Genomic DNA, 224,868 nt, shown 5'->3' with positions numbered 1-224,868 from the left:
TTATAACACGAGTTGAAATAATATATATTGGTTGATATAACCATCCGCTTTAACATTAGAATTTTATTTTTTAAAAATGGCAGTTTTTCCTTCTCTTTCTCTTCAAGAGTTTCACATTTATATCCATATCGTAGCACATTTTTCTCATCAAAATTACTCTGAGGTACTCCCAACAAAAAAAAAGTAGAAATAGTAAAGTCAATTTTTTTTCCCAAGCCACCTTTCTACCAATTTTTAGACTTCCTCACTCTACAAATGGCTAATATGATGATTTTATTTGACTTTTGTCTCTTCCAGTGACTAAAAGGCTGCGGGACTAGAACTTACAGTTCAGAGTCGTTTCTGAATGACTGAAAAAATCGTACTAGAGAATTTTCCGATTAATGGAGAAATTTCGATGAGTTCATACAGCCCGGGAAGTAAGCAATGAGCTGTTAATTACGAAATTTTATCCATAAATTGTCTTAGAGTATCAATTGCTGTCAGACCAAAAATCAGTTTCATGACTGGAGACATTCATTAATATTAGAATAATACGATCCGAAAGACGTGTTTCAATGCAGATAAAGTGGAAATTTTCTACAATTTTATAACCTGACAGAGCAAAATATGGAAATTCACTTTAGCGGACAAGAAGTCCATTATAATGGCAATTTCCTAGTGATTGTGAACTGTCATTATAACGGACTTTTACCGTACAGTGGGATGACAGTTATTCGAGCCGTATTAACAGAGTTTCAATTCATTCAAGGTACTTTTCATAAATTTATTTAAAAATTAGGCGCAGTAAAACTTTTGTGTCACGTCCATCTGGTTCACATAATGCCACAGCCTGTGACGATACCTTTCGAGTTGTGAAGGTAGAGAGAGACTCAGGCCAGTGTTTCTCTAAATGGACGATATCACCCCTTGAATAGGAGCGATTAAACGGACTGGGGGAGATAGTCAAAGCTGTAAGAGTTGCCCCAGGGCGATAGGAATTTATTTTTTCCTAAGAATGGGGCTTAGAAAAGGAAGAGGCTAAGGAAGAAAGAAATAAGTTTTGAAGACTGTATCTGACTGACACTTCTCGAACTTGTTACCTCTTACGAGCACCATGGTGCTCCTTGAAACATTTAAAAGTGCTCGATGACAGAAGGCATTCAAAAACTATTTTTAGAGCAATGTATGTAAAGTAATATTTGAAATGAAAAAAACTAAATACAATATATTAAATTTGCTGCATACGTTCCGATATACCTTACACGTATGTACGTCCAAGCTTACCTGTCAGGTATAAAACTACTTACTTCTTAACCGTGCATCTCGTACACACGCAGAATTTCTAACGAATCGCTACATGCAGGAACATGTTGTGTGTTTATATTCGCAACCCCTAACGTATTTATGTCTGAGTTGTGCTTGTTTCGTGTTCTTGCTGGTGTTGTCATCTGTCTTCCGTATTTTGAAGTGAAGATGTAAGTGCTTGAATTTTCATGTTATCTAAGTATCGTGCTGTAGATCTGCCTGCTCTCTGTCAAGTGCATCAGAATATGTCTGGCCGCATTTACAGTATGCCATGGATGATTTTTTTTTACGTTCATTTGGTCTCTTTTTGTATTGAAAAATGCTCTAAGACTTAATTCCTACGGTTTATGAATTTATTTATTTCATTTAACTTCAAAATTTTGTCAGGTCCGTGCTATCCGAGGTAGGTCCGATCCATATTAGCTCGGGTATTCAATATCCTGCAGTAGTTATTTTATTATAGTAGTTGCCAACCTGTGGAAAGCGTATCATGCCATTTTTCTAAGTGTGGCTTGTGAAAGCTCACTGCAGATTTTTTCTAAATAGTAATAGATATTTCAAGATAGATAAATTTTGATTTCTAAGTCGGAATCTTTTGTTATAAATAAAAGGTTATCTTCTGATGTAAATCCTGTGTACAGTAGACAACACCATATTGACCCTACACCGAGTTTCAAATCCATACAATGATAAGTGAATGAATTTCAAAGACTGAAGAAAATAGCATTTTTCTAACTTAATTAAAATTTTTCTGGATACTGGGAGCAGTCATTGTTACTATCACCATCTCAAGATATGGGGCAGTCAAGCGTAGACGGGGCGTCTCCGCTGATTTAAGAGCGAGGATAAAAAAAATTAGTGACACGAGTTAACATTCATGTTTAAGACCACTCTCACTTGTACGATTTAAAATCATGCATATTGAGTCTTCTTGTGTTTTCATAATTATCAATAGAAAGGACTAAAAAAAATTTCGACGAAATAGGCTGAGCAGAGTTGTCCAGAATGTCGCACTATAAACTGTGGTCTACTCGGAAACCAAAGGGCCATGTCCATGTCGTGAGAAACACCAGCTTAAGTCATCAGTCAGATTCGCTAAATTCAAAGTATCCGGATACTCATGGTCATATAGTGCATTGATATCGTATTGATTCTACATAGTCAAGCCAAAATATTTAAGTCATCAATTTAATATGAGCTTGGTGCTTCTACATATTCCTAAATTCAACAAGATACGATTAGGTGTGTATGCGGACAGATTGATGTTATCACCCTCATTTAATTCAAGTGTAATGTCCATTGTCTACCACCCCTCCTAATTCTGTGGGCACGCTGAAAAACTTACTTTAAAACTAACTTTTTTACATCAATGAAGAGAACTGTCCCAATCCTTGTCCAAGATTTGAAGTTCGATCTGCTTTTCCCAATCTCTGCTACGGAAGTATTTTACGACATGCTGGAACTGCTTCGGAGATGTTGCTTTACCTAGGCGTCTAACCTTTCCTCAAAATCAGATAAATCCTTCTCATTCGTAAAATCAAAACACTGGCTGTAGAAGAACCGACGCAAGTTTTATTTACAATCTACACTACCTCCATTCATGTTTTCCTTGTGAAACAATGGGAGCAAACCCTCGTCATTTCAATATTTTGATTCCACTCTGTACTTAGTGCCTGGAAACCCGAATTTGACTGAATCATGAAACATAATAACTTCACAATTACACATATACAAACCATTCGAAAGAAAATTAAATCAAAAATTAATAATCGATTGAATTGATCACTTTCATATCATTTACGCATTTTTCACCGACGAGAAAAACTCATTAAGATTCTCCACGACAATAATAATTTTTTGAATCATGAAGGCATTTTTATTATCATAATTTTTTCACAGGGTGAGCATTTTTCCCCCTGTGAAAAACTTATTAATCCACAATCACTATTAACTTCATGTTTGTTTCACCGCAACTATACTATTATTACAAAAAAACAGCTTTACAAGATTTCAAAGTTGAGAAATTCTTTTCTTAAAAAGGGGGAATAATAGCATTGTTTCTGAATAAAATGAGTGAAAGTGAATAAAACCTTTTCTTTTAAATGCTTTAAGCGGTTTGTCTTTATCGTTAAGAGCTTTTTTAATACTTCTTTTCGAACAAGTCAGGACTCCTGGACCACCCTAATATTAGTTCCATTATAGCAGTGTTTCCCAAAGTAGGCAATATTGCCCCCCCCCGGGGAGTAATAAAAGCTACGGATATAACGTAGCATACTATGGGTTTGTTTGACTTGGGAGAAATTTCCGAAGGAGGGGAGCGATGGAACAAAAAGTTTGGGAAACTATGCATTATAGCAATAAACTAATCATGATCGATAATATATGAATATTATATTAATTTGTTTCCGAATTTTATTTTATTTATTACACGAAGTAGGAATATAAATCAGTGTCACAGATAACAGAAATTTATTATAAATTATTAAAGTCTCGTCCTACATATATATGTAATTTCTTATCTTCCCTGCATTTGTTTTTCATTTACGTATGCACAGTGAAAAAAAAAATAAAAAATTTAAAACAAAAACGAAATGCGAATGCATAGAGAGGATCCAACGAGTATTTTTTCTCTTGTTGCCCACTCTCCTTCCATCTGGGAGAAAAACAAGAAGAAAGTGAAACATAAATTACAAATGGGGGGGGGGGGGATGGAGAAAAGAATTCATGGAATGGAGAAAGAAAGAGAGAGGAAAACAAATATTAACGAAAAAGTCCTCAAGTATTGAAGCGGATGCGATTAATTTTGCATGTTACATAAAGCACGCGGGGACGAACCGAAGCGCGTCTTCAAATATCCCAAATTGCGAGCTTTAATCACGGCTGCAGGCGCTGGAAGGGGTCACGGACGAGATGGGAAGGGCCTTGGGAGGAAGGGCTGAGCACAGAGAGAGAGAGAGAGAGAGAGGCCTTGGGGCCCTCCAGCCTACTGGTGCCCCACTCGTATATATATATAGAGGAGCTCTTCCCTTTCCGTCCACCATCGAACACTGTAGAGAGCCCACCAACACCGTAAAGAGCACGCGGAGCATCGATCGGCAAAGAGCTCGCGCTCACTCTCTCTCTCTCTCTCTCTCTCTCGCTCACGCCGGCCAGCATCACCTCTGGTCCTCGCTCACGGTTGCAGTTTAGCCTCTTCTCTCGGTGACGTCACGGTTGGAACCGGGTTTTAGATTCCTAAATGCCAAAGGTTATATCCACTATAGATTTTTGCTTCAAGGGTGAATGAAGGGAGGATGAGAGAAGATGGGTACCCTCCCCCTTTACGGGAGGAAGAGGGGGGCACCTAATTTTAGTGCAAGCGTGGGAAACCGCAACAATGTCTCGGGATCCGTGAGTTCATTCTCGCGGCTTGTAATTTTCTTTTTTCGTTACAGAGTGAGGGAGCCGATGGGTTATATATGTACGCAGCTACTGTAGGCATCGTGCTGCTCTCTCATCGCGAGGATCCAGGTTCGACCTCCGTTTGGGGCTTACTGGTGGTTGGCTGAAGTTGGTTTTCTAACTTCGTGACGCGAATGCCTCCCATTAGAAAAGGTCTGGACTTCGGGACATTGCTCTGGTTGCCCCAGCCTGGTTACGGGGCGGAGATGAAGTCTATAAATCGAGGAATGAAGAAAACCTGGTGCAGCACATAAGTTTAGCGCAACACTAATTTTAAGTTATTTAATGTAAATTGTAAGACTTTTCACATATTGCTTAGAAATTCTGCTCAACAAATGATTATCACGTAGCAAAAATTCTATGAAATCTTCAAAATTCGCTACATTATAGCAAAAACAATGAAAATGCATGCCACAAAAGTTCAGATGCAAATTCTGAATAATCTTTTTTCAGAAATCATGTAAATCATTTTAGTAACTCATGTGATTTTCATTGCTTTTATAACATCAAATACGTGATTTTTCATTGAAAATACAAGGTTTTGTAGAAATTCTGAAAACAAATCAAACCATTCTTTCTCAATTGCGTTTTTTAGCAATGAAACCTAAAATATTATTTTCCATTGCCTTCAAATGACTTTCAAATGTTTCTTGGTACATTTCTTAATTCTGACTGCTATTTAAGATCAGTCCATCAGGTCTGAAGACATGTAGTGAGGTCTATCCATCATAACCAAACGCTCCCCATGCCTTTATCGAACTTCAACCTTGATGCCTACTGAATAAAGGTCTAGGACTCTTTCCTATGTCATGCCAGTAATAAGAATAATCGTTCTGAATTTCTATATTCTACTTATTTTCAACACAGAAGAGTATACGCGCGGTAATTCACCTGAATACGACACGTGATCTCGAGTCCAGACCGATCACGCTTGCTTATGGCGAAGTTTCAGACGCGAATTCTTTCGTTCTCTTGCATAAAGCTGACTTCGTGTACAAATTCGTCTACAAACAGTTTCCTCTCAAAATATTTCAATTCTGCTCTATGTTTCATTTCATTAACAGAGTGATTTTGTTGCGAAACCAGTCTTCATATTTTTCTGCCATTACATACACTGGCTACTCGATATGTCTTCCAGATTTCGATTTTGATTTATAATGCTCACCACGTGCTCTATCACTATATGGATGCTTAGTTTAGATCGATTTATATCAACAGAGATTAAAGAAACAGATTTACTTTGTAACTTCAGTGCCACACCCTCAACACTTCCTTATGCGAGAACTGAGTGAACTTTGTCTCGGTAATTGACTCGCATTCAGGGTTCACGTTGCAGCAATGAGAAAAACCCCGTTGTGACGTAAATCTACGTGGGGAATTGAAATTTGCATAAATATGATTCTGTGCCTATACTTTTCAGAAACGGATTTTTTTTTCATATTTTTTTTCTTTGAAGTTTTAGTTTTTATGAGACATTCACATATATATATATATATTCTACAATACACGATTTCTGATCTTGGATAAAATTATTGGCAAAATCTAAGGCCGAATACAGTATAAAAGTTTCATAAAAGATCTCTTATGGTGTAATCCCGGCCCAACAACTATTTTTAATTTTATCAAAGAGTATATTGTATGCCTAATTTTTTGTACTGCTTTGTGGAAGGAATGGATCAGGAGAGAGCCGAGACGATAGGATTGAATTTTCAGTAATGCTGCGGATACGTACACAGAGCCGGGCGTTTATTCGGTGTTCACGGTCACTTCTGTGTCTAATCTGAGAGCGCATGCACATTAGAGGCAAGTGGATGTTCAAAAATTGATAAATTAAATTAGAATTTCACAAGGTTGGGGTCTGATAGTGCTCCAGAATGGGGGGTCTGGAGTGATTGACGTAATTTTTTGTTTTCTCACGCTATAAATAGGTGCTGAGGGCAGTGCCGTCTTAACGCATGGATCTACCCGGCCACGGCCCACACCTACTAGAGAATTTTTATGTTATATCTAGTGGATGTTGGCGCGGCTCGGGGAGAAGAAGGGCCAATTTTCAATCATTACACTTCTGTCATGGTTAGAATAGTTGATGGCAGCACTATACATAACAAGCATTACACAGAAACAAACTTTACGTTAGGTTCACGACACACACATTCCAACATTTACCACTTCGTTAGAAGTTCCGCAGAGAAATATGGACGAGGTGCATGTCTGGTTTAGTAGAGAAAAGGGGCCTCACAAGGCAAAAGGAGCCTCACACAAAAAAGGGAGGGTAACGGTCTCCCTGACCCCCCCCCCCCAAATGACGGGCCTGCCAAGGGCACTGCTACAGGTTGTGAGGGAAGGGGCATGGCACGAGCTATCATGACATTGATTCAATTTCAATGACTAGTATTCGGGGTGAAGAGTCATGATGCGCTTGCTGCGTGGGGGTGGATGATCACAGCAGGCACCCGAGTAAACAGTCATGTGAAAATAAAAGCGAAATCGCATCACGCTAATTTTACTCGTATATAGATGGGGGGAGGGGGGAAGTTAATTATTTGCTTTATTTACTTTCAAAAGGTACGAAAATCTCGTGTGCATGTATTGAGCCTGGGAATTTCTCTGATACATCGTTTAAACGTCCAGTGTCATGTGACTCCAAAAGATCCGGCGAGGAGCCTGACTTCACTGCAAGTTTTCGGCGTTACACCGAATAAACGTCGACCGGTTCCGTATGCGCATCCTCTGTCTTTCGGTAAACAGTAGAAGAGAGAAGTCAGTTTTTAAAATTAATATTTTTGAATTTATTCGTTTGCTAGTAGAAACATTTTTGTTTTTACATTTAATTACTTCGGTTATTTTTCCCCCCCAAGACTTATTCCATAAAAATGCTTATTTATATTTTTTGACTCGGAGATCAAACAGGACCTTTATAAATAAAACGAGCTCTCTGAATATAAATGGTTTATTCATGCTTCTTTTTTTGCCAGTAAAAAGTCTTGGAACAACTTCCAATGCTGTCGAATATTGGTCGTGCGTTAAGATGCAGTTGATCAAATAATTCGTCAAAGAATATTGAGTACCTGACTAGCTGGTCAATGTCTATAGAATAGATGGGTCTGTTGTGTACTCTAATCAGCGTGTTTCTCAGTTGCTTGATCTGCAGGTTCGCCTTCGCCTCCGGTGTATTGTAAGGGATCAACCGTTTCCTCAACTGCTGGTGCTGTGACCTCCTCGACAGATTCCTCGCAATCATCCGATTCGTCAAGCTGAATAGTTATCACGACCGTGGTTTGCGACTGTTGGCGTCCAGCATCATCTTCAGCCAGCTGGTCGTTCTCCTCGCACGGCGGTAAGGTTGCATCTGTTTCGAATTGATCGAGTTTGGATGCACTGGCACCCGAATCATCTATGTCTGTCTCTCCCGTGGCCTGCCGTTGAGTGGCGCCAGTGAGATCAATATGCTCGCCACACTCGCCGACGAAAGATGCTGAATCATCGAAGCTTATGTCAGAAACCGAGTTCGGTCCAACTCTCATGGAATCGAAGTCATCTGAAACTGCAGAACCGTCTTTGTGTTGAGATCCGGTATCGAAACTCAAGGGACTAATAGAGCCTGCATCGACTTCTGCGGAAGTAGAGGAAACACCGTCTTCTCGTCCGTGACTTCCGAATATGTGAGCGTACGGAATCCCGCTCACCAAGGACGAACATTTCTTGGAACAATCCTCACCTCTAGAGGAATATCGTTCCATCGAGGACGAATCGCTGGAACTGTCTTGGAATTCCTCATCACTGTCTTCAATATCAATGCCGTTGCATAAATCGATCGGAGAGAGCAATTGCCTGTTGGGGCTGCCTTCGCGAGCGGGAAACGATTGACACGTCTCTGTCTCTGTAGCAGAGGACTTCTTGTCATCTTTCTTCGAAGGCATGTCACCGATCCCTCCTTCTGGCGTGTCAAGTTCGGCACCATTGCTTTTTGTTTCGTTCTCGTCAGTGAAATCAAGAGATCGCATAGCTGGAAACCTTTCTACGGAATCGCCCGGTAAGAGAAGATCTTCTATGATGACGTAGCCATGATCGAAATCACCGTGGTCGTTGGATGTGACGCTTTCAACGATCCCGTGACCATTCATGATGTTCTCCCCACCACTCTTTGAGGTCAGTCTCGAATAATTCGGTCCAGTCGCATTTACCGATCTAACCAAAAAAGGCACTGGGACATCCCTTCCGTTGCCGGAAACCATTGGCATTTCCTCCGGTTTCTCCTCATCCTCCGAAAAATCCTCTTCCGAAGTTGATGACAGTGTATCGTCCTCTTCGTTTTCCGTAACGTTACTGCTCTTCCCGCAGTTCCTGCTGAATTCGTCGAGCAAATCCTGCAGTTCTTCGTACTCCTTCTTGGATGCGCAAAACTTTTGCAACGTATGGTCATCTTCGCTGTCATCTTGCGTCGACAACTTTGAGAAACCCGATGTCACCGTAGACACATCGTCGGGAATAGCAGCATCCTTAACTTCATCGGAACTTTCATCAGGTTTAACAGCTGATGGAGTGGAAGCATCGGGGGGCAGTTCTGCTAATGCGTCGTCCGTCAAGAAATCTCTCTCAAGCATCGTTACCTTATGAGACACCAAGTCACGGTAGAGTTTGGTGACATCGTCGATTAGCATGACAATTACATCATTTGTCGTCTTCACGCTTTCTTCATCCATTGGAGGTGGTGGCCCGTTAGAGTGGCGAACATTGCGTTTTTCATGGCGTTTTATCTTTGGTTCCTTGACCGGAAATTTCTTTTTTTTCCACAATGATTTTCCGCTCTTTGCTGTTGAATCTAAATGTAGATCACGAACTTCCGCCACCAGTTCATTAGCCTCTTGGTCGTCCTCAAAAGATGGACCCGGGTCCTTGCAGTGATCTGAATCCGTTTCGGATGCTGCAGGAGATCCTGATACAATAGTGGGTTCTACATCCACCAATAGTTCCTGGTCTGACGTGGATTCTCCTTCTTCCTTTGAAAAGTGTTCTTCGAACCTGCGTAGCCAGTCCGGCCCGACCTTCCTCTTTTTCTGAGGCACCCATCCATATTCTTTGAACGAACCGTCCTCTGTCGGGAAATTCCATTTCCTTCTACCATTCCTCGAGTTAGACTGATTTATCGGGATCGTTGAGTCACGATCGGGAGGGATATCTTCCAACTGCGCACTCTGGCGTTGACATGCACGTTTATCCGACCTGCCAAGTGCTTCTGTGACTCTCAGAGTTACATCTACCAGAGTGGGTCTGCCGTCTTGGTCGATCTGAGACTCGAAGATCGTTATGGAAGGTCCTGAAAAATGGACTTCATCCCAGTTAGGCTCCTTGCAAGAACAATCAGATACACATCTTTTATCATCCTCATTTGTTTGATGGTACAGTTCTTCGATGGCAGCGTCACAGGCAGTCTCAGATTTTTCTCCTTCGGTGGACGTATCTTTCTTGGCATCGACATTTCCTATAGAGATGTTCAGAAAGAGTCACGTGGTGAAATTCAAGTTCACTCTGAAAAGATATCAATTTACAAAATCCACAACTACTCTTAGCAGAATATGTCAGAAATTGGAACTAAAATATTTAGAGCAATATAATATTTTCATGGTAATACCAAAATTTCTTAATTATATTCTGTTCGTTTCTTACTCGTCGGTTGACGGTATCTAAAATCATATTTATTAATTTAATAATTTGCAGCTTTTTTTAAATTAGGATTTTTTCATCAACCAGGACTTTCAAAAGCTATTCAAATCAAACTACAGTCAAACATTGTCGTTATAACCGAGGTTGCCGTTAATGTTACCATATTTGATCTAGAAATTGGGATAATAGATGCGGTACATCACCGATTCTTGCCGAAAATGTCGCCAATTGTTCGGTATTATGTTGTGAGGGAAATTTCTACCGTAAAATATTCAAACTGAAAATAAAATACGTAGCGATCGTATCGTCACAAGTTGTCAAATATTTCTTATAAATAGCCCTTGGTGAGAAATGCAGGGTTGCATCATATCTGCAGTGATTCCAAATGTATTTAAGGAAAAGAAATTAGGGACAAAACAAAACATGGAAAATATGTGAGATGACTATTTATAATCATATTTATTGTAACACAATTCACATATTATGCAAATCACCTCCATCCCTGATTCTAGTAAAGATTATGAATTGAAATAAGTTTCGCTTATAAAACGAAGCATTTTTGTTTAAAAATAAGAAGTAGGAAGGGTAAAATTACCAGGATAATACTCGAATGTCAATGAACAAGTCGGAACGTCACTGTGATAAATATTATTTTCAATATTAGGTATAATACACTGAAGTGTCAGAAAAACTCTGGTACACCCACCTAATACCCCGTGTAAGGCCCCCCTCCCCATAAAAGGTATCCTGAAGGCAATTCACACCATGATTTTCTCAGAGTAGTCCACAATTCCATAACGGTGCGAGGTGATTTTATACAGCACGTTGCAAGGTATCCCATATGTGCTCAATAATGTTCATATCTGAAGATTAAGGTGGCCTATGGGGGAAGTTAAAAGGAGTTAAAAGAATGTTCCTGGAGCCAGTCAATAGCAACTTCCGACGTGTGGGGTGTCGCATTTTCCTGTTGGAATTGTTCAAGCCCGTCAGAATGCACACAGAAAATGAGTGAGTGTAAGTGATTGGAAGATGTTTACGTACTAGTCACCATTCAGAGTCATCTGTAGCCCCATCAGCGGTCTCATATCATGTTAACTGAACACATCCGATATAGAGCCTCTGCCAGTTAAACAGCTTCCCATGGACTTGCGGGGCCCATGGTTTATGGGGGTTTTCTCCATATCCGTACACGTTCACAGCCCGATACAACTGAAAATGCGACTCATCGGACCAGGCAACGTGTTTTCAGTCATCAACAGTCCAATGGTGGTGCTGGCGAGCTCAGGCAAGGCGTATGGTTTTGTGAATGGCAGTCGTCAAAGGTACTCGAGTGGGCTTTTGAAAGCCCATTTTTGGCTCCGAAAGCCCATATTAAAGAGGGAGGCCGTTGTACAGTTCGCATGTTGACACTTGTTGATTCCCCAACATTGAAATCCGTAGTGATTTGAGGCACAGTGTTCAACGTCTATTTCGTAAAACGATTCTTGTCAGCCGTCTTGTTACTTCGAGGTCTTTTTCCGTCCCCACCTTTGTCGGAGATTTGATGCTTTTACGGATTTTCTATACTCCAGGTACTGTCTTGTGATGGTTGTGCACGAAAATCTAAATTTCATCTCTACCTTGGAAATGATGTGACCCATCTCACGAGAGCCGAATACTAAGCCACGTTCAAGGTCGCTTAAATCGGCAGGTCATCACTTAAATCGTGATGACCCGCCATTTTAGTGGCAGAAACCGATCTAACAGCTTTCCTAGCTACCTGTTATCTTATACAGGCGCTGCTGACCGCATCGAGTTACGTTGATTGGTTGCATTTCTCTTTTATTTGCAAACATTCGTCTGTGCCAGTTTTTCTGACCCTTCAGTGTAGAGCAACCAAAAAAAGCATTTCGTTTTTCAACTCTAGGAATGCCTTGGGATGCGTAAAAATGAAAGAAAAGAATGTGTCGTTATATCCGAGGTCGACGCACGTGCATCGATGTTATAAACAAGGTTCATTAGCATTTTTATCTATGGAAATTTGCCAGGACTGCGGATTTTACTATGTAATAATTTGTTGGACAAAAGTTATTTTTGTTTGCTTGCCTGAATAATCATGAAAATTATCATTATTTGCCCTTAAACATTGTTTTTGTGGTAAGGGGAATCAATATTTGTAAATTGGTCGTTTACCATTGGCTGATCGGGTGACTGGAATATTTAAATTGATATAAAAAAAACTTTTCGCACTGTAATCATTTTAAAAACTGTATATATATATATATATATATATATATATATATATATAATATAATATATAATATATATATATATAATATAATATATAATATATATATATATAAATAACTTCTAGAATATAATTCACGTATTCGGACGTTTTGCAGAAAATGAAATCAGAGATAAAATAAAATTTTAAATTTAAAAAATGATGGGAGTTTTTCCTACTTTATTCCCATATACACTTCATCTTCACGTTTAGCTCCCACAAATAATTGCCATGATATTTTCGATGTGTTCTCGCTCATAAAGATGATCCAAGTCGAGAATTCCTTGGTGAACGTGCTCTTTTGGGTAAGCCACATATGCTTTCTTTGAATTCGAGATGAAATTCCAATTTCTTTGAATTTTTCGACGTGCCGTTTTTGGAGAAACATTAGGCATTTCATTTTGTATAGATTTTTATGGTTTTCTCACAAGACCAATATGGTTTTTGGCCCAGTGATTGGCTAGGAAGCCGTTAAACATGCGAACATCTCGTCGATATTCCAAGCTTCTTAAATTTGATTTTTTTTTTTTTTTTAGGGGTTTTTTTTTGTATTCTGCATTTTTTACTGTATAATTCGATAACATTCCTCTTTAAATCTTTGTCACAGAAAACGTAGGGAACATGCTGTAGGTGTTTTAATTCTGCTGATTTTTTTATCCAGAACTGAGATAAACTATTTAATGTGGCCAGTGTTTTTATGTATAATGTTGGCATTAGTACTTTTAAAATCAGTCATGTGAAATGACCAAAATGTTAGTATTTTGTGAAAATTTTTTAATGTATCGCAGGCTTAATTTAATTCAAGTAATTAAAAATAAAAATTTTAATAACACAATGCCGAATAGTGAGGGGCTTTGGCTGCGATTATAGCATTGGATATACATATCTGCACTTTTTGGTATCGAAATCAACTATATTTTTCTTTGGCGTATCTTCGGTTTTGGTAATGGGAGGCACTTTGGCCTTTTTGATGATTGGCGATGATTGACCGTATGTCTCGCTATAGTTTTAATGAAAAATACGGTCACTCTCTTGGGTATCTATGATTCTTGAGGTCAATTTAGAGAAAAACTGTCATTTATCGCATATATTTCATAATATTTGCTTACAACTCTTAGTCCTTCTTTTCAAATATTTGACCCCAAGATAAGAAAACATTGCTCCCCCCCCCCCACCACAAAAGCAAAGTTTAACCCCTTCACGTACAGGGTTTTGGCAAAAAACTGGATGATCTCTATTTGACACATTGGTGATAAATCTGGTAACCCTTGTGTCGTAACGTAACCGCACGTTAGAAAAATGAAAAAGGAAGAAAAAATAAATTAAAAATATAGGAAAAAAGTATAACAGATAAGTAAATAAAACAATATATAGTATATTTCTCTTCCACCCACACCCTACGCATTCTCTTTCGCTCTTACATGTATGTAGTAGAAAGATACATAATATGTGGGGGAAAAGCCTCTAACAGGAGTATAAAAAAACGGAAATCAAAAAAAAAAAAGTTCAGTTCTAAGGGTTACAAACTTCACGATGATGAGGAGAGAGGAAAGAAAATACAGAAAACTGAATTGAATTTATTCTACACTGGCGTTTGGAAGAAATACTTCGTCCGTGATCGTAAAGGGGGTTGAAGCATAAAATTTTTGTATATCCAGTCTTTTTTAATAGTAAGTCATTGGGAAATGTGGTCTGCTGACTAAATACAAAGATCGTAATACATAGTATAATTAACGTTACAGCAGAGGTATCGTTACAACCGAGGTCGTTATAACTGAGTTTGACTGTAATTTAACGAATAGAATGAGTGAGGAGCAAGAGAAAAAACAAATAAAACAAGAGAAAGGAAGTCACTGGCATTACCTTCGGTGTCGTTCTGTAGTTCGTCAAATGGTGCCGTTACTTTCTTGGGAGATGAGCCGTCATATCGCTTCCGGCGGAAGTCGAGCTGGCTGTCATGTTCGTGAGCTGAGACCGATGTCCGGACGTCGCCGATCCTACTCGGACCTTCGTCTCCCAGGGTGGCGGGTGCGCTGGACCAAGGCTTCTTTGAGATGGCCCCCCGCGCTTTCCTCTCGTTGTATCCCGGACTGCCCGGCGTCAGCTCGGGTACATCCGAAGGCGGTACGTCTCCTGCGAATCCTTCGAGCTTCTGCTCGTCCGACTTCCGATTCACTTCGATTTCTAAGATTCCTTACAACAGAAAAAGAGGAAGAAAAATTGCTACATTTCCTCTTATTATTATTGTTATCATCATCATTTAAAGACAAACACTACCAAAGCAGTTCCCAGGCTTCCGAACAATGGCATTTTTTTTATAAAGTTAATATTGATTTTTGTTGCAACGTGAATACACTCTTGAGAACAGATAATTCCTAGGGAGTGCAGATAAATGCCAACATGATACTATTCCCGAATGAGGATTAATTTCTGCAGATTTTCAATGAAATACAGGGTGATTTAGAATTCATCGGACAAACTATAAGGAGTGAAACAACACACTTAAAAGACATTTTTCAACATAGCCTATGAAAGGTGAGATGCAACTACTAGAATAAAACACACTGGTGACACATTAATGACACTAATTTTGGCGATAAGGTCCCCTAAGGGTTCAATGGGAATCGCGTAGAAAGTAGAGATCGTGAGGTTAGAGTGCAATGTAATGGTCTCCCTGTATCCAAATCCATTATACTAGAAATGTAGTGTTTCTGTAATTCCGTATTTCATGACCAAAATGTGCCTACTTCATTATGATAGAACCACATGCAGCTACGGATCCGATTTTGGTTTTTATTGTGGCAATAAAAACCAACGAAAATCATCGAGGTCATGCTGTGCCAAACAACGACAAGCTCTCTAAGGTCACTCAGCTTGCACACTCTTTTGTTCACTCACATGCTTGCACGCTCTTTAGATCACCCACTGACTTAGTTAATCATGTTTACCAGCTTGTGAATCTCATATAGGCCTATCTGTCCCGTGGACTGAAAAGGTTGTGCACTCCTGAAATAGACCCTCTTTCCAAGGGATATTCCAAAAAGCACAAATATGGCCGTTGAGAAAAAAAACCACTTTCTCTCATCACCCCACCCCCCTCTCTCTCTCTCTCTCTCTCTCTCTCATTTTCCCAATGGACTGCCTTTTCCGAAACTAAAAATTCTGATACAAAATACAAATTCTGATACACGTAATTGTATTCACCATTTTCAGGCAAATACCATAAGTTTTATATCTGTGTATTGCATTCTATTCTGTTTGATTTTATTATATTTACAATGTTTCGGTCATACCTTGCTGTAATTGGATTGTTTTCTGTAGCGTGGTATTAAATAAATAAATAAAAAATCCATGATAACAGTCATTATTGAATAAGTATATGTAGCATAATTTTCAATACTTATGACAGACAATAGCATAAAGAATAAATGAGATCATTTTCAAAAGGGGAGCATTTCCACTTTTGCTGAATTTACAGAGTAGAAGTAAAAAAAAACTTTTTTCTCAAAAATCAACTGCTTTAAAAAAGCGTAAAGCAGCCCAACAGGTAACATAAGAGAGTGGTATAAGAATATTTAAATATTACGTTTCTTGATCAACATTCAATGGAGTTATCTTCATTCAAATTTTGGAAATGTACCATTTTGAAAAAAAATTTATGGGAAATGTTGTCTTAGATCAAAAAGTCTGAAAAATTGGAAATTTCTACACCACCCGTTGATTCCAGAAGGTTTCACCTAGCCAAGTAAGTTACCCTTATATCTTTCTCGTGAATGACATAAAAAAACACGATCATTTACAATGGAACCTCTCATAACGGACTATCCCGTTAGCGGACCCCTCCACCAACGGACACTTTTTTTAATTATGTAGACTGGACTCGATGTATTTTACTATTCATTATAACGTACACTCCTCATTAGCGGACAAAATTTTCGTTCCCATGGGTGTCCATTATCGAGAGGTTCTACTGTAAAATGTAACTCTGGAACCACTCCTGACAGATGTGTCGTTTCAAGAAAAATCCCTTAACGCCAATAGGAGAATCGCTTTTTTTTTTATGTTCCCTTGGGAATGAAAAATACCGAAATTAATGAACAAATTGGATATGTTCCCCCTTTTGGTAGAAACGACCCAATTTACATTTTAATAAAAATATTCCCGTTTGAGTAAATCCTGTTGCATAATCCGACAGAACTTATACCGAAGATTCAGAAACCGTTGAAAAGTGCATTTCGAAAGAAAGTAGAAATGTTCCCTTTTGAAAATAAATTCCTGAAATAGAGTCCTCAAGACCAGCATCGTATCCATCATCTTCAAAAGTACTGATCATAATGAATTAGATGATTGTTTCAGTCCTGACAGTTAATTAATGAAATTCTACAATAAATAAGGTAATAGTACATTAATAACTACAATATCATTTTTTTCCTTTCATCTATGAGCAGTTTTTTGTTCTATCTGATATAATGTATATAAATTCACAAATGTACATATAATGTAGAAGTATATAAATTGTACACACTTAGTAATTTTGACAATTCGGAGTACTTTTCATTCCTATTCAGTAATAGTGAATATTTCTGTTACGTTTTTTTACCGATAATTAAGAGTGTTATCATCAGTGGTATCTAACATCTAATCACATATTCAGTGAAACCTCCGGTATATTTATTTCTACGAGTAGATTATACTGAAAACCATATCTTACGATATGTTCTGTAAGAATTAGAAAGTGGTTTTTTTTTCCGTAGTAGTTTGCGAGTGGAATTTTTAATCGATTGTTTAAATCGATTCCATTTAATATGTTCAATTTACCTTAAACTCACTATCGTCAGTTCTGAAATAACGTTACTATAAAACGTAACAAGTATTCGTACTTGGTTTCTATCGGTTAGATCAGTGTTTCTCAACCTGGGGGGGGGGGGCATATGGCCTCTTGTTGTCCTGGAATATCCTAACGGGGCCATGCGTGAAAATCAGATGAAAGGGGAGAAACAACAAGTGGTGAAAAGATCCATAAAGAGAGAAATAAAACTGTGAAAAGAAATAAGCTTTCTAGTGAAATATGATGGGGGAGGGGGGAATGAACCTAGCAACGCCGTCCATAAAACCAGAACCATCTGAACCCATAAACCTACGTCGACATGACTCGGAGCCTCATATCCATTGGGGGCTTATACGATCTGGTATGATGTTTTTTTAAATGTGAGCAGACTACTATGTAAATATGTAAACTATTATTTCCAGCAAAGCATATGGAGCCCAGAACATCACTTTGCCTGAGAACCCCCGATGTTGAGACGGTAATGCATAAAACCTCCGCAAGAAAGAAGCTTCCAGAACTCTATCCCAAAGTTGTTATGTGTCGGGAGGTTTGATTCATTGTGTAGATTCGTTAGATCGTCCCGTATTTTACACAGACCTATTTTTCTGATATAATACGGCTCTTGTAAGTCATGATCCTCCCCCTCCCCACTTCTGGATCAGTGCCTGTGGTTTAGGGGTTTCAGAGATCGATCCTATTTATTTAAAAAAATCTTCCATTATGAATTCAGTTTTGAATTTTATTTAATAAGTAAAAAGGATCTTGTTCTTGGATGAGGGTAGGGGGAACGCCTCCCCCCCCCTCCTGAACAGAAAAACCACGAGAAGAAAATATGGTCCAGGGGTGGGGGGGCATGGGTTTAAAAAGGTTGAGAAATACTGGATTATATAAATAATGTCTCACAGGGTAATACAGAAATATGTGAAAAATTACCCTGTTTCGCGCAATCAGCAAAGCATCCTTCATTCAATGGATTTTCCACGTCGGACCTCCCGGCTTCAGTCACGTCAGAATCTTTCAGCATCGTCAAAGGCATCTGTTTCTTTGGGGATTCTGGATCAGCAGATGTCGATTCCATGATCTCGGAGTTGTCAATCGGCTAAAAAAATTGCAATTCATTTATCCCTCAGCGAGCAAAAACGTTACAAATACAAAGTCAGAAACCACAGCAGTCAAATTGCCCAGCAAGGTGACGGGTAAAAAGTAAAAGGAGAAATAAAAGTAAATAGTATCAGAAAAAAGCCCAAAAAATTCAATAGTTGTCGTAGTCTAAATACAGTAACCCAAATGTAACCATAATTACTATTCGGAAGTTTGTATCACTTAAAGAAAGAAAAGCTTAACCTACACTAGTAACTAACCCTAACGCTGAATCATTCGAAGTTTAATACGTTTAAATCGGCATCTAAAACCAATCTTACCTTGTCCGGTGAAGGGTCATCTCCAAACGATTCCATTTCTTTTTTTTTTCACCTGGACAAAATGAGCGAATTTAGCATTCCTGGAAAATTACATACAGACTTCGTTCTTGTTGCAGTGGAATGAACGCTTGCTCGTTTTTCAATAAAGGAATACTGAAAGATATCAAAAGCTCGTGACAAAGGAGAAAGATTAAGATTGGGATTTTTATTGGCTATTTATTAATTGTTTATTACACGTTCAATATACGCATCATAATCATCTGAAGACCCGGTTAATGTTATAGTAGAAGTACGTCTTTGAATTGTTTAAGAACCGAAATGTCAGATATCGCTGTAGTGGTCGAGTGGTCATAGTGACGAACTCTCATCACGAAGACTCGAGCTCGAACCTCACCGATGCAACAGTGGTGGTTGGCTGAAGTTTGTTTCCTGTGGTTCTCAACTTCGGGCTGATGTGGATATCCCTACAAAATAATATTTCGGTAGACTTTGTGGACAGCGAGTTTAAGACAGAATCAAGGGACTCTAAAAATCTGTTCACATTAGAGCTAGGAGGTCGATAAATGATCAATTATGATAACTTCAATTCATGTTGATTCACATTCATCGATAACTATTTCTGATGTAATAACTATACAATACAAATACAACGCCACAACAGGCAAATGCCCAACGAAGTGGCAGAGAAAAAGATGCGCATAACAAATATGGATGTTATATGTTTCAAAAATACAGCAAAACGGGAAAATACGGGAAAAGTGAGGTTTGATAAGACTCGCAATATGCATTTATCCAATTCAATGGATTTTTAGAAAAAGAAATTTAAGAATTTTTCAGAATCTGTAATCACGGCATACCGAAAAATACGGGCATTTCTGGCATATTGGTAGCTGTTTCCCGGCATGCCGGCTATTGCGGGGGAATACGGTATTCAATGTTCTTTAAAGTAGAGACATACGCAGAGTGGGAGGAGGAGCATGTGCAGGGCCACAACTAGGGGGCAGGCGAGTCTGGATTGTCGGCCACAGCAGGACCGAAGGGTGGGAAAATTTCACCCTATAACCTCTCCATCAACATTGCAAGGGGGCCATGCAGTCTTCAGCCATGGGCACACCAGTCACAAGACAGGGGGGGGGGCACAAAAAAATCAGACCTTTATGAAACTTTTGAGAATTTGTGGCTGGTGAGGCCTCAGAAAAATTATTTGGCCCGGGGGCCCATGATGCTCTTAAGACGGCCCTCCAAGGAGGGGGTGCCAAAATTCGACCTTGCCCCTTTAGACTAATCATATAGTTGCTGCCCTGAGGATGTGGACCATCTCTAAAACATAAAAGGCAGCCAATTTTGGCGCACTGGAAACTTCTGTGCTCCTGGGCATGTGCCTCCGTTGGCCCATGTGAGAACACTTGCACTGCGCATGCCCCGACTACTACTGCTACTTAACCGTACATGCAGCTTGTACGCATTCCTCTACGGAATTTCTAACGCACTGATACATGCCGAAACGCGCGTATATGTGTTGTGAACTATAAATTCGTTTTCGTGTAACGTTTTTGTCATGTGTAGTGCTGCCATCTGCCATCAATTTTTCTAACTATGAAGTATAATGATTGAATAGTTGTACCGAGGTAGGCTGTTTTGCTGTCTGTGGCGAGAGTTTTTAACGGGAAGATCGGCTCGCGTTTGCGCCTCAGAAAAAAAAACTTCAGCCGATCACCACTGTGGGTCTGACTGCACACTTGAATCCCACAATATGCGGTACGCCTCTCAATGTTTACTTCGTTTCGGTGCCTATGTTCACAAATAAATCTTTAACCGCGCACCCACAAGGGTGAGGGGAAACAACATTTTACCCCCCCCCCCCCCCGCCGAATATCTTTCCCCGCTGAATATGTCTTTAAATTAGCAGTAAATTTGCCACCACAGAAAAAAAAACAAAAACCCAATATGGTAAGAGACTAATAAAAAAATTTGAAAGAAAAAAAAATATACTCTGAATATTGAAAAGAAATTCAATAATTGCAAAATTATAATTAATCTCGCAGTTTGGTGGATAATTTATAATAAAACTTAATCGAGGCCACCCGTAATAAAAACGAATCACTGTATCTAGTCGGTCCGTGTGTCTGTGTATTAAAAAAAAAGGGTACCTTTTTTTATTACCCGCCGAAGATCTCAAAATGGCGCGTCTCCCTTTCCCTGTTGTCGTAGGCGCTGTGCAATTCTTCTCGGGGATCAACAATGAGCAACAAATGTATGGTTATTGCGACGCTTCACGCGAACTGTATTGTGAAGAGACATATGCGACATTGTTTTGCAAGGTAAAGGCCATTTAATACCTAATATTAAAGCTTCGGGATGGGGGTTTTTTTTTCCCTGTCTCCTAGTGAAATTTCATGAAAGTCACCTACACAGTATATGCTTGGTATTTAAATAAAGCTTTCCTCTCTCATTAGAATTGTCTATTTTGTGTGCATGGATAATCCAATAACCCCCATAGATTTGTAATATGTTTGATTTGATTATTTCAGTTGAATGTTTTTGTTTGTGATCTTTTTTAAATGGCCCTGTCAAACGGTTAGAGGTGTATGTGTGTAAGGGTTATCACGTATCCAATGTTAAATAATTGAATCGGTACATTGCTGTGGTATTTTAAAGCCTTTCTTATGTATATATTTGTAAATGGTGATCTATAACTTGACCTAAATTATTCCAGTTCAGATATTTGTAAAGATGCTGAGAAACGTTTTCAAGCCACAACTGAAATGTTTGTTATTGTGATTTTGTCAAGAATTGATCGGCACTGTTAACTTTATTGTGAGAGTACTTGGTTACTTCTGGCGAGAAAAAATTTTCCCCCTTCCCCGGGCTAGTTCAGTGTTTGTAACCTGTATTTGCTCGTGGCCTCCTTTGGACCATATTTTTTCCCATGGACCCACATCCCGGACTGACATCCTTTCTACTTATTAAATTGATCTCCAGTAAGTTTATGGTTTCAAAAATTTTTCTAAAACCGGATCACTGCACCCCTGGGATAGATATGTCAGCCTCCTTCTTGGGGGGGAGTTGTTCTGTAGATAGTTCAACGGAATTGCTGATGTGTGGTGATAATGACGAACTAGCATCCCCATAAACAGTTGGTTGTCAGCTGAAGTTTGTTTTCTGTGGCTCCCAACTTAGGAATGCAACCAGTCTCCACATTAAAAAGTCTTGCCACAAAGAGGGTTAATTTTTCATAAGCGTGGTCAGTGCCAACATTGTACGTTTTTGCATGAAATGCGATTGCCCTTTTTTGTCAATTCACTATGGCCTACAACATTCAATTATTCAAAACATGCAGTTCATTACATGAATCAATCTAATATGGGGGAAGCTACAAAAGAAACATTTAAATTTCCCAAAAGTGAAATTTCGCGGCCTGTCCATTGTCTCATTACTGTAAGAATTACGTTTAACAATTTCATTGTGGTTGCACTCGGAGCTCGATTCTTTAATGTGCTTCTTACAAACCAATTCTTATGAATGGATGATTAGTTATTAAGAATCGGAAGGTGGTATGTAGGCCTACCTCCAGCCTTAGTAGCCGTAATTTTTTCCTCCCAACATAATTAACTTGAATGCATCTCTGTAGCTCTAATTTAATTTGATTGTTACTCATGGCACCCCCTTAGAACCCAAAAGCCAAAAAGAGGCCATATGGCCTGTGTTTAAAAATCACTGGAATAGTTCACAATCCCCTTGGGGAGGAAGAAGGGTTCGTGCGCTCATGGGTGTATATGCAAGGGGGGGGGGTCCTCCCCGTTGAGCCAAGATTATAGCATTATTTTTGCAGGAAAAGGGGTACCCCCCCCCCTCCTTTTCAGAAGAAAAAAAAGTTAACTCTCCTTTCCCAAGTAAATTCTGCATGCACCCCGTTACTAATATCTACGATTACGAGCATTCAAATTCATCGTAACATAAATGCTAAAAGCTTGCAACATTCAAAGAATTGATAGATTCAAGGCCATAACTAAGACAGGATCACTGTTGTCTAGGTAGGCAACCATAATTTTCCTTCCTTCAAGATTGCCACCTGAATAATGTCCCTCCTGCATATAAACTCCAGCTCTGGTGAGATTCATCAACTGAAACATTCGTTCATTGTGCAATGCCATTTCTGTTGAAAAAGCAGCGATTGAGAGGCATATCCTGTAGTAATTTTACATTTTCAGAATGTGCCTCTATGCTCCTCTTGATAACACCCAGGACCACTTGCAATTATTTTTCCTGCATTAAAACAGAATTTTTGTTTTTGTTAATATTATTATTCTAACCCAGTGGTTCTCAAACTTCTTTCACTTATCAATGCTTATCCGCACTCCCCACAACAGCTTAACAAAGAATTGCTTCGAATTACTGTACTATCGCGCTGATCTCTTGGGTTTTTTGCTAGGGGACTTGAATATGCGTAAAGACCACAAGAAGGAGGATTTGAGAACAAAGAAACTGTTTTGTTTACAGTAACTAGAACTCTTGCTAAACTACAGCAGCCATTCGTACATACATTGTTTCCAAATTCTGTCCAATTCCATAGAATCTCGTTTTTCTATTTGAACAATCATATGCCATGTATACCTTACATGCGTTAACCAGCCTTTTCAAATTTCTACCCTTCATTCCATTACCTTTCACAGCGCCACTCCTGGCAAAGTTTGGTGGTGCTGAGTCTTAGAACCAATGATTTTTATAAATAGTATTGGCCAATTTTTAATGCATCATACTTTTTGACAGTTTAAACTGTCACATTGATAACACACTGTCAAAAACCTCAAATATTGCTTTTCAATACAAAAATTCCCATCGGAAATACACATGTTAATTGCATGTAGTATAAAGTGATGTTAATGTTTAAAGTGACTGTTACACAAAAAATAAAGGGCGGGCAAAAAGTCCATAGAAACTAAAAATTCATAAAAACCAGAAAAATAACCAAAATAAAAAAATGGTTTGTAGGGTTAGATTAGCATCGCTTGGTCACAGGAATTTTTTTAAGACAGGAAAAAAATAACTACAAAAACAGGCGATAGGTGGCGCTGACATACACATGTCAAAAAAAATTTCAAATAATAAACAGAATGCCTCCAAATTGTTTATTACAGCAGTATGTGTTTCACATGACAACCATCACACGAAATAACGCATTGCAGGCGAGTCACAAATCCAGCTACGGCAGAGTGCAGCAGGTCCACATACGCGGTTTACAACAGTGAACTGCTTGTGGATTAGAAACACAAGTTCTTATAACCGTCTCATTTCCATATTTCCACCGAAGTTCCTCATACCAGTGCTACCTATTGGTTGTTTTTTAATTTATTTTTCCTGTTAAAAAATTCCCGTGGCCTAGCGATGCTAACCTTGCAAATTGTTTTTTTATTACAGTTATTTTTGCCCACCCTGTACTTTTATATGGTTGTTAAACAATCTCAGCTGGATAATATATATATATATATAAAGCATGGCCTGAAAAGGCTGGGAAAAAAAAACCTCCCAAAATTTCTTGTACAGACTTTCAAAAACTGTTTATCCAGGGTGTGCTGTTAGCACTAATGTGACCTTTATCTCAACTATCTGGTGCAGAGATATAGTTTCAATTTAAAAAATGCTCAAAAGGCATTCAGAAATTGCCCTGGACCAGTTTTGCGAGTGAAAATACAGTGTGTCATAGAATAATGAATTTAAATTTTTGCATGCTCTCTTTCTCTCTCTCTCTCTCTCTCTCTCTCTCCCCCCCCCCCCTTCTCTAACTTCCAATTAAAAAGTTTTCTAAAGAAAGTTAAGAAAAGCCCTGTCTCTTCTGATTCCAACAAAAGAAATATCATGTTTTTATTTGCAATATTCGCTGAGATATTTGAATGCAGAAGTCTGGGAAAGGAGCATTTTCCATTAGTTTTTACTGTTCTTTATATGATAATTGAAACAATTACTAATTCGTTTTCAAAATTGGTGCGGTGGAATATGCCGTCGTAACCACCTGACTAGTTGAGAAACTCTTGTAACTTATTTTTAGTGCAAAAGTAAGAATAACTTAGTTTGATTATGATATGGTATATTTACTAGCATTTATATAATGCAGTAGTTGACCAATTGAAGCCATATCATATCTTAATGTGCAAAACAATGCTTTGGTTATCAAATCCTGCAATCTCTTCTTTGAGTGAAAATACTCTTGGAAAACTTTCTATCACTCTATTGATAAATTCTGAATTTATACACCTTGAGCTAATAAATTTTTAGGTGAGAATAAATGAGTGTAATTAGTATGCGAATTTTTTTAATGTAGAATAAAATTTTGGGCAAATCAGAAAATTTAAATATTAAAATAGGTATTTTTGCGTCAGTAATTATAATTCCAAATATAAAACACATTAATCTACATAAGAGTAAGTGTTTTGTGTTGTTTAACATATCTGGCAGGTTAAAAAAAATTAATTGACCATAAGTTTTTGATACTGAGTTGGTTTTAGAAGTCAAAAACCTAACCCTGATGTCCTATCACACATCTTTTAAATAAACAGCTCTATTTCGCTTAGCAAATTGAACACAGGTAATGAGTAGTTTAGATAAATAAACCATAAATTTATAATTTTTTATGTTCTGGACTCCTTTTATGTTGAAAATTCAAAATTGCAATTAATATTTTGTGTCAATTACTGTAATAAATTAATGTTTAAAAATAAAACATTGTAATGTTCAGAAAAGTATGTTTTTCATCATGTGTTATATAGGTCTACCTACTGTGTTAAAAACATTATCGAAAAGTATTCGTTTAGGTTTTTGACAGTTTAAACCAGTTTTTAATGCTTGTCATGTTCATGTCAAAACCCAACCCTGGGTGGCAGCTGTATATGTGTAATGTGTGTGTATATATGCTTTATTCTAGTATAAGGACAAATTACAAAAATCATTGAAACTTGGAACAATATATTTCTTTTAGTCACCCATTGAATTTGGTGTTTGAAAATTTGTTGTTTTTTTTTTCAATGGATCAGCCAAAATAAGAAAATTTATTTCAAATATTTATTTGAGTATTTTTAATTAATGTGTATGATACTGAAACTGAAACATTTTTCTTGTTTTAGGAACAGAATGATTTAGTGGCTTTGCAGAGGAGGATGTAGTAGAAGCTTAGGCTTGTTTTCTTCAGGCAAAATGAAAGAAAAACATGCAGTTTCCAGATATTTAGAATTGAATTACAACCGGTTATTAAACTGTAACAAAGAAATATCTCATTTGAAGACTTTGCACAATTACTTTTCTCACATAACCTGTACAGTAAGAACTCTTTTGAGAGAGACATGTGATAAATTTATCAAAGAAGGTTTATGTGTCCCCATTTCAAGTAAGGAATTTTTACACAAAAAGTTACGCAGCACCAATTTGAAGACAATAGGAAAAGAGAACATTTATAATTTGCCTTTTGATAATCTTCTATCAAGGAAGGTAAATCGTAGTACTAAAGTGCGATCATCAAAACGACTCCGTTGTAAAGTCAACTATAAAACCATAAAATCATTGTGTATGATGGACAGTGCAGATACCTCTGCTGAAGGTAACCGTGCACATCTGGAAGGTATAGCGGATGAGCCTAAACTGGAACAGAATTTCCAAGTAGGGCGAAAGGTAAAGAAAAAAGCACAAAAGGGAAATCAGGGTAACACAGAAGAATTGAAATCTGCTGCAACTGAAAAATCTGTGATTTCTAGTAAAGATAGTGAACATTCACAGACAGTGAGAAATTCTGATTTTAATCAAGAAATATTAAAAGAACCTTGTGTGAAGCAAGATTCTTTGAATGCTGTGAAACCTACAGACTCGTCACACCTTCCCAAGCCGTCAGTTATTGTAGGCCGTAAAAAGTTCATTCTTCCCTTGGTGAGTGCAAGATCATGTAGAAAGATAATACCACACAAAAAATATATTGATGATGATGTTCCAATCAGTGTACCCAAAAAGAAACGACAAACGGATGATAATGTTGAGTCATCTATTAACAGTGCTCATTCTTTATGCAGCAGTTCCAATAGCATAAAGCACGGCAGCACCCCAGAAAAGTCATTAAAAAGAAAGAAATCTGGGTTATTAGATCAACCTGTAGTTTTAGAAGGTAAAAGACAATGGAAGCCTAGCTTAAAAGTGCAGATGAAATTGAAGGAAAAAAATTCTCAACTACCTTTTGGTCATAGACGAGATAATTGTGAATCAGACATCGAAAACTCAATGGGTGCCTTGAAAGATATTATCAAGCCAGACATGGTTAGCAAGTATGCTGATAAGATGGCTGAAAAACCCAAAGACAGACATGTGAAGAATACTGACTCAAAGCGTAATGCGACGGATTATTCACCTTTCCATCCAACAGAGAGCTCGCACAACATCTCGACAAACTCCACCAAAAAACCTATAGATCCTCTAGACAAAATTGCAGCCAAGATTGAAAAACTGCTCAAGTCACAGTGGGAAGACCGATTGAATCGTGCAACCACTACACAGCCGCAGCCAGAGCCTAAGCAGAGTCCTCATAAGACAAAGACATCTCCTCTTTCCCAGTGGAGGAATGAGCAGGAACAACGCCAAAATCAGAAACGTACTAAAAATATCATCCGCAAAGCAAGACTTCAATTGAAAAAACGAACATTGATGAAGCTGAGACAGCCACAGAGCATTGCCTTGCTGAATGAGAAGTTGAAAACAGATGGAGCCCAGAGTGTTTCACCAGACCTTCCAGCTCACCGGACTACAACTGTCTCTATTGAATTTTCAGACAGCCCAACTGATCTAAAACATTTCTGTGAGTACATATTTTATTTATTTATGACCAGTATCATTTTTATCTGGCATTATGTGCTGATGACAATGTTTGTTTCCTTCCCATCCCAGCTTTGGACATTATTAGTAGTTGGCGTTATCGGTAGGTGTCTAAAGACCTATCTACATGGATTTGATAATTTAGTAGCGAACTAAATTTTAAGCAAGTTCAGTGTGTTAAGTTGTTGACCTATCCAGTTGAAAGTTAAAGATTTAGTGGTTAGGATTACACAAGGTTGGCAAGTTGTTGCCACAGGCAATTCATAGAATTTAAAAATTGGATTCATCTGTTTCAAATTTTGAATTCTATAATTAAATAATCAAAGTTTTTTACTTATGAAATTTTTACAACAATCTAAATGATGATAATTTTTTTGGATATGTTTTCATATTTTTGACTGCCTATTCATTTTTATGTCATGTAATTTTATAAGTTTCACATGTTTTTCAAGTTTTTATGTTGAAAAGAGTATTTCATAATTGAAACACTAAGCTTGGTATGTCTTGAGGAAAAAGAATATTTTTTTTTCATTTTTTGTCACTGTCTCGGCAAAAATCAAATCCAACCCTGACGTGGCAAGTAGAATAGAATCTGGTCTAGCTTTTTATGAAGTAAAGCACTATGCACATGCACCAGTGGGCTTATATGCTCGAGCACCATTGGTTATACACTCAACTAGATTAGTTCTTATTAATTAACATAGGGACTAATCCTGAAATAATCGATTATTTTAAATTAAGTTTACTACCTAATTACTTAAACCGTGTAATTGTAAACAGATCTTAAGTTGTATTACTGGATATAAGCTGCTGAATTCAGTAATTAGGTTGTATTAATCAAACTTGAAATAAGTTAGCATAATATATATAGGCCTAATGGCCCATGTGATAATTATAATATTATACGGGTTGAATTAATATCTAAGCCTATTGATAACATTATTCTGAGTTTCATTCTTGTTATCTGAATGAACAAATTACAAAAAGTGAAAGCAAAGTTATGAAATTTTTATGTCAGACTCAATAAATCCTAGGTACCAGGTCATCATAGCAACTAGGAAATTTTTTTTATGCTTAAAATTTTATACATGATTAGCCAGCCAAGTATTTGGCTCCTGAGGAATTCAACTGGTTCTTGAAATTCTATTCCTCAACCACTACTTAAGTCATTTAGTTCTGTTCTTGAGAATCTGGGCAAATACAGTATGGAGGGTTAATAAGATTAAGAATCAATTAATAGATTAGATTCAGAAAGCAATAAAAAATAATTTACCATGTGCTTTTTATAACTATATAAGGCCTATTGATGACGCATAATGGTTTTGTCCCCATATAGCTATTTTATTCCCTCATCTAAGATTAAAGTTTTATTTACTGGGGTGAAAATTATTTTTAAAATATGTGTTATTCAACTCTTTAGGATACCTTCCCAAAGTACGTTAGAGTGAAACTGTCATTGCAGTGGTGATATTCAGTAATTTATTTGGCACACTCATGGGGGGGGGGGTCATTTAATATTTTTTGCTAATGATGAAAATGATGAGTTTTTCTCTGAATGATCCGATACTAAATATTCAAAGGATTTTTGCTATAATATCAAAATACAGTGTTTAAAAAAAAATCATCCGATTTAAAAAAAGTCATAACTATTAAGCTTTTAATCCGTTTTGATCGAATGTAGGTAGAAAGAGGGAAATTGCGAGCTTTGTGCATTTGCAGACAGGTAGCACTAATGCTCTTCCTTCGACTGCCACTTCAGTGTTTGTCAAGATGGCGACTGCACAACAGAAATGGTTTTGTGTTCTAAGCTTCGCGAAGTGCGAGTCTGTAACAACTGCTCATCGTGCTTTCTGTCGACAGTACTCTGGTGTTGAACTTCCTACCACTCAAAAAGCATTTGGCGATGGTATAAACTATTCCAAGACACTGGTTGTCTGTGTAAAGGGAAATCCCCAGGCCGTCCTCACATGTCAGGCGAAAATGTGGAGCGCATCCAACGGAGTTTTGTAGTCCACAGATATCTGCTCACAGTGGATGCAAACATGCTCGCAAAAGTTTGGGACGAATTTGACTGCTGTATAGACATATGCTGTGCATCCTAAGGTGGACATATTGAGCACCTTTAATTTTGTTTTAAAAAACTATGATTAGCCATGTAATATAAAGTTTATTTTTAAATGTCTACGTTCAATATTTTTTGTAATATAAGCATTTCAAATCAGGTGATTCTTTTTGAAACACCCTGTATATGAAAATCTGTCGACAAAAAATTGTCAAATTGTGCTACATGAGCTTTGGTACTACTTTCAAGTTATGAGTTGAAGCAATTGCTAAAAATTGTTGCATGTTTGGGGTATCTTGATTTAAATCATATTTTTGCAAGATACTTCAAACAACTTTAAATGATTTTTATTTTTATGATAATTATAAGTAAATAAGAGGTAGTGAAAAAAAAGATTCATAGATTCATATATTATTTACACATTAATTAATATTTAAATAAATGTAATAAAGATATATTTGTTTTTTAGATGAAGAGTGAGGTTGGTAGAATTAATTCAGTTTTTTTCAGAGGAATTTAGAGAAAGAGGTTTCTAGAGTATATTCCAAAAGAACTTTCCCATGGAGAAAGTGAAGTTGCTAGAGAGAGTATTAAATGCATGGATAGATTTTTACCCCTGGGTTGGAATTTACATGTTTTATAGAAGTAGGCAATGCACTATCTGCGGGAATAATTGTCACAGTTGGAAAACAAGATATTTTTTCCATTTGTCAAAGCCCTGCAAAAATTATTTGTAAAGTTTATTGAATTACAATTAAATTTTGTAAAATTTGATTCATCTTTCAGTTTTATTTGAAACTCTTTGCTTATAATTTGAAAAGAAACAGATTGCTGTTTGTGACTCTTGTAAATATATAAACATTTAGCTGTATATGGCCCCAGTTGAAAATTTAAAATGTAATTTCCAAAGTTTTTTTCAATCAATGTATAACTTCAGAATTTAAACGATTTCTTTAAATTCATTTGAATTTATATTATTCAACTATGATGTGTATTGGGGCTTGATGAATCCCAGATGCAGGTAGACCTGGCAACTAAAAAATTGTCATTGACATCTAAAATTTTACATGTGTGATTATTGAATTAGTCTGAGGACAAACAAATTTTTTGAAAATTGTGTCTGACTTTTTTCCATTTTAATAAACAGATCAAGTACCCAAATATTGGGAGCCTAGCATATTTCTTTTTTCTGAGATAATGATCACACATGAAAAATTTTGGGTGCCGTTGTCAATTTTTTAGTCGCCTTGACAACCTAGCATTTGTCTAGCCCTCTTAAAATGTAGAGGAAATACCATTATTTTGCCATTTTTCTTAAAAAAAAACATATTCTTAGTGCTCAAGAAATTTAGCTGGCACCTAAATTATTTTTTGATTTGTCAAAACCTCTGATCAACAAGATAGATCCATATTCAACTTTTTTTTATAATGAATATTCTTTTTACAGCCACACCTGAGCACTCTGAGCAGCAACTTTCTCCGCAGCTTGTTCTAGCGTGTTGCATATGTGATTTGTCTAAAGATCTAGCTGCTGTCAAGCATTTTTATGGCAGGTTGTCCTGTGAGGTTTGTGGCAAGTTCTTTGCAAATTTCATAGAATCTCCAAAACAGTACTTCTGTTCAAAAGATGGTAGGTTTAAATTTTTTTTTTAAAAATTCATCTTGATTCGTTTTTTAAATAGTTTAGATAAAAAATTTACTTTCTTGCTGTAATTTTTAATTTTATTTCTTAAATATATGAACCTGAATTATAAAATTTTCACATTTAAACCTGTATTCGAAATCTAATTCATTTTTTCTTCTTATCAGGTAACTGTTCCAGTCAATATGCTGAAGCAAAAGGACTTAGCTGTCAAAAAATTTCAAACTCTAGGTATCGTTGCAAAGCATGCTGGATCAAGACATGCATGTTGAATTTCAGCATTGATTCTTTAATGAAAGAACGCTTATTGAATCATGCACCACGCCTTGAGGCTCCACCACATAATTCTATTCTTCCAGGTGGGTTTTGGGGTATTTTTCAACTACTTCTATACAAAAGCAAAGAAATGGATCAGTGTTGTTGTTATCATAGGTGCTAATGCTTCCGATTTACCCGCCCTATTAAAATCTTCTGGTCGGGAATTCAATTCTTCTGATTTTTTCCCTAAAAGTCATCAAATTGAGCTTTGAATGGAGAAATACCTAAAGAAAATACTCTTCCAGTCCTTGGAATATCAGGCTGGCCCTGTTTCCTCAGGAAAAATATGGGGAATCAGGATTTTACATACGAAAAATTGATAATTGTCGCCAGATATGATGCCAAAAGCAAGCAGCTAATTATAGCTATAAAAATTGGGACAGCCAAAATGTGTCCTTTATATATAGGCATGTATCAGCCTTATAAAACAAGCTTTATATATGGTCACCCATTGAAATTTTCTAAGAAGTTCCCGTTTTTTTTTTTATATGTTTTCTTTGATGCAGAATGTGTCATGGGATAAACTACAGATTTTTCAAGTCTATGAATTGGCAGCTATGTATTATGATTAGTCATGGGTATGAGATTCTTTGTAATTTCTTTTGAGGGGGAGAATTTTTTTTTTTTACTTTTCTATATATATATCTTTAAACATTTTGTTTGAACTTTTGTAATGTAATTACAAAAGTTCAAACAGTTTATGTAATCTTCAGCACCTTGTTGTGGGAGATAACTTTTAATATAACTTTGCTGCCCCGTTCGCTGTAAAATTTGATGATTCTATTCACCCCTTAAATTTTTGCCGCCCAGGAAATTACCCCATCTCCCTTTAATTGTGGCCCTGCTCAGCACTGCGATCACAAAAAACATACAATTTTGTAAGTTTTGCATATTTAAAAATCAAACCATTCCACTCTTTCACCATTCCATTTCATTCCACCATTCCATTTCTCTCGTATAAAAGCCTGCTTTTCTGAAAAAAAATTGTTACGGTTTAAGAAAGCAATTTCTCTGTACCACTACGTATGGCTTTTTGAAACCATAGAATCAAGGTCGGGAACGGTTTTTGCTAATTCTAAGGGTGACTGAAGTACTTACTTTGGCAAGCAAGAATTGCATAAAAAATTTAGACAGAATTCTAACACTTTGTATGATCCTTTGTACATTAGTCACGGAAACAGCTGTAGTATTTGTGTGAAATTTTCCATTAGATGGTACAATTTTCCTTTCCATTTCCGCATTAGACAGGTTCGGTTTTATTCAGGTTTTTCAGTGTGTATTTTGGCATTGAAATCGCGGAACCAAGATTTTTTACATTGGAGCCAGGTTCCCACTTAATACAGGTTCTATTGTATTTGTAAAAAAAAAAAAATTATTTTATAAAGCTGCAAAATATGTCTCACTGCGTGTCCGGAAAATTAACTGCCAGACAATTCACCATTAGGAAATTTCACTGACAACAGTTCGATGCGAGTCAGGGAGTGAGCGATTGAGTGAGTGACCTAGTGAGTATGTGGTGAGTGAGTGAGTATGAGGGCATGTTATTTTATATACAGTATATAGATGTAGACGCGCACTAAGTTTTGCTGATTTCTGCAAGTTCATCACTCATGGAGATCATGAGGTGCTGGAGTGGTATGGGAGGAAATCATCGCTGAGTACATTTAAATTGCAGAATCCACACCAGTGAAGTTGCTGGTAACAGCTAGTTCATCATAAAAATAATGCATTGTTTACTGATGATCAACAATGTTTTTTATAACATCGAAGTGATGATAAAAGATGGTTTTAAGCATTTTAGGGAGTTAATTCATCGTGTATCCACTTACTTTATTATCTTTTACTTCTGTTATTTTTTATTCCTTTTAACGTTTCATTAGAAGATTCTAAGTAAAACATAGAGTTAATGGAATTATTGAATATACTCTATTGTATTGTGTATCAGCAATTTGTAATTTCTTTCGTATCATCTAAATTTCTCCTAATAATGTCATTATTAAAACCATGCCATATCTTTAGGATCACTCACTCACTTAATCATTCACTCACTCACTAGATTACTCATCCACTCAGTAGCTCACACACTCACTCGCTCAATCCCTCAGTAACTCAATCGCTCACTCCCTCGCTTTCTGACTCGCATCGAACTATTGTCGTGAATTTTCCAGCTGTGATTTTTCCTCGCAGGGAATTGCATGGCAGTGAATTTTCCATAAAACGTCTCACTGTGCCCCATGATATAAAAATAGATCAATTTCAACGTTAATATATGTTTGAAATACAAATTAATGTACTGAAAATGAGTGTTGTGTTAAATGAATTTTAGTTTGAATCATTCGAGAAAATTACAAATAAGGTGTAAATTATCAAAAATTATGACGCTTAGCTAGCGGACGTTGAAATACATATGAGAAAAATTTGTTATAAAATAACAATTTTTTAAAACAGTTTGTGTTTTTTATCTATTGCCAAGTTTTAATGATTAAAATCATATAAAGAATATTAACAAATATATTTATATACTGCATAAGAGTAGTGACGTAACATATGGTCCACAGTTCCCCATTTTTAGGTGGTTCTCTGTATGCCCTGTAGACTATCAGTAAGAAAACCTTCTAAGATATTTTATTTGCTATTAAAAGAGATATTTTGTATTGATTTTCAAGCAAATGAGTATCATACCATTCAACTTCAAGTAATTTTTATATTCTTGTCTTTGTTACCAAAAAATCTTTAATATTGATAGGACAATATTTTTACTTTATGCAGCTAAAAACAGCAAACTTCTGTAAAATGGCTAAGTTATGCTTAGACAAGTAATGAAGGTTTATAACCAAAAAGTATGTGGTCAAAGATGAATAAAAATATCAAGCTCAAAAAATTAAAAATTTGGGGGGGGAGGGGTGATCCACTGTGTCCCATCTTTCCTTACGTGTACCTCTTGAACATTCCTCTGAGGAATTTCTAATGAATATGCACACCAGAATGTTGTGTGTGTGTGTGTGTGTGTGTGTGTGTGCGGTTCTAATGTACACTCATGTCCATAAATTAAGGATAATGCCAGCTCCGGCAAATAAAGGTTCAGAAACAAAACAAACGTTATTTATTCATAAAGCCCATTTATTAAACAAAAGATAAAGAACAAAACTGATGGTGTATGTATGATACCATTCATAAAAACTATGATTTTTGCTCCCTGGAGCAATTGTAAAAAATATCTCCTTTACAAAAACTTACTATTACATGGTTGGTATGATGGTTAATACATTGTATGTCTCCCATGCGATGAAATACAGTCCATACAATGCCTAGTCATGCTGAGTATCACATTATCGATCTGATCTTGGGGAAGATCACTCAACTCAGCAAGCAATGCTCTCCGAAGTTCCGGTACACATGTAGGAGGTGGTTGACGGGCTGCAACTCGTCGGCCAAGCATGTCCCACACATGCTTTATCGGATTCAAGTCAGGTGAGAATGCTGGCCATTCCATACGGGTTATATCCTCAGATTCAAGCCATTCGTTTACAATGTTTGCTCGGTGAGGACGAGCGTTGTCATCCATAAACACAAATTCTGCGCCCATGGCACCCCTAAACAAACGTACATGTTGTTCCAGAATGATGTCCCGATATATTTGGGCTTTCATGGTTCCGGTTTGAACATGCAGATCTGTTCTGGAACCCAGTATAATTCCACCCCAAACGAGCAATGCTGCACCACCGTAACAGTGTTGTTCAAAGATGTTGTGTTGGTGGTATCGGGTACCTGACGTTCTCCATATGAAAGTCCGACGTGAATCAGACTGCAAGCTAAACCTGGACTCGTCGGAAAACATCACACAAGCCCACTGTGACGATGTCCACATTGCATGTTCTCTACTCCAGTCTAATCGCTGCCGACAGTGAGTTGCCGTGAGTGGAACACATCTGACAGGCCTGCGAGCATATAGACCAATATCTCCCAAACGTTTGTACACGGTTTGCCTTGAAACTGTGGTACCCGTAGCTGCAGATAGCTGACGAGACAGGTCGGATGCTGTGCTCCGTCTGCTTCTTTTGGCAGTTACTGCCAAATACCGGTCTTCATTCGGTGTTGTAACTCGGGGGTGACCTGTACTGTAACATCTACTGGCATTTCCGTTATCTTGGAATCATTGCCAAAGCCTAGAGATGACACTTTCCAAGTTCCTCGGATACTCTCATCTGAGTACGCCCATATTCCAGGCGGCCGATAATTCTACCACGTAAACAATCATCCACGTGCGTCCTCTGTGTCATAACTATTCACTTATGGCACTGAGCGCCTTACAGAACTCTTGTGAACAATTTTACTTCTTTACCACCATTCCTTATATACCCCCCTCTTACACTCTCGTCATTGTGACATACTATCTGCATCATCTGGTGGCTTCCTGAAATTTGCATATCAATCTTGCAGATATGTGTGATAATTCTACAGGTGAAATTTTTATTTTAGATTTCGATTTCCGTGTGATTCTGAATTATCCTTAATTTATGGACATGGGTGTATTTACTATGTCCAAGTTATGTGTGTTCAACCTTACCACTGTGCTGTCAGTAGAGTTCAGGCCTGGGTCCTTATGATGCAAATTCACCATAATGACTGCACAGTGGCACATAAATATATAGTTGTACTTTAACCTTTCTTCAGCATGATGTAATTTTTCATTTTATATGGATTTTATGTAAATGTTTCTGCTGTCTGCCGAAACTTGCTTAGTTTGATTTTGAGGGCAGTAATTTTTTTTAGCCATCTGAATTCTAAAGTATCTGCGATTTCAGTGTTTCAACTAGACTGTCTTTGGTTTTAAAAAAATTCATTGTGTGTATTCATGATAATTTTCTATCAAACTGTTCAGTGTAATTTTTATTTGTGATGTTATAGAAAGTTATATGTTAAAAGTTAATATATAAATGTTTATTTCTTGTCCACAGATGGTTATGGATCAGTGGAGGAATCCCCTCCTTCTTTAGAGGTAGCTATAGACTGTGAAGCTGACACCAAGATGAGCCAGGACATTACTAAAGCTTCTGTTCAAGAAGAACAAGGAGCAGACAAAGGTATTCTCTCACATGATGGGAAAGAACAACAGCCTGTTTTGCCAACGAAAGAATTAGATGCACCAAAGAGCACGAACAGAAGAGGTCGTAAATCAAATAGAACAAATAATGCATCTTGTGCAATAGCTCCAGTTGATTTTGCAGCAAGTGAGGAGCACCCAGCAGCACCCGCTGTTGAAGAATCACTTCAGCTGCCAAAGGATGTAGAAAATACTGAACATGATCAAAGTGAAAATAAGGAAAAGAATGAAGAAAAAAATGATCTTGCTGATTCTGGGTTATCTCATTTGAATGCGAAAACTACCGCAGCTGCTCCACTTCCATCTGTTCCAGGTAAATATGTGCATTATTCATTATTTTTAGGGGGTGGGTTTATCCGCAGATTGGTTACAAATGAGGACAGTGTGGAGCATACCAGATTTCTGCATTAAGTACAGTTGAAGGCTGTGCTCAAGGGACTAGAGAAACATATCATTATTAAAGAGTTGTCATTATAGATGGAATATATATATGCTATTCATAGTGTATACACTATGAATAGCAAGAGCAGTGCTTTCCAACCTTTTTGATGCAGTCTTTCATTCAGTGTTTTTGCAAAAGACAAGATATCCTGCGAGGAATTCTCTTCATCAATCAGCAATTTTTTCAGCAACTGCTTCCTGTACCGGCGTTTCAGGCTCTCTAGTACACCCTGATCAAGTGGTTGAATAAGGAAGTCGTGTTTGGAGGCAAAAACAAGCTATTCCCTCATTCTGGAGCATTGAACAGTCTGGGTGTGCCAGGGCATTATTCATTAATAGAACTGCTTTACCTAAACCTTTTCTTTTAATCTTATTTTGACTTCTGGGATAAATATGCATCGAAACCATTCAGTAAACAACTTAGAATCCATCCAAGCATATTTCTGCGACAAATATTTCACTGGTAATGAGCGAGCATTTTTGAAACATCTCGGATTGAGGTTTTTCCCTATCACAGTTAGGGGCAAACGATGATTCCCAAACGCATTTGCACATGCAAGGATTGTAACACAATCTTTTATTTTCTTCCTTCCAGGAGCTGTAAATTCAATTCCACCAACAAGAGTGTTTGATGGGAATACTTTCCGGTAGAGTCTGGTCTCATTGCAGTTGTAAGCTTGATCGCCTGTTAAACCTTCATCCTCGACAATTTTTTCGAATTCCTTAACAAATTTAACTGCATCTTCTGAATTCGCAGAGTTTTCCCTATTGAAGGAGGATGAGGAATTCCATGTCTTAACTTCAAATGACCTTCAGCCAGCCCACACTCATTTGAAAATGTTCATCACCTTCTAGCATTTCATTAAAGAGTTTAGCTTTCTCCTGAAGCATCTGTCAACGTATCAGAACACCATCAGTTCTTTTTTGTACAAACCATGTGTAAACAGCTTTGTCCAGATTTTCATTCTCTGCCCATTTCATTGTGAAATTTCATTATTGCAATTTTTTTTAGTCACTGACAGTTGTCGTCACACCTTGTCCGTATTCAGCTGCAAGTTTCCTCACACTATTACCCACTTTCAATCTTTTCACAATTTCCACTTTTTTTCGATGTTTAAAACCACATTTTCGTTTGTCACCATTCTGCACTTGACAAAGACGAAAAGTGTTGACACTGCTGAAATCTAATGCTAAGTGGTGACGGTAGCGCAATTGCATCTGACTCCGTATGAATGAGACGTAGTTGTAGATACATTATCTTTAATTATGATGCTACATAGAAGATATTATTTACATGGTACATATATTAAGAGAGAGAAAGACGACGTTGGTGCATCTCGTGAGAGAGCTGGAGCTGAACTGATGTTCTCACACACATGGCCCTTCGGACCCTCCGAAGATATTATTTACATGGTACATATATTAAGAGAGAGAAAGACGACGTTGTTGCATCTCGTGAGAGAGCTGGAGCTGAACTGATGTTCTCACACACATGGCCTTTCGGACCCTCCCCTTTCATTATGACACACCCACAGGATTAAGATGAATTCTTAGACGTAAAAAAAAAAAGGTGACGCAAATCTGCTCCTATTCACGTGTTTGTTTGCTTGCCAATTGTTTATAACTATATACACTGTACTTGGCCATTTTTTACATCTATCGCTCACAGGTACAGTGTGTACAATTGTTTGGAAGGGGATTATTGTACATTAATTAGAATGGAGCTATGGAGTTGGCAGATGAGAGGATTCAAGTTTCAAGGAAATGCCAACTGTTGAGCATCATTGACTAGAAAACTGAAAATGGGTTTGGTTGAAAAGATGTTCGGTTGACCAAGTTGTTCAGAAAATTGATGTTTGTATAATCTATGTTCTACTGTTCTGGACCCCGGGGGTTTGCGGACTATGGGTTGAAAACACTGGCATAGGACTCGCTGTAATATACAGATAAAATCGAACCTAATTAATTTGAAATCCATGAAACCAAAGAAATTATTTTGTATCAACAAAACTTTGTTATCCACTATATTTAACCCTTTCAGCAGCAATCCTGATATATCTCATCTTACTTGATTCGCCTGATGTTGGCAATCCCAAAATATTGGTTTTTTAAAAACTTTCTAATCTTGTCCAATTTTAGGCTTGGTAATTATTTGTTGACTCAATTTTGATTTGAGTGTATCAGTTATTAGGTACTTTAACCTAACTATTGAGTGATAGCTATTGTTTATGCTGATTGGTGATGGCAGGCTCATGTTCCATTATTTTGTGATCAACCAATGTGGGAATTATAATCCAATATTTTTATTTTTCAGCCAGTTAATAGTGCTTGAAAGCTTACCTATTTTTCCCCAGCCTGCACTAATTTTTTGCATCTGGTTTTTCAATATTCCTTTTGATACAGTTCCAGATTATCAAAATTTTCAGTTATTATTTCATATGATAATGTGGAAGGGGGAAATCCTTATAATTTTATTTTTATTTATGAAAACTCCTACTTTGTTTACAAAAATCCCTTGTATATTTATTTTTGTACAGAATTTGTGTTTGATTCTAAAATTCCTCTAATTTTCATTTTCTGGGGTTGGCAGCTATACCATCAGAATATATCTTTAATACTTTCACTATTAATTTTTTTTTCAATTTATTATGCTGTTAAATCATTAAAATTTTTGCACTACTTCATTTATTTGACAAGCCATTACCAAGTCTGTGGGAAAACTTTTTTGTTATTCACATAGAAATTTACTTCTGAATCTTGGGCAACAGTGTTTTTGTTTTGCTCCACAACACTGTTCAACATTCTGTGCATACTTTTAAAATTCATTTTCAAAAACCTCCTGAGTCAAACTGATCGAAAAAAACTTTTAATAAAAAACATGTTCAGTAAGTGCATCTTCTCCTATTAGTATTTGTATAGTTTGTTTCATTTACAAAATTCTCCAAGAAAAAATTATACAGATACATGAGGTGGTGTAATTGCTTGCTTTCTTTTTCGTTATCACAATAATCACATAAGTGACTCGTTCATAATGTATTTTACATCTACATTTTTTTACATATTTCGGTTTTTTTGTACAGTGAGCTGTAAAATTTCTGTAATCAGTGTACTGCCGAGTTGGCAAATTGTCCATGACAAATTTGGTTACTTTTCATTACTGCCCATGATTTCCCAAGAATTATACAAATGCAATGCCACATCAGGCAAAATTCCCAATGAGGTGACTGAGAAAACATGCCCATAACAAATATGGATGTCATATATTTCAAAAATACAGCAACTGTATAGCTATCACAACCCTAATAGGTCATTGAATAATGATATTGACTACATCAGTGGTTTTTTATGACGCCACATATAGAAACAAATTTTGTCTATTAGATATCATTACATTCAGTTAATCTATATGGTTAAAATAATTAATTGGAGTGATAAAATTAAATCAAAGCCGATATCAGTGATTGAACCTGGCTATGCATATCCGCACAGGGCTAGGGAGTTGTTCCAAAACCATGAATGTGGTAAGACATGATACGCCCCAGTTATTGGTTCATAATGAAAATAGATTCACTAAGAAAGAAATTTTTAAAACTTGTGTTGCTGTAAGCCAACTGCATTTATTACATGACAATGCAGCGGTTTGACCGCAACGCAAATTTTATATTTTGTTTTCTTAGTGAATCTATTCTCATTATGAACCAATAACCAAGAAATGGGTTGGTTTTCTATAGGGGTACAACCCCGTCTTGCCATGCTCCTGGTTTAGGCACAACCCCCTAACACAATGGCAACTAAAAAATTGGTATTGACACCTAACTTTTTTAATATGTGATTGCTTAACTGAAGTGCATAGACAGTACGTTTCTTAACATGGAAAGAAGTTATTTAATCTTGTAAAGCTAAAAAAAAAAATTATTTAGGATAATTTTTCTTGAGCAAAAAACATACTTAGCCTCTGAAAAATTTGGCTGGCGGCAAAATATTTTTCTGATATGTCAAGTCTTGAGAGTGAGATTATTCAGAGATGAGTCAAGATTAGTGAGGCTCTCTGCATATGATTTTCCCAGGCTAAATATTTTACTTATTTCAATTGCTTTGGACGAGTAGATGAACTTCGCCCAAAAAGTCACCAACGAATAAAGCTAATATGTAAAAAATAACAGCTTCTAATGTATTTTGGCACACACGGTGGATGTGGTCTTCAGAGAAAAAAATATTTAACTACTAATCGTGCTGACTGAGGATCCCATTTGGGTTGAATACCAAATCTTGACTCTCGGTTGCTCAGCAGAAAAAAGTATGTCTGTTCACTTCAAACGTCGTGGTCAGAATGAAACTGAGAGCCTGCTTGTAAAGACTAATGCAGCGCACTGATTAGACGCTTGCAAAATGGAGTTACCTGATTGGTCTATTTGAATTTTCAATCAAAATTAGAAAAGTGTCCACTCGCACTCTTTGATGTTGATATCATTACAGGTACAATTAATTCACCGCTTTCACTGTTGCCCGCACACTGAAGTTCGGTTTTCTTTATTTTGTGTCTGATCATTTCACCTTCTTGGATGATTCTGGACATTCCGTAGAACCCAACACTGTATCTTCAGAGGCCATCTCATCTTCACAGTGTTGAACTTTATCATAGTCTGACAAAAGCACTTCACGTACTTTTGCTGATGTAAACCCACCATGTGGAAGTTGATACAACTACTACTACTACTAAACCACACATGCACCTCATCAATATTCCTCTGCAGAATTTCTAACGATTTGGTACATGTTGGAATGTATGTGTAGTGAAACCTGACGTGAGGTTTGTTTCTATGTAATGCTTGTTACGTTTAATGCTTTCTTTCAAAATGAGCACAACTCAGGTGTGTCACCCAGGTCAATTACTACCTAGCGAGTTGTGCCGGAAGTGTAAGTGTGTATACCTAACAGTCCGAGTGCGTATTTATTGTTGTATCTGATCTTTCAGTTCTGCCATCTATATTTCAGAAGTGAAGTGTAATGACTGGATATTTGTATCGTTTGTGGGCCCGATGCTCTCTGTAGCGAGACTTTTCAATGGGGAGATCGGCTCGCGTTCACGCCTTAAAATTAGAAACCAACTTCAGCCGACCACCACTGTGGCAACGGTGGGGTTCAAACCGAGGACCTCTCGATGTGAGTTCGTCACTGACCACTCTGTGACATCCCTGCATAACGACCCAGGGTTCTGATCTGGTGAACTTGGCTCAATTGATACACAATGAGCGAGAGACAAATGATTCAAGAAAATTATTAGATTTTAACAAAAGTAAATTGATTAACATTTTTAACAATTATGTAGGTTGCAATTAACAAATAAACAAAAGTATTTCTCAAATTCACACATACCAATCTCCATACAAGTCTGTTGGCATATCACAGTATAGTTACGACAACTGAAGTTTGACAACCTTTCTTGATTTACCCGAGCCGTGATGCCATTGACCTTAACAGGAGCGAGCAAAGGTCACATCCCAAGACGAGGCTCCGCGTGGCAAAAAGTGGCAACGTGAGCTGTTGACCCAAGAGCTAGAGCCAAGGTAACAATCAAAGGCCGGGATCAGAAGCGACAGTCTACGCCAAGATGGATGACCAAGGCCGATGACAGGAACCGTGGTGATAATGGGTGACTAGAGAGGAGGCATGATGAGATCCAGACCCGGCCGGCGACATGCCAAGCACCAGTGAAATTATTATATCATACTGCAAGCGGAACAAATAGACGATTCACCAAGACTCGACCACCTTCACCTCAAGTGAAATAGTAATGAGTACAGAACTGAAAGCGGGCTTGAGTGCTCGTTGTAACTCTGTATTTGTACCTAAAAAGGAAGGGCGTCACAATCCAACTCCTGGGACTGACCATCTCAAAAAAATATACATCAGAGCATGACCATAGAAAAATATAATATCTAATTTGCATAACGAAACGATAACAGATTTTTGTAGGAACTTTTACTAAAATTGGCAACAATAATTCAAAATGGCAAAGTGATCAGGATCGCACATTTTTCCATATTATGAACATGAAAATATCACATATTAATTGAATCAATCAAGATAACAGAACAAATTCTTTTATAAAATTATACAATTATATAAACATGTTTCAAAATAGGAGAGGCAGGTTTGACAAATTCCCCAAGGGTTCCAAACTATTGTTGCAACTCGACCACCACAGCGGCTTTATTTGTAATGCTGCCATCTGCCACCAGTTTTTTCTAACTATGAGTGAAGTGTAATGATTGAATAATTGTATCATTGCGGGCTTGTTGCTTTCTCTGGTGAGACTTTTTGATATGGAGATCGGCTCGCATTTGCACATAGAAGGTGGGAACCACAGGAAACCAACTTGATGCATGCGGTAGATCAGCATCTCCTAGAGATAGGCCTCTGTAGTCTGCTTGTGACTTCAGTAAGTAGTCCATTTTCCCTCAGAATATTCAGAGGGAAAATTTCCTGCTCATGCCAGTATCATCGTTGTGAGGGAAAAAGAAATTATTGGCCTCAGAATTGGAAATTTCTATGCCCCACATCCAATCACTATGGTATTTGTGAGCCAATCCAGAAGATTCTACGTCAAAATAAGAAGAAACGAAATAGGATGCTGTGTTTCAAAATGTGGCAAACTTGCTAGGTAGTCTGAATGATGTTGGAAAACAATGCAGAGGCCTATCTCTAGGAGATGCTGGGTAGATAGGCTAGAAGTTGAAATGCCATTTCATCGTCAGGCACCTTTTGTTCGACAAGTTCCAAATCGCTGACAGTTCTGAAAGATCTATTGACGTGCATGGGCACAGTTTCAGATGGCATGAATTTTATCCCCAGGAATTTGCTTCAAAGTGCTGTCATTCATGCTCATGTTTTCAGTTCATTGGCTTATTCTGTATCCTTCCAAACCTTTCTCAGATCTGGGGTTTATAATACGAGGTTTTTCAGTTCATCCTCTACGCTCAGGCATATGACGGAAAATGCTTTATCTCTCCTGGTCTTGAATTGTGACATTTCTTCCCATGTAGCTTCTGATGAATGCTCGGGTTCAGAACCATCCACAAAATTAAATAGTCCTTGGTTCATCAGCAACATCTTTTGCATTGAATTTCCAATGACAGTAATTGTCCTTATTTAATTTCTAATTCTAATTTACTCGATGGCCGCGAAAGCCTCTTGTTTCATTGTCCTTATTTAACTTTGAATAAGCAAAGATGTTGCAATCATATACATCATATATTACATATACATCCAATATCATTTTTTTTCCCCTAATGTTCCTAATTTCAATAACTCAGTCTAACCGAGACCTGAACCCATAACCATTGTTAGGAGCAGAGTGCGCCAGAGTTGAAGAAAATCAACGATTATAAATTCATTTTGAACTTTTATTCCTTAAAAGTGGGAAAAAAGATTAACACAATCATTTATGGCTATCAAAAATAAAACGGTTGACAAAAACAACCGGCCATTAAAGGGAGAAAAAACAGAATTCTGACATACATGCAGAAAAAGAATAGACACACACGCACATAGAAAAAAAAACCAGTCTATAAAGCCATGCTCCCATGAGGATGAGAGCACACCGCCACTGATTTACATATTGCATCTAGCCGACAGGTTCCCATGTGCATAGAAAAAGGGGAAAAGAGAAACATTAAAATACACCAAGAATGTAGTTGTGGCCCTGCTGGGGGGGGGGGGTGATAGTGAACGTATCAAAAAAAAACTATTGAATATCAAGCCTCGTGGTGATATACTGTGGGAGATATGTGCTGTGTCTTGTGGAAAGAATATAAAAATCACTAAGGTAAAATATATAACTACTATTACACTGATCTTTGTCCCTTAGGGGCAGCTGGTGTCTTTATTGGATTATAAGACTACCTTGTCCTTATCATGATAATGAGGTCACTATATTGTTGCTGCTTCTGTGTAACGAAAGGTCTCCCCAAGGATAGAGAATGTGGTGGGAATGAAAAATTTTGGCTATTAATGAACAATGTGATGTTTCTCGGGGAGAAAAAGTTATATTTAGGCCACTTTTATGTGATTTTTTGAAAAAAAAATCAAGTTGGTATTTTTTAACAAACCACTTCGTTAAAACTAAGGTTGTTTAAATCAAACAACCCTGGTTTTATCACCAACACTTTAAATACAAGTCATTCAAATTCATTGCCAAAAGCCTGCATGTGAAGGGGGGTAACTCTTGCAAGTTACAAATTTAAATTGTAACAATACAGTAACATCTAAATCTAATGTAGGAGTTAAAAAACCTAGTACATTACAAATCTGAATTTGTTTAGTTATGAATTAAAAACTATTTTTTTTTTAGCACCTGTTGAAAAGTCAGAAGACCATAAAGTGCGTGGCCCAAGAGTGAAGCATGTATGTAGGAGAGCTGCAGTTGTTCTAGGGTTGCCAAAAGCTACCTTTTCTGGTAAACAAATAGGAGGTAAGGGATTCAACCTCAGTGCTTTGCCTAAAGAAGAAAAGGATAAGCTGATTGCTGAAGATGCAGGTCAGTTTGATTGTGGTACTCGTATAAGGGTATTTATTCAGTAAAAATATCTATTACTAGACATTTGAAGGGGGTGTACCATATTATCAACTCACAAAGTCAAGAAAAATTCACAAAATAAGAAAGGTCACAGATTTTTCTTATAAATCGATTTTCAGATTTTCAAGTTCTCGTTGATTTTATCTCTGAAAATTACAGCCCTTATCTGGCTCCCCATCACAAAAGATCGTTTTCTCTGGTTTTCTAATTTTAAAGTTTGAATGTGTGTCAGTTTCTGTTTGAAAAAGACAGCAGCACAAACAACCAGGATTTCTATTGCCGATCGTCATTGCACCAAATCTCAACAAAATGTTTCATTTTACAAGTGAAAAAACTGCCAAATAACAAATTGAGTGTTAGATCATCAGTAAAATACATCATATAAAATTTTCCTTGGGGTATGTGGTAGACACATTGCACTAACTGTTCTTTGTATTTATTACCATTTCTATATTTGTTGTGTTATTTATGTATGGGAAAGAATTGTAATAGATTGACACTTCTTGTTCATCTCTTAATGCTCGACAGTCTTTTTCTTTTGCTCTGGCATGATACGAGAATCTATGCTCAATTTTTTTCCAAGTTTGTTTCATATACATTTTGTGTTGCTCACATATACAAGATTTGTATGTGTTAGAAACATTTTTATTTTTGTTTTATTCAGACTTCCAAATGTTCTTTGCAAATGTAGAATCTGTACTCATTCGTTGCTTTATCAACATGACTCATAATTTTGGTGATAGTACTATTCTTTATATGTGATGAAAGAGAAGTAGAGATTCTAGGTTGTTGGAGCAAAAAATAGCTGAGTCTGTAACTTTATCTGTCACACAACCCATAAATCATCAGAAACCCAACATTGGCCATTCAGTAATTTTAATTAAGATATTATACATGAATCATTCGTTGCTTTTTTTTTACTGCAACAATTGCAGGTTTTGTAGCCAATGATTGCAGTCTACACCAGGCCAGTTTTTCGAAAAAACCCAGCTTTCGAAAATACACTAAAAATGGTATATATATAATGTACATGTACATTGAGTACATGTGCTTTGCCCCCTGAAAAAAGTTGAAATGACGGCCCTGGTCTACACCATGCTCACTTAGTGGGGAAACTCCTATTTCCATCTGAATGAATCCATTACGTTCAATGGATCGCATTGAGAGTATGTGTGGGCATAATATACAGAAAGACTGGGTTATCACCTTTGTGACTAGTTCAGATACTGTAAACTGTTTTTGTTTAGTAGTAAAATGAAATGTCCACTGCTCATTAAGGCTGGTCGTCCACAGGAATATACTATAAATAATAAGTTGCTTGTATGTACGCGACTGGTTTTATACTTTCATGTACTCCGTGTCATGAAATGCTGCTCATTTTCAGAGGAAATGATTTGCGGTGTGTTGATCTTTTTATTTTTTTTTTGTCAATGAATTGAACTTTTTTTGTGTTCTTTTATATGCATAGAAATGAGCATTTTCTGTTTTCCCACCTAGAAATTGACTTTGTAATTTAATTATTGTGTAAGACATATTTTTCTGTCTGCATTCCTTACAATGTCTGTATATTTTAGCAATTTAAATGGTTCTAAAATCTCAATTTGCATGAAATACTTTATCACCTTGATTATCTTAAGCATTGTATATAAGATGCATTCATGTATTTAATGATTAAATTGGTTTTCTGGCTGGCATTGCTGTAAGATTCATAAATCCTCAATTAATATTGATAATTTATTTTTTCTATCTGTTTTAGATTTTTTTTAGAATAGTGATGCATGTAATTATCCAGCATTTGACGTTTATCATAGTATGCTATAATACCAAAAAACTATAGAGAAATATGTATAAAATGTTTATACATGATAACCAAACCAGCACCAACTAAAATGCAGTAGACTCTCATAATCCGACCTATCTAGTGCTCCAGCGTTTTGGGGCGGGTTTTCTTCTAGCATAGGAGAGGAAACAATGTTACTGTATGTCTGCGTTGTAGTTTGTATTGTTTAAATAGGCTTTTTCAATTTAATTCCAGTAATCCTGCAATTTCGGTGATCTTGCACACCCTGGCCCAGTGTATGCCAGATTAGCGAATCTACTGTAATTGTTAAATTAGCCAATTTTTTCAGAAATCTCTCGTAATGCATGGAATGAAACTCTTGTGTAATTCTTACTGCATTTAGATTTTAATGTATTGTTTTGTGGAATGAAATCTATATGGTGAATATAAACTGATAATTATGAAGTAATATTTGGGATTTGTTTCAACAAATGCTTGAAATTTTAAATTTTCATATAGGAGCAGTGTCAGCTGTCTCAGATAGTAATAAAACTGCCAGGTCTTCAAGGTCAGCAGAGTTCAAGAGCACTCAGGAAATGCGTGAATCTAAGTCAAAAGTATCACTAGACATTCAGAAGAAGTCCTCCATAACTATACACAAGAAACAGAAAAAGAAAAAGCTTTTGATGAAAAAGTCTGTCAAACGTGTGCATAAACATGCTTTCAAAAAACCCATAAAACTTACTCATAAAGTACTGATCAAAAACCAACTGAAATATTCATATAAGACTGTAAATAAGACTTCATCTGTGAAAAGCACATCATTGAGAAATCTACCTAGGCACACAGTAAGGCCAGGCAAAACTCGAAAGGTACGCTGCAAAGAATGTGAGGGATGTTTAGCTGAAGACTGTGGAAGGTGTAATTTCTGTTTGTGAGTTTCTCAAGTTATATGTTTTAAATATTGAAAGTCTCTGTGCGAAATTCAAGTTTAATATATAAATTAATTTAGTTGCTAACATTTTATTAATGTGCAAATTGGATGAGTTATCTGCAATAATGTTAAAATATATTTTAACCTTTTTATATCAATACTGTGAAGGTATCTGAATGTGTATGCTAACTTGTAATGAAAGGTTAATCTATAAATATGGTATTAAAATTATGAAAAAAAAAATTATTTTCCTTTTATCCATAAAATTTAAAAGGCCTGAATGGCTGTTTAAATTTATTGAGTGATTTAAAACTCCCCATAAATTGTTTCACTCAAATAACATCCATGTAACTACAAAGTAATTGCTGATGTATTGCCCTTTTATTACTTAAAATTTCATGTAAAATATTTATGATCTCAATATATTTTCTCATAGGGACAAGAAAAAATTTGGTGGACCAAATCTCATAAAGCAGGCATGCATGTAAGTTTTATTTTGATTCCCAGGTCATTGTTTTTGGTTTTTTGTAAATTTTGTGTCTACAGAAAAAGTATTTCACATTAAAGTGATCAAAAAACAAAAATAAGCCTTCACATAATTATTACCAGTTGTTTCGTACTAATCTAACAATGTATAAAATACGCATTTGAGTTACATTATTAGGACCACATTCTAGTTATGGCAACGACGCCATGTAGGTGATAAATCATGAAAGGAAATGGTGTGTTGTGAATATAATGTGAGGTACAAGCATTCATTCTGAAAATATATCAATCATTAATATCAAAGGTTAAGCAGAGAGTTTATCAGATTTTTGTAAAATTGATTATTGTCAGCTTTCCAGCCAATCATCACAATATCTCTAAAACTGGGCAGCTTGTGAAAATATTCATTTACTGCTGTCTTTAAAGTATACAGTAATTTGACCAAAAAAAAAACTGCTTTGAATTTTCGGATTTGATAGATTTGGATTTAATAGCAGAGCACCAAGTGTCAGTTACATGAGATGCGAGCATTTGTTTTGAACGAGTGTGAGGGCCAACAGACCCCAACTTAAGTTAACAAATTCTTACATAATTATACCACTTACATAAATATGAATATTCAGCCATCTGACACCTTCACTTTTGATACAGGAGGGAGATGGCTGCAGTTCTCTTGAACAGGAAACAGCATAACTTTGATATAAATATGTTATAAGTAAGCCACTCACACATGTATTCTGGCATGCACGAACTCATAAATTCTTTAGAGGAATGTTTACTAGATGTGTGTACAGTTTAATAGTAATAGCTTATGCCACTGTGGTGGTCGAGTGGTCATAGTGATGGACTCACATCGTGGGGACCCGGGTTCAAGCCCCACCGTTGCCACAGTGGTGGCCAGCTGAAGTTGGTTTTCTGTGGTTCCCACCTTCGAGGCGCAAATGTGAGCCGATCTCCCCTTTAAAAAGTCTTGCCACAGAGAGCAACAGTTCTACAAACAGTACAAGTATTCAGGCATTACACTTCACTTTTAAAATATAGATGACAGCACTGAAAAATCATGCACAACACTAGATATGCAATCTGACTGTTAGGTACAAACACTTCAGGCACAACTAAATAGCTAGTAACTTGCCCATAGATGACGATAGACCTGAGTTGTGCTTGATATGAAAGAAGTAGCTTATGACTGCTGTTCATGTCACAAAAGGAAGTTATTTCTGTTATTCAGTTTGCGGTTCTAATGTTACTCAACTGTGCAAATTATACTTGTAAGCCCTCCTGTGAGTATCGTAAATCCAGCTTTAATTTAATTGAGATTTGAGGTGTAATTCCCCCTATGCAATTCCACTTGATACAGCACAATAAAGCTCTCTATAATATTTTTCCAAATCAGGTATGGAAATATTTTTAATGTTAAACTTCTCTCGATAAAATGATATTCTTCATTATGATAAATCCTAATAGAGATTTTGAAGTGGCTACAATAATTTTCTTTTTAATGTCTCTACTTTCTGTATGAGTGTAGTGAAGTAAATGCCTTTACAGGGATTAAACACCTAACAGAATTTTATTTACTAACTTGTTATTTTTTTATGGTCAATAAATGCTCACAAGTGCATTTTCTGTTGGTAATAACTGCACTGATTTAGGAGTCATCAACAGCATAAATTTGGTTTGCACATGATGCCTGACAATATAACTACAATCCCTCCTTGACAATTTTTTTTTTTGTCTACAGAATACCATTGCACTGAGATTTAACGTTTTTTTTTTTTAACATAAAACCATAATATCAGTATTGAAAAAATATATAGACATATATTTTGATTCACAGGTATAGGAGATGTGTCCGACCTGCTATACCTCACTCTGCAAAGAAACAGACAAAGGTTGTTACAAAGAGCAAACCTGAGCCAAAGGCAGCTACAAGCAGATTCAGTTCAAAATCAGAGTCGAGAGGTAATGTGTCACTGATACCAAGCTCACCTACCCCAAGTATGATAGACAATAGTAGTTGTGGGTCAAGTTGCAGCTCTTCAAGCAGCTCTAGCTCTGGGTCCAGTGCTAGCAGCTCCAGTAGTAGCAGCAGCAGTAGTACTAGTTCAAGCAGCAGCAGCAGTACTGGCAAGAGCAGCTACAGTAGTCACAATAATTATTCCTCAAACTGCTCAACAGTGGAGAGTGTGTTTCAGAACTCGTCTGCGGTAGAAAGTGGTGATGCACAACCATTTGATTGTTTGGACCCTTCCGACTTTGGTTATGATATAATAGACAGCTGTGATATTACTTCGGACTACTCTTTCGTTACAGATACAGATTTCATTGACAGTGTTGCTGGCATGGATATGAATATGAATAGCAACTCCAATGATGGATCTAATTCTGGGAAAGGGCAGAGCAGTAAATCAACTAATGGTAATTCATCAGATCAAAATGCTGAGAAGGTAACTTTCTGTTATAAAACTGATATCTGAAATATGTCTTGGGTTTTTTTAAAATTCTAATACAAAGTGTAAAGCGACGACAAATTGCCCATCAAGGTGGCTGGGAAAAAAATCAAAAAGATAAAATTAATATTATTTTTAATACAATAAAAAAATGGCATTAAAGGGAAAAAACTCATAAAAACATACTGCGTGTGAGCCTAAAACCAGCACCTGAAGTCAGGAATAACTTAAAGAAAATAAACAAAAAAAGGAATTAAACACTGCCCATGAAAGTGGGGTTATCATCTAAGTACAGATAGCTTCTTGATTCCTGTCATCATGTTTTATCATATTGTTTTCAAAAGTTGTCTATCTTGGGGAGAATTACAACAACTGAGGGCAAGCTTTTCCCATGCATCCACAACCCTGTTGAAAAACTCCCCGGAATCGTCCCTAACCAATGAATACTGATGTCCCTTAGATGAAGCATTTGATTGACTGTGATAATATTCCATTATACATCCATAGGTTCCAATGCTTCTGATTTATCCGGAACCCTTCCGATTTTGTTTATTCTTTTTTTTATTTTTTTATTATTATTATTTTACCTTATTGAAATCTTCCTGTCTTGTCGTAAACCAGATTTTTTAGTTTTTCCATCTTTTTTTTTATCCCTAAAAATCCTCAAATTGTGTTTTGCAAAAATGAAAAGTCTCCAAAGAAAATCCCTGTGTCCTTGCATTTTTAGGCTGACTGTTTCCTCTAAAAACATATAGGAAATTGAGATTCCAAATATGATAAATTACCAATTATCACCAAATAGGATGTCGAAAGGAAGCAAAGTTGAAGTGGGGAATGAAGCACTATTGCAAAACAGTCCATTAAAATAAATTTTATGAGAAAAAAAGTTTGACATGATAAACATTTGAGGAGAATACTCATATTCATGGTCAAATAATAACATAATTCATGAGATAAATAATTATAATGCTTGATTTCAGTGAAAAATATAAATTCAAGTAGGCTTTATTGAAAATTTATGGAAAGAAAAAATTATTTTTATGAAACGTCTGGAGAGCCACTGGAAAATATTAGAATTTGCATGAGGAAATACCTTATACGTGTGTGAGGACAACGGATCATTTTATGAAAACCCTGCACATTCTTGAAAAATCCCCATTTTCCCTTTTTTGTTTGTATGACAAGTTTTCTTCATCTGTGAAGTGTGTCATCACGTGATAAAGTACAGATTTTCCAAGTCGTGGAATCGGCACCTATGTATACCTACATATAGGCCTATAGAGATGCTGCTGTATTCTAATTTAACTGGGTCCTCTCGAAAAAAAATTATCTTGGGAAAAAAAGTATGCCTTTCTCCCATAATTCACTGGTATCTATGAATTTTTTCCAGCATGCCCAGGTCTTTGATCACCTGCTCATATCTCTTTGTTGAGACACCTGCTGCCATTTTCTGGGTAGGAGGAGGTGTCTCTGTGAATCAAATAAATTATTCGTTTATTAAAACATGTTCTATTCAAGGGTTCATTTACTTTCATTGTCTATTAGTACGAAAAGCCTGCAAAGAAGTCCATTAACACTGAAAATTTAACATATGGAATGTAGCACATGTAATAAATTTAAACCAAATAGACAGTTGATCCCACTTATAGCGTTTCTATTTAGAATGCCTTTCCACTTAGTACAACTTATTTTCATGGTCCCAACTCTAAGTAATTCTAATTAAGATTTCCCGTTTAAAGTGTTTTCCTGCTTATATTTTTTATGACTTTTTTTTTTTGAAAAAAGTAGGATCTACTGTAATTAAAAGTTAGAGGCACACATTTATATATTTACTAATAAATCAATCTATATATTCCCTTCTGATTGATTTCAGATTCATTTCTTTAAAAAAAATTTTTAGCTCTTCAAATAATATCTTCTGACTTAAATTTAAAGCAAATGAGATTCTCTCGGACACTTATCTTCCGATCCCCTATTTATATAAATCCTTGCGAAGCAATTTCCTGTTAGAACAGGGTTGCAAGAGCTGCGGCAAAATGGTTCTCTTGCTACTTGGTGTGCCAAGTAGCCGAATCTCTGCGCATTTGCCAATTCTTGCTTGTGGTTCAAGGAGATACCGCTAATGCACTGTAGTGCGTCAAATACAAGGAATTTAGGAAAAAGAAGCATGTGTGTGTGAAAATTTTGTTCGTTTTTTCACACGTTCTTCGAGACAAGGAAAAAGCTATGGAGGGGAAACTTAAATTTTTTCACTTCCCGCAATCACGTTATCTTGTGACCTTGGAAAGTAGCTCTACTACCTTGAAATACAAAGTCCTGTGCTGTTATTGGTATAGCCCGCAGGCTATCGAAGTCCCTGAATGAATTTGGCAAATTATTTGATTTTGGAGACAATTTTTTCTCTTGCTGGTTATATACTGAAAATAACGGCAATTTCAAGGCTACCAACTTGCATTCAAAGTCAGCATATCTACGCTGTGAATTTGCTTTATTTCCCACAAGATTGCACTGCACCAATCTAAGTGCATTGATTCTTAATATATATATCCAAACAAATTGAACAAAATCAAATTTGGATATTGATCAATGCTTATACAAAAGAAAAATTAAATTAATGAAAAACAAAATGGCAACACCATTGAACTGGTTGGGTTGCTTGGCCAGAGCAACACAACACAGCTTTAGGGTTATTGTCTTATGTGTTCTGGATTTGACTATTTTTATTCCCATGGATGGTGCACGCATCCATGGAAAGGTAAGAATTGTTAAAATATATATATATAACTCAAATAGTTATTGAGTTATATATATATATATAACTCAATAACTATTTGTTATTTTATCTCAAAAGTTATACACCCAATATACATATAACAATATACATACAACAAAATATATTAACAAATACACAAAAAAGGAAATTTATTGGCAGGATTGACTTGGCCTTTCTTCCAAGGGTCCCTCTTGTTACAGCACACGCGCCTTTATGAAGAATCCGAAAGGGGGAGTGGTTTACTGGTTTAAATTACCAAAATATTTCAGAGATCGCTGGGAAAAAATGTGATCTGTAAAAACTCCAGCTAAAATATCCATACTTTTGTCGTCTAGCCACTATGCTGTCATGTGGTTATGACGCTGATGAAAATACGGATTTGGCGAACAGGGGCAGCTCGGAGGGGGAAAAAATCTCTACCCATGCAGAACCTATTTTTTGAGCTACTGACCATGTTTCTTTTAGTCGACAAAGCTTTTTTCATCCTTTCAACTCCATCTCCTCTCCAACTTTAAGCTATAATAAAGCTAAAATATAAAGCTTTCACGAGTTCATATACCCAAGATAGAATCACTGATAGCATTCATGAAGGGAAACACATATTTTATATGAACAGTATGTATATGTAGATGTGATTTCTTTATTCCGCATGGAAAGACTGGCATGCAATTATATTCTGCTCAGGGGCAATGCAGAACCTGCCTTGGGGGGGGGGGGATGTAACTTTTTCTTAATTGATTAAAAAAAAGAAATTTTTTTTTTGATAGTCTGTGAGTGCTGGTGGGGGGGGGGGCCCTCGGGAGAACTTCTGGATTTCAAAAGTTGGCATGTCTGTATGCTGATTGATAATAACAGTAGGATGAAAAGTGTAAATCCTTAACTCCTTTTGAGAAAAAAATGATTGGAGATGACATGGAAATTTTCGGAAAATTATACATAGACTTTGTATGCATCCAAACAATAGTTGGCATTATGTTATAACAAGTTTGGTGCTAAAACAGGTTTTCACATTATAATCCCTATATGGAAGGGGGAACTGAAAATTTGTGGCCCTATAACGAGTTTGACTGTACTTTGATTATCTCCTGACACCTACTCTTCCATATAAAACATATTCAAGGCCATTCCCAAAATTAATTATAAAACCTTTGTGGGTTATTGAATTCAACTGATTTTTATGATTCCCAAAAATCGATCAACTCAAAAACGCTCCTGTAATTATTAAAACACTCTTATTGCTTTAGATATTTGAATTTCAGTCTTAAATGTTTCAATAAAAAAATAAGTCCAGAATAAATCGCACTGCACCCATGATTATGCATGGAGAAAGATGTTTAAATGTGAAATAAGTTGATAAATATTCTATATATTGTCATAAATAATCAAGTGTTACTAATTTTTTTTCATTTTATGCAGGAAGAGGAGAATGAGGATCATGATAATGATGATGAGAATAATGATCAAGATGATGATGGTAATAAAGGAAATGAGGAGCGTCTTGTGCAAGCAGATTATTGGGTATATTGAATATACTGACTATATAATCAAAGTTTTTTTTTTTTCAATTTGCTCCGAAGTGGAAACAACCGGCCAGAAGAAACTAGTTTTCCCTCAATAGTTTATATCATATAAGTTAGAATTTATGCTTTAGATATAGCAAATTTATATTCTTTATAACTTTAAGAAAATTTAATTTCACTAATTTAGTTACGTATGCAAATTAATAACTACATCAATCTTTTGCAGAGTTGGACAGTTTCTTCCGCTTGGAAAAGCTGCCCAACCCTGCTACCAAGTAAAGTAGCAAGCATTAATTATGTGTATGTTAGCTAAACAATAATTAGTGTGCATTGTTATTTTCTTCCAGTTTTTTCCACTGTCTTGGGAGAAATAGCTTTCTTCTGGAAGAAATCCAATCCTGTATATATAATATAAATCTGTGTGTCCTATAACATTTTTGTAATGTCATGTAAGAACTAAAAAAAAGATTGACTGGATCCTAATTTAAAGTTAATTTGAGAAGGGGGAATTTTTAATTAAGTATGATATTGATGCAAAAGCATTTTCAATACTAGGAGATATTTGAATCATTGTTAAATTTCATTATGCCCTTCTGCATTGAATTGAGACTCAATTGAGTTGTAGCTGAGGTATCACCCCAAGTTTCATACCTATTCATAATATTCTAATCACTGAGCACATCTGAGGATTATTATTAATAATTCCTTCTTAAAAATAAGATCCCATGGAAATTTATATGCTAACACACACACACCACTGGCACAAAATTAAAATAGTACTTGTCATGCAGCTAGCTCTATTGCTGATAGCAATCAAAATCATATGTAAGCAAAATATTAATGATTGGCCTAATTGAAAATGCCAGAGATCCTCTTGCATGTTTTTATTTACAAACTTTGTGTTTGAGGCACATATTTGTGGTGTTTGGTCAGAACATGATAACTCCAAAATCACATTTTTGAGATATAAGCATTTTCATTGTCATTTAAAAATCAAAAATAAAGCATACGCACAAATGAAAATATACATCAGCATGTTTAGCCATTCAAACGCATTTGTACATTTATCTCACTTCTAATTAGTTATATTAGCAAGACTTATTTTTAGATCAAAAAGCCCATTTTTTGGAGATATCATGTTCTGACCAAACACCACAGATATTTTTTGCAAGAGTAAATGACAAAATTTATTGCCAAAAATGGATACTTTTGTTAACTAACGTAGTTTTTATCATTTTTACGCATCAACTTGTTAGTAGTATTCCCATAGCCAATAAAGCCAAAGTTATGGCTTTCAAGACCACTGCTCTAACATCCATAGACATTCAATCTGCATTCTCATATTTTTCACCTAATTTATTTTTATGTGCCAATGTTTTTCAGCAGCATGTGGCTTTAATTTCAGAGGACTTTTTTACTTTGGTGTTTGGCCGTTTTTTTTTTTTTTTTTCCTTTATGCAAAGTCTAAAGTCATTAATGAGTCCTGAAGCATTCGTGTAGCATTTATGGCAGGGCTTGACAAAGGGCCAGGTCAACTATAAAAATCGGTATTGGTGCCTAAAATTTTCTGTATGAGATTGCTCAATATTGGAATCTTGAATGACAAGTTTTTCTGATTTTATAGCAGTGTCTTTTAACAGAAAAAAAGAATATATAGGAAAAGTTGAGAAATATTATTTTAGTTCCTTTTTTCTTGAGATTAAAATCATTCCTGCAGTCCTTAAATAATTGGGCTGGCATCTACATTTGTTTTTCAATTTGTCAAGTCCTGATCTGTGGTGTATAGCTGAACATACTGTGATTTTTCTCTTTGTATTAGTATTTTGCATCATAGTATGTAATTATGCTCATTAATAAGAATAAAATTTCACTTTTGTCTTTTTTAGGTTGGTCAAGATATTGAAAAAATACTAAATGCCGGTTTTGCTGTCGTGTCTGCAGAACATATACCACTGCAATCTCTATGCTATGTATGTGGGAGTGCTGGTGAGGACAAAGTAAGCCATCATCATTGCTAGTTCTTCAGAATAATAGCTTTTGAACTTTCGGAAGAACATATAGAACTGGCTATAGTACTTAAGACATTGCTCAAAAAAATACATGAAATGTTTATAATGTTGAGATAATGTCATCATGTTATGCAGGTAGCATGGTCATGTTTTGTTTTTTTAATAACTTTCATTATTTGTTTAGTTAACGTAACAGTGCTCTGCAAAACTATTTATATTTAATAAAATTTGTTCTAAAACCTGGTGAGAGCCTCTTTATTTCGGTGAGCCAATTTATAATTTGGCTATTTAAATTTTGAGTGTTACATAAGAGCTATGTCATATACAGGGTGTTACAGAACGTTGTATTAGGTTCATGCAGTTTTGGTTTTTTTAGTAAAAGAAGATGTATCCGCACAAAGTCCAAAGAAATATTTACTTTCGTTATATAGAGTTTATGTGGTATTTATTAGACAAAACCTTTGCATCTTATTTCAAATGGTTAACATTTTCAAATGAAAAATTTAACATTTTACTTCAGAGTAAGGAGTAGAAGAATTAATTCTAAACCTTTCATTAACCTGGTGCTCTGCTAGATCTCTAGCATTAAAAACCTGCATATCCATTAAAAATTGTGGATGGGAATTTACTCTTTAAAAATTTCTGTTAATGTGAGTTATGTGAAAAGAAAGTACTGTTATAGTAGAATTGTTATAAATATTTTTATATATGGTCCAGACTAACAAATATAAATCCATAAAGTTGCATTAAGTGTTACCTAAAGAAATTATCATATAAGACAAAACCTTGATAAGCAAGTCAGATCAGTGATACTTTTAACAAACTTTCTATGCACCCTGTATATTTGAAATGTGATTGCTAGGAATTGTTTTAGTTTTTGTTCCATTCAGCTCCCAATTCAATTCTTAATTTTTATTGAGCACCAGGTTTTAAAACTTTTGCAGAGGCATTAATATTTGTAAATATAACTTTTTAATTTTTAAGCAAAGTGAAAATTAGAGTATATAGTTTTTCAGCACTTTTTCTTCCACTTTTAGTCTCCAAAACTGGACAGGTTGGTGGCAACTTAGTCCTTGATAGAATTATTATGCAAAAAAAATTCTCCCTTCAAACATTTTATATATATTTTTCCCATTCGTATTGTGTAAAAAGGTTTTGCTGTACAATATGGAAGGTATTGTGAAATGTACCAAGCGATATGGAATATTGACTTTATCAATAATGCTGTGATCAGTAATAATGCATCTGCAATACTTATTAATTGAAGCAACAAATATACAACTACATCTGTGAATTATGGGAGGTAGGTTGGAGCATTTATATTTAGAAAGAAAGCTGTAAAGTAGATCAAAGTTGTGTACTAACATTTTGTCCTGGTGTGAAACAAAATTGCATGTTAGAAAGCAAGCATAAATGTAGCATAAAAGGTAAAGAAATCAGACATGCCAAACATAACCATAGTACAATAAACAATCACTCAAAAATTTAATTGTCTTTTTATTTTAATTGAAAGTTCATTAAATGCAGCACCTCATGGACACTGAAACCTAGAAGGCTCAGGCCACATGACGCCTTACCCTCCACCTCACTTCCGAAGCAACTCTCTGAGGTCGAGGCATCCTTTAATAATTCATGAATATTCAATGCTATCCCAACCTGCATACATCTTGTGGGCCGTATATATGGACATCTAGCAACCCTAGACCCTCCATTTTCTTCATATCAGAGCTTTAACAGCACCTGCGTCAAACTATTCTTTCTGACATAAGTTCTGCCAGCTTGACCATGCACTATGCAAATGAAGCCAGGTCCAGACCCACCATGCTGAACTACTCAAACACCTGTTTTTAGCCCACAGCATGGGGTGGTTTTGATGGAAAACAGGTCTTTGTGTGTTTGGGCATCAAATAGAGCAGTGGGTTTAGACCCTGCTTTGCGGATTACCATCCATGCATAGACAAAACAGATTGGCTCAGAGTTTTTCTACTCTTGAACTCTCACATGCATATACGAATTCATAGTTATGGTAAAGATCAATGAAATTTAAAAATATATATTATAAATAAGTAAAACACCGCAAAAAACTCTTAGACCCAATTTTTTAAACCTATTTTTTTGTAGTATTGAGAGCATCTGTAGCTCTGTAGTTTATTGTGGCTATCCATAGAAACTACAGACAATCCGTAGCAGTTGACAACTCTGAGGAATACAGAAAAATAACCTCTACCAGGGATGGCCAACATTGTTAGTTTTCTTTTCCCATGATCACGCATCATGTTTTTCTGTTTCCCCCCCCCCCCCTTCCCTTTGACGTTATCTTTATTTTGAATAGGGCGCTGAGTGAACTTGTTTTTCATTGGGGGTTTTGTTTGTAGCACCAGGTGGGCAGTTTACTGACGTTTTATACATGTATATAATGCCATATATATACATACATATATTGTAAATATATGTAAACTTTTCTTTATGCTTGCCAGCCGATAGCTTATTTTTAACCTACCCAGACTCCACTCGTAATTTCCGTTTTTTAATTTAATGATTGAATAAGAAACAATGGTCATCTGTGGGGTCATGGACCACACCAGGGGCAACACTCCTGTGCATAAGCCACACAAGTAAAATGACCCAGAACTCAGATTTGTCTTTACAATAAGTGATGTGTTAAAACACACTGGCAATATAGTCATTATACTTTTGCTTTAGACTTTATATTCCTCCACTTAAAGTAAAACTGATACACACTCATTGTTCATCTAATTGTGCTTCCAGCTGGATGAAACGCATCAAAAATTAGTTTCTTCTGCAAATTATTCCATCCAATACAATCAGTTTGAATTTTACAGACAAAACAATTTTTTTTCTAAATTTTTCTGAAATTTTTATTTTTTCTTATCTCCGATTTGGCACACCCTACTATAGCGACAACCTGTGCAGTCGAACGGGTCTAATATACACTAAAGAAATTGGTTTGCACACTGGTAAACTTTGAAGGAGTTATATTATGATTAGAGTGCCAGAAGCTGTTGCTTGGATAACGCTAATCATCATAATAGATAAACATGTGATGGTATTTATATATGATGGATCAGGCAAACTATCTGTAGATGGGAAAAGATGTGCACATAGACCATTATCTGGAGCTTCTGCACGTCCATAAGGTTCACGGAATTAGCTTTACGATACAATGCATTTTGATTATTTGAGCTACCTTCTTTAACAGATTGTTTGTGGTTTGGTTTAAAAAATTCCAGTCTTGTGCAATGTAAACTATTCATTGTCATAAATGTGCCATGTCAAAATTTAGAAATTAATACTTTGCTTTGGCACAAATAGTCATTGTGTTCAAGAGTGAAACTCCCTTGGTCAATGGCACAATATGAATATGACTTTCCCCCCCCCCTCTTTGTAATTCGTAGAATTTGCGAAGCCTAGTCACTGATGGAAGTTTCGAAAAGCCATTGTGAGTTTGCATTTACTTCGAAAAGTTTCGTCTCAGTGAGCAGAATACCAAATATGCATTAAGATGTTAATACAGGACCACAACAGGCAATTTGCCTGCACCTTTTCGCACTTTAAGAACAATTTGTGTGTTCGAAAAGGCAGTATGGTAAGAGAACATAGTAAATAATTTTGTCCCTAGAAATAATGGATGCAATAATCTGTTAATCAGGAAGTCTGCTGCTTAAATCAATCACTCAAATAATGATTATAAATTCAATTTAGTACATTATATTTTTACCCTGTTTACAGGCTGCACAAAATGTCCTCACGGGCCAGCTGATTGCCACTTGTAATAATTAAAATTTGCTTGTGTGATGCATTTTAATCCTTTCTCACTAGTTCAGGGTTAGTGAAATATAGCAATAAAGTTATGATAAATAAAATGAAAGATATTTTTTTTTTGAAAGTTGAACAGTTAGTGTGTGTTCAAATTGGATTGCCTGATGGATGCTTGAGCAACTGCTTTGGTGGAATTCTGTTGCACTGAAAACTGACAAGATAAAAGTTTTAAAATTGATTGCTGCTAGGAACCTTGTGCTGTGACCCAATATCTATTTCTTTTAATCATATAAAAGTAAAAAAATTTATGGTAACACAGCAAAGTTTAACTGTGCAAACAGTTGGAAATATACTTTTTCTGTACACACAAGAAAAAAATATTTCCTTTTTTTTTTTCTCCTGTATCACAAATCGTCATAAAGCAGGCTCAAATTCAGGGCAGGCTTCTATTTTCATCTATGCACAATGGAAATCAATTCTAAGAAGATGTCTAGTCTGGATGTGTTATTGTAATTTATATAATTTGTTTTCTACTTGTGATTACTAGCTTAAGCAAGAGAAATGCACTTGTCTCCCAAAATATTTGGTTGGTACTTAGCTTTTTTTTCCTCATTTGTCAAGCCCTGGCCATTTCAGAGAACCTGACACACATGAACCATAACTAATAATTGTTAGCTTATTCAGTTATATATATGTAAATATATAATTTTTTTTAAAAAAAAAGCTCTGACTGACGAAAATTTAAGCATTAAATTATCATAAAATCAGTTTTTCTTTTCTGCATTTTTTATGCTGAAAACTATTCAGTGACACAAAAATGTATTCAGAATTTTCTTCAAGATTCAAATATTTTAAAACATTCAGAGTTTCTTATGAGCTTGGCCTCTTTTGAAATGAGTGAAGTAGCAGTACATTTTTATAGGATCAGAGCTTACATCACTTTATCTAATGCATGCATTAGGTTGAAGATATCAAAAAATATATCTTTTAATTTAATATAATAATGATATATATGAACATATAATCTCAGTTCATAAATTAAATTTCAAGTGGCATCAAGTTATCCACTAATCAGTCAACAAATGCTTCCTAATGATTGCTTTTATGAAATGAATGAGATTGTCACATTTTGTTTGCGTGGAAACTGAATAAAGTAAAACCTCTATTTTGCAGACACCGGTGGGGCAAAAAAATTTGTCTGTAAAATGAGATTGACTGTTAATCAGGGGTTTGAAATGCATGTTTTTATTGTAAAGGGGAAAATTATTTGACCGTAAAAGAGGGGTGTTCATTAAGAGAGGTGTTGTATCATCATGGACAACTATGATACATACCTATGGTAAAAATTCAATATCAAAAAGAATACAGAAATTAATGTGACTTTAAATTACATCGAAGTTAACTCAGGCAAATGAAAAAAAAATGTATCCAGACAAAATCTGTGTCTCGAGTGCCATGCTAGTTGACAAGGCTGAAAAATAATTCCAGAAATTATAAAATTTTATAATTCTACCATGTGTGCTATATGGATGTTTTTGACAAATTTGATTGTCATGCAACACTCCCAGCATCAAAAAGCTATTAACTTGGTTTTCTTTCTTTTATTTGCTTACAATCTCTTCACAAATTTCTTAATGGTCATCTATGTCAAACCTTGTATATTAACTGTCGAGAAGAGATGAATCTGGAAAATAATCTCAAATTTCTTTTTCTGGTAAACAAAACACAAGATTAGTGTTTGCTATGTAGCAAACCATTGTGTTCGAAATGTAAAAAATGGTGCATACGAAAAGTTAATTGCAAAAATGTACTAGTAATAAACCACACATGCACCTCGTCTACATTCCTCTGTGGAACTTTGTAGAAATGTACTGAAGAAACAATAAATGCTGTTTGTAAGAAGTTTCGGTGAACAAAAGGGAATTGTGATCTATTTTGCCTATAGTTGTTGGAAATGGCTGTTTTCCATCACTCTAGGTAATTTAAAATTCCAAGTCATTCTAGTGCATACATGCTTAACCTTTGTTTCGTAGGCCTAATATTATTAGACCTTAATAAATATTAAACAATTCCAACATATAGCAAGTCTAAATTCTGTGAGAGATTACCACCACCAAAAAATTATATAATTAGGGTCATCTTTCAAGTACAAAGACTTGGGTTCTGAAAATTTCCTGGGTGCTTTTCAACTTCTTATTTTTACGAAAACTGCCTTTTCGTGGTGAAATAAAATTGCTACTATCAAAATTAAATAGAGTGTTGAAGAAGGGAACAAAATATTTTTAAAAGTTTAGAAGAAAAAAATCGTCGTTGTGGTTAGGAGCCCCAGTTTGACTGTGGGACTGGCGACTACCCACTAAGACTCTACTGATTCTTATTATTATTTGAATTTTTCATTGTGTTATTCAATTGGAACATTCACACCATTTTATTATATTGTGGCTGGCAGTCGGTTGCACAAAGTGATTAACCACTTAACAGTTTTGCCTGAACACCATTCAGTAACTGAAAAGGAACTTCCCTGATTTACAAGTATGTCGCTCGAACATCTTATTTTTCTATATCAATCCACTGATTTTCCTGCCTTTGTTACTTTTTTTTAGTTTGCAGTGTTTCTAATAGAACGGCTCCAATAAAGATTGGATTGCTAACCTTGAACAAGTGTACACTGGTTTCAAGGTTAAGTTTTACTGCTTTTTGTGCTGCTTTTCAATTTTGTGCTAAAATAAAAGTAAAATGAGTGGCAGTGAGCAACTCATAACAAAATATTTGGCCCCGTTCTTTGGGAAAAAGCCAACTTTAAGTAAGGATGCCATTTTTTCACTAATTAAAAATTATAAATTCAATATTTGCAACAGTTTTAACTACTGATTTTAAATAGATACAATCAATTTGAATACAAAATTGTCTATCAAAAATATGCTTATTTTGGACATGATATGGCAGAAAAAAATTTAAGTGGTTAAGGGGTAGTGCTCATCAAAAAGTTAAGCACCCTTAAAGTACGAAAGCCTGAATAACCAAGCAAAGATGAAAAGTTAGGAAAGGAAATTCACATTCCTCTGTGGGAGAATCAAACCACCAACCGCTCACTGTTTAGGTGAGGGCTCTACCATTAAGCTATAGAAAACAGACATTTTATTTCCTTAGAGCGTATGTATGAACGCTGAACATGGCTGCTCATGGTCAGCCTCCTAGCTCAGTTAATAGCTTTACAATGTTTGCCCCCAGATGGTGCTAGGTTATCCAGGCTTTCAGATGAGCAGCAGAGAGTGGTATCATTTCTCTCTATTTGTTACCATCTGGGGGTTATGCTGTAAGAGCTATTAGCTGAATCCATTCAGCATTCATACATATGCTCTAAGGAACGAAAATATCTGTTCTCTGTAGAGCTCAATGGTAGAGCACTTGCCTGGATAGTGAGAGGTTGGTGGTTAGATTTCCCACAGAGGAATGTGAATTTTCTTTCCGAACATCATCTTCATCTCTGCTTGGTTATCCAGGCTTTCATACTTTGTATGAACAGCAGACAGTGACATCAAACACACATTTCTGTCTATAAGCACCCTTCTATTGTTAAAGTGTTAAATTTTATAAGCAATCACTGAGAACATTACCAGAGATAGGGGAAAAGGACAACAGTTGTACATAGATTGCTGTAATGGTAAGTACAGTTCTAAATGCTAACTCAAGATGGCATAAGAGCTGTGAAAGGTAGGTCAAAATTAATTTCTTTATATTCACACACACCTTCTGCAACTAGACTATCAACGAATAGATATGTATTTTTACCTCTCTGTCTTGAAGTATATATTTTTTAAACCTCTTTATATCTCTGAAAAGCCAAACCATGGTTTAAAAGTAGAACAAAGAGAAATTCTTCTTTCGCATATATCTGACTTTTTTTTCGGTAGGAAAAACCAAGAAGAAAGGAAATCTTTGCAATTGAAGGTCAAGAATTGCAATTTCATTTGTAAATTTTCTCATGACTGAAATGACATGTGGCAGTCATTTTCAGTCATGAGCGAATACTGTTCATTTGATAGTCTAGTGATACTATCAAAAAAATTGCTGAGAAACAAAAATGTGCTTTCATTTGGGGAAAAAATGGGTATTTAATATTTTTCTGGCTTAAATTGTATCATAAGTAAAAAGGAAATAGCAGCTAAAATGTACCCTTTCAACAGTAATCAGAAACAGATACCCTATCGGGATAAAAATGTATGCAAATAACATCAAGAGGAGAATAAAAACTACTTATTCTAATATTGGTGAATGTGGTTTTAATGGTTCTCTCGTGCAAAGCAGAGGAAAACATATTCTGGCCAATTTCACTAATTTTGAAAAGCTGAAGATTTTTCCAAGGTCACAACATTGATTTTGAGTAGTAAAATGTGTATTTGTTTTCTTGAATAATTTTTTTTATATTTTGGTCGTATTGTTCTATTCTTTGGCCATTTTCTTTTCTTTAACAAGAACTCTTGCAAAAGCTCAAATTTTTTCCCTCTTTTATCAGATTTATGTTGGAGTGGTTCTACTATATACAAATATTTGTGAGATAAAAAGTGAATAAAAGTCCTGACATGCACCAAAACATTAATTTTTTTAATGTCCATTACAGTTGAATTACTTTTTTAAGATGCATATAGCATTATAAAAAGTGGAAAATTAAAAATATACAAATATGAGGTGCGGTTCAAAATTAAGGGTCCATCACACACAAACAAAAATAGATTGGCAATACTGATTGGGGTTTGTGCATATATGGGTCTATTAGGAATGTATAACCTCCATATTGTGGTCAGTTGATTGCCATCTGCCTTCACAAAACAGTTGTTAAAATGAGTGCGGTATAATAACCAATCTTGCCAGTTGTGAAATTTGATCAATTATTATATATGTCTAAGTGCAGGAGGGCATAATGATGCTTAAATTCACCGTCAATTGTGAAAAACATATGGGCTTGCCTTAATGAATGAAGAAAAAATGAGACAATGGTGTCATGAGTTTGAAGAAGGTCATTCACAATGAGCAGAGGAGTGGCAGACCAGACTGACGATCTTGAATGTTTGAATACGAAAGTGAAAGAAAATTGTCGCTTTATGATACACAATCTTTCTCTAGAACATCCAGAAGTTTCTAGTTGAGAATCACTGAAACTTAGCTGGCAGAAACTGTATACAAGATGGGTACTGAAAATGCTCACGAAGAACACAGAATAGATCCACAAGCTTTTGCCAACCGCTATAACCATGAGGAAGCCTAATTTCTTTCCCATATTGTTACTGGTGATGAAACATGGATTTTGCACGTCAATGCTGAGAAGGAAAATAATCCATGCAGTGGTGTCTTTCCGGTTCAACTAGACTGAAAAAATTCAAACATATCCAGTCACAAAGGAAACCTCTGAGTGGTGCAGTGGTAAGATGCTCATATTCCACCAAAAATTATACCATCAGGGTCCAGGGGTTCGATCTGGGGAGGAAAGAACCTGGGAAAACTAGTTCCTTGCCTGAAGAGCAACCATGATAGATAGCACCTTCATTTCCCACCCAACTCCATCTCAGGAAATTGCTGTATGGTGATATGAATTGGTGTGCAGTAAAGTAAATCCTCAAAGGCAAATATCATTGCAACTGTATTCTTGAATCATAAGGGTATGATTTTTATTGATTTTATGGAACCTGGAACAACCATTACATCAAGTCTACAAGTATTGTGGAACACTTCGTAAACAGCATTCTGCCATTCAAAACAATTGACAGGGAATGCTGAGCTGAGGAATTGTTCTCCTTTATGATAATGCACACAATAATGAAACAATTCAAAAAATTGGATGGACGATTTTTGATCATCTCCCTTATAGTTCTGATCTCTCTCCCAGTGATTACCATCTCTTCAGACATCTCAAAGGCTGGCTTGTGTCTGCACGTTTTGAGGAATGAAAATCTTAGTGCGAAACTAGCTAAAATCACAGTTGGCAGTATTTTATGTACAAAGTTTGAAGGAGTTTGTTTCACAATATCCAAAGTGTTTGGAACAACATGATTATATAGAAGAATTATGTAAACGTGTAAATTCTTGAAACCATTAATAAATTTGTCATTTTTTTCCATTGTTTTCATTTTATTACTGATCTGCTCTTAATTTTGAGCCACATCTCATATATACAATAATGAAAGAAAATTTATATAATGTGTGTTTAGATGATTTTAAAATAAAATCTAATAACTCAAATAAAAAATCAGCCTTTTTGACATTTAATAGAAAATCTGATCTTTATCTTGTATGCACGTTATCTCCATGGGATTTTATGCTCTAACTAAAGTGGTTTATTAAATTTTACAGCGTTCGATTTTGCTTCGTCTATGCAACCTTCGACGTATCGCAGTTCACGTGCACTTGGAAAAGTAAAGTCCTCTTCCATCTAGGGGTGGCCTAACAGAGGTTGGTGGTGTGCCGGGGCATTTAGTTTGACAACCCTTGCCCTAATCCATCAGACCGGAACCTCTGCAACAGTCATACTTATACTTTCAATTGTCAGATTTTCTTTCTTTGAGCTTTGGCTGTCTTCTGATGAAGCATGTTTAAAATCAGAAATGAAAACTTAACCTCCACTCGTCACTGAAGAGAACACATGCCTATTTTTATTGACTCCTATACTCATGTTCTCCTGCACCTATTTGCACACCAGCCATTTCATGTAATGAAATCAGAGCCATTGGTTTGTGGCATAAAGATTCTCCTAAGCATTCTGCAAACAGATTGTTGTGATGCTAGAGCTCCAGTGCTGGCTGCTAGCAGTTGTGAAGGGAGTGAATGGACAAATCATTTTGTTACTTCCATCATTGTCTACCAACCTGTAAATAGTTAAAAGCTCTCTGACAAATCAGATTTGATTTTTTGTCTTTTGTTCCATCAAATATTTCAAATACTTTGAAGCTGAAAAAAAATTGTTTTCAGTTGACACTGAAATTAAATTTAGAAATCATACCTTGCATGAATCATTTGCTCTGTCTTTTTCTGATGTTACATCATTATATGTATGTTAGAAACCTGTTTCATAAAATTTGATTGGATGTTCATAATTAGGAATGCCTTTTTTTAATTCCTTTCAAATATCAATGTGATTGGTTGGCTATGCAATAGATTCACAAATATCTGATTCTCACAGGACCAGAAAATCTATATATATATAAAATTGATTTTCTGTGTGTGTGTGTGTGTGTGTTCTCTATACAAATCTACAATTTTAGATCAATCGTCACCAAATTTTGTATATATACCAAATGGGACCCGACTTGAACGATAGGCTACTTTAAAATTTCGTCAGAGCAGGGCAAAAAACCGTAGGGCAACAATGGTTTTTGGGCCTCAACAGTCATTTTCCGAATGTTTGCTTTGATTACCGTGGTTCCCTAGCAATGCGTTTAAGATGTGTATATGCCTTTACAATGGTTTGTCATTTCTTCAACACTGTCAGTATATGTATAATATTTATGCCTTTATAATGGTTTGCCACTTTATTCAATTCTCTCAGTAATGAGAGCTTTTTGAATAGACACCATCATCAGCATCACTTTGAGGGTAAGACAAAGGATGATCCCCATAGAAATCAGTGTTAAAATTACCGATTTTAATCTAGAAATGCGGAAATTTGGTGGGGTTTTTTTCTGTCACATCAATAATTTTAAAAATTGTATTAAATACTCGATTTTTGAAATATTGAGTTCACTTGGAGATATACGAAACCCAGAAAATTAAATATGAAGCAATTAGCCGGACCTATTTTCGAGTTGGATATCCATGCAATAACATTGATTTCAACTTTTTATTCATATCTTCTCAAGCATGAAAATTAATGTCTCCGTATTGTCTTTTAATATTGAACTGCATAAATTCATATAATTTAGGTTTGCTATTTAAAATTAATTATGGGCCTGTAAAAAGTACATCGAAAAAAGCTTTAATTAAGCATTTTTTGAAGCAGAAACAGGCAGAGATGGATAACTTGAAGTTCAAAGTGGGGAATTGAAATACCTAGCATCCTTTAAAAAAAGAAAAATATATATATACATTTTTACGTTTCTTCAAATCTAGATTTGTTTCTTTCATGAGTCCCGTAGGAAGTCGCTATATTGGTGAACTTGGACACAGTTTGCATGTCCCTCAAAAAAAAAAAAAGGAGATATCATGTGATCCAAAAAAGCCTCATTGAAGAAAACCCGGGCAACGCCGGGTATTATAGCTAGTTCTCTTATAAATATGGAAAACGAGTGGTGGCATGAATATATTATGAGACGGGCCTAACGCTATCAACATAAATACCTTTGTGCAATGCATATGCACCCACACATCACATTACCCCACACACATATTCCCATTGCATATGAAGTGCAGGTATGGTTGAGTAGTAGTAGGAGCAGTGTTTGCCAAAAAAATATGCATCTAGATATGTGGTTCATGCATCAAAATTCAATTTTATTCCTCCAAATTTTGTTGAGTGAAAATATACTGCTTTAAATTTTAGGTAATTTTAAATTTAGCAGTTATATTACTCTGTTTTCCGTAAAGAAAATACCCATGCCCCCCCCCCCCCTTTGTAAAACTATCTGTTAAGATTTTATAGAATAATGAAATTACGCTTCAAAATTATTTTTTAGGATGACACTGAGTAGGAGATACATGAGAGAATATATTATCAGTTACCTTTTTTAAGTGTGCCCCTTAAAGGGTTCAAATACTGTGCATGGTGTGCTGTCAAACCCAGTTTATAGTGAACCTCTAAGCATGATAACTTAAATTTTTGTTCCCACCCTTTAGGATGATGTTTTCCAGCCTTTTTGCTGTCGCGATTCCCCCCCTTTCTGTAGTGAAGGTCAATGCTCTGCTGACCTCTTGCAGTAGATATCAATGCTTTATGAATCTCTGTAGCCTAAGATGTCGATTTCGACCCACACACACCTCCCATATAATGCAAAATGTATTGGTTTTTATATTTGGATATCCAAAATTTAATAAATTACAATTTTTCATAGTACTAAATGGGTTATTCATTACAATAATAGTAAAAAATGATCCAGCAGACCCTCTTACAAAGTACTCACGGACCCTCCCAGGTTGGGAAACATTGCTGTAGGATGATCTCTTATCGTTTTGGATATAGTGAACCTGCAAATAAGCGAAACAAAACTTTCAGTCCATTTAAGTTCATCGTAACAATATTTATGATTGTAAATAACCAGACTTCACTAAAATGAGTAAAAATAGAAGGAATATACTGTCAAACCTCATTGTAATAAAGTGACCAAAAATATGGTTTGCTATATCTGGAGGTTTGTTATATTTTTATCTAATAAGAGAACATTGTATAGAATGAGACTTAAAACTTCTTTTACTATATTTGGTCGCTCATTATAAGCAAGATTTGCATTGGTGGTTTCAAATGTTATACAAATTTAAATTTAAAAAATTTTAACCCTAGAATACTAACTCAGAAACTTAGTAATACGTATAGGTAAAACATGCAGTTTTTATTTTAATTAGTATTCTTGGGTTAATGTAATCTTTTTTGTTTATTTCTGATATTTTGGATTTTGCCAATTGTCCTTTAGTTTTACACACTAGGGAGGGAGGAGTTGGATAATTTAGAGTCAGTTATTCATGACATCACTACAGTAACAAGCCCAATTTACATCGTCTCGCCTTGAAATATTTTTCTTGCCATAGTCTTGAAGAGAAATGTTTCTCCAATAGAATCTCATTCCGAAAATAGTCGAATGAATAAGACAGAGAAAATAAAATCTTGAAATTTATCTCCTTTCCCCCCCCCCTTCTAGGAGAAAATGTCATTAATATTGGAAAAGTTTACTTCTGCTTACATCGTCAGTCTTGTTGGAACTGATGTAAGTCGGGATATTGCTGTATTGTTTTTTGTGTTTTAAGAATAATTTTAATTTTGAGTGCAGAATTTTATGTAAAAAAAAATTTATTTCACACGAGAAATTTTTCACCATGCAACTTCTCAAACTGAAATGCATGCAGGAAAATTGAATATGTACAATGATTGTTGCAAAAATTAATGGCTATTAGAAAAGAAATGCAAATTTTAGGAAGTCATGCATGCACTGCAACGACTCTCTCTTGTTAAATGATTCTTCAAGTCTATAAATATATGCCATGTTTTCAACAATGCATCGTTCACTTTTGTGTGACAATGAATAATTAAAGTTACAGAAATTGATATTCCTGTCAACTGAAAAATCTGCTCAGTAATTAGATTTCTTGATGCAAAAGGTTTTTCTAAAGCTCAAATAAATCAACCTAATCCCAACAGCATCTGTACTTTAGGGACCCAAAGAGTGAGTTTTGGCAAATTTCATTGAGCCTGAAACTGCTCTCGCATTGGAAATCTACCATGAATGCAAAATTGCAACGTGTAATTTTGCTATGCTGCTGAACTGACAAGATATTTTAGTTTGCACCTAATGAGACCATAAAATGATTATTTGAAATCATTTAATCCTAGTTGTCACTGTTCTGAAGCTGGCTTTTGAAAGTAAACACATTATTGAAATTACTTTAGCAACAATGAAGGTACAAATTACTTGCATCAGAAGTGAAAATTAGATTTTAAAAATGACCAAAATTGATTTTAAAAGCATTGAAAAGTTCTAATGTATCGTGCCATCATTCAAAATATTGGAGGATATTTAATATATACTACGATATATTCAGAAACTTCCAAGACTTATGTTATTACGAAAGAGTGAAGTGAATAGTGGTAGTTACTTCCAAGGAATTTGTTACTGTGTGCAATTGTGAATTTTTGTTATTGTTCATGCACAGATGTAAATGTAGATGCAAGCCTTTTTTGTCACATCCTGCAGTGCAGCGTTTCCCAAAGTGGGTGATAGAATAATCTAAGGAGGCAATAGATGCTATGAGTTAAAGATCTTATGGATTTACTTGAGTTTGGGGGTGGCAATGAGTGAGAAAAAATTTCTGGAAAAGAGGGTGATAGAACAAAAAGTTTGGGAAATTATGGGCCAGTGCCTTTGTTGCTGCACTTTTCAGAACCTGAGAATAGTTTTCCCTTAAGAAAATTCTTTATTGAAGGAAAAAATTACGTGGGCAAGAGCAGGAGAATAAGCTGTAATAAGCTCTTGAAGTACCAGGATGTGATGTTTTGACAGGTAATCTGACACCAGGAGGGACCCATGAGTTCTTAAACATCTACATGATTCATGAGACACAAGCATCCAGATCTTTGGAAGGCCAAGCTGTCAGGTGTCAGATTACCTCTCAAAACATCACATTCCAATACTTCTACAACCAACTTATTCCCTGATCTTGCCCACCAACTTATTCCCTGATCTTGCCCATGTGACTTTTTCATTTTTAATGTGATAAAAGAATTTGCTTAAGGGGTAATGGTTCTCAGGTTCTGAAGGAGTGCAGTGACAAAGGCATTGGAGAATGTGACAAAAAGAAAGACTATATTAAACCCCCGGAAATTATAGAATATGTATGAGATTTGATTGACTTTTTATCTCAGTGGTGGCTTTTATGGTTATAAATTCTGTAGGATATGAACCAAGCCATCGCTCGCGCGCGAACAGTTAGTTAGCAATTACCCAATGCATATTATTCTTGCATTGTCTTTTTAGAAATTAGTGTAGAATATACTGAAGTACAACCAAATCTAATTGACAAAAAAGTGACAGGAAGATTTCAAAAGTTTTCAGTATTTTATTTTCCAAAAAGAGGAAAGTTATTCTTTTGAATTGAATCACAAATGTTTTCTTGTTTGTTTTAGATCTGAGCATTTTTATGATAGGAGTTTTTTGTTTTTTTTTTAGTTGATATACTGTACAGTCTGCTGTGAACCTTTCCATTCTTTTTGTGTTGATGAAACTACATATTCAACTTCTGGAAATTTGGATAACTGGTGTTGCTTTACATGTCGGACATGTACTGTTTGTGGTCTGAAGACCAATGTAGGTGTATTTCTGTTGATTTCTAATGCAATTATTCCATATATATACCAAATAAAGTTACAAATTAATTATATTATATACATTTAATATTTTTCCCTCGGAAATAGTATCTTATTCATAAATGATTCACTTTATGCAAAAAGGGCATATTAATCTATTTTTTGCAAAATTTACACACAATCTCACACAACAATCTCTTCCTGCCCCATCCATGCTTTCTTCATATGAGGTTTTTGTTTTAGACCTTGAATATCAGTTTCAATTTTAAAGCTTGTAACACTGACTTTTAACCTTAATATTAAAAAAATCCCAAATTTATATAATGCATAATCATTCATTGAGATTTTTTACAAATATTTTTCAAGCTTTTAAAGTGTGATGAATGCAGAAACTTTTACCATGCTGACTGCTTAGGTTCATCTTATCCATCAAAGGCATCCAGGAAAAAGAAGATATGGGTAAGTAATATAATGTTTATAATTATATATGCAGCTTGTAATTTTTTCATCTTGACTAGTAAAGATATGCAATGATAAAATTCATGTAAAAATAAAGCTGTGATAGAGAGAGAGAGAGAGGTATTTAAAGTTCCACAGGTCCCTGTGGAACAGTGAACTTCTTTTTTAAACTCATGGCCCTGAGATTCTAAGCCTCTGTGGAACTCTCAGGTCCTTGTGGAATTCTGGGGGTGGGGGCTTAGAATCTCAGGGTCATGAGTTTAAAAAAGAAGTTCACTGTTTTAAACAATAATTATTATATTTTGCTTGATTATCATTTGTAATTTCCATAATCATGTTGCTTAATTAGTACTTTTAATAACAATGGCTATTCTTAAAACTGAACAAATCACAAAAATTTACAGAATCAGGAAAAAATAAGTTTTTTACTAGTTTGTAATGCATATTAATTAAATGAAAAACCTTATTAAATTAACAATCACACCAAGCAGTCCTGACCTGAAGTTGTTTCTGATTGGCAGGGGTGAAACCCTTATAATATTGTTTTCAAGGTCTAATAATTGCAATGTTCTGAAGATGGCTCTCCATTGCAGGGCAAAACATGTAAACCAGGGAAAGAAAATTTATATTTTTTGTCTTCACAAAACATGTTTTTCTATTTCTCTAAATTAAAACCAAGCAAAGTTTCTTTCAATTTCACTTTTTTTTATTTAAAATTTTGAATTAAAAATGTATGGACGTAACTCTGTGATTCCCCCACCTCAAATCTGAATTTTTTATTTTGTTATTTATTTGCATTGTATACAGAGCTGTAACTAGGCAGGTACAACAGGTGCACCCGCACAGGGCCCACTTGGAGTGGGAGCTAGAAGAGGCCTAAATTCAAATTCTCTTGCATAGGAATGGCTAGTTACGGCCCTGATTATATAGTTTTCTTTTTCTTTTTTTTGTCTGTTATTGGCATTTTGTATCAAACTCAAACATGTACATCAATTCTTCCCTCTATGATGTTTTAATTGTATTGATTTTTTCTAGCAAACATGAAAATTTATTTCATGATGAAATAGTTCATTTCCAATAATGTTGAATTACAAACTAACTTTGACAATTACCTTGTATACTGGCTGTGTATATTGTTGTATGACTGACTCTCTACGCAAAAATTGTATTTCATAGTTTATGTCTAAGCTTAGTGTGCTTTGTTTCAAACATTTGATAATTTTATCATGAGTTGATGTTATTGTTCTTTCATGATGTTTTCCTGAATGTTTTCTTATTTTTAAACAATGTCAAATTTGCACACATCTAAGCATTTTGAATGAGGTTCTTAATATAGTTAATGCTGGTCATAATGACCCCCATCGTTCCATCGAAAATAAATGTTATATCGGGTGTCATTATATATATATTTATTTATTTATACAATCTTGTTGGCCTTGTAGGATAATGCAATTGAATGTGACATAGATAATGTTTGATATTTTCAAAAAACTAGTAATAGGTGGGAGAGTTGACAATATAGAGCTGGGGAGTCAATCTGTTTCATTTGCCAATGGTATGAGAAAAAAAATCTATTTAAAGCAGTCAGTAGAAGCAAAAATAAGTTATTTTATGGGAATGGTCGAGTCTGTTGGAGATGTAGGATGATTTGGCTAGAATACCAGAAGTATCAAAGTTGATATGACCATGGAAAATCTTGTATTGTAGGTTTAGTAGAGAAATAAGATGAAAAGTAGAGAGGGATTGGAGATTTTGTTTTTAAGTTCGGACACAGAAGCAAAAGGTGACCAACAGTTGTGGATTTATTTTGAATTGATTCTGGCTTATCTATAGCACTGAAGGTTTAGGGTTCCCAGATTTCAGCTGTGTAGAAATGTACAGGAGAGATATAAGTTTGGTAGCAGAGTAGTCATATCCCAAGTGGAGTAAAAGTTGCAGCGGAGGAGGAAGAAAAGTTTGTTGAGACATTTAATTAGAGAGAAATTATATTCAAAGGAAAACATGGGGAAGCTTTTATATGAAATCATTTGAAACTTATCCTAACTAAGATGCCTTGATAACCAGGCAGACTCATCGTTTTTCATCATGGAGCAACAAAACCACTTTTTTGTTCAAAGTAGTATGTAATCATTAAAAAATTGCTGGAGGGAACAGGCATTGGCTGTAGCAATAATAATGACATCTCACTTCACATAAAGGTGGTGAAAAGTTAGCTTGGGTTTCCATAATAGTCTTAATCCTACTTGTCATTGCAATGGTAAGGCCATTATAACGAGCGTTGACTGTATAACCATATGCATTTCATTATGCCAATTTATTTTTAATAAATGTAAGTCATTACTTCATTAATTTGAATAATTATTTCATTACTGGCGAAAGTTTTAATATTTCATTTTAATTACACACACACACACATATATATAGGTTTGTCCTCGATGTGTTAAATGTAAAAGTTGTGGTACAACAGTCTCTGGAACAGGTGGCTTCTGGAATTTTGATGTATTGCTATGTGTGAGCTGTTGTAAGTTGAAAGATAAAGGTGAGAATGTTCATTCATCTGTTTTTCACTTTAGCTATATTCTGTATGTTCTTATGTTCATGCAATTGTTATGAATGAATATATATTTAAATGCAAATGTAATTTCTCTTTACTTCAAGGTAATTACTGCCCACTGTGCAACAAATGCTACAAAGATGATGATTATGAATCAGATGTAAGTAGTTTTATTTTTGCATTAATCAATTTTATCTGATACCATAATTACTATGAGTTGTTTGTCGAAAGGTGTCTTCCTAATTAAATTCATATTTTCCTTTTTTATACTTTGAGCGTTATATTCTTCATGAAAAAATTGAAGACTAAACTTTGTAAGCGCAAAAAAAAATTCCAATACTGTTTTTCCACATCAAAGGGTCAAATGAGCAATGCTTTATAATGTCAACCTGAAAAGTGCCTGGTAGTCAGTCAAGAGTTTTTACAATTTACCAACATTTTTCCTTTTGACACTTACAGTGTTTACCACTTTTACCCTTTAATTGTAAAATCTAAATTTATTTCCCTTTTTTGTCTTCTCCTTCAGTAGGCTAATGACAACCTTTTTTAATTTGAAGCATAACAAGGTTAAGGAAACAGTTATTCTGTTTCCTTGATATCTCTGGCTGAGAAAAAAGCCATCTATATAACAAGGTTACTTCATTCATATACACTTGTGTTTCAAAATGTGTGCAATATCGCCCCCCTGGTGGGCAATGGAATGGTCTGGAGGGGGAAGATAGAAGCTACAGGTATGACATAGGATCCATGTGGGTTCGTTTTAGGTGGGGCTATGAGAGAAAAAAAATTATGAAGAAGGGGGGCAATGGTACAAAAAGTTTGGGAAACTATGATATACACAGTATGTATGAATCTTAGCTATTGGAGAAAAATTCCCTGTGACACACCACAACCTGGAATTGTCCCTTACCAATCTACACTGGTGTGTCCCCCTTGTCAAAGCAGTCGATTGACGGCATATTGATATTTCATAATAGTCATAACGTATATTAAATTCCATCTACAATGACAAATCCTTTATGGTGATTTTCTTCTCTCTGAAAGATTGTTACAGTCGACGCTCATTATAGCAACCATTCCATTACAACAACCAGTAGAAGTAAGTCCCAAATGTTTTCAGAGAACGACTATCGTATATGACTTACTTTTGATATAACAGCCCTCCCAATATGTCTGTTTTCGACGGAACGAAAGGGGTCATTATATTGAGCATTGACTGTATATAGAAATTTCATTGCTAGTGTTGAAATTTATCATCAATTTTCATTTCAGTGTCTGTTTTCAACGATACGAAGGTGGTCATTATATTGAGCATTGACTGGATATAAAAATTTCATTCCTTAATACAGTGTTTAAAATGAGTGGTAGTGAAACAACTATGTAGCCATGTGGCCACCTTACCAACCTTTAGTTGACAGACCTAAGGTTTCATTCCTTGCTTGAGCACAGAAATGTTTAAACATTTCTCTGGCATCAACTTTGATTTGCAGGCCCTCACTTAATTAATGCTGACTAGGATGCAACAACATTAAGATGATTATATTGAAGCAATTTATCATTTAGTGAATCATGTATATAATTTCTTTCTCAAACTTTTTTCTCATGCTTGTGTTGATTCATTTGACAGATGATGCAGTGTTTTAAGTGCAATTCCTGGGTTCATGCAAAATGTGAAAGACTATCGGGTAAGACAATTAGATAAATTGGAGAGAAATTTATATAGGAGATGAATATTCATATTTAAAGTCATAGTTATCATAATAAAATTTATAGGATTGCGAAAATAATGTCAGTAACGAATAAAAAATTCAAATAGGCTTTGTTAAAAATACAAGAAATAATTGGACATTTTTATGAAAAGGTCGGGGTGGCCAAAATTTTTTGCATGAAAATACAGAAATATCCTGGGAAATATGGGTCATATGGTCACACTACATGTATGAAAATTGGAGGCATTATATGGTCACACTACATATATGAAAATTGGAGGCATTATATGGCCACACTAATATGACTAAATGCTTTCTGATTCTTTTTATTGAAGGCAAATTTCAATGAGGCTTTTCAAATAGACGTCATAATCATCATCACTTTGAGTGTCAGGTAAAGGGTGATCCTCATAGAAATCAGTGTTAAAATTGCAGATTTTAGTGTAGAAATGCGGTAATTTAGTGGGGTTTTCCGTCACATCAATAATTTTAAAAATTGAATTGAATCTTTGGTTTTTAATGTATTGAGCTCGCTTAAAGATACGAAGCCTAGAAAATTAACTATAAAATAATGAGCCAGACCCACTTTTGAGGTAGATATTCATGCAATAACATTGATTTCAAATTTTTATTTATATCTTCTCAAGCAGGAAAATGAGAATTAATGTCTCCGTATTGTCTTATATTATCCAAGGAATAATCAGGAAGTCGCCATATTGGTTACCTTGTGTGTCCCTCAAAAAAAAAAGGGAAATATCACATGATCCAAAAAACCTTGTGCTGTTCCAAGCATAAAAGGATTTCTGCTTATAAATGTGATTTGTTAACTAAAGTACACAGTTGATACTGTCTACAAGTTGAAATGGAAACTACATAATTGTTTTAAAATTATATATCTTTAGTAAATTGAAATTTTAATCTTGAAATTAAAAATGAGAATTTTTTTTTAATTTTTTATTATTATTTTTTTTTTTTGAAATTACAATTTTTATTAACCATCATATTGAATGTCCTTGAATTTTTAAAGTTAGTCTGGCAAAGTGCTGGAATAGTGCTTGCATTTTTTTACTTTCAAAGAGTATAAACCATGTAATATATTCCGAACATGTTGCACATAATGTATGTCATACTACTGACGTTCAAGACTAGTAAGTTTACTTTAAATCAAATAGATCTCTGAATTAATCTCTTACGACTTTCATGTATACTTATGCATCGGATATGATTGTACAGTAAGGCCCAGATTATCCAAGCCTCAATCAACAGAGTTTTGGATTTTCAGAGGTACTGTGAATAAGCTCATTTAAAACATTTGGGTCAGTTAAACATAATACCTAGAATTACGACAAACTCATTCACTGAATGCTGCAGTATGTAACAAGATCTCTATCCCCACTGGACAATATCTCCCTTTTGGGGGGAGGTCAATAGAACAGATCAGAGGAACAATAGAAGCTACAGAAACAACCCAAGATCTTATGGGTTGGCTTGGCCAGGAGGGTAATAGGAATTTATTTTTTCAGAGTAGGAGATTGATGAAAAAATAAATTTAGAAGACTTTCAACTAGGGTAAACATCTTGAAACTTGTTGCCCCCTGAAGTATTTGAGAATACTTGGTAATAGAAGGAATATAAAGACTTCATTTCTAAGTATCGTGTGTAGTCTTCAGAATGTTGTAAACTGTGAATATGTTGCAGTATTCCCTATGTATTTAAACTATATCTATTTGATTATTTTACTACACTATACAGTAATTAAAATAACTTTTGTATAATTTTAATTTCGAAAATTTATGGTTTTAACTATTTGATTTAATGTCGAAGTTCTATAAGGTTTGAATTATCTAAGGTAGATCTGACCAATATTACCTCAGATAATCAAGTCCTGTAACATATGATTTGAAGTTGGGGAAAAAACATGTATTTTTCTTTCTAGTCTTGTAGTTCATATCAGATCTAATTGTAAGTAAATTTTAATTTATATACTTTCTATGTTATTGCAGATGAGGAATATCAGATTCTATCTTGCCTGCCAGATAATGTTATATATGTTTGTTTTTGTTGTACTACTGAATTTCCTCCTGCTTGGCGACTAGCAATAGCTGATGCTCAAAAGTCAGGATTAGTATCTGTACTCAGTACATTGATGGCAGCTCCTTGTACAAGACATTTGAGTAAAAAAGTAAGGCTTCTCTGGCAAAACTATGTTGTGTTCACATTTTTACGTAGTTTTTTTTTTTTTTTTTTTTTTTTGCTTTTGGCTGATTCTTGTTACTGTTTATCCAAACAGGGGCTTAACAGAAACCAAATCAAGTCTTCACCACATGATATACAGGAAAAAGTTGCTACTTTAACATCAGGTCATTCAAACAATAACGCCAGTAAGAACCTGGAAGAAAGTTTAGATATTGAGAACTATTCTTTGCATACAACATCACCAGAAAATAGTCCAGAGAAAAATTCAGCAAGTAAAGATGCTTGTGACCAGCATCAATCAAATACAGATGTTTTCTCCAGTAAATCGTCATCGAGTATTTCCTCTACGACAAATTCTGTATTATCGAGTGTGAGTAATGCTGCTCATTCATCGGATGCAACTTCAGTTTCCAGTCATCTATCGCTGGAATCAAAACTTGCACGGAGCAATAGTTCTTCTTCTGCAATGTCCAATAACTACAGTGAAAGGGCATCAATGCGTGCAGAACAAAGTGAGCAGTATGCAGAAAGTATTTCTAGTTGCTCATCTCGATCATCTATTCGTTCTGATTCCCCTCTGCCTATTCAAGTTAGGTGTAAAACTGTCTCTGGTCCAAAAAGTGAGTGATATTAGTGAATAAATGATTTTTTTTTGTATTTATGATGGCATAATCCATAATCCTTTATGATGAAGCAAAATTCAGGTGGAATTACCAATCCACCTGGATTTTGCTTCATCATAATTTAAATGTATACGGAACAGTAGAAATGCTTATACACTCATTGCCATAAAAATTTGCGCACCCAGAAGAAGTCGTCAAAATGAAACGAAATTTTACACATGTAAATACTACGTTGATATAAGTAAGTGATTAGAAAATCCAAGAAAAAGGATCATTTATTGCAGAAAAAAGTACAGATGAGCAGATGTTTTAGTACTCTGTTGGACCCCCTCTAGTGCGAATGCACGATGTGATACGAGCGGGCATTGAGGCATACAAGTTCTGTATGATGTCCTGAGACATCTCGTTCCACAGTTGCTGTAAATGAAACGAAATTTTACACATGTAAATACTACGTTGATATAAGTAAGTGATTAGAAAATCCAAGAAAAAGGATCATTTATTGCAGAAAAAAGTACAGATGAGCAGAAGTTTTAGTACTCTGTTGGACCCCCTCTAGTGCGAATGCACGATGTGATACGAGCGGGCATTGAGGCATACAAGTTCTGTATGATGTCCTGAGACATCTCGTTCCACAGTTGCTGTAAATGCGCCCCTAGTTCAACCAACCTCATAGGGTGTCCAACTTGCCGTCCCAAATTATCCCAGATATGCTCGATTGGTGACAAATCTGGGGATAGAGCAGGCCAGGGAAGGGTGGTAATGTGGCGGAGGCAGTCTTGTGACATCCTTGCTGTGTGTGGCCTAGCATTGTCTTGTTGAAAAATGGCTCCTGGGAGCCCTGCCATGAGTGGCAACACATGTGGCTGAAGGATGCTGGGCTGTCATTGTGCCATGGATCAATATTAGGGGTGACCGCGTATCGTAAGCAATGGCACCCCATACCATAGCTTCCAAGTCTCCCAAATTTTTCGGGAATCTCCCGCTTCATCGCTCGACCTCCCGAAAAGTTCTTAAATCTCCCGAATTTTTAAGAAAATCACAAAAAATCCCTAATTGTCCCTAAACATTCCCTACTTAATTTTAAAAAAATCCCTGCTTATGAAAACAATCCCTAAGGAATTTCTTTCGGGGCATGAAGACTCTTTTTTTCCCCTTTTGAAATGACGCCGCACGTCGTAAATGGGGAAATTCCCTTTTTAAGGAAGTTTTACAAAACCCTCTGATGGTAACAAGAAAGTTTGTCTTATCGCGCAGGGAAATGGCTTAGCAGCCATAGTCCTGGATAATAACTGAAGATTATAGTGACGCGCATATGGTCAAAATTTCTTTTGTTGAAGTTACGTACGTGCGATATAACAAAACATGAATACTCATAAGCAAAAACATATTTAATCAATTTTAAAGACACTTATTCCGATGAATTTCCTCTCATCAAACGTTCCAGAAGAGGGCCGACTTTTCCTTTTTGTACAAGTTGTGTTACGGACATGATCATCGGTCATGGAAAGACTGTAATCATTACTCGTGAAATGAAAAAAAAAAAAATCAAGCAAGTGTCTTAGTTAGTGTTCCTCAAAAATTGACGCTTTTTTCCTTCATCTTCCGATGATTTTGGGGTCATTCACGCAGAATGTTTGTTCGCAGCGTTTCTGATTGAACACAATATTTATTTTTACATCACTGAAGTTTTGGCCTCCAATTTCACTTGTTTTTCGCATAGGAATTTTATTCCCCAGGGTTTAACTTCCATGTTTGTACAATCCTTATTTTAATTTGACTTCAGTTTTTGAGTAGGGATTTTATTCCCTACACTTTAACTTTTATGTTTGGAAAATCCCTATTTTATTTGGAAAAATCTGTATTGTATTTATTAGGGAGTGGTTTAAGCATAAAATACGGGTTTGCGCGAAAATCTCCCGAATTTTCATTTTCAAAAGTTGGCAGCTATGCCACACCATGACACCAGCTGTGGAAGCGGTGTGTCGCTGTAAAGCGAAGGCAGGATTGAAGCGTTCACCACGGGACCTCCACACACGAACACGATTGTCATCACTGCTCAAGTTGAATCTCGATTCGTCGCTGAAGTCGACCTGGTTCCATTCCGTTGCAGTCCAATCCCGTCATGCTCGACACCACTCCAAACGGAGGTGTTGGTGGGTGGGTGTCATTGGCAGCACACGTAATGGGCGCCGCGATACCAGATGTCCTTCAGCCAGGTGCCTTGCGATGGTTCGGGAAGACACAGGGGCCCGTAGTGAAGCTGCTGCCTGTGTCTGGATAGCGGCCAATGAGGCAGTTGGCTCTACACGTGCGTTTCGGATGATGTGACAGTCTTCTCGACGCCTGGTCTGTCGAGGCCGTCCTGAACCTGGTCGCCGTGTAAATGACGTCTCTTCTGTCCACTGGTCCCAACACCTCCTCACAATAAAATCAGAACGGCCTAGTTGACGAGCTACTCTCGCCGAGCTGACCACCCAGCTTCCATCATCCCGATGATTCTTCCCCTATCGAACTCTGACAACTGCTCATATGGTCTTCGACGGTGGCGTAATGGCAAGTCTACCTCAGCATTTCCTTTGCAAACAATTAAATACACTCCAGCTAGCTCTGCTTACCTGTTTTATACTCCAAGGAAAACGAAGTTCAACGCCCTCTAGTGGCATTACGCAATGCGCAATCACGCTGCATTTCTAATCATTTGCATATCTGCCCAACATGTACCTTCAGGCCAACTTTCGTTTCGATCCCACAATTATTTCTTGGTGCGCAAATTTTTATGGCAATGAGTGTATATACCTTAAAACTTTTCCATATGGCATTTGAGCTTTCTTTGTGTTCATGACAATTTTTTATTTTGCAACATATTAAAAAAATGGGTTGAAGATAGGCAATTTGATAGGCAATTGATATTGTCAGTAGAATTTCAAAACAAAAAATTATATTGAGGCAGGTTTTTCTCAGGCCAGAGAGAAAAAGCCATTTCCAACTCTATCATCACATCTCCCGGAGACCATTTGCTGAAGTTAAGGGAAGGATGCTAACGCCTCTACCCCAGTGCCTCACACCACAGTGCATGAAATAAAGAAGACAGGGTCGTGTCTCCTGTGGTGTATATGGTAGAGCTAGCTCATTTCCCCTGATTGGCAAAAAGGCCTGGGCTAAGTTCCTGGCAGAGAGCAGATAACTTTTTTTCTGAGTTCAACTTGACTTTTTCCATTTCTTGAAAAAATATATTGTTTCATCTCATTGTTCATGATGTGATAAAAGGAGGGTTTAACAGAATCAATAGAAATTGATAATAAAAAATTCTGTCTATGGGAAGAAAGGCCTGGGCTAAAGAAATGTATGATGATTATATTACACATCTTAATTTGCAATTTACCATTCAAACATTTTAACTATTATGCTACACCGTGCTATTATGCTATGCACAATTTTCAGCTATGAAACTTTTATTTGTATATTTTTACCTAATATATAGAAAATTATTAGTATTTTCAGCAATCAATTGAATTATATTTTGATTCCATATTCTTTCAGGCAGTTCTTTCTTTTTAAAAGTTCAGAAATATATCGGCTAAATGGTAGGACACGATATGTTTCCTACATAACTAACACATATTTTGTAAAAAAAAAGTATCATGCTCATAAAGTTTACTATTTTTTTCTAAATATAAATTATTCTCTGCTAAAGTTTCAGGGTTGGTTGATTCATTTATGTCTTCCCCCCCCCCACCCCTCTTTTTTTTTTCTTTTTCTATGAAATCAATTTATTATGTTTATTTGGTTAAAAATGCTTGATTAGAAATTTCTTCAAAAAGTTTGGTTAATTTCTATACCAATGCTTGCTACCCACTCCTATTTAAGAAAAAAGGCATGATTTAGTGTATTTCAGCATAATTTTAAGTCATATCGTTTTCTTTGATCATAATCTAAAAAATATTTTGGTAATCTCAACACATATCAGCAAGTGAAGTTGGGTGAAACCAAAATTAAAAACATTTTGTTTTTTGTTTTTTTTTAATTCAGCTCCTGAAGACTTGCAAACAGTTAAGAGGAAATTAGCATCTGGCTTATATAAAAGCATTGTAAGTATTTTTCTTACAAAGATTTATAACTTCTGTGTAAGAAAATCTTATTGGGTGATCAAATTTAATGGAAGAAAAATACAATAAAGACTTTTATCCAAGGATGATGTCACTCTCCGCTATCCATACGAAGGTTTTTTAACAGCTGGCTGGTTTGTAGATGTTTTTAGGAAAAAGAGAAAATTCAACTGCCCTTGTGTGGGCAGTTGCGGAGAATCCAACCCATATTAAAGTAAGTTGGATACAGGAAAGGAAAGTGAAAGGATGTGGGTTCGATTCCTTGCAAAGGTAGTTGAATTTTCTCTCTTTCCTAAATATATCTTTGCATCGGCCAGCTGTTTAAAAAAACATGATTCTATATATATATAAAAATAATTTGGTTCCGGATTTTAGAATTTCATCACATGGTTGTTAGCTTGACTTTCCATATTTAAATCATTTCTGTGACCTATATTCATTCTTTCAAAATATAAATTGAAAAGTTTGAAAGTACAAGTAAGGAACTTAACATACAATAAGCCATGAAAAGTATATAAATATTTGTTGTGAGTGGAATGCCATACATCATAGTTTTATTATGATTAAGCAACTTACTACTGTTTCGCTACAGAAGGAGTAAGTCACTTTTACTGAAAATGTCTCAGTTGTTGAATTTTCACTAAATGTACAACATGACAGCTTCATGTCATTAGGTATAAATTTAAGGATGTATGAAATTAAAATATGTTTGAAGAGCTTTGAGTTTACGTGGATCGGCTGTAAACAATCACTAGAAAAATATTTTATGTATACTGTGGATTAAATCTAGACTGAAAAAAATTCTTATGAAGAATAAAGGTGCCGGTGTTTAAAGCATGTTAGGATTAAATAGGTTGCTTATGAGCTATGAGTGAGAAGCTTTTTCTTTCAATCTTTCATTGGCAAATGAAAGGGAGGGGAAAACAGATATTTTTTTTTTTAAGAATTGCATGCTTGAAATTCCTCCTGGCCCTTTCACACAAAAATTTATTGCTTGCGATTTTTTTCTCCTCCCCAGGATTCTCTTTCCTTTTTTTTTTCTCAACTTATATTTTCATTTAAAAAAGATATCTCTACCATGTGATGGTATTTTTGCTTGTATTTTCACTTGTTTTTTTGTTTTTTTTAATTTTGATTTAAAATTATTTTTTCATGTGTTTTATGTTTTGTTTTATTTTGTTTTGTTTTTCCTTTTCTATTTTATTTATTTGTTTTTCCTCTTGTGTTCGTTTCCTGTAACTAGAAAGAATTTTATGATGAGCTCATCTGCTTGTTTAACTCAAGTGTCTGTGATGGACAGAAAGCTGATGGACATGTTGCCAAAAGACTTTTGATTGAGGTATTGTGGAAATTCTAGATCAGCAGCATTTATTAGAATCTGAATAATGTGTTAATTTTCAGTTACCATGATTCGATATCATTACTTTTCTTGAATGATTCTGTAAATTGCTCTAGCACAGATAAACCTTGGTATGATATCTATCACTTTTTAAAGAGCCCCAGTTGTAATACACTGAAGAGCCAAAAAAACTGGCATACCTGCCTAATATCGTGTAGGGAGCCCGCAGAAGTGCCGCAACACGACGTGGCATGGACTCTACTAATGTCTGAAGGTAAGGTGGTGGAGGTAATTGACACCATTAATCCTGCAGGGCTGTCCATAAATCCGTAGGAGTAAGAGGGGGTGGAGATCTCTTCTGAACAGTATGTTGCAAGGCATCCCAGATATGTTCAATAATGTTCATGTCTGGGGATTTAGGTGGCCAGCGGAAGTGTCTAAAGTCAGAAGAGTGTTCCTGGAGCCACTTTGTAGCAATTATGGACGTGTGAGGGTGTCGCATTGTCCTGCTGAAATTGTCCAAGTCCGTCGGATTGCACAATGGACATGAATGAGTGCAGGTGATCAGACAGGATGCTTACGTACCTGTCACCTGTCAGAGTCGTATCTAGACGTATCAGGGGTCCCATATCACGCCAACTGCACACGCCCCATACAATCACAGAGCCTCTACCAGCTTGAACAGTCCCCTGTTGACATGTAGGGTCCATGGATTCATGAGGTTGTCTCCATACCCGTACACGTCCATCAGCTCGAAGCAATTGGAACCGAGACCAGGCAACGTGTTTCCAGTCCTCAACAGTCCAATGTCAGTGTTGTCGGGCCCAGGCGAGGCGTAAAGCTTTGTGTCGTGCAGTCATCAAGGGTACACGAGTGGGCCTTCGGCTCCGAAAGCCCATATCGACGATGTTTCGTTGAATGGTTCGTACGCTGACACTTGTTGATGGCCCAGCATTGAAATCTGCAGCAATTTGTGGAAGGGTTGCACGTCCGTCACGTTTAATGATTCTTGTCAGTCGTCGTTGGTCCCGTTCATGCATGATCTTTTTCCGGCCGCAGCGATGTCGTAGATTTAATTTTTTACCGGATATCCGATATTCACGGTACACTCGTGAAATTGTCGTACGTGAAAATCCAAATTTCAGCGCTGCCTTGGAGATGCTATGCCCCATCTCTCGTGCGCCAACTATAACACTAGGTTCAAACTCACTTAAATCTCGATAACCTGCCATTGTAGCAGCAGTAACCGATCTAACAACTATGCCAGACACTTGTTGTGTTATATAGGCATTTCCGACCGCAGCACCGTACTCTGATTGGTTCCATATCTCTTTATTTGCATACGCATGCCTGTACCAGTTTTTTTGGCTCTTCAGTTTATTTCAGTTTTTAAAATTCATTACCAAGAGAATAACGATTTTTTTATACTTTCTTACTTCTAGCTTTATCTTTGAATTCCTTAACCACTTATATAAAATAAGAAAACCAGAAACAATGTATGTTGTCATTGCAAATATAAAATAAAAATGAATAAAATCTGATTTAAAATATAAACCACAATGAACCCTGATCCTTTTGTGATCGTTTCAAAACATGACAGTGGTTCTCAAACTTTTGGCACCCATGGCTCCTTTGCCCAATTCGTGGTTTATCTGTGGCTTTCCCCCCCCCCCCCCCGCCCTAAATAGTTAGTATATATTTTTCCATATGACTACTGCAAATCATAAATAGGCACACAAATCACAATGTCTCCAGCTTTGCCTAAATAATAATCAGTGGAACCTACAGATAATCTGATGTATATCGTTAATTTGCTTTTAATGCATGACTCATGATTACTTATTCAGTCAGCATTGCATCCTCTTTGTTTTCACTTTGTGACTCTTGATTAATTAACCTCTTTACTGGATGGTTTCTTATTTTATGTATTCACAGGAATTTAAAGACAAATTTCCTTGGTTTAAAATGGACTCTAAAGTGTGGAAAGGTCATTCTTCATTGCTCTCAACACAGCTGTTACCACACGCTGTTCTGCCACCTCATGCTGATCATATCTATGCACAATACCTGATAGAAAACGATAATAAATGCTTTGAACAACTATCAAATTTCAGGTTTATAAATGGTAAATATATATATATTTTTTTCAAATCACTAAATCTATTTGTATTTTTATCTGGTGCTAACATCAGTTGTTAAACAAATTACATTAGTTGTAATTTATTTTGTACTTTTTCAAGGTAGATAATTTTTTTTGGGGTTTAAAAGTTTGATTGATGCTATTAAAAAGGATGAAGAGTGGTAAAAGATTTATTTTAGTATATAAATTTACAGAAATTCTGTTCCACACCTGTTTTAATGTATTTTTTTCTATGCTGATGTTCATGTAAATATTGTTATCTCAGTTTTCCACTATAAATTATTTTCTATAGGAAAACAAGTGAAGGATAACAGAGAATGTGTGTTGTGTAGCATGCCTCGTGATGAGCCCCATCATGTGAGTATCTTGTTTCTTTTCTTGTGGTCTGCACTAAAGATGAAATTTTTATGATTAAAAATTTTTTAATCATACTCAACATACCTCTTTATAAGAGAAAGAAATTTCACTTTGTAAAAAAGTAATCTTTATTCTGCGTAATAATAGTTTTTCCTGATATTTTTGTGTTTTGAGAATGCTTTTAGATGCATTGTCTTTTATGAAACTGTATATGTCTGTCCTCTGGTTCACATTTAATTTAAATATACTGTATACTCTCACATTAGTGGGCATGGTGGGAAACATAGAAGAAAACCAGTATGCCAGAATACTCATACCCAAAAAATGATTCACAAATTCTTAAATATTTTTATTATAAAATTCCATTGAATTGGTCCAATGTATACTGTGATCCGTATTAAACCTCCTTTTTTCTGACATGCTAGGAATAGACCAGATCCCAAACATTTAAAAAAAATATGGCATCCTTTGAGTTTACGGCTTGCCAGCTAATGTGGGGGAATACGGTAAATCAAAATAAATTATAAATCAGAGGTTGATGAAAATTCAGATCCATGAAAGATTAGAGAACACACTTTTCATAAACAATAGAAATTGTTTTTATTATCATAATTATGCAAATTTTTCTTTTTATATTAAAAATTAAGGAAGCTTTCACTAAAAAAATGCAGTTGAGTCTCTGGTGTATGAATTTCTATTGTTAAAAAAAAGTTATTTGCATGGTTACTTCCTAGCAATAATAGTAGCATATGAATTTCATTACTTTTAGAGTAAAATTTATCCTATAATCAGCTCCAGAAAATTTCTATGGTCAGAGGGAAAAAGTCTTCCTAAGATGGGGAGAACATCTGAGAACAAAGTAAAGCAATGTGAATGCTGCAATTTCATGAACATAAGGTGTGAGACCAAGGCAATAAATTACTAACCTTCCAATTTGAATATAGAAAACAAGACATTCAAAAAATACCAAGAACACGCTTTTCATAAATTTCATTGCCAATTTGAGTAAAAAAATTTATCCCTTTTAAATTGATTCCATTTACGATTGTTGCAAGGCAGTGTTACAACATATTGAAATCGAATCAAATAATGCATATATACTAACAGTTTTTAACTCAAAAACATTGCCAGTTACTCACCTTGTGCCCAAGGCCTCTGTGGTGGAATACTCTTAGTTATTCAATTTATATTTTGCAATTATTTTTAAAACAAAGATTGAACTTTTCAATATGCAACTGCATAACTGATCCCAATACATGAAAATCACACCACACACACAGAGTGTTGTTATCAAAAACAACACCTAAACAATTTTTCTATTTAGATATGCCTATTGACTAAAGGTGATCATATGGTGGTTCTTTTCAGAATTTGGCTAGGCATCACAGAGAAATAATTTGGTGTGACTCCAGTCACATCCAGGGAAACAAAACAGATTGATATAGAGGACTTGAGAGGCTTTTGCTGAAGTCGAGACAGGCCACGGATTAGCAAAAGAAAGCAGAGAAAAGAAGGGCTCAACTATAATATTCATTAAAAATATAAAAAAATACTTCTAACGGGAAAAAGTTCTTGCAACATAAATTTTTTCAAAATGAATAAAATTTATATTAAGGTCCTTCAGTTTCTTCTTACAAATAAGGGGAAAAATATGAATTAAGGTAATAAAAGGATAACGTGCTGCAATGGTGGTGGAGGTTGCAGCAGCACGAGTTGGCTCTTGAGTGCCAATTTTCATCAATTTACTATATCGCAAACTTTTTAACTAAAACATTACTATTGTTTTAAAAAACTTGATTTAATTCTAAACACGGTGCTGACTTCAACTCTATCCAACATGAATTCTACAAATGATTTAACTTTGTGCTTAGTGTGCAGCGAAAACATTCAATGTGATGATGAAAAAATTATGTGACGGGTGTTCCGGCTCCTTTCACTTCTTCTGTGCAATGAATGAATGAACGCCAGAACTTTGCCACTGGAATTATCCCATTGCCGAGATCTCTTCCAGCCCAGCTTCGTGGCAGTCTGGAACAAATTTCTTCTGTGCAGGATTAAGTGAGGAAAACTTTCAGAAATTAGTGAAAAGCCATGCAACAAAGTAGATGTGGATTAGATGTACAGCACAGCAAAATGAAAAAACATCAATTTCTCATGCCACATATATCTCCTCAATGATCTAAAATTACACACCCAATCTCTAGCTGACATGATGAATTAGAATTTATCGGCTCACTCTATAGAACTAAATGCACTGAAATCTGAAGTAGCACAGCAGAGGGCTATAATTTCTGAATACAAGAAAAATCAAGTAAAAATATAAACTAAAAATGTCGAATTAAGATCAAAAATGAGATATCTTGAAACTGACATCTTAGATCTCCAACAATATTTAAGACGAGACGAAGCAACATCCTTGGACTTGAGACGGAGGATGAGAACATGGGCAACATAGAAACTGTGATTTCCCGTAATTTGAATCTCTTAGAACTAGAGGGAGATGTTACTGCCATTCTATCTTTAAGGAAAGACAGGATAAAGCAGATTATAATCCAGTTTAATTCCATAAACAAACGTGATCTATGTTATAATGCAACTCGCCAAACAGATATATGTGCATCTCAGATCAATGATTGTCTTGTAGCCAACCACATTTATTTCAAGGAACACCTAACACCATATAATAAACAGGTATTCTATCTATCATACTAAAAAATTTAAAACAGATAACAATTACAATTCCTGTTAGATTTGTAATAGAAAAATATATTTAAGGGGAAACAAATCTAGAGTATTTAAAATAACCCATGTTAACGATCTTTACAACACTAGTCAGTAAATTTATATCTATGTATTTACCATCAGTATCTCTCAAAATTCATATCATGTTTCCCTTCTAACAAATTTTGTATAGACAGATAACAATCACACCCTTCTCGAGTGAATGTATCAAATCAAAATAGTGTATATGTTGCGTTTATCAAATTTGGTTTACATTTGAAATCTTCATCTAATTTTTGTAACACGCCACATTTTATAAAGTTTTAAAATTTTTTTTATATTTTAACCACACAATAATATGTAATTTTTTATCTTGAGGTGCAAAGTTGCTTAGTGTGAGTGTATTTACGTCATGAATCCTAAATTTTTTTATTAAATCCTTGACACCCAGGAGGAATTTAACAAATACCTATGCTCATGTGATGATAACAATAACTGTAATCAAATTTGTTGTATTAAAGTACACACTTAAATATAATTATTAGAGCTAACTTTGACCAACTACTTGTTTTATTGAATGATTCTCTTGATTTTATTTATATATTGGTGTTGACAGAAGTATGGGTATTTGAGGACGAGATCAATTTGTACAAATTGCTGGACTTAAATTTATTTACTTGTTGCTGAAATTACAATAGTTTGAGCGGTATTTTTGTATATAAGAAAAAAATCTTCTTATTTCGATCAGGTGAATAATTTTACAATGCAATCTGGAGAAGCAATAGTGTTTTATGATGATACTCTAAAATTCTCCATCATTAGCTTATATAGATCAAATTGTTATCATGTCAAGCAATTTATTGAAGAGCTTGAAACCATGATAAAAAGTAGCAAATAGCAAATGCAGAGATGTACCAATAATAGGTGACATAAATATTAATATTCTAAACAAGCCCCAGATATTCATTGTGACTATCAGGACACGTTAGCTTATTATGGTTTTACACTCTTATTCATGAATATAACTAGACCTCTCTCTCACAAAACTGCATTGATCACATTTTTATTCGAAACTCTAATAAAATTAATGAAATTGCATCATCTATTCACAATGCAGAATCAACAGATCATTTATATTTGCAAATTCAACTTCAGTTATCATGCTTCAAAATCAGATGATAAGATTGGAAGATACATTAGAAAAACTGATTTTACAACATTAGCATCTTACTTAGAAAACTATAACTTTGTTTTCAAGAGCCCAACCCCTGGACTCATCTTTAATGAATTCATGTTAGAACTTCAAACAATAATACACAATCATTCTAAAAACCACCATAAAACTTCTAGCAAAAATTTTACAAATTTTGGATAAATTCAGACCTAGCACACTTAATTGAGATAAAAAAAAATATATTTAAATAATATCCATACAATATACTGTTTAAACATTCTTACAAAAATGTTGCAAAGTTTCTCAAAGACGAAATAAAAATAGCTAAGCAAAACTATTACACAGTACAGTTTTTAAATTGCAACACGTCAATCGAATGCTGGAAACTAATGGATAAAATACTAGGATCTAACAAAAAATCTCACACTACCCACTAAAACAAATTTACACCTCCTTGCTAATAACTTTAACACTCATTTCATAAATATTGCACAACATACAATGATACAAAATAACTTTCTGCAATTCATGTTTGTTCTAATGAAAACTATTTTTCTTGCTCCAACAGATATTGAGGAAATTATAAAAATTGTAAGATCCTTGCACAATTCGGATACTTGCTTCGATATCATTACTGCAAAGGCTTTAAAAAGTCTTCCTTCCTGTACTTTACAACTTCTTGCAGATCTTATGAATAATTGTATCGAAAATGGGGAATATCCTAAGTCTCTCAAATCAGCAGTTGCGATCTTTATCTACAAAAATGGAGATTTAAATTGTTCACATAACTATAGACCTATTTCTATCTTATCTCAAACCTCTAAAATTTTTGAAACAGTTATTAAATCCAGAATTTACTATTTTTATCTACTAATTATTTTTTTCGAGAAATCAACACGGTTTTTACCTGTCAAAAGTACAGAATCTGCTCTATTGGCATTCGCTGAATTTGTAGAAGAATATAGATCACTCTGAAAAAACAATGGGAGTATTTCTAGATATCAAGTAAGCCTTTGACAGTGTTAATCGTAGTTCTTCTACTCTCGAAATTATATGCTTATGGAATTAGAGGAAATGCATTTAGCATCATCAAATCTTATCCTGACAATAGAGCCCAGATAGGAAAATGCAACAACTTTCTTAGTAATATCATGCAAATAAAAATGAGAGTTCCTCAAGGATCAGTAATGGGCCCACTGCTATTCATAATCTTTATTAACGACCTTTGTAACCTCGACATAGTAGGTAAAATTATCACCTGTGCTGATGAGAGTCATACTTTATTCAGGAACGGAATATTCAGCACTCACTGACATTATTAACAATGACCTCATCAAAATTAGAAATTGATTTCAATGTAATGAGCTACAAATAAATGTAACAAAAAGTAAATTTATCAATTTTTCCCTTCAATCCATTCCTCAAATCAACCATGATATAACTTTCCATGTCTGTTTGCATTTTACCTCATGCACATGCCACTGTCTTGAATAAGTAACATTCATGAAATACCTTGGCATTCATATTGACCAAAATTTGAAATGGAATTCACATATTAAATACCTTCAAAATCAGACTCAGTTTTATTTTATATAAGCTGTATCATCTAAAATCATACATTAATAGCCACTTTCTCATAACACTCTATTATTCAATGTTTCATTCATATTTAATGTATGGTCTCTCAGTTTGGGGGTAGATTATCTGACCAATATTAAGTCTATTGTTTCTCTCCAAAAAAAAAACCAACAGATGCATCACTAATAATTGTTACCCTTCTGCTTGATCAATTTCATCGAATAAGAATTCTCCCAGTGTGTTACCTCTATTTTTATAAATCCTTATTAGTAATAAAAAACACCAATACTTCTTTACCTCTTAACGTATCACGTACTTCTGCTCGTCTAAATGCCATCTGCTCACTGCCATTATTTCATAAAAATATTCTTAAAAAGCAATTCAGCTTTCTGATTCCCAAATTCCATAATATTCTACCCAGAGAAATCACTGACACTACTGCATTTACTTCCTTTAAAAAACACCTCAAACTTTATCTGCTCGAACTCCCTAACATTGATTCCCATTTCTGATTTCATCCTCTAACATTATTCTCAATTAAATCATATTTTAAATCACCTCCCATAATACTGTACGAATTCATGTGCTGGCTCCATATTTATCATGTATATCATTAACATGTTTTTATTATTTTTATTTATTTATTCATGTTGATACTATTCGTATGTAATATTCAGTGCTGTAATTTTTACAGCACCTTCACTGTTGCATGAGAATATCTTTTATTATTTATATTATAATTTTTAACATTTTATTTATTTTTTGTTTTTCATTGTATTTTTATTGTAACTACTATCTTTCTCTTTTGTATTTTTTTCCACCATATATCTGAAAATAATATCATTGTACTGTATTTTATAAACCTATTCATTTTAACAACCAGTATGGGACATTGTCTCCTTGGTTGCCATTTTTTTTATCATATAACATGTATTCGCACAATTTGTAAAATAAATTTGAAATTGAAATGGAAAAAAAATTGCTTGGATTTGAGTTAATTAAAATTTATAAGATTTGCTTAAACTTTGAATTTAATTCAAATTTAAAAAAATTCCAAATGTCATTGAAATCTTGTTTAATTTTTTTTTAAATTTTAGTTAAAAATATAAACTTATGAAAAAGTGAAGATTTTATTTATTTTGTGTGTGTGTATATATGTACTCTGGATAGTAAAATTCTAAATTAAGGTTCTAAATTAAGAGTAATAGTGTATTACTCTTAATCAGGTGATTTTATGCAAACTAATGAGTATCATTGTGTATTAACGAAATTTGTCTTATTTTTGTACAGAAACGGGGTCGTCTTTTGTACTGCGGTCAAGATGATTGGATACATGTGAATTGTGCTTTGTGGTCAGCTGAAGTCTTTCAAAAATCTGATGGGTCTTTGCAAAATGTGTTTCCTGCTATCTCCAGAGGAAAACAGATGGTAAATTAGTATTTTTCATTATTTTTATGGATACATTTCATGATTTGCATAACATTTGAACCACTAAGTTCGAAAGATCAACAGTAAAGTTTAAAAATTTGTAATGAGAATTTTTTTTTTTTGGATCAAATGCAATCATTTTTCAAAACCAGGTATGCTTTTGTGCAAAACATAAAAAATCCAGGCAAGTATCTGTAAAAATTACTTTAAGAAACTGATTGATAACATGCAGAACCCATTATGAGATGTTATTAGAGCCAAGGTTAGATACAAGGCCACAGCAAGCTAAATACCCAACGAGATGACAGGAAATGATGCCCATAACAAATTTTAAATGCCCCAAAATATTTGATATTTATATATCATCCCCCCCCCCCATGCTAGAAGCATAAATGTGCAATGTTCTTGGGGAAAAAAGAACATGGGAAATGACAGTTGAATTTTTACTCTATCCATGTTACTCTATGAAAGTTATTTAGTTATTTTCCTAAAATGTGTTTTGTAATATGTGTTTTAGTAGTGATACACATTCGTCTTTCAGGAAAAACTTATGTACCAAAATAAGGTATCCAACCAGCTAATAAAATAAGTGAAAATTAGAACATTCATGCTTCTAGCATGAGGGGATGATATTGTTTCTATTTAGAGTGACTTTTTTTTAAGCATGGTACAAACTTAATATAATTTTGTAACTCTCTCTTTCGAAATTTCAATTTAATTTGTAAGGTTTTGATTTCACATGTGTGATTTCACAGCATGCAGAATTGGTTCATATAGTTTGAAAATTGTGAACATCTTAATTTCAGCAAAATTTGAAATGATTTCGAAATCACTTAGTGAATTTTTCACAATATTCAATTTTTTTTAATTGGAGCCTGGAGTGTGAAACATCTTTACTCATCTATAACTTGTAACTGCTCTTGCAATACTTACTCCTGTAATTGGGTTTGTGTTATTAGAATTTTTCACCACTGCGGCATTTTTATGGTACTAGACAAACAAAATGTAAAATAGCTTAAAACTTATCTCAAATTGAGGTTTTTTGAATGTCTAAACATTATGCAATCTATTTTCTTCATGGGAGGGAGAAGGAGGTGAAAAACCTCACTTGGGCTATGATTAAATGGATCTTAAGCTGCTTATTTATGGGTCAATAAAAAAAATTCAGTCCATAAAATTTCTTTTCACATCAAAATAATTCAATAGAGAGGAATAAACAAAATATAAAAGTATTTTCATAAATATGTTTAAAAATATAATTCCATTTTACAGAAAGCACCTCTGAGAGTGTGGATTATCCAAATGAATAAGTGCTAAAAAATGTATATATCTTGTGTATGCTTTGATGCTTAATGTCATTTCAATTTAATTCATTAATTCATATGTTTTATTTTTAGCGTTGTGAGTTTTGTAGCCTTTTTGGGGCTACAGTTGGATGCTGTGTCCGTGGATGCCCTGCCAATTACCATTATTACTGTGCAAGGGAAGCTAAAGCAATCTTTCAAGCTGACAAAAAAGTTTTCTGTTTGGAGCACAAAACTAGTTCTGATGACAGGGTATGCATGAACTACTTTTATGTTTATAGAGATAAATGATGTCACTCTCGACTGTTCATATGAAGTACAAAAGCCTGGATAACACCAAACGTAGATCGAGATGTAGTTCGGAAAGAAAATTCACATTCTTCTGTAGGATCGAACCACCAATCTCTCACTGTCCAGGTGAGTGTTCTAACCATTGAACTACAGAGGACAGACATTTTCCTTCCTTGGAGCATACGTATGAATGTTGAACGGGACTGTGCATGGACAGCCTCTTAGCTCAGCTAATAGCTCTTACGATGTTAGCCCCTAGGTGGCAACATAGTTTCTCTCTATATGTCGTCATCTGGGGGCTAACGTCGTAAGAGCTATTAGCTGAGCTAAAAGGCTGTCCATGCGCAATCCCATTCAACATTCATACATATGCTCCAAGGAAGGAAAATGTCTGTCCTCTGTAGTTCAATGGTTAGAACACTCGCCCGTATAGTGAGAGATTGGTGGTTCGATTCCCCACAGAGGAATGTGAAGTTTCTTTCCGAACTACATCTTGATCTCTGCTTGATTATCCAGGCTTTCGTATATCGTACTTTCATGTTATTCACGTTGATACTGGAAAATCTGTTTCTCTCCCCATCAAGCATTCCTGAAATTTTAGAGGATTATTTTTACATTCCTACTTTATTGATTTTTATAAAATTGTAGTTATATATAGTTAAAAATTCATTTTATATATGATTAATCAGCTGTGCATCTAAAAAATACATTGTTAATCTACAGATTTTGAAAGAAAATGAATTCAGCATAAACCATTGCTCATTTATAAACCTTGAAAATATTTCACCAAAATGGGTGAAGGACTCCTGGCAAACTGGTTTTGCTTCTGAAATGTACAATGTAGTTAGTGGTGAGTATTATTATTCAAATTTAATTAGTCCTATAGGATTTTATTTAAAATTAAAAAATGCAGTTTTGCTACAAATTAAAATGACAATAGTGTATTGTAATTTTAAAATCAATTTTTATTAGTATAAAAATTGAATCTCTATTATTTTTAAAAAAATCGATAGGCCTAGTCTTTCTTATAATAAATTTGCATTCCCGTCATGTCCTTAACCGTTTAAAGGCCAATATTCCATTAATGGAACATAGTTTTTATTTACAAAAATATCAGATAAAAATTAATTCAAACATTTCCAGTTTTTTAACGTTTATAGACGAGAGTTTGAAGTATTTTTTGAAATTAATTCGGAAACTTCAGATTGATATAAACATTTTTGCCATTTTTGAAATTTGACATTTTTTGGGCATTTTTCCCCATTTCAATTAAAATTTGCCAAAATTTCAATTTTGAAGTAAATTGAAAATTGGTGTGTGTGTTTCTATACCACTTAATATATCAATCAAAGTAAATCAAATATTTTCTTTGTACTGTTAAACATTAAAAAGCTACGCGCGTTCAAAAATACATGTTCCATTTGTGGAACATTGGTCTTTCAAGAGAGTGGGATTCTAGGGATATCTAATGTGCAGTGCGCTGCTTCGACTTTCCAGTTGGAACCCCAGGGTGTTGTCATCATTCGACATGTGTCTAGGGGCTAATTCTGGGTAATATGACACATAGGAATGTGCTTTCTGGGGAGGATTGTTTATATTGGGTGAGTACGTTTTTATTCTTGCATTCTTAGAAATGTAAGTTTTAGCAAACTGCAGACTAATCAAACCGAGTTTGACAATCTTAGATAGTCTTGTTGTGCTCAGCTGAGTGTTACCATATCAAAAAGATATCTCACATTAGAGATTCCGAATTAGAGGATGTAGATATATGCCAATTACATGCTAATGAAAATGGGAACATCACGGATGAAGCTGATATTGTTGAAAATGATCTGGTATCAACAGTTTCAATTGATGTATGTGAAATGCTAGGTAATTTTGCAGCAACGAGGATGGGGTGTTAATTAGGTTTGATGACCATTATATTGTGTCTGCGACATGAGGACGGTGTGCAGTTTGCCAAAAAAAAAAACTGTATAAATGCTACCAATGGGACAAATAGGTCCATCAAATATACACTCATTGCCATAAAAATTTGCGCGCCAAGAAATAATTGTGGGATCGAAACGAAAGTTGGCCTGAAGGTACATGTCGGGCAGATATGCAAATGATTCGAAATGCAGCATGATTGCGCATTGCATAATGCCACTAGAGGGCGTTGAACTTCGTTTTCCTTGGAGTATAAAACAGGTAAGCAGAGCTGGCTGGAGTGTATTTAATCGTTTGCAAAGGAAATTCTGAGGTAGACATGCTGTTACGCCGCCGTCGAAGACCATATGAGCAGTTGTCAGAGTTCGATAGGGGAAGAATCATCGGGATGATGGAAGCTGGGTGGTCAGCTCGGCGAGAGTAGCTCGTCAACTAGGCCGTTCTGATTTTATTGTGACCAGTGGACAGAAGAGACGTCATTTACACGGCGCCCAGGTTCAGGACGCCTTCGACAGACCAGGCGTCGAGAAGACTGTCACATCATCCGAAACGCACGTGTAGAGCCAACTGCCTCATTGGCTGCTATCCAGACACAGGCAGCAGCTTCACTGCGGGCCCCCTGTGTCTTCCCGAACCATCGCAAGGCACCTGGCTGAAGGACATCTGGTATCGCGGCGCCCATTACGTGTGCTGCCAATGACACCTACCCACCAACACCTCTGTTTGGAGTGGTGTCGAGCACGACGGGATTGGACTGCAACGGAATGGAACCAGGTCGTCTTCAGCGACGAATCGAGATTCAACTTGAGCAGTGATGACAATTGTGTTCGTGTGTGGAGGCCCCATGGTGACCTCTTCAATCCTGCCTTCGCTTTACAGCAACACACCGCTCCCACAGCTGGTGTCATGGTATGTGGTGCTATTGCTTAAGATACACGTTCACCCCTAATATTGATCCATGGCACAATGACAGCCCAGCGGTACATCCATAACATCCTTCAGCCACATGTGTTGCCACTCATGGCAGGGCTCCCAGGAGCCATTTTTCAACAAGACAATGCTAGGCCACATACAGCAAGGATGTCACAAGACTGCCTCTGCCACATTACCACCCTTCCCTGACCTGCTCTATCCCCAGATTTGTCACCAATCGAGCATATCTGGGATCATTTGGGACGGCAAGTTGGACACCCTACGAGGTTGGTCAAACTAGAGGCGCATTTACAGCAACTGTGGAACGAGATGTCTCAGGACATCATGCAGAACTTGTATGCCTCAATGCCCGCTTGTATCGCATTGTGCATTCGCGCTAGAGGGGGTTCAACAGAGTACTAAAACTTCTGTTCATCTGTACTTTTTTCTGCAATAAATGATCCTTTTTCTTGGATTTTCTAATCACTTACTTATATCAACGTAGTACTTACATGTGTAAAATTTCGTTCCATTTTGACGACTTCTTCTGGGTGCACAAATTTTTATGGCAATGAGTGTATATGTTTTCGTTCTTTTATCACAGACATTAGAAAAAAATTTGAATTTTCTGCACTCACACACACACACACACATTGTTATGTTAAAAAAAACCAGTATGTGTTGCAAATTTGTAGTAGAAAATAGAAATTTTTGTGTGATAACTGTACTCCAGAAATAAATAATCGTGAGAATATAGGCTATACCAGTTTCCGCTTTCACCTTCCCCCAAGTGCCAATGTTCCATTTATGGAACATCGTGAAAAACAAAGAAAAATTTTTTTCTTTAAATTGCAAAGTTTATCTATGTATAGGCATGCAAAAGGACCTTCAATTCCAAATTTCAAAACAATAAGTGACTGTTCATAGTTCGGCCTTTAAACGGTTAAGAATGTGTTACAAGCTTACCTTTGTTTCAAAGAAATCCAAGAAGTTTAAAGTAATTTAGATAAAAGATTACGAACTGTAAGGTTATATGCAAACAAGTTCTTTGAATGGGGTGGATGGGATCACTGTGCGTGTTTACAGTTATTAGGGTTGGGAGTGATAGTCCACCTTTGATGTTCGCCCCACCTTGTATTCGCCTATGCCTCCAACACACTTTTTTAATGAAGAGCAGGGGAAGTGTATGCTGAATTTGGTATCCACATATGTAAATGATGGTGTAATGTTATTTTGAAAAAAAAAATCACAAAATTTATAGCTTTTCTGACAAAAAAAATATGCACAAAAATGTAATAATGATCATATTGGTATGCATAATTTTTCTAAGAAGCTAAAATAAAATCTTTATAATAAATTTCAATCAATCAAGGCTACCTTGTACTCAGTTGATCAGTTGGCAGATGTGCAGTTCCCATTGTACTGAATCAAATTCTAGTTGGCCCATGGTTATTCATAACTGTTTGGAATCAGCTAGAACCTAATCTGCTAGCTCCTGTGTATCTGATACAGCTTTATGGGGCATTTCATGATACCACTAATAAAAAGAATTTTATATGTGTATGTATATATTTTTTTCAAATTCTATCTACACCATTTTGTAATTAATGCACTCTGTCAGCTTAATATAGATATTTTTATGTGCATATTTTTATTCAAAGCATAATGTGTGGTAAATGTTTTGGGCTCTTTCTGTCATTTTCAGGTTCCCTTTTTATAGAAAAATTGGGCGTGCTAACCTCAGCATCTGACAATTCTCTTCAGCTTATTCCTACCGGGTTCAAGTGAGTTTTATTCTTTAACAAAAAAAATTATATTCAGTATAAATGCTCTAATATAGACCTTGAAATGTGTCCATTGCTGCAGGAATTTGCTGCTATTGCCTTGCAAAAACAAATTACAAATTGTATAGCTAGGGGCATTATAATCTAAATTATGATCTTTCATAAAATTTATATACATATTATTTTATAAATGAATTTGCCAAAATATCAGAAGTTTAAATCATGCTCAGGATTCATTGTTGACATTCTTGGATAACTTAAGTTAAATAATATATTTACCCTTTATTATATTACTGGAATTTAAAGACAAACATGATGCACTCAAAGTGTGTTATTAACTGGCAAATTCATGTTAGTTGTACTGTTAATTAAATTTTTAGCAATGATTTAATAAAAGGCACAAATTATACAAAGGCGCATTATAATGTAACAATAAGCTACTGCTTATAGTGGCCCCCTCCTAACCAGTTATGGCCCGCTGCTTTGTCTCAATGAAAAGATTGTAGCAGGTGGTCAAAGAAGACCTGGGCCACATGTAGGAAAATATGTGTGTATGTGTTGTGAATCTAACATGAAGTTTGTTTCTGTGTGATGCTTATCTTGTATAGTGCTGCCATCAATTTTTCGAACTATGAATGAAGTGTATTGCTTGAGTATATGTATATATTACAGTAATGTATAGTGGCTAGCAGAAAAAATACTGAACTAAGTAGCAATTACTGTGATATCTCAGCTAATGAACATTTTTTTGCAGTATTTCTACCTTGGCTAATGACAAGGTAAAAATACTGCAAATTGGCTGGATTTGGCAGTCAAAATTTTCTTTGGATGTAGATTTACTTGCTAAAGTTGTGATGATGATGGGGGGGGGGGTCCTTTAGAAATTGTGTGAGAGACAGACAGATATGCTATTTATTAAAATAAAAATAAATTTATACATACAAAATTTAAGAAGATTTAGTTGGCACATGCTCTTTCCACTGTGATGCAGCAAGCGGAAGTGAATGGGTGTGAAGCCAAGGGAGCTCAAAATGTTGCCAAGCATCCATTATTTTTTTTCGGTTGGTTTTCATGCACTGCACTGACATAACACACCTACGTTGTGAGTTGAATTTTCACTCCTGTCATCATCAGAATTACTGTTACGCAAGCCCAAATGATCTGAATGAACTCCCAGATATATCTCTACTCTCTTCCAGAAAGATTTTCAGCCATTTCATGTAAAATAAAAGTTTTGGGTCACACTGAGAATGAATAAAATGATTTTCTATAGAAACCTATAAGAAATTGTGTTTTGACTAATGAATGCGATTCCAGTGTGAATTTTCTTTGTTTGCCATGGTATATATCTCTGTACAAGTATGTTTCAGTCATTCTTAGCTTATGAAGTGGTTGAAATAGATCTAATTTCAACATTTAAAATTAAAAAAAAAAATAGAAAAAATTGGACAACAATTTCAGTTATGGGCCAGTGCAAGGGAACAAAAAAAAAAATAAGATTCATGAGTGAAAGAGGCGTGTAAGTGAATAGCAGTATTTACCTATAATTTTGAGTGTGAATGCAGAAAATTGTTCATAACTAAGAGAAACATATAGGTGTGAGAAATTACTGTATTTTTGATATTTTTAGGACTTAAAAAGTTTTATTTCCTTTCAAATAAATAAAGCATGTGTTGCTGAATAAGGTTTTTGTGGCAATGGTATTTAAACTATAACTATTCAAAAAATGCCTATTAAATTTGAGTTTGTCCCTATTTAATTGTTTATAATTATTTTGTTTTTATATCTTTTTTATGTTAATAGATGTACCCGAATGTTTTGGAGCATAAAGAATCCCCGACAGAGAGTTTTGTACACTTTCAAGACTTTTGAGGTGCTACCCAAAACTGAAGTAGTAAAAGAAGAGCTGTTGCCTAATTACACTATAGAACACAATCAACCTGTTCATGTTTCAGGAAATAAATGTGATCCAATGACACCAATGCAGCAAAATGAAAAATTTGAATCTAGTGCGCCATCTCCATCAAAATCACTTTCAAGCACTGTTAATGAATCTAGATCTGTTATAAAAGAAGCTATGGAACTACCTTCTCCAAGAATGCAAAATAAAACATCTGATTCTGAAAATTTTTCAGAGAAATCCTCAGTTTTTATTTCCAGTATGAAATCTTCGGATATGGTAACTAAAATCTCAAGGAACACAAATCACACGAATGAAGTATATGAAAATGAAATACCCCATTCAGATATAGATATGGAAAAGTCTGTTCTGCCTTTAGCTTCTGGTAAAGATGGTCATTCCCTGGGAGTGGAATTAGACCGTGATGTAACAAATAATCAAACAGGGTTTATGGATGAAAATGCTAATATTGTATTCTCTGCATTAAAGGAAGCTTCAAATGATAACAACTGCCATCGTTGCTTGACAGAAAAGCTTAAATTTAATGGAAGTGGAAAAGTTGTTTGTGTTTGCAATGCTAGACAACATAATCATGAAAAAAGTGAAATTTCACAAAAAAATACGAAAGAATTATCTGAAACAAAGGATTTCAAATTTGTACAGTTAATACGGGCTTTGTGTGACAATGAAAAAGCCAGGAAGGAATTACTTCTTGCTTTGTCAAAGAAAAATGATAATGAAGAAATCATTGATAACATCATGAAAATACTACAAGAAACTAAATCATACGGTACCAAAAGAAAACTTTCTTCAGTTGATGAAGTGATACCTGTTCAACCAATCTCCCAAACTGTATTACCAGTGTATGAAATAAAAAGAACTGATGAAGACCAAGATATCACTTCTGTTTCTAAAAATGGTAAAATGTGCCATAGTTCTCAAAATTCTAGTGAAGTTTCTGACAGGCATCAAAACAAATTACCTAATTCAGTAAACTATAATGGCTCTGTTCCAAATGGGAAATACCCTGATACATCCAAAACTTCATTGAAGTTGAATGGCTGCACATCGACTGTCATAGACAAAGTTTTAGCATACATGCAAAATAAAAATGGATGTTCAAAAATTATTAATGGCTTCATGGAAAAGAACATAGTCAAAGACCCTTGTACTGCAACAAAAGCTCCAGGCATTCCTATTCTAGATATCTGCGTGTCCAAGTGTGCTAAATGTAAAAGATCTTATAGAACTAAAGAGAGCTATCAAAAGCACATTGAACAATGTGATTTTGAAATTGACTCTTCTAGTTGTGAAGAAGATGATGCCGATGAGAGTTCTCAAAAATCCTGTGCTCAAGCAGAATCTATCAAAACTAATTCAAAGTTTTCAGGTGCATCACATGAGAAACAGGAGATTTTGAATTCCATTGAATTACCAAGTGAGCCAGTTGAACATCTTAATGGTTTTTTAGCATCAGCTACATATAAAAATGATTTGCAAACCAATATCCAACCTCAAGTAATCTATAACTCAGCCAGTGAATCAGAAGCCACACATCAAATACCTCAACAGCTGAATGCATCGGTCAGTAGTTTTCCTCCCTCCAAATGTGATTCTTGTGGCCCAGAGATGAAATTTTCTAAGTTCAGGGATCATAGACAACCAATATTTGTGCAACAAAATCGTCCAAAAAAGACCTATTCCATAGCTGGTCCTTTTAGACAGCAAGTATTGGGGCAGAAAACCCAGCCAAAACATATTCTTCCTCGAATGCAATTTGATCAATTTCACCCTAATCCCACCATAAATGAGTTTCAGCCACTACCAGTGGATACTTGTAGTAGTATTGAAATTCCATCAATACCTGTTTTAAATCAGAACTTAGTTGAAAATGTAAATATGCCTTATACAAACAGCATGTACAATAACTGTGCTCCTGCCGAAGTTGTGCAAGTCCCAGGAGGAACACTAATAATTCCACAGAAACCAGATATTATTACACAGACTGTTCCTCCTATTGATAGCATACATGTAGCTTCAACACCTGTGATACCCCAGCATATTGATGTAGGCCAAAATCAAGAGCTTTACTTAGGATCGATTACAATTACTAATAGTCAGACTGTTCAGTTTTCCCTAAATGTACCTAATACCATCGTATCAGACATTCATTTAGCACCATCACCAATGCTTCCCCAACAAAACTTGACTTTCAATCAGCATCATCTATTACAAACACCTGTTCAATTTCAACAAGCATCTCCTGTACAGTTCTCGTCATTTGACATGCAACATATTAACTTCCAAAGTTCTAGTTCCATGAATGCTGTGATTCTCCCTCAACAAGTTCCTGTACAAGATATTCAAAACCAAGTTGTATATGTTGAGAATCCAACTATGAATGCAGTTCCAGTGCCATATAATCAGACAGGTCTGATGATACCAGTGCAGGTCAAAGCCGATCAGTCAGAATGTTACCCAACACCCACTTTTCTTCCAGAATCTTATCAGGTAGCAGAAGCAACTCATCAGACATCAGGTATCGATACATATCCCCCTGCAGAAGTGTTGAATTCTAAATGTGATGATTTAGTTCTTACTTGTAAGCCATTAGATGAAAATTCAATTAATTTTATGAACAGTGGCAATACAGGGTATGTTTCTCCTTTAGAAACACCCCAAAAACTTCATGAAATCAGTAGAAACTCAAATTTGAGCGATGAACAGGGTTCACCTATAACTCAGGTTGGCTACAAACTTTCCGATGAAGTACCCAAACGCTCGCTCACTCCATCAGCTATGCCTGAGAGTCCAAAGAGGGAGAGCCCTTCTTCCGCCAGGCAATCTCCAGCAAAAAATCTAGTTGATATTTTAACTAAAGCAGCGCAACAGATGTTGAGTCTGAGATCACAATGGCCAAAAAAAAAAGGAGAAGAAATTCCTCCAGCTACCAACACTTCTGTTGAGGCTCCAGGAAAAAAGGTTCGCTTTGCTCATACCCGAAAAGTGGCAGCAAGGAAAGCTCAGAAACTAAAAGATAGACAAATGAGGAATGGTTTACTTGTAGGCTCACAACTTCAAGGTCAACGCCAAGATTGCCTTCAACTCAAAATCAGTGCTGTCCCAGCTTCCAACTTCCAGTTTGTTCCTGGTACTACCGCTACTGTAGCAGAAAATGTGCAGCCTCCCCCAAATACTATCACTGAGGTGCAACCTCAACTGCAAGGTATGTGCTATCATATTACAGCCATATTCACCAACAGAGTTTAACTGCAATCGCAGGTTAAAGGATTTAAATTACAGATCGGCACAGATTGGTTAAAATCTTGAATTTAACGAATCCATTTTGGTCTCTAATCCTTTAACCATGCTGTGTCATTAAATATGGTGTTATACTCCTAACTATACACCAACTTTAATATATAGCCAGGGTTGGCAGGATTTTTATGCATGACAGCATTTGACTGTTTAAACCATAGTTCCCAACTTTTTTTGTCCCATCTCCCCCTTCAGAAACTTTTTTCTCCCATCACGCCCCCCCCCAAAAACGCAATCTAATCCATAGAATATTATACCCGTAGCTTCTACCCCCCAGAACATTCCATTGCCCCCAGGGGGCGTTACCGCCCACGTTGGAAATCACTGGTTTAAACCATGGTTTAAATTGTCATGTCAAAAACCTAAATATTGCTTTTCAATATAAAAAATACACGTTGAAAATACACACATTGATTGCACATAATATTTAAAGTAATTTGTCATGCAATGAATAAATAGTAATATGATTCTAAAGTAATTTTTTGCTCGCTACAGAATTATATTGACAATATACAGTCAGACTCACTTATAACAAACACAGATATTACAAATTTTCGAATATAACAAAGTTTCTTCATTTCCTGGGAATTTTGTATTGACTATCTATTCCTACCGAGAGGGTACAAATATAACAAATGTTTTTGATGTTTTTCCCTGACTTCATTATAAATGGGTTTGACTGTATATGTATTTTTTCTTGCAAAATATACAATTTGAATAAAACATAATATAGAAGCTGAAGGGAAAACTATGAAATGATTTGATATTCTTCGATTCAAGATAATTCATGACCATTGACCACGTACCAAAATTTCTTCAACTGTTTTTTATTTGTGTTTTGATATAAACATCATCTCTTTTTATAACAGATAGGCGTTTAAAAAGTTCTTTTACTCCATATATGTAATATTTATTTCTGTTATTAAGTTATCTAGATAATCACTGATACTCAAAAAAATATCCCTTATTGTGCATTAAAATATATCTACAATCAAAATACTAAATAGTAAGACCAAAATGTCCTTTAATTTGCCAGTGTTGATTATATATGATGCTTAAGAAGCTCCTATAACTTCTTAATGCAAAAGTGAGGATAGCTAAGTTTGACTATGAAATGGTATATTTACTAGCATTAATAATGTATAACCCAACCCACATGGGTAAAGAGTATATATCCCGGAAGGGACAGCCCTGGTCAAGTCTGGTCTGATAGCATTTATAATGCAATGGTTTTTCCAATTGGAGCTGCATCTAAAGGTGCAAAAAAATGCTTTGGATATCAAGTCCTGCCAGCTCTGCTTTGATTGAAAATGCTCTTTAAAACTCTGGATATATACAACTTAAGCTAAGAATTTTTTAGATGAAAATAAATGAGTTTAATTAGTGTATTAACAGATGCTGCACAAGAATTATTAATATGGAATAAAATTTTTCATAAATCAGAAAATTTGTAAAATATCAAAATAGATATTTTATACTCCGTAATTGTATAATTCAAAATGTAAACACTTTAATCTACATAAAAGTATTTTTTTTAACATGTCTATTAAGTTAAAAAAAACTATTTGACAACATTGACAATAAGTTTTTGACTTTTAATACTGAGTTAGTTTCTGAAGTCGAAAACCTAACCCTAATCCCCTATCACACATATTTTGAATAAACAGTTCTATTTCACTTCGGCTGGGATAACACTATGAAAGTTTGATAAAATTCTTTTATAAAACTTGAAAAAGGCAACTCATAAGCATATCAGCTTCTTGGTTGTTTTTTTTTTCTTCCAAATTTTGTGATGAAAAATCTTTTGTCAAACTTTTATAATGATAATAATAAATAATAATAAACTTTTATAATAATCCCAGCCTTGGTAAATTGAACATAGTTAATCAGTAGTTTTGATAAAATTAACCATAAAATTACATATTACCTGTTCCAGACTCTTTGTATGACAAAAAATTCAGAATTGCAAATTATGATTAATATTTTGTTTTAATTATGTAATAAATTAATATTTAAAAATAAAGCATAATATACAAAAAAAAAGTATCTCATGATGTTATATACCTGTTGTGTTGAAAACATTATCTAAAAGCATCCATTTATGTTTTTAATTGGTTAAACTAGTTTTTGGCAGTTCAAACCAGTTTTTGGCACTTATGTCAAAAACCCAACCCTGCTATACACTAACAAAATATGTAGCCTAGGGCACTTATGGTCCTAGTGGCACAATACCCGTAGTCTTCTACAAGCATATTCTTGTTAAAACCATGGACCACCAATCAATTTATATAGCACTTTCAGTATTCTTTTATGTAAACTCTGGTATCAAAAATTGTTTCCAGGTTTGTTCTTTCTTAGGGATTAAATATTTTAAAGTCTAACATTTGAATTATTGAAAAAAACTTACAATATCAAAATTTGTTCTTTCCAGCTATTACTCAGGTATCTAAAACGCCTACAGCTGAGACTCCGGTTATTTTTGAGAGAACTCAAAATGTCAAGACTGTAGAGAATAAGAACACTCCAACCTACAGTGATGCGCCAACCTATGATAATGCACCAATCTACGATAACAATGACAGTGCTCATAAATATGACTCCAAAGATGAGACGATCCCAGAAAAGCCATACATCATGTTTGAAGTCAGCAGCAATGATGGATTTAATGCGAAATCATCTGACATTCATAGTGAGTGACTGACAAAATAAGAAAAGCTTAATAAAATCAAGATGATAGTTTTTTTCCTATTTTTTGCATACATAAATTTAAATTATTCAGGCATAACTACTTGTTTTTAATTCTAAAAAAGCATGCAGTGAATCTTCTAAAACCTTATCAGAGATGCCACTGCACTCTAATTTACCTGGGTCCTGAGATCCAAGTTATTGGCGAAATCGGGGTTCTTTTTGAGTAAAAGATTCCCGAAAAAGAATTCCCCCACCCTTGTGATGTACCCCTATTACAGGGTACCCTTGTGAATCAAACAAATAATTGATTTCTAAAACATGTTCAATCCAAAGATTTAGTAACAAAAAATTTTTAATTTACTAGTTTAACTAGATTTAGTTATATTTATTGATAAGTATTCTATCGGTACAGAAAAGTTGCAAAGAAACCCATCCACACTGAGGAATTAAAATATGTAACAAATTAAAAATAAATATAATTAAGTTAAGCATATTATAAACAGTATTTATCAATAAATCAGTCTATAAATTCTCTTCTGAGTGATTTTTCATTTCAGGAAACCTTATCTTCGTTAATATCTTCTGCATAAATTCAAAGCAAATGATTCTGAGATGATCATCTAGTTCATATAAATCTTTTTGAGCAATTTCCAGCTGGAATGATTTTCTTTTCCCTCCCTGATGGTCCACAACTGTGGTCCTTTCCCAAAATTCCAGGTATCTATTAGCATCATCTGTGCTCTATTAAAATTTTATTTGACCCTCTATGGTTCACCCCCTCCCTTCATAAAAACCTTCCTTTCCCCCCCCCCTTCATATATGAAAAAAAAAATCCCTGAGCTAGTGTCCCCTGCACTAGCCTCATATTTTGTCAGAAAATGTCTTGGGGTGTTGGATTGTATGATATAGCCTCTGTGGGTTGATTGGAATAAAGAAATGAATACAGACATTTATTTTATTTCTCTCCGTGTAAGATTTGTTTCAAATCATTCTTAAACCATGTTCGATCACAAACTGAACATACCAAGCTCACTGCCATAGAAGGACTGCTCAAAATGGACAGTGGCCAGTCTCCAATGATCCTGTGAGATCGTTAAAATTCAATCGATCAAATCTCTCGGTTTGATTTTATTATCGATTTCCATTAGTTCTGTGTCATTGCTGTTGCGATCCAATATGCAAATCAGATACTAACTTTGACAATTCGCCATGCTGACATTCATTGAGGTATCTTAATCTGTCGCGTATATGTAGGGAAGATCTTCCTCTGCTGTCACACACATTTTAGTTCTGCCTTTGTTCCGTCTCATTAAACATGGCAACGAGGATAGGATTCCATATAAATGAAGAAGGAATTCATCCTTCTGAAAAGAAGGTTGAGATGATTCAGTCCCCCCCCCCCCATCCATTTATACCAATGATCAATAATTACAAGTGTTTTTTTTTTGGGGGGGGGGGGTTTGATCAATTTTTATCATCAACAACAATTCAGTTCAATAATCAGATCAAATAATAATTATCAGACCCATCTGATTATATCAGTAGAGGCCGAAGTATGACAGTCTGAATGTTACCCAACACCCTTCTTCAAGTAGAAGAAGAAGAAAATCATCGGAGAGAGATCAGTTATCGATACATATTCCCCCTCCAGAAGTCTTGAATTTTAAATGAAAATTGAGTTCTTGTAAGCCATTAGATGAAAATTGAGTTCAATCATCAACTCGGTGGCCAGTTACTCTCTATCTTTGAGCAGCTGCTGTGATGCCTATTTACACTCTGCACATGTCAATTTCCCTTTTCAGATTCCACAGATTTTCCTCTTTCCTTTGCCATGTGTTTTCTATACTCTTTCTGCTTGTTATTGGCAAGATATTTGGGGACATTTCTAAAAGAATAGTGAAAAAATTACTAATTTTTCACACTCTGGTTCCTTGTGCTTATTCCAAATTCTGATATTACTTACTGCTACTATTTATTCTTATTCTATAACTAAACAACTACAAAATAACACCTGGTTTGATGTGATCACTTGCTAGATGCAGAACTACATTAATTTCATGCACATGCTGGCTACCTCAACTTAGTTGCCATCTTGTTGGTGATTATGACATCATCAGAAATTTCCAGAATGTTATTTAGGTTTTTCTATCTGATAATACAGTTAGATTTGCTAGATGCTAAATTGTAAAAGTTATAAACACAAAAGTCTGGTAGTCATAGGACAGCCGCCCGAGTTGCATGGTGGTTAAATGCTCGTCTATCACAGTGAAGGTTGCTGTCATGGTCCCAGGTTCAAATGAAGGGAAGAATATAGAGAAGATATTTTCCTAATGTGCTTAAGGTGACCAGCGATAGATGGCACCTTCATTTTCAAGTCCAACTCATTAATGGTAGTAAATTGCAATATAGCAATATGGCCAGAGTTGGTGTTTGGTGAAGTAGTCATAGGATCATGAAAAACACTCCGCCATACTGAGCCTCTTTGTAAGATGTTTTCCTTCAAAAAAATTTACAAAAATAGATGTAAATAGCTGCTTTAAGCATATTTAATTAAGCAGGACAGCATTCAGCGCCATGTTCTTTCTGAATATTTCAGTGGAGTCACTGCATTCAACTGTGGAGAACATAGTTTTGCATTCGAAGCACATTTTTAAAAATCAGGGGATATATTATTATACATATTACACATTTTTATGTTTAAGCATATTCAATATTTATATGTGTCCTCCAGGGCCATCTATTGACAGATTTTTTTTGTACTGTTTTTATTTAATAAATTAAAAGGGCATCATTTGAATTATCTGTAGTATAAATTTTGTCTCATTTGGAGCAGTAGAATGCCCTCTAGAGCTCTCTGAAGTGGGGAACTTATTTTAAGAGCAGTAGATCGAGTTATGATGCTATAAGTTATTGACATGTATAATATTGTGGCAAGACTCAAAAATAGGACAGATATTCAAGTATCATTAACTCTAGAAAAAATGAACAATAAATAAAAAAAGATAAGAATAAAATATATCTTGGTAATGGCTGGTCTTGCAGTCTGGAGTTCATTTTTCGTACTGCGAGTGAAAAGCTAGTGGAAGCTCTTGGACGATGTGTATTAAGAGTGGACTTTAACGTAAATGTGCAACCATTTGAATTCTTAGTATTCCTGCAGTGTAGCCATAATCTTATTTTGGGTTGGGACTTCTTTGAAGCCACAGATGCAATAATTGATTGCGGCATTGGTGAGATCCAAATTGATGAAGCTTCTTGTTACAATCCTGAATCTGGAAAGAAGGCGGTTCATTTGTATGCTACCAAAGACCACGTGATTCCTGGAAATTCTGTCCGGAAAATTTCTGTGGTGAGCAAATGTCAAGAACTCTGTGAAAATTCTATGGTTACTGGCAGAAAAGAATTATTCAACAACCGAGAAGGAATGTTTGGCCGTTGTATTGGCCATAAACAAGTTTCGGCCATACCTGTTCGGATGCCCTTTCACAGTCGTAACCAATCGCCACTCTTTATGCTGGCTCGCCAATCTAAAGGATACTTCTCGATGACTAGCAAGATGGTCATTACGTCTGCAAGAGTATGACGTAACGGTAGTTTTCAAAGTGGGAAGAAACATAGTGATGCTGACTGTCTTTCTAGACACCCAGTACTTGAAGCTGAAGAAGAAGAAGAAATAGCTGAAGACATCCCATTTCTCAATGGCATTTCAAATTTTAAAGATGAACCATTAAAGGACTGTCAGTTACAAGTTATCCGAAAGAAGCTTGAAGAAATTGGTAGTTACCGAAATTTCCAGATACTAGATGGGATTTTGTATAAGAAGAACTACAATCCTTTGGGAAAACCGTGGCTCTTGGTCATGCCAAAACATCTTCGAATGTAAGTACTGAAAATCCTTCATGATGCACCCACAGCTGACCATTGGCAAAGACTTGTGACAAAATATGCAGAAAGTTCTACTGGCCTGGACTTTATGAAACTATATGACGTTATGTTGTATGTATGTAAAACTGTATGTGTCTCATTGCAAGGAATGTCAAAGAAGAAAATCAATATCACAACAACCTCCAGGATATCTTCAACCGATTAAACCTGCTGACACCCCATTCCATAAAATAAGGGATAGATCTGCTCGAATGATTCCCGCTGACAACTCAAGGGAACTGATGGATAATTGTATGTACAAATTATCCTGCCCGATTCACCATCACGAAAGCTCTGCCAAGCGCTGATGCAATGGAAATCGCAAAATTTCTAGTTGAAGATGTTATTCTAAAACATTGATCACCAAGAGAAATAATTAGTGACAGAGGTTGATCTTTTTGTCAAATCTTGTGAGGGGAATAAATGAGTTGTGTAAGACTTCACATCTACTAACTACGGCATATCATCTGCAAACAAATGGCCTAACAGAAAGGTTCAACAAGACTTTGGCAGATATGTTATCTATGTATGTCAACACAGAACAAAAAGATTGGGATTGTATACTACCATACATCACATTTGCTTATAACTCGGCAAAACAGGAAACGACGGGCTTTAGTCCATTCTTCTTCGTTCTTGTACATGATGTAGAGACACCACTGGATGCCATACTATCTGATGATTCCGATCATACTCCCAATGACTATGTGGCCAAATCAATAAAGAATGCAGAGGAAGCTCGAGAACTTGCAAGATTGTATATCTCGAGAGCTCAGGCAAAAGATAAAAGCCATTACAACGAAGCTCATCGTGATGTTCAGTACAAAAAGGTGATCTCGTGTGGATTTTTACACTGGTCCAAAAACTTGGTTTGTCAGAAAAGCTTCTGAAACATTACTTTGGGCTCTATCATATTGTGAAGAAACTATCAGAAGTCACTTATGAAGTGGAACTTTGTGAGGAAAAGTCCCGAAAGCAGCAACTAAAGTACATTGTTCATGTTTTACGGATGAAGCCTTATTATGACCCAAAAGAGCAGCAAGAAGATCCACATCCAGAGAAGCAGTTTTACACAAGCGAATGCAAGCCGACTTTCAGATATTCATAATCTTCCGTGACCTGTGACGAGGAGTCGTTCTAAGCAGTTACAGCAAGCTGCTGAACATTTTAAGAGGGGAGCTATGTGACAAGACTCAAAAATAGGACAGATATATTCAAGTATCATTATTAACTTGAGACTCAAATACCAGCCATTAGCAAGATATATTTTATTCTTGTCTTTTTATTTATTGTTTATTTTTTCTGGAGTGTTCCTATATGTCTTTTTGTGTTCTTGTTGGATTGTGACTGTGTTTGTAATTGCTGTGTAACGAATATCAAAACTACGCGACAATATTATGATATCTTATAATGTATTTTTTAATGTATGATATTGTCAAGTAATGTTGATTCTTTTTTCTTTTGCTTTAATTATAGCTTTATGGCAACAACTTTACGAATCTCTCCAAGATGCTAGGATAGCATCTAAAATGAGTCCACTTGTCATATCTAAACAAGGTTTGTCTCTCTTTTAATATCCTATTCTGTATGCCTGCAGTAGAACCTCTTGATAACGGCCACCCATGAGACTAAAATTTTGTCCGCTAACTGGGAATGTTCACTAATGGGGAGGTAGATATACAGTGGAACCTTGTTTATTACAACTTTCACGTTTATACAACATTTGGCTTTGGTTGCGATTGGTTCCTATGCATTTTAATGTTAAAATGTATATGTATATATGTGTAAGTGATACACTGGTGATTATCATTGCGATAAAGAAAGTTTGATTAAATTTCACATTATTTATCTGATAATTATGCATAATTCCTAAATGAAGTGGAAAAGTTTGATAAGTATGGAAAAACTTATAACCTTTCTTCTCTTCATTAAACTGATTAATTATTTTTACCTGTAAATGGATACATGCAAATTTTGTGTTAAAAATGAAATTCAAATTCAAATTAAAAACAAATTCACACACACATTACCATTCAAATTCACCATCCTCGACCATAGTTATGTTAAGTTAATTGAATAATTAATTGAGGATTTATCATAGTTATTAATGCAAGCTTTGGATTAAACAATCTTATAGTTGAACATGATAAAATCTCAGTATATGAATAAAAATTAATGAATTAGAGGTTGGAAAAAAATTTCTGAGCTTGCCTGATTTTACTGCCCGCTATCAAGAGTATTCGCTAACAAGGAGTGAAATACATGAAAGCCCTATTCCCAGAGGACCGGGGATCAGAAAAGTGTCTTCTGTTAATTGGAAGGTTCCACTGTATTTAAAAAATAATTATAAAGGAGCAAATATATATTTTTCATTTACTGTAGTACACTACTTAATCAGAAACTTGAGCATTTTTAACTACACAGTATGCAATAATGTTTTTGGTTTAAACAAACATTTTTAATATATATATATATATATATATATATAATTCCAGCTATAGTGCAAATGAAATCCTTTTTGTTTTGGTTTGAGAGCATCAAAATATGTTGCAGGGAAAAAATAGTAATTTACTGAAGTTTTATAAGAGACTGAAAGCTTTCACAGCTGGTATAGGGATGAAAAGAAAGTTCTGGGTCAAGTGAAATAAAATTTTTATTCTCAGAAGTTTTGTTTGCAGCCGCAACAATCATCATCAGTGGATATTTGTGCCACTGCGGTAGTCGAGTGGTCATATTAACAGACTCGCATTGCAAGGACCTGGGTCAAACCCCACCATCACCACAGTGGTGGTCAGCTGAGTTCCATTTCTGTATTTCTCTCAACTTCGAGGGGTGAATGCGAGAATCTGACAGAGATGCCGCTGTACTCTAATTTGCCTGTGTCCCGGGATGCAGGTTATTCAAAAAATCTGGGTCCTTTTTGAGTGAAAGTGGATCCCTCTCGAAAGAAATTTATCGTGAAAAAAATTATGCCCCCCCCCCATAATTCACTGGTATCTCTATGAATTTTGGCACACATTTATATATTTACTAATAAATCAATCTACAAGTTTTCTTCTGATTGATTTTTCATTTCATTAAAAAAATCTTAGCACTTTCAATGTTTTCTGATCAAATTTAAAACAAATTAGATTCTCTCTCTCTCTTTTTTCACTCTCAGAACTTATCTTCTGATTCCCTATTTATACTTTTGTTTTCCTGGTAAAATGATTTTTTATTTTCCTTTCCTGATGGTCAACCACTCTGATCTGTAGTCATTTAGCTGCCACATATTTTCACACTTGAATGCAAGAGCTATGTCAGATTTGTGTTGGAGAAACCTAACAGTGTGTTTATGTGTGCGTGAAGCACGCCAGCATTTGGTGTGTTTTTTTCAGTAGGTGGTGCCATCTATTTAGTGCTACAACTAGATACTTTCTTTAATGGGGCAAGCACACATTTTGGCACACCCATGTAATGTAGAAGAAACAGCTATAAAGGGTGTATTTGGTGTCCCCTCTAGTCCAGAGCCTGAGACACTAGACCCGCTTGTCCCTTCCAGTTGCGGCCCTATATCTATCCTCCAGACTGGTAATGCGTGCATTTGGAATTTAATGTATACATATTTGTGTTTAGCTGTATCTGTGATTGCCGTGGCAACCAAAAGTTTTTTTCAAAGGAATAGCCAACTCAAAATTTGAAAACCTTAGAAAACCACATTTTTAGCCAATTACCATTGCTCATTCAAGTTCCAAACCCCAATTTTCATCAAAAGCAAAATTTGGGGGATTATAAGGAGCCTCTTCCCTTCTCTCTCTCTCTCTCTCTCTCTCTCTCCCCCCCCCCCAAGATCAAAAATTAATATTTTTGTAGAGAATTGGAATAAAAAATAATTTATTTTATACTATCTGTTAATTTAAAATTGCTTTCGAGAGTTTTAGTGACCCAAACTTTCTGTGAAGAATTAGATCCTTGCGGCCCTCCAAAAGCCAATTCGGTATACACATCCGTGATTTTCACAGTAACTATCACATAGCAGTTAGATGACAAAACTGGGTATTCAAGATAGAGTTTTTACAGATTCGGTTTTTTTCAACGATTTCTGGAAAGTTTTACAATTTGAACGGGCGTTCCAATCCTTTACGATTAAAAGAAAAGCTCATTTGCAATATTGTTGGAACAAGGCGAATTTACGCCGAATAGACGCTGTCTTCGAATGCTGGTAGATAGCAGTGAAAGCACGACAATCTTCAGTATGTAACCGGAAGGGAGTAAATCTGCAGGGGAATAAAAACTCCAACATTTGATAATTACACGGTCCCCTCATTCAGGGAAGCAACTAGATATCCCTCATCTTATTCTTCAACAACCCGTGTGTATATCAATACAGTATAGTGTACAAAGTAGTAAAACCACTTTTTCAAGGGCATGTGATCATGATATATGGTGAAAAGAAAGAGAAAAAGTTGGGGAGGTTTTTCTCTATTTTTCTTCTTAGAACTAGTAAAGAACGCCTCCCGGAGGATGCGTGAACAAAATTTTTATGCTTCCTTTTCCAAAATTCCGGGTATTTTATGCGTTATAGCGTGTCAATGCCATCTCTGATCTGAAATTCCTTTCTGATGAAATTTCATCATATGAAGTGATTCAACACCATTCTCTGGTCTCTGAGAGTTCATTATAATGCCATTCAACTGTATTCAATCATTACACTTCACTTCTGACATATAGATGGCAGCACTGAAAAATCAGACAATACTATATACTCACTTAGGGTTACCAACGGTTCTCCTTTTTGATGTCATTTCAAGCATCCTCCTATGTTTCGGAAAATTCACCTTTTGTCCTCCTTTTCAGGTGTCCGGAATTATTTTTATTTTTTCTGAGAAAAAAGAAATTCACTGTGAAATATATTTCTTCATTGATGTGAGTGTTTTTGTGTTTTTTCCCCCATTTGCATTCACCAATAGCCGCCGAAAATTCCTAGAATTGTTTCTGTTTTTGCTTTTTTTAGCAGTTCTGTTTTAGTGTTAGAAAAAATTATTGTCGTGGCCAGTTTTATTGGTCGAAATAGTGGTGCCATCTATTGTGAAAATTATAGATAAGTGATGTCACTTAGGGTGTGCGCAGGTGTCCTCCTTTCTCAGTTTTTAAATCTGGTAGCCCTATGCTCACTCAGACGGTTAGGTACACACACTCACACTTCCAGCACAACTCCTTTACAACACTTGGTGGTAAATTGAGCATGGCGATGGACCAGAGTTGTGCTCAGTTTAAAAGATAGAGTGTGTATATTTGCACATCAAAAAATACAGACCAAAATCTTTATTGGAATGTCCAAACTGTTTCTCTCTTTTATTTCACACAACCAATGTGAGATGCCATGCTCTGTTCAATCTAAGGCCTTCTTTCTTGTTAAAATTATTTGGATGTTTATATACATCTACAGAAGACACCTTTTAGAATATCTCCTTGGCTGCCGAAACGTGGCTGAGGGTGCACTAGTATTTATAAAAAGATCAGGTCTGGGTTGCATTGTGCTGGCTGTTGACCAATTGTACTGTATTTCCATACATTTCCCGGTTTGGTTTTTGTTAACCCAATATTGATTCATTAAACGGATGACAACAATGAAAGAAGACACTGTTTTCCACTTACACACTTACAGCATTTATTCAATTATTTTAAGTTTAGATATTTTACGCAAACAACATTTTAGCTCTATTATCACAGTATTAATTTTTCTTTAAAGTTTTTAGTAACAAAAGTTCAACATAATGGTTTGATCTCACCAGTTCGGTCTGTCGAGGCACCTCTCACAACACCATCACTAGTTCGAACATCTCCCAGCGATGCAGCAGGTAGTCAGAATTGATGAGTCCAGGGATGTCAGTGATGCCTGAGTGTCGCAGTGGTAAGGTGCTCGTCATCCACTATGAAGGTTACCATCAAGATCCATGGGTTTGAATCCGTGCATTGAATGTCAAAAGCTAGTTTTTTACCTATCAAACCTGGGGCGACCACCGATGGATGAGCCTTCATTTCCCACCCAACTCCACTGGTTGGAAAATGCAGTATGGCGATATATGACTGGAGTTGGTGTGCGGTAAAGTAGGGATGTCGTTGACAGGTCTCTGTTGTCTGCGGCGAGCTCACAAGAGGAAAATACATGTAGAAATTCCGATCAGGCTGCAAGGCGGCAACTTGGAGGAGCGGCGGAGAGACTGAAACTCTGCCAGCACACTACTGAATCTTCAATACATTGTGACATTAGAGATGCAATCTAGCATAACAGTCCTCAGGGACGAAACGTCTCATGAACTGAAAACAGAACAGATTTGTTGAAGTGGATGAAATGTGATGACTCCCAGCACACTGCTGGAAGGGAAGCAGTGTGTTAGTATTTGACACTAATATTTGAAGGGAATCTTTCCCATCATTCATCGTCACAACTTATAATCAGGATGTGGGATCAGCTGCTTTGAAAAATTAGCATATTGCAACAGACTACTTATTTGCATAACCATACAGAATAAAACATTATTGCACACCAATGATATATGGAATATGGCAACAGAAAACATAAACATTAGAGACCTGGCCAGGGTCTACAATATTAGGCCTATTGTATAATGAAGAATCTCATGAAGTTATTGACCGTAAAAGTGGTCCAGGGCCCACCAACGCCGTGGAAATAAATATTGCACTTAAGTATAATTATTTACAAAAACATTTCTATATAAAATTATATTGCACAAATATATATTATTACATCTCTGAGGTTGACAATGATTCTCCACGGTGTTCCCACCGGCGATCTGCTGGACCTCCCCTATCATAATATCTGCAATTTGTGGGCTAGTCATGTTACACAATCATAGTAGTCACAGTAGAGTTGGTTAGACCAATCAGCGAAGTGATGGACTGTCTGGCATTCATGCAGTTATTTGTAACTGCAGAAAGATTGGGAAAATCTGTAGTATTGTATATATTCTCTAATTTTGATTCTATATATGAAATTTTCCCTCTTGTGAAATTTCCTTAATTTTTTATGGCTTGAACTGTGAATCTCTTTTTTCGTAAAGAACAATATATAAACATACTTCTTATCATGGTTTATTGATTGTGGTATTCTTGAACTGTTTCAATGTTCATTTTGATTGTGTAATATTTTTCTTGAGCACTTACTGAACAGAACTCATTTCTTTACATTTTTGTATTTTTTGAAAACTTTTCTTTGACCTTATACAACCCTCTAAATTTTGTAACATTTATATTTTCTTGGGGTCTTTTGCGCTACGATACCCATGCAGTGTTTTTTTTCCCCAATTCCCCCCTTAGATATTGGACTGATGTTTTATGATGATTGACTGTGGAAAAGGCTATGCCTTATGTGGTGATTGTTGGTTGCTAGTGTGTGGTGCCGCTGTGGTGGTCGAGTGGTTATAGTGACGGACTCGCGATGCGACGATCCGGGTTCGAACCCCACAGTGGTGGTCGGCTAAAGTTGGTTTTCTGTGGTTCCCAACTTCAAGGTGCGAATGCGAGCCGATTTCCCCGTTAAAAAGTCTCGCCACAGAGAGCAACAGGCCTACAACGTTACAAATATTCAATCATTACACTTCACTCACAATTTGAAGTATAGATGGCAGTACTGAAATATCATACGCAACACTAGCTACACACTCAGACTGTTAGGTGCACTCACTTTGTTCCAGACTCTGCCACGAAGCTGGGCTGGAAGAGATCTCGGCAACGGGGTAAGTCCGGTGGCAGAGACCCTGGCGTTCATCATTGCTAGTGTGTGGTTGTGGCGCTTCCATAATGAAATCGTTTTACACTATTTCTCGATAGGCTCACACTGCAAATAAAAACCAATGGTGTCAACTGATAGGCATTTTTGAGACAAATCCAATGATACTAATCAGTTTTAATACCTCTTCCAGTCGGATTGTCCGATTTTGTAATGAAATTACTTTACGCTATATCTCGCAGGTTCACAACAGCAATAAAAACCAATGATGCAATCTGATAGGCATTTTTAAAACAAATCTAGTGATATCGCTGTGATTTTAATACCTCTTCTGGTCTGGGCACCAGGCTGACTGCCCGCTTTCGTAACAAAATTGTTTTACGCTATATCTCAAGAGGTTCGCAACGCATATAGATGGCATTAGTATCGTCTGTTAGCAATTCTAAAGAAAAATCTGGTGATACAAATTTAGTTATATCATAACATACCACACGATTCAAGGCACAAAGAACATATTCACATTAAAACTTGTGCCCATTTCTATTTTTTTTTGTTGTAGCCTACTCCAATTTTTTAGCAATTTTTATTCTAAAATGTATATGTATTCACATAATTTTTATTGACTAAATATGTTCTTTTTCTATTTAATTAAAGACATTGATGGCTTGAAGATGTTAGGTCTCACTTCTGAAAATAAAGTATTAAATTATCTTTTGGAACAATTACCTGGAACTGAAAATTGTGATGAATACAAATTCATTTTTCATCAACCGGTCAAGAAAGGCAGAGTGAGTGTGCTTTCTCTCTCTTGCATTTGTTTCTTTTTCTCTGTACATTGAGTATTTTTAGTTCTTTTTTTTCTTTTTTTAGCATAAATTTATTTTATTTATTTTCAGTGCATTTTTTTATGCTTAGAATATTTTTTACTTCAACTTATGATAATAATCATTTAGTTATAATCATTAATTTTGTATATTCCAGAACAAGATTCATAAAAAATGTTCATATGTTTTCTGCTTAGATCTTTCAAAAGTTTTGCTGATTCTTGATGATTGTGTTCCTGGTTAAAAAATTTTCTCATTGCTCATATATTAAATAAGGGTGGGGGAGACTAACTCCGGAAAAAAATTTTATTCTCTCATTTTTGTCAAAAGTTAAACAAGACTATCCCAAGTTGAATATTTCTTAATGACAACATGAATAATTTAAAGAAGAGTTTAATACAGTAATCTTCTTGCAACAACAACAACAATACAGCTATAAATCTCTCTACTACAAAATATTTTTTAACCAGTTTTCCGGCTACAACAGCATAGGATGTTGTGTCGATTTTCGATCTAATTATTTCAGTTTTTAAAAACTGATTACAATTAGTTCAATTGTTATTTTTTTGTTGTTGATGATTTGATAATTTATAAACACAGTTAAGAATATGATCTATGGTCAGTTTCAATATATTCATAAAACTTTTAATCAGGAAAATATATGTTGTTATCATCAAACTTTTAAAAAAAGGAAAAAATAGAGATTGATTGGCCACAGATGACTGATTAAATCTTGTTTAGAATTGCCCTTAATGTAACTCCTTTCAATACAAGTATGTCTTTTGCTGTAATAAATCCCTTTATTTCGATACCTTTCTAAGACAGTTTGAAACTACTAACAATATTTTTTGCATGTTTTATCTTGCTCAAAATCTCCTTCGGTATATTTTTAAGTACCTTGTTACTTTTTTTTCTTCTGAAGGCATCTAGTGACATCAATATTTTGCACCCATAAATACAACCCTTCGAGTACCAAGAAGTATAATGGGAAAAACACACTCCATTTGAAAACAAATCTTAATATATGGAATGAAGTGTATTATATACATCTCTTTGGCACAGATGGAAGTAAATATGGAAACAATTGGTGTTTCCAATTTCAAACCACTGAGCCACATGAACATGTTGATTGAAAGGAGGTTTCATAGTGAAGTCACTTGACTGAAAAGTGTTAATGAAGTGCTGCTGTTGCTACTTTCTATGTGAGACACAAAAGTGGGTGTAATAGGGTGAACCCCTTTACAAGATGAAACATCTAACTGAATGTTATTAATTAATTAATTTTATGTGACAAATAATCATAAGTATTTTTTTGAAGGTGGTTAACAATGCCAATTCAGAGGGTATGTGTACATCAGGGTACATTTGGTGTTAGGGATTGTAAGGGTGATGTGTGTGTCTCTCTGTATAGTGTGATAGTAATCACTACAATTATATTTTTCTTCCGTCTATAGAATATAGTTATATCAATATTTCACTGTAGTTACACTGATAGTAAAAATTTATTAATCTACCATATACAATATTTAAAAAAAACTATTGGGTGTGATAAAACTAAGGATTTGTTTTCTTATTTCTTACTGGAATTGACAGTTTAGTTTAATTATTGATTAGTTTTCATTTACAACACATTGTCTGTCATCAGTTTTTGTTTAAAACACTCAGAAAATATGTGTCAGAAAGTTGAGAGATATGCTCATGTTATGAATCTGTGTTTCTTAATGTGTTGAACTAATTCAATTTGAAAATTTTTTCACATTGCAATTACTTTTTTTTAATTGTATGATTACTTGTGTGTATTAAAGATGCCTGAAAATCCATCTGGTTGTGCTCGGACAGAACCTTTAAAAAAGCGGAAAGAATTAGACATGTTCAGTTTTCTAGCATCTGAGTATAGAGTAAGACCTGCATATCACGCACCTGAGGAAGAAGAGGAAGGAATGTTGCAAAGGTCATCTCGACGTTCAACAACTTCAGAACAATATGTAGCCATGAAATTTCGCCATTTGAAGCACATAGCTAGAGAAACTGTTGGAGTATATAGGTATATATGTATAAATTTTTTTAAATTTCTATTCAAAAAAGTATTTGCAATATTAATAACTAATATTGCTAGTTTTTAATTGTTCTTAACCTATCAACACATTTTCTACAATATATGTTTTCAAGACTTTTATAATCTAGGATTTGAAATTTAAAAAAAATTTGCTTTCAGAAAGCATCAAGAAATGAGAAAAGAGGAAACTTTTTCAATCCAGCAAAAAATAATGTATTGCAATAGTTAATAACACTGCTAGATCTTTCACTGTTTCAGTAGTCATGATAAAATTAACTTCTTATTCTTTGTTTAAACATTCATGAGCAAATACTGTAAATCTAATATATAATATCTAATATTATAATTATCTAGAAATGTCCTCTCCACTTGTCAATACAGTCTTTCAATGAATATTGCAGGGCTCCCACTCGTCCTACTTTTCCTACTTTTTGGTCAAATGTCCTACTTTTGTCCTACTTTCTAGTTTTTGTCCTACTTTTTTACCAAATCCTATTTGTAAAATTTGTGTAATTAATTTTAATTGAGCAGGGAATCATTGATATATTGTCAAATATTACAAATGTTGGAGAATGCAATTAATGATTCTACCAAAACAGAAATTGTATTGTTTTTAAGGTTATTTGGGGGATGTATGTGGACCATTTATTAATTTTTCATTTGCTTAGTTTGAGGGTTCAACAAGTATAGTAGTCATTAAAACTTCCGTCTGGATGGAAAAAATAATTTTGTATTTATTGCTTCATGGTCTTGGACAGTAAGTAACATTCATCATTTAAAATTATGGTGCAAATAGAGGAAACATCAGTTTGCATTACAAAGCAGTTGGATACATAGGCCTATCCTAGGTTTGGTGATTCTGATGTTACCCAATAGCATTCATTGTCTTCTGTATTTTTAAGTATTTTTTGTATATTTATAAACAATATTCACAATGCTCAGCAAAGAGCTAGAAATGGAAGTGTTCATTTGTCAAAAATGATTACACTGGCATATTGAACAGTAAAATGTGAACAAATCCCTTTAAAAACTGATGGTCAATGCAATAAAACTACCTGGTTCACCTTGCCTTATCAGATCTTGGAATTTACACATTTTGCATTGTACTTTTGAAAGTGGTCTCGAAGGGGCGTCATTCTTAAAAATGTAGTCTTCAAAATTTGCTGTGCATTGTCGAAGAGAGTTGACAAACTCTGCACTTTGGAAGACTCCAAAAAATTTAATATATTATGAGAGACAGACAGAAAAGAATTATCTGTGGTTGCTAGCACACTGTTTTGGCCAAAAATTGGTTTTGTAACCAAGTCATTTGTCATTTTGCTTTGGCTTGAGTCAATCTTACAGGATACTGAAATAGTGCTACAAAAAAAAAGTTACTTCAGAATTTAATTTTTTTTTTTTAATTATTTTTCACAAAAAAAAATTTTTAGAGATTTTTTTTTCATTATGCTATGATTATGTTGTCTAAGGGGATTACCCTCCCCCATCCTACTTTTGTCTTGCGTTTTCCTACTTTTTCTCATTTTTTGAGTGGGAGCCTTGATCTTGTATTGACAAGTGGAGATCACATTTCTATATACATGTGGCCATCTGGTTGACCTATGTCATTCACAAGCTATTAGTTGATTGTTGACGCCGTTCATGTACGGTATCTTTCAAGCTTTGGGTGAAATAGTTGAAATAGTCTGTTTCCATAGCTTAGATGGTAGAGCACTCGTCCGGCAAGCGAAACACCGTGGTTTGAGTCCCCATGGGGGGCAGTGATGAATTTTCTTCCTTGTAATCTTCATTTCCACAAATAACCAGTCTTTCAATGAATCTTGAATATTATAATTAATTCAAGTGCATTTTCTTATGTTCCAACTAGATCGAAAATTCATGGCAGAGGTCTATTCTGCAAAAGGGACATCAGTCGGGGAGAGTTAGTGATTGAATATGCTGGTGAAGTCATTCGATCAATCCTTGCAGATATACGAGAGCATGAGTATCAAAGCAAGGTAAGAGTATATATATGTGTGTGCGTGCATGTGCACACTATACATAGTGAAATAATCTATCCCTCATGTAATTTATGTGACTGATATTCCTATATGTTCATGATCATTCTATGTTTCTGTGATTAAATATTATATTTATATCTATTATGTGCAGGGTATTGGTTGCTATATGTTTCGAATTGATGATGAAGAAGTTGTAGATGCCACAATGCATGGGAATGCAGCGCGATTCATTAATCATTCATGTGAGGTATGATATGAGATTTTAATTCTTCTAAATTGGATTTTTTTTAAAATTTATGTTTTAATGCCTGAAGGCATCAATGTTTTTAAAGCAAAATTTAAAAAAAAAAGTGTAAACATGAGCTGGGGGATGTTTATTAATAGTAGTACCAATGTATGCAACACAGACCAAAGCAATGATTTATTCTTGTCATCGTGTCCATGTAGTTGGAAGGGCAAATCCATTTGCTTTAATGCAATGTTCCCCTAAACTGTGAATCACCTCCCCACTGGGGGATTTCATAAATTAACTAGGAGGATTGCAAAAGATTTTTCAAAATTTAAACATCTTAAAATAGATTTATTTTATACTTTCGCAATGTAAGTAAATATATGTCAAACCTAAAGCACACCTTAACTCTTAGCTGATCTACTTATTATCCATGTATGCACCCGCTTGTTAAAAGTAAAGCACAAACTAATAAATTAGAAACAGTACAGGGTGTATAGGAAAGGAAATTCTCCCATCAAAATTGAAAAATCTTAAAAATGGCCGATGGGGGAAAATAATTATTTTTTCATGCCTGCAGACAGTTAAAAACAGGAAGTCCTGCAATCATTCAACTTTCATTAACTGCCTGACGTAGGTTAATGTATCCACTGCATGTGTACATACAAGCACTCGTTCAGCGTATCTTGATCAGAATGTCAGTTTTTTTTTAATTCCAGAGTTGATTAATATATGCACATATAAATAGTATCAGTGCACTGTTATCTATCAATTAAATTTCAACTGAACTGGAAAAAGAGGGGAATCCCCTCCTAATGAAATTCTTGTCAAGTGAGGGGAGGAAAACCTAAAAAATTATGGAAACCACTGCTATAAGGTAGGCATCTGATCTGTGGTACAGAATAAACAAGGGCTATTGTGAAGCATCTGTCCAAAATAGAAGGCAGTAGTTATGTTCTAGGTTGGCAAAATCCTTCAATCGTGTTACTGTTTTTTAAGGTAATGCAGATGCCTTGCAAGCCTCTTAGACTGCTTGATGAAACTACGCACATGAGTCGCACAATCTCACATACACATTTAATTTCTATCCGGCGTCATTGCTTCTATTTGATCACTATTGCACAAACAGTCTGAAGGACAAGGCATATTTTCTCTGAGGCAGGAATGTAGCTAACCTAAGATGTGAAGGTAATTGCATAGTTACGTTACACTTGCATTTCTACAATAATATGTTGCCACTGTTAAAATATACAGGGTGGGCAAAAAGTCCGTAGAAACTTTAAAAATTCATAAAAACCGGAAAAATAACCTAAATAAAAAACGGTTTGCAGGGTTACCATCACTAGCTCATGGGATTTTTTTTAAGACAGAAAAACCCTCCAATAGGTGGCGTTGATGTACACAAGTCAAAGAAAAGATATGCAAATAACGAACAGAATGCCTCCAAATCGTTTATTACAGCAGTATGTGTTCCACATGACCACCACCACAGGGAATAACACATTATTGCAGGCGAGTTGCAAATCCAGCAATAGCAGAGCACAGCAGGTCCACATACACTGTTTGCAACAGTGAACTGGTTGCGGATTAGGAGTGCAAGTTCTTATAATTGTCTCATTTGCATATTTCCACCAAAGTCGCTTGTACCAGTGCCACCTATTGGCTTTTTTTTGTTATTTTTTTCCAGTCTTAAAAAAATTCCCATGACCTAGCAATGCTAACCCTGCAAACCATTTTTTATTTTGGTTATTTTCCCGGTTTTTATTCATTTTTAAAGTTTCTACAGACTTTTTGCCCACCCTGTATAACTACCCTCGTAATATGTGAAATACATTGATAGACTTGACACACCATGCTTAACTGGGAGAAATTAATATATACATTAATACTAGAGTTAAGGTCGTCAATCAACCCATTATTATTTTATAACACAGAGCCACAAGCATTAATAAGATCCCAAAAATTAATTCAAAAATCAAAATCCTTGTGCATAACCCTTAAAGTAAGCACATACGGGTCTCAAACACTTCCAATGCCCTTGGCCACTAATCACATTAGCAGTTTTAAGTTGTATGTTCTACATTGATTTTCTTTTCTTTTCAGCCCAACTGTTATTCCAAAGTCATTAGTGTTGATGGGAAGAAACATATTGTGATATTTGCTCATAGGAGGTAAGTAAAATTTATTGTTCAAACTTTCACCACTCCCAAGTTTAAGCAGAAAAAATTTCAAGTAAACTCTTATTTTAACTCTTCTGACCAGCCATATTTCTAATCCTATAGATCAGGGGTGGCCAACAGCTGGCCCGCGGGCTGCATGCAGCCCATGAAGTGATTTTGTGTGGCCTGCGACAAGGTAAAAGTATCGTGAAAAAAATTAAATTTGTGATCATTATTTGAAATATCAGTTCCAACAGCAGATTCCATGATTAACAACTGCTTATGAACTTCTTATTTCTAATGACAAAATTAATTTAATAACTAACAGATTAATTCAGTCAACAATGGAGTGGCTTATACACCGAAGTTGCACCACAGATGTAGCCCGCAGCACTATAGCTGACCATTATGTTGGCCCGTGAACAGAAAGTTGACCGCCTCTGCTATAGATAAATTGCTCTATAATTATTTTTTTTATGAGATTTTCAAGAAAATTGCTTTATCATCATGAAATTCCTATTTTGAATTTCCCATATTTGAAAGTTTATAATAATGGGAAAGGGGTAGCATCACTTTTTTTTCATTGCCTCAGAATTTTTTTTTTTTCAATGTCTGTATTCATTGCAACAAGGTTCAAAATTAACTGTGAAATGGCTGACCAAAGCCTAAAATTATCCATCTTCTAACATTGGTTGAATGTCTAGGCGAGTATGCTAAGTGGCCGTCTTTTAGCCAGCTATTTTGCGGTTAACTTTGAACTTTGTATACTCACAATTATATTGACATTTAAAAAAAATTCTGTTGCAATGAAAAGTGGCTACTTCACCACACATCTACTCTGGCTGTATCGCTATACTGCAATTTACTGCCATTAAGGAAGTTTGTTGGAAATGAAGGCGCCATCTATCTATGGTCGCCTCAAGTTCATTAGGGGAAATTTCTTGTTCTATATGCTTCCCTGGGTTCAAACCTGGGACCTGATGGCAACTTTCATGGTGGTAGATGAACATCTTACCACCATGCCACTTGGATGCATTAGATGTGGCTGGTCACATGGAGGAACTTGCCAGACTTAGGATGTTTGCCCATAAAATATATTTGTGTTGATCCTCGGATATTGTTTCAAGTATAAAACCATTTTATCTTTGAGAACCTATCATTTAAAAACAACTTTGAATTCACTGTCTAAAACATATTATGTTTAATTTATTTATCAGGATAGTCAAAGGAGAAGAATTAACATATGATTACAAATTCCCATTTGAAGATGAAAAAATTCCATGCAGCTGCAACTCGAGAAGATGTAGAAAATATCTAAATTGAGTGGTTTCTTCTAAAAAGATTTTATTAATGTAAGAGCTTTTTTTATTCAATGAAGGAGAATGTTATAGCACAGTGGATCCCACTATAGCATTCCATTTTAGGATGATTTCCTGCTTAGTACACATATTTTTCAACTTTTAATAATACTCATCTAGATTTTCTGTTCAAAGTGTTTTCCTGCTTACAATCTTATTCATGATGATTTTTCAAAAAACGTTATAAGATAAATCCACTGTATCTGTGTATTAAACATGAACTTATGCTTTGAATCAGTTCATACATTCAAATATTTTAATCATATTAATTCATAGTTAAAAGGGATTTTTTATTACATTTCAATGTTATGGTGTTGTTCCCTTTCTTATGGGTGTGTGTGCTTCCTTATGCACATTCATCATGCGAGTTACATACAAATCATTTTAACTATCCCTTTGCAATCTGTACACACACTTGCCACCGTGGTAGTGTAGTGGTCATAGTAGTGACGAACTCGCATCTCAGGGACCTGGGTTCGAGCCCCCTCATCGCCACAGTGGTGGTCAGATGAAGTTGTTTTTCTGTGGTTCTCCTAACTACGAGGCACAAATGCAAACTGATCTCCCTGTTAAAAAATCTCACCACAGACAGCAACAGGCTTACAAATAGCACAAGTATTCAGTCACTACACCTCACTTCTGAAATATCAGATGGCAACAGTGGAAGAATCAGACACACCACTAGATAGGCAGACTGTTAGGTACACACACTTACCCTTTGGACACAGCTCACTATGTAGTAAATTGCCTGTGGCAATAGACTTGAGTTGTGCTCAGTTTGAAAAAAAAAAAAAATCTATACACTAGACTCCCAGTTATCTGTACTGTTGACTGGCTAAAGGACCAAGGATAAAAAAATATGCAAATAATCTGAAATACAAAGATAATTGGGAGTCTACTGTATTTTTTCAAGTCAAATTCAGTTATCATGACACCTTGGTTGTAATGCCAGTAAACAGTGGTCCTGACCGAGTCTCTTAAATTATAATGCTAATCAATCAACCTTGCTTTTTTTTTATTTTAACATCAGCGAAATATGTCCTTTGATACAAAAACACATTTTTCTGCACTTATGATGTATTTATCAAAGAAATTCTTTTTTAAAATTTAAGCCAAACTTATTGATGAATTATTGTCTGCCTTTTCTGTGGCAATGAAAACAATTACATAGTTGCTGGTCATTATTCAATTTCTGTCTACTGCACATAGGAACATTTGTAGAATTCTCAGAATCAATAGATGTTTGTTGATATGGTTTTTAGTGTTTTATCTGGACATTGGTTACTTATTTGAGGTTTGTGTTTGTTTGTTTGAAAGAACATGTAGAATTAATTTGAGCATTCTTTAAAACCAGTCATCTGGCTACGATGGCATATGATGTCGCAGCCATACATAATGGTGGTGCCTATGAGGGCATATGACGTCATTCCAATTTTCTATCTTTCTCACATGGGTATGACAATAGTTCATGATACAGCTGCTGCCACCACCTCCACAGGCATTCTACTTTATTACCTCGCCACTAGATATAGTTGAGTATTTCAGGTCTGGGTTATTACTATTATCTCCACCATGCTTTGCAAGGCTGCATCCCCTAGTGTTTTTTTTTTTTTTTTTTTTTGCAGACTCCCTTGCACAAATGCATCTGTTTTACTTAATTATACGTCTTTTAGCAAAGATTCAGCTGCCATCAATCCGCATAAATCGGTCAACAGCGCATTTCTTACAGTCACAAGACATGTTTGGAACCTAATCCCCCCTTCCCTCACTTTTGGGGCATCTTATTACGTCTCAACACATTCTTTGATGTTTATATTTTTGCAAAGGATCCTCTCCTTAGCAGTTCATAGCCCATGCATATGGTCTATTTAAAACTTTCTACCACATAAAAAAATTCACTTTTCTTGTTTGTGACTTTTTAGTTCAATAAGGTGTCCTCAGGTTGCCATTGCACATCACATTTATATTTCAAAATATTTTCAAAAATATTTGAATGGCTTCAAATTTCCAAAAAAAGGGGGGGGGGAAATGTGTGCATTTCCATAAAAAGGGCCACTGTGGGTAGCACATGGAGAAATTGATTGACCAGGTTGACTGGTTAAAAAATGCATGAAGGTCAACAAGCACCTCACTTATTTCCCTGCAGTTGGTGAAAGATTTTTTTCATTTCTGTATTGTTTATATTTGAGCAAACCAACCACTTTTCATGCTAACAATGTGATAATATAAAGGGTGATTGCAATTAAAGTTTCTGTACTCCAAGTAGTTTTTCTCAAAAACTGTTTATCCGAATAAAACCAAATTTTCAGGATATCTTAATGAAACCATGGAGAGAGATTTGAAATTTAAAAAAAAATTATTCAGTTTTCGACCACCATGTGAAAAATTGACACTTTTTAATTGCAGTGTACATTTTCCCATGGTCCATATAGCGCAGTGTTTCCCAAAATGGGCGATATCCCTGGGTCAATGGAAAGGCCCATGGGTGGCGGTAGAAGCTTTCAGTTTAGTATAGAATCCTATGGGAATCCATTGGCTTGGGTGGGGGTTGGGCGATGAGAAGAAAAATTTTATGAAGAAGAAGGTAATGGGACGAAAAGTTTGGAAAACTATGATATAGTGTATGTATATATAGGTATACATGAATGTTTGCAAGTTCATATACTGCTTTCAATTTTCATATATTGCTTTAAAATTCCAATTTTCATCAATTTTGTTTTCAGTTTTTTATACATAAATAATTAAATATGAAGTATGTATTTATGTTTGTTCTTTATACAAATCTACAATATTAGACCGATCGTTCCCAAATTTTGCACATATACCAAACAGGACCGGGATTGAACCGCAGGCTACTTTAAAAGTTCGTCCGAGTAGGGCAAATACCCAAAAAACCATCGGGCAACAATGGTTCCTGGGCCCCAACAGTCACTTTCGGAATGTTTACTTCAGTTGCCGTGGTTCCCTAAAAATGTGTTTCAGACATGCATATGCCTTTACAATGGTTTGTCACCTTTTCAATCCTTCCAGCAAATCGAAGAAAACCCGGGCAGCGCCAGGTATTTTTGCTAGTATATATATATATATATATATATTAAATTTCAATGGAATAACGTCTACCAGAATGGGCACTACATAGGTCTGAGTAGTTTCAGTATACTTACACTAAGACCAATGTAGCACCTGTCAGTATACTGACACTACTCCAAGCTATGTAGCGCCTGTTCTGGAGAACGTATTCCATTTAAACTTGGTATGTATACCCCTATATGGTCCACAGGAAAAAAAGAAAGTTCAATTTAAAAAAAAACTATTTTTTCACCTGGCGGTCAAAAAAATTTTTTAACCTCATAAATCTGTCTCCCATGATCTCATTAAGATATCCTATCAATGTGGCTGTATTCAGATAAGCAGTTTTTGAGAAAAACTACTCAGACTATGAGAACTTTAATTATAATCGCCCTGTATATCAAATGAATGTCCTACCATTTTTGCGATTGAGTGTCAGTGTTAACCAAGCGTGATTGTAACTTTTTGCTTTAACCCTATCTATTCTTTTAAGGTTTTACCCTCTAATGCAAATAAGAATTCAAATGATTTTTTACAGGACTATGCCATTGAAATCAAAAAATATACCATTTCATTCTTTATATAATTTTTTTTTTTTTTTTGCTTCTTTCAGATACACAATGTACAGCCAGCGAAGATTACATTTTCAAAAGCCAATCTTCTATGCTGGGAAATATAAAAAGGGAGTTTGCCCCTCTTTTTTTCTGCCTGTGATAATAGAATATACTTAAAGAGTAAAAGCAGCGCGATTGCTGTTTTAAATGTCAGTCATCTTCATCAAGAGCTTTTTTGTTCTAATAATTTTTACAATTTTCTTTACCTTGTTATTTTTAACCCAAATTCGTATAATTACCATTTTATGAATCTTAATTTTTTTGGTAACTTATGTGTCTGGAACATTAATCTAAATATTGAACATATTCTAACGCATTTGAACGTATTTTATCTACTAATTTTTTTTCAAAGACGATATTTATGCATAGAAAAAAAATTTCTTTAGATCTTTCAATATCAATTTTATATTACACTGTTCAAGAACTTCTGTCTCTGCCAAGTTATGAGAGATTTTCCAAGCAACAAAAAAGAAGAATATTCGTCATCAGAAATAGGGTGTTGAAACATCATTCCTCACCAGATCAACTGTTCAAGCTTTTTGCTACGCTTACTGACATGTATTATGCCATGATTTGTTTAGTCATTATATATATATATTTGAATCTATATATAGATATGTATATATATATTTTAGATTTATTGCTTCCAGCGTGTATTGTTTTGTATATTTTTTTTATAAATGAATTTATACTTGGTTGTGAATAAAAATTGTATCATTGCAATTAAATATCAGTTATGAATATGTTCCTTTTACCGCTGTTTTCATTCATAGTCAATTTTCGCTCTTCAACACGCATATTGCAGGAATGCTGCGAGTTTCTTTCTCTCCTCTCAGCAACCCTGCTAACTCGAAATGGATATGATTTTATGTAGTTGACTTCACCATTTTCGTGGTGAAAATATTTGTGAATTAGGGATGTATTATGTAATCGTCTCTCGAAAATAATCTGCATTTATAATCATGTTGAATGTATGTTTTATTGTGCATTTTAGTTAAATTTAGTTCAGATTTTGTTATATTGCTGTATGTTTATATGTATATATATTTTCATGATGATTTAACCAAAAGAAAGATCACAGACTAGAGAAAATTTATTTTATCCAGATTTCAAAATACTAAAACGCTATTATAGTGAGCAGCAATTTTTCTCAATTATTCTATTCTTTGGCTCGTGTATGATTTTGTATGCTTTCTTAAATGTTGTTTTATTCTTTATTCCTTGTGGTTATTGCTAACTATAGAAATTTTTATGAAATTTAATTTTATATAGGAGGAAAAGTTTTTTGTTCAGAAAATAAATTTTAATTAGTTTTTTTAATTCCATTTTGTACAGTAGTCAAGTCAATTTATGCACGTAATTTTTTTAATCAATATCAGTTTTTAATAAAGTTGACTACTCACAAATAATAGTTGGCTATGATAATTCGAGAGATTTGTCTGCTCTTGTCTGTTGTGTTAAAAGGAATTCTCGTATTCGCAACATGATGCAGAAACCTTTTAAATCAGCATATTTTATAAAAATGTATAATAATATTCACATTAAAATCTAAGGAATTTTTTTAATCTGGTTATAGTGTCTGTACTGGACTTGGTTCAATTTTGATTTCATCAAAATTGACATGTTGAGCATCAGTGCTTGGAGAAACTTATATGGAATGTCTATTACACAGACATCACTGAACTGATCATAATAAATCGTTATCCATGAATATGCAGGTTGTTAAATTAAATTGTGGCTTTTACAGTTAAGAAATCATTGAAATTTCTTAAATCATTCAATCTTCATTTTAAAATCAAATGCAGTAAAAATCCTATAACAACACCCCTCTATAAAAATAATTTTTTCCAGTCCCATTCCACCTTCTGTAGTGTTATTATATTCTATCTATAATGATAAATTGCATACAACAATACTTTTCTCTGGTCCCTTTAGCATCATTATTGTTAAGTTTCACTGAATAACAATCTAATTTCTGTTTTTCCTTTTTCTTTTTTGTAATGTAAATTAGCAACATCTGTTAGAAAGTTTCTCTGTAAAATTTTTAATTCCAAATAAAATAAAATAATTATCATCAACACGGATTATAACCAAGGTGAAAATGTCTGAAACCATCTTTGATTATTGATAACAGTGACTACCCAGAAAAACAGTGGAAAATTATTTTTGCCATTGGTCATCTATCATTGTCTATCCGGAATTTCATAAGAAATTAATCAGTATAAATGCATATATTTTTTACGTTCTCTATTGGATGTCATGTATTCATTCAAATTTTGAACTAAATTGTGGAATGTTATCATGATTTTTTACAAACGACTACTAATACAAGCAAATGCAAGATTTTTTGCTGATTGTATCAAGTTAAACTGTATTGTGTAACAAACTGAAAAATAGTTTACAATTCTTTTTTTTCAAATGAAATTAGTAAATATGTTCCTTTGCTATAGCAATATATTACAAAAACAATATTTTTTTTTTAATGGAAAATGGGGAACCAATAAGGGTTATATCATTCTTCTACAATGGAATCAAATGTTCTCATAGATATGTTGACAGACCGGGCAAAAAAAATCCGAAAGTTTCCAGAATTTTCAAATTTCTTGATAAGTTTCATTCATTAATATTGATATGGCAAGTGTATGATGATCAAAAGTTTTGCGAGAAAAAAAATTATTGATTCATGTAGTTGATTGTTGCAGCGCTTTTTTGTCCTCGGTTAAAAAAGTATCGATATACTCATATATATTTATATGGCTGTGATGTAAAGTATTAGTTGTATTTTTTATGTATATGATTCAAAAATCACTTAAGCGAACTAAATAAATCTTTTTTTAAGAAACAAAATTGGTTTTCATTGACTACTTTAAATTTGGGCTATTTAGATATACAGCAGTGCCTTCAAGGTGTCTTGACTTTCTTTTTTGTCCGAGTTATGAACAAAGAGTACTCGCTTAAGATTGTACTTTTTCCTCAAAACTTGTGAATATTTGAGGAAAAAGATAATTTGAAATACAAAAACTTTGGCAAGGTGAAGCTGACAGAGTTTATCTGGTTGTACTGTGTTTGTATTATAAACAAAACTACTTTTATCCTACATATGAATACCCTGCATTACACCATATAATTTATTTTTATATGAGTAATTAAAATAAATTAGAGACGTGTTTGGTTTTTTTTTTTGCATGAGAAAATAAGCTTTGAGCTTCTTTTTCATAGCAAGGTTATCATTTTAGGAATGAATTATACTCTTAACCATAGATACCACTATGTAAATACAGTCAAGTCTCATTATAACAAACTCCAAGAGACCAAAGAAATCACTTTGTTATAACAAAATTTTGTTATAAAGGAATTTCCGATTTTTAACATGCGCAAAAAAATCTGTTGTAGCAGAATTTGATTTTAAGGGAAAAAATATTTATTTACGTTCTAGTTGATAAAAAGAATGAAGTTGAATTTTAAAAATAACACAAAGCAACTAAAATCAATTAAGCATTGAAGTTTTTTGTTAATTAAGTCAATTAAGTTTTACTTAATTAACATTTTAGAGGCAAATAATCTGTAATATTTTTTTTTTTTATGCAAGTATTGCAGAAGCTGGGGAAAACAAATTTCTCTAAAGTATACTCATGCTCAAACAAATGGTCTGGAAGGATCTGATAAATATTGTATTAGAGTTCCAAACTAGCTTAAGGTTTCAGATGCAGTAGGTACCAAAGTATACTCTAGTGAAAGCTATTATTTGTCACTGCTGTCTGCAAGCGATTGTTCATTGTTTTCTTGTATCATATTCATATGAACAATATTGGTGAACGTTAATGGTTCCGAAGTGAAGACATCGTCAGAGAAAAGAAATTGTCCAGTGTCAATTCGGGATCAGATGTTTCTTTTGCGATGTGTTCCCACAAAGGCTGCAAATTGGTAGACGCACTTTCATCAGGTTTATTCAATGTTTCACAGAATTCTGCTGCGATTAAATTTTCTTTCTTCTACCCATTACAAATTACTTTTAGAGCGATATCCATCCAGGCTCCAGCTATCATATCCATAGCTTGCTTGACATCCGGCCTCACTATTTCTTTATTATCAAGCTGGTGAATACGTCTCAGCAGTTGCGTATGGTACTTTTCTTTCACCACCTTAATTATTCATCTGTCAAATGGTTGCAAAACAAACGTGTATGTATTCGATGCAAATACACTCTAATTTTGAAGATTCGATGTGTCATGCAATTGACGATAAGAAACAGGATCTCTTTTAATTTTTTCAGTTTATTTTTCCATAAAACTTGACTAGCCCCTAATTAAAAATTCTTGTAGTCATCCAAGCCCTTCAACTTGATTTGTAATTACAATGCAGTGATTTCACGTTCTTCGGGCACCATGGATTCACACATTTTCCGATCACCATAACTTCTTTTTTCAATTCTGTTCATGCTACAGCAAAACAAAGCAGTTAAGGGTTGCTTGGAGTTTTTTAAATGTCGAAGTTTTGTTAGGTAACAGTTAGGAAACGATTCCGGCTTTGTAGGCATTAAATACATTAGAAGGATCATATTACTTTATCACTTTTGCTATTTCACCAGCTTTCCATTCATTCGTATTTTTCATATCAACTGAATTTGCTTCCACACCATACCATTCTTTGAAATGATTCAGCCAGCCGAAACTTTCTTGAAAGTTTCACATTCAAAAGCATGTGTGAATTCCAAAACCTTTTCTCCTATGAGTAGACTGGTAACTTGCACATTCCGAGAATGAAATGTCTTGAAACCAGGTAAAGACAGCTACGTCCACATCTTATAAATTCGAAAGTTAAATCTTTTCCCTAGGAGGTCCTGTAACTATTGTCTGAATTTGCAATTTCAATTTAGTCTGATTTTTTCAAAAACATTAAAAGAGTAGATGGAGGATGACTCTCTTGTTTTTGGGAAACTTGTTTTCAAGTTTGTTATAATGGATTTTTCATTTTGTTATACTGGAATTGCACAATACATTGTTACTATGTAAATTGAATTGAAGGGAACGTTTTTGTTACAACGAGATTTTCGCTATAATGGTATTCGACTGAATCACACTGAATATTACATATATTCAAGGAACGTCATGTTCTCTTGGCTTCATCTACAATTCAAGTTACTTATAATTGTAGATAATTATGTTAACACAACACACACACTCTCTCTTAGGCTACTACTACTAAATCAGACATGCACCTCATCCATATTCCTCTGTGGAACTTCTAACGAATTGATACATGTTGGAATGTGTGTGTGCATGTAGTGAACTTTCCAGGAAGTTTGTTTCTGTGTAACGTTTGTTTAGTGCTGCCATCGGTCATCAAATTGTCTAACTATGCACTAAGTTTAATGATTGAATGGTATACCGTTTTGGGCCTGTTGCTCTCTGCGGCGAGGCACAATACTTAGGCTTAAATCAATGGCAGGCTGCATTCCAGGGCTCCTCTAAAGTACATTTATATAGTGTAAAAAATATATAATTCTCTCTCTCTCTCTCTCTCTCCTTTCGGGCCACAGGGCTAGAATTCTGCCTCTTCCCTTTTTGTTGGGGTGGGTGTGTGCTATGTATGTAAGTAGTATTGCTTTCACAATTATGTCATGTGTAGAGAAAGGTGTCCTCTCCAGTTGTTAATGCAAGATATACAGAAAACTGGTGATATAAAGGGTGTCCTGTAAGTCCTAATTCGGCTTTTATCTCATCAACTCTTCATCATAGAAGTATGGTTCTAATTTAAAAAATGCTCAAAATGTGTAAGGATCACTGTGTACCAGCGTCAAGAGTGAAAATACACTGTGTCACGAAATAAAAAATTAAATTTTTTTTATATGCCTGTATATATATTTATGCCCTCTACCTTCTAATTGAAAAGTTATTGCCATGTATTTTTCCTGAGGCCAACAAAAAAAAAATTCTGTTTTAAAGTACAATTTTCGCGGAGGTATTAGAATTTTCAAACATCAAAGAAAAGTTGGAAAAGAACAGCATAACCTAATGGACAACGCTTCTTTAACTCGTTTGGGCTGTTCTTTCCTAACGTTTCTCCTATTTTTCATTTCAAATATCTCAGTGAAAATATTGTACTTAGAAACCTAAAACTTTTTTTTTTTTTTGGCCGCAAGAGAGACAGGAAACAGCTTTCTCTAATTGGGATTTAAAGAACAGGGAGACCGTACAAAGATTGATTTTATGGCGCACTCTATTTTTTCTTTTGAAACTGGTACATAATGATTTCTGAACATATATTTTGAGTATTTTTTTAATTAGAACCATACCTATATGACGAATGGTTGATGAGATAAATGCCAAATTAGGACTCACAACACGCCCCCGTATAGCATATATGCTCAACCCATGGCACGCTGGCCAAATGTGACATTCTGAGTCATCTAATGTGGCCCGTGACTTCAAACCTAATTTTGTAAAAATGAACTCAGTAAGATATCTTTTTGCAGATCATTGAGTGATTCACGACACAGTTTTAGAGCAATTAAGTGGCCCATGCTACAGTTTGAAGTCATCTAATGTGGCCCGTGACTTCAAACCTAATTTTGTAAAAATGAACTCAGTAAGATATCTTTTTGCAGATCATTGAGTGATTCACGACACAGTTTTAGAGCAATTAAGTGGCCCATGCTACAGTTTGAAATCACTCAAGCAACCCGCTGCACATTTATAGATCACTTAAGCAACCCACGGCACGTTTACACATCACTCAAGTGAACTGCAGGGCAGTTCCGCATTACTTAAGTGACCCGGCATATTTACTGATCATTGAATGAACCACGAACTATTTATAGATTACTGAAGTAAATGAATCACTTGAAAAAATGACGTGTGGCACTGTTCCGGATCACTCAATCGACCCATGGCTTAATTCCATATGACTTGAGTAGCCCGCGACACATTTCCAGAACACTTGAGCAAACCGTAGCACAGTTCCAGAACACATAAGCGGCCCGCGACACATTTCCAAATCTTTCAAGTGACTCTCGACACGTTTTCGAACCAATAAAGTTGCCCGCACGTTCCCAAAGGTTGAGCACCTTTCCAGTGTGGAGAGACGATTTCTTTTTTGGAAAGAAAAATTCATCTATCTGGCACTACGAAGTCTACATATGCCCAGCTTTCTGTATGTCTATTATTGAAAAGTGGAGAAAATATCTTATTTTTACATATATGTCACCATCTAGTAACCTTGATTCCATTTATGAGCCATTAGCTGATTGTTGTCACCGTTCATTGCTCGGCGCCGTTCGGCTTATCTACGCTCTAGGGAAGAAATATTCTGCTTCTAAGCGTAATGGTAGCGCGCTCACTGGCATGCGAGAGGGCGTAAATTCGAGTCCCTATAGAGTTAGGGATGCATTTTATCTTTACATTATAGCCAGTTTTTGTATATCTCGTAAATACGTTATGCATACTACAATCGCAAATTTGCAAATCAAATGACCTGTTTATTAAATTTATGCTACACGAATTCAGTTCAAATAACAGCGATGGATTTAATGACATATTTATGACATTATTTATGCGTATGATATCTATCATAGAACAACAAGGTGATATTTCTTTTAGAAACAACATGCTATTTGAAGCGGGATTAAATTCAAAATTTTAGCACTTCTTAGAATTTTTGGAAGTATTCTTGAGAATTTCCGCCACAGTCTGGTCGTTTTGTTCTCCGGCTTTGTTGAGGTGGGAATTCCATAAACGCCGCGGATTACAGTAGAGGCGATTTTCATCCTTCGGCAGAGGTTTGAGTGTCGACGCCTTAACAATATTTTCGAAGTCTTCATAAGTTATTCCCGGTTGAGAGAAAGCTCGAAGTTTTGCGGCATTTCGTAGCTTGGAATTTTCGTCGAATTCGACTGCTTTATCCAAAGCTTCTTGCAGAGCATCAAAATCAACTTCATCGGATTTCTTCAAAGCCATCGTCAAACACCGATTTTTTAAGTCCAAATGTAAAATATTGTGACCTCTGTATGAACGTTGTCATCAACGTTTCCATGGCAACGCTATCGTGGTCAGATTATTCGGGGTTCTGTGCTGCTAAGGCTATTCCCTGAAATGGCGTCCAAAGTTTCCACAAACGAAAATGCATTGACTATTTGCTCTACTCAAGTTCAAAGAATTATCCAATTTTAGTCTAACTTTTTATCCACCCCTCCCATGACATTACTAATAAATCATAAACGAACAAAAGACAAAAAAGCTGTACTGTATATAGTCCTAAATTTCACTTTTCTGTCCTGTATTCGTATCCTATTCCGATCTGTAATGATTGCCATATAACAGAAGGGAGGGACTGCTCAACCTCCTGCCCGTAGGCGTCCACACATCGATGAAAAACGCTGATAAATTTAATTCCATTGTATGGTACATACATTCGCATATGAAGGTATCTCGGCACCATTGATTGGTGCGTACTTGGTTATAGTCTAGCAACAAAACCAATAATGCATTACATAATATCTATTATACATACATACATACATATTAATATCATACATACAGGGTGATCAGCGAATAAGCCCTTATTTCAAAATTGAATATCTCTACAACAAAGATCAATAGAATTATGCGGTAAACGGTACGTTTATTAGCAAAACTGCAAGAATGTTGTACAGAAATTTCGAAAATTTAGTTGTTTTTTTTTAATTTTTTAAAATTTAAAAAAAACCAAAAAAACCGGAGATTTTGGGGTTCCGAAAATCCTCATTTGCATTCGCCTAAAGTTACTGCATGGGCTGCGGTATGCGCCAGAGGCATTATCGGCCCTTTCTTCGTGCGAAAAACGATTACTATTGAACGTTACGTTACAATTTTAGAACAATTTGTCAGCACACATGGCGCATACCGCAGCCCATGCAGTAAATTTAGGCGAATGCAGTGGTTTCTCTTCACACAAATGAGGATTTTCGGAACCCCAAAATCTCGTTTTTTTTTGTTTGTTTTAAATTTTAAAAAATTAAAAAAAAACAACTAAATTTTCGAAATTTCTGTACAGCATTCTTACAGTTTTGCTAATAAACATACCGTTTACCGCATAATTCTATTGATCTTTGTTGTAGAGATATTTAATTTTGAAATAAAAATTTTTATCCGGGGGGGGGGGGCGGGCCCCACTACCGGTATATGCACTCGTGTGATTTGAACGTGCTTGCATTACTTGAATGTACAGAGTGTTCCACAATCGCCAGACGGTTTTCAAAATGGGAATAGCAAGAAAACGGGGACAGATATTTGAGTCATTCTTGCGGAATGTAAATGTGCTGTCAGGTATTTCAGCTACGTCATTCATGTTTCAAGGGATTGTAAATTTAAAAAAAAATTAACTCTATATCGACAACCTGTGCCCAAAAAACCGAATTAAAAAGTTGTTGCCCCGTGTCTTCTGATACCAACGAATAAATTTCCACGTTTCTAAGTGCAATATTCGCAGAGATATCTGAATTCAAAAATCGGAGAAAAGTTGGGAAAGAAGCGGTGTTTGTTAGTTTTTGGCGATATTGCCGATGATGTGGACGACTCGCGAACGTATTAAACATTTTAATCCATAATTAAACACGACATCACAATTATTAAGGAAAAGAAACATACACAGAGAAAATTGAGAACTAACTATGCATGTCGAAAATCCAGAGCGAACTGACTGGGGACGACTCAGCCTCGTGGTTGTAACATAGAAAGAAACTACTCGCTCGATTATACAGGCAAAATTGGCTCATCGGGCCAAAACACGCTTTTTACAAAAATTATAATAATAATCCCCACAAGTTTTTGCTGCTTCTTTCCCAATTTTCCTCTGGTTTTCGATTTCAAATATCTCAGTGAATACTTAGAAACAAGGAAATTCTTATTAATTAAACTGCTTTTGTTCTTTTCCCTATGCTATTGAAAGCTGCATAATAAAAAAATATAATAATACAAAGATTATGTAAAAAATTCTTCGAAAAGTTAATTTACTATTTAAAACGTTAGAATAATACATATTTTATATATTTTCTCCTGTGCTACAGAAACCAGTTTTTGTGAAATTTTTTTTACATGATATTCACAAAAATGAGCCATGTTAAAATCAATGACCAAAAATGCATCACGAAACTTCACGATTTCCAAAACTTGGCATGTTCATCGATTCCCAGAAAAATTTCCACAATTTCCATTCTACGAATAATAAAATTTATTATATTATATAAATTGATTCTAAATACACAAATTAATATGGGATTTACTGAGTGGCAATTAATTTTTTTTATTAGAATTAAAAACAAAATGAGCAATAACTAACGTATATTTTATTGTGGTCTTTTGTTTCTATATTGCATTGTGAATATTTTTTTTATTGCGGTGCATGTAGTTTAACACAGTACTGTATTTCTTGGAATAAGCACCACATGAACGTATGCGTCTAAACTTAACATGAGGCCCTGCATCCGCAGCACATATAAAATGATATAAAATTCATTAAATGCTTATTTTTAGTTTCGGAAATACTTGCTAAATGTACAGTAATGCCTGTCAAATGCTTGCCGATTTTAAAAACGCTACTCGGTTAATTGACAGTTGAAAATAACGTGATTCAATAGGCCAATTTCTTGGAAATTGTGTTTTTTGAAACGAAAATGACATATGCGTCGCATCACTCTCAGTGTAAGCACCACCAGTCTCTAAAATCACGTTTTTCAAAACGTAGACAATGCAATGCTCGTTCCATGAAATAAGGAATTAATATAAGATACTGTACCGAACTGTCTTGCACGGGTAATAATAGTTAACTATAAGATAAAACCCCTAAAACTATGCAGTCAATCCGCTCATCAAAGATTTGAGCATTTTTAAGCACACGTCCTTATTCTGTAGAACCTGGCATACTCTTAAATTTGTCATTTTTGTAATTGGTTGGCAATGATAATGATTTGCAGGAATTTTGAGCTGGTAGAGAGGGTCCCTCAGAAAAATCAGTTTGTCAAAGTGGTCCCCCCCCCCTTCGCCCCCCAAGATGCTGTTAAAATGGCTCAAGATAACTTTATAGAAATTGCACGAAATCTCATTCCAAAAACTCAGCATTAACGTGGTCTCTAGTTTGCAATATTATCAATTTTTTTTATATTTATGCCATTCTTTGAATGAATATCTTCAACTGAACTGTGCAATCGAAAATTTTAGGATTTTCTGCCGGATGATTAATGCTGGAAAAAAATTGTATATAAAAAAAGACATCTTGGCAACTTTTTGTGGTGCCTCCCCCCGGCCCTGTATCTCTCGCAGTGTAAGCACCACCAGTCTCTAAAATCACGTTTTTCAAAACGTAGACAACGCGACACTCGTTCCATGAAGTAAGGGAATTACTGCGTATATGTAAAAAACATTTTTGTCAATATTGATAACGCTATTAATTTGCTGCATTTTCGTTACACTATGAACATAGGTATAGAACATCACACAAGTACTATTTCAATAAATAACAATAAATAAATAAAATGCAATAACTATTCTTTTTTACTTTAATTTCTTAAATAATCACTTTCTCAAACTTTTTTCAATTTATCGATGTATCGTATACAAAAATATGAGTCTTACGCCTTATTGAATGCAAGTAGTACAGAGGATTCCAAATTACCTAAGATGGAATTGTGGCGATTGTTCATAAATTATGATTAAAGAAAACTCTCACAAAATATAAAACGTATGAACTTATCAGAAATTAGTAGCTATATTTGATATTTACTTACTTTGTTTGTCAAGAAAGTGTAAAATGAAGAGGAGCTTTTTTCCGTTTTGTTGGTAATCCTGCGTTTATAACCGAATCTAGTTTTGTAATACTGTATACCAAGTGCTTCTCAATCGCCGGGCCGTGACATCAATCGTACCGGGGGCCGCGAGAATATATTCATTACCCTTTCATTTTTCAAAGCATTTCTACGAATAACTAATTGGTTTATTTCACTATTATGGTACATATTATTTTAATTTTTCAGTCGAAAAATCTTACAAGGAGAAAGATGAAAACCCTCCCAGAATTCCAGAACAAAGGCTTCCAGAGGCAATTGTAAATTATGAGAATTTGGAGATCCCATCTTTTCCCCTTATCGCACTGAAAATCCTTCGTTTTGTTGCAAAGGAAGGGAACCATGTCTCTGGTCCTCCCCTCCCCCTCGAAACTAGTATTTTTAATTATATTTTTTTTCTTTTCGTATTTTTGAGTATCCGTCTTCATGAGACCCAAACAATACAGCAGGGGTGGGGAATGTTTTTGCATACTCTCCATCCCTTTTCCCCAGAAACATTCTACTGCTTCAGGGGTCTCCGTTGACAACAAGATGAGTTTGCGTGTTCACGGTTTGCGATTGTCGGCACCACAGAAAATGTCCTGAAGACAATAATGCCAACTCGGTATCCCACGTTCCTTGGAGACTGGAACAACATCTGTGCTACTTGCCAAGCTGCATAACTTCAAAGGGGAATAATTGTAAGTGATTAGGAATTTCCGGGCAATAGAGTAAAACCACCTTCCACCATTGGACCCGTTATTTATGGCCAGTAGTAAAAACCTCTAGCAGTCTTATTATAACGATTTAGTATGTGTTCTCAGAAACGAACGAAGTATTTTACATATGCGTGGCAAATGTCAGTGACTAATCAGTGAAGCACCTGCTGTATATAGAAAATAGTGTGTTTTGAATCGGTCATCAAGGTGCATGCACATAACTACTGGTGATAACTCGAATACCGTTTTTTTTGCAAAAACGCAGTGAATGACGCAACGAGTTTTCGTTTTGATTTCTTTTCCAGTGTGATAGGTTCACAAATGTAAATTTTTGTTAAAAAATAGAGAAAAGTTAGAGTAGAAAAATCGCGATAAGTTTTGAAATTTATCAAGTTACACAATTTAACATAAGCATCTATCGTGAATATACCGAAAAGTGTTTCGCCCAAAAATGAACAATTTTCTGCTCTTCAGCGGGCTTTTTTTTATGGTGAGTTACAATATAGACAATTTTCTTTTATATCATTACCTTCTTTCTAGCTAAGATTAAGTACAAAGTTCGATCGCGTAAAATATATTTTACACTCATTAAGTTATTAAAAAAGTGCTAATAAATAAGTGCTGCGTCGATGTAAGCACAAAAAAATTCCATTGCCCACTATGAATGAAAACTTCGTATTTTTACACACTATGAGAAATTAGTCTATAAAATTGAATATTAAGACGTTTCGATTGATTTGTGATCAACTGAATTTTTTAATGAGTTAGAGGCGCCGAAATGAAGAAAACATTGAAGGGGGGCTGTAAGTTGCCATTTGTCCCGTATATACGGGCTCAAGCCCTTATGCAGGAGAGGGAGTGGACTCAATATTCAACGCATTGAATATTGATTATTGGTGGCTCAGCCACCTCGTAAAATATATCGGGGCTCTCAACCACAGCCTCAGTACCCAGGTTCCGGCGCTGAAGCAATGAGGATGTTTACTGCTGTTGCTGATGAAACGCTTCATTCATGTTTTGACTTCTGTACGTTATCAATACATTACCGAAAAAAAATGTTGCATTACTCCGCCAGATAATAATGGATTCAATTCATAAACTGGTTTTAATTAGTTAAAAGGGTTTAAATTTATTATTCAATTAAATATGGATTTGATTAATTAATTGATTGAATGAGTTTTAATTAATTAAATAATTAGTTCATAATTAAAAGGTAATTGGTTGTTTATTAATTATTAACTTATGATAAGTAAGTTAATAATTAATAAACAACCAATTTTTTAAAGTAAGTAAGTAAGGTATTCCAGACCGGGTCGTAGACTCATAGAAATTTGATTCACCGGGTCGCGGTTCCAAAAAGGTTGAGAACCACTGCTGTATACAATTCACAAAAATTTTGGTTCTGCCAAGCTCCACGTTTTAATTTTTTTTTTCAGGAAAACGTCACATGAGGAGAGCTGCCCTTAGGACCAAATCGCCCCGCCTACCATTCTTTACCCTGATTTCTTTATATTCCAATTAGTGACTGCAAACGGATGTTGTTCTGGATTGATCAGCTTCTTCCCATTTCGGTTCTCAAACAATTTAAAAAAAACCATGTTGTAATCAAATTCATCCATTTAATTTATATCCACATAACACTGTTTCTATCCCCCCCCCCCCGACGTCAATCATCAGGGGCGGCTTAAGCGGGAGTGTGGCTCACTCGGGCGGCAGGTTGTAAGGGGCGGCAGCTTAGACTTTACTTAAGACCCAAAAATTTAACACCTACAAAATTCAGAAGACATTAGGCTTTTGAGTCGACAACGAAAACGTTGAGAAAATAGACATGGCCTGTAATACCAGAAACAAAAATGTAAGCTATCTGGGCGGCTCGAAACAAAATCCGTACCCGTGAAACTTATTTTTTGTCTCCTACCTATTGCCCCCTCCTGCATCAGAGCCCCTAGGCTGGAATCTTTCGTGGGGCCTCTTGTACAATTAATTTATAGAGTGAAAAAAGAAAAGTTATAAGGATTTAGTCCCGGGTCTCAAGTTGGAGTCCTGTCAGCCCCCCGCCCTGGAAGGTCACGCCTCTCCCTCACAATTTATCCAAACAATTCGTGACAAAACATTTTTTTCATCCTTTCATTTCGGATTTAGCACCACTCTTGAGAGTTGTGACCGCAATGGGTCGCATGACCAAGCGCCGCCCCTGTACTCTATTATACGGAGCATGTGTGCATTTTGGTTCCCTCATCCATGGCACCCACAAGAGCCCGGGGCAATTCTCATAATGTTTTGGCTTTTTCTCGCTATAAACTAACTATAAAAGGGGCCGTGAAAAATCTGACTTGGGGGGGGGGGCACCAAAGATCCCAGCCCAGGGGCCCATGCCCTCACTCAGAATTAGCCAAATGAAAGCAAAAGAATAATTTGGCTTTTCACTTGTCCGGCCCCTGGAGTACTATAGAAACACCTTTGGAAAAAATTTCCTAATTAAAATTACCCCGTTGGATATCATCTTTGTAATAGGATAAGTGATGATGGCTCACACTATAAGTGCTCGTTCAAGGATTAATTTATCTGGCATTATTAAGAATAATATAATAATGCTGGAACAAAAAACATTTCTACTTCAAAAGCGGGACGTATTGTCACTCACGTTTTTCACGGTAAACAATGTGTGGCTTTCTTCTATTTTTCAGGTTTATTTTTCGCCAGGTCCCCTTCACTGAAGCCCTATCAGCCTCCTGGCAGGGTTAAGGAAAGGTTTACTTATAGATCGGTGGGGTCAAAGCCGCTTGAAAGATTCTTGCTCTTAATGCAGCTTTGGGTGGGGTCGACACATGAGGCTTCGCACCCGGGTGGCAGGTAAGCTCGAGCAGCCGCTGTCAACCATCACCCTAAGACTCTCACCAAAGCCCCGACCGGTGCCAATAAAAGCACCTTTGTTTCAGAAGATTCTTTCTTATATGGCGGGCGTCATTAAAATTAGAGGATATTTTTTCTCCTCGTATTCAGGAAACCAGCGTTGTAAAATGTTCTGTCTACTTTCAAAGAGAGCCGAAATTGAGCTATTGAAATGTTCTTTGTGGTCAGCTGGAAAGCGCGGTGAATAACACTGTAAATAGGAAGGTTATACTATATTTTTTTTACTTCAACGGCAGTCTGTGTGAAACAAACACAAAAAATAAAAACAAACAATATGGATTAATAATTATATATTATTTACGATAGAAATAACACATGGCAATTCCACACGTTTACGAAATGTGAATTAAAAAAATGTTTACTTAAAACTCTTAATGCAGCTTTGATGGTGATAGACCTGAGTTGCGATCGGTTTGAAAAATACCCCCAAGCGCTCCCCCCCCCCCTACGGCCTTGCCTTATCCGTTAATGTGTGAAGGTCCAATTTATCTAAATTCCTAAAAAAAAGTTCCATTTTTTGAAATCTTTTGCCCTTTCACTTGGGAATTAGCGACTCTCTTAGAGAGGACAGAAATAATTTTTCCTGATTTTTCTTTTGTTTTGGTCAAAAAATTTTCTTCTTCACACCTACTCACCTCGGATTTGGTGCTTCTTCTAGGGCGATATAGAAATAATTTTCCCTGATCAATAAATTTTCTTTTGCCTTTTGTGTGATCCCGGATTTAGCACCCCATAGACAGTCACCCCGCGTACATTTTATAATAAGGCGTAACACGATTATTTATTTGGAAATGATGTTGTAAATGGGAGAACCACAAAACAAGCAACAATTTTGAACGAGAAATAAAAAAATATTGTAGAGAGGCTTATATTGTGGCAAAAAAGGACAGTTGGACTTTCGCTAATGCAGCGCATATCAGACTAGTGTGTGGTCTAAATCACTAGAAGTCAATTGAAAAAGCCCCTTTAAATAATATTAACTTCTAAGACATACAGTGACACGTTTTCCTCTTCTATGCTCGAAGAAAATCCACCTAAAAAACGGCAGATTACTGGATGGGCTGGATTAATGAATGTCCATATTACAGAGTCTACTGTAGTTGAAACGAGAGGAATTTCACATAATATCAAAGGTGATTCCAAATAACATTTTTAAAAAAACATTTTTTTTATTGAAAGGTTTTATCATTATGTCCACTGCCCTTGTAACAAAGATTTATGGTATTATTTTCTGAGAAGTATTCTGTAAAGGAGTGGTCTGTGAGACCTTTATTTATTGGAACACAAAGGGTTAAGAAATCTCCAGAGTTCCCACGCAGTTCTGGAAATCATACAAAAAGGTGAAAATTCTGACAGGACACCACTCTATGGAATGATAGCAATAATCTTTATTGCATAAATAGTATGAAAATACACAAAAGAGTACAAAATATCTTTGGTACAAACATACTAAATAAAAATATGCATCCATAAAAAATTTCTAAAAAAATGAAAATGGAATGGGCTCCAACACTGAACAAACCACAATATTGAAATTAAAAAAGAAATGAAATAATGTGTGTAACTATTAAGCACAGTCCCAACTTGTCTAGACGTGAACAAAAAATTCCCTTGTTTAGTTTTTACATACTTTTTAACAACAAATACAAAAGACTTCAGTTAACAAAACTATAATCAGGATCTTAATCACAGATCACATACAAGGAATGACATAAAAAAAATTAAGTAGGTAAATGTGAACGTTAAAAATGCAATCACAAAAATCACAACCATTGGACAAAAAAAATTAAAAGATGCAAAATTTTAGAGATGTGAAATTCTTAGTAATAATCTTTACCAGAATATATTCTGCACCAAGGAGAATATTTGAGAATATTCTATGGAAGGACACCTATTATAAATAACTTGAGAATATTCATATTATATACTTGATGAGAATATTCGAACTTCATTTATAATATTCTCAAGAATACTTATAGGGGAGTACTACTATAAATAACTTTCACCTTAAAGATTTTACTTGTGAATAAATATCTAAAATACCGGGTGATTCAGGAATAAGATGAGAAAAACTTTAAGAGGTGATAGTATACACCAATGCAAAAAATTTTCATCAAAGAATGCATGGTCTAACATGAAACGCAAACGTGCTAGCGCGTTTCAAAACGGCCGCTTTGCAAACATTAAAGCAGCATTCCTGTTGAAATTTATCTGGAGAAAAAGAACACCATGCAGGCAAATGCAACTTGGGGAAAAAGAAGAAACCATATACAAATCTGCATCACAGTGAATAAAAGGCGTGGGCGCCAGCCCTGTGAAGTTATTCCAAAATGCAACCGTTCTTACAGTTATAACGTACAGGATAATAGAACACTTAGTAATACTGAGTCCGAACCTTTTATTCACTGTGACACAGATTTGCATACGGTTTCTTATTTCCCCCAGACTACATTTACATGCATGGTGTTCTTTTTCTCCACATAAATTTCAACAGGAATGCCGTTTTAACGTTTGCAGAGCGGCCGTTTCAAAACGCCTTCGCGTGTTTGCGTTTCATGTTAGACCATGCATTCTTTGATGACAATTGTTTGTATTTACACGTACTATATCACCTCTTAAAGTTTATCCCATCTTATTCCCATCCCATCTTCACAGAACTGAATCACCCTGCATATTTAAAAAATGATACATGTGTAGAAATAAGATTTAAAAAAAATAACAATAAAAAATAGTGAATTGATTATACATTAGTAAAAAAAAGCTTTACGCGATTTGATTTTTATGCAATAACTGTGCAAAAAATCATCACATTCATGTTGAACATCAGCATTCACAGAAGACACAGAACTGTTCTTCAATGGGCGCTCTGACTCTTATTATATTCACAACAGCATGAGTAGTTATTGATTCTTACATTCTAGATGAGATATATTTTGGATGCATGTCAAAAAAAAATCGTCCTATTGTGAAATGAACTAGAATACTTATTACATCTGCCAAACTAATAATCAGTCTGGTTACTGAATAAATTTTTTCTAAAATTAACAAAAGGCTTACAAAAACTTTCTGCACCACTATCATAGATCAGAATACATTCATCGCTCGGTAGCTATAGAACTACCCAAATATCGAGAAAAATAGGAAACAGGCAGGACTGGTGCTCTGGGAGCCGGATCAAAGGGGCCACCTTTAACCTCTTTTGTAACTTTTTTTTTTGTAATTTAAAAGGGAAAAATATTCTCAATTATTCTCCAAAGTTCACATTTTCAAGAGGATATTTTCATTCTCCGAGAACATTCTTGCCTTAGCCTTACATCTTTATGCAAAATATATTAACATTTTTGATTTAAAGTATTTTCCTCGCCACACATAAGAAAGACACATTAAGCAACTATAATCATGAGAAGACTGGCACATAAAAAAATATAACACCAAAACAATGTGTCATACAAAGTAATATCGAAAATTTGAAAACAAAATTTGTGCGGAACAATTTTGAATGTTTTGTATATCATCAAGCATTTCTTGATATTATTACAACTGGAAAATGAAGCAGATGATATTACATTTCAATGAACAAAGACAACAGAACAAATAATGCTTCATTAAAAATACCATTTGAGGAACTCAGAAGTCCTGTAGTATCATGAGTGATAGAAATTATTTACAAAAAAATGTCACATTATTCTTTATAAATATCACATCTCATAATGATGTTGCTCAAAAACACCATCTTTTTAATCCAAACAAATATTCACATGGAAGAGCTGATCAACTTTGCCCAAGAATATTAAGAAGAAACCAACGAATACGGCAAATATTCGAAAATACAAAAATCCTAATGCATTTTGACACCAATGGGCATCGTCTTCAGACGAAAAATATTTAACCACTGGTCACACTGACTGAATTTCGCACTTGGATTGAATACCAAATCTTAACTCTCGGTTGCTCAGAGAAAAAGTATGTCTGTTCACTTCAAACATCATGTCCAGAATGAAGCTGTGAGCCTGCATGAGATACTAATGCAGCACCCTGATTGGACGCTTGCAGAATAGTGCTACCCGATCGGTCTATTCGAATTTTCTTAGAATTACAGCTCAAAATGAATTTAAGCCATGGTGTGGCGATTGGGGGTGTAGATTTATTATCATTTGCTAATAATTTTCGAAGGCTCGAATATATGTGCCTTCGTAGAAATCTAAATCAACTGTGGACTTGAATTTTTGAAAAACTCTCGCTTCTTGAAATTTGAATCTATGGCCCTCTTGCCAATATTGAGTGGCAATGGTCAATTTTTCACATTCCTGATTCTTAACACAACAAGCGTGTTTATTTAATCTTGCTTTAATGGGTCTCCTTGTCTGTCCTATATAAGCAAGAGGAATCACCTCATGGAATGTAATAAATGTTCCATTGTTTATTCTGTGGTATAGCATCGTTAGGGGGCATAAAACCGAAGTTTTTAGTCAAGAAAGTGTAGTTATACCCTACGATCCAATACTCTCACTAAAGATCAAACCGATTCTTAAGAAGTTTAATCTAATGACCATAGATGTGCCCACTAAAAACTTTGGTTTCCTGTCCCCTAAAGATGCTATACCACAGAATAAACAATGGGGCATTTATTACATTCCATGTGGTGATTGCCCTCTTGGTTATATTGGACAGACAAGGAGACCCATAAAAGCACGATTAAATGAACACGTTCGCTGTGTTAAGAATCAGGAATGTGAAAAATCGACTATCGCTGCTCACTGTTGGCAAGAGGGCCATAGATTCAAATTTCAAGCAGCGAGAGTTTTTCATAAAGTCAAGTCCACAGTTGATTTAGATTTCCACGAAGGCACATATATTTGGGTCTTCAAAAATATACTAGTAAACGCTAATAAATCTACACCCTCTGATCGCAACACCATGGCTTAAATTCATTTCGAGCAGGAATTCTAAGAAAATTGGAATAGACCAATTAGGTAACACTATTCCACAAGCATCCAATCAGGATGCTGCATTAGCGTCTCACACAGACTCACAGCTTCATTCTGACCACGACGTTTGAAGTGAGCAGACTTACTTTTTCTGCTGAGGAACCGAGCGTTACGATTTGGTATTCAACCCAAGTGGGAAACTCGGTCAGCATGACTAGTGGTTAAATACTTTTCCTCTGAAGACGACACCCATTGTGTCGAAATGCATTAGGATTTTTGTATCTTCTTGTATTTGCCTTTTTCGTTGGTTCCTTCTTAATAAACATTCACATGAATGAACAATTATCATAATTTCCTGAGTTTGATCCTCACATGCAAATTTCCCTTTTCACAAAAAATAATAATTATCTTATAACCTGCAGCAGTATAGAATCAGCATATGAAATTAATAATATTGAATAATGAAATCCCGCAGAGTGGAATTTATTCTGACCCCTCAGAAAAATAGCTGTAGATAATGGTTAACTGTAATCCCCACAAAAAAATGCAGATGTTTCTTCAATGTACAATGACGGCGATTATAGGCGGGAAATTGTGGTATATGCGGCAACAACTTCATAATACAGGACACTTGATAAGAATGAAGCTTTTTCAAGAACAATATTGTCACATAAAAAAACATTTCATAATTCTATACAGAGCATCCAAGGGCAAAAGCACTGAAAAAACTGCTTCATAATGAATAAAATAATCTTCGAAGAATCAATCGCCATAGCATGAAAACAAATAGTAAAAAATACTGAATAAAAATAATTAAGGGATAATTTTTTTAAACTTGATTATCAGGGCTCTCTGGTAACTCAGTAAAAAATTTTTGAAGTTAAATTTCAATAATTCCACTATGTATAGCCTGCACTAAGGTATTGATCCCCTTTTCCAAAGCTCTCTTCAACATGTTGATTGCTTGTTGGGTTCCATGTGCAGTAACGATGATCTTTTTAGTAGTCTTCATCTCTCTAATACTAACACTCTCGACTCCAGAATAAGTTTGAAGCAGTTTCTCAGCTTTGCGCAAATTACCTTCCTGTAAGACATGAATATATAAATCACAATCCATATACTCTGGTTTCATTTCAATCATGCCACTTTGTTCTACAATATCAGTACTGATATATGTACCGACAATGGCGATTTGATGGTAAGTCTGCATTGCAATTTTTCCAAAACGCTTGCTCTTATTAACCTCGAAACCTAAAACTTTCGATGCATCTTTCTTTCCACAGAAGCTCAATTTAGCACACTGTCTGAGAAAAGCTAAAAAAAGTGTAGCTGCAGTTTTGTCACCACTTTTCCCTTTCGCTGAGTTCTCCCCAACATAACCTTCTCTTTTAGCAATGCACAAAAAGATATCTAAAAGAATCTCAATAGGCTTCTTGATTTTATTATCGGCTGCCCAAAGTACAACAAAGCGGAATGCTAACTCTAAATCTATCCTTCTACAAATGATGTGCAATGGTGGCGCAAAAGCCTGATTCGCTGATGTAGGAAGCTCAGGCAGATGATTTGACATCATCCAAATCATAAGGTTTCCATCTAATTTCGCAACCAAAGGTGAAAATTTCGAAATGGAAGACTTTGAATGGACTCTCACTTTGATATTGGATAAAATATTAGACACCAGCCAAGGAAAGCTTAGAAAGTCTGGATTTTGATTCATGTAAGTAACCACATACCAAGCCGAAGCTTTCATGAACATTTCTTGCAGCAACTTATTCTTAACATATACACCAAGGTTCTCATTAGGTGTGTCAGCAATAATTTGATTTGAAACATCTGAAGATACTTTGAATTCCTTGAAGAACTCTTTCCTCATATTGGTACACAATGACTTGAGTTTAGCGATGACAACTTTCTCAATTTCAGCTTTGTCCTTCATTTCAAAATATCGACAGTGAAGCTTGGTAAAAGCACCAGAAAATGCCTCAGCTTCATGTTGCACCCCATGATTCTGGAGAATGTATGACAACAGGCCATTATATTTATTTCTATTTTCGATGGCATTGTCTTTATACTTTAGCCAGCCATGAACAACCAGAGCTGGATCAACCTGAAAAGAAAATCACAATAAAAATTTACACATTAAGAAGGAAGCCAATGAAAAGATATGGAGTTTAATGTATTTTTTCTTATTGCCGAATAATAACTGATTGTTGACACAGTGGATTTCAACACTAAGCCCCACCATTTCCAATCATGTAGGGCTACCAGCATGGTAGTAAAGAAATTATGTGATAACCCCAACCTAACTATAACTGAGGCTGACAAGGGGAGCAAATAGTCATCATGAATAGATCGGATTACGTTGAAAAATCCTCAACTCTAATAAATAATAGCCCATATGTAAACATACAAAAAAAAAAAAACCAAAAAAACCCCCAGCTTGCATGAACTAAACACGGTCAAGTCAGCCATTAAATCTTGTCAAATTCTATCTCAAACTATGAAAGAAGCTCTCACCGCATCGGTTGCATTCAGTGCCAGGTTTTATACGGTCCACAAACGTGACATTCCACATCGATCTATAGTTTCAAATATCAGCACTGTTTTGTCCAAGCTTGCAAAACACCTCGTCTTAATATTTTCAGCACTCTCTTGCAATAACACACACACTACAAAAAATTCTGTAGAATTCTTGCAAACTCAATACCTTCAACCCCCTCAACACAAAAATGACCTCTTTTGATGTAAAATCTCTTTTCACAAATGTCCCTGTAGAAGATGCTCTCCGATGTCTGGAGACTAGACTAACCGAATTCCATTTCTCCCAATTTGAAATTTTGGAACTTTTAGATCTTAACTTGGTTCTGTCTCAACCAAACTACAGGGGTGGAAAATTAAAATTTGACTTTTGTAACAGGAAAAATTATTTCCCAAGCAGCAAAAATGTTGCTTTTGTAGCAGCATTTATCAGTTTTGTAGCACTTTAAAATTTTGGCAGTAAATAAAATACACAGTTTTTATATGCATATATGCAGTAGCGTACACAGGATTACTTTGTACTTCAAAAAAAAGGGGTAGCTTAGCTCAGAAGAACGGGGTGTTCCATCCCCCCCCCCACCCCAAGGCACAAAAACATACATAGAGATTTCCCCTAGAAGAAGTATTTTTATGTATTTTTCAAATTTTCAGATCATGAAAAAATTTTGAGAGACTTCTTGATATATATATTCCTACATTCTCTATATCAACAAATGAGAGGCTAACATATGGTATTGCAGATTTCAAAAATAATTTGAAAATGAGTATTTTTAGATTTAGCTTGTAGACTTGGTAATCACTAATTTTAAAAAAAAATCACTACAGGAGAGGCTTGAAACAATCATTAGAAAAACAATTATTTTTCTTGTTTTTGCCACTGATGCAAGTTTCAAACATTTTTGAATATATGTTTGATCCTGCTTCTTTTACCAGAATGTACCCATTTTATATTTAAAGCGATAAGTGTTGCTTTTTGAGTTCACTCTTGATCATTATCTCAGTTTGATTCAACATCACTTGAGATGACTTCTTTCTCCTGGGTCATTCTTAGTATATTTATTCGAAATTTTCAGAAATTTAATAGAGTGATTAAAAACTATAGACTTAAATTATTTTTAACTTAAACTACAGAATTAAATTATTTTTGATTTAAACTATAGAATACTGATTAAACTATTAGAAATTCAAGAGAATGATTCTATTTTCACAAAAAGTTCAATCCGAGTACATCTGTTCTCACTCCCTATTTTTAACTGATTTGTAATTGCTTCATGTATTTTATTTTCTAGCATCTTTAACAGATTTTCAGCCTCTCGTTTTACTTCGAAGTTTTCTATTATTCATTTTCTTGATATGTCATTTCTTTTTACGTTATTCACCAGCATGTTTAGTGTTCAATGGAAAATGGTTTCCAGATGAGCATTGATTATTACTTTGTCTAGACCAACGGTTCTCAACCAGTGATCCTTATGCATTCTCCAGGGGCTCCATGGCCTCTTGCAGAAAAAAACCAGTAAAATTATAAAAAAAATATAAATATTTTTAAATAGTAAAAATAAATCCGTAACTTTTATGAATAATTAAAAAATTGGCCTACGGGGCTCCGCCATAGAATATTTTTTAGGTAAAAGGACTCCGCGAGTCAAAAAAGGTCGAGAACCGCTGGTCTAGACCATGATTGTGGTTGGTTTAAAAGGAACAAAAAGATAATTCATGTAAATGTTGTGCTTGTTATGTGTTCAAGTGTTGACATCTGTCTTCCAAATAAAAAATTAGAATGAAAATTTTTTCTGCAAATTTTAAACTATGACTGTATTTGATGGAATAATTTGCAGAAACCATTGTAATATCTGATTCATTTCATCTAGCCGGAACACAACTCAGATAGTATACAATAAATATGCGTAAGTTTATGAAGCAAATGAATATATAACCCAGAATAAGAGCTTCAATGATTAAACTGCCTATGTTATTTCTCAGCATGTTACTTATGACATGATATATAAATCTGCGAGTTTCCCCCCAGACAATTTTGCTCATGTGGCTTATGCTAGAGAGGCATCAAAATTATGTCTTGCACACAGGTGAGAATTTTGTCTCAAGCCTTCCCTACTCCTTCACATGATTGCACAGGGGGGCTATTATATATAAATATATTTAATAAAGGGACCAGTGAAAAATTGTTACCTGGGTGTCCATAGACAGGGTTCATACAAAATTTCCTAAATAAAAATTAAGGAGTTTTTAAGGACTTTTTAAGGAGTTTCAATCAGTTTTTAAGGAGTCATGGCAAACTTCATAACTTTTACAGCAATAAAAAGGTTAATAAGTTTCTCAAAGTGCATCAACACATACACAAATTCTTTAAAATTAAGTTTTTCAATTTTCCTTCTTGTTTTTCAGTTGTACTCAGAAAGAAATTGTTGCAAAATAAGAGAAAATTTCTGGACATTCAACACGATGTTTGGCGATTTATCACTCGTTAGTTGGCGACATTGGCGATTTATCACTCGTTAGTTGGCGAAATTTACAAATTAACTCTCATAATTTGGCGGACTAGCTCTTATTCATGAAATGATTTTTTCCCATGAAGCATCGAGATTTGACGCAATGACGATCGACCATAGTAATTTTTGCTGTTTGCAATGGCAACTTTTTCTTTTCTTTTTTTGAAAACGGAAACCGCGGTCGGTTGTTGAGAAACACTGGACTAGAGTAAACTATCTTCAGCTGTACGATCAAGGATATGATCGGGGTTTCACGATGAAAAGCCCGATGAGGGGCTGATAATTTGAATAAGGAGCTGCAGTTACCACAATCCGATTTTTGGGGACAAAATTGAGAGCGGAGGAAAGTCGACTTTTTTTTAGAAACAGCTGGAAGGATTTTAAGGAGGAGGGCCCTTAAAAAGGAAATGAAAATTAATGACTTTTTAAGGAGTTTTTAAGCACCGTACGAACCCTGATAGAAAATAACAACCTAGGCAAACCACAGAGGCAGTTATACAGACAGCCCCTAGCTGTCTGTATAACTCATAGTTTTCCAATCTTTTTTGTTCCAACGCCCCCTTCTTTAGAAATGTTTTTCCCCCACCGCCCCCCCAAAGCAATCTAACCCATAGAATCCAATGTTATACCCATAGCTTCTGCCACCCCCCTGGAACATTCCATCGCCCACGTTGGGAATCACTGGTATAACTGCTCTATCCCAAAGCAATGTAGCCTGCGTGGGATGACTGTTAAAAAAAAGGTGCAGGGCGATTAATTTCATAGGTTTGTTAGATCAGCTCGTATTTTATGATACACAGACCAATGTTTGACATAGTATTCTAATCTTGGAAGGAGTGATCACCATCCTCTGGAACTGTATCTGTTTTGGAATTAGCTATAAACTGTAGATCCCAATACAATTAGCCCTAGTATGCAGAATATGATGATGTGACAAAAATGGTCACTGTAGATGAGAGGCATGCTAGCTTGTTACTGTATTATTTTCATTATCAGAGTGTCTACCACATACCCAAAGAAAAGTTTTGTGAATTTTGTTGAACTCTGCATGTCTGCCTAAATAAGCTTTGCTGGAATCTTATATCAAATAACTTTCAAACCAACCATGACCACAGTCTAGATAAAGTAATTTAAATTCATACGCAGCTGAAAACCATTTAGTGTTAAATAGATGTACTTGGATTGAATTTATTGTGAAAATAAATCAAAGGAGCCTTTTTTTGGAAAAAAATAGCTGGAAACAGCGATTGAAGGATTTTTGTTTTTTGTTGTTGTTCTGTTGTGGATGAGTGCCAATTTGCATAGTTTGACCCCATTTTATACGTTGTCAGAAGCCTAGGCACCAAATCATGGAGAGGGTGGGGTGGGCATTTCCTAAATTAGGAGGCCAGCATAATTCCACTTGCGGCCCCAAAAAATAAAATTGCAGGAGGACAAATGATGCCATCGAAAAGTCAGCTTCTGTTGTGACACACCTTTACAGTCTTAAGGGGAAATTTTGTTTTTGGTGCAAGATGGCACAGAATTTAAAAGTTTTGGCATTTTTGTAGCAGAACATAGCAAACGAGGGGAAAATTATCAAAATTGTAGCAGAATGTAGCTGATGTTGGAAATTGTAGCAGTTAGTAGTAATTGTAGCAGATTTTTCACTTTTGAATATACATTCGCTTTCAACGAACAATTCTATCGCATGACTGAAGGTCTTACCATGGGAAAACCTCTTAGCCATGTACTTAGTGACATCTACAGGCACTATTTTGAAACAACTCTTCTGTGCAATTCAATTCCTTTTTACATAAGCCATGTTGATGATTGCTTCGTCCTTCTCATCCGTAACGTTAACATTGACCACATTCTAAACACAACATTTTCTAAACATACAACTCCATTGACCCCTGCATCCAATTCACTATAGAGGAAGAAAACAATAATCAACTTACATTCCTGGACGTATTGGTCACTGTCACGAACAAAATTTCTTTACCACTGTCTTTCATAAACGTTTTTGCTGTTTCTTTACGCCCACACAACCTTTCTGCGCATACTCAGGCACAAAAAAAATGCCTCGTTCTATACATATGTGAAGCAAGCATTAAGATCTGCTCCTCACCTACGTCTAGCTGAACTTGGTATCCTAAAAGCAATAGCAGTCGATCATGGCTGCGGCAGCTCTTTTATTGACAATCTACAGAGCTAACTCATCGCAACCAAGCTCAAACCTGAACACAAAACATTTGATCATTTTGACTTTCTAACCAAAAACCAGCCAAAGCATTGCAAAATACTTTGAAAATATAATTTTTCTGTGATTTTCACCCCATCAATAAACTCAGCTTTTCTAAACAAAACAAAAAGATCCAATTGATCCACTCAACAACTGAAGCATCTACAGCATTTCATGCCAATGTGGATTATTATATATATAGGTCAAACTAAACTTGCCCTAAAATACCATTTAAACGAGCATAGAAGATACATTAACCAACCAAGACTTTAACTGCTCATCCATAGCTCAACATTGCTGGTCCTTTGCCCATAAATTCGACTTTTCTTCTGCCAAAATTATTCTAAAATGCCCCTTACTGTCAGACTTGGACTTTGAATCATTCCCCATCAACAAAAACTCAAACCAGTTGGCCAACGACCTAACTAGCACACCACTCTTCTCAAAAATCTGGCAACAGTTTCTACAATAATTATTTTTTCTTCATCAGCATCACTATTCGTTCTCGCTCATGATTGGCTCTGCCATTTTTTTTTCTTTCCTTCTCCTTTGCTCTTGTTGCTGGTTCATTTATGAATCTGACTCTTTGTCTACAACAGCAAGTAACTCCTGCTATAAGAAGTATTTTCATTATTCTTTCTTTGCTACTGATGAAGGAACTTTATATAGTTCCGAAATGTGTTTAGCCGCGGTTCCTTTTTGCAATTTTGGGTCAACACACGTTGGTCTTTCCCTAGTATTATCTCATCCAAAAGGTAATTCATTTCCATTGGTCTGGATATCCCTTGTACACAGTCTTTTATTTCCGCCCCCCCCCTCTTATTTTTTTTTTTAACTTCCTTATCTTATCTCAGATGATCAGGGAAGCTGATTAACTTTCTCCACTAGAGTACCGGTTTTTTTACCACTTTGAGTCAACACCCCCATAGATAAAATCTTATGTATAAAGGGTGTAGACAGCAGTGAAAAGATGCGCGTGAGTGTGTGTGGGTGGGGACAAGCGCAACTCCAGTGGAACTGAAAAATTTCTTTTTCTCTCTCTATTTTTTCTCTTCCCTTTCAGCAGTGAGCTATGAACAAAACCAGTCAAAAAGGGAGGGAGTGAGAAAGAAGTGTTACCTGCGGTTTCTCGGAATTTTAGTAGTGAGATGTTGGCTGTAAACAAAAGGGAGGGAGGGATGAAATAGGAATAGTAGGAGGAAATTGGGGTAAAAAAGGGTGATTGCGGCGAAAGTAGGAAAATAGGAGGACATTTATAAAAAATATAAAAAGTAGGAAAAATAGGAGTGCTGCGAGGTCTGACAATATCAGTTTGTAGGTTGTTGTCAATACTATCAGGTAAGTCATTGAAAAGAGCTAATTGGCTGGAAATTGATAATGATGATCTAAAGCTATGTTGGTTAGGAAAAAAGAAGTTAATTGAGTCAAGGTGTGAACGGATTTCCTTGGCAACTATATGCTCAAAAAGTTTGCAGCAGGTAGAGGTGATGGCAATTGGTCTAAAATTCAGGGGATTAGAGGAAGGACCTGATTTGTGAATAGGATTATTTTATTAATTTTCCAGTTAGAGGGCAAGCGGGAGGTATTCAATGAAACGTTGAAGATAATTAAAAGATAGTTGGAAATTTCATCAGTACTAGAATTTCATCCATCAATACTTGATAGCTTCAGTGTCATCGACATCACATTCGAGCCGGTCTTTCCTGGTTGCATTCTTCGAATCCTGAAGATTCTTTCATCAGTCCAGCTAGCTCTGATACGAATTGGCTCTTCAGATGCAGTGATAGACTCATCTGATGGAAGGAGCTTATTCCAAGCTTTTGATAGTGCAGTATTCTTGACAGTAGCCCAAGCTTTTTTCTGCTGCTATGTACACCGCATCCTTGAAATCAATTTCTGTTTACACTTGCTGATTTGTTTTTTCATATTTTTCTGATCACAACCATAAGCATCAATGCTCTTCTGTAATAACGTTTGATGCTTTCAATGACTCCCCCAGTCCATCGGTTGGAGGACTGAAGTAATGTTGGGAGGCAAAAAAAAAAAAAAAAAAAACACTTTAAACTTTCCGTTATCTCTTTCCAGAGAAAGGTTTAGGGATGACTTCGGCATTATCAATCAACAACAAAACATGTTTATGTTTAGTCGCCACTACAAATGGCACAACCATAGCATGATCTGTCACAAGCAAAGGCTCACATGGCACCAACTGCGACGTGAGGGTGGAAGGGGGGGAAAACACAAGCAGAACATCTACATCATGAGCAAATTTGAATTTTCAAACTGGAACACTTTTGGGGGAACCAATGTTTCGGCTGATCAGTATTTGGATCTTAAATCTCCCAAGTCTCTCACCACAGAGAGCAACAGACCTACAAACAGTACAAATGTAATTCAATCATAACACATCACTCACTTCCCTTCTGAAATATAGATGGCAGCACTGAAAAATCAAACAGCACTACACGCACACTCAGAATGTTAGGTACACACACACACACACACACAGTTACACTCGTGGTACAACTCACTAGGTAGTAAATCGCCCATAGATGGTGATAGACCTGAGTTGTACTCGGTTTGAAAGAAAGAAAGTATTTGGATAATCAATGCTTTACTGTAAGTACATTCTTGCCTATCCTAGTGAAATAAACTACCATACTATTGACTTGGTAAATCTACTCAGTGGGAACATATCGTTAAGATGTCCCCAATAACAGATCAAGATACTGCAGGGTGTCACAGCATATTATTCGGGGATAACTGTATGAGAAGATTAAATTATTTTCGTATGAATTGTACAAAATTTGCATTTAAAAACATCAATTACCTCTATGTGATTGTACTTGAGGCAAGCGTGCATATTTTCGGTTTCAATGTCTTTGCATACTCTGAACAGTTTTCCTAGTGCTCTTTTAGACTTGTATGAAAGTTTCCAGTATCTCTGCATAAAATCTGGAAATTCTTGAGGTTTTTCATTCCTCCCCAAACGAAAATCTGATGAACTTGCACCAGTTTTGGGAAAATCCACTGCTACTGAGAACTTATATGCAAGGGATGTGCATATGGGTGATTGTATGTCATATTGGTCAGCCAACGCAAGATGTGCAGAAGCAATCATCCCTACTTGGTCATTCTTGATATAGTCGACAAGAAACTCTATGATGTCTGCATCCTGAAATAAAAAAAGAAAATCTTTTGAGTTATTCAAAAATGAAAAAAAAAAAAAAAAAAAAAAAATCAACCAAAGTGCCTGTAATGTGTGAGTAATCTCACATTTTGTATATATATATATATATATATATATATATATATATACTAGGGGGGTATATATATACTGCCCCCCTGCCGCCTTTGGCGGCCAACCCCCCCCCCCCACTTCTCTCCCGGACATATCTTGTTTATTTCGTCCCACTTCATCAGCGTGCTATGGAAAAGGGGAAAGGGACGTGTGAAAGCACCAGTCTACTGAAGAAACGAATTTTAATGAAAATAATAATAAAGCAACAAAAAACAAATGAGATTCATCAAGTATCCCCAGAAAACTTCCCCATGCGGGTCCCCAGATTCAATTCGCTGAATTTCAGTGGGGCCCCACACTAGATATATCTTGGGCTACCGATGTGTTGCAAATTTTACAATGTTAAACCACAAAAATCAATGAGATACATTCAGGGGCACCGAATTACAACCTGCCAACATTTCCATGAAGCCCTGACCTGCAAGCTTGTCGGACACCCCCCTGTGAGAATTTTTCATTTTTATCAATTTTACAACGAATAAAATCCAGGGCCCCACATCCAGTAGCGGGGACACAATACGCAGATTTTTAGTGGGGCCCCAGACTGGCTATATCTCGGGTTTCGGCTGTGGCAAATTCTACAACGGAAAAGAATGAGATTCATCCAGGGTCCCCAAAATCAAACCTGTAAACATGGGGTTCCCCGACTTGGAAGCTTGTCGGTCATCCCCCGGTGCGAGTGCCATGAAAAATTTTCATTTGTATTCGTTTTACCAACGAATAAAATCCAGGGCCCCAAAATGAAACCTGTAAACATAGGGCCCCCGACTTGGAAGCTTGTCGGTCATCCCCCGGTGCGAGTGCCATGAAAAATTTTCATTTGTATTCGTTTTACGAACGAATAAAATCCAGGGCCCCCAAACAATTACCCGGGACACCAATTCGCATACTTTTGGTGGGGCCCCAGACTGGCTTTATCTCGGGCTTCCGCTGTTGCAAATTCTACAACAGAAAAGAATGAGATTCATCCAGGGCCCCCAAAATGAAACCTGTAAACATGGGGCCCCCGACTTGGAAGCTTGTCGGTCATCCCCCGGAGCGAGTGCCATGAAAAATTTCCATTTGTATTTGTTTTACCAACGAATAAAATCCAGGGCCCCCAACCAATTACCCGGGACACCAATTCGCATACTTTTGGTGGGGCCCCAGACTGGCTTTATCTCGGGCTTCGGCTGTTGCAAATTCTACAACAGAAAAGAATGAGATTCATCCAGGGCCCCCAAAATGAAACCTGTAAACATAGGGCCCCCGACTTGGAAGCTTGTCGGTCATCCCCCGGAGCGAGTGCCATGAAAAATTTTCATTTGTATTCGTTTTACCAACGAATAAAATCCAGGGCCCCCAAAATGAAACCTGTAAACATAGGGCCCCCGACTTGGAAGCTTGTCGGTCATCCCCCGGAGCGAGTGCCATGAAAAATTTTCATTTGTATTCGTTTTACCAACGAATAAAATCCAGGGCCCCCAAAATGAAACCTGTAAACATGGGGGCCCCGACTTGGAAGCTTGTCGGTCATCCCCCGGAGCGAGTGCCATGAAAAATTTCCATTTGTATTCGTTTTACCAACGAATAAAATCCAGGGCCCCCAACCAATTACCCGGGACACCAATTCGCATACTTTTGGTGGGGCCCGGCTTTATCTCGGGCTTCCGCTGTTGCGAATTCTACAACAGAAAAGAATGAGATTCGTCCAGGGCCCCAAAATGAAGCCTGTAAACATGGGGCCCCCGACTTGGAAGCTTGTCGGTCATCCCCCGGTGCGAGTGCTATGAAAAATTTTCATTTGTATTCGTTTTACCAACAAATAAAATCCAGGGCACCCAAAATGAAACCTTTAAACATGGGCCCCGACTTGGAAGCTTGTCGGTCATCCCCCGGAGCGAGTGCCATGAAAAATTTTCATTTGTATTCGTTTTACCAACGAATAAAATCCAGGGCCCCCAAAATGAAACCTGTAAACATGGGGGCCCCGACTTGGAAGCTTGTCGGTCATCCCCCGGAGCGAGTGCCATGAAAAATTTCCATTTGTATTCGTTTTACCAACGAATAAAATCCAGGGCCCCCAACCAATTACCCGGGACACCAATTCGCATACTTTTGGTGGGGCCCGGCTTTATCTCGGGCTTCCGCTGTTGCGAATTCTACAACAGAAAAGAATGAGATTCGTCCAGGGCCCCAAAATGAAGCCTGTAAACATGGGGCCCCCGACTTGGAAGCTTGTCGGTCATCCCCCGGTGCTAGTGCTATGAAAAATTTTCATTTGTATTCGTTTTACCAACAAATAAAATCCAGGGCACCCAAAATGAAACCTTTAAACATGGGCCCCGACTTGGAAGCTTGTCGGCCATCCCACGGAGCGAGTACCATGAAAAATTTTCATTTGTATTCGTTTTACCAACGAATAAAATCCAGGACCCCCCAACCAATTACCCGGGACACCAATTCGCATAGTTTTGGTGGGGCCCCAGACTGGATATATCTTTTGCTTCCGCTATCGAAATTTTTCAACGTTAAAGCAGCAAGAAAACAATGAGATCCATCAAGGGCCCCTGGAAATGAAAACTTTTTACTTATACGTGAAATCTTCCCCGGGTACCCCGACCCTGTGTTGGGAGCACTGCTGTTGTGTGTGTATATTATACATATATATACCTCTCGGCATGGACCTCCCCCCCCCCCACAAAGGAAGGGCTGACAGGGGCCACAACGATTCTTATCACTTTTTGATTTTTCACACTATAAATTAATCACAGAGGGGCCCCTGAAAAGCTGGTTTGGGGGCTCGAAATCTAAATTCCAGCCTAAGGGCTCTGCTGTAGGATGTAGGAGCCTCTTGGTACATGCACATAACATGGTCCCGATGGGTCAAATGGGTCCCGATATGTGAATATCGACCCAATATCGATATATGATATCATATCGATATATGAATATACGATATATGAATGTGAATATCGATATATGAATCGAACCCACTTCCGTAACAGAGTTTCCGTCACTCAAAAATTTCACCCACTTCCGTCACTCGGTTGCTTAGCAACAGGCCCTTTTCGAGTTTGTTTGTGATTTTATATTATAGAATAGATATATATAAAAAAGATGTTCCGTGAAATTTGTCATTAATTCAAATAAAAGTGCACACACACGCACAGAATCAAGTTTTCTAATCATGTTGAATTTTCAAAAATTGAATTTAAGCAGCTGGTGGAGAACGGCAGAAGAAGCTTCTGATTTTTGCTGCTTTTCAAGCGATAAACAGTCTTAAAAGGATATAGAGACAGTTGTAAAAAGTAGACTTTTAGTCTAGTATAGTGTGATTTTCTGATTTCAAGAGATGAATGTGAGCTAGTCCCCAATTTGAAAAGTCTCTACACAGAAAGCAGACAGATATTCAACAAGATACTTATAAACAACATGAAAATACAGATGTTTGCCAATTTTACTTCAAAATAGAGAAGGCAGATGGCAGCAACAGTAAAACATGGAAAGAACATAACCAAACAAACACACACACACCCCGTTCCTACATGAACCCCTTTATTAGAAATTCCCAGAGGAATATTTGAGACACATGTACAGTAAAGTAGTAGTATGTGTGTGCAGAGTCACTTTACGATACCATCAACCTAAGTTGCATAGTTACAGCTCTCTCTCTCTCTACTTGCAAGTTATTTCAGGTTCAGAGGACTATCCTATGCACTGTCTATACAAATGCCCCTTGAGCTTATACAATTCTTGATTGTACAAAACTCTATTGGTTGATTTCTTTACAAAATTAATTTCCTTGGTAAAATAATCATGTGAAGTGAGTTGAATTTTACATGGGGAAAGGGAGGATAGGGAGTTTACTTTGGAAACAGCCCGGTATGATAAGCTGATAACTGTTTTAATAAATCAGTTGAGATTCAGCTGTCAAGCAGCATTCTTTGTTTCTTTATGGAAACTTTTATCAGATAGAATTGTTGTGTTCCCTACAGATATGTCTCAAAGAAACAAATGCAAGGCACATCCCGCACGTTCTCTGCAGTGTTCCTATTTTTTGGAATCTGATTGTAGATGGAATTATTAAAAATGTAATGAGACAGCAATATCTCTATTCAAGCCTACACTGACAATATAATTATCAAGGGTTTGGGAACAACTGTGAAGTCAATATCGATAACAGCACTGATATGCTGTTGAACTCCAGTAATGCTCTACACGAAGGACAAAGCATTGTTTAAATATGCAACCTACTAAAACAAAATTCTTATGAATGAGTCATAAAAAACACTGTTTAACAATGGAATTTCATAGCAAGAACATTCAACAACCTCACCTCAATTATATATCTTCATTCTGGTATTTCTGTATAAACTTTAGGAATTCAAAATCCATGTCAGCTCAGGTTTGAAAATGAATTCATTGATTATTAATTGTCTCACATTTATATCTTACAGACTTCACCACGTCTACATAAGATCAACAGGGAAATACTGTAGACAGATTACATTATTTGAAAAAAAAAAAGAGATATCACAATTCAGTTACAAAAAAGTAACAGCATAATGGTGTGTATATGTATTTCTGATTATATCTTGGCCCAAACATTAACAAAACTTTAAATTGAAAGAAGCATCTCAAAGACATCCAGGTACAGGGACATAAATTTGTAAATATTTGTAAAACTTATAAAAATTGAAGGAAATATGTTTCCTTCATTTCCTGCATATTTGAATACAATTTGCACAAAAACAGTTATTTTCACAAAGGGCAATTTTTCCAGTGCAGAAAATAAGTTGGTTAAAATTTTTGTCACCAGAGGACGTCATGAAAGCAAATAAGATAAATGTGCACAGCGAAGTTCTATAAAATACAGGTTGTACGATTAACAGCTCAACTGGCACTTACATAAGGTTTTCCATTGTGATATTGACATTGGTGGATAAGGCACTATTGGTGATGTTGTTTTACCTCAGCCAAATATCGCCAGCTGAAGCTTTACAAATGTTTAGGATACACAAGAGATTTAAAAAAGGTTGAGGTCCACTCACTCCTGCCAAAATTTTGCTCAGTGTCTTCTATCAACAAAAAGTGAAATTTTTTTCTGTAAAAAAAAATTCTTTCCTGCCACCTCCCTTTTGTGAAAATAACTTTTCCGCAAACTGCATACAAATATATCGATTATTTCAATTTTTATGAATTTTTAAACTATTTACAAATTTATGAGACACCTCATATAATTACAAGGTAATTGATTGCTACGACCTGAAATGGAACTCATTCTTAAACAAAAAAACATACTGTAGGAGACAGTATTGTTCAGGAAAATCCTGTACAAAGCTATACTGTGGGCACACAAAATAAATTTCAGAACCAAAAAGAAAATAGATTCGATTTAATGGATCATATTTTTACACACAGAGGATGCATATAAAACCTCTTGTACAAATGCATTGTAAATCTTAACCAATGAGAAATCTTCTACTAAATATACAGGCAGAACATGAAAATGCAAAAATTGAACTCTCTCAACAGCACATAGACTCAACATTCCAAGAAATGGACTTCCCTGCATCAGAATAAAAAAAATGAAAGGTTGGCTTGCCTATCGTAGTGGAAAACTAGACAAACACAGAATTTTAACTGTGAACCATCTCCAGTCGTGAACTATACTATGAACATTTTTTACCGATGGCTATGGGATTAGGATTGGCATTTGTTGTCTTGAAGGAAGGTATAACTCTACATGAATGGTCTTAGAACTATAGTCAGAAAAATTTATTATCGGATGGACAGCTATGGTTGATGTTAAGGCCCCAGTGGTTGAGAAGGGACCAACATTCTCTTCAAATTTGATTTTTACTTAAAATGACCAGTTTCATTTCTGAGTGCCTGAGTGGAGTGGTGGTAAAAAACTTGTCTACCACTGTGAAAGTTGCTGTCACGGTCCAAGGTTCAAACCTGAGGGAGGATATAGATAAGATATTTTCCCTAACGAGCTTGAAGCGACCACCAACAGACAGCACTTTAATTTCCAACCCTTCTTATTAAGCAGTAAATTCCAATACAGTGATATGGATAGAGTTGGTGTTTGATGAAGTAGTTTTATTTCTGCCCATGTAAACAAAAGCTATGTACATCAACAGTTAATTAAGGGATTTTGCATGAGAAAAAGCCTTTTATTGGTGTACTGCAGAGTGGGCATCTTAGAGAGAACATATTGGAGTGAACCCAAGTAAAAACTTTTTCTGCAGAGCTACTGACAAAAAATGGGCATTCCATACCTTGATAACATTCAATTAAGATTTTTTTTAACATGATGTACATTTACCCAATTTCAACTATACATTTTGATCATGGTTCAGTACCATTTTTTCCCCTTTAAACTAATACAAAAAAAAAGTTGCATTCAACTCAAATTACTTTAAGCAAACACAATGCACAGAAATAACAGACAATATTAAAACTTACCTGAATAGAAAGTTTCAAAGGACACGAGAAAGATGGGAAGTGAGCAGGTGCAGCATTAGGTCTTCTGAATATAATTTTTTCATCCCACACAACTGCATATTCATCTCCATCAAGGTCAGAGCCTGTTGATATTGAATTGATGAGAAAATACAAATACAAATACAACGCCACAACAGGCTAATTGCCCAACGAGGTGGCTGCATCATGCATCCCCGAGCCCCCCTACCTACTACTGCTATACCAGTAAAATAATCTCAGATGCAAAATAAAAAGAAATAAAACTTCTTATCACACTACCTGAAATTTTTGTTTCATTCCATATGCTGGTCAGACCCACTCATACCAAAGTTGAAGAAGGTAGCAAAAATGTCAAGTCTTTCCGTGCTCCATATACTGATTTTGTAGTGCCCTAGAACGCCACGGCACATTGTTTGAATCACTTTTATAGCATCAAAATAGCAAGGCCATAGCCAGAAATTTCTTTCGGAGGAGGACACAACTGCTGTGTCAAGGGAGAGAAACTAAAATGATAGAACACAAGACGCTTATTTTGCTGTGAATTCATGTGCAAGCGTCAGAGTTGTTCCTGCCAAATTGTACGTTTAACAATCATCAGTATGGTGTTGACAGCGACTTGACAACTTGCATCCTTAGAACTTGTGCCATTAGAAATCACCAAGCACTGTTGCTGTCAGATTTTTGAAGGAACTTGGATTTTCATGATTGGGCACTGATCTGATTAGAGAATAATCCTGGTATTCTCTGAGAATTTCTCATTATGACTGATGAATGAAAATTTTTCAAGAAGGTTCAATCGACCAGCAAAATGACTATAGAAACTATTATGATGTAGTAACTTGCATTTGCATTCAAAATAATCAAGCGCCTTTGCCAACCAATTTCAAAAGATTAGATTTTTGCAATAAGCACTAATTCAGTTAGAGGACAATCATAATTTGAAGAAATAATATTTAGACCAATAAGAGCTAATTTTCTTAAGATGGCCCGATAAACCACCATGATGATTACAATATTGATAACCACTATTACTGGAGTGGTGCTAACCCATGTCATCCAAACCCCAATGCCATCATCATCAATGCTTTTAAGCATAAGTATGGTGTGACATCTTTAACCATACATCAATTGGACTCGTCATGTATGCAGGAAACCTCACAGATGAATGGCATTATGAAATACTTCTGGTGCAGTGGGAGATTTTATGGATATGTTGCCTTTGGCAGTCCTACAAAGCTGCTGTGTGGTTTTATGGGCATCGTTAGGATCCAGGTTCAAACCCTGTTGGTCGCACAGTGGTGGTCAGCTGAAGTTGATTTTATGAGGATTGCAACTATGAGGTTAAAATAAGAGCTGGTCTCCCAGTTTAAAAAGTCTCTCCACAGAACAGAGAGCAAGCAAACCTTCAACACATAACATGAAAATTCAGGAACCTGCCACTTTCTATAAGTGAAGACAGACGGCAGCACAAGTAGATCATGAAACACACACAATTTTGAAAGCATAAATATGTTAGGGCCACACATACATACACACGACACATTCCAGCATTACCAAATCATTATAAATTCTTCAGAGGAATGTTTACCAGGTGCATGTACAATTAAGAGCTAGTAGTGCTACGACACACGTGGTTTCAACAGTGTTTCTCCTCACAAGACACTAATTGTTACCAATCGGCCAAAAAGGAAATTTCAGAGCCAGTGGATTGGTTTGCTAGGACATATTGAATGACCACCAAGATCTTCTGACCTGTCGCTGTCTCTAAGACCTTGTGTATGAAACAGTACCAAGAGACTTGTTAGAACTGTGTAGTAGGATAACGCAAATACCCCAAACATGTTAGGTGGGCTTCATAGTCCAATTATGAATCCTGTTTGGAATGCAATAGTAGCAAGCCTGAAACAATGCACAGCAGCTGATGGAGACCATTTTGAGCAAATAATTTGAAAATTCATTCTTTATTGCAGATTTCGTTTTTATTTTTTAATATGTTAATTCCTTTTTTTAATAATGGAATTTTTTTACTTCAAAATAAATATCCATTACATAATCTAGTTCGAGAAATCACTTATTTACAGTTAACCCTGTTTATATGACTCTAATTTATAATACTTTCTCTTTCATTTATGCACCACATAACTTCAGGACGTTTTCACTCTGACTTGAATCCCAAATTTGGGCAGACGAGTCTATCACTTGGAATTTTTGGAAATGTCACTTAACATATCATGTATATAAGACACTTTTTGCAATTAGACAGATGCATTTAATACACCTGTTCAATAGCTCAGTTAAAAATGTAACCTAAAAATTCTACTACTGTGCATTAATGAAATTCAATCACACAATTTAACTTAAACACGTACTCCTATAGTACTAACTTTATTTTTAAAGGGTGAGCCTACTGCTTGTCTCCTTTCCTGGTTAACAACTTATTTCGTAATACACAGTCACAGAAAAAAGCTCACTACAATTGGCATACAAAATAGCCGCCAACTCACATAATTTGATGTATCGGCCTAGCAACACCTTAGATTTTGGTTTATATAACCCTTAACAATAAATACCCTTAATAAATGGTAAAATATAATATTGAAATTTTGCAATGATAGTAAATAGATATTTGGAAATAATGTTTCAAACTCAAGTAAAATGTCAAAAATAACATTCTTCACATAACACTTTCAAAATTTTCATTACCAGATTACTTGATATAAAGACGTAACTTTCACGCAGACATAACTTTGGTTCTAAGCATCATATAAACAGAACAAAGCCTGTTTTGGAGTCACCAAGAGTGGGGCTTTCATAAAAAAATGGGGGGGGGGGAAAGAAACCATGAAAAAACAAAAACGTAGTCGGATGCTAATTATTAATGTAGTCGGTTAATAATTTAAAATTTATTTGGGAGAGAATTTTCTCTAATTTTCCTACAGTTATCAAATGACGTTTCACCTTTTTTTCCCTTCTTATTTTGAATATTCTAAATCTCTATGCTGGAGGTGAAGGGCACTATGTTCATTTTCGTCAATATTAGGATAACACTATTGATTTGCAGTGCTTTCGTCACACTACACATAGATATAAGGACATTAAATCTTTTCCAATAAATAACACATATATTGAAACAAACGAGCTCCATAAAAAAGAATACTATAATGAAAAAATCTTTAAACGACTCTCCTATAAAAATTTCTCTTTTGTCGCATGGTCCCTTTACTTCTGGCATACAGAAATTCAGACTGAGCAAAGAAAAAAAAAAAAGATATATTACCTTACCTTTTCTATAGCTTTAATTCCACACATATGCTTGCCACTATAACATTTTTATAACTAGGCTGATAAAATGTTTACATACCCCTTTGATAAAAATAGTTATTCATACGTTTTTGTACAGAATAACAACTAGAGAATTTCTCCCGATTTCGTTTTTGAATTTTCAAGAACTCACAATTTTCATCCTGTATCACATTCACCCCTGGACTATTAGACTCCACCTCAAAGGCATTGACTTGTTTTTCCATGCAATTACAAGTCATGATAAAAAATTTTGACAGTGATGATTTGTGACCTTAAAGATCATTGGCCATTGAAAATTAAAGATCTTAAAAAGTGTAGTTTTCTCCAAAATATCTTCTCAAAGAAGACAATACCCTCCTATCTCTTCTTTGCAAACGTTTGAGAGTTCCAGAACAACTGTGAACAGATTAGTCTCTCACTTTTATACAGTAAAACCCCTCTTAATGGTCATCCCTCAGATGCAGTCACCCCTGTTTTACAGCCAAATAAAAATATTCCAGCAAAAATCCTATTTAAATTATGTATTTTGAATCCCTGTCTAACAATCACTGACACAATTTTCATCATTTGTTTCATTGGACTAAACTCCTGTACGGACACCTACAGTTGCAATTTTGTTTGAATTATGCTCACTATATAGATGGCAGTCAAAGTTTAAATATTTGATCAGCTTTTTTTAAATTTGACTAGTTCTGAATGAAATTTTGGTTTGAAATTAGTTAGTGTTTGATACCTCTAATGTTCGTTTAGAATCTGAAATTATGTGTTGCTGATTGTGCTCCTGTATTTTACATTATTCTCCGCTGTTTAATATGGCCAGCTCTAGTATAATCATAGCTCTCTATCACTAAGAGAATAAATTGATGTCTAAAATACAGCGAAAAACATAAATTTAGAGTTTGTGCCCTTGCAAAATGGCATTGATTAAATACATTGCATATTCAATGCATTGATTAATTACATTTTTCTGTAGACGAAATGACGGAAAGTCATTGGATTTAATCTTTCAGCTTAAAACACATTTTGAAGGAGTTGAAATACTCAGCAAAACTCATCACACTATGACTGATCAGTTTTCCCAACAAATGTTAATGCAGTATGTAAACTTTGTATAATATTTCTTTTATAATTTAAATTTTGTATCTATGCAATAATTCAGGGGTGGGAAATGACAAAGCCCATTTTGGAGCAGCAAAATTCGGATTCGGAGCAGATTCGGATTCGGAGCTTTTCAAAATAAAACAACTGCACTGTCTTTTTTTATCAAACATCTTTTCATCAGCTTGTTTTTTGTTGTTTCAGACTCTTCTGACACCTTGTTTGAAAGAGCGGCTGTCATAAAATTTTTTGCACCAGTCTATTTAAGATGATTTTTGCTTACTGAGGGCACTATTTGCTGTCTGGAACAGCCGCCCTTGAAATGGGCTAAAAATATTCTATATAAAGTTTTCAATTTTTTTATACTTGGAAAGAAATTGTTGCAAAATGGGAGAGAATTTCTAAATTAGCAATCGGCGGACATGCGCTTTTTACTCCCGGAATGAATTTTTTTTTCACGAAACATCAGGATTTGACGCAATGACGATAGACTACAGTAATTTCTGCTGCTTCCAGTGGCAACTTTTATTTTGAAAACGAAAATTGACTCGCATTTGCACTTTAAAGCTGAAAGACCATTGCAAACCATCTTCAGTTGCAAGATCAAGGATAATATCAGGATTTCGCAATGGAACGCCAGATGTAGGGCCAGATAGTTTAATAAGGTGATAGTTCAAGTACAGTGGAATAAAACACGCTCTTCTCGGAAGGAATCGTTTCGCGGCAAGCAGGAACAAAACATTTTTGGCATCTTTTCCGAAAGTCCGGGCATACTGAAGCAAAATTCGCTATTTGGCGCAGAAAAATACGAAATTACACTATTGGAGCAGGATGGCGCAAGATGTTAATTTTGGTGCAGTGCGGCGTAGAGTTCTCATCCCTGAATAATTATATATTTTCATGACTTTGAACATATCACATATTGTCAGAATTTCATTGATATTCAAAAAAAGAACCATTTCAGTTACTGATAATACTATATATTACACTTAATGCAGGAACCCCCCCCCCCCCTCTGATACGGTCACCCCTCTACGGACAATTTTTCCCCCCTCGCGAGTGTCTGCAAAAGATAGGTTTTACTGTAATAGCATTTTTAGCATTGAAAAAGTGGACAAGATCACCCCACTTTAAGAAAAAAAAGTAAATAAAAGATACCCAAAAATCATCTTTTCTCCACTAAAGTGGGGATGTTGTTTCGAACCCTTGTCCAGCTATGCATTTTCATATTTTCATATCATTCTTTATCTGTCTTGACGATTCCTTGGAAAACAGGGTGTTGTTATGTCAGGGCTGTAATGATGTATAGTCCCTGGGAATCTCCTCCTATTTTCTTAACATTTTTAGCCTCTCTACTTGCAATTGTGAAATAGCCTGTCATTGTGATGGAGACAAGAAAGTAAAATCAATCCAAGAAATCACAAAAGGCAGGGTGCTTCCTAGGAAAAGCAATGCTTCTTTTCAGATCTCATCTCACGTTAATTTGTGGTGTTCCCCAAACAGGCTCATAAAATGGAAGAGGAAAGGACTTTCTTTTGCTTCAGGCTTTTTGTATATCTCTCTCAGTATTAGGATTTACAGTAGCATAGCTGCCAACTTTTGAAAATGAAAATTCGGGAGATTTTCGCGCACATCCGTATTTTATGCTAAAAACACTCCCTAATAAATACAATAGGGATTTTTCCAAATAAAATAGGGATTTTCCAAATATAAAAGTTAGAGCATGGGGAATAAAATACCTACTCAAAAACTGAAGTCAAATTAAAATAGGGATTTTACACACGTGGAAGTTAAACCCTTGGGAATAAAATTCCTACGCAAACAACAAGTGAAATTGGAGGCCAAAACTTCAATGATGTAAAAATAAATATTCTGTTCAATCCGAAACACTGTGAACAAACATTCGGCGCGAATGACCCCAAAATCATCGGAAGATGAAGGAAAACACCGTCAATTTTTGAAGAACACTGACTTTTTGTGACACTTGCTTGATGGGTTCTTTTTCATTTCACGAGTGATGATGGTAGTCTTTCCATGACCGATGTTTATGTCCGTAACACAACTTGTACAAAAAGGGAAAGTCGGCCCTCTTCTGGAACGTTTGATGAAAGGAAATTCATCGGAATAAGTATCTTTAAAATTGATTAGATATGTTTTTGCTTATATCGCGTTATATTGCTTATTCGTGTTTTGTTATATCGCACGTTATAACAAAAGAAATTTTGACCACATGCGCGTGACTATAATCTTCAATTATTATCCAGGACTATTGGCTGCTAAGCTATTTCCCTGCACGATAAGACAAACAACTTTCTTGTTACCATCAGAGGGTTTGTAAAACTTCCTTAAAAAGGGAATTTCCCCATTTACGACGTGTGACGTCATTTCGAAAGGGAAAAAAAGATGCCCCACAAGAAATTCCTTAGGGATTGTTTTCATAAGCGGGGATTTTTTTTAATGAAGTAGGGAATTTTAAGGGACAATTAGGGATTTTTGTGATTTTCGTAAAAATTCGGGAGATTTAAGAACTTTTCCGGATGTCGAGCGATGAAGCTAAAATTCGGGAGATTCCCGAAAAATTCGGGAGACTTGGCAGCTATGCAGTAGGCACAAGATCACTTGTACAGTTTTTAGAATTGGAAACTGGACGCCCCCATCCTCATTCCACGTGTCTTTCTTTCCCCAATTTCTTTTCCAAGCAATGCTAGAGGAAAATTAATTAATTTTTTAATGACTATTCCCCACTGATTTTTTTTCTCTTTAATTTTATGTTCTATTGCAAGTATGCCTTTGTTGCAATAGCATTTGCCCCGAATTCTCTAAAATTTTTCTCAGGATTTTGGGAACAGGAAATTGTAAATTCCTGAGAACGGGCGGGAATTCACGCCCAAAAAATAATTAAAATTGATGAATTTAAAAACATGAAATCTTTCGTAAATTATTTCTCAGAACAGGATAATTGGAAGTTTTAGTACATAGGCTCTACATAAAGAAGTAAATTTCGGTATTTTTCACGTATATATTATAAGTAACCACACATCATTTGAAAAAATATTGTTCTTGGAAGTATCTGTCTAAAGTCAACGACTGCAGATATATCTGCTGAGGAAAAAATATGGACAGTTCCTATAGCTTACCAGCCATTTCACTTGGATGAGGCCTTAGTCCATTTTGTGGGAACACGATGCAATCCGTAATGTGATGAAGTTCTGGTACATCAACAGCTTGGAATTTTCTCACATCTCCAGGGTGCATACAAGGATTTTTGGTTACAAGAACTGTTCCTGAATAAAGGTGGCCATAGAAAAAGAATACCATTATGGATCAAAATTTTTCAATATATAAAGAATTAAAAATATTTTAATGCAATTGAAATGCTCAAAAACAGTGTTAGTAAAACTAATGGTGAATGAAATTTAATTAACAGCCTATTTAACATAAAGGTTATGAATAAAACTTGAATTTTAAATTCTAACAACAAAAGAGTACTAGTTGTCTTTCTAGTTTTTATGACAGAATCATTTAACCTGAAAAAGTGCCCTCCTCATTTCACTACTTTTAAAGAAAAAGAGGAGAAAACATGATGTATATAATTCCCTTCATCTCAATATTCCTCAACCTTTTTACATGTGCAGTATGATGAAAACAATTGAAAATTTTCATGGACTGCAAAAATGAGATAAATAATTTGCAAACCTGCTGGCGAATGATACAAATAGAAACCAACATATGGACAGTATTTTGTTTATTAAATTTAAAATTAAGAAGCTTCTACAAGAGTTAGCGAAATGATTCAAAAACTGGCAGTTCAAGACCACTGCTTCAACATATTTTATTACACTTTATAACACTAAATTACTAGATACCCTATTGCAGGCCTTGGCAATCTATGGCCCACAGTAACAGAGTGATCCATTTCATAATTTCAAGAGAACCACTTGAGTTTCCAAAATAAAGTATAATTATATTAATAACAATAAATATAAAGTATATAGAAAGTATATAGTCGGTTAAGAAGAAACAATCTTCTTAACCGACCAATGGATCTGCACATAGATATACGTGAAAAAATCCTTTCCAAAACGGTTCTGAACGTAGAAACACGAGGCAGAATATCTGCTCTTGGACGGCTCTGAACGTATATCTACGTTTCCCCCCCCCCAACGTGTTTGTTAAAACATAGCAAGGATGAGCCAAGATACGCCTCTCCCCTTTCTTCACGCGAACACTCCCGATGGGATTAAGCCCCACAGTACTGTGCAAGACAAGTGTCAGAATTTCTGTCACCCCATTGTGTCTGTGGTCAACTTCAAAAGTCAATAATTCTTTGCGGCATACAACATGTTTTGAATAGCACAATCAGAATCTTGAAAAAAAAAAAGTATATTTATCTCCAGTCTTTTGGAAATCTCAAGTGATTTTGAGGAAGGAAAGAGACGTTTTCCTCCCTTTTTTTCATTACAAATATTACCGTTTCCAAGAAAGACTCTTTTTCAGCATAGACTGATTTCAGCCCAGTTGACCCGGCCAATGTCCGAAATTCGGGCTTTTGCAGGTCCCTATACATCAGTGGTTCTCAACCTTTGGAACCCCGCGGCCCGGTTGATTTCTTTTTTGCGATTGGAAGACGTGGTCATACACACGACTGATAGGAAACAAATGGGTAAAAATGAAACGGTAAACCACACTTATATGGCCCGGTTTGACTGATGTCAAGGCCCGGCACCGAGTCGCGACCCGGTGGTTGAGAAACACTGCTATATATCTTTATATCGGTCCCTATGATTCAGGGTCATCGCCGCATTGCCGTATTTTTTTTGTGATAATTATGGCCATTTATAATTGGCCATAGTTAACTATAATGATTATGGTTAGTTATGGCAACTATCTTAGGAAAAATCTGGCTACTTTCACAATTCAGCAGAGATATTTATAGAACCAGGGTCATACTTACCCATGAGCCCATGTAAGCATGATCCGGGGCTTCTTATCATGGCTTACATGATGTAATCTGATGCAATGATTTTCGAATGTAAGTTTATTTATATATATACATATAAACTTATATTCGAAATCATCACATCAGATCGTAAGTTGTTACTTCCGGCTAAGCATGGGACCCCAGAACACCATCTTTGTCCAGGGACCTATGACGTGAGACGGCCATGCATAAAATCCCCTCGAGAAGGAAGCTTACTAAACTCTAGCCCAGGATAGGCGCGGAATCAGGGTAATGATGTATAGAGAGGTTCCATTTATTGTGTAGGTTCGTTGGTCCTCCCGTATTTTACGAAGACATATTTTCCCATGTAATTCAGAGTTTGGCAGGGATGATCACACACCTGGATCCGCACCTGGCCCATTATTCCAGAGATTGATGTTATTTATAAAATTTTTGAAATGCATAAATTTAGTTTTGATTAAATTTAATTGGAAAGGGCCCAACTCTTGGATAATGGGGGCACATAAGACAGAGGGCTAAGAGTAAAAAAATATTGTCCAATGAAGGACATGGGCCAAAGTGGAACGCATTTATCAAATTTTCCAATGACCCTTGGATGTTGTGCATAATCACCAGAAAAAAATTAAATATACTGAAATTTATCAAAGGAACAGCGACTTTGCATAATCATCGTAATATATGCAGAGGAGTATTTACAGAGGGGTAAACAGGCTATAGACCAGGGGGGAGACAAGTTCGAAGGGGCTGTAAATTTACAGAATGAGTGACATAAAAATGCGAGAAAAGTGACAAAACCACAAATCCGTCTCAACCTAGAGAGCAGGGACCAAGTGAGCGATCGAAAGAAAGACCTAGAGAGTATGAAAGACTAAAAGAGGGACCAGGTCAATGAGCGACTACAAGAATGACCCAGAGTATGTACTTCCGAGTGTACGTCAGCAGGGTCATAACTAGCAGATGGGTCTGGTGACCCAGACGCTGAACGAGAACGGGTGCCGAATTCACCCTTTATTTGCTTCTACATGCAAAGGGTGCCAAAATTCCGGTTTGCTCCGGGTGACAAATCTAGTTGCGGCCCTGTACGTGAGAGTGTACAGTGTGAAAGCATGTGAGAAACCAAAAGATTATGCTCAAAAACAAGGGACTAGGTCAGTATGTGATCAATAAAGCATGCTCCCCCAAGAGTGGGGCTGACACAACTCCCGTCTGGGCGTTTTTGCTTTTCACACTATAAATTCACTGTAGAGGGGCCCATGAAAATTCTGGTCTGGGGTCCTACTGCAGGATGTGGGGCCATGCAAAAGAGTTACCTAGACAGTTTGCAAGTATGTAAGGCAGTGATTCCCAACATGGGCGTTAACGCCCTCTTGAGGGCAATGGAAAGTGTTCCAGGGGGGCGGTAGAAGCTGCGGGTGTAGCATAGGATCCTATGGGTTAGATTGCGTGGGGGCGATGGAAAGAAAAAATTTCTGAAGAAGGGGGAGATGGGCCAAAAAAGGTTGGGAAACTATGATGTAAGGCAGTGGTTCCCAACCGGGGGTACGCGAGAGACCGTTAGGGGGTACGCGAAAAGAAAATGGTAATGGCGGCCATCCATCTAAAAAAAGAACAAAATAATTAAAAAACATTAAAAAGAATTTTTTAAAGTAGGTAGAGGTTTTTACTAATATTGTCAGTTGTAATATATATTGACCTTTCCCTATCAATAAAATCTTCTATAACAGAGGGGTTGTGTCTGCTGGAAGATTCTGCCTTCTCTTCTCCCACCCGCGCCCAACCTATGATCGGAATTCGTGAACTTGCGACAACCCAGCATAACTACCCAGGATTCTGGTCTGGCGAAATCTGTGCAATCGATACACAAAGGAGAGAGACAAATGATTTCAAAGAAATTTCTAGTTTTAACAAAAGTAAATTTATTAATTCTTTAACAATTAAATAAGTTAGGAATAATAGAATTAGTTCTCAATTTTCATACCGTACACCAATGCAAGTCCGTTGTGTCATCAATCTAGTCCGACTGCAGGAGTTAGGTGATCTTTATCAGATCACACGTGCCGTGACGTCATTGACCTTGGAGGAAGATCACCATCCGAGATGAAACCTCACGTGGCGGGAAGAGCTGCAAACAATGGGCGAGATGACAATCGGAAGCAATGATCGATGCGGAACCATTCATCGACCTTGTCGGAAGGTCACTACCCGAGACGAAGCCTCATGTGGCGGGAAGAGTTGCAAACTCAACGGCCGGAAATGACGATCAGAAGCAATGCGGAACCATAAGACGGACAGATGAACGATGACAGGAACCGGGAACGACAACGATTGACTAGAGATGTGGCATGATGGGTCCGGAACCAGCCGGCGATGTATAAACACCAGTGAGACGAACTATATCATTCTTCAGATGACTCACCCAAAGGCGACCACCTTCACCTACAGTGATGTATTTTGAGTTCAAAGGCAAGAACGAATGCGGATTAATGCGAAGTGGCGGCAGGAATTTATACCTATAAAAGGAAATACGGAACGATCCAACTCCTGGGTCCGACCATCTTAGAAAAATACACATCAGAGCACAGCCAATAGGAAAATATAACATCTAATTTACATAAATAAATTACAATAGATTTTTTATAGGAACTTTTGCAAAAATAAGAATGGCAACAACAAATTAAAATATCGATGTGATCAAGATCACACATTTTACCGGACTATGAACAATGAAAATATCATAGACTAATTGAACCAACCGTGCACGGTTATAAAAGGTAAGATAACATAACAAATTCTATTAAGTATTATACAATTACAACTATATAAACATGTTTCAAAAAATAAGAGGCAGGTTTGGCAAATTCCCCAAAGGTTCCCAACTATTGTTACAAACTCCTTCCTCTCGGCTCACTTTTCTTCGGTGTTTTAGATTTGATTGTTGACACATGTTGGGGCTGCGCATAAAAGTGAATAATTAATTTGTGTTGTGTTTAACTTTTGTTGTGGACGTTTGTATTAAAGCGTGTGCATGTTATTCGCAACGCTTTATTCCCACAGTTTTCTACGACAACTTTTCTACCAAGTACCTACTACTCACATGATTTGCGCTATGGATCAGTGGCTAAAAACTACACTGTTGGCCACCGTAAATGCAACACCCTGAAGGAAGCATGCAAATAATATGAAATTTACAACATGCATTAGCGAAGGTAAGATATGCAAATGATTAGTATTTCAGCGCAGACGCACGCCTGTGGCGCCACTTCAAAGCGCTATTTAAGGCTTGGAGATTTCGACGATTTGAAGTACGACAATTGTGTTTTTCTTGTGGTTTTTTCAAAAAAACGATCAATTATGCCTCGTAGAAAACAGCGATCATCTTTTGATCAAGTATCCGAGTTCGACAGAGGAAGGATAGTGGCCTACCGAGATTGTGGATTATCTTTCAGGGAAATCGGTAGTAGTGTTGGACGAAACCAAACAACTGTAATGCGGATATGTGATCGTTGGATGCAGGAGGGTACGACGGACCGACGTGTTCGATCGCATCCACCTCAGTGCACCACTTCACGTGATGACAGGCGTATTGTGCGTATGGCAGTGACGGATCACTCAGCCACATCACGAACCATAGCACAGCACATTCAGTCTGTACCGCATCATCCAGTGTCTGCGCGTACCATTCGACGCCGTTTACAGCAGAGTGGTCTGTCCGCAAGACGTCCATTGCTTCGTCTACCCTTGACGCAGAACCACAGACGTCTCTGCCGCCAATGGTGCGATGAAAGAAGGATGTGGACGGCACAATGGAATGAAATTGTCTTTACTGACGAGTCACGCTTCTGTCTGCAACACCACGATGGTCGGATTCGAGTCTGGAGACACCGTGGAGAGAGGATGCTGAACAGCTGCGTTATGCACCGCCACACTGGTCCTGCACCGGGTATTATGGTATGGGGCGGTATTGGATATCACTCTCGCACTCCTCTAGTACGCATTGCCGGTACTTTAAAAAGCCAGCGCTACATCTCTGAGGTGTTGGAGCCAGTTGTCCTTCCTTACCTTCAGGGCTTGCCCGCAGCCATATTTCAACAGGATAATGAGCGACCCCACGTGGCACGCATTGTCCAAAGGTTCTTCGTCAATCGCCAGATTGAATTGCTTCCCTGGCCAGCTCGCTCTCCGGATCTTTCGCCGATAGAAAACATGTGGTCCATGGTTGCTCAACGATTGACCCAGATTACATCCCCAGCTGCCACACCAGATCAACTTTGGCAACGCGTGGAAGCTGCTTGGTCTGCTGTACCCCAAGAACACATCCAAAGTCTCTTTGAATCAATGCCGAGGTGTGTGGCAGCGGTGATCTCCAACAATGGTGGCTACTCTGGCTACTGATTTTGGCAGGAACCACACTTCACAGAAGTCTATAAATTTAATCATTTGATGCTTGGTCAACATGTTATCTACAAAATAAATATTGTTGTGATATCTCTTGTCTTTCTTGGTGTTGCAATTTGGGTGGCCAGCAGTGTAGATCTTTTCAGAAACGAACTGAAACACCAAAATGAAATACCGTGCACCTGTAAACGTTAAAACATATTTTGAATCTTCCAAAAGTGATTCTGCCAAAGCTACCGAAACCTCCAACTACATTAGATATGGTATTGCGAGACAAGGAAAAAATCACACTCCTGGTGAAAATATGCTGTCAGATACATGTTTGCAGAGGAAAGTGCTCTTATAATGAGTTTAATACCTCTGTCAAATAATATGGTGTCTCGAAGAATACAGGACAAGCCAGACGATGTTGAGACATCGCACAGCCATAAGTCACGTCAAAGGTTGTGAATTTTTTTTTCTATCCAAATTGACGAAAGTATAGACGTTTTGCGGAATATTCTGTGCTACTTGTAATTGCTATGCACTTGAAAGAGAATTTGAAGTAAATCTTTTTATTTGGCACCCATTGAAGGGGGTCGTATGACTGTTAAAGACTTATTTGAAGCAATTGATCATTATTTCATTAAATAAGAATTCAATGGTCAAAATGCATTGCGCTCACAACAGATGGAGGAAAATCCACGGAAGGTTGCTACTCAGGCCCATGGTGCACGAGTGGCAGAAGTCGCTCACAAAATGAAATGGACTCACTGCTATATTCACAGACAGGTCCTTGCATCGAAACCGTTGCCTCCAAATTTGCGAAACGTTCTTGATGAGGCGATAAAGGTTTTCAACTTTGTCAAGGCGAATCTTATCAATTACAGGTTGTTTATATTGTTGTGGGCAGTTCCGTCTTAATGCATGGCCCACCTGGGCACGGTCAGAGAGCCGCAAGAGAAGAGGGGCCTCACAAAAATAAGATCTGGTTGAAATTTTCCAGAATGTACCTGGTAGGACCTCAGATAAACCACTTGGCCCGGGGGCCCATGATGCTCTTAAGATGGCCCTGGTTGTGGGAAGACATGGACATCCTTCACAACGCTTTGCTTTTGTAAACCGAAGTTTCATGGCTGCCTCGGGGTTAAGTCCTGATGTTGCTGTTCGAACTTCGGAACGAGGTAGCCCTTTTTTTAGGAAGTGTTAAAAACACCACGATTTATTGTCACAAGCCGAGCTAAATTTGACAGTCATCCACTGGGACGGATTAAAATCCTCGTTTGAAAAATATTTTTCTGAGCCGGAAATGGGTGATCGGTGGACACACATCTAATCCTTTCAAAGAAGAGTATTTTGAACCGGCTTTATTGGCGATTCCAGAAAAGGAGAAATTGCTAAAGCTCGCATCAGTTACCCCTGTGAAGATCCTCTTCAATGACGGAATGGTGAAACTAGTTTTTACGCTTGCCGCGGTGATGAATAATTTCTACAAAAGCCATATTGTTTTTGTTGCCGTTTGTTAGCACAGGGCTTGTTGAACGGGCGTTTTCTTTGTATATTTACATAAAAATAAATATAGAAGCAAATTGAACGCATCTCCGGATTTGAGTTTGTATTAATCTTGTTTTGAGCTTAATTTTTCAAAACTTTGTGATTCAATACAGTCCCAAACATCACATCAATTTCTTTTCCAGTCTTTGTATTAATTTGTTTGCTTACTTGAAAAATAAAAAAAGCTAAATAATGAAACAATAGACCATTTAATTTAATATTCAACATGTAGCTTGTTTTTTTAAGTTTTCCAAAAACTGTAATGGGTGAAACAGATTGGGGGGAGGGAACCGGAGGATTCGGGGTTGGGGGTATGCGGAAAGGAACCGAACCAGCTGGGGGTACGCGGACTGAAAAAGGTTGGGAACCACTGATGTAAGGGATCAAAACAATGTGCAAGTACAGTATGTGAATAACATAGAGAGAGAGGAGTCAGGTAAGTGAGTGACCAAGAGAATGACCTGGACAGTATGTAAATATGAAATTCATTTTGATAAGCAACATTTAGTGAGAGACCAAACGAGTGAACAAAAGTGACCTAAAGCGCGAGGGACTAGGCCAGTGTTTGATCAAAAGAGTGACAGAGAGCATGCAAGTATATGAATGGCTGAAACTGTGGCTAGTAAGCAAGGAACAAGTCAATGAGTGACCAATTGAAAGATTGACCATCAAGATTAGGGTATGAAAATATGTGAGCTACCAAAAGAGTACTTTGGGGAGAGAGAGAGAGAGAGATGCGTGGAGAGGGTGGTCACTTTTTATCGACAAACTCGATCAGGGTATCGATGGAATTACTAGCAAATTCGCAGATGATGTGAAGCTAATGGGGGTAATCGGGAATGAAAGCGATAGGGAATTGCTCCAGACCAACTTAAACAAGATTGCAGCATGGGCAAATGAATGGAGCATGACGTTTAGCGTAGATAAGTGCATGGTCACTCATTTTGGTTCGAACAACCCACGGTTCTCTTACGAGTTGAATGGTGTCACTATCCCGGATGCAACTAGAATCACCGATTTGGGAATTCTCATTGACAAGCGGCTTAGGTTTTCTGAACATTGTTCAGCGGTTGTCAAAAAACGAATAGAATGCTTGGTCTCATTTTCAAAAAGGTCTCTTCGCGTTCTCCTAAAGTCATTCTTCTGCTTTTTCGAGGATTAGTTCGTCCTGGACTGGAGTATGCTGCAAGGTTTTGGAGACCATACCTACAGAGGGACATAGAATTGGTTGAAGGGGTGCAGAGAAGAGCTACGCGTCTCCTTATTGGCACACAAGGCTTGAGTTATGAAGAAAGACTTCATTTTTTGAATATGTTTACATTGGATGAACGCAGGTGTCGAGGAGATATGATCGAAGTGTTTCAAATTTTCAATGGGATGGACCATGAACTTTTAGTACACCGCCAATCTACTGCTTTTGCAAGGGGACACCAGTATCGATTGGTAAGGGACAATGCAAGGTTATGGTGTCGCAGGGAATTTTTCTCTAATAGGGTTGTTAATAAATGGAATAGCTTACCCCCGGAGGTAGTAAATTGTAACACAATTGACACGTTTAAAAAGAAATACGATAAACATGTTGGGGTAAATCGAGAAGCTATCCATTCTTAGAATATTAGAATAAGACAACCATAAGTATTCCTTATGGGCATTGTATAATATTTTATCATGTGTATATATTGTTTATAATTTGTGTTAATTGCATTTTTAATTGGGTTGCTGTATTTTTTAAATATATGACATCCATATTTTTATGGGCATCTTTTTATCAGCCACCTCGTTGAGCATTTTGCCTGTTGCGGCATTGTATTTGTAAACAAATCGTTATAAAAGTATTGAAAAAAGTATCTTTGTTAGTAATGAATGCTTCATTGCTTTAACTTTTTATGAACGAAGACTTTTTTTCTGCTTGAAATGGATAAAATATTACTAATTGCATTATAAATTCAATTATTAAGTTTATACCGTAAATAAAATAACCATTCTAGACGTCAAAGTTTCAATTGGTGTGTACAGCTCTCCTTCTGAGCAGAGATACAATATTTACCAAAAAAGAATGAAAAATACCTAAAGAAAGGAGGGGAAAAAAGATGGGATCGGCACATAAGTAATACAATGAGCATATGTCGTTCCGAGAAGATTGCAGACATCTCTGGCATGATCTGGGCAGTACAAAGCAATCAACCTCACAAAAAGGCCTCCATGTCCTGCTGTGCATACGGGGATGGGGGGGGGGGAAGGAAAAATAGCCAGAACCTTTTTGAAGCTTTTTCATCCTGGAGACCAAGCATTTTTGAAGTAGTTTTTTGTCAACACCTTGAACCGGCAGTCGGTTAATACACACATTTTGATTGATTTTGACCCGCAGCCAAAACAGGTTGCAGACCCTTGCCTTATTGTGAACCCACAATGAAACTGTTGATGCATTGATATTGGAAGAATATTTTTTCTAAGTTCTACTTCTCTCTGCTTGAACAGAAATGAGGAACTGATCCAATTTTAAACCTTCCATCTCAATTCTGTCGCCAATCTTCTTGCAGCCTATATTTCTTCTGCTGTGGATGTTTCCCTTACTGTGTGAGAATATTACAGATATCTGTTCTACCTTGTAACTGCTTAAACCAGCCCAACTTGCTTAGAATTCTTAAATCCAATCTGAAGCATATCCTGTAGTTTTCTTTTTGCAATTCTTAAATAATTTCGCTTGAGTTCTCACAGATGAATTACTGGATTTCCATTCATTTGCCTTCCTTCAATCCATGTGATAACAAACTTCTTTAGCTATGTCTTTTTTATTGGGGAAAAAAAAAAAATTTCAGAAATCTTCATTGCTTTATTCATTAGACACCCTAGTATTCACAATCTTCTATCACTGTTGTGAAAATATTGCAGCAGTTGATCTTTTTGCAGCAGTCATTCTTTTGAGCTACATCCATAATTTTTCTACTTTTCAATACTTTACCAGCAATTTCTTTCTTCTTCTCTATACTCAAATAAATGTGTTTCTCTCCTAAATTATTCCTCTGTTTTTCTTTATACCGCAGGAGCAGAGGGAGCTGTGAGAGCTTGAGCACCATCAGTATTTTGAAGCATAGGTCCAAGCACACTGGATTTTTTTCAAAAATCTGAATTTTTACATGAAGCTTAAATGGAGCACCCTTAGGTCTAAAATACTCGTACTTTCAACGTTGATAAATTTAATTCTCTTCTTTCAAACTCAGCCCTACATTCTAGCACCAACAGAAATCAGAGATGTGGAATGAAACATAACATAGTAAATGTAGAATGTGAAATCAATTTGCAAGCATAATACGTTGAAAAGAAATGCTAAGTACGATATAATGGACAAATCACTACAATGCCAAATAAAATGCTAAAAAACTAGATGAGGTTGAACACAGTCAACAGCTGCTTTTTTAAACACACACGCACGCATGCGCGCGCACACACACACACACTTGGCATAACAATAGCAGCCAAGGAATGGTTTTTTGCATTTCTTCTATATAGCTTTCAACATAATGTTACGTCTTTTTTTTTGATTGGAACAGGATTAGGGTGTGGGAGCAGCAAAATTGTAACATTTGGAAAATTACTTATAGCAAAAGGCAACCATACTTTAAATTTAAAAAAGAACTGAATTCTTACTCTTACCTTTAATTATAGCAGTTTCTTCTGTCGTCTCGCCGCTTGTTATATCTATGGTGAACTGAACAAAAACTTGACCATACTGCAGTTTTCCAGTTTCATCCAAAACACCAAGCATATTTCGTCCTTTACTTGGATCAATAGCTATATTTGCTCTTGTTTTCACCTTATCTAAATCGAAGAGGAGAATCACAGAAGTTATAATATATAAATTAATATAACTTAAACTAAATAAATATATTATTTGCTTTCAGACAAACATAAATAACTACCAAATATTTTATGGAATAATTGCTGTTGAGCATAAACACAGCACATGAAGAAAAACATCAGAAACTTTTTTTATAAACTACTGCAGACCTATCAACTTTAAACTGCAGCACCTTTATTTTTTGGTACTTTAAAAATTAAACCTTTCCCATGAATTAAATTTTTCTTTATTCAAAGAAGTTGATATTTCCCATGAAATTTCAACCAAATTTGGTCTGATTGAAGAAATAAAATTTATTTACATATTGCTCCCTGAATTTCAAATGACGTTTCACCACTGGACATCATACACACATACAGTGAATGAATGAAACGTATGTAATATCGATCCTCATTTAATAAGATAATTTGTTGATATAATGAAGATAATTTGTTGATATAATGAAGATAATTTGTTGATATAATGAAGATAATTTGTTGATATAATGAAGATAATTTGTTGATATAATGAAGATAATTTGTTGATATAATGAAGATAATTTGTTGATATAATGAAGATAATTTGTTGATATAATGAAGATAATTTGTTGATATAATGAAGATAATTTGTTGCGGAATCATATTCGTTAGTTGGAACAGGATTTCCTATAAGCTTCTATAGAAATTTGTTTGATTCAGTCCAGGTCATTGGCGTATGCAAAGGGGGGTTTTGGGGATCTAACCCCCCTCTTGTCTATGGTCCGGATACTGTATAAAATTTGAAGACAAGTTTTGAGAAAGATACTCACATAAAAAACATTAAGCACCATTAAAAAGAAAAAAAAAGTTGACTGAAGGCTGAAGTGAATCACCTCGCACTTGGAAATTAAATAGAGGAGAATATTAAAAAAAATAATGAAAAAAATTAAACATCTTTTTATTTTACTTTATGAATACCCACCAGGTTTGTAGGGTGTCTCCAATGTGAAGTGATAAGCTCATTTCTCTGCATTATACATGCAGACTAGAATCGGGTTAATGCTAATTATTGCACTAAAAGCATGTGTGCACTGAAAACATTCAAGTCCAAGCTAATTTTATCAATTTTTCCAATGCATTTTCTCAATCTTTTATTTTATATGAAATGGTCCAAAAGATTTCTGAAAGAGAAATAGAGGTATATGCAGAAAGTGATTCTGAAGAAAGAATAAATTAATCGAGCTTGCAGTATCAGTAATTCTGATGATGATTGACACTTGACTTCTGAATGAAGATTTCCTAAGGACAAAAAAATTTAGCTTAAAATGACAAAAAATTTGTAAGCTGAGGTATCACTGTGCTTACTGTACATATGACTATACATCGAACCCCCCCCCCCCCAGCTTGAGCATCACAAAAATTACAACTCAGAGATAAAGGATTTTACCTCGCAAAAACAGAACTGTATATAAGCTAATATCGACAAAAAAAAACTATGGGTCGACAAAAACTATGAATCAAACATTTTTACATTTCATTCCGTGCACCGCCCAGGCTCTATCGACCATTGTCAATTTTAGCCATTGCCCGGATGAGGGGCTGGGTGATGGCGGGTGCTTTATTATGCATATAAAATATAAAATACATGAACATTGAATATAAAAACACATTAAAAAAAAAAAAAGTATATACAGATTTAAATATTTCTATTATACAATATACAATTTAATCTGATGAGCTCTTGAATCAAACAAAAATAAATGGGTCTTTTTACAGAAAAGGTCTTTTTGGAAATGCATGGTCTTTCCAAACAGGAACACAAAGAAAAATTAGATGGCTTATTGGAAGAATTTAGTATTACGCATACCAAGGTGATGTGGAACGGGGAAGAACGTGGCCGTACAGAAATAGCTAGAGCATTGGCTACTGACCTTAAATTTGTTTTACTAGATGAACCTCTTGCAGGTGTAGATCCTATTGCTGTAGAAGAAATTCAATTGTTTATAACCAAACAGAAGCACAATAATATTGGCATACTGCATATTATATTTACAGATACAACGTACTTCAGTTTTTCTGATGAAGCAAATATAACCCCCCCCCCCCAATTTCGAACAAAAAAACCTCAACTTTTTCATGAGTATAAACAGTAGTTATTTTCATTGACCTACTTACACATGTTTCCTAAAAAAATAATAATATGCATCACACATACATATCTGATTTTTATTAATATATTACCGGATTTTTTTTTCACAAATTGTAAATATGATGCAGTAGAAAAAACAAACGGAAAGGGGTATAAAACCCAGTAAAAGCTCATGAAAATAGAATTATATTTCCTAATAAAGTTTAAAACTTGATCTTGTAAAATGTTATGAGAAATAAACTTTTTTTTTGCACTGAAACAATAAAATAATTCATAAATCCAAATCAGCAAAGTAATTAAAAGACGTCAACAAATGATACAAGTAATAAAATAAAAGTATTTGATGTAGTTGAAACCAAAAAGCCTTCAATAGCGTGAATATGGCAAAACCAAACATATCACCAAGCAGGGTTGTAGTGATTTAAATCAACTGATTTTTTTTTAAAAAATCACTGATTTAAATCAATTTTTTTCAGATATGAGAAATTATCTGTTGTAATTGAATAAAATTATTTATGCAGCTCTGAAGTGATTTAAATTTTTATTAAATTATTTTAAATATAAATTAGTTTAAATATTTTATTTTCAAATATTTTTATAATATTATAATATATTATATATATATTAATATGTATATCAAATATCAGAGATACCATAGTCGTACCAATTTAGCTGATAAATGGTTACCCAAGATTTACAATGAAGTTAGAGGATATAAAGTTGACTTAGAAAATCAAAAATTGCATGGCGATGACATGGATATACATAATGAATAAATTCGATGTGCTATCAAAGGGTGTGGTAAAGCCATCCACATTGGTACTATTGACACATCCGGCTTATCACATGCTGGAAATTATTTAGCAAATGTGGTTTTTAGTTCAGTGAATTCAACAGAAGAAAACTTTAAATGTAACATACCAAGTTCTGTTACTGCAAATATGGTTTCTTCCAGAAAGACTCTGGATGAAAAGCTTGGCTTTTCAGGACTTACATATTGGCACATTTTAAACTTGTTAGCCGAAGATTTGGTTAAAACTGATGTAACAAAGTATGTTACAAGTATATTTAGATACTTCTGCAATCATCTCTCAAAAGCATGGTATCATGTGTAAGGTGGAAGTGCATTGGTCTTCCTGCAGAGGTATGATGGAATACTTAGTGATTCTCTTGAATCTTATTTTAAAAATTCATCAGTTGTTACCAAAGTTTGTGAAGACCACAAATCTCAGATAGTAACATCTTTAGTGAAATCTTAAATATTGATTCAAAAAGAAATGTCAAGGACATGATTGCAATTCTGAAACCAATAGCCAAAATTAACGATTTTGTACAAAGGAACACACACACAACTGCTATATACTGGAATGTGTATTGGCATGGAAAAATCTGCAATTGAAGATAAAAGAAGCATCAACATCAAACAATAAAAAGGTTTTGCCATCAGTGTATAAAAATATATATGAACAATCATTAACAGATGCACACTTTGATGCATTTATTCTAAGCTCATCAGTGTTAACTTCTAATAGGGAATTAATGTCACAAACGAAGAGAGAAATAAGGGTCTTGAATTTATCAAACAAAAATGTGGCTCTGGTTTCTTGGCAATGCATTAAAGTTTTTGGGAAAGTTGGAACCATTTCATGCTAATTTTTTTTTTTCACCCTAAGGTTGTTGATACAATGTCTGATTTGGAATGGTGGAATAGTTTTTATAATGTTTCGGGTAAAGATAGTGATTGCGGAGAGTAATATATTTGGCTGTAGTTAGCTACAGCCAAATCATTGATGCCTGCATTGAAAGGATTTTTTCAAGGTGCAGTTCATTCCAAATAGCGAAACTGATCAAGAGTAGGCAAAGCATTCAAACCAGTGTTTCTAATGAAACAAATGAACAATTATTCACACAGGGTAAAATTATTTAATACTTGATGTATGATATCTATTCCAGAAGTGTTTCCATCCCATTTTCTTAATAAAATGTTCTGAAATATTTCACAAGTATACTATTCTTTATCTTCAGTTTGCAAATATTTTTTAAATAGTCATTATTTTTATAAGTTTAAATTTCTTTAATTTTATATTCTTTAAAGAAAGCATAGATTAATGACTAGTGTGTTAGTAATATATATATTATATATTTCGTTTAAAAAAATAAATAAAATAAAAAAAATCGTGATTTAAATAAAAAAAAATCTGATTTAAATCAAATAAATCTATTTTAAAAAAAATAAATAAAAAAAATCAACAGCCCTGTCACCAAGTGATAAGGCATGAAATCCTCATAAGTGTAATGCCATCAGATATTCAAGTATATATTTTCATTTCCTATATTTTTTCATTGTGCATTTTACAATTTTAGAGGATTATGTATGTAAGCATGTGGGCTCTAAAATCTAACAAAAACTTTAAGAAAAGAATTTTCGTTTAAAACCCGTTCCCCGCATCGTAATGATATTTTGAAAGAAAGATTTTTGACACATATTAAGATAATTATAATTGGAGGGAGAGGGGTAATTAGTTTTTTTCATCACGCAAAAATCAGCACATCGATATTTGTAGTAATATCGATGTACACCATACAATGAGATTCTACTGTATGAATGAAGTGTAAAGAAAGGAACCAAAAGGTATACTCACAAACATAGTGCCGATGGAGTGCAAGAAGTATAGAATGGAAAAATGGATCAGTATTCAAGCCTATACCACAGCCAATGATATCATTCACATTCAGTGTCTGACCTGGAATTTTTGATGTTAAGTATTCTGCAGCTTTCTCCTCATAGATTAACATGTCTATTAGAGTTTGAAGCATCTCCTTCTGCAACTGTAGGAATATGTGAGTTTCAACACCCAGTTGATTCAGAAGTGCCACAAAAGGCCTATTAAGGAACAGGCGAACTGGAAAGGATAAACAATTATAAATAAATTAGAACATCTGGTAGTTCATATTAGCAGTTATAATTTGTTATGAACTATGACAGCGCTTCCCAACCTATGGTCAGCGACGATGGCACAGTCAGACTTGATAAATTAATTCAGATTTAATGAAATGATATTAAATTGTTGAAATTTATATTAGCAGACGTGCCAACTTTTGACATCCAGAAATCCGGAGATTCTCCAGAGGGGGGTACCCCCCCCCCCCCGACACTCATAGACTCGATCAAAAAAAGTTCATAAAAAAAATTTCTGAAATTTTTATTTTTTTTTAATAAATTAAGAACAAGTTACATTCTTCTCCCCCCCCCCCCAAGGCAGGTTCTGCATTGCCCCTGAGAAGAATATAATTTCATGTCAGTCTTTCCATGCGGAATAGAGAAATCACATCTACATACTGTTCATAAATTATAAGTGTTTCCTTTTGTGGATGCTATCAGTGATTGATAATCTTGGGTATATAAATTCTTAAAAGCTTTAAATTCAAATTACAAAGCTGCGGACGAAAAAACGTGTTTACCGCACGGCTGTTAATGGAATACAATAATGATTATACAGAAATTTCGGCAACCAAGGTCATGCCCCTGATAAATGACTGCCCATAAACGCTATGAAAACGAACGAATGAAACTCTTTGCCAGTTGCTTAAATGCGGTCACAGAGACTTTTTTACGGCTGCTCAATGGAAATGACTACGGCTGTCCTCTATGGCTGTTTTCCTTAACGACGACGGTAATCATTGATGCCACGAAAACGTGAAAGCTCGCGTAAAATCGAATTTTCCGCCAAAATCCGGAGAGCGGGAGGGAGGATGAAAAATCCGGAGTCTCCCGCCTAAATCGGGAGAGTTGGCAGGTCTGTATTAGTCATACCTTATAGGTTTCCTAATTAAAATTAGACCACCATAATTTTGGCAAACATATCTCAAGAAAAACTCTGGAAAAAATACTGTAATCCTAAATACTAACTGCAGCTAAAAAAAATGCAATTTTTAAAAAGTTTGCTAATTAAAATTTTACTAGTTTTTTTAAATTACTAAAGTGCAAGGTAATGAAGAGCTGCTGCAAATGGCCGTAAACACAAATGTATTTTACTGAAAAAACATTCAGCATGACGAAGCAAGAATATTTCATTGAACAAAATAGTGAAAATTGAGATCTTAAATACGAAAAAAAACAGGAAATTGCCAATGGTCACCAAAAATGTTGCCATAACTCTGCAAAATCATCAGCTGTTGCTAAAATTGCTGGAAAATTGCTGGAAAATTGCCACTGGGTAGGAAATGAAGGAGTTACTGGAATCGCAGTGAACTGAAATACAGTTTAGGGGACAAGTATTAAGCATACTTAATTTACTTACTTACTTTAATTATGTGTGATAAGTAGAGCCCAAAAGTTTAGGCACTAAAAATGGTCAAAATAGGCAGGCAAAAATGCACTAAAAATGCCTAAAGTAGGCACAAAAAAAAGGTATTTATAACTTATGGAAAAAAGGAAAAATAACTAAAACTAAAGTATTAAGGGTCTAAAAACCAGCTGAAAAATTGATTGTACTTGATCCCTCTACTGCTTTAATTATGGTTTATAATAACTGCATTATACTGCAAGTTAAACTAACTTCAAGCCCAAAATAAAATGTCAGTAGACCCTCATTATTAGGTCAATTCCAGGACCGTAGAGAAAAGGGGGGCTCCTTCGAGTTATGAATAATTCTCGTTTATTTGTTGTACTATTTGGAATGATCATTATCATTTCTATAGTTTGTCGTAGAAGGAATAAGGCAGTTGACGACAAACACTACCTTCTACGATTCAAAGATATTATTGAACATTTATTAAACAATTAAATACAAATAAACAGAACCTACAAGAACGAGTGTACCGCATGCCTGCCTCGTTTGAGCCGCAAAAACCCAAGTCCAGTTCCAACGTCACGCAGGCGCGTTCTTTTCCCTATTACGTGGACAGCGCCATCCAGTGGTGGACGCTGTCGCCACAAGTTGAAATAATTGTAATCTCTCAGACCACTTATTCGTATTCAAATGGGCTGGAAGGGGTGCTTTCTGATGATATTTAGTACCGAGAGAGTAGGAAAATTTTAAAAAGAGCAATTTCTTTTGTTCTCAATGCTCGAAATATTTAAGTTTTATAGATTACAGCCTCTAAAATTCACTAAAACTTAAAAATATGTTAAAATAGGACTTTATGGCGGGAAAACTTCGAGTTTGAAAATAAGCAAAAAAAAAAAAAATCATTTATGGCATTTTGCCTGATCTTCCGGGCTCTATACGTATAGTAATAAGTATTTATATAGATCGTAACCACATACTTGCATTATCATAACATAAGTTACAAAAGTTATCTTCATTCACAATTTTATTAAAGATTAGGACATTCATATACAATTTTTTTGAAGAACAGATTTCCCTGACCACCCCTTATCAACACAAACAGTGATGAGATTGAAATTCGCTAAAAATTACTTAATTTTAAAAAGGATGAACAGGGTAAAATGTAGTCTTTTCTGACTATAGCTCATATAGGGTGAATCCAACTTATTCTGCCAAATGAAAGGGGGTGATAGATGAGCCCAAGTTGATCATGAAATACCCCACTAACCCAGTCCTACCTCAAACCATTTTCTAAAAAAGTCTAAAAAAATCAGCATTTGTGAAGTTTCTAAGAGACCTACTCGCAAACTAAACAAATATTTGGAAAGAATAGAAAAATTCCTACAAGATGACATCAAGACATAATTTTCATCAAAATATCTCGATTTATTGGCGAGCTACAAGCACTGAAAGATTAGAAAAGTTCAAAATCGAATTGTTGCCAAAATTTTTCATCTCAGCCACATAAACACCATTCTAACAACAATCGGTGAAATTCACCAAAAAACTTGTGCATTGTACTAGCTTTTGGAATAGTCTACAATAAACCATATCTGTGCTCTTGTTCAGGAGAAATTTAGCCCTTTGTTCTTAATACATCGCTGAAATCAACACGCTCAGGTCCCATCCATAATTACCGTATATACTCATGTATAAGCAGAGTTTTTTTAGAGGAAAAATTTGTTCCTCAAGTGGGGTGGGGGGGGGGGGTGGGGGGGTCGGGTCAGTTTTTGATGAGAAAATATCGACCCCGCAATCAGTAGTCATTTTCGTAGCAGTGTTCGAGAAACCGGCATTATTGGTATGGGATATGTTCAAACCCCACAGAACCAATAGTGTCAAAGCCAAGGCAAAGAAATTGAAACATCATTGGCTTTGATACCAGGTGGGCTAACGTCAATTGCACAGACTTTAGATGCGAGCATCTACAAGCCTCTCAGACTATTTGAGGAATTTGTGGATTGAACAGATGTGTTCCGATGATAAAGAAACTACAAAAGTGGTGCCTTGGAGAAACTATTTTTTTTTTATTTATTCATCAAAGTTACTCTGATTTATTTTATATTATTTAAAATATTTATTTTTATTTTTTCAAATTTACTGGCTTTTTTTTATTTTTCTGGAGCACCGGTTGAGAACCACTGGTCTAGTGTATCGATGGGTACATGAGGCGTGGAATTCTGTTTCTGTCGAAATTATCATCCGATCTTTCAAAAAGTGTTGCATCAGATCAGCAATGTGATGGACGGAACTGAAGATAACCTCTTTGAAAGTGACAATGGCAATGACAGCACAGATAAGGCTAAAAACAAAGATGCCGCACCTCCTATGATGATCTGATGGATTACAATGAGCTTGCAGACTCCAAAGAAATGGATTAAAAAGTTTGAATCATTTTGTATTGCAAATTTCTGCAAGCTATTCATTTTGAGTGAAAATATAAGTATTTTTCTTCTCTAAAATACACAGATTTTTTGGGGTTGGCTTATACACTGGTTTTCAATTTATTGCAGTTTTGTTGGTCCTGAAGTGAGAGGGTCGGCTTATATACGAGTTGGCTTACACACAAGTATATATGGTATTTCCCATCGTAGTCATCATCCCTGAAAATTGCTTGGAAAAATTCCCTGATGGTTACTTTTTTTAATTCCCATTTTTCACCTGGTCTTATAATTTCTTCCACCACTGTATGCCTTCCTTTATACACGAGAGATTTTTTTTCTTTTTTTCCAGCAACAGAAATCATCAATAAGCAATTGGTAAAGCTTACTAAGCTCATAATTTATTACCAACGGGAGCAGTTAAAATGTCAATGGTGATCCTCAGATGCGATCACAGACATAATTTTCATAGTAATATAATTAGTACATCAATCAAAGTCCACAATCAAAACTGATATTGTAATAATCATATTGCGTTGGGTATGTAACACATAACGCGGCATGCGTCAATTCCTTAGAAATTCCTCAGAGGGATGTTTATGAGGTGCATGTAGGGTGTAGTAGCAGTAGTAGGAAAAACTACTAGCTAAAATGACCATAATTTGTCATGGGAAACACAAAATGGCATGACAGGTGGACATATGTTTGGGCCATCCCTCATATCATAGGTGGATACAGAGCCCCACTCTCCTGGTCGAGGAGTCTATATCCGCTTATGCCTGATATATCATTCCCTTAATGCCACAAACACGAATTGCAATGTCCTTGGAAATAATGTTTGAATGTTTACTTTACTCATGTTACTCCATGGAAGTTATTTTCCTAAAGTGTTTTGTAACATGTGTTTCCATAGAGATACATGTTTGTGTTTGAGGCATAACTTACATAGCAAAATAAGGTACCCAACCAGATGATAACAAAATGGAAAATTTTCACATTTGTGCTTCTGGCATGTGACGGACCATATGGCTAACACAGTGTCTTTCTGAAAATTGATTAAAACCAAAAGTGATATCATTACCTGGAGCACTTGTCTTTGCAATTTCAAGGTTTGTATTGTTTGGCGAATCAAATTTTTTCATACTCTTTCGGAAAACTATATCAGCGTCTTTTAATGTCGGGTCTGTCACAAGCATGCCCTTGTAACCACCATAGCGTATCTGGAAGGCACTGCAACATTTGTCATGACCAAGAGCCAACTGAACCTGATGAAATTGAAAGTTAAAATTAAAGAATGTAGAAGTTTCAAATTTATAAAATCATGAACCAGGCAAACCATGCTATAAATAGTTTTGATAATAAATAATTTTAATACAGGGTGTAAAAGAATTGTTGCAAAAATTTTTCATCCCAACCACGTAAACACCCTTTTAGCTACAATCTGTCAAATTCACCAAAAAACTTGTGCATTGTACTAGCTTTTGAAAGAGTCTACAATAAATCATATCAGTGCTCTGGTTCAGGAGAAATTTAATATTAAATTCCTTGTTAAGTTCATTAAGCTTATTCTAAGCGAGCCATTAAGATCTGCTTAGTAATGAATAAATAGGCCTGGATTTTTTTCTTTTTCTATTCGGTCCTTGCATGGTTGTACAACAGCATTGCCTTTCACCACACAAAATTCGGAAGCATACAGCATGCGTCTCTTTCATAATCAGTAATATCCTCTGAACATATAATTCTCCACTATTCATACAAATATTTCACCAGCTGGCCGATGCTAAAATGAATTCAGGAAAGAAAATTTAGCTGCCTCTGTGGAGAATCAAACCTACGTCCTCTCACTTGCTGGCAAGCATGTTAGATCACTATGCTACAATGGCAATGAACCTCTTTCCTTAGAGAGCATGTGTGCTGAATGGGACCGTACATGGCCTATAACTGAGTTAGGTCTGACTGTCCAACCAACTACAACACCCCTTGTGTAGAGTAAATAATTTTCTAGGGATCTTTTCACCAAGAACTATAAGCCCCTGAGGTGACTCAACGGTACACATAGCCTATCCAATAATATACGTGTGGCGAACTCTTTCACCTGCCTAGTCCAGCAAGCGACAAAAGATAAGGACACACACACTCTTAACTGTCTCGAGACCAGTCGGTCGCATTAACCAGCTCGTTATTATATTAAAAATGTGTAATATTCCCGTAAAAATAAATTGTGTTAAATTTCAACTTCAAAGTATGCTATCAAAAATGTGCCAGTGGTGACCCTTATAACTTTAAACTCATGCAACCTAAAAACAAGCTGAACTAACAAGCCATGTGTGCTTAAAAATTTTAACTTTGGATTATTCAAGTTCAAAATCTACGAAGCAAAATGCTGATTGCTAGCATAATCGAGAAAATGTCTCATCATGAATTTGTGCATTTATTTCCTCTCTGGATCGAAAGCTAAAGAAGGCGGCGAACTCCGCTCAGCCGAATACAAATATACAAGAACATATAAGAAGTTAGTGTGTTATATTTTTTCTTTTCGCGAGCATCCGCACTCATATTTTTCATAAATATGTTGGTAGATAACGCTGATCCTCCACGAGCCAGTCATGTCACGTTACAAATTCCCCCTTTTGGAAACAAAACATAAGATTATGGTTTTTTTCAAGTTGAATCAGCTTTTATTATGTCAGGCATCACACAAGACGAAACAAAATTCGCTAGTTTAGTTGTGTCGGTTGATTCAGATACTCTTAGTTAAGTGAGTGATTCACTCTATCGGCCCCCTGACACAAACAAATACGAAGCTCTGAAAGAATGGTTCATAGCAGAGTTCACTGACTCTGAAAGTCAGAAAATAAAAAAAATTGCTCAGTGACCTACAATTAGGGGATAAAAAACAATTTTTGCTGCGGCAAATGCGGGAATCGGTAAAAGATAAATTAAATGATGATTTTTTGAAAAATCTTTGGCTACAAAGACTACCATCTGAAATTCAAACCATCCCTTCGGCTTCGAGAGAGGAATTACCCCAATTAGCCATTTTAGCTGGCAAAATCCATGAGGTATCCGCAGAACATACGGTTTATTCAATAAATCCGCCAGAGTCAAAACTAACCGCTGTGTAGTCACCTATTTTGGTTTCCTTGCAAAAACAAATCGAAAACTTAAGCTTGCAAGTAGAGCAACTGTCTAAGGAAAGAAACCGACCTTGCTTCGAAAATAAACGTCATTAGTCTCGCAACCAAAACTGCAGTGGTTCAGGTCACCGATTTCCTCCTGCTAAGAACCCAAACAATAGCCTCTGTTATCATCATGACCGTTTCTGTGCTTCTTCTTTCAAATGCAAACAACTGTGTTCTTTCTATCAGGGAAATGAGTAGTGGCCACTACCTGTACGGATTCAGGTGGTAGCAAAAATAAGGGTTTGAGTATAAATGAACTGAATCAACTCAAATATGAGTTGAAGGTATACGACAGACAAACAAATTATAGTTACTTGATTGATACAGGAAGCGATGTTTCGTGTATACCACCACAAACAGGTGCTCATAGAGCCACCGATCTGGTACTTTTTGCAGCTAACCATTCCAAAATAAAAACATATGACACAACCTTTTTACACCTTTCCTTGGGCTTGCGTAGATCATTCAAATGGAACTTTGTGATTGCTGAGGTATCTGTACCCATGATAGGTGCTGATTTCCTACAACATTTCTGTCTATTAGTGCAGTGGTTCTCAACTGGGGGCCATATGGCCCCCTTGTGGTACTGGGATACTTCGGGGGACCACGGAAGAAAGTGGAGAAAGGGGCCATGACAGGTGGTTTGGAGAACTGAGAAGAAAAATTAAGGTGTAAAGAAATAAAGATTTTATATCAGTGACTAACACTTACAGTAAGAGAGAGAATCCAACAAAACCACCCATAAAACCAGGGCCTTCTTTAGGGCATGGACCCACCCAGGCCTCACCGCCTACATTTTGCAACAAGTTCCCTAGGATGGGGTTTTTTCAAGTCCCCGGCTAAAAAAAATATATATTTTACAGACCCCCCTTCCTTCTCTATATGAAATTTATTGTATTGAAAACAAAAAAAAAGACAAAAACCATATTAGGCCCCGGGCTGTAGCTCTGTCAGTCCCACTCTTGTGAGGGGTCATGTTCAGGGGCCTCATGCCCATAAGTGACCCCACCTTGTGATATTTTGTATAGTACAATATTAATTTTGAAAATAAGTAGGAAATATGTAGGCTGTTTATTTCCAGCTAAAGTATGGGACTACCATAGCATTACTTTGCCTAAGGAGGGGGCCCCCATGATGTTGAGACGGTCCTGATAGAACTCAGACTAGCGGGGAGATCAATAAATTCTAGGCTTGTGGTCTGGAAGCCAATTTTCTTTGCAAAATTTTCGTTCAGTACAAATTCACTGAAAAAAATCATTTCAATACGTATAAAGTGTCTTGCTTCTAGATGAGAGTTGAAAACTCTGGGTAGGACAGGGGAGCCACAAGAAAAAAATATGGTTCAAAGGGGGCCACAGGCAAAAAAAGGTTAAGAAACACTGTATTAGTGGACCTAAAAAGGAAACGGCTCATAGATTCTACTACTAATTTCAGCATTGGAGGTGATTCCAAACCTTGTTCTCAAGCAGAAATAAAAACAATAGACGGATTTTCTCCATATCACAACCTCCCGAGAAAACATGCAGATATCACAAATCAATCCGGCATTGAATTTTAAGGAAGTTAAACATTCTATGGAGCATCATATCCAGACGACAGGACCACCTGTTCATTGCAAAGTCAGACGACTGCATCTTAAAACATTTGATTTAGTCAAAAAAGAATTTGAATACATGTTAGAAACCGGCATTTGTAGGCCATCAAAGAGCCCCTGGGCATCATCCTTACACGTCGTGGATAAGCCAGCTGGTGGTATACGTCCGGTGGGAGATTATATGAAGTTAAATGCTCAGACAGAGAGAGAGAAAGAGTCCCTGATAGGTACTCTATACCCCACTTACAAGATTTTTCTCTCATGTGCTTTATGACAAGAAAATATTTTCTAAACTAGATATTTTTCGAGCTTACCACACAATTCCAGTACGTGAAGAAGATATTCCTAAAACTGCAGTTATCACACCATTTGGGTTGTACAAGTTCCCATTCCTAAATTTTGGACTCTGCAATGCAGCTCAGACATTCCAAAGATTCATGGATGAGGTTTTAAGAGACCCAGATTTTTGCTTTGTTTATATATACATTGATGACATTCTAGTTTTTTCTAAGAACGCTGATGAACACCTTCGTCACTTGGAGTTGCTATTCAATCACTTAAACAAATATGGTAACAAACTTAATGCCTCTAAATGTGAGTTAGGCCTTAAAAGAATTGACATTCTTGGGTCATGTAATAAATGAAAAGGGTATCAAGCCCTAGCCTAAAAAGGTTCAGGCCATTTTAGAATACCATAAACCTAGCAACTTGAGAATTGAGGCGGTTCTTAGCACTGGTAAATTTTTATAGAAGGTTCCTGCCATGAGCAGCTGAAAAACAAAATGTCTCGACAGAATTTTTAAAGGGGCTCAACTAACAATTTGAATCACAAATTTGATTGGTCCAACGAGGCTTCTACAGCTTTCGAGGACTGTAAACATCAATTAGCCCAAACTGTACTTTTAGTGAACCCATCTCCAACAGCTCAATTGGTCTTGAACACTGATGCTTCAGATGTAGCCATAGGGGGAGCCTTGAATCAGGTGGGACAGACATTAGAACGCCTTGGTTTTTTTCTCTCAGAAACTTTCCTCGAATGAAAAAAACTATGGCGTTTATGATAGAGAATTGCTTGCTATATTTGCCAGCATAAAATATTTTAGATGTATGTTAGAAGGTCGACAATTCAGCATCCTAACTGATCACAAACCGCTCATATATGCATTTTGACAAAAATCGGAAAAATTATCACAGAGGCAAAACAGACAGAATACAACATTTCCCAATTTACGACTGACATACATCATATTAAGGGATCAGAAAATTCGGTTGCGGATGCTCTATCGCGAATTGAGGAAATTACAACACCATGTTCCATCAATTACACTGAAATAGCGGAAGCCCAAGAAACAGATGTGGAGCTGAAAAACTTTTTATCGAAACGAACTTCATTGGACTAAAAAAAGTGACACTGCTCGACTCAGACCGGGAACTGTATTGTGATGCTTCTTCCGGAAAAGTCAGACCTGACGTTTCAAAGGACTTCAGTTACCAGGTTTTCCAGGCGGTGCACAACTTATCACACCCCGGAACCCAAGCTACTACCAAACTGGTCACAGACTGATTCGTCTGGCCCTTTGTCAATAAAGATGTCACCAGATGGGTCAAGTCTTGTATTCCGTGCCAGAAAATGAAAGTTCACAGACATACAACCAGCAGTTTAGGTTCATTTGAACTCCCAACCGAACGCTTTCAACACATCCATCTTGACATTATTGGTCCGATTCCAGAATCACACACAAGGATTTTCTCATGCACTCACTATGGTAGATCGTTTTACGTGCTGGCCAAAATTGGCACTGATCGTGGACGTTACTGCTGAGACTGTGGTGAAGGCATTCCTGTTGGTATAGAAATTGCGATTCAGTCCCAAGCGCATCACAATGGATAGAGGACGTCAGTTTGAATCTTCGTTATTCCAAGAGTTTGAAACCTCTTGGGTGTTCAAAAATTACTCGCATCATTCAATCCCAAAGCAAACAGCATGATTGAAGGCATACATCTTCCGCTGAAGGCAGCAATCAAGTGCCAAAATATGAACAGATGGGTCGATGTACTATCAACAGTTTTGTTGGGTTTCCAATCAACTTTTTGACATGACCTCAGTGCAACGTGCCTGGAATTAGTATATGGTACAACTTTGTGACTTACAGGTGATTTCCTCGCAAGAGAATTGAAGCAGCTCGGCCGTCAATATTGGTCTCCAGACTATGTGATGACATGCAGCGTTTGACTCCGGTACCAGCAAGTTCCCAAGGGGTGAAAAAAGTTTTTGTGCATCCTGAACTTTCATGCTGTACACACATCTTCGTGCGCCACGACGCTTTACGCAAACCTCTACAAGCAACATACGACAGCCCTTTTGAGATATTAAAAAAATGAAAAATACATGTTTCTCAAAATTAAGGGAAAAGAAGAAGTGGTATCTCTAGATCACATTAAGCCTACCTTTTTTGTTGTCGAAGAGGACAGTCAACATAATGTTGAAGCCCCTGAGTCACCCGTGACCACAACAACTCGCACCGGGAAGCGCGTTCGCTTCCCAAGACATCTCGTGTCTTACGACACTGGAGGGGGAGTACTGAGGTGACTCAACGGTACACGTAGCCTATCCAATAATGTACGTGTGGCAAACTTTTGCACCTGCTTCTTGCTTGCACCTGCCTAGTCCAGCAAGGGACAAAAGATAAGGACACTCACACACACACTCTCTTAACTGTCTCGAGACCAGTCGGTTGCATTAACCAGCTCGTTATTATATTAAAAATGTGTAATATTCCTGTAAAAATGACTTGTGTTAAATTTCAACTTCAAAGTACGCTATAAAAAATATGTCAAAATATATGCTATCAAAAAAAAAAAAAGAAGATAAATCAAAAATTCAATCTTGAAATCAACAGCACCATCTGTTCTGATGGTTCTCATTAATAACAATGCAGAAGGTCTTTTAATGTACCTAACACCCCAATCCTGCTCTATTCCCTGGCTGAGTCGACCAACATGTTAAGATGACATGTTTCAAGCAAGAGGACTAGATAAAAAGACACTAAATAATGTTTTTTATATCTTACCTTATCAGAAAGAGATTTTGATATTCTACCTATTCCATCAGAGAAACAATACGGCTTGGATGTCAATGGATCTGTACCATGTTCAATGTCATCTTCTGTTTTGATGCGATTTTCATCAAGAGGCACAGACACAGTACTTTCTGTCTGTGAAAAAGCTTGTCCCATTCTAGACATGTATTTAGGGACACTATGTATGTGGGAAAAATCGCCCATCCAACGCCTGATAACACTAATGTCATTTCCCTCGTTGTCCTTGGCATACATCCACACTCCGTGATCTCTGATTTGAGAATTCGACCATGCAAGAAAACTGTAATGCCTCCCACAAATTTTCAAGCCATCCATCATTGGCTTTTTGATTGCATGAAAATATATGTTATCATCTGTTTGAGGAGCATTAGAACTCAAACGTGTGATGTCATCATCACGGAAAGACACTCTTAGAGCGTAATCAGAGTCAAATTTCCTTATAACACGATTCTCAAACATGATTTCTGGTGGCCACAGCATCATTCTGGTAGGAGTCAGAATAGCTCTTCGAATTGTACGCGTCTTCGGTGGAATGATGTATTGAAGGAAGTCATCATTGCCGTTATGATTGTAGTAATAGGAATACAGAGCCAACAAAGCACCCAGAAAATTCACAAAATGACAATTGTCAACAGCAAAAAATATTTCTATTAGGGATTTTTCGAGCAATTTTTCATTACTTAGATGTAATACGATATGTGAAGGGATAACTGAATTCAGAAAGAACGCTCGGATCTGTTCAGCAACATAGAAATTTCTGTTCACAATGGCAAACACCATGTAGCGACATGAAAAATATTTAAAACATGCATCCAACTCATTCGAAGGTAATGTTGTTTCTTTTTCAATAATTTTGCCATACATAATAGGCAAATAATTACATCGACGGTGCATACAACTTATAATTTCAGGAAACAGTTCCACTTGAATTTTCAAACGCATCACATTTGCTCTGCCAATAATTTCCGGCTTTAAGAAGCCATCGTTCAGAACCCGATCAGTTTGATCATAACGAAAACCATTCCTTGCACGCTTCTCTTGAACCCTGTAGAACAGAGGGGGATGCAGCATGACAAGATAGACGGAACAATAAGGAACTCCATATTCAATTATTATCTTGCTTATATTATCATATGAGATTAATGTTTTAATTTTATCATTTGATAAAAATCTCTCCATGACAACTTCAAGCTTTTTTTCATCATGAACAAAATTCAAAGTATACTTGAATTTAGAAACAAGATTTGAATTGTGAAAGTATAAAGCAAATTCACCCGTAAATGGCAAAGAACCAAATGCGATGTCAGAGCATTCAATTCCTGAATGCTGGACATCATAACATTTAATAAATGATTCTTTCTTTGACAGAACCAGCAGTGGTTTGAGCTTTGTATCAAAATGTTTCGAAACATCATTCCAACAGCTAACCAACAGTTGATATGCCCTCTGAGAAATAATGTGGGAGATTTCTGCTTGAACAGCCACCTCCGATCCTAAAATCTCTGGAAAAGATGAGTCATTACGAATCGTGAGCATTTCACATTTCTTCTTCTTGAATCCATAATTATCCAATCCACGAATTACAATATCTATTTTATCTTCGATATGTGGATGATTTGGAAGACATATCTGTGGTGGAATATCTGGAGGAAAATACACTCTGAAATCAATCAATGAAGACATTCTTTAGCAAACTTGAACCTACAATAAAAAGCAACTAAAGTTAATGCAAGCCACATGACAAGAAAAAAAATAATAATTTAAAAAATTCAAACAGAAAGTTTTGATGGAATGCAGGGCTATCCCACTAAAAAAAAAATTATAAAAAAGAGGGAGATGGAAGCAGAGGCGATGAAATAAAAAAAAATTGAGGGGGGTTGAAAGTTGCCCCGTATATACAGGACCTTCTGCAACAGGAGGAGTTGTGCATTGAATTGTATATTCATTAATTATTGGGAAGAGAGCTCAGACTCCTCCTAAAATTTATTGGGGGGGGGGGGGCCTCAAACAGCCTCAGACCCTTGGGTTCTGGCACATCTATGGGAGAATGGTATACCCCCCCCCCCCTCCAGACAACATAATCATGACACACAAAAAAAAAAATTCATAGTTACCATTTCTGTATCTTTTAAGATTTTTAAGATTGACTTGAGCCAAAGAAAAATGACAGAAATGACTTGGTAAGGAAAAACAATTTTGGGCCTAACAATGTGCTATAGCAACCACAGATAATTCTTTTCCATTTCTTCTCACAATATATCTACAAAAGTAGTGTTGTTGAGGGCATTGTCTCAGGAAATTGGAAACTTGCTAATGTTGTTCTGATATTTAAAAAGGGCAGTAGAGAAACCGTGTCAAATTAGGCCTATTGTTCACTAAGTCTGATGAGCTACCTCTCAAAAATTTTGGAAATTGTAGGGTATCTGGCAACACCAGAGAACAGTATAATGGGCAAATGATGGCAACACCCAAGGAGGATATAGTTTGATAACAAAGAGATTGGACTCATGGTCCTAGTCTCCAAGAACCAGAAAATTTCTATTTTGTATTTCAGTCTTGAATTGATTATGTAACTTTAGTATAATAAAACAAATATCATACAGAAATTACTATCAAAAAGCAATTGGTGAAGTGGATAGATGGAAATAATGTGATGTCGGAATACCAGGATGGGTTCAGGAAGAGGAAAACACGTGTAACTGACCTTCTCTGCTTCTATGATCATGTGACTAAGGCTTTGGGCAAAGGCAAAAATGGAAACATGGTTTATCTTGGTTTCCAGAAGGGTCCAACATGGCAAAATCTTGAAGCGTTTTTATATGAGATTGGGGGCAACTTGTGGAATTGGATAGAATTGTGATTGCAACAAAGGTCACAGCTTGTTATGGTGCATAGAGAAGTTTTCTGATTGGACAGGTGTTAAAAGTGGAGTTACTCCACCTGGTCCCAGGTTTTTCACTTTCATCAATAAGCTCAACCAGATATCGATGGGATTATGAGCAAATTCACAGATGACATGAAGTAAAAGCTTATGAGGGCAATCGGGAATCAAACTAAAAGGAGAGGCTCTAGACAAACTTGAATATGATTGCAGCATGTTACAGCCTATTCACTAACTAAAAATTGTTGACTCTTGTTCCGTAGTGAGCTGCTAATTCTTGATTTGCTCCAGTCTTCTTGGATCAAAGTTGGGTCCTGCAGATCGCCATATTTGCAGTTTAAAAAAAATGCTTGCAAGGTGGTTTGGGGCTAATAGGCCCAATATTGTACTTATGATAATAGGCCTATGTAATGAAAAATTCTCTAGTTACAGCACACACTTTTCCAAATTAAATTCTGAAATAAAAAATAAGTTCATTTCTTTGGCTTTTGAATTTTAAAATTTATCAAAGGAAGTTGGGCAAGTATGGGTAGTCTGTAGTTAGCAAAGGGCTTCAAGTGTTCTTCAGGGCTCCCACTCAAAAAATGAGAAAAAGTAGGAAAATGCAGGACTGAAAAGTAGGATGGGGGAGGGTAACCCCCTTAGACAACATAATCATAGCATAATGGAAAAAATCCCTAAAGATCAAATCTTTTGATCTTTTCAAATTATTTAAACATTTTTTTTAAATTTTGAATTAACTTTTTTTTTTCAAAGCACTATTTCAGTTTCCTATAAGATTGACTCAAGCCAAAGCAAAATCACAAATGACTTGGTTACAAAACCAATTTTTGGCCAAAACAGTGCACTAGCAACCACAGATAATTCTTTGCTCTCTCTCCTCATATATATATTACATTCTTTTTTGGAGTCTTCCAAAGTGCAGAGCTTGTCAACTCTCTTCGACAATGCACAGCAAATTTTGAAGACGCAAGTTTTTTAAGAATGACGCTCCTTCGAGACTACTTTCAAAAGCACAGTGCAAAATGTGTAGATTACAAGATCCGATGTAAATAAGGCAAGGTAAACCAGATAAATTTACTGCGTTGCCCATCATTTTTTAAAGGGATTTGTTCACATTTTACTGTTCAATGCCAGTGTAATATTTTTGACAAATGAAGCACTTCCATTTCCAGCTCTTTGCTGAGCATTGTAAATATTGTTTCTGCCTCTTCATGCCTTAAAAATACAGAAGACAACTGAATGCTATTGGGAGCATGAGAATCACAAAACCTAGAATAGGCCTATGTATCCAACTGCTTTGAAATGCAAACTGTTGTTTCTCACCTATTTGCACCATAATTTTGAATGATGAACGTTAGTTACTGTCCAAGACCATGAAGTAATACATACAAAATTATTTTTCCCATCCGGTTTTCTATTTTGTTTAATAGTACAGTTAATTATAATAATTCGGTTACAGACATACGCAAATACATGATGATACCGTTATCATCATGTATTGTAGAGAAAGGGAGTTCTTAAATAATTGAAAAAAAAAATAAGACATCCAAAACGGCATCGATATATTAAAAAAAAAATATCATTCAACATTATTCAAGGAGCATGATGCAATACTATTAAATGAATAATGAAAATTATATCACAAATAACTGTCATATATTACGGACACACGATTACAAAGATGCTATCGTAACAACAAAGTGGCGCGAACTGCCTAAACATCCAATAGCCGTAATACGATACAATGACATGTGCGCCATCTGCCTGACAATAATATAACCACATACATAACATCTCCCTTTCTTAGCATTGCAAATGTTGCCTTCAAAATCCAAGTCGGTCCGGAGGTTTTCTTTTTCGAGTGGACCTACGAAGCAAAGGGTGGGCAGGTAGCGCTGGCTCGACACCCGATGACACAACATCACCAGTCTCATCTCCAGCCGTCTCGTCCTCAGCCATGTGTGGCCGATCCTCCGCTCCAGGTCGGTTGTCAACATCAGTGTGAGAACCTGAAAAAGAAAACTGATCATTATTACTATGAGACTGTTCTCCCGAAGTGGCAAGAGGAGGCACATCTCGGATATTCCCTTGTTCATCACTCTCGTCCTTCACAGCTTCTCCACATTTCCGGATTTGGTCGACATGGCGTCTCCAGATTTCAGGTCCCACTTGCACGCTGTATGACAGGGTACCATCTCTGTTCAGTACAGTCCCAAACTTCCATTTCTCAACACCACGATAGTTCCTAACAGCAACTTTTTCTCCAGCTGAAAATTCACGATGAAATGCATGAGTGTGTGATTCTTGTTTTCTCTGCACACTCCCCCTCACATCAGGATGCATCAAGTCCAATCTGGTACGAATCTCTCTTTTCAAAAACAACATACTCGGCTTTTCGCCAGTTAATGAGTGCGGTGTTATTCTATACATCAGTAAGAATTGTTGCAATCTCTTACGTAGATCCGATTCCGTAAGAAAGGTAGATTTTATCGAATACTTGAATGACTGAACCATTCTTTCAGCCTCACCATTCGTTGCAGGATGGTATGGAGCCGATACTACATGTTTGATACCATTTGACTTGAGAAATTCCTGAAACTCCATGCTCGTGAAATTTGTTCCATTATCGGAAACCAAAGTTTGAGGCAAACCAAACCGAGCAAACAATTTTCGAAGTTGTGATACAGTGGTACTAGCAGTTATGTTTCGTGTTATAATAATTTCAGTCCACTTGGAATATGCATCACAAACTACAAGAAACATTTTTCCAAAATATGGACGTGCATAATCGATATGTATTCGTTGCCAAGGACCATTTGGCCATTCCCAGGGATGCCGCAAAACTTTTGGTGGTTCTTTTCTTGTTTTCTGATAAGATTCCCAGTTGGATACAAAAGCCTCGATATCTTTGTCTATACCAGGCCAAAAGCAATGACTTCGTGCTAAAGCCTTCATTTTGATTATACCAGGATGGCCTAAATGTAGTTCTTCAAGAACTTTCTGCCTAAATTTTTGTGGAATGATGACCCTATTTCCACATAAAATACACCCGTGTTGCAACGAAAATTCAATCTCTTTTCTCTTCCAAGGTGCGGGTAGTTCAGTCCCTTTTAGCAAGCAGTGATACAGTTCAGAAAGAGATTTGTCATGTTGGGTGGTCCTGGAAATTTCTTGAGCAGTCAGAGGCACAGTTTCAATCTGCATTACATTAAAACAGTCAACTTCATTATAACTGTCCTCTTGAGACTCTACAGGTAGTCGCGAAAAGGCATCAGCGTTCCCATGATCCTTGGTGTTTCGATACTGAATCGTATAATTAAATGCCTGTAAAAACATAGCGTAATGCAACATTCGTGTAGCCGAGAGTACAGGTAAACTTTTGTGTGGAGAGAATATTGATACTAAGGGCTGATGGTCCGTTATTAGAAAGAAATGTCTCTCAAACAAATAATGGTAGAATTTTTTTACACTATACTCAACACTTCTCTGTCAATCTGAGAATATTTCATTTCATTCCTTGAAAGTGCACGTGATGCAAACTTTATGGGTCTTTCCGAACCATCCGGCATGTAATGACTGAGTACGGCGCCAATGCCAACCGATGAAGCATCGGTCTGTAAAACTTGAGAAATAGATCTGATAGGAAAGGGGGTGGAGTGTTGATATACGTGAAATCCTGTTTGAAGGCTAGAGAGTGTAACGTGCAGAGAAGTGATATTGAAACCATATGGGTTGAACTTGAGAACAAAAGACGTCATAAACTTATTGTTGGGGTTTGTTACAATCCACCGAATAGGGATCAAAACTACATTGCCAAAATTCATGATGAAATTTCCTACATGTGTAAGCGAAAGAGGATTCTCATACTAGGGGATTTCAATTACCCGGGTATTGATTGGGAGAACCTTTCATCTGGAAATCAGTATGAAAGAGACTTTCTTAAGTTGGTGCTCGAAAATTTTTTGTATCAGCATGTATCAGAAGCCACTAGGGGCACTGCTATTTTGGATTTAGTTCTTACTAGTTCTGAGGATCTAGTTGAACATGTTTCGGTGGGGGAAGAGTTTTCTTCCAGTGATCATCGTATCGTCAGATTTCACTGTAACTTTTCCTTGGGTAAGGTTGATAACAAAAGACTGGTTCCTTGTTTTCGGAGAACTAACTTTGATGTTTTGAGAAGAAGGTTAGCGGAAGTTTTCAAAGACCGGTTGGAATCAGTAGGGGGTGGTAAGTCAATGGGAAGAATTTAGTACGGAGCTGTCCTCTGTTTTGCACGACGTAATATCCTTTGTTCGAAAAAAGCGTGTTTGTACATCACACCCTCTATGGTTCACGGATAGCGTGCGGAACCTTTATCTTGAAAAGAAAAGAGCATTCAGAGAGTATAAAATTGGACGTGGTGACCTATCATTGTTTACTGATAAAAGAAGACTGTTGAAGAAAGCGATAAGGGATAGTAAAAAGGAAGTTGAATCTAGGTTGGCAGATAACATTGGCTCTGACCCAAAATCATTTTTTCGATACGTCAATAATGGATGTAAGGGGACAGTTGGCCCCCCTCTCGATAGGAGGCTCTAAGGTAGAGAGCAATTTAGGCATGTGTGGTGCTTTCAATGACTTTTTCGCGTCGGTTTTTAATGGAGATAATGATATTCGATATACAGGTGTTGCATGGGGTAATAAAACCCTCAACGATATTCAAGTAGAAGACATGGAGGTCCTAAATCTTCTAAGAAATGTATGTGCAAGCAAAGCACCAGGACCAGATGATATCTATCCCAGGGTTCTCAGGGAAGGTGCTAATGAATTGTTGGGGCCAGTCGCACAGATATACAGGAGTAGTGTTGCTGAGGGTATCGTCCCGAGAGATTGGAAACTGGCTAACGTTGTTCCGATATTTAAGAAGGGTAGTAGAGAAGTGGTGTCTAATTATCGTCCAGTGAGTTTGATGAGCTCCCTCTCGAAAATTTTGGAAATTATCATCAAAAGGCAGTTTGTGAAGTGGATAGACGAGAATAATGTATTGTCGGATAATCAGCATGGGTTCAGGAAGGGGAAGTCATGTGTAACTAACCTCCTTTGCTTCTATGATTACATGACTAAGGCTTTGGGTAAGAGCAAAAATGTCGACGTTGTTTACCTTGATTTCCAGAAGGCATTCGATCGGGTCCAACATGGCAAACTCTTGAAGCGTTTACACGAGATTGGAATAGGGAGCAACTTGCTGAATTGGATAGAATCGTGGTTAAGAGATAGGTCGCAACGAGTTATGGTGAATGGGGAATTCTCTGGTTGGACAGACGTCAAAAGTGGAGTTCCTCAGGGAAGTGTCCTTGGCCCCATACTTTTTTCACTTTTTATCGACAAACTCGATCAGGGTATCGATGGAATTACTAGCAAATTCGCAGATGATGTGAAGCTAATGGGGGTAATCGGGAATGAAAGCGATAGGGAATTGCTCCAGACCAACTTAAACAAGATTGCAGCATGGGCAAATGAATGGAGCATGACGTTTAGCGTAGATAAGTGCATGGTCGCTCATTTTGGTTCGAACAACCCACGGTTCTCTTACGAGTTGAATGGTGTCACTATCCCGGATGCAACTAGAATCACAGATTTGGGAATTCTCATTGACAAGCGGCTTAGGTTTTCTGAACATTGTTCAGCGGTTGTCAAAAAACGAATAGAATGCTTGGTCTCATTTTCAAAAAGGTCTCTTCGCGTTCTCCTAAAGTCATTCTTCCGCTTTTTCGAGGCTTAGTTCGTCCTGGACTGGAGTATGCTGTAAGGTTTTGGAGACCATACCTACAGAGAGACATAGACTTGATTAAAGGGGTGCAGAGAAGAGCTACGCGTGTCCTTATTGGCACACAGGGCTTGAGTTATGAAGAAAGACTTCATTTTTTGAATATGTTTACATTGGATGAACGCAGGTGTCGAGGAGATATGATCGAAGTGTTCAAAATTTTCAATGGGATGGATAGGATGGACCATAAACTTTTAGTATACCGCCAATCAACTGCTTTTACAAGGGGACACCAGTATCGATTGGTGAGGGACAATGCAAGGTTATGGTGTCGCAGGGAATTTTTCTCTAATAGGGTTGTTAATAAATGGAATAGCTTACCCCTGGAGGTAGTAAATTGTAACACAATTGACACGTTTAAAAAGAAATACGATAAACATGTTGGGGTAAATCAAGAAGCTATCCATTCTTAGAATAGGACAACCATAAGTATTCTTTATGGGCATTGTATAATATTTTATCATGTGTATATATTGTTTATAATTTGTGTTAATTGCATTTTTAATTGGGTTGCTGTATTTTTGAAACATATGACATCCATATTTTTATGGGCATCTTTTTATCAGCCACCTCGTTGAGCGTTTTGCCTGTTGTGGCGTTGTATTTGTATTTGCATCACAAAAAAAAGTGAACATTTATTCCATATTCTTCTTTCATCACTTTCAAAATTGATTCCAAATGAGCCCAAATAGATGAAGGTCCATGCTTCAAATTTGGTGACACTGAGCAGAATGAAATTGGCTTCTCACATTCCGCAACATACAGCGCACAGGTATGAAGACATACTTGATCTCTTGACCCACAAAAATTATGACTTTGCACTTCAGATAATTTGCAATTATAATTTTCACTGAAATACACATGAAGAACAGCTTCATGTTTTTGAATGTTTCTAATGCACATTTAGTAAGCTGTATATTGGTGTTGGATGTTAAAAATGTGTTTCTTGAACAATTTCATTTCTCTCTTTTTTGGAAAACATTGATTAAGTCTGTTAGGTTCCACAATCTCTGCTCTTTTATTATTTTTGTAACTTCTATCACTTTGTCATTCTTTTACAATTTTACTTCTTTGCGTTGCCATTCTTCACACTGTACAGTGCTATTCTCATCCAGCGATTTAGAAATTTCATTCGTAGATACCATCTTGTCATGACAATTCAAAAATTTGCCATACATACAGGATTTAGACTCTCTGCTACACGTGATATCATCAACTATGGTTTCAAGAGATGATGTTTGGATTAAACTTAGTTTATATAGTGCAATTAATTTATATTTTAAATTACTGAGCTGCCAATCCAAAATTGTTGATATTTTATAGGCATGTTTCCTATTTCCACCTTTCTTTTACTTCAAGATTTTTTTGTTGAAATTGAATGGTAATTTGATGTTGGCATAAATCTCACGTTTGTCTCTTCCACCTCCCTGGATCTGTGCTTGGCAGTGATTTTGATGAGCTGTACCAAGGGCGTAGCCAGGGGGGGGGGGACTCATGTGAGAAAATGACCGAAAAAAGGGAAAAAGATGGCCAAATCCATTGTTCTGTCACTTTGGTTCCCCCCCCCCAACGAAATTTCTGGCTACGCCCCTGAGCTGTACTATTTAATTTTTATATTTAACTGAAAAAATATGATGGGAGAATGTGGTAAAGGGTTTAAATTTAATAGATAACTTATTAAATTTAACTTCAAACTTCAAAACCTCTTAACTAAGAAAACTTTACTTTAAATCATAGTTTTCATTCTGTTGCGTTGGTTTTTGGAAGACATAACAGTGGACAAATTAGCCTAAATTATTTTTTCCCATTATAAATTTAAATGATTTGTGAAAACTTTTATTACATTTTGTATTAAACTTTTATTAAGTATTTGTGATAATGAGAGAAAAATTTGGTAAAAGTAAACCTTTCAATGAGCTCAAGTGTTATTTTAATCTGGTATAAAAATATATTTCCCAAATGGCCATAACAGAGGACATTTTAAAATGGGAAAAATTTCGGGACACGAACAAAAAAAATAGTTTTTCATAAAAAAAAATTCTCAAAATTTTATTGTTTGTTTTATTTATCTATGGCACATATATCAAATGTGATTCCAAGTTTTCTGAAAAAAAATTTCAGGATTGCACCAAGTCTCTGCTTAACACTTTTTGAAGCTGGGACAGCTAGATTTTAACGTTTTGCTACAAACAATGATTTTTAAAAAAAATTCAATACCATCTGAAACAAATTAAGAAACACTGCACAACAGAATTAAATGAAGAACTACAAAAAAAATTAAAATTCCCACCAGAGTGCTCTAAAATTTAGTAAAAAAAAATTAGTCTCGGAAACAGTTCGTACACTTTTTTTGGGAATGACCCATATATTTAATGTTTCTGGAAATGGCAGTAAAAGGATTGATTATGTTGATTACATGAATATGAAATGAAGTCATTTGTCATAAATCAGCTCTTTTCCATTTCTTCTGCATTCAGTGGAAAAAACCGATTTCTAACGGGGGGGGGGGAGGAGTTTCTTCCACCTCTGAAGAAACTTTCAACCCACGAATGAAAATACTAATCTATCTTTTTCCCAATCAATTTGAAAGCACCATAAATACATTTCACACACACACACAAATTACAATGAAACCTCGATATAACGATACTCCACGGACCAAGAAAAATGATCGTTGTACAGGGATTATCGTTATATCGAAAGGCAGCAGTTTAACATTATTAAGTATAGACATTCCCAAACAGCACTTCGAAAAACATTCCCACAATATTGTTGAAGAGAGATTTATCATTGTAACGAGATTTCATTGGGCATCAATTAGCATTTCCCTCTCCTTTCATTGTGCTAGTAATTTTTCCTTCTCGCTGATGAAGTTAAATTATATAAATTCCCACAAGTTTTCTACTTCGTAAAAATACTCACTTCTCCAAAAAATTGAGGTTATATATTTATATAAACCTTTAATCTTCACTAGTGCGAGAAACCCAAACTAACTGTTCTTATCTCTCAGCGTCCAGACCGGTAACAGTGTTGATAAAGATAAAACCTCGTGACAAAGAGCTTGGCCTCGTGACTTGTCGAAACTAAAACTAAAAAGGAAGAAAAAAAACATCTACTGCAGATAGGTATTTTCTAGAACTTCTAAATATGCCAAAAAAAATGAAACAAGAAACAGCAAAAACTAAAAAAAAATAATAAAACGGATTTTTTTTTTTCCATCCTTTTCATCAATCCATTTGTTATTCGATTTGTTATTTTTAAGAGAAATAAAAATGATTCTGCAAAAGAAACATAAGCGTCAACATAACAGCTGGTTGCTGGAACTACTGCTACTATCTATTAGCGTACACTTACAACATTAGGGATAAAAGCCATCGCCAGAGAGCAGCACAAGTATCGTATTTCAAGCTGAAGTTTTATCAAGCTTTTAATTTCTAGCAATAGATAGCAGCCCTAATACGGCATTTTATCACAATATAATACAATAATAATTATACAGGGCTCTCGGCTACTATGACCATCCCCTGATCATTAAAAAAAAAAAAATTGAGAATAGAGATGCCAGGATCATAACAAAAACATCTAGGAAATTAGAAAAAAGAAATTATGCCTATCAATTATACATTAACAGTCAATAATAATAATAAAAAAAAAAAATAATAATAATAATTGTCAAAATTGAATGATAACAAAAACCATGAATAATACATTGTCGCAGGTGATGACAACAACAAAAGCATAAGAATCATAGCACAGATAATGACAACAATAAAAGTATTGAAACAAAGCAAAGAATAGTAATACTGAAAAATTTATACACATACATATATATATATACACACACACACACACATATATATATAGTGAGTATCGATACGATGAAACTTGAATACCAACAACTAGACGAAACGGGAACTACGAGTGACGAAACGTTCAAAGAGAGGAATAATAATATTAGGAGGAGTCGACGCAAAATCTCGCCAACAAGAGACCGGAAAATGAAGATTGCGGAAAGTAGCATTACGCACAGAATCATAATGACTGCAATAAAAAAGAAAATGAGAAGCAGTTTCCAAATTGTTACAATGGCTACACAATGGACTATCCGCCCTATTAATGCGATGTAAATACTCAAAAAGAGGAGCCCTGTTACAGAGGAGCTTGTAAAACATATTTTCAAATTTACCGGACGAAAAAAAGGATGAATACAATTTGCAACAATCATAAAATGGACGGAAATCAGGAAGTGTATTTTTAAGTGATTGAGTGAAATATTTTTTATATCGGGATTTAAAAATTGAGATCAGATCTTCTGGGTAGAGGCTGGAAGGGGTTACACGCTGAGAAGAAGCCGCAGTGCGAACGTGACTATCAATAATCTCATTAAAAGTAATGCCAGAGTGACTAGGGACCCAGATAATAGAAATGTGATTAGAAAGAGAGCTTGTGAAAACAAGCTGGTAATAAAGAAGAAAAATGACTGTAGGAGAATGGAATGAGAACGCTCGTGCTGCAGAAATAACAGATTTGGAGTCTGAGATTATGACAATGGGTTGCCGAGAACCAGGAATAAGAAATCGGAGGCCAAGAATGATTGCAAGAGCTTCCCCGGTAAACACAGAAGAGCTAGAATTGATAAACCATGTCTTGACGACGTTAGTTAAGGGACAGAAAGCACCGCAGACAACTTGATTTTTCTTAGAGGCATCCGTGGCGATGATGAAGGAAGATGGGTCCAAGGAGTCTAAATAGTGCTGGAACGAAAGTTGCAAAGAACCATGGGGGAAACTTTTCTGAAAATCCAAGTCATCAGTGATGAAAGAAACGTTTTGAAGATGCCAAGGGTAAAAATCAAAAATAGGTTGAAGAGTGCTTGTAAGATTGAAATCAATAGTCTCGGAAAAATTTTCCATTTTCATCCTCAGAGGGGGGGCTAAACGTCTGAAACCTGAGTCCCACAGATTAGAAGGGCCCTGGGAGGGTGACGCCGTTGACCGAATGCAAGCAGAGCCACATCGAGATGAAAGGAGTTCAGTAAGAGTCGGTAATGCCAAAATCATTCTCATTTTGTCAATTCTAGTAGATATAGGTAAACCTAAAATCGAACGCAAAGCAGAGTGATAAATAATATTAATTTTAGAAAGAGATGAGCGAGAGGAATTGAACCAAGCATGTGCACCATAGCATAGAAGACCAGACACCATATTTAGGATAATGGGTTTCGTATACCTGCAAGGAACATTACGAGAGCGGAATGCGATGGACCGACAAATATTTAAAATAAAAGTGCCTTTAGTTTTAATTGTACTGAGTTGTTTCGCCCAAGTCAGAGATCTATCAAAAAAGACCCCCAGAATTTTTATGAAGGGATCAAAAGGAACAGACACTCCACCAATTGTAAATGTAGGAACATGAAAGGAACGTTTCCTAGTAAAAATTGAAAATTTTGACTTGGGAAGGGAGATAGTGAGACCACTGTCTTCAGCCCATTGCATGGTCTTAGAAACAGCGAGAGTAAGAAAAGATTCAGCGGAGGATCCATCCGAACTACTTGCGGCCAGGAAAATATCGTCCGCATACAAGAAGAGATGAATGTTAGGAGGCAAGTATGAAGGTAAATCAATCGTAAATAAAGCGAACAGAAGAGGCGATAAAGAAGAGCCTTGAAGGAGACCAGTAGTAGGAGAAAACGTACTGGACTTCCTGCCTCTCCAGTGAATAAAATGGAGACGGTTGATGAGGTATTCATAAAGCCACGATAGAAATTTCTTATCGAACCCCATTCGTGCTAATTTGTTAATTAGAAGATCATGACGAACCGAATCATACGCTGCTTTCAAGTCTAAGGCAATGAGATACAAGACATGAGAGTTCTTGAAAGCATCCCAGATAGTGGACACAATGTCTCGTAAACATGATTCTGAACCAGTTTTGGGGCGAAACCCATAAAAGCAGGAAGAGAACAAATTAAATTTGAATGAAATCCAATTTAATCTAAAAAGAATGAGGCGTTCGAAAATTTTGTTCACAGTGTTAATCAGAGTGAGAGGTCTAAAAGCGGAGGGTTCCGATGGTGAACGGCCAGGTTTTGGAATAAAGACAATTCTGCCTTCCTTAAATGAAGGAGGGATATAATTTGATGACCATAAATCATTGAACGCATGTAGAAATTCCAGACCTTTTTTTGGAAGACTTTTATAGACTCGTAGTGGGATACTGTCTGGACCCGGAGTGCTCGATCTACCAGTCCGAAGAGCTCGCAATAATTCTATATTCGTAAACGCCATATCCATATGTTCACCGAATGAATGAGGGGGCCCCACAAAGACATGAGGGGGAACCCTACGACCGCACGGGAAATGATGATCTCGGAAGAGGTCAATTTGATCAAGAGCGTCGGCATAAGAGTTTTGGGCAATGACAAAAAAAAGATGAGAGTTATCAAAAGATTTGTTTGCGACGTATCTATGACGTCTTAGTGTTGAATAAATCTTGGAAGGCGGAGAGAAAGGAAGTATCTCATCTGAAAGAAGTTTGACTCTCAGAGTGCGAAGGTGGCACCGAAATTTAGCAGACAACCGTTTGTATGAGATCCAGTTGTCTTGCGAAGGAGAAAACCTAAAATGACGAAAGGCCAGTTTTTTCTCCTTAAGGAGAAGACGCCCATCTTTATCAAGAGAAATACGAGGGTAACGAGGGCGCCTGGTGATAAAGGAATTATTTTGAACCATTTCAGAAATGGAAGCATAGAGAGTATCAAACGGTGCGTTAGCGGAAACCCTACTTAAATCTTTAAGTAAGGATGCCCAACGAATTTTGTATGAGTAGTAGATATTGGAACTTGACAATGAGGAGAATGAGATCATAGCAGGAAGATGATCACTACCAAATAATGATGACAACGGTGACCAGGATAGTGAACGATGAACCTCAGGCGATGAAAAACACAAATCCAGATAGGATTGCGTGGTAGCACCATAATAGGTAGGGCAAGTAGGAGGAGTAAGGCAAACATTATTGGATAAATACCAGCTATAAAGAGCTCGGCCAGCAGTTGAATCAAAATGCGAATTCCACGCAGAGAAATGGGCATTAAAATCACCAAGAAGAACAAAGTCCCCGGAAATAAAATTGAAAATTTCATTAATAGCTGTGAAAGAGAAAGGAGATGAGGGCCGGTAAGCATTGATGAGGTATAACGGACGATCTGTAAAAAATATTTTGACAATAAGGAGTTCAAACGATGAATCCACTCTTTTCCAAATAAATTGGGAGGGGTAGATTGAACGAACTGCAAGTACAAGACCACCCCCGAAATCGTCAGGTCTATCAGCACGATAGATATGATAACCCGGAAGGAAGAAATTTTTTGATGGCTTCAAAAAAGATTCCTGAAAGCATAAAGCATCATAATCTAACATATAATTATGTATCGCTAAATATTTAGATGAAATACCCCTAACATTCCATGAGATAATCTTGATATTACTGTCAACATTATTCATTATATAGCAAATAGTAGAAAAAAAAAGGTAAGGAAAAAACATAAAAATAACCGACTTTAGGGGAGGGAAAAAAAAACAACAAAACAAGTTTGAGCACAATAACAATGAAATCTTTTCACTGAATGCAGAAAGAAAAACAAGGGGGGAAAAAAAAAACTACGCACATAACAAAGGCAAAAAAGACAAAAAACATCGCTATCTACTTGATAACGATCGGGTGCGGGGGCACTCAAGTTCAGGATTGGGGCTCGGACCCCTTTTTTTGTCTTTTAATTGTTCGGCGTTGCTTCGCTCTTTCCGCGGGCGAAATGGAGAAATCATTACACTCGAATTCACTAGAAACATCGGAGATTAGACCTTTCTCAGATGATAGTGTGTCATTAACGTTTATACCAGAAGGACCGGAGGCCTCCATGTCCACAAGTGCACCGTCTGAAGCTGGCATGCACGTATTTCGGAGTGATGACTGAATTGAGCTCACGATCACCGGTATCAAGGATTTAATTGAGTTGTGGAGAGATTCTTGGAGACTGGCATTTAGCTCCTTGAGAACGATTTCTCTAAGAGCGTTTACCTCTGCATGAACAAGGGATCTGATCTCCTGTTTCAAAGAGTTAATGTCCGACGAAGTTGAAATATTGGCTCGACCAGCATACGACGTATCATTGGATTTGCACCTGGCTCGCGCAATGTTTATGGGGACATAATTTTCAGCTTTGTATTTGAGGACTTTCGCTTCAAAAACAAATGTCGGGCAATTACGGTCAGTGGCAAAGTGAGAAGCTTTGCAGTTTATACAAGAAACAGAGTTTTGACATTGGTCATAGTCATGGTTATCGCCACCACACTTTTTGCAAATTTGATTAGTAGCTCTGCAAAACTTTTTTCTGTGCGAATAGTTAAAACACTTTTGGCATTGTTTTGGTTGATCTATGAAACGGCGTGGATGGAAAATTAGGAACCACAATTTAACCTCACTTGGTATATTTTTACCAAGAATCGTGACTAATACCGTCTGCAAGGGATTATTGTCTTTGATGAAACGACGGACACTGATAACCTGGAGATTTTCACTTTGGAGCTCATCTGCGATTTCGCAAACCGGAATATCAGTAGGGACATTATTGAGAACAAATTCAGATGAGATGGATTCTGTAAGAAGGAAAGGTTTGACAGGAATATCAAATATATTGACTATCTTCAAGATCTTAGCTATTTGTGGATCATCTGTGGTAATCAGAAGCTCACCGGCACGGGTGAAGCGAATTTCATGAATATTTTTGGGGTTTGAAATTTGGCCACAAATGTATTTCTTCAAATCAATGGGT

General features: G+C 35.8%; 3 protein-coding genes across 6 annotated transcripts; 1 reads left to right on the top strand and 2 right to left on the bottom strand.

The window, feature by feature from the left end:
* The first annotated feature begins 21,063 nt into the window (after positions 1-21,063).
* trx (histone lysine N-methyltransferase trithorax) lies at positions 21,064-136,920 on the top strand. 2 transcript variants are annotated; one of them, XM_089243199.1, is made up of 36 exons: positions 21,064-21,228; positions 26,026-27,734; positions 31,261-31,443; positions 31,623-31,814; positions 36,732-37,190; positions 45,672-45,857; positions 48,196-48,610; positions 49,047-49,094; positions 50,934-51,543; positions 55,736-55,837; positions 57,726-57,836; positions 73,490-73,627; positions 73,993-74,085; positions 76,510-76,624; positions 76,744-76,799; positions 78,267-78,324; positions 80,352-80,530; positions 80,639-81,164; positions 85,200-85,258; positions 86,520-86,615; positions 88,551-88,740; positions 89,048-89,112; positions 95,876-96,013; positions 97,411-97,569; positions 98,332-98,458; positions 102,155-102,233; positions 104,037-107,359; positions 109,883-110,140; positions 115,540-115,620; positions 122,450-122,583; positions 124,425-124,663; positions 126,543-126,672; positions 126,827-126,922; positions 129,008-129,075; positions 130,281-130,415; positions 134,104-136,920. In XM_089243199.1, exons 2-35 carry the CDS (start codon positions 26,096-26,098, stop codon positions 130,384-130,386), a joined length of 10,458 nt encoding a protein of 3,485 aa, XP_089099325.1. In that variant the 5' UTR covers positions 21,064-21,228; positions 26,026-26,095; the 3' UTR covers positions 130,387-130,415; positions 134,104-136,920. The 2 variants fall into 2 exon arrangements, with proteins under 2 accessions (XP_089099325.1, XP_089099326.1); XM_089243200.1 differs by lacking the exon at positions 86,520-86,615.
* A 4,821-nt stretch (positions 136,921-141,741) lies between these two features.
* On the bottom strand, positions 141,742-142,059 carry LOC149075704 (dynein axonemal assembly factor 19). The gene has a single exon (XM_089242132.1). The coding sequence runs from the start codon at positions 142,057-142,059 to the stop codon at positions 141,742-141,744; it is 318 nt and encodes a 105-aa protein (XP_089098258.1).
* Positions 142,060-150,898: 8,839 nt separating this feature from the next.
* Positions 150,899-219,114, bottom strand: LOC149075703 (uncharacterized). 3 transcript variants are annotated; one of them, XM_089243197.1, is made up of 9 exons: positions 218,994-219,114; positions 207,316-209,046; positions 200,550-200,733; positions 195,399-195,659; positions 190,446-190,610; positions 179,038-179,184; positions 171,482-171,603; positions 164,558-164,902; positions 150,899-156,565 (listed from the first exon to the last, which is right to left on the bottom strand). In XM_089243197.1, exons 2-9 carry the CDS (start codon positions 209,026-209,028, stop codon positions 155,339-155,341), a joined length of 4,164 nt encoding a protein of 1,387 aa, XP_089099323.1. In that variant the 5' UTR covers positions 209,029-209,046; positions 218,994-219,114; the 3' UTR covers positions 150,899-155,338. The 3 variants fall into 3 exon arrangements, with proteins under 3 accessions (XP_089099323.1, XP_089099322.1, XP_089099324.1); XM_089243196.1 differs by having other exon boundaries at positions 218,958-219,108; XM_089243198.1 differs by having other exon boundaries at positions 207,316-209,005; positions 218,958-219,108.
* Between the last annotated feature and the right edge of the window lie 5,754 nt (positions 219,115-224,868).

The sequence above is a fragment of the Pholcus phalangioides genome, unplaced genomic scaffold (genome assembly GCF_987345545.1).
Source record: "Pholcus phalangioides strain wild (caught in Gottingen) unplaced genomic scaffold, Ppha-v1.0 ptg000015l_1, whole genome shotgun sequence".
Taxonomy (NCBI): domain Eukaryota; kingdom Metazoa; phylum Arthropoda; class Arachnida; order Araneae; family Pholcidae; genus Pholcus; species Pholcus phalangioides.
This window is presented reverse-complemented; position numbering and strand designations above follow the sequence as displayed.

What these genes read in the sequence shown, in the direction of transcription:
- trx (XM_089243199.1), top strand. Translation starts at nt 26,096, where the DNA reads ATGAAAGAAAAACATGCAGTTTCCAGATATTTAGAATTGAATTACAAC. An exon ending in GGAAGGTGTAATTTCTGTTT is followed by an intron (nt 48,611 to 49,046) that starts GTGAGTTTCTCA and finishes ATTTTCTCATAG; the next exon opens with GGACAAGAAAAAATTTGGTG. An exon ending in GAAACTGTTGGAGTATATAG is followed by an intron (nt 124,664 to 126,542) that starts GTATATATGTAT and finishes TGTTCCAACTAG; the next exon opens with ATCGAAAATTCATGGCAGAG.
- LOC149075704 (XM_089242132.1), bottom strand. Translation starts at nt 142,059, where the DNA reads ATGGCTTTGAAGAAATCCGATGAAGTTGATTTTGATGCTCTGCAAGAA.
- LOC149075703 (XM_089243197.1), bottom strand. Translation starts at nt 209,028, where the DNA reads ATGTCTTCATTGATTGATTTCAGAGTGTATTTTCCTCCAGATATTCCA. An exon ending in ACTCCATCGGCACTATGTTT is followed by an intron (nt 190,611 to 195,398) that starts GTGAGTATACCT and finishes TCTTCGATTTAG; the next exon opens with ATAAGGTGAAAACAAGAGCA. An exon ending in CTTTGAAACTTTCTATTCAG is followed by an intron (nt 164,903 to 171,481) that starts GTAAGTTTTAAT and finishes TTTTTATTTCAG; the next exon opens with GATGCAGACATCATAGAGTT.